The 246,272-nt window shown below is 33.6% G+C and overlaps 8 protein-coding genes and 1 long non-coding RNA gene across 11 annotated transcripts; all 9 read left to right on the forward strand.

The window, feature by feature from the left end:
• The first annotated feature begins 28,441 nt into the window (after window positions 1-28,441).
• Window positions 28,442-29,167, forward strand: LOC118065274 (uncharacterized). Its single transcript, XM_035080445.1, has one exon. The coding sequence runs from the start codon at window positions 28,442-28,444 to the stop codon at window positions 29,165-29,167; it is 726 nt and encodes a 241-aa protein (XP_034936336.1).
• Window positions 29,168-65,576: 36,409 nt separating this feature from the next.
• On the forward strand, window positions 65,577-66,387 carry LOC118065270 (uncharacterized). The gene is made up of 3 exons (XR_004690152.1): window positions 65,577-65,604; window positions 65,913-66,006; window positions 66,327-66,387. It is a non-coding gene; the product is annotated as an uncharacterized lncRNA (long non-coding RNA).
• Window positions 66,388-66,802: 415 nt separating this feature from the next.
• Window positions 66,803-69,900, forward strand: LOC118065276 (uncharacterized). Its single transcript, XM_035080446.1, has 3 exons — window positions 66,803-67,118; window positions 67,236-68,650; window positions 68,746-69,900. The coding sequence occupies exons 1-3, from the start codon at window positions 66,803-66,805 to the stop codon at window positions 69,898-69,900; spliced, it is 2,886 nt and encodes a 961-aa protein (XP_034936337.1).
• Window positions 69,901-69,918: 18 nt separating this feature from the next.
• On the forward strand, window positions 69,919-71,493 carry LOC118065277 (ATP-dependent DNA helicase PIF1-like). Its single transcript, XM_035080447.1, has 2 exons — window positions 69,919-70,534; window positions 70,775-71,493. Exons 1-2 carry the CDS (start codon window positions 69,919-69,921, stop codon window positions 71,491-71,493), a joined length of 1,335 nt encoding a protein of 444 aa, XP_034936338.1.
• Window positions 71,494-105,515: 34,022 nt separating this feature from the next.
• Window positions 105,516-220,823, forward strand: fbp (fructose-1,6-bisphosphatase). 3 transcript variants are annotated; one of them, XM_035080436.1, is made up of 5 exons: window positions 105,516-105,836; window positions 114,815-115,276; window positions 116,915-117,107; window positions 212,873-212,971; window positions 220,659-220,823. In XM_035080436.1, the coding sequence occupies exons 1-4, from the start codon at window positions 105,664-105,666 to the stop codon at window positions 212,945-212,947; spliced, it is 903 nt and encodes a 300-aa protein (XP_034936327.1). In that variant the 5' UTR covers window positions 105,516-105,663; the 3' UTR covers window positions 212,948-212,971; window positions 220,659-220,823. The 3 variants fall into 3 exon arrangements, with proteins under 3 accessions (XP_034936327.1, XP_034936328.1, XP_034936326.1); XM_035080437.1 differs by lacking the exons at window positions 212,873-212,971; window positions 220,659-220,823 and adding an exon at window positions 132,333-132,492 and having other exon boundaries at window positions 105,519-105,836; XM_035080435.1 differs by lacking the exons at window positions 212,873-212,971; window positions 220,659-220,823 and adding an exon at window positions 147,337-147,607 and having other exon boundaries at window positions 105,532-105,836.
• On the forward strand, window positions 155,563-156,635 carry LOC118065266 (uncharacterized). Its single transcript, NM_001414559.1, has one exon. It carries the CDS (start codon window positions 155,611-155,613, stop codon window positions 156,601-156,603), a length of 993 nt encoding a protein of 330 aa, NP_001401488.1. The 5' UTR covers window positions 155,563-155,610; the 3' UTR covers window positions 156,604-156,635.
• On the forward strand, window positions 162,447-163,449 carry LOC118065267 (uncharacterized). The gene has a single exon (XM_035080440.1). It carries the CDS (start codon window positions 162,447-162,449, stop codon window positions 163,398-163,400), a length of 954 nt encoding a protein of 317 aa, XP_034936331.1. The 3' UTR covers window positions 163,401-163,449.
• LOC118065269 (uncharacterized) lies at window positions 217,849-219,048 on the forward strand. Its single transcript, XM_035080441.1, has 4 exons — window positions 217,849-218,090; window positions 218,157-218,342; window positions 218,491-218,868; window positions 218,950-219,048. The coding sequence occupies exons 1-3, from the start codon at window positions 217,853-217,855 to the stop codon at window positions 218,799-218,801; spliced, it is 735 nt and encodes a 244-aa protein (XP_034936332.1). The 5' UTR covers window positions 217,849-217,852; the 3' UTR covers window positions 218,802-218,868; window positions 218,950-219,048.
• Window positions 218,872-220,112, forward strand: LOC118065278 (uncharacterized). Its single transcript, XM_035080448.1, has 5 exons — window positions 218,872-218,887; window positions 218,950-219,162; window positions 219,226-219,488; window positions 219,675-219,855; window positions 219,946-220,112. Exons 1-5 carry the CDS (start codon window positions 218,872-218,874, stop codon window positions 220,074-220,076), a joined length of 804 nt encoding a protein of 267 aa, XP_034936339.1. The 3' UTR covers window positions 220,077-220,112.
• Window positions 220,824-246,272: the final 25,449 nt, after the last annotated feature.

The following is a 246,272-nucleotide window of genomic DNA, read 5'->3' on the forward strand; positions in this document are numbered from 1 at the left end:
TGGAAAAAAATACAAAGACTAAACGTCATGGTGAATTATTACCAAATACTATACGCTCAGTTATTTGTGGACCGTCTAATTGTGGAAAAACAAATGCATTGTTGGCTCTCATCACTCATCCAAATGGATTAAGATTTGAAAATATTTATCTGTATTCTAAATCATTAAATCAACCTAAATATAAATACTTGGAGAAACTACTCGAGCCGATTGATGACGTTGGTTTTTTTCCATTCAATGATAATGAACAGGTTGTAAAGACAGATGATGCTCAACCTAATTCCATTATGATATTTGATGATATAGCTTGTGAGAAGCAAGATAATGTTCGAGCATATTTTTGTATGGGTCGTCACAAAGATGTTGATAGTTTTTATCTTTGTCAAACTTATGCGAGAATCCCAAAACATCTAATACGGGATAATGTAAATTTTCTCATTCTCTTTCGTCAAGATGAAATGAATTTACGGGTATACAATGATCATGTTAATACAGATATGAAATTTCAACAATTTAAAGATTTGTGTACTTCATGTTGGAATAAAAATAATTATAGTTTTCTTGTCATCGATAAAGATAGTGAAATCAATAATGGTCGATATAGAAGAGGTTTTGATTGTTTCATATGTATAAATTGAATGCTTTATTCTGAAAATATACATTTATAAATAATTGTTTGTTAAGTAAACATCATCAATATGAGTGAATTGAGTGGGCAACTGGAGGAGGCAGTCAATGTCTTGGAAAAATTGACGAAAGTCAGTGATGTTATACGTCGAAAACATGAAATGATTAAGCATGGGAAAAATGATAGTGAATATTCATTAAACGAATTTTTTAAGCCCGTAGTAACACCATTGCATCAACTTATAAATGAAAAAAACATTTCTCCTAAAATACCATTATTAAACGATGATAATGTAAATATTTCAATGAATGAAAGACAATATGCCACATCGAGAAAGAGAAAATTCAATCGTCAGAAGCTGGATATTTTCTCTATTTATAACGATAACATGAAAAAGAAGAGACGTGAAGAAATCAATCAAAGCAAAGAAGTTGCAGCAGTATTAAAAGCTATGAAAAGACCGATCCCTATATATAATTTAGAACATGAAATGATGGAAAATACAAAAGTACGAGATAAAGAAGAAGAAAAAGCAGCAGAAGGAAAAGACAGAGAAGCTATAGGCGAGGAAGAAGGAGCGGTGGGGGGAGAAAAGGAGGGATCTGTAGAAAGAATGGAAGTTGTAGAAGAAGAAGAAAATCAACGACAAAAGCCTACAGCGAGTATGATGTCAAGCACCCCCCTCAAAATCACCGAAACAATAAATAAATACATAAAAATGCTCAGAGATAATAATCAAAATATGGATACAACGTGTGGTGTAAGAAAACTTCGAGGAAATATGCTTTATATTGGAGATTCAGAAATTGTTTTTCAAGGTGATAAAATTCTCATTGCTGATCGAGTTTATAGAAGCACACCAGGGCTACTTGAATTATTATTTAAAAAACTACCTAATAAACTTGCTCTTGATGAAAGAGATGAGAGAATTTATGGTGAAATTGTTAAATATACAAACTTGGCTCGAAAGAATTATAATCCAAATCAAGAGCTGAGAACTGATCATAGTAAAAAATACAATATGTATGTTGCAAAGTATATTGGTCGTGGATTATCAACCAAAATGAGGAAATTTTTACCTCAATATAAAATCTCAAAGAAAAATCAATCAACAAATTTCACCTACTGGGATGATCCTAATGAGCTTGTTGATCGATTGCGGCTACTTATAGCCTCCTACAATGCAGGAAATAATGCTCATTCAAATGAGATAATTTCAATCATTGAAGAGCTTAGAGAAGCAAATGTTATAAAGTAAAAATTTTACCCAAAATTTACTCAAAATTTACTGAAAATTTTTTTTTTTAGTAAAAATTTTACTCAAAATTTACCCAAAATTTACTCAAAATTTCTATGATATATAAGTCAAAAATTGAGTATCTCTCATTTGTGTAGTGGCTACCGCACAGTTTATACGCTACAATAAAAAATGAGTATTAATCGTCATGGTCAATATTGGTCTCCCAGTTACAATCAACTTCAGGGCCCTCCGGGGAATGGTTTCAAATTAACTAAGGATAATAACTATGATATTGATGGTAAAAAATTGTGTAATGTAGGTGATGCTATAGATTTAAGCGATGCTGTATCATTGAAAATTTTAAATGATACTTCTGAAGAATTGAAAAAGCAAATTCAATTACTTGATAATAGAGTGAAAGGACTTAATAGAAAAACAACGGATATAGCATTTAAAGTTAAAAATGATGTATCAGCATCAGTAAAAAATACACTGGAAACTCATACATCTTCTACAACCAATTCAATCAATTCAATAAATTCAAAGTTAACAGCACTTCAAACCAAGTTGGATGAATTAGAGATCATACTTAAAAAAGGTATATAATCTGAAGTATAGTCAGAAACTAATCATTCTTGTGTTAGCTTTCGTGGTATTCACATCATTTTCTGAAAAATGAGCATGCATCGTCTTGGAGAGCGTTGGGAATCTACTCCCGGTCTAGTGAGAGGACCTCCTGGAATTGGTTTCCAATTAACTAGTGATGATCAGTTTGATATTGATGGAAAACGATTGTGCAATATAGCTGATCCCATTGATTTGAATGACGCAGCATCATTGAAGAGTGTTAATAATATTGTGCATCAAGAATTTAAAAACTTACATGAAATACTGTTGGCAGATTTGCATGAAGCAATAGATTTATCACATGATGAAACATCATTATTGAGAGAATCTATATCTACTTTGAGAGAACAGATAAACGACATAGAAGATTCAGTATCTGGTGAAATATCATTATCATCATTAAATGGAACTATATCTACTTTAGAGAAGAAGTTGGATAATTTTGAACAAAAATTGATCGCAGAGAGAATTTATACTGATTCTAAATTTTTAAAATTTAATGCCATCACTGATTTAATGAAATCACAATTTAATGTATGCCGTCAAGCTATAATAGACCTTTTCGAAAAATCAAGGGGACAAGAAGCACTCTTGAAATCATCACAATCATTGAATTTCTTACTTAGTGGGCTAACCTGGAATAATGAATCAGATGGAAAAAATTAAAAAAGTAATTGCCGATGAGCTGCATAGACCTGCAAGAAAAAATTTCAAACATCGAAAAGTTTATATACAAGGTCTTGATGAAACATGGCAGGCGGACTTGGTTGATCTAACTGCTTACTCATCTACCAACAATAGATACAAATATATTTTAACAATTATCGATATTTTCTCGAAATATGCCTGGGCTGTACCGGTGAAAACAAAAAATGGAAAAGATGTCACCGATGCTATGAAATCGGTGTTAATACAGAAACGAGTACCTCGAAAATTACATGTGGATAGAGGCAAAGAATTTTATAATAAAGAATTTCAAACACTTATGAAGCAATACAATATAGAAATGTATTCAACGTTTACAAATCTAAAGGCGTCTATATGTGAACGATTTAATCGTACATTAAAAAATAAAATGTGGAAACAATTTACTATACATGGAAATTATAAATGGATTGATATTTTACCGTCTCTAATGAAATCATATAATAATACAATACATAGCACTATAAAGATGAAACCGAAAGATGTAACAGTTGATAATGAAAAACAATTGCTTCAAGATATTTATAAAAAACATTTACATTCAGTAAATAAACGATTAAAATTGAAATTTAAAATTGGAGATAAAGTGCGTATAAGTAAATATGAACATGCATTTGAAAAAGGCTATACACCCAATTGGACAACTGAAATTTTTACTATTAAATCCATCAAAAATACAAGACCTGTGACATACGAATTGATTGATTATCAAGATCAGCCGGTTGAAGGACGATTCTACACCGAGGAATTAACCAAAGTCCAGTATCCAGATGTCTACCTTGTTGAAAAAGTGTTGAAAAAGCAGAAAAATAAAGTCTATGTTAAATGGTTAGGGTTTGATAAATCACGTAACAGTTGGATAGATATAAAAGATTTATAATTTTATTAATTTGAATAAAAATATACAATTTGTATCAATGAATGATCCTAATAAATAAAAACATATTTCTTATTTACTATTTTTTTCTTTTTTGCCCTTTTTCCCATGTTTTCAATGTGATTGCTATATTATCATTCTGATACCCCCCATGGAAATGTATCAGTTTTTCCTTCTTGCACCATTCGCTTATCATCGTCAGCACTTAAAGCTATTTTTATTCGAGAAATTGTACTCACTTTATGTTTTTCGCTAACTATATGATGCTCAATTCGAGATATTTTTTTATCATTAAATAAACATTCTTTATAATGATCAAATGTAATCGTTTTCATCACAGATAACTTTACTCCTTTAGCTTTTACTTTATCTCTCACTACTTCTATTTTTTTAGCTTTTATTTCATCTTTATCATTCATTACCTTAAATGCATACATTTTAGCCCTTAAACCAATGAAATGTGTCATAATTTTACCATTATTTTCATCTTTCATTAATCCAATAACTTTTTTATTTGCTAAAGGTATACCCCATATATTATTTTTCTTATACTCTGAAGTATCAAATTTATCTATATCCTCTTTAATATGTTTATAAATATCGGGATTTTTAAAATGATAGATTAAACTATCAGTATCGGTATACATTAATTTAGCTTGTTCAAGAGGATATTTTTTAAGTATATAATTATAATGAAAATCATAAATATAAATTTTTGAAATATCGAGAATACAGAATCCAATGTATATTGGCTCATTAAAAATTACTTTCATTTTCTTCAGTTCTATTGCAACTAAATTTTCATTAAAAATTACTCTAGAATGATAATTAAGTTTAGATATGTAATAATTCGCCCCGTAACGTTTTTCCCATTCTGTAACAAGTTTGACATCTCTATGTTTTCTAACATTTTCCATAGTTTTACCGAAAACAGCATTATTCATTAACTTGAAAAAATTTTTTTCAAAATCATTTTTCGCCTCTTTTCTTTTATCTGTATTGAAATCTATATATGGCTTTAGCCATCGAGATTGTTTAAATTTCAAAACTCTATGTATATTTGTTACTTTTAATCCTAATTCGATACATTGTTTTAAATTTCTATAGTGAATAATATAATTTTTTTTATCATATAAAGTTGTCATTAATTTGGAATGCTTTGAATTAGGTGCTCGAGAATGCTCGGGGCAAAGGGGCAGATCTTTATGTCTTTCAAATAAACTTTGAGGGTATTCCAAATCAACTTCAAGCATATAACCAGTAAGATCATCATCGCTTATTGTCATAATATCGATTTCTGTCGTAGACCATTCGAAAGAACCATATGGTAAAGAAGAGCTCATGGCTGCTCCATACAAATTATTTACATCATAATACATTAAATATGATACTTCTTTATCTGGCTGATAATCGTCACCCATACATTCATTATTCGCCCCGGCATACCTATTACAACATTGTGATACTCCACCTCTAATTCCCTTTTCTATAAATAATACCATTTCAGCATCACATAAAATATCTAATTCAATATCTGTGTATTTAAGCATAGCATCAAATGCTAATCCAGGTGCTGTGTAGTAATGTAAAGGATCTAAATTATAAGTTTTCATACAATTTATTTTAAAATTTTCAAATATATCAGTTAGAAGACAAACATCTATAGTCAAATATAAATCATAATAATCACCTAATGTTTTAGTATTAAAGTGAGACCATACTTTGAGCGCATGCTCATAATCCTCATCGGTTACATTTGAATCATTTAGTGAAGAAAAAAAAAATTTTCTATCAGGTAATTGGTTTTCTCCAAGTTTTCCCCAATTATTACAATATTCATATGGAAATACACCTTTGCATATTGCTAATTTACATGATTCTTCATCGGGGAACTTTTTACGCGTCATTATTTTATCATCATTAGATAAAAATTTAGATAATTTATCGATACTAGAGCTCATGAAACGGAATGAATCTATAAAACAAAGCTGTATGTTTGAATTTTTTTTATTTTTTTTATCATTATCATCATTTGATCTTTTTGAATTTCTATTTTTATCGATTTCAACTACTTTGGATAATGATATATATTTTTCTTTATTAATAGGAATAATATTTATAGTACCGGGAACATCTGATGATGATAATGATTCAATAAGAAAATGTGAATTGTATCCTGATAAATTATGGAAAACAATTGGAATTATAGGTTCTATTTGATAATTTAAATTACACTCATTATGAGCTGGACTACGAAATTTTCCTGTTAAATGACAATGATCGCGAACTCTCGGTTGATTGGGTTCAATGCGTTTCTCGTATATATGACAATTTTTTTCTGTATAAAAATAAGACTGCTGCTCATCACTCAATGGATCCATTGACTTGGGATTATTAATTATTTCTTTATATTTTTTAGAAAATTCATATAACTCTGCCATAAACCATTTTATACAATCTTCTCCACGTTTAAAGGCAAATCTCGATTGTGAATCATCATAAGAGCAATGTATATAAAAAGCTATACTACATGGTATATGTTGAGATCTTTCGTCAATAGGAGGTTCAATAATGCACTCTAAATCGGCATAAATTACAAAAGGCACTTTTTCTTTATACATAAAATTTTTAAATTTCATTTTTAAATTTTCTTCTTCAGGGAATGAAATTTTACGATCATTGAAATTAATACAATCTTGAATATGTTTATCATAGGATTCTTTTGTGTGAAAGTGATTTAAACAACGGTCACAAAGATCTATACTTCCATTATGATTCGATAGTTGACTTGATACTAAACGAGAAAGAGATTTAATAAGCGAGTAATGGTAAACTGGTTTTTTATTTTCATCTACTCCTATCTCAGAAATCAAAAGATAAATACGATTTTTATTGATATCATAATATTTGCTTAAATAAACCGGTGCAATGTCATTATCATCATCTAAACCATAAACATTAATAATTAAACCATTTAATTTCTCGAATTTACAAATATCACTTAATGGTGTTGGAAATGAGATTCCTGTTATTTTTAAAGTATCAAAATGTTCGTTATAATTTGATATACGATTATTTGTTCGCGCATTTGATACTGGATGTAACAAAGCGAGAACTGACCAGAGAATTCAGTATTCATCAGTCTCATTTTTTATGTTTAAAACAGCTTTTTTTTTTTTATTAAACTAGGAAGATCACAATATGTACTTATTTTCTTTTTTTTACTTTTCTTTATATATCCCGATCCTTTCAAAGGTGTATACCTATTAATATTTATCTGTAAGCTATCGATTCTAACCATTGACCACCCCGAATCACGTTCTTGAAACTCTTCTGTATCTTTCAATAAACGCGGTATAGTATAATTTGAAAAATGATCTGAAAACTCTGTTGAAATAAGTACTTGCATGTTTTTTGTATTGAAATGCTTTTTTTCATACACTATCGATTCTTGTTTTATATTTTCAAATGTGCAAGCTAATTCAAAATTTACGAGCATATTGATTTTTAATGATTGATAATATTCAATTTTATCAGTTATTAATTTTTCACATTCTTCAAGAAAACTTCTTAAATCTAAATATTTAAATTTAGGATTTCTAATTACATGAGTACTTAGACGATTTTTGAAAGCGCTGTCCAGATCAATCCATTTGAGATCGGTAGATACTGCTGTTGATCATGATGATGATGCTGCTGAAGTTGATGATGTTGCCTCTAATGATGATGATGATGATGATGATGCTGATGTCGCTGCTGAAGTTGATGATGTTGCCACTGATGATGATGATGATGATGATGATGATGATGATGATGATGATAATGATGTTGATGGTACTGCCGTCGATAATGAAGGTGACGATAATGATGATGATGATGATGATGATGATGCTGCTCTTGAGGACGCTGTCGTTGTCGCAGCAGATAAAGTTGATCTTGAAGATGTTTTTGTAGCAGATGGAGTTGATCTTGAGGATGTTGTCGTTGTTGTTGCAGATAATGTATTATTTATCACACCACCACCACTCACTAGTTTTTCAAGTTCCTCGTAAACACTTTTAAAAGAATTATAATCTTCATGGATTTTCGGTATTAAATCTCCAAGTTCTTCAGATGCAAGTTTAACTCTCACAATAATGTTTGAAAGTTTAAACTTTTGAGATAATGGTAATGATGGATATTTCAAATTATTCCTCACTAATATTAAAAATTTAGTTGCTAAATCTAGCCAACGTCTAACTTCATCTCCATCGCACTGCTCTTGTTGTCCAAAATAACGACAAACTGACTCTAATTGTAAACGTAAGCGATCGTAGAGATTATTAATCCGCTTGAAGTTCATCGTATACTCACTCATTTTGACTGAGTGAAAATTGTGTAGCATGATGGTTATATACGTATTTTGATCTTCGTTCACTCACCCGTTTAGATATAAAAAAAATCAAATATTTATTGGAAAATATATAAAATGATTGAAAGGTGTATCCTACAAACATTTCCCATAAGAGCAAAACGCCAATGATCTTTAAGAACACATCCCCTCCATCTTCGAGCGTGCAGGAAAAGGGAAAAGCCGATGCATTGGATGGGGGGCATCATTGGAAAGTGGATCAACGCTTCCTCCATGAATGCGTGGGGGGAGGAAAAGTCGAAAACTTGAGTTAGTAAAGAGAGGGTAAATTTTGAAAATAGTAGGGATAAAATCAGGGCGAAAAGTGCTATAAATGCCGAGACTTTTTGGTTAGAAAATCACTCTCAAACGAAAAGTTGTTTGATATTTTATAATCTTTGTGAGCTGAAAAATATCTTTTTTCTTCGTAAACAAAAATGGATCTATCAGAATTCAACAACTCAGCTAAACAAATCATCGAAACAAAGAAAATGAAGGATCTGGAATTATCGAAAAGATATAAAGTGACGGATTTGAATTTGATCGCGACTAAGTACGGTGATGCTGCGGTGGCAACTCTGGATGATGAGTTTAGTTTTCCTGCCAAAGAAAATTGTCAAAGTGTTGGTGGCAGATGATAAAAAAAATTACTCGATTTTCAAAAGGCGTGCATGGATAATCATTTATCTATGGAATATTATGGGACTGGATTCAACTCATTTGAATTCTTTTATAAATATGTTCCTGTCTTATAATCAATTGTAAGTGTTTAAAATTTATTTTATCTGATATTAAAAAAATTTATTTTCAAATAACTTATGATTTTTTTTATTCATTTTTGTTGCAGTTAACCTCAGAGAAAGACACATCCAACTATTCAATTTATTAACCAGCATAAAATAATTTTATACAAGTATAATTTCATATGAGTAAAAATTATGGTATATTTTATAATCCATTTTAACATTTGTGTAAGATTAAATAAAAAGTCTATGTAACCATATTTATGTTTTATCATTTTTATAAAAAAGAACCTTATTTATTTCCTTTTATATATCCATGTATAATAAGTATTAGGAGATGAGAAAAAGAAGAAGATAATTTTTATTTTTATATAATATTTATTCAATTGTTTTTTTTACAAATTGATTTTTAGCATTAGTACATGTCAAACAATCTTTTTTAAATTTAAAAACTTCTGTTGAATCTTTATGAAAATGTTCAAAGCATCGCTTGTATCCAATTATCAGTGGATGGTGTTTCCATGCAAACGGTAGCTTTTCCCAAACATAATCGATTTCATTGTAGGCATTGGTCGCCACTGTTTGCAAGCCAAGTTCGAAAATATCCTCGGTTTCCATCTGAGCTATACTCCCCAAGTTTAAATACAGTAGAGATAGAAAATTTTGTCTTGATGTTAAGTTTATGAATTTATCTACATAGAACCATTGCATCTGTACAGCGAGTCTAGCACAATCATATGGAAACACATATTCTTCAAAGTGTAGATGTTTTTGACTATATTTATAGTTGACTTGGAACAAACGATACATATTTTGTTCATTGGAGATATTTTCCCGATGTTTTGTATCATATATGCAACATTCAAGTTTGTGCGCTGATGTTATACCCGATGTTCCATATCCAAAAATTGAAATATCAATTATTACTTGATTTGATGTTGAAAATTTCAGGAAAAAATCTTTTTGTAAACCATCAGCAACGTAAATATATGTTGCATTTTGTAATGCATTCGTTATGACTTTTTTTAGATGATCATATGGAACTTCACCACATCGCCAATCAATTCCATGAATAGCATAAGTATCCCATGAAATTTGATTTTGATAATCGCTCTCTAAAGATGCAAAACTTTGTGGAGGTTGAAACAACACAGTACGTTCTAATGATTTATCTTGGAAATTACTCAAAGAGATGATGAAAAATTCTTTAACAACAAACTCACTATCCATAAAGGTATAACCTTGTACGTTTACCACAACAGCATTCATTTTTGAATGAAAGAATGATCTCACTCGACTGAGAGTTTTAGTAATACTGATACATCATTCTTAAAATAAATTGAGGATTATTACGATAGACATTCGATTGTTGTTAGATAGTTATAGATCCCCCCTCGCCCCTTCTACTTTCAAAAACGATGGAAAATTTCAAAGGAATTTATTTATTTACATAAATTAAATAGCTCTCGAATTGTGAGACTTCTAGTTTATTAGAGAAAACATTAAACATATATAAATTTATTAGTGACTACATTTTCTTAAATCTTAAATTTACATTATTGCAGCAAACCAATGAGGTTTTACACTATTAGTTTCATAGACACGTCTCATATCCTCATCTAGAAGAACTTCAGGATGCTCATCGATGTGCTTATTGAGCATATTTTCTTGATTCAAGCGTTTGATTTCATCATCTTGAAGAATGTTAGGCGTAGTTTTAGCTGCTTCAGGATCAATTATTTGTGCAATTATTTTTTTTGCAGCGTATGCTGTAGCTTCATGAGCGCTATATGAAAATTCCTCCGAATTTTCAATTGTGAGCATATCATCTCTTCTGTATATACTTATTCCTAGAACTCCAATATCGATTTTCATATCGTTGGAATCTATATATTCATTTTCCATTTTTATTATGCACACTTTGCCTGATGATTCTGTTATTGAATCCCATGAAAAATTGTATTTGTAGCGATGTTTGGTACATAATGCCCATAATTGTTTTATGAAGCATTCTTTCAGTTCGCACCTATAGCACAAGTCGACAATCCATGATTTTATTTCATCCTTATTGAATCGAGATGTTATATCTTCATTAGGGAGCATTTCAGGATGTGTATCAATGTAGGCTCTCAACGCGCCATAGCCTTCTTTAAGTAGAGAATCTATTTTTTGACCTTCAAGTATCTTAAAATTTTCCTGAAGATTTAAATTCTTTAAGTTTTCTCCAATATTTAAATTGTTCAATTGTATTACAATTTTTTTTGAAGCATATGCCAGAGATTCATGTACTTTTTCTTCTACATCAAACTCACTAGTTGATTTGCTTATACCAATTGCAGTATGGTTTCCACAGTTGGATCAAATAAACACAATATACAATCCTTCTTCTTTAAGGAATTTCCATGAATATCCAGATGGTCTCAAGTCTACATCATGTTCAAACGCCAACTTTCCCGCTATATATACATAGCAATCTGCCGATCGACATATATGACACTTATTTTTTGGTAAAGAAGCCATGTCAGATAAATGATGATGGATAAATTTAACGATTAGTTTACAATGATTGTATTTCACTCACGATCGAAACGTAACTGATAGATTCTCGACTTTGAATTGAGGAAAGAGCATTAAGCTGCATGCCTTTTTTTAATAAATTATCAAAGAAACCTACTTAATGTTGAATTGAGGATATGTAGCTACATGTCTATGCATGTCTATGCAGGTCTATGCACGTCTAAGGCTATGCTTAGATTTTCCCATAGATAAAATTTTCTTTTCAAATCCATTCTCTTATCGGCTATCAAAGGAAGCTGCTTAATATCAAATTGAGGACATGCAGCTGCATGTCTATACGTGTCTATGCATGTCTATACACGTCTAAGGCTATGCTCAGATTTCCCCATATATATTTTTTAGATGATAAAATTTTTTTTTCAAATCCATTCTCTTATAGGTTATCAAAGAAAGCCGCCTAATATCAAATTGATGTGGGAAAATCTAAGCATAGCCTTAGATTTTCCCACATGCAGCTGCATATCTATGCACGTCTAAGGCTATGCTTAGAAGAATCCTCCCTCAACCTCATACCTGAATCCCCATGGTTTTAAGCGAGACAAAAGAAAGATATATTTAAAATAATGGTCACGGCGAGTTGATCGAATCGAGAATAGAAAAAACTAATTTTTTTTGAAATAGTCAGATTTTCTCTCACGCCTGAATCAACAAAACCCAAGAACTCCCCCACGTTTACAGCTATGAGAGTTCTACCACAAAAAATCTTACAGACACCTTCACCCCCCACTTTAGCGTGCACAGCTATGAGAGTTCTACCACAAAAACCTTAGAGACACCCCCTACCCCCCACTTTCCACGTTTACAACTTTCTACCATGAAAACCTTACAGACACTTTCACCCTCCACTTTAGCGTGCACAGCTATGAGAGTTCTACCACAATATTTATCTCCACTTTAGCGTGCACAGCTATGAGAGTTCTACCACAATATTTATCTCCACTTTAGCGTGCACAGCTATGAGAGTTCTACCGCAGCATCCCAAGAAAAAAAAAAGTGCGGTAGAACTCTCATAGTCTATCTGCTTTGATCCTTTGTACGAAATTTCGGATTCAGAGATCAGTGACGTAAGAGACTATTGCTTTTATTTATCTTTTTTAATTTCTGAATATTATTTTTTGTAATTCATATTTAAAATAAGAGGGAAATATTTTTTTGAAGAATTGCTTTTTTCGCATTGAAATTGTTTTATATAATTGTGATTTGGTAAAAAATTTGGTTTCTAATTTATTCATAATAAATCAGTACAATTGTTTTTGTAGTTATTAATATTTTTCGTTTTGTAATAAAAATGGTTAGAATAGCAAGTAATTTTTATCCTAAAAAGAAAATTGCATCTCAAAAAAATCTCATTAAAATGATGATACTGTTTTATGCAATCAATTTAGAAATATTTTGGGTAGGTAAATGTAAGTATGTTACATTTTGTGAATAGATAAGTTATTCAATACATTTATATATTATTCAGAACAGTAATGAAATCGGTGGGTTAAACAATTAAAAACTGATTCGTTTTCCAACTAAATGTAAGATAAAAACGGTCTTGAATTCTGTACATTTTTATAATGCAGTCATTATACAATTTCTTCTGTCAAAAAATTAGATCTTGAATATAAATTAAATCTCTCTGTAACATTTCAGAATAATAATTCAAGAGATTCATGCAGTACTTCTAATGAACTTGATTGTGAACAACAGAGGCTACTTTCTCAAAATACCATGGTATTAAACACAAATCTTCCCGACAATGTAGAAGATCAGTTTCATGAACTCCAGAAAGTAAGAATAAGGAATATTGACAAAAAATCAAATACAGAAAATCAGATTCCACAAGACTCGACATTTAATTTAGAATAACATCAAAAAGCTAGAAAAGTGGAAAAGATTATAAAAAATTTCAATATGATGTTTTGAAAGAACAATCCTAACTTTGGAAATAATTATAGCCTTTCACAACAATTAGTTAATTTTTCTAAATGGTAGTTTCAGTTCTCTACGTAAGTAAAAAACAAATGTTCTCGAAAAAAACGAACGTTTTGTAAGTTCTGCGAAACCAACGTCACAAATTTTGAGAGGCATTTAGAACGGCATCACACTGATTGCCGAGAAGTACAAGAGATGTTGAAATATAGTAAAAAAAGAAAAAAAGTCAACAAAAAGATAAATATCAACCGTGTTCTTATTGTAAGGGACTATATAAAAGGAATTACTTGCATCGTCATTGTAAAAAGTGCTCTGCAGCTAAAGTCCGTCAAGAATAAAACATCTTACCGCTTCTCAAACTCTGATTGCCTCTGCACTGGAAACTAATCATGTAATCGACAAATTAAGAGTTAAAAAAGAAGTTTTTGACATTATGAGAGCAGATCAAATTTCCATGGTCGCGAAAACGGACATTTTAATATATCTTCATGGGGAACGCTATCTAAAAAAACACAAAAGAGCACAAATGGCTGTCGTTTGTTCCAACAAAATGAGAGAACTTGCTCGTCTTCTAATTGAAATAAGAAAAATTGAAAACAATGAAAATTTTAGATTGGTAGATGCTATAGATCCATCGATGTTCACAAAAGTGGTAGAATGTGCCAAAATACTTGGTAGATATGATATCCAAAAAAATTCATATCAAAATTCAGCAAGTTTAGCTGCTCATTATGGCACTACCTTGAAGGCAGTCTGCGGTTTGATTATTTATATAATTACTACAAAGCAAAAATACTTTCATTTTGATGACCCGGAAGCTAAATATCATGCAGTTATGCGCTTCAAAAATTTAATATCCTCTCAGTGGACCACAAAAATTAGCAGTCTCGCTTTTAAAGACTTAAATGAGAAGAAATGGAGCGAACCTGTAATGCTGCCATTAACCAAGGAAATTATAAAATTTAAAGATTATGTGGATTAAAGTGCAAATGAAGCTACTGCGGTATTGAAAGTCAATCCTAATGATCCTCAAGAATTTAAAAAACTAGTTAATGCTACTCTCACTTTGACAATACTGTACAATAGACGACGTATAGGAGATGTACAATACACAAAATTACTCACGTATTTTCAAAATTCATCATCTTCTAATCAACAAGAATTTCTAGACTCATTAACAGAGTCAGAAAAAGTCTTAACAAAACATTATAAAAGAGTAGTAACTGGAGGAAAAGGAAGTCGACCAGTCGTGATCTTATTTCTCCAAAATCTTCAGGACCTGATGAACATCATGTTAGACATTCGAACAACAAGTAATCTCGTACCTGAAAGCAATGAATTTTTATTTGCACACCCCAATAGTAACCGTTGGATAAGAGCTGATTCAATCATTAGTAAGTTCGCTCGAGAATATGGTTTGGAGCACCCCGAACACATTACATCAAATAAATTAAGGAAACAAATCGCCACGATAATGCAAATTTTACATTTGAATCCGAACGAAGTTGATCCGTTTGCCCAATTTATGGGCCACACTGGCAAAACACATGATAATTTTTATAAGTAAGTAGACTTCCAATATTTGGTGCTGTTAAGTATTCCCTGTCATTGAAATGTTGAGCAGTTTCAAATCACCGCAAGGTGGTGAAGAGGCATCTTTTTTTAGTAAGACCTTAGAAAGATAATTCGTATAAGATTACATGAGTTAACTTAAAACTTTTTTCCCAAAGTCTAGCTAAAAAAACGTACCTTTTTATCACTTGTGGGTGTTCAGTAAGATCTTATCAAGTGTTAACCTAAAAAATTATAATTTTGTCATAAATGTTTTTCTTTTAGATTATCTGAAGATGTATACCAAACGGCTAAAGTGTCAAAGTTATTAATCTTAATGGATAAAGGAGAAGGGCATAAATTTAAAGGTAAATCACTCGATAAAATAAACATAAACCCAGAAGTGGATGTTGCCGATTCAGAAGATGAAAATGAAGAGCCGTTGCAGTCCTACTCAGAAATACCAGTAAGCAATATTATGCCTGCATCGCCAAAACCCTCCACGTCCAGTAACATAAAACGTAAGTGATTAACGATCTTTTTTGTTGTTGCATTATTTATGGCTTAAAAATTATTTTTTTTCTATTTTCAAGTAAAAAATAGCATTGTAATTTAAGCAAATAGTTGAAAACCACAATTTAAATAATAAAAATTCAAATAAATCTAAAATTAAGGATTAATTCAATGCTAAATTATGTTTTACTTGTCATTGAACACAAAATTACATTTACCACAAATTTAATTACTTATGTAAATGGAAATAGTTTTAAAAATATAATTGGAATTCTATGATTTATTGATATCAACAGTCTAGTGGATACAAAAAAAAATTAAAATTATTTTTAAAAACACGATACGAGATTATTTAAAAGAATTTTTTCTATTTTATGTAGCTCGTAAGCAGAGTGGAAGAACACCATGGAGTTCGGAACAAATACAAGTTGCAAAAAAATACTTTCATTACCATATAAAACAGCATAAAGCACCGAATAACGGAGAATGCGAAAATTTAATAAGCCAGCATCCCAATCTATTTGCCAATAAAGATTGGGTCTGTATCAAGACATTCATCTATAATACATATAGACAAAAATAAAAATAGTTGTCTTAAAGGCAACAATTTTAAAGTTTACTTCAAAACTGCTTATTGGTTCACTACTTCACTAATAGATATTCTACTAAAATGTTATATTTCACACACCGTTTTGATTTTCAATAGCAACGATTCTGTCATAAAAAAAGTGAACAAATAATTATTGGAAATAAATAATAGTCTACGACTAAAGAAATTAAAACTTTTGATTTATTGTAGTATTGATTTCTCCAAATTACCAACTGGATTCGATTCACGAAAACAATTTTTCGAAATTTAATGAAAATAGTTCTTACAGATTTATTGAGTTACAGTGATGTATCTTCTTTTTTCTCATTTTTTTCAACAAATTTTGTTGTAACATATTCTAATTTTGAAGATACATTCATCAGTGATTTTTAAAAAAGGTTTTTCATTCTGTGAATATAGATTGACGTGTACTATTGAATGACTGGTAACTTGTCATTTAGATCCTACCCAATTCACTAGTGTATACAGAAGAAGATATATTGTATCAAGTCTACGATTGTCAAGAAAAAATAGAAAATAAAGAAGTTTAATGGTTTCCATAAATATTTGACTGATGTCTTACTGTACCAGTTATGATAGTCATAGTTGAAGTTGAGACGAAAACGAATATTAAATATAGGTTCATTGATTAAAGGACAAAACAAGTAAATAATTAATGATAAATGTTTTTCTTGATATTCGTAATTAATTTTTATGCAGCCAAAAAATAGATTATCTTACCTTCAATACATCTATTGATTGCAAAGGTGAATTTATCACAGTTTTGAGATAAATACCATGAAAATTAATTCATTGCAAAATTACATTACCACTTATAATCATTATGTATGAAATAATGCAATCATAAGTTTTAAAATAGAACATGAGATTAGTTGCTGTGAAATAATTTTATAAACAAAAAACTTCTCAACTGAGTTCCAATCAAATTTATATGTCTAAGAAAAATCAAATCTTGAAAAATAAAAAAAATTTACAAAAAAGTATTTTAAAAAAGAGAATTTAAAATTCACTATGAAAAAATATTCTATTGACAATTAAACATTTTTTTGTCATTATTTATTTGTGGTTAGCTGCTAGAAACATCAAATTAACTATTCGTATCATTTTATTATTTGAACAATTAAATATCTCAGTATCCTTTATTCTTCCAATGTGCAGTAAAATATTTTTTTTTGCTTAAAAGTACATGATTCTTTTATTTCGTTTTTTAAATCGTCAAAATGACGTAACAAATTTGGGTTAAATGATTATTATTGTTGATATTAATAAATTTATAAAGAAAAATTGATATTTGGAATACTTCGGTACATAATATTCTCTTTATTATTTAATTTTTTTTTATCAATCATCAGCTAAGGCTTCAATATAATAGATATCGGTTATTTATGACAGTCGTTCATTTTCATCATTTTTAGTTGAATTGGATGTCTAAATCTTGTTTTCTCTAACTGTCTTTTACTTCTTAAAACATGTATTTATATTGTATTGATTTTATTGAATACCCGTTTTGAATTTATAGGGCAATGTACCAAATTATATCGCTTGTTAATGCCGATTGTTACTGAATAATATAAACGCAACACTGTTGTCGCGAAGTGTAAAAATTTTGGAGTTTAAAACATTTAATCACTGCCACCAGTTTACTTTGGACTATAACCTACTTGACATACTCATTCACGTCCCTGCACGGTTGCCGGTTTTCGGAGGCATCAATTACCTCAAAACGTACGGAGGCTCATAAGTATTGATGTACCGAACAAAGTATGTGTATTAGGTAGTTACTACCTCACGTGGCGAATCAGCAAGCTAAAAAATATAACTGGGGATGTGTAGTGGTCAAAATGACCTCCCTATTAGAATTTAGATTTAGCATATTTGATGCTTCCATTTTTGAATAGTCCCTATATACGCATAAGAACCTAGTGGCCTCCAATTTTACGTACTTAACTCCGGATTTTGAGGCCACTGAGTTCGTTGAATGTCCACATATGGAGGCGACTTCATGCTTACGGAATATATATATACATATTTTATTTTCACTCAGTGCAATTCAAATTCTTTTTTTTTGTGCTTTCAACAATTCAAAACTCTCTCAAAACGTTTCCCCCTTTCTTTTTATTTATAACGTTAATGCTCTTTCTTTTCTCCAAACAAAATAACATCCACCATTGTCTCATCTTTTCCTAAACGAGTATCTAATCGTTCAACCTCGTTAGTTAATTGGTGCAAGCTCTTTTTTACTCCCTTCACTGTATACACTGTCTTTTTTACTTCTCCATTCTCTCCAGCTACCAATTGAGCATTTTCCCTATACAATACATCGTATCGCTCAGTGTTCCTCCCTCTGAGTCTACGCACGAACCTTCGGTGAAAACACATGTAGTACCTGACCGTAATCTTATTTTATTACTATCCAAGTTGACCTCAGCATGATAATCATGCATGTGTACTTCTAAAGATCTTTCAAACACTACTTCTTCCCAATTTCCATATGAAACATTGTAAGATGATCCTTCACAGTTTCCATTTGTTGATAATTTCCCTGCGAATGTCATATCAAGATTCGTTGTGTCATTCGCTCGTATTCCATATACTCGTTGTTCTACTCCAACTCTAACATATTGTAAAATAAAACTCAATAACAACTTCGGAAAAGTAGTAAATAAATTAAAATGTTTATTAATGATTGACAGCAATTAATTAAAAGAAAGAATCCGTGCGGTCATCTCAAGTCTCAGACAAAAACTGGAGATAAACAAACTCTCCCCTCGTTGCTATAAACAATCTAATCGTCAAGCATTCGTTGTTAACTAACTAACTGTCGTTAGTCTAATAGTCTCCAACGTCTTGTCTTTATTAGATATTTTCTGATCTTACTATAGAACTATGAGAATGTATACCACAGTGCATCACTACATGCCTTATCACTTTCTTATATTGTATCACCCTAATACTCTGATATTCTTTGCGTTGTAGTAATTGTAGCCTTACCGTGGTGGAGTTTATCATGGGTGAATATGATGGTCATTCTCCTACATCCAATAATAAAAGAGTTGTCACATTCATATTTCTTGACGCACAATCATATCCCAACATGGCACCCGCAGGTTGTGCCAGCATGAGCATAATTATACTTGCAAACCAAGTTCGAACAGTCTCAAAGCTCCCCCGCTTTCCTCTTTTCTCTGTTTCTTTCCTTCCTATTACTTCTTTCTCTTCTGCTCCCTGTAACCTTGAAGTGTATCGTAGTTCTTACTAGTTTTTTTCTGCCTTACACTATGACTATATTTTAATTCATGCAACTCTGTAAAACTCTTCTTTATCACATCTTCTGCTGATCCTGCAATTCTCTTCATAAATAATAATGGTCTCATATCTTCATATATTCCTTGTCCCTTGGAAAAGAGGTTGTTTTACACAATGGTATGGCTATGGTGAGTTTTGTAACAAATCCTGCACTGTCAGGATAAGTGTATATCCCTCTTCTGTCTTTGGTAATGGTCCTACTATGTCTAATACAATTTTATCAAATGCTGCATCGGGTGTATCAGTTATCTGCATAGGTTGTTTTATTTTTACTTTTTTTAATTTCTTTATTTGACAAGACACACAACTCTTTATATAATCTTGTACATTTCTTTTCATATCTTCTCAATAATGTCTAAGTCTGATCGACCCTTCGATAAGTTTTCGAGACTTCTTTATGACCCTCTATTGGCGTTGTATGTGCCTCTTCTAAAACAGCTGTACGCTCATTCCATGGGACATACCTGACTTTTCCCAAACAAACCACTACTACTGTACTGACTTCTTCGACACTGTTTTCAATATACCTAAAAATTTTTTTTCATGTCACTCCGTTTATTGTTTTACTAAAAGCTGTAGCTATTATTTTTAATTTAAGTTTTCTCAACAACTCTCGAAAAGGATCCTTCATCCATCTAAAATCTTCTTGATAGTTTTTTCCTATTATTATTGCAATATGTGTTTTTTTGCCTATCTTCATTGTTTTTATTGTTTTCCTTTCAAGACGCTTAAACCTTGGTAATAAGGATCTTTTTTAATCTCTTTGACCCTTTATCTTGTGGATATACTTATTCGTCTAAGAAATACAAATAATTTACTCTGCACATGTAAATCTGATCTCTAGTTTCTACGACGTACCTCCCTTTTCCTGATCTTATTGGTTTATCATCAATTTTTTCTTCTTGCTCTTCTCCACTCTGAATATTTTCTTTGTAAATTTTTTCTTCTTTACTGAAATCCCCTATCTCAGAATCTTCTGAGTTAGCGTCTATACTAATGTCTTCCCAGACACCTGAATTGTACCAGTCTTGTGGTGTTTATCATTTTTTATTACCACTGGCATGCTCCTCACTTTTTCTGAGCTCCTCATCTACTTCCTTGCTGTCTGCCCCTTTTTCTTCATTTTCGTATTTACTACTTACTTGAGTTCAGTTCTGAATCTTCATCCTCACTGGATTTTCCTTCATCTGAATCTTCTTCTAATTCCTCTATCAACTCTTCTTCTGAATTCGAGCTGAGTTTTATGATCTTCCTTGGTTTCCCTCTTTTTGGAGGAATTTGTGCAACTTTTTCCTTGACAAATGATTTTTTTGCTGCAATTTTACTGGCAACCAACCCTTTTGTGCTCTTCCACTCTTCTCTTCCCTCTCCAATGCCCGTTTCATCTTCCTTTTCTGGAATCGCGTTGCATATCTTGGTACTTTCTATGATTCTTCAGAGCTATGAGCTTTAGATTTATTCTTCGGGTCTGGATTACCACTGGGAGGCTGTGTCCCTTCAATATGACTGACGATTTTTCTCTTTTGTTGAGTCTCGTCAACTTGATCTGTAGATTTTGATTTTAATTCTGCTGCAGCTTTAGATCTCGTTAACGTCATAACCTGCTTTGTCTGGTTACTATCAACTTCCATATCGGTTTAAGGTGGATTCCTAGAAAGTCCATCTCCGTTGATACTTGTCTTGCCAGCTTTATAGACTACAGTAAATTCATATTCTTTAAGTTTTAGTCGCCATCGCGATAATCGCGAAGTTGGATCGTTAGCAGTCTGCATCCACACCAAGGGTTTGTGATCTGTAACTAGTGTAAATTTCTTACCATATAAATAAGGTCTGAACTGTTGCACTGGATGCAAAATTGCCAGAGTTTTCTTCTCATAAGTACTATACTTGTTTCCATTTTCATTTAATATTCTGGACGTATATGCAACAGGATGGTCTTTCCCTCGAGGTCCTTGACTCAATATGCCTGCTATGGCATAGCCAGGTGCATCTGTTGTTACTATGAATGGTATAGTCATAGCAGGATATTGTAACACTAGCTCCTTGCACAACTCATCCCTCGACTTTTCAAATGCCTCTTGTTGTTCCTATACCAATCAATCTACTTAAAACACTGTGCATCAATCGTTGAAATGTTGCTGTTGCTGTTTTTAGTCCAAAAGGCATTCTTTTGAATTCAACATGTCCTAAAGCTGTAGAAAATGCAGTTTTGTGCCTATCCTCCTCATGTACTTTAATTTAATGAAAACCTGCTGCTGAAGTAAAAATTGAAAAATACTGTGCCTTTCCTACTTAGTCTAAAACATCACATATTTGTCCTATTGGGAATGCGTCTCCCACTGTCTTTCCATTCAATGCTCTGAAATATAAGACCATGCGCCAACGCTTATTCCCCTGTACATCAGGCTTTTTCGGTACTATCCATAAAGGACTGTTATATGGTGAATGGGATGGTTGTACAATGTCATTCTTTAAAAGGTCATCTACCTGTCTATTTATTTCATCCTTAGACAGTGGAGGATAACGATACTGCTTTGTGTTGATGGGTATATCATCTGTCGTTGGAATCTTATGTTCCAAAACATCATTACACCCTATTTTATTTTCAGGTAGACAATTTCTGTCAGAATGTCTCTTCAAATGTTCCCTGATACTGTCCATTTCTTTCTCATTCAAATCCTTTAACTGCATCAGCTCTAGAATCGTTTTCTTGCAATCACGAATCAGCGACTTTTCTTGCAATTCAAATAGTGTTTTGGTTGGCATAAACATCTTCTTCAAAAATTTAATTAAATCCTCTACATTTTTACAATCAGTTTCTTAAATACACCGCCGCGCTTCCTCTCTAAGTTTATTTCTTAGCACCTGCACTAACCAACGTTCGTTTGCTGGTGGCACTATTCTTTTGGCCTCCTGACATCCTTCTATAAAATGACTAACATGCGTAGTATTTCCATCAAAGACCGGCACTGCTTCTAAAGCGTATTTAACTGAAACAGCAAGTCCTTGGTCATTAACCGCCATTCTTGTTCGATTTCTATTTATTATCTTTTGTTCACCGTTATTTTCCTCTCTTGAATTCTCTCCTTTCTTTCCTATCTGGCTTCTTTCACCCCATTCTATGCTTTTTTGCTCGCTTTCTAACCTCCCTTGTTCCAACTCAATCCCTTCGCGATTGGCTCGCGCAATCTCTTCAAAGTCACGCTCTAGATTTCGCGGAATTAAACCTGACCTTGCTACTCTTGCAGCTTCACTATTTCTTGTTTCAACTGGAGTACGAGGAATGCTGTCCGGCATTTAATCATATTTTAATAGGACTTCTAATAAAATTTTCTTGCTATGCCATACGTTCCCCAAAACAAGTCTAAGTGTGAGTCTATCCTCAGAAAAATTTTCTTCACTATCCCTCAAATTCACCTGCGAACTATTCACTGTTTAATGTTATTTATTATTACAGTATTTTATTTATTCATTTAATTCAAAAAGTGAAATAAAAAAGCTCGTATTAAATATTAAATAGCAATGATCTTTAAGTAATCTTATTATTAAATCATCCTATACCATTATCTTTATTCCTAAAATTCATTAATGAAAACTCTCTCATTAATACTTCAGTGAATTATTTATTAAGTAATTGAATAACAAAAAAAAATTTAATATGATGAAGTCATTTTTCCCTAAAAAAAATCATGATTTTAAGTAAAATTAATTTAAAAAAAACTACTGTTCTGAGTCTCTTTTGGAAGATGTCTTAGAATGTCCCGCTTTCCCCTGCACTTAGCTACAGGGCCTTTGTACGGGGTCTGTTTGCACAGTAAAGGCGGTCGTCTTATGTCTTAGTCCTGCAGGTTCCCTAGGTTCCCAAATTGCCTTGGTTCCCTTCTGAGCCCCGAAACAGTCCCTGTCGATTTCCAATATATATATATTATGGTGGTACGAAAGAACGTTATTTCTGCCTTTGGAGATTTCGCTAAGCCCCATGGGTCCCCCGGTTTCCTCAGCCTTAGGTAGGCAAGATCTATAGGCCTGGTGTCAACCTAAGAGGTCGTCCCAGTTCCACAAGAAATCGTCCTACCCTCGGAGATTTTCACCGGTTACCTCAAGGGTCCTGGTTTCAGACTCAGCATCAGCAAGGCTGTACTACAATGGGGTGTCGCCTGGTTCCCCAAGGGCATCGTGGCGGCAATAGCACTTTTTGTACTATTCAGTCATCAGCACGATAGCTTACGCCCTTGACTGCCCTCTGAGAGGCCTCCCGCTCATCGTGGTCAGAGAAAAGACTATATTATAAATGGGTCTTGTCTCAGCCGGGAATCGAACCCGCTACCCATAGTGCGCTAGGCTGGCACCTTACCACTTAGGCCACGATGTCGGTTTCTGAGTCACTTCCTTTTATCTTTTTACAAAAAAAAAAAATTTTCTATTTTACGACTTGTCTCCCTTTTTAAATATGTTCTTTTTTTCAGCTTAATGAAAAAAAAATTTTCTTTAAGAAAGAATTTTTATTCTACCTGTTCCCTCTTTTCATTTACTTCATGACTCATACACCTTTTGTTAAGGTAATGAAAAAAATTCGAGGCTTCTAATTTCTAAATTAATTTTGTGACTCAATTGTGACTCATCCCCGTGGAGTCCATGACGCAATTTTTTCTTTTAACTTACCGAATCCCGAATAATGATTCTTCTTTACAAATTTTATCAAATCTGAGCAGTTCACTTGCTTTTACTAGTACTCTTTAAAAAAAACTACCTTCATGACTGACGATTGCAGGTATTCTATTCTACTCTTAAAAAACTTTCTTCACCTTCCTTTTTTTACAAGCAATTTGTCGAAGCTCTAACCAAAAGTCCCATAACAATGATATTCTCTAGAATGAGTCGTATGATACTCACTGCTACCACAATTTTTTCGTAATGATTTTCACAATCTTCCATGCTAACTAAATAATTTTGAATAAATTGATTTGTATTCCACGCTTCTAACTGGCCAGGTTATCAACGTTAAAGTCGCATAAAAAACTTTATCCAAAAATTCTATTATTGAAAGAAAAATATAATTTCAGTATTATTGCTTTTCCCTATCCTTTACAATGGTACAAATTAAAAAAAATAAATTATTATTTACTTCTCAATACACTAATTTATATTATTATTCTCTTTTACATATGTTTCTTATAACCAATACTACTTATTTTTATCATTTTTAATTATATGATTATGATTCTACAATTTTAATTTTCAACTCAAAATCGACTTTGTTACAGCAATTTCTACAAGAAGGAAGGTAAAATTAAATTTACTATTTTGCTCATACTTTCAATGAATCTCTCAGAGCTCCCTGGCTTTTGTCTTTTAGTATCCCACTTCTGACACCAAAATTTATTTGTGTTACGTTTTAGTAACAGAATAGTCTCTTTTTCGAGTCAAGACTTAATCGTCCTCTACTCATCATGGGTGCGGAGACCACGCAGAATATATTTTAGATGGAGAACTAAAGAAATAAAAAAAGTTCTTAGTGCTTTACAAACCACACTGGTGCATTTATTTTTCTCAAAGAAAGGTAGAGATTTGTTTTCCTGATAGTCAATTCTTTATTCAATTTCTGTCATCTTTTTACTCAATAAATTGTTTTACAGCTTGGCTAATAGGTAGCTAGGTAGCAGAAGGTTGTATACGCGTGGAAGGCTGCAGTTGCTTGGTTTGGTTGACGCTTCGATTCTCAGCTCTCAGCGTTGGTGCGGCGTCTTTCGGCGTTGTTGAGATGATTTTATGGTTTGATGGCTATCTTGGTGAAAGGTCGTCGTTGCCTCGTTGGGAATCTTCATTGAAGCCTTCTAGTTGACTGATCTTCTTCCTTCTTACACTCACGATTTTTCCTTTAATAATATTTGTTAAGAGATAAAGAAGAATGAATTTAAATATGAAATTTATTTGAGAGAAAATCCATGCAGGATTATTAAATCTCATATGATTTTATTTCAAGCCCAAAAATTTATATTTGAATTTTGAAGTTGTATCAAGAATTAATTAAAAAAGTATTCTGAATTTGAAAAATCAATCTAAGTTCGAATTTGCACCGTGCCCAGTAAAAATTTGGAAGAGAGTGTTTCTTGTGTCCAAGTCCGCGCTTTTTAAGGTGCTTTTTGCACATTCTTTGGAAGCTTTTAGATTGGCGTTCTCCAATCCAAATTTTCAATCAATTTAATTATTTAGGCCTAGCTCTAATTTCCTCCAATCATCTACGCAATTTTCCCCTTTTTCTTTTGTTTAGTGTCCGGCGCATCTTTTTGCCTCTAGAAGTCCCCCACGCAGGATTCACCTGTGCTTACTCAGCATGCGCCTCAAAGCTCTATGTCCCCCACATGGTTTTTACCTGAACTTCGGCGGCCATCTTGGGACTGGGTCGATAACTAATCGATCAAATAATCAATAATTCTTAATCTAGTTACTCATTTGACGAATTTTCAGTGTCCCTCTTAACTAATGAAGTTCCTGTCGCCGTTCTTTTACTGTTCTCGTTCACGTGCTACTACAATCAAGAATCATGAAGACATTTAAGAGTTGCTAACAAAATTTTAGGTCCAAGAAGAAGTTCTTAAGTCAAATCAACATCAGTTATCATCCTTGGACTAACAATGTGAAGATTTCTTCGAATCAACTCACTCAGCTCTTAGAGACTCCTATACAACTGCGTATCGATGCTTGAAACGTCAGTCGAAGAGATTAACCAACGAGACTGAATACAGCAATCTCTATAGACAATTCATGAAGGAATACGAAGAACTTGGTCATATGAGACCTGCTCCAACCATCAATCAAGAATCTCAAGACAGTCACCCATACTCTCTTCCTCATCATGGGGTTTTAAGACCAAGTAGCACTACTAACAAGCTTAGAGTCGTCTTCAATGGATCCAGCTCGAGCTCAACTGTAATCTCATTGAATGACATCACTCATACTGGAACGAAAATTCAATTAGTTATCTTTGACGTACTTCTTTGGGATCGTCAACATCAATACGTATTTGCAACTGACATAACAGAAAATTATCGTCAAATAATCGTTTATCATGAAGATTGGAAGCTTTAATAAATTCTTTGGCTAGACAATCACAACAAAATCATTCCATATCAACTCACAACAGTAACCTACGGCACTAGATCAGCTCCTTATCTAGCAGTTCGTGTGTTACTGCAAGTAGTAGAAGATGAAGGCCATAAATATCCAAATGCAACTCAGACAATAATTAAAGGCAGATATGTCGACAACATATTTGGAGGAGCAGATTCTCCAAAAGAATTAATTCAAGCTGCTGAGAAATTAATTAACTTGTGCAAAGCGGACGGCTTTTCCCTTACAAAATGGCAATCAAACAGTCAATCGCTTCTTCAAAAAACGTCACAATCATCAGTCAATCAAGAGAAAATCACCTTCGAAGACTGCACAACAAAAATTCTTGGACTTCAATGAAATCCAAGCTCAGACACATTCACATTCACATTGAAATCAGTCACTCATGAGTCAACATATTCAAAATGCCTCATTCTTCCAGAAGTAGCTCAAATTTATGATCATTTGGGGTTTATGTCACCAATCACAATTAGAGCTAAGATGCTTCTTCAAGAACTCTGGTTACACAACCTTAGCTGGGACGAACCAGTCTTACAATCAATCATCAATCGCTGGCTGTTCATCAGAGAAGAATTCACTCAACTTCATGAGATCTCACTTTCACGATGGATTCACACAACCAGACATTCAATTGTAGAAATTTATGGATTCTCTGCTGCTTCACAGCTTGCAATGGCTCCAGCAATCTACCTAAAAATCAATTTACCGTCCACAGGGCCCAAAATCACACTCATCTGTGCGAAAACGAAAGTAGCACCAATCAAACAAATCACGATTCCCAGGCTAGAATTAACAGCTGCGTTAATTCTAACGATACTCACAAAGTATGTTCTAGCTATACTCCACAGAGTGAACATACCTTCAATTCACTCATGGACGGACTCTTCAATTACTCATTCATGGATCAATTTAAATGCAGGACTTTGGAAGGACTTTATCAGGGACAAAGTAGTGAAAATTCAAGAACTAGTTGCGGACGCGCACTGGCACCACATTTCTGGCAAGGAAAATCCAATGGACTGTGCTTCAAGGCATTACAGCCAATCAGTTAAAAGATTACTTGCTGTGGTGGAGGGGACCCACTTGGTTAGCTGAAAATCAAGAAAACTGGCCAGTAAATTCACCACCAGCTGACGAGGCTTGCAACTTAGAAGCTCGTCCTGAAATTTCACTCATAGCAGCCATTCAATACACAATAATCCAATAAGACTTGGTTAACGGGTATTCTACACTCAACAAGTTACTGAGAATCACCGCCTTAATCATAAAATTCACTTCAAGACTTCGACATTCACCAGTTACCAGTCCTTGAGCATCAATCACAACAGCTGACATCGAAAAGGCGAGAATCTTCTGGATAAAGTCTACTCAAGCAGCACATTTTCACCAAGAAATCAGGACTTTATCCAACAATCAACATCTTCCACCAAACCATTCATTCAATAGACTCACAGCATACGTTGACTCAGAAGGAGTTCTACGAGTAGGAGGACGACTTCAGCATGCTCAGTTGAGTCAATTCTACCTCGACATTCACCACTCACCACTAGACATTATCATTCAACCACGCTACATAGTGGCACTCAACTTACACTCACAACAATCAGACAACGTTACTGGATCATGGGTGGAAGAGCACAACAACCCATGGGCCAATTGCCACAATCACGTATCACTCCTTCACGGCCATTCCCTCACACTGGCATAGATTATGCTGGACCATTCACAATCGAAACATCATCAGGCAAAGGAGCCAAGACAAAAAAAGCTTGGGTCTGTGTATTTGTCTGCATGTCAACTTCTGCATTTCATCTGGAAGCAGTTAGTGACTATTCAACTGAAGCATTCATTGCTGCCTACAGGAGATTCACCTCTAGACGAGGATTATGCCAGACAATCTATTCTGACTGTGGCAGAAATTTCATAGGAGCTGATATAGAACTCAAGAAATTATTCACACAATTCACCAGAGAACATGAGGGCATCTCTAGATTTATCATCACCAACGGCACTCAATGGTCATTCAACCTACCTGCAGCACCACACATGGGTGGCAAGTGGGAGTCAGTAGTGAAATCACTTAAATTTCATTTGACGAGAACAGTAAAACAATCACTCTTTACGTTTGATGAGATCGGCACACTACTGACACAAATTCTCAACTCAAGACCTCTAGAGCCAATCAGTGATGACCTAGAAGACATTCAAGCACTCACTCCTGTACACTTTCTTATTGGGTCAGCAATCAACACTGTTCCTGAACCATCAACCTCCGAACCTGCACATTCAATTCGAAATCGATGGCGGATGATTCAACGACAATCACAGCAGTTCTGGTCCAGGTGGTAACAATCTTATTTACAAAAATTACAAGCTATTTCTAAGTCGTTTTTTAGGAACAGAACAATTCAAGTTGGTGCATTAGCCTTGCTAACAGATAAAACATTTTCCCTCACGTAAAGGCCACTCGTGAGGATCATTCAATTGCACCCAGGGCAAGACGGGCTTCCACGAGTAGTAACAGTGAAGACACCAACAACGACGTTGGTCAGGCCAATCGTCAAACTAGCCATTCTACCAATCAACCCAACTCCTGAAGCCCAACAGCAGAATCAACCAGGAGACAATCATCAACCAGTTGCTGATGGCGGGCGGCATGTGAAGAATTAATTAATTCTCAGTTTGAATTTGCCAGTTGACAGGAATTTCGGCGACCATCTTGGGACTCGGTCGATAACCAATCGACCGAATAATCAATAAATCTTAATCTAGTCACTCATTTGACTAATTTTCAGTGTCCCTTTTGACTAATAAAATTCCTGTCGCCATTCTTTCACTGTTCTTGTTCACGTGTACACGCCATTCACATTCATTCTTAACAAATCTGAAAGTTTTGAGTCAATCATTAGTGCAAGTGATATCGTGAATCATCAGAAACATTCAAGTTGTAGTCTACAATAGAAATCAACTAACCATTCAAGACAATTCACAGTACATTCAAGAAAGTACAATAAATTCATTGTGCATTGCATAGAAAGGCTAACGCCACGTGCACAATCATATTCTTGCTCAACTTGAGAAGCGTGCTGAGCTCGTGTGGGAGATCAATAATACCGAACACACCAAGTTGAACATTTGTTGGACATTTAATTCAAACATTCAGTAACCACAAGTGACATTCTGTGAATTATTAAAGACATTTAATTCTTGTATTCGGACATCAAAGGTCATTCAGTGTATGTTGTGTACTTGTTAGTGCTTGAAATAAAGATACTCTATTTTTTATAAAACCTGACTTCCGTTTGCTCTGTTCCGGCACAATCATCCCTATCCTTGAACGGTTATTTAATTCACAATTTGAGATTTTCTCAACAGATGTATAAAAAAAAAATTTTACTTAAAAAGCGTAGAATGTAACGTTAATCTCAAAAGCCAATATTTCAGTTAGAAGTGAAGAATTATACTACAGATAACTCTTTAGTATATTGAATTCTAAAAATTAACATTCTTGAATACTTGTAATTTTAACTGATAGCAAGTACGTAGTCGACTATCTTTAAGAGAATTGTACACTTAATAGCAATAATCAAGTTTCTAGAGATTAGTAATGAACATGCTCTTATCGAATAAACAATGCTCTCCATTCAAATAAAATATCTACTTGATTCTAATATCTAGTAGGTTTTATTTAAGAAGATGCTATTTTTGCAAAAAATACAATTTTAATTTATTGCAAAGATCTAGTCAACTTATTTGAAGAAAATGGCACGATTAATATTGGTAACCACTGCTCTAGATACTAGTACAAATTATTTTATAATTAAATAAGTAATGTTTAGACTACAAGTAGAAAGTAGTCTTCATTTGCGTAAGGAGTAACGTAAATTTTAGAAAACCATATTCGAATGAGAAGTAATAAAATGTACTGCAGGTGAATATTTCGTATATTGAATTTTAAAAAAATAGCATTCTTCAATAATAGTCGAACTTTAACTAGTGGCAAGTAATCAGTAAACTAATTTGGAAAAGATTACTTTTTCCATTCCAACAATCAATATTGTAGAAGTAAACAATGAATTTGTTTCAATTAAATAAATAATATTTATATGACAAGTAAACAGTAACGTCATTGTTAGACAACAATAGACATATTGAAAGTAAAAAAATATACTGCAGATGAGTATCTAGTACATTGATTTTAAGAAAATGACATTCTCTAATAATGGTACAATATTAACTGGTTGCAAATACGTAGCAAACTGATTTTAAGAGAATTACATTTTTCATATCAGTAATCAATATTTGAGAGATTAATAACAATTGTAATATAATAAGAAAAAAAAAATACGCGATAAAGGTAAAAAAGTACTTCAGTTGAGTATTTAGTAGATAATTATTGAAAAAATAATATTTTTGTAAAGAGTATAATGTAAACTATTTGCATATAATTAGTAGACTTTCTTCGAGAAAATAATACTCTCTACGATGGTAATCAATGTTTAAAAGATTAGTAAAAAGCCTGTCATAGTTAGATAAGCATTATTTTTACAACAAGTTAGAAGTCTTTTCTATGCCAGTAACTAGTATACTGTAATATAATAGTATTTCGATTTACTCAAACCTAGTAAATAATATGTTGTTGGAAAGTACATGATATTTTGGAAACAAGTAAAACACATTTCTTTTCTAAGTATTAAATATTCTAAATGTTACTAATCGGTCGTCTAAACTTTTTAAAAAAATATGTGTCATACAAGTAACCTGTATACTAGATTTAGGTGAACAGCATACTTGGAGTAAAGGTGTTTAAAATAGGCAAAGTAAATTTTATACATTATCAACAAATATTCTAAATGCGAGTGATAAGTTTTTTATATTCATGAAAAAAATATTTTATGTACAAATAATTTGTATACTGCATTTAAGTAAATACCATACTTAAAGCAAAACGTCAATATTTTGAAAACAAGTAAAATATGTAATGATATAATTCAAGTCTATTGTATACCGAATAAAGATAGAAATTATTTATATGATAAGTAAATAAAAATTATGTCTACAGTAATTAATATTCTCCTTACAAGTAATTTTCGTACATAATGCAATAAAACAACAATTTGAAAACAAAATTTGCAATATTCTAAAAACAAGTAATTGATGTACATGTGATAAGAAAATTATACTCATGATAGAGAAAAACTATGTTATCGGCAGATGTAAACATTATATTTTTATAAAAGTTAACTTCATACTTGGCGTAAAAATACCGTTTACAACAATGCAACAAAGCGCGTTATTAGAACAGGTAGTTTTTACACTTTATATGAACAATAAGTATATCTGCTTTCGTTAGATCTATATTCTATTGACAGTTAAAAATTTACTCGAAAATAGGAATCAATGATTGTGGCACAAGTAACTAATGTAGTTGTATTTTGTACGTGATATTTTTAATATGAATAAATGATATATTGGCGGTCAGCAAAAAGTGTATTATAAGCAAGTTATTCATCGAATGAAAGGTAGTAATCTGCATTATCGTAATAAGATAACATGTATACTACAGTTCAGTAAATTTACCGCAGTCTGTCATTTTACAGTATACAAAACTACAAAAAAAAACTTGTACTGAATAATAACTATACTTGAATTTAGTATACTTTAGACTTGTCGTTAGTATACTTTCTAGGTTTCACATTTTCTTTGTCAGTGCATCAGTTCTGGATACGGATTGAGCATTTTTTCAATATGGATGACTGGGGTCAACTGTAATCATGGTGCTGCTATCAGTCGGACTTATTTGAACTAATTTCCAATGATAATCATCCCAAATCGTAGGTTTCTAATTTCTTGGTAATTATCCAATATTATCACCTGAAATAATTTTTTTTCTATGCTTAGAAATGTTGCAAGAAGTGATCTCGACAACATTTAGGAGCTGAAATTAGATAGAACATAAATAATTTACGATTTCTTACCATAACCTTGTAGCGGCCATCTTGGAATTGAAGCGCGGCAAATCAATTCATAATCGTTCAATTTTCTTTTTAATTTTTTAAGTAAAAAAAATCAGTTGGATAATCGAAATTGCTATCTAGCGCACTGCATCATAAAACAAGCTTTAATTTGGGACCAAAACTTTCAAGTAAAAACCTCAATTCGCGGAGAAATTGGAAACCTACGATCCAATGTATTTAGGTAGGGGGAATCAGTCGCCTTCATGACTTCAGCCCAGCCTTAAGAAATATTTATTATCGATCTATTCGAAGACTGTCATACTGATAATACCGATAAATTTGCGTGATAATCAACAAAAATGGCTGCCATGGTAAATTATTTTTTTAACTTTTTGAGATCAAATATCTCAAAAATTGAATTGGATTTAAAAAAAGTGAGGTAACAAAAATATTCCTTAGAGTATGAAGAAAAAATTTTTTCCAGTCAAATATGTTTGATTTCTGCTTCGTTCCTAAGATATAACTTAAAATATGTGAATTCATCGGAAAAATTAATTTTTAACTTAAAAAAAAAATTATGACGCGGCTGGCTTTTTTGGCTGAGAATAGGTTCATAGAATTCAACTTAATTTTCTCTATAAAATGAGCCCGGTCTCGACTTGTTCCACGAAATTTTTTATTAACCCTGTTTCCTGCTGCACATTGACTGGACTATGAGATATGTTTACTTTACATTGATCACATATTTACCTCACGATTGGCTAGAAGGATATATCATATTAAGTATACGTAAACATGATATAATTTTACGACCAGTCTTTACAAGATAATCCCAACCGTATGTTAGTGAGAAATTATATTACTTTTCAGGGATTCAACAGTACTTGAACTTTGAGTCTTAGAGAGAATGCACATACTATCTTTTTTTTACTGAATCCTTTTACCAACCTTCATGTTTTGTTTAGGCATTTGTTGAAATATTCCTTTTCCCCCAAACATTGAATATTTATTTGTCAAATTATTTTGACAAACTCTCAATTTCGTCTTGTATTTTGAAGCGCACTGTTCTCAAGAGTGTCAAAATTTTCAGCATTTTTGTGGTTCAGTTAGTGAATTTATTGTGTTGATTGAGTTGATGGTATTTATGATTAGTGATTTATATTAATTGTATAGGGTTAACAAAATTTGTTACCTTCCAAAACTTAATTAGGCTGTGAAAAGTCAGTAAAAAGGACACTTTACGACGATAGATCTATCGAAGTAACAACTGACTAAGAATTTTCTTGAAATAAAGTAAGTTGATTTTTCATGCATTTTACACACACGTGTAAAACACCTTAACTTTAATAAAAAATTATTAGTGCAGTTTCAAATAAATTCAGTTAAAATTATTACATCTTTTTTCAATAACATGGATAAAAAAAATTTAACTATTAGAATAACTTCTTTATTGTTCCTGAATTTTTTTTCTAAAAATTTAACAAACTGAATAAATATTCTTTTGAATTTCTTAGTAAACTTATTATTAATTAATTTTTCTAGTTGTTAAATATTTGTATCATTATCTACGAAAAAGACTCACGTTTTTTACGAATTTAAGGTTTAATTGTTAAGTATCAGAGGTTAATATGAGCTATCGGCACATGTCTATATATACGGGAGATAATTATTTGTCGCATTTAATGACTTTTTATATCCCTCCTTTTTATTTCTTAATTTTTATTATTCTTTCTTGCTCGCACACACAACACTTAAATAATTTCACGCATTTGTAAGATTCAATTTCACATTTTCATTTCCTTTTTACGTACAATACAATTATTATTAACACAGCTTATAACATTATTCATGTCATTAGTTGGAACAGCATTTATTGGACTTTTTATTAATACAATTGGAATGACTATTACTGGTGTTATCTATTGTGTCATTCTTGACTGAAATAAGTGCAAACATAGGACCGAATAATACGTACACATGGTATTCAAGCTTAACTATTAATGTTTCAGTTAATCTTCTGAATAAATTTAGGAAACTGAAGCATAATTACTAAATGAAATTCAGATGTGTTAGCTGTTAGGTAAAGGTGTCAATATGTAAACCATATGCTTAACCTTAGAGACTTTAAGTTCCTCTTTTTAGTCCTAGCTTTTCAACCAATAGACAGGGATGAAGGGATCTTCGATAGAGATAGTAAAAATGTGTGATTTATATGAAAACAATAACAAAATTTTATTAAATGGAAATTATTGAAAAATTGTAACAACAATTTAAACAACAGATGATTTCTTTTACTCTGGTCGAGATAAATTACAATTAATTGATTCTTAATTGATGCTCCAGTCAGCGCAATTATTCACTTCTACTTGCGAATTAATTTAAATATTAATTTAAAAATAATTTGATGATCAAATAAACTTCATTCAAAAATTTACAAACTTTGAAATATTATCAATATAATAATCAAGACAAAAAGAGACTTACGATCTCAAGAGATGTTCCACGACGATCTGATCTCGACCTTACTTTTTCGACAACTGACTGATGCATCAAACCTTACGTATTTATTTAGTCGAATATGACATAATTAGAAGTCCCTTGCTTCAGGCGTGCACAAGTCCCTTCGCATAGTCTTTTCCTTTTTTGGAAAGCTAACGCTTTTCTTACGTCACGTACTCTTTTTTAAAAGTTTTATTGCTTTTCGCCACGTAAGTTTTCCAAAAGCAATAAAATATCTAAAAAACGACTTCCTCAACTATTCTTCGAAATCCTTTCTATTTTAACGAAATCTTAAGAAAACTCAAAAAAATAACTTGAGTTATAATCGTTAACCTCAAACCAACAAAATAAAAACAATAAAATGAATTTTGAAACCATACTCAAATAGGGAAGTTTTATACTGTTCACAGTATAGCAAGTTTTGGAAATATATAACAATACTTTTATATATATGAAGATTAAAATTTTTGTGATGAGATTCTCCTGAGAAGAATATTAAAGAACGTCGTGATATTAACGGGCCCCTACACTTTACGCAAGGCACATATTTATTCTTATTTTTTTGGCTCTAAATAATAGAAAAAAAAAATCTGAAGATATTAACAAAAACAAACTAAGCGATTTGACAATTCATTTATAATGTGGATAGTTGCTTTTTTGGTATTTTCGTTGAATTCGTGAATAAAATTAGGGTTAATTTTTAGATCTCAAAGTTCCTTAAAAAAGAGCGTTCCAAAAACACTAATATAATGTACAAAAATGCATTAAAATCTACATCGACAGTATTCCATATTATCGGAGTTATTTTATTGAAAAAAATTTTCATTATCGAATTCATATAATTATAATGATTTTCATAATACATGTTTATTCGAATAAAAAAAATTAGGCTTTTCTTTACCGTTTTTATAAATGTTTCTGATATTATGATTAGATTTTTTAACCGAAAACTTTATCTTACAACACTTTATAATGTCTCTCATCCCATTCTAATTTCATTTTTTTATTTTAAAATACAGATTAAAATAGCAGAGTCAGAAATCCCAGTAAAGAAAAGGAGAAAATTATAATCTTCTATAGAAGATTCCGGAATTAGGGAAAATTCTTTCAATCGTTCTACCGGAGATGAGGTTGATTGTAGTTTAATTGAATCGGATAATTCAAAACTATCGGACGATCTCCTTAATAGGGTTTATAGCAATAGTAATATTGAAGGTTCTGCAGAAAAAGAAGATCAAGAATCAACACAATCAATCATAATAATCATAATCATAATAATAATTTTTCGTATTACTCAGCAACTTCCTGATTATATCAAAAAAGAAAATGTTGGATTCGTACGTTCATAATTTTCATATTAAAAATACTTTATACTACAAGATATACTGATGAAGCCGTAGCTCAATGTTTTGTTCAAAATTTAAGGAATAGATCAACGAATGTTTCGATGTGACAACGTCACTGAGGCCTTAGAAAAGGCAATAAAAATCAAAGACGATTAATTGCGCGAAAAGAAATTCGTAAAGACCCAAATCGTACAAAAATTGAAGAAAATAAAAATGAAGATAAAAATAAACCCGTTAAATTTGCAACCAATAAACTAAATAACGATAAAGAAAATAATAATAGTCAAACAAAAGCAAAGATTATTTGTCATTCATGTGATAAACCTGGTCATATAAAGAAAAATTGTCGAGAAAAAGATAATAATAACTCAAAAGAAAATTGTCAGCTCTGTAATAAAACTGGACATACTGCTAAAAATTGTTAAATTGCACGGTATTGCAAATGTACCAATAAAGACACTCGGAAGTGTAAAAGTTGAATTATTTAATAAAGAGACTGTATGTCATGTGATTCCTGATACTTTAAGTATTCCGCATGCAGGTCTCGTAGAATCTCGATTTTTCGCAAACTATGGGGTAAAAATTGATTATGAAAATAAAGTAATGAAAATAGATAATGTTAAATACCCATTCAAAATATCAGTGCTCTGCAGTGGTCTGGGTGCGACCCGAAAGGTCCACACGACCAACTTTCCAGTGGAAAAAATAAAGAAACAATTTGGATAAAACCTGTTTCCATTTTTTATAACAAATGGAATTGTTATAAACGAAATGAGTCTGTTTTTATTCATTTGACACAGTGTTCTGACTTGGAGGGCCCCAAATCAGCAAGTCTCAGAATATTCGAAAATTGTTAATGCCGGACTTGTCCACCGGCGCGTCAGTCAACTCACTGGACCAATCATCAGGAAATATTTCCCTCATGGCCCAGAAGGCAACTCTATGGCCCTAGTGACGCCAACAAGCACGCGGTCGAGCACTTGTGGCGTCAGTTAGCTCCAGGCGAATTACGCGGTCATCTCTGTACAACCTTTCGCAGTCAAGTCGCAGATTTTTGCAGTCAGCTCACCCTTTGTAGTTAAAAATACGTTCAAACAGATTCAGACAACTCTCGTGAACATAACTGAAGCTTCATAATCAATCTCATCAGTGCCAGTGGTCCAGTACAGTCAGTTGTAGTGTCTTTGGGCGCGAAGCTGAACTGGCGTCGACGCCATAGTGCCTCACGGACATTCACATATACATCGCACACCCGAACAACTCTGGTGTATAACGTGAATGTTGCTCTTCACTGTTTTGAGACGTTTTTTGGTGAAACATTGACCAGCAGATAATTCACAAGTGTAGAAATAGTTGAATTACGGACAACTCAATGAACCTTAGTGATTAGTGCTTTCTATTGTACTAGTTTAATTGTTAATTGTTAATAAAAGTGAGAAAACCATACAATTTTGGTGTTAATAAACTATTTTTAAGGAACCTTCTAGCATCCAAGCTTTTTCTTTATTCTGCTCTTATTCATTACACTCCACTAAGTTCTAGTTTGCTCGTCCGGCCGACTCGAAGTCAGAACACACAGTTAGTTACTTTATTTAAGTAAAAGAAAAAATCATGCATTAAAAGTACACATACATATAGAATGGATCCCTATTTTTATTGGTTATAACAATTCAAAGCTTATTATTTAAATATTACTATTTTCAATAATCACTTGTTAGTAACAATATTCAATTGTTATAAACACAATTCCATATTATTGACTCTCATAGCGTCTTTAATGCTGTTTTCTCAATCTTGACACGAGTTTAAAATTCTTTCATTGCTGATTTTGTTTTTTAAAATTTTTTTTTCGATGAAATATTGTCATCATATATCCATACAAGTATTCCAATCATTTAATATTCATAGTTTTTTTTATGATTTTATAATTTTGTCTAAAAAATGGTACAATTTATAAATTGAGAAATTCAGGTTATTTTCCATTTTTGCTAGTTTTTTGGTTCCGCAAAAAAAATGGCTGGACCGATTTCCCTGAAAACTTTTTCAGTTCTAAGTTACGTAATTACGCGTCGAATGCAATTGGTCCCACATCGATATCATTTTTTGTTCTCGAGATAATCGAGGCGAAAAATAATTCCGAACGTACGTACGCACATATGCACATACGCACATACGTACATACACACACAGACGTCCGCTGGAAAACGGTCGTATTGGATACGACTGAGAATAAAGTGGGATTAAAAATTTCTACTTTATTTATACAGTCAGTGGAGAATATACATGATCCTAAAATTGATCAAGAAGAATGTTTGAATAAAAATTGTAAAATAGAAACTTAATCAGATTTTAATGAACTAAATTTTAAAGATTCTAATACAAAAAAAAATTTGTTAATTGTTATCAATCTTGAAAAGATTTAAGAAAATTATAAAGTTATTAAGATTAAGCCATGTAGGCGAAAAAGAAAGGAAACATGTCGAAAAAATTTTTAAAAAATATGCAGATCGGTTTCATATTCCAGGTGAACTACTAGGGTCAATAGATGTATACAATCATAAAATACCCACTACTTCAGATATTCTTATAACAGTGGAACAATATCGTACACCTCAGTTTCTAAAGACAGAAATTGAAAAGCAAATTAAAGAGAAACTCGCCACAGACATTATTGGGCCTTCTGAGTCTCAGATTACAGAACATAACATTACGTTATAGATTACAGAAAAGGAAATAAAGAACTGTTACTGATGCTTATCTATCACCAAATATTACTGATATTCTTGATCAATTAGGAGGTTCAATGTATTTCTCTGTGTTTAATTTGACTTCCGGATATTATCAGATTAAGATGGATACAAAGGATAGCCGTAAGACGGCGTTTTCAACTCTACAAGGACATTAGGAGTTTAAACGTATGCCGTTCGATGTTAATGCAACGTTTACGTGAAGCTCATTTGCAATTGCAACTAAATAAATGTTAATTTTTACGCAGTAAAGTAAATTATCTTAAAATTTTACTGTACCGAAAAAGCAGAAAAGTATTAGAGCTTTTTTGGGTTTAACTGGATATTATAGAAGATTTATTAAGAATTTCTCAAAAATTCCAAAACCATCAACGTGTTTATTAGAAAAGAATAGTGTTCTGACTTGGAGGGGCCCAAGTCAGTTAGTCAGAAATATTCAAAAATTGTTAATGCCGGACTTGTCCACCGGCGCGTCAGTCAACTCACTGGACCAATCATCGGGAAGTATTTCCCTCATGGCCCAGAAGGCAACTCTACGGCCCTAGTGACGCCAACAAGCACGCGGTCGAGCACTTGTGGCGTCAGTTAGCTCCAGGCAAATCACGCGGTCATCTCTGTATAACTTTTCGCAGTCGAATCGCAGATTTTTCAGTCAGCTCACCTTTTGTAGTTATAAGTACGGTCAAATAGACTCAGACAACTCTCACGAAGATACGTGAATCATCAAATCACTCTCATCAGTGCCAGTGGTCCAGTATATTCAGTTGTAGTGTCTTTGGGCGCGAAGCTGAACTGGCGTCGACGCCATAGTGCCTCACGGACATTCACCTATACATCGCTCCCCTGAACAACTCTGGTGTATACTGTGAATGTTGCTATTCACTGTTTTTTGAGACTATGTTATTTGGTGAAAAAATAACCATTAGACAACTCATAAGTGTACAAACAATTATGGTACAGTCAACTCAACTATATGTAGTGATTATTAAATTCTATTGAGTATGTTAAGTGTTATTGTTGAATAAAAACTATAAAACCCAAGCAATTCAGTGTGACTAAACTATATTTTAGAACCTTCTAGCATCCAACCTTTTATTCTTATTCTGCTCTTAATTCATACAGTCCACTAGTTTTCAGTTTGCTCATTCGGCCGACTCGAAGTCAGATTAAATAGAGATTTTAAATGGTCTTAAGAAGCACAAAGACCTTTCGAGATGTTAAAGGAAGCTTTATGTAAAGCTCCAGTATTACAATATCCAGATTTTTCTAAATCATTTATAATTACAACAGATGCTTTAGGCATTGCTGTTGGTGCAGTTTTATCTCAAGGGTAAATAGGTAAAGATAAATCTATTGCTCCGATGAATATTACGGATACTCTAGGTACAGTGTTTGAGAAAATTGCAATGGACATAGTAGGTCCATTACGAATTACATCACGAGGAAAAAAATATATCTCAACAATTCAGGATCAGTTATCAAAGTACAGTGTCGCGATTCCACTTGAAAATATGACTGCGACTTGGTTGCGGATGCATTTATTAAAAGATTTATTTGTGTGTTTGGAGCACCAAAGGTTTTATTGACTGATCAAGGTCGTAATTCTATTAGTGCTTTTATGCAAAGAATAATGATTTAGAATTAAAAAGTTGCCGATAACCGCGTTCAGGCCACAATCAAATGCTTCTTCAGAGAAATCCCATCATGTGTCGGGAAAATATTTAAAACAATTCGCACGTAAAGATGACGAATGACACGAGTGATTAGAATTAGCCATGTTATCATATAATACGAGTGTTCATGAAGGTACGAAATGTACACCTCATGAACTTGTTTTTGGAAAAGTAGCGCCCGTTCCGACAAATGAACCTTTGCATAACTTAGATCGTCTGCCCACGTATGAACATTATATAACAGATTTAGTGGAAAGATTAACGAACATACGTAAATTAGCTTATAAAAATCTAGTATATTCAAAAGAAACGCCAAAGAAATATTATGACAGAAAGATAAAACCTATCGAGTTACATATAGGGGATAATGTTTTTCAGAAAAAAGTCCAAAGCCAAAAAAATTGGGTGATCATTATGATGGATCATTTGAAGTTTTAGAGATATATCCAAATGGAAATGTCAAAATACTAATTAAGAATAAACCGGAAATAATTCATTCTGATAGACTAAAAAAGTGGAAAATAACGATGTTCGAAGCTAAAGAACAATCGTGGAAGTCAAAAAAGCGAATAACCAAGGAGAAGAATCCAGATTATCGGAATTAATTTTTGTTGTTTTATTATTTTTTTTTTTTTCGTAACAATGCAGGAATTCCAAATTTTGTTATTGTCGATTGTAGTCGGAGCAGTTCAAGCCATTATTAGGTATGATTGCGGTTCTAAGTTGTTGAATATGACTACGATATCTCTATTAGACATTGAGGAATGCAATGTCGAAGACGAACATGTACAAATATCAAATGTAAGCCATTTCTTACTGCAAAGTAATGAATAGGATCATGTTGAAATAAAACAATGTAGAGTTGAAGTAAGTAGAACTGTCATGATTGTGGAATGCATTCTCATGTTTCGGTTGTTGATAACGCGTACATGGATTATTTCCATTCCATGTCAAGGGAAGCATGTCAGAGAGCATACGATCATGGCACGCTTTGAATCGCTAATGCAGTAATAGATGGTTTACTATTAAATACAACTACAATAGAGCTTGTTCAGGTGCACAGTACTCAGATCCATACTGTACATGGAATTCTGTAGTAGTGATGGGCATTGTTTGTATTAATTTACGATCAGCAATAGCCCAAGTAAAAACAGATTCTAATAAAATTTATTTGCCGTCCGGTTTTAAATGTAACTTGAATTCAGGAACATGTGTAGATCCCGAAGGAGGACATACTTGCTGGGATCAATTACCGCGTCGATATTGTTCTATGACTACATATTCAACATTATGTAGAGGATTAGCTCAAAAATCAGAAACTAAAAAAAAAACGATTTATACAGTTCAGTCAAAAGATACTACATTTTCATTATCTGTAATTGGAGCTAAAGACTCATGTGGTCTCAAATTATCAAAGACTGAGCATCCAAAACTTTTTATAGTTATTGGAACCTCACTCGGTCAAGTAGAAGCAACTAAAGCAGTCAACACGACAACCGATAACATGAACATTTTTCTTTATAGTAATACTAAATTTTTTGATGTTAAAAGACACCTTAGACGTCAGCTCCAAACATTATATCATGATGTAATGATGCATAGGTGTAAGCTAGAGAAGGAGATTCTTCAGAACAGCCTAGCTATCGCATCAACTCAGCGCGATGAATTCACCTAGAGATTCATGGAAGGACCTGGATTCATGGCAATTTTGGCTGGAGAAGTTATTCATATTGTACAATGTGTTTCAGTTGAAGGGAAGATTCAGCATACAGAAATTTGTTACAATAGAGTACCAATATTAAGAAACAATCAAAGTTTTTTCTTATCACCAAAAACTCATATAATCACAAATTATGCAGCACAAATTCCTTGTAATTCGCCATTATTACAATTTTATAGAATTGGACAGACATGGTATAAGTTCATGCCAAAACCTGTCGAAACAGCACCACCGATGAGTCTAAAACCAGACTCGAAAATTACTTGGGAATACGAAAATCCCGTTCATTTGGTGAATAGCGGAATTTATACGTCCGAAGATTTAGAAACCATGAGGGATCGAATAATGTTCACCATGGAACAAGCAGCAGTATTAGAGACGGTTGCGGGAAAGGCAACCAGAGGATCAATATCAAATAAGCCATCAATTTATAATATGTTGGATGAAGAATCGTAGGGAAAATTAGCCAAGAATGCCTGGGAGAAGACCTGGAGAAGATTTGTCGAATTTGGAACTATCAACGCAGGGTTCATTGGCGTGTTCGTAGTCCTGAAAATATGTGAACTAATAATAGATACCATTGTACATAGTTACACACTTCATACCATGTACGGATGGTCATTGAAATTAATAGGAGCCCTCAAGGACTCAATGACATACTTATTGGTTCATTTGGCAAAAGATAATTCAAATAAATATTCTTCACCAAATGTAAAGATGTCGGATATAAACGTTGAACGTGGAAAAGATGTTACAGCAGCTAAAACTAGTTCTCCATTATATCCAGATATAGATAATCGAAGAACAAAAATGGCAACTCGAGTATTTGTCAAGTGAATAACTTTCCGCAAAATTGGCCCACTCAACTTCAACTAATTTGCTGAAGGATGACAAAAGAGCCACCAGCTGCCACGAGGTCTTCGAAAGAGTTGTAAGATAGTTATAAAATAAATTATCATTATCAACTAACAGATAGAAAGTAATTTCAAATAACTAACCATGTATCAATTGAGTGTTATCAATCTTATTGTAAATGTTTGATTTTGAAAAGAAAAACGTCGTACTCGATCAAATTTTGTCACTTGCACTTCCGTTTAACACGAGGGGTGTAATGTCTGAATGTATTTTGAAAGAAATAAATTCATTCTATGTGAAACATAAAGAGGTGAATACAACGTTCAACTAGCGTAATAAAAACAAAACAAAAAAAAATTATTTCAAAATAATAATTTTTAAAATAAAGAAAATCGAAGTCGTGAATATAAACGGTAATTATGCTTCAGTTTCCTAAATTTATTCAAAAGATTAACTGAAACATTAATAGTTAAGCTTGAATACCATGTGTACGTATTATTCGGTCCTATGTTTGCACTTATTCCAGTCAAGAATGGCACAATAAATAACACCAGTAATAGTCATTCTAATTATATTAATAAAAAATCCCATAAATGCTGTTCCAACTAATGATATGAATAATGTTATAAGCTGTGTTAATAATAATTGTATTGTACGTGAAAAGGAAATGAAAATGTGAAATTGAATCTTACAAATGCGTGAAATTATTTAAGTGTTGTGTGTGCGAGCAAGAAAGAATAATAAAAATTAAGGACTTACGGACGGACGTAGTCTGTTAACAGATTCTGACGTGAGATCGTGGCTACTAGGGACTAATTGCTACACATAAATGTGACTAGGACAGCATAATCTAGTAGCCGAATCTGACGTCAGAATTGTCGACTGACTTACGTACGTCTGTTTCCTTTTCCTTTGTTTTCTGCGGCAGGATCTGACATTCATCTTACGTTGATCTTACGTTAGGAAACCAAAAGACAGCAACATACGTAAGTCTGACGACAGTCTGTTTCCTAATGGCTACAAGGGTAAGTACGGGGTACGGGAAAATTACAATCATAATTTTTTTCTAGCTATCAGAATTTAAGAAACAGTAACATAATGAAGAATTATGGAATAAACAGAATTTTTAGTATTCACATATTACCTCAATCACTTCTATGTTTTAATAATTTTATAAACCTAAAATCTCATTTCTCAATTTTTTCAATAACGAAAAACATGAGCTATTATTTTTTTCAAGAATTTTATATACTTACTTATAATTGCATCAATAACAATATTTAGTCTTTGATAATTACTACATTATAAGGTTGCCGGCCGTAAATTATACTTGCAAAGGTTGTAATTGTAATTTCACATAACTTAACAAATAAGAACAATATTAATAAATTATTCATGTTGTATTTACATTATACTGTCGGATTAATTCATTAAGAAATTAATGGAAAGTTTTGCAATTGAACGATCTGTACAAAAAAACCACAATAAAGATGAATCAACGTATATTTTTAAAACCATCAATTAATATATTTAAAGTTAATCATAAATATAATATAATAAATAAAATAATATTATAAATCAAATAAAAATTATGTTTCATACAAGCATTTTGTTGTCTAAACGATGAAAAACAATAAACTTGATATGAATCAAAAGTTTTCTTCAGATAAATGACCTGCAATCTATATTTTGAAAGATAGTATTATTAGAAAAAGTACAATATAGTTGTCATTTGAACAATAAGTATATTGTTTTAAAAAAGATCGTAATCTTATGCTATAAAAAAAAGTACTTCACACAAACAACAAGGTTGATTAAAATATCAAACTGGAAGGTTTATTTAAATCAAGTAACTGATATATTATTGGCAAGAACAGAATGATTTTCCAATAGTTTACAAACTTTTTAAATACAGGTAATTGGCATTTGAGCGTGAAGGGACAAGCATAATCTAACACAGTAGTGTGAAATGGTCGAACTGGTACCACACGATCAGCTGGGAGCTGGCCCATGAGCTGTTGAGCACGACGAGCACGATATCAAGCACAGATCTTGCATCTCAGGATAAATGAGCGAATAGGAGCTCTTCCTCCTAGGATCCAAAACTTTTCTCAAACATGAATGAGAGTAACTTGAGTTTTTCCATGGAGCATTTGTCGATGAGCTTGATCAATAACAAGCTGTGAAAAGTAGGATTTTCCTGGGAGTATAATCGGATGATGTATGATCTTCACCTAGATGAGCTGAGCATCGAGCTTGTAGAGCGATGAATATCATGATTGAAGGTACCGCAATGATCTTCTTCAGATGGAGCTTTAGCTGCGTGCAATAAGACGCCTGATCTTCCTTCTTTGTGAGCAAGAGCTGAAGGTTTGAACTGTTGAGTTGACCAAGAAGAAAAGGAGCCTTTAAGCCACTCAGGTCTTTTCCACCAGAGCTTGAAGCCAGTTAGTTGGGTTGGAGTAAGGCCACGAGAGGCACAATCCGCCGGATTTTGTTTTCCAGGGACGTAGAGCCATTTAGCGGTTGGATTGAGCTTTTGGATGGATGAAACTTTGTTGCGCACAAATTCTTTCCACTTGGATGGATGGCTGAGAATCCAGGTTAGTGCTACAGATGAATAAGTCCATAGATAGATAGGAGCTTGAGTTAATTCGAGCACGTCTTGAACGTGTTTAACGAGCTTTGAGAGCATCCAAGCAGCAGTTAGTTCGAGCATAGGAATAGTAACTGGTTGTTATGGTGCTACCTTAGTTTTAGCACACAAGAGCTGGATTTGAGCTGATTCGTTTAAGTTTTGAAGTCAAAGAGCCAAAGAATCCTTTGGAGATCCTAATCTGCTGGATGAACGTTTATCTGTCGAAACATGTTCGTTATATCAGAGCTAAAGATAATTTTGTGTCGTTTAATCCATAACAAGACGTTGAAGATGTCGACTTGGAGCTTGGCACCAGTATGAAGAACATCATTGAGCAAGAAACAAGAGCTTGTCTGAGCTGATCCATTGAAGACGACTCTCAACTTTGTAGTAAGACTCTGCTCACGTAAATTTACATGATGAGGCAAATAAAAATGAGGCAGACCATTGGGTTGCACCGATGACCCCTCTACCGAGACCCTCAACCCTCCTGATACCGAAGTATCATGTGCCAATGTCATCTCATTCGAGCGATCACCAGATACAATACCTGGACTTCCTCTTGAGCTTGATTGAACTTCTGGAGCACGCCTCATATGTCCTAGAGCTTGATATTCGTTCATAAATTGCGTGCAGAGCTGATTGAGCTTAGAGTCATTTGAGAGTCGCTTGAGCATTGATCGAAGACATCTAAGAGCTAGGGTTTTGGATTCTTCAAGAGCTGGTGGTGATGGAACTATTGGAAGTCCCACAACATATCTTCCGGTTGCATCCCTTAAGTGAGTTTTGGTAAAATGAGCTTCACAGTGTTCTTCATCTGGAGTGAGCTTAGAAGAATGAGCTTGAGTTGTCTCTTCTTGAACCCAAAACTTGGATAGTAGTTTATGAAGATCGTGATCTTGTTTCACATAGAGACTCGTTAGAGATGATGAGCTTAACTTAGTTGCACTGAAGACGATCCAACCAAAAATAGTCTTGAGAGCTATGGGATCTGAGGCTTGACCTCGTCTGAGCTCCGAGCGAATGACTTGAGCTAATGGTATAGAGCCCAGAGAAACATCAATGTTACCTGGCATTCTATACTGAGGATCTGCGAGCTGTAAGCCTCTGAGATGAGACCACGATGAGCTGTCGATGTTGTAGGTAGGCAAGACTGTTGTTATTTTGCTAAGCACGTGAACAGGAACTTGTATTTGGTCGTCTGAGTAGAAAGATATAAGCGTGATGATGCTTAGACCCCGTGTGCGACCAGCAGCAGCGTTGCCAATATCAGTGAGGAGGATTGATGATCGTTGTTTTGGGAGCTGGAGCTGACGAGCTAACTTATTTGTTATGAAAGAGAGCTCTGATCCTGAATCCAACAACATTCTTACTGGTTGACGAGCCAAAACAGGAGAAATTAATTGAGCTTGAGCTGTTGCAAGTAAACCTGTTGGATAGACAGACAATTCTTGAACTTGTTTTAGAGCTGGAGGATTACAGGAACTAGTAGAGCAAGATAGAGCTACTGAAGAGCTTATCGGAAGACCGAAGGTCGAGCTTAGAGATGATTCTGGAGCAGGAGCTGAACTAGAGCATAAATCAGGAGCTGATGGAGAGCTGCGTGTTGCGTTGAGCTGGTAAGCTGAACTGGAGTACGAATCAAGAGCTAGTGGAGAGCTGAGCTTTAAACTGAGCTGGTGAGCGTCGCCTAAGCGTTAATGGCTGCAAACACGTTGTAGCCGGCGTCGGTAAACCTAGCACAATGATAGAGCAACTGTCATTGGCTAGGTTGGAGACGAAGAGCTAGGATTCGCCGAGCGCTAAAACAAGAGCTAGGATAGGGCGAGCGGATCGGGTGAGCTCGACTGAGCACGAGCTGGGACGAGAGCGAGTCCAACTGACAGGTTGCGATTTACCTCTTGCAACAGAGTCCAATTAAACGGTTTACTTGCAATGAAAGGTCAATGTTTTTGGAACGACTAAATAATATTATTATATAATTCTAGTATATAATAAGTTTAATATAAATACTAATTCTTCATTTTATGTGTATACAAATATAATGTCTCCTATGAAAAATATTTTGCGTGTTATCAACTTTGATACATAACGTAATTAAATAGTACATTGAAATTTAATACATTATTTTAAAAGTAGGTGAATTTTACGTTTGGAATGAGTGAATCATGTTTATGTAGCGAAAAAACTACATTATCGACAGAAGTAAACATTATATTTATATGAAATTATCTGTATTTTCAGAGTAAGAAAACTATTTACCAAAAATCAGTAAAGTATTTTTTTGATATAGGTGAAAACATTTTGAGAGTAAGCAACAAAAAATTTGAGATGTAAGCAATTGAATTATCAAATACATTAAAATCGTTAAATAAGAATTCAAATTTTTTATCCAAATAATAATTACAATCAACACTTGTTTTAAATCCTTTATCCCCCGCCCGCGATCTCGCCGCCTCACGCAGCGCTACGCAGCTACCCCGACTCTCTGTGAAACCGCTCCGGCTGACACAAATTCATCCCCACTTTGTGGTGTGGATGAGAGTGGGGTCCGCCAAAGTGGCAGCATTTTACTCACGTGAGACGAATCACTTCTCACACCAAATGTAAAATAATAGAATGAGAACAACTCATAGTAAAAGTTCGTTCAATAAAATAACAGATTTAAATACAGAATAAAATACAAGATGTCAAAAGCTAGTCTCAGTCCTAAACTGAAGATAAAAGAACTCTCCCCTCGTTGCTATTAACAATCTAATCGTCAAGCAATCGTCGTTAACTTACAAACTGTTGTTAGTCAATCAATCCATAGATGGAGATATTCATACCTTTTACAATATCATTTAGAGAGCTCTTTTAGTGATGATTTGAAACTCTTAATAGTCAACTCAGAAACAATTAATGGTTTCCCTTATATGTACATAGGCGGAGTGTTTTTTTTTTTGTTAATGAAAAACCAAGAAAAACCATATTTTTCGGTATTTGTGCATTATCTTATTGAACCTTCTCGCATCTAACCTCATTTTTACTCATTACAGTCCACCATTGTTCGAATTTTTTTATCTCGGCCGATTCGAAGTCAGAACAACAGTTAAAAGAGTAAATAAATAAATCTATAAATAAATTTATAGAAAAAATAACATCTAAATAAATTAATGAATAAATGAAAGAAAAAATAACTTACATATGAATCAATGAATAGATTTAAGTGGATAAACAAATTAATTAATAAATAAGAAAAAATTTACAAAAAAAGTACATGAATAATTGATAGACAAGGAATTGTAAATAAATAAATCAATATATACATAAACAACCAAGAACACAAATATATGAATTGATGAATTGTAATGTCTGAATGTGTATAAAACAGAAAAAAAAAGTATGTGCCGTAAGAAGAGCGTTAGCTTTCCAAAAAAAAAAGACCATGCGAAAAGACTTGTGCGCGCCTGAAGCAAGGGACTTCTAACTATGTCACATTAGACTAAATAATTATGTAAGGTTTGATGCATTAGTCGGTTATCGAAAAAGTAAGATCGAGTTCAGATTGTCGTAAAACATAGCTTGAAATTGTGTCTTATGTGTCTTGAACATGATATTGATAATATGTCCAAGTTTGTACATTTTTGTATGCAGTTTGTTTGATCGTCTAATAATTTTTCAATTAATATTAAACTAACTCGCGAGTAGAAGTGAATAATTGCGCTGACTGGAGCATCAACTAGGGGTCAATTAATTGTGATTCATCTCGACCAGAGTAAAAGAAATCATCTGTTGGTAACGTTTGAATTTTTATTATGATTTTTCAATTAATTTTACTTAATAAATTTTGTTATTGTTTTTCTATCGATCACACATTTTTATTTTCTCGATCAAAGATCCCCTTCTCCCTGTCTTTTGGTTGAAAGGCTAGAAATAAAGAGAGGAACTAAAAGTGTCTAAGGTTAAGCATATATTTTACATATTAAAACCTTTGAAGAGCAAAGATACATAACAAAATAAATTAATTAATAAATGCAAAAATAAATAAGTATACAGAAAAAACTCAATACATAAATCATATAACTCAAAAAGAGAGGAAGAAATCAATTAATGAATAAATATTCTATAATAAAATATTCTATAATAGGGCTTGGCCAAATCTTCTAACTGCGTAGCCTTGTGAATCAGCATTCGTGGAGTAGGGCTTCTGTAATAACAGTACATTCAGATGCTTTTCTTTCACGAGTGCAACGCTTCTTTCGTGGATTTAATATTGAGATGGCGATTTAATTGAAGGAGACGGAGCTCATCTGTCCTTTTGATAGCGGCATTCTTTGCGGTATTTTGAGATGGCGCCCGACCACCTACGGTCGAGACGGTGCTAACACCGTCTTGATTGTTCCGCTGTTCGCATGCCGTAATGTTTTGGCTATAATTATTATTTATGTAATTATAATTGTGACTATTGGCAGCATCATTATTATTATTATTATGATCATGATTAGCATCATCGTGTGAGCTAACTTAATTGCCTATAATTAATTTTACGAATACTGAAAATTATATAACTTTACAATGAAATTAAATTCAAATTAGTCAAAATGGTCTCGATCGAACTCACCGTGATATTACTTACTACGTTTAAAGAAGAAAAATCAACATTATTTGAATTTTGCGACAATTATGGCAAAGCAATCGAAATTACCGAAGTAGATGACTACGACTTCCTTTTCAAAATAATTCAAACAAAATATCTGCGAATGCGCAAGCACTTATTCGTAATCGATTCACTGATTGGGAATCCCTGAAATCTTATTTAATAGAAGCTTACTCTGAAAAACAAGCTCACGCAAAATGGCACCTCGAACTATCGCCATGCAGACAAGACCCAAAAGAGCACGTTTTATCTTTCTCTACAAAAGTTGAAAATTGCTTAATTAAACTTACTCACAGTTTCAACCAAAGCCTGTCTTCGACAGATCGAACTGCTTGCGTCATATTAATACAGAATCAAGCTATGAATGCATTCATTTTAGGATAGAATAGAGATCTTTCATTAGCCATAAAAAATCAAAAACCTATTTCTGTGGAGAACGTAGTGTAATATGCTCTGGTGGAAGGAAGCGAACAGAAATCGCGTGACGGACTATTCAAATTTCAGAATCTTAGTTTAAAAGAAACTCGATATCGTGGAAATTGTAATCGCAGGGGACATATTACCCTCCAACGTTTTAAACTCAAACCTCATACAACATCAACACGATCTGAAACGCAAGTTCTACAAGTTTAAGCGCAAGTTGGAACTGAAGCTAAATTTTGTAGATATTGCAAAAAAAAGAGACACCATATCTCTACATACTGTAAAAAGATGTATAATCATTTTAGAAGAGCTCAAAACCCACATAATAATACTAACCCCAATTAAAATCGAAGAATTAATAGTTTGAGTACGAATAAAGAACCTAACCCCATTAATTTGAAATTTTTAAACTCCGATACAACAGAAAATCCACTTGAAATGCTTCTCAATAGTGGGGTCACTGATTTAGTTATAAAACTCTAAAAACTACGCGGAAATACACTCTGTTATAATAATATTGAATTAATCATTCATGGACTTTCAAATGAAAATATGTGAATTCTAGGTTATTGTCACCTGAAGCTAGCTATAAAAAACTCGAAATACCCAGTCGTTTTCCACGTAGTGAGGCACTCTTTCACAATATCATTTGTTGGTATTTTCGGGAATGATATCCTAACTACTGAATTTAAAACGAACGTTGATAACGCGCAAAACCAACAACGTTTTGCAAATGGCTCAATTCCTTTGATACATCATCGACAAAATCTAATTCCTCAATCCAATAATCAAATATCTCAAAATCCTTCAATTCAATCTCAGAAGAATCCGATTCCTCAATTGAATCCGCAAATATCACAAAATCCTCCAATTCAATTTTAGATAAATCCGATTCCTCAATCAACCAACATTTACAGAATCAAAGCTAGAACGGAAACAATAGTTTCCTGAAAAGTGAAGAATCTTGACGTCATAGAGAGAATAATTGACAGAAATTGAGATATTCTGGCAGGTAAATGGCTGTCCACGTCAAAATAAGATTTTAAAGAAGAAGTTAAAGAGATAGAGGTTCACTCTCTCTAGAATCTTCGATGATCTCCATACGGTTATTTTACCAGGATAATCGGACTCTGTCTGATTATTCTACTTTCATGCTGTGCTGTATAGTCTGGTTGTCACTTACCTTGCACCAGCTTCTGCAGATGAGATTGTAGAAAATTTCTATCTGCACGACGTGAGAGTTTTGATTAATCTTGGTGAAAACTAGATCGATCTTCGTATAGAGACGTCTCTCCTTCAGGACCCTTAGAATGCTGAAAGCGCATGCAATCAGATTAAGAGCGAAAAGTCCAGGATAATTGCGTCCAACACAATTTAGGTGATAATTGATCTTTATTAACAAAGTAAACTGCGCGGGATTATCCACCGCGACATGAAGCGGCTTTAAATGATATAATTTGCTCCCAGATTACGGGGACTAGCAAAAGTAAGTGACACCCCCGATACGGGTCGGAATAACGATGGATAGTGATAGATGAGAACAATAGTGATACAATATTTGAGTAATCGCGATTTCGCCCAATGCCCTAGAGTGCAAAGCTTGAAGGTCGGCTCACCCAGGTTGTTGTTCTACCAGCTATCCGGATCCCGTTGACCGATGTCGCGTCGGTGTGGTCTTCAACGCGTCAGGATTCCGCTCTCGGCCCTCAGTGTATGTCCGTTGGCAGTGCAGATCCTCCAGACCCTCAAATTTTTGTTGATTGCGAGGTCCACGTAGCCACAGTGCGTACAGATCAGCGGCATAAGCCCAACTGTGGAATTCTGGACGACGCAGCGTGCTGCTTGCTTCGTTGGCGTCATCCCCTCTTCGGAGTGGCTCCGCCTCCTTCGTGTTCAAAGCGCTTCTTAGTGACGGTACATCTTGCAACATAGTGGGATTCTCTCCGATAGGTGGAGATGTGAGTAGAGTGGCTAGAATATTGGTGATAACTTAAGTGGCGCCACCCTTACACAAAAGGACAAAATTGCTTCATCGTGTAACAACTATCTTGGGGTGGCTATGAGTGCAAGAGAGGTAAACCGAAGTCTCCCTGAATGAGACCAATCCCGCGGAACGCCTGTTGACTCGGGGCTCTGCTGACCTTCGTTTCGATAAGGGCATCGACAAGGGAAGCCTTGTAAACAGTCTTGACAGAATTTGGTCTCAATCATATGTCTGAGTGACTTGATACAAACTTTAGTTTCAATCTTGTAAAGGTCATGATACCCGGTTATGCGTAGAAGGCGCGTTGAATTTCAGATATCAAATTGTACCTGACCTTGAATTTTGCGCTCCAGAAAGGAGGCATTCAAATCAAATGAATGTATATCAGCAAGTACAGGCCGTCATTATTTTTTTAGAGTATATAACTTTTGATATCAACTGAACTGTTTGTGAGGCAGTTACTCCATGACCTAGGGCGATCTCTCTGCCATTCCTGTGTAGTGAAGTCCCAAGCAATAAATTTCATATAAAATTGTAATGAAAAAAGAATGGTGTAATCAAATAGGCTTTATTGATTTGTGCAAGCCCTTCTGGGAAAAAAAGATGAGGAGGAGGTACAGTAGAATGAATATGTAATATAAGTTATAGCGTGAATCACAATTTTTACATATGATATTTGAGCTTACGTACATGGTAACAAGATAAATTTTGGAATCATTTAGTAGCTCAACCAAACCTCTCACGCCGGTTCACATTCCAGCGTGAAGCTTACAAAAACACAAAAATAGTTTAATATATGAATTCGAATACTGAGTCACACAAACATCCATTCCGGTCATTTATAGAATATTCATACAATTAAAGCTCGGCTTGCTTACAGTCTTATGAATATTCAAAAGTTACACATAGAATTATTCGTTTTTATCACAAAACAATACTAACACAAACTAGAGTCTTTCCCTGAATACAAAGTTATTGATGAAAGTCTTCATAAGGAAGCGCAATGAACTTAAACTCACTAGCGAACGCGAAATTCAACCACAAAAACGCGATTGTAATTGCAAAAATCATAATCGCCCCGAATATAATTCTAATAGGAGCGAGATGTTTCGTTCGTTAGAGATCCTTGGCAGCTCACAATAGCTCCTCTGTCTTTTTGTGCAGTACGCCCAGGCAAGGTCCATGCATCGTTGATACATAGCAATCGACGATGGTTGATCCAAGTTGTTCACAGCCAAGTCATAAGTCTGGACGAATAGGCTGTTTGCACTGTGCATAGTTATGGTTTAGCTTTTAGCAATTCATGCACTTGTCTCCAGCATAGTGAGTCTGGTGAGTATATTGTTCTTCAGTTGCCCGTGCTGCTTTCACTAACAGTACCCGTGGGGTTTCTTTGTCATTAATAATCAATGATCTATCATTTATTGTGTCTAAAAGAATATACTCAAAAACACCGATTTTTTAGAGCATTGAATACTGACAACTGACGACATAACAATAAATGAAAAAATGCACCGACTCCCCGGAGCTTTCAAAAATGAAGTAGCTAGACAGATCTCAAAGATAAAAAACGATGGCAGAGTGAGAAATTCTGAGTCAGTATGGAATGGGTTGTGCCAAAAAGAAGGGCGCTTCCGGTAAACGACAACCGGTTACCTACCACAATCGATATCCTTGACCAGCTAGTTGGGTGTTAATATTTCACAACACTAGATATAGCTTCTGGATTTCATCAAATCCCTATTTGGGAACAAGATATAGCAAAAACAGCATTTTCGACCCCACAAGGTTATTACGAATTCACTTAGATGCTTTTTAAGCTAAAACATGCTCCTGCAACTTCCAGAGACTCATGAATATAGTTTTAGCTAGAATCCCAGGTCTCCGATGTCTAGTGTACCTCGACGATATAATCATCATTGCTGACTCTTTAGAAACACACAGGAAACAATTACGAGATGTATTTAAACGACTCTTACAACACAATCTAAGAATTTAACCGGATGAATGTGGATTTTTAAGATGCGAGGTAATGTACCTGGGACATAAAATGTCCGAATCAGGCGTGCAACCTGATTCCGCTAAAGTTACAGCTATTCCAAGCTTTCCAGTCCCTAAAACACGTGAAGAAATTCAATCATTTTTCAGACTCGCTGGTTACTACAGACATTTTATTGAAAGCTTTACGGATATAGTTAAACCGATGACTACTTTATTAAAGAAAAACGCTAGCTTAAAATAGACGAGCACACAACAAAAATCATTCGAAATAATAAAGAATAAACTTATCGCTGAACCAATTCTCATGTATCCAGACTTCACAAAAGAATTTATCTTCTTTACTAATGCTAGTCATTTGGCAATCGGTGCAGTATTATCTCAAGTACGGAGCGTCACTGAAAAAGATAAAGAAATTCAAACCGACTTACCTATCGCTTGTGCCACTAGAACCCTAAACCAGCGAATACAGACACTTATAGAAGCTTACAGAGGGCATTTAGGCCGTACCCTGAGCACCTTAGTACGAACTCCGACCACAGGTGTCGCAGGGGTGAATTTAAGATAGCTGCCGATGTAACAGGCAGCAGTCGTCGACAAGCAGTCGACCCGAGTGAATGAAGCGGAAGTATATTCCTTTGTTTCAACATATTACAAAAAAAATGGATGTACGATTATTTTTCAGCTTTTTAGCACTTGAATATCAATTAAATAAAAAAAGTACTTTAATTAATGGGCAAGCCACCTTTTTATCATTATTGAAATATAAATTTATGAAATTATATTCATGATGATCCCGTAGCTCAGCGGTAGCACGCTCGGTTATTACTTTTGCCGTCTCGGGTTCGAGTCCAGCTAGATGTATTTTTTTTTTGTTTTTTTAATCATAATTATCTATGAAAAAATTAAATGATTATTAATTAAAACGTAATAAATTAATAATTTATCAATGTATAAACAATATTAATATGAAAGTAGATAGAAAAAAATATATTTTTTTAAATTTTCAATTTTAATAAATCTATTCAATATCGAAGTTAAAAAAAATAGATAATTAGAATTCTACATTTACATATCCTTTCTTAAACTATGAATATTTAAATTTATTTATCTCTAATTATATATTGACATTGTTATTTATAATTCCTCTATTCTAAAAAATTTTTATCTATTTCTTATACATTTTAATTTATTGAATTGTCCGATTCCAAAACTTTAATCAATTAAAAGGTCCCCTGAAAAAGTGATCTGCATTGGTCTCGAAGTAGAAAATTTCTTTATTTTAGAAATAATTGAAAAATCAGCATTCTTTAATCGAATGAATAAATTCTACACCAGTGCGGGCGCTCAACGCGTATTGCACTGTACGCAGTGCTTATACAGTCCTCCTGTGTACACAGTCCATACCTGTGTGACCGCAATAAAATTAATCTGCTATGGTGTAGAATCAATCCACTCGCCCTTAGGCTGCTAGAGTCCACTGTCACTTTTTGAATTTTTAAATTTTTTATTTCCACACCTATGCAGATCCCTATTCCGCAGGACGTCAAAATTTTTAAGCACCAAATACTGACGCTCCAATGTTTTGGAGATTTAAATATCTCTGCTAGACATTTAAATGTCCTTACTAATCTATTACACTTCTACACGATGTCTTATACGAATTGCCCCAATTTCTGTTTTTGAGATCTTCTTTCTACAACATAGATTAGAATGAAACTACTCTGGAGAATCTTGAAACTTGTCGGTTTTAAAAGGACTCAATAGAAAAATAACCCAGTCAGGTGTTTTCCCCGGTGTCAAATTTTTTTATCATGTTCTCCACTGTGTCATTTCTTTTAAACCAATAGGAATCCTCAATTACTTTTAGACACCTCCTATTTTAAGAAGAGAAGATGCGTACTTTTCAATAATTCTCAGCTCAATTTAAATGTTCTATGGAGAAACTTTCAGTTGCTCTTCATTTTCGACTAGCGAACAATCTCTCAAAAAGCTGTAAGTTCACTGTTGTGTGTATGAAATTTATAATAAATTTAATTAAATAAATTTATTAGTCTTCTAACAATCCACAAGTGGTTACTAACAACCATGGTACGAAGTTCGACACAGTGCCTGTATAAAAATTGCCACAATTCCAAGAAAAGCAATCCGGACTTATCCTTTCATCGTTTTCCAACTGAGCGGAGAGACATGTAAGTATAAAAAGTTTTCTCACATGCATCAAAATAAGTGAAATCATTTTTTATTTTTTGTCAAGTTATTATTGTGAAGGGTTACTTATGAGGGAAATAAAGTAAAGTCATCTTAACCCTCATAAAAGTGTTTTTTCGTCATGCCTGCGCGGAAAGTTCACTTTTCCATTGGAGAGGGGTTGAACTTTCCACTCAGGTATGACGAAAAATTATATTCAGCCCTAAGGAGGACAATTAGACAAGCTTGAACCACGTGTTTACCCCCCTCGCCTTCGGCTCAGGTTGTAATTTTACACGTGGTTTGAGCTAGTCTCCTTTTCCTCCCTAGGTGTGAAATATACTATTAAAGAAGAGACGTTATTTCTGGAATATTTTTCCCTGATAAGAGTTCATTAAATCTAATTCCATTATTCTTTTAGCACTTTGGATTGGATTTATCGCTGTGGAAATAAGGATCTTCATCTATTGGACATGAATCAATTGCGGGAACGACGCCTTTGCTCTCATCATTTCCAAGAGGATGACTTCGAAGCTGGACCAAGAAAACTCTTGAAGAAAACTGCACTGCCGAAGCTGTGCGAGGAAACTGTTGATACTGTGAGTGATGTTGTGATAGACTTTGTGCATGAGAGTAATAATAGTTTGGAAAAAAAAGAACCTGAAGCCACTGATTACTTACAAAAACAATTAACTAAACTTCGGACTATAATTAATCAGCAGAGAAAAAAAATTCGATCCCTCCGCGCTCAATTAAACCGCAAAAAAAATCATTCTAAACGCGTTAGCTTCAAGAGTAATCGTAAAACATTAATAGCTGTAGCTGATCAATTTTTCACGGATAAAAAAAAATTTTTCTTAGTAAAAATGCAAATTCGACATACAACTCGGCGTGTCTGGACCGATGACGAGAAAAATTTGGCATTGTCAATTTATCAACGTAGCGGTGTTACAAGTACTTGCGTAATTCTCTAAAAATGGCTCTTCCGTGCGTTACATTAATTCAATCGTGGCGAAATGATATTAAAGTAATAACTGGCTCCAATCCTTCATTTTTTTTCAAATTACAAAAGAAAGTGGAAAGTATGAGTGTATATGAACGGGATTGTGTTTTAATGTGGGATGAAATGTCGATGAAGCAGTGGTTGGAGTATGATTCGCGAAATGATATAGTTTACGGATTTACTGATTTAGGGTCATTAGGTCGTAGTAATAAAATAGCGAAAAGTGTGTTAGTGTTTATGCTCAGGGGGTTGTCTTTCTCCTGGAAGCAACCAATTGCAATTTTTTTCACGAAAGGGTCTGTGCCTAGTGCAGATTTAGCTGAATTGGTAAAGGAATGTGTGGAGAATGTGTGTGATATTGGTTCGAAAATAAGATTTATGGTATGTGATCAAGCTAAAAGTAATCAAAGTGTATTTCGAAAATTGAATGTGAGCGCAAATAAATTATTTTATGAATGGAACGAGAGTAGAATCTTTTGCGGTTACGATGTGTGTCATTTAATTAAGTGCGTTAGAAATTCACTTTAAATAATGATTTAATGTATAATGATGAGATAATTTCTTGGGAGGCAATCAGAGAGCTGTACCAATTAGAAAAAACAAGTATTTGTCGAGCCGCCCCGAAATTAACAGACCGTCATTTAGATCCGAATCCTTTTCAAAAAATGAATGTCAAATTAGCCGCGCAAATTTTCAGTCATTCAGTAGCTGCCGCTTTGAGAACCGGTTTTCATAGTGGTCAATTAAAACATCCGTCATGTAATGCAACCGCGAATTTCATTGATAGAGTGAATAAACTTTTTGATTGTTTAAACGCGCGAACTGTCAACGATAAAAATCCTATACGCTCGGGACTATCAGAGAAGAGGCCGTTTGTAATGAAGTATTTGCAAGATGCCTCTGAATGCCTCTCGAAATTATCTCTTGCGAACGGTGCCAAATCACCTGATTGCTTTGAGAACTTCGTGTTAACAATTAATAGTATTTTGCAACTTTGGGACACATTGAAGAAAGAAAAGGTTAGCTACTTATTAACATCTCATCTTCAGCAAGATCCATTAGAAAATTTATTCGGTCATTGGCGCAATTCACTGGGATCAAATGATAATCCAACAGCAAAGCAAATCATGGGTTTGGCGCAGCGTTCAATGCTACTTAAAGTTGAAGGTCCTCCAGATGGCTCTAATTGTGAAGATGATGGCGGAAATTTATTGTTAAGCGATAATAAATGTAAAATTAGCGAGATTGTTATGCATGAAAGTATGAGTAATGTGAATGTAGAGGGATTGGCTGAAGCATCGTATTTGTATGAGAGTACTGATGATAGTGTTTACGACATGAATGATAATACTTTTCATCAATCCAATGATTTACCATCAAGTATTGTAACAATTTGTAATAATTCCATTGAAGAATGCTCAATTCAATATGTAGCAGGATATCTTGCTCATCGATGTATCAAGAAATTTAATTGTATTAATTGTGTAATGTCCATAATCAAAGAAAATCAAAATCTTGAAACATCGGGTGCGGCTTTGATTTTGTGGAGAGCATTCAATAGTACAGAGGAAAATCAATTAGGTACCTTGAAAGTCCCCACAGAAGAGTTTTACGTAATTATATCTAACGGATTTAAATTATTTGATAAGCACGTGAAGCCAGTTCTGCACAAAACACAGCCTCGTTATCGTTTTTTGAGAATATTTGAATCATTGATTGAGCTGAGTTGTCCGGAATGGAATAAAAATAGTTGTAAAAAGCATTTTCAATTTATGTATGAAATTTTTAGTAGAATTTTAATTTTTTATAATTTAAAATGAATGTCGACGGAAATTCGGGATAACTCAGTGAAAAGAAAATCAGGGTATGAGAAGCCCAACAGAAAATTGAAGAAATTGCGACATGAGTGACATAACGTGTTGTAAGAAATTCATTGTAATGATGCTACTGGAGGGATAATGTAGCAGTTAAAAAATGTTCAGTCTGTAAAAAAATGTGATAATGTTGTTGGTAATTTAATATTTATACAGATATTTATGCAGTTGTTTGTAATTTCAATATTTTATTGTTGTAAAATCATTATTACATTTGGTTTTTCTTTTTATAGATAATTTATGTATAAGAATGTTGAAATAATAGAACGAAAAAAAATGTAAAGTTAATTAAATTATGAATGAAATCTGTAAAATTTTGGTGTGTATGAAAGAATTATAGAACACGTCAATAGACATGGGTTAGAGAAACTTTTATTTTTTTGCAATTATAAATAGGAGTTTAAAAATATTTACTAACAAATAGAGTAATTATTTAGGTCACTAATGAATGAATAATGTTATATAATTGTTATATTTCTATGTTCTTATATGTGATTGATTAATTGATCGAAACTTTAAAAACTAATTATTTATTAAATTAATGTGTATGGAAAATAAGACATCGTGTAGAAGTGTAATAGATTAGTAAGGACATTTAAATGTCTAGCAGAGATATTTAAATCTCCAAAACATTGGAGCGTCAGTATTTGGTGCTTAAAAATTTTGACGTCCTGCGGAATAGGGATCTGCATAGGTGTGGAAATAAAAAATTTAAAAATTCAAAAAGTGACAGTGGACTCTAGCAGCCTAAGGGCGAGTGGATTGATTCTACACCATAGCAGATTAATTTTATTGCGGTCACACAGGTATGGACTGTGTACACAGGAGGACTGTATAAGCACTGCGTACAGTGCAATACGCGTTGAGCGCCCGCACTGGTGTAGAATTTATTCATTCGATTAAAGAATGCTGATTTTTCAATTATTTCTAAAATAAAGAAATTTTCTACTTCGAGACCAATGCAGATCACTTTTTCAGGGGACCTTTTAATTGATTAAAGTTTTGGAATCGGACAATTCAATAAATTAAAATGTATAAGAAATAGATAAAAATTTTTTAGAATAGAGGAATTATAAATAACAATGTCAATATATAATTAGAGATAAATAAATTTAAATATTCATAGTTTAAGAAAGGATATGTAAATGTAGAATTCTAATTATCTATTTTTTTTAACTTCGATATTGAATAGATTTATTAAAATTGAAAATTTAAAAAAATATATTTTTTTCTATCTACTTTCATATTAATATTGTTTATACATTGATAAATTATTAATTTATTACGTTTTAATTAATAATCATTTAATTTTTTCATAGATAATTATGATTAAAAAAACAAAAAAAAAATACATCTAGCTGGACTCGAACCCGAGACGGCAAAAGTAATAACCGAGCGTGCTACCGCTGAGCTACGGGATCATCATGAATATAATTTCATAAATTTATATTTCAATAATGATAAAAAGGTGGCTTGCCCATTAATTAAAGTACTTTTTTTATTTAATTGATATTCAAGTGCTAAAAAGCTGAAAAATAATCGTACATCCATTTTTTTTGTAATATGTTGAAACAAAGGAATATACTTCCGCTTCATTCACTCGGGTCGACTGCTTGTCGACGACTGCTGCCTGTTACATCGGCAGCTATCTTAAATTCACCCCTGCGACACCTGTGGTCGGAGTTCGTACTAAGGTGCTCAGGGTACGGCCTAAATGCCCTCTGTAAGCTTCTATAAGTGTCTGTATTCGCTGGTTTAGGGTTCTAGTGGCACAAGCGATAGGTAAGTCGGTTTGAATTTCTTTATCTTTTTCAGTGACGCTCCGTACTTGAGATAGTACTGCACCGATTGCCAAATGACTAGCATTAGTAAAGAAGATAAATTCTTTTGTGAAGTCTGGATACATGAGAATTGGTTCAGCGATAAGTTTATTCTTTATTATTTCGAATGATTTTTGTTGTGTGCTCGTCTATTTTAAGCTAGCGTTTTTCTTTAATAAAGTAGTCATCGGTTTAACTATATCCGTAAAGCTTTCAATAAAATGTCTGTAGTAACCAGCGAGTCTGAAAAATGATTGAATTTCTTCACGTGTTTTAGGGACTGGAAAGCTTGGAATAGCTGTAACTTTAGCGGAATCAGGTTGCACGCCTGATTCGGACATTTTATGTCCCAGGTACATTATATATTTGTTTTAATTTTTTATCTCTTTTTTTCACTTCATGTTGAGTTTTTTTTCTTAGAATTCTTTCTTTTTCTATCGTTTCTTCATCTTGATAAGGTTTCATTCTTTTCATTGAATTTTGTTTCGTAACGAAACTACAAAATTCGAAGAAAACAATGTTACTTTATCAAGATAAATGAAACGCTTCAATCTTTTGTTTTTTTTTTCGTTGTTACAGGCGTTTAGTCGGCTATGTTGATGATATCATCAGCATCAAACCTGTGGGGAAGATGGAAAAAAAACTCTACAAAATAATTGTTAACAATGGTTCAAACCGTCGCGTTCGAGTTTTGTTCTGGAAGGATTTCGCATTAGAATGGCATTCTCAAATCACCAGCAACGTTGTAAGTGTATTTTTTTATTTCATATATGTATGTTTTTTTCTTTATTTATTTAAATCTATTCGTAATTACATAGAACTTTGAATTAATTTCAGATTATTGATATTAATCGAGGACGTCCGACATTAGTAAATCAAACGTATGTAGACCTATCCGACGGCTTGGCACCAATGGAATTAACTGTTGTTAAATGCACGAAAGTCAAGTTGGGTCCAACTTATTCAGCCAATGCAGCTACACCGGTGGTAATTAAAGAGATTTCAATTCAAGATTTTTAGAATAGAACTGAAAATGCATTTTGTAAGTTAATTTGTTTTATAATTATTTTTCTTTTCAATATTTGTCATACAGTACTTTGTTATCAACAAAAAAAATTTTACAGATATTACAGCCTATGTAAAAGTAGTATTTGAAAATATTACTGCGGGTGGGTCATCATATGGTTGCGGTTTAATTGCTGATGAAATAACAAAAATTGTAATAAAAATTGCGGTATTCGATCAAGATAAAAATATTAAAGTTGGAAGCACTGTCAAGATTCTCGGATCAAAAAAAGAAGATAAAAGTAAGATTAATTGATTCTTTCTTTTATTATTTATAAAATTTTATTTGTAAATTTACAAATAGAATAAATTTTATATTTAAATCTGTTTTAGATGGAAATATGTTTATCCAGGTCAACGACTCCAATGATATTACCCTGATACACGAAGATCCTGTAGATAAAAACAAGATTCGTGGTTTCAGGACTCCTAAAAGATCATACCGTTCACCATTAGCTGTTCTTGATGACGCAAAAAAACAGAAAACAATTAAAAAAACTATTTTTTTTTAAAGAAAAGATTGCGGTTATATATTATTATAAGTAACAATGACAGTATTCTTGCAGTATTCTAAACTAACTAATTACTAGATTACTAAAAAATAAGAAGAAGTAACATGTGACAAATAATAAGACTAGAATACTTATAATAATAATTAACAAGTAATTAAAATATAAATGATTATAAAAATGTAATAATATTTAAACTAAATGCAAATATTTATGATATAAATATTCATTGTAAAACATATTTTTCTTAATAAAAATTCTACGTGTGTAATACATAAAGATTAAATTAAATTTTATGCTTGACAATAAACTAAGAATAAAGCAAAGTACATTAAAAAAAAAATTCGATATGTCCGGTCGGTAACATCAAATTGTAATTATTGCGTCTATTAACATGCCAGACCTGTTGAATCTTTCATCTTTGCACGAGATTTCATTGAGTGTGGACGTATCACGTGGTTTGATTTTTTTTGTTTGGTTATTTCTATCAAAATGAATTTTACTTCAAATGAAGAAATAGATGCGTATTCTGCTCATAATTTTTTCACGTGAGTTAGTATTTTATATTCTAACAATGTTAATATTTTTGAATGTTATTATCTTTAAAATAATGGACATTTTTGTCTTAAAATTTTATTGATTCATTGCTTTTGAATCTTTAACAAAAGAAACATGTAACAATTCTATAAAATTTGCAGACAAAAATATAATTTTATCAATGTAAATAAAACACATGAATATTTGTTTTTTTTTTTTATATGTGGACCATCAACAGTGATTTGGTTGGTTACGTTGACAACATCGAAAGCATCGTAAATATTGGACCAAATAATAAAAAGCTTTATCGAATTATCGTGAATAATGGTTCTAATCGTCGCGTTCGAGTTTTGTTTTGGGATGATCACGCATTAATATGGCATTCTGAAATCACCATGAATACTGTCAGTATAAATACATAGTTACAATATATTCAATATTTAATAGTTTATTTATAATTCGATCATTTATAAATTGCAGGTGATTAATATTACTCATGCATATGCGTTATTGATCAATCAAGTTTATGTAAATCCAGCTAACAGATTAGCACCAATAGAGTTAAAAATTACTGACAAATCAAGAATTATATTAGGTCCGATTCACCCAATGTGACTTCAAAAAGACTATACATAAATAATAACAAGATAATAAATAATAAGTCAGCTTAAAATACTCAATGATGATACTTAATGAGAATAATGTCAATTACTAATGTATATTTACTTACTTTATAAAACGAATTTTTATGTGTTTCATTCAAATCATTGCATGTTATAAAATAGATATTTCTCAATAAAAATGCAATTTTATAAAATAATTTAAAATAAATTTAATTTTTTATATTTGAAAAAAAATTGACGATAAAGCAGAGTTCTTTACATAAAATGACAACATACCAAAAATCATATTTCGATAATAAGGTTGGCATCATAACAGCAAATGTTTTTTCTGCAAAAAAAAGTACATTTGCTCCGTCCAGTGACATACATGTGAATAATTACTTTTTCAAAAAGAGCAATAAATATTACTAATATCATTAACAATAAGAGTTTCCTGATTTTATTGTACACATCATAAATTTTAGAATCACCCAACAGATTGGTGAATACTAATGCACAGTACAGGTAAAAATAAAAAATTTATATTATGAGGTTAGATTGAATGCCATTTAATATGATTGTATCATTAAATCTTCATAAACTTTTTCTAATGTATGATTAATGTTTAATCAATAATTCTCTTATGGATTTCATCATTAAATCAGCTTCAATTCAAGTAAAATCGATAATCACCGTTTATTTCATGTGTAAGTATTTTTCCATTTATATTTCAGATGGAAATTCTTGATCCTTTTTTTCAATAGCATATACAATAAATTAATTTATTTAATCTTAGGTTTCTCAAAAATTATCAATTGAGATTTTATTAATTCGTTTGTATGGTTATTAATAATTTTTAAATACCATCTGTCATATTAATTGTGTAATTAAAATTAATACATACAATACATTAACTCAAAAATTATGCATAATAAAAGGTCAGATAGAATGTCATTCGATCCAAGTAAACTTTATCAAATATTTTAATTGTACTTATCTAAAAATTTCTTCACAGACGTAATTCAATTAAAAAATATTGAAACATAAATCAAAACATCATCAATTACACCGAAGACAAGGACCATAGGCATTTGCAATTTATTTTTTTGGTAAATATTTTTTTTACGAATTTTCAAATAAAGCAATACTTGATACAATTTTTTATTTTTTAATTTCATAAGATAATAAAATATTAATCACTAAATTTTATTTGATCTTAAGTTGATTGAAATACCATTGATTGAAAATTTCTTAATCTGTTTACATTATTCATCAATAATTTCTTACAGATTTTTTAACAAATTATTATTACGATATCATCACGTATTTTTAAATTATGGCTTAATTTTATTTCAAAATTTGTTTCAAGTATTTAATTATATTCACTTGAATATGGATGGCTATGAAAATAATGGATCTTTTTTTACAGGGTTCCAGACACATCAACAAAAATTTAAAAATATACTCGAAATCTTGGAAATAAAACTAAAATAGAACTTTATTATTAAAAAATTTAAAGAACTTAGAAATATAGAAAATATATACATTTTTTGGAAATTTAAGAAATATCTGCAGACTTATCGGTGTGTTTTGAAAATTTATATCAAAATTAAAATAAAAACATAATAAAAATCATATAAAACTTTTAAATAATCGCGAAATTGTACAAATTGATGGAGCAGGACTAAATAAACACTCACAATTTTTATTATTTCCGATTAATTGAATTCTTTATACAAATCCAAATATTGTATCTTTAAAGACTCTTGCACAATTCCATCTATTCTTTTCTATAGAAATATTGAAATAAACCAAACTTTTTCTTTACATAATAAATTTCTATCCATTAGATTATAGTTATTAATTAATTATTAGTCTATATTTGGTATTTGTTCTATTTATAAAATGCCACGTAGAAAAATATATCGTACCCCTGAAGAAGAAGTGGAACATAAACGACTTCAATGCGAAAAACGAAGGAAAAAATATCATCAAAAGCGTATGCTCCAACAAACTGTCTTTGATACATCATCTTCACACAATTTTTATTCTCATTCTTTATCTCTTGATCATTCGTACAATGCATCTTTGCCAGAAACTGTTAATCATGTATTACTGGATCATTCTTATGATGTATCTTGGAATAATACTGAACCACTTATAGATTTAACTCTTGAGACTACTTTAACACCTAACAATCATAGTAATATTAATAATAATTGTAATAATAGTAATAATAACATTAGTAATGATGATGATAATAATGATAATGAAAATAATAGTAATGATTTTATACAAAATAATCATACATTATATTCTCATGATGCTCTACCATTAGTAAATTTGACAGATGAAACTAATCAAGTAATTAACAACAATACCAATGATAATAACATAATAACAACTCAATCTGTTTCTACTGCAGCCAATAATAACAGTTTGTCAAATGTATACGATTCATCCTATTTCTATACTATTATACGTAATATTGAAGAAAATTACATCGGAAAGATGGATATCATTTGTATTCATTATAATGCGAAACATTTTCCTGATGAAAGAGTTACCAATAAAAAGAATTCTTTTAATGACTGTTGTCATCATGGTAAAGTAAAACTTGAACCTCTACCAACCACCCCAACATTACTACAATCATTGTTTGAAGGTAATCATCCAAAATCAACTAATTTTTTTCAATGTATTCGTCAGTTCAATAATTCTCACTCCTTTGCTTCATTTAATGCTAATCTAATCAATTTTAATAATCAACGTAGTGGTCCGTATTGTTTTAAAATACAAGGACAAGTTTACTATCAAATTAACACAGCATTATATCCAGATTCAAGTACAACTCCTGCATTTGGTCAACTGTTTATTTATGATGAACAGCAAGCAGTTCAATTTCGATTACAAAATAACGTACAATGTGATATTGAAATTTTTGAACTATTAGATTCTTTGATGAGACAATATAATGCATTTGCTAAATCTTATCTAATGATGAAAGAAGTAATTGAAAATGAGAAAAGAAAAAACAACAATATCGAACCTGAATTACATTTATCATCTACATTGAAACCCGGTGTAGATCGAAGACGTTATAATCTTCAAAGAGAAAATGAAGTAGCTGCTATCTTTTCAACGAATGCTAATGGAGACATACCAGAATTCTATGTTTCTATTATAAATAAATCAACTAAAACATTAAAGCATATAAATACTATGGACCCTAATGTAGAAACATGGGTTTATCCATTATTTTATCCATTTGGTACTCAAGGTTGGTATAAAGATATCCCTTATCATCAAGCAAATGGGAAAGTAACTCGAAATGATTATTATAAATATCAAATAGCTATTAGAGATGGATTTAATATTTTTTCAATGGGTCGTCGATTATTTCAACAGTGGATAGTTGACGCTTATGTTAAAGTAGAAAAAGATAGAATGAACTTTTTTAGATACAATCAGAAACAAATTCGTTCCGAAACTTATGAAGGTTTATTAGATTATCTACATCATCAAGCAAATAATGATGGTAGTAATATTGGAAAAGTATTTATACTTCTATCATCATTTATTGGTTCACCTCGAAATATGTTACAAAATTATCAGGACGCTATGGCAATAGTTCGAAAATATGGAAAACCAGATCTTTTCATTACAATGACATGCAATCCCAATTGGCATGAAATTAAAGAGAACCTCTTACCCAATCAAACGCCATCAGACAGGCCAGATATTGTTGCACGAGTATTTAATATAAAAAAGATAAACTAATTGATTATATACTCAATAAAAAACTCTTTGGAGAAGTTTCAGCATATATATATGTCGTTGAATTTCAGAAACGTAGATTACCCCATATTCATATGTTACTTACATTACACCATAATTACAAAATAACTACTCCTAACATAGTTGATCGATATATCTGTGCTGAACTTCCGATTCAAACCGAAGATCCCACATTATATGAGATTGTTACTAAAAATATGCTTCATGGTCCATGTGGGGCTTGGTGTTTAGTAAACAACAAATGTTCAAAACACTATCCGAAAGATTTTTGCAACGAAACAACTATGGATGCAGACGGTTATCCTCAATATCGTCGTAGAAATTCTACTATAACATTCACACGACGTAATAGAGATATTTTCACTAATCAACATGTTGTTCCATATAATAATGTTCTATTGAAAATGTTTAACGCTCATATTAATGGCGAAGCTGTTTCCAGCATAAAATCTGTTAAATATCTATATAAATATGTATATAAAGGTCATGATCGAGTGGTAATTACTGTTACTGGTACTACATCAAATTTAAATGCATCTCAAACAAATAACAATAATTCAAATGTAATAAATCATGATGAAATAACTGACCATATCGACAGTCGCTATGTTGGTCCAGTTGAGGCAATTTGGAGGATACTATCAAAACCACTACAAAATAAAAGTCATGCTATTACACGATTACCGGTACATTTACCTAATCAACATACTCTTACAATTACTGCTAATCCAACTCAACAGCAAGTTATGGATGCTTTACAAAAAGATTCAATGCTCATAGGTTATTTTGCACTAAATGCACGTGATCCACAAGCTAAACAATATTTATATGTACAAATTCCGAGTTACTATGTTTTTAAGAAACAAGGAAATACCAATATCAAAAAATGGGAAAGACGTCAAAAAAAATTCACTGTTATTGGTAGAATGTACTCAGTTAGCCCAACTAAAATTGAATTATTCCATCTTCGATTACTTTTAACCACCGTAAAAGGAGCAATTAGTTATGACGATTTAAAAACTGTTAATGGTAATGTATACGATACTTTCACAGATGCATGTTTAGCTTTAGGTCTTATTGAAGACGATGATGAATGGAAACGAGTTCTACATGAAGCGGAAATATGGATGATGCCTCGACAATTACGCGATTTATATGTACGTATAATAATGCATTGTAATCCACTTCATCCAGAAGAACTTTGAGAACAATTTAAAGAACCCATGTCTGAAGATTATATACATAATTTCGGAAAAGTAATTGGAATACAAAAAGCCTATAATTCAATTATTTCTCATCTCGATAAAGAAAATTTCAATCTATCAAATCTTCCAAACATGCCACCAATTACAGAAATAGAAGAAATAGATGATCAACTACCAGTAGAAACAGCATATGAGAAAGGTAAAGAACAATATGACAAATTAAATGAAAAACAAAAAGAAATTGTCGATTTCATCATAGATATTGCAGAAAATAAAAATAATAATAAACCTAATTGTATATATATAGATGGACCAGGAGGATCTGGAAAAACATATATTTATACAACTTTATGTTATTTACTTCGCAGTACCAATAAAAACGTATGTACAATGGCTTATACAGGAATTGCAGCTACATTATTACCTAATGGAAAAACCACACATGAAACATTTAGTTTACCTGTCCCTATACATGAAGATTCTAGCTCAAATATAAAACCAAATTCAAAGCAAGGCCAGTATCTCAAAAATATTGATGCTTTCATATGGGATGAAGCTCCTATGGCTCCTAGATATGTTTTGGAAGTAATAGATCGAACATTGCGTGACATTACAAACGAAGATTCCCCGTTTGGTGGGAAAATAATGATTTTAGGTGGAGATTTTCGACAACTACTTCCAGTAAAAAAAAATTCTACTCGAAATGAGTTAATTAACTTATCAATAAAATTTAGTCCTCTCTGGCATAATTTCCATAAATTCTCACTAATACAAAATATGCGTGCACAACCAAATGAAATTGAATTGATTCAATTCTTATTAGACGTAGGTAACGGAACTTTGAATGATTTAAATGATAACTTTTGTATTCCAGATCGATGTATCGCATCTAATAACATTAATATTGTAGATAATATATATGGCTCCATAATTGATAGACATGAATTCAACGAACTATCTAATCGTGCAGTTCTTACAGCGCGACATATTGACGTTGACAGAATTAATAAAGAAATAATTAGATTATTAGATGTAAATACCGAAAGAATATATACAAGTGTCGACAGTACAGAAAATTGTGACAACGAAGGAATTAACGATGCTATATTACCAGAATATTTGAATACCTTAAATCCACCTAACTTTCCTCCTCATGAACTTCAATTTCGAGTAAATACTATACTAATGGTGATCAGAAATCTTAACGTTAGTGAAGGTTTATGCAATGGTACAAGATTACTCCTTTTAGAACTTAAAACTAATCTTTTAAAATGCAAAATATTAAATGGTGACAAAGTGGGAGAAATTGTATTTATTAATCGCATTACTCTATACTGCGAAAATATCTACCCTTTCACATTTAAAAGACGACAATTTCCCGTTACATTAGCATTTGCTATGACAATAAATAAAGCTCAAGGTCCAACATTCAATAAAATTGGTATTGATTCAACCAAAAATATTTTTAGTCATGGTCAATTATATGTGGCACTTTCAAGAGTCCGATCCTGGGATTCACTTCAAGTTTACCTGAATGATCAAAGACTAAATAATTTTGTCAAAAATTACGTATTCACAGAATTATATCAATGATCTATTAATTATAAATATGAAATTATAACTTTCAATCATACACTTCGATATAAATTTTTTTTAGAACTTACACTATTCAAAATATGTTTTGCAAAGTTCTTATAAATGATGGCAGAGCGCGTGCGAAGCGCGCGCCACCATGATGCTAGTACCAATAAACGATAATTACACACTCTCAAATCGTAGTCACTAAAACTGAATGGCTGTCACCTACACGTTACTTAATAATGACAGAATTTTAATTAAGAATCACTGAATGATAATTAAATGACTAAAAAATTAGCTCAACTTGGTGCGTTCAGTATTATTGACCTCCAACACGAGCTCAACACGCTTCTCAAGTCAAGCAAGATTATGATTGTGCACGTGGCATTAGCTTATCATGCAATGGAAAATGGATTTGAATTTGATTACTTGAATTTACTAGGAAATGTCTAGAAATATTATTTAATTTCCGTTTTAGATAAATAGCTGAATGATTTCTGTTACTTTAGATATCACAAACTTCACAGATTGCCTCAAGAAAATTAGATTTAGATTAAATGATTTAGAATGTCTTGTTAACGGGGACAAGAACGGAAAAATAATGGTGACAGAAACTTCATTAGCCGAAGAGGACACCGAAAATTAGTCAAATGAGTGTCTAGATTGAAAATGATTGATTATAAGGTCGATTGGTTATCGATCTAGTCCCAAGATGGTCGCCGAAGTCAAATCAACGAGCGTATTGTTTCATAATTAATATAATTTCTATTTGTATGATTCAGGGTTACACCTTTTGATTTATATACTTTAGATGTCGAACCACCAGGCTTTTGTACGATGTATGCATGAAATTTCGGGCCACCAGAAATAAAAGATTTTATGTAACTGCCTGTACCTTAGCTCTCTAGCTCATCAGTTAAATCACCAAGATAGCTGTTTCAAAATCTGTACTATTTTTATTAGGGATATAATAACAGAGTTAGTATCACAATACAAAGCGCGAGCGCCTAATTTTCTAGATAAGGATATAACTTCAACTGGGCTTGGGCTGTTGCGTAAGCTGCTACGACAACATTTGTAGTAGGGTGTGCCTCGAGAGCTTCTTTTTTCTGTACGTATGACACTTACAAAATATCATTATTAACGCAGTATAAACTTGTGATATCGATCTCAGGATTTGTCAGTAATTCCATAAGCTTAACATGATTATTTACTATTTCAGTTTGGGTAAAATTTTCACGTTGCTCAAATTTACCCCACAATAAATTTAGAAATAATTTTGCAACTGATCGCAAATCGGGATTATGTATTATTTTTTCCCTTTCTAATTTAATGCCTTCAGCTTTTTTATAATTTTCTGGATATAATTTTGGTCAGTAGGATTTCTACATTGTTTTCGCCAGCCACTTGCTTGTTGTTTAATTTTTAATAAGGTGTTAATATCATCAGTAAAAAGATCTCGAACGTCTTTTCCACGGTTATATTGAATCATCCCATATTTCCACATGATACATATAAAACTTTACAGCTTTTTTTCTATGGCTTTGCGTATTTTATCAATGACCAATGTACCATGTAATACACGGTCGACTATATGATTATGACATCAGTTACCCCGATTCATTGTTTTAGCACATGTTCTGCATAATACAAATAAGAGTTTACCGTAAAATCTTGCCGGTACAACAGGATATAAAAGGTCTCGGGGTGGTGAAATAGTACATTTTACAAGCCCTTTAATCTGATCAAAATTATTCTTATTTTGAACAATTCCATCACATTCAATGCAGACGTATTGTAGGGTGTCCAACGGAAAATTTACCTGTTCTGCACACGTAAGGGTAGAGTACACATACATCAACATATTTTACTTTTTTGGATCCATTAGCACTGTGTAATGATACAAAATTTTATGTACGCCCACCAAAGAAAGCATCACTCGGTTTAAGAGGTGTATTTTGTAATAAGGGGTGAGAATTAATGGATATTTCTAAACTAGGATTACTTTTTTAAAACTGCCGAAAGTTACATTCCTGCTACTCAATAAGAGTATACCTTGTTGAACGTGGTCGGTTTGAAGTAGCCCTCGTTAATTCTAAGCGTTTATCAAATGTTTTGTCTGTACGAAGTTGTTGATCTCTGTTTACGAGATAGCATATTGTACAACCATGCCAATAACAACCATGGAATTAAAATACAATTTTTTCCTGAGTCTCTGGATTATGATAATAACTGTCAACTAAAGTACTACAAGGTAACCGGATCTGACCATAACATCACGGCATGCAAACCCCGAGACGGTGTTAGTTCCGTCCCGACTCCAAGTGGTCAGGCGCCACCCAGGGGTACCACAAGGAATGCCGTCACCAGAAGAACGGACGAGCTCCGTCTTTTACAACTAAATCACGAACGCTCATTCACAAGGCTACGCAGTTAGAAGATTTGGCCAAGCCCTAGTCGCTTCAAAAACCCATAAACGGGAAAACCCCAAATCGGCTAATGTCGTAGTTAACCCTCTTCTTGAGATGCTCTATATCGATGAGCTTAGTACTGGACACTGTACATGTGCTCTCATTAAAGGGCTGGGTTATTCGTTTAACGCTATTCCACATTACTGCTAGTTCAAGGATCCAATCGAAGTTCACACCGAACACTTACCAAAGGTCTTGATGATTCTTAAAGGCAAGCAAGTTCTTATCTGTATGGATGCGAACGCCCGATATCCTCTGTGGTCACCGGACTTCGACACCAGAGAAGAAAAGCTTGCAAATTTCTTTACCGAATTCAGTCTGAAAGTTCTCAACAGAATCGAAGAAGGTCCCACATACAGCTCCCCAAGAGGAGAATCGTACATAGACGTGACCGTAGCTACTCAGGGACTGTCACAGACCCTTAGCAAATGGTCAGTTGAAAGAGAGAAGGTTCAGGTGTCAGATCTCATAGCCATTGGAATCCGGCTTGGTCAACGTGGAGTGCAGGGTGAAACTTACACAGAGGCAACCCGACGGTTCAATGTCAAAGCAGCCGATTGGAAAGCCTTCGGTAAGTTGATACCCGAGCTAGAGAGCACACTTTCCGCTAGACCATTGCTGGACTCTCCGGTGAAAATTGACGAATTCGCTGACACTCTCGCAGATGAATTAACGGATATTTGCGAAAAATCCATGCCGCGCCTAGAGCGCAGTGTATATAGACTGCTCCATAGATTCCAACGTACGAAAAAGTTTGGTGCAGATACCCATCGAATTACGACAGCGAGACTTCGATACCGCCAACAGGTAAGAAAGTACTCCAAAGAAATTAAAAAAGCGAAGACAGAAAGCTGGAAGAATTTCATTACAACCCACGGAAACGAAGAGAAATGGGGTATGGTATACAAGCTTGCGGCCGACAAGATTCGAGCCGAAAAAGTTATGAATGCGCTCCGCACTAAAGAGGAAGGTGAGACCCTAGACTTCAAGGAAACAGCCGAGCGATTGCTGGCAGTACATGTAGTTGATGACCACCCGGGAAAGGACACAGATGAGCAGAGCAGGATAAAGATAAACGCTCTCAACCTACCCAACACAGACGATGCACAACCGTTGAACAAAAAAAAAACTCAAGCAAGTCGTCCGAACACTTAAGAATGGAAAAGCTCCAGGACTAGACCTGCTGGAAGTAGAGGTCGTTAAACGTGCAATCGCGTACCTCCCAGAAAGATTTCTGGCACTATTCAACAAATACTTGACTCAAAGTGTCTTTCCTCGGGCTTGGAAGTAGGGAACAATTCGTATGCTCCTAAAGAGTCCCGACAAAGATGTAGCGGACCTTAAATCAAACCACCCTATATGCCTTTTATCAGTACTAGGCAAAATCTTCGGAAGACTTATAAAACTCCGTCTTTTAACTAGCGTCCTTAAACAAGGAAACTTTTCAGATCATCAATATGGATTTATGGAAGGGCGATAAACGAAGTGGATTCGATACTGACGGTGCGACGAGCGGTGCAAGAGTCCACGGAACGTAACGTGGTTGCATTGCTCTTCGATATCTCAGGCGCGATTGACAATGTATGGTGGCCCTTAGTCCTTGAAGGACTACAGTTACGAAACTGCCCTAAAAAGATCTACAAAGTAATGCAAAAATACTTTACAGATAGTACGGCTAGCCTAACATGGGGAACCGGCTCAGTCACAAAAGTAGCCACTCGTGGATGCTCTCAGGGATCTGTGCTTAGCCCACTGTGCTGAAGCATTATGTCTGATGATCTGTTGAAATACTTGATCAATCTGAACATGGAAAACGCTATGCAGCGTACGCCGACGATTTAATTGTCATTATATATGGCAACTCTAGGGAAACCCTTGGAGTCAACGGAGAGGCAGTCATTGATACAATACTCACTTGGTGCAAAGATGCCAAGCTTGAGCTATCAAAAACGAAGACGGAGGCAATCTTTATGAAAAGAGAAATAAAACTTAGAGGCAAGAGGAATTACAGGGATAGAAACAATCTCAACTACCGAGAATATAAATCACACCTCAGAAGAAAGAAAGACAGGCATGAATGTAAACGGCTTAAGATTACTTTAGAGGGTAACCGAATAAAGTACCCAGAAATGGTTAGGTACCTGGGGGTCTGGTTCGGCAGAGACCTTAACATTTCCATGCATATTTATAAACGACGCGCGCAAGCGGAAAAGGTATTCCACAAAATAAGACGCCGGTCGCGAATGCGTTGGAGACTTGCTTATCATACCTGTCTAACCCTATATAGGGGGTGCTTCCTGCCGGTAATTGCTTACGCATCCCCGGCATGGAGCGATTTGTGCGATGCTAAAGATTGGCTGACGCTTGCGGCCGCACAGAGGAGCGTCTTGGGAGTCGTTGTGCATGCTCCCGCATCCACCCCGAGGGACGGCCTCTGCGTGGCGGTGGGCGTCCCGCCAATACGCATAGCGATCAATGATCATAATGCGCGATATACATTTCGTACCGACGGAGTAGTAACGTACAACGGCACTAGAATCTCCCTAAACGACAAAACGTCAGGGGAGACGTCGACGCCAATAATGAACCTCAGATTGCACACGATAAAAATATGGCAGGCAGAATGGGATGCATCTAAGACGGGCTGCAAAACATATCACTCCTTCCCAAACATAGCAGACAGGCTCGATAATAAATGAATACGCCTGAACAACATAATGACACTAATATTCACAGGACATGGTGTATTCCGTGCACATCGTGCACAATATGCCACCGAAACAGATCGAACCTGCCCCTATTGCAATAGGGGAAATGAGGACACAGTGGAGCACTTCTTGCTGCACTGTCCTGCATATAGAGACCGACGCACGATTCTCATAGTGTTTATACGTTCGGAAACGAACGTTGACCTCAGATCGACATGGTCTGACATAGCGCCAAAGTTTGTCCAAACGAAAGACACATGTAGCAGATCATTACCAGCGCCGTAAGAAAACATAGCGCGTGAACTTCATTGATTCACACCTAGGTGTTGTCGGAGCACCTAGGCCCAGGTTGCAGGTCTGCAATCTTCGCAGAAATCCTGAAACCTGTGGATCAAACGGATAGGGATTTCTCACTTAACGATCTTTAACGAAACAATAAAGAACTTTTATATATTTCAGGAATCATCTAACACTAACCATTTTCTTCCTTTCAGCTGTTGACAATATGACGGTGCTGCCCTCACACCATAAACAACTGGGACCGCCGACCAAAGCGGATAAAAGTAGTACTACGGAAGACTGAAATCCAAGCCCGTATCCGGAGCTGCATAGCCGAAAACCGAGCCGGGTGCTTTCGGTCAATTGGGTTTAGACTCGTAGTGGTATGTTGTAAGGCCTTGGGCTAGATGCGTCTATCCTCGTGCCTTTCTAAAGGCGCAAGAATATCACGTCCCAAGTAACGCCGTCACTAGAAGTAGAGTCGTCCCCAATGTTATGCCCTATCAGGCGAGGTACTCAAACAAAATGTCTTTCTCAGGACAGAAAAACAAGAGGGTAACCGGATCTTTTTATGGCACGCCACGTTATCTATAATGTGCCCGCGTTTTTTCTACTGGAATATTAACCACGGAATCGCAATTAATGATCGATTGGATGACCACTGATATGCATTGCGCGGTGATAAGATACTAATTGTATTAGCTTTTAAAAATTTTTTTCTAAAAATTTTTGACCATGTCGATGCTAATGGACAACATTTAGAGAAAGAACAAACGTCATCACATTTGAGTATCATATCTCTGAAAGCTATGTCGGCTTGCCTTAACACTATAACATCAGCACAACAGTGAATAAATTCTTTTTGAAAACTAAATATAGTTAACTTGGCGTGTTAAATAAATGTAGAAAGAAACCCTTAGATATCCCGTTGTCAAAACCAAACGCCTTAGGCAGAGCCCTTAAAGGCATTTGTAAATAATTTAAACTATCTAAAAATGGTACATTATCGATTGTCATGACAATAATCTTACTACAATTTGAAATAAGCTTTGGAATACGTGTTTTTTTGTTTTCTATCAAATAACGAAGAATGAACTGTGCATTGAAACTACGCGCACGATGAGTAATACGTATTATTTTAGAAAAAAATCTGTATGTTTGGTATGCAAGATCTACAAAATTACCGATTGAATTGTCATGAATTATACATTCACGTTTACCATAAAAAGCACAGTTTTGTGATAAATTATTACTACCCGCACAATACACGCATACTTTCTGAACAACACAAAGATTAGAGACATGTTTTTTTTATTTTATCACCTTTGACATGATCGTGCTGTTGTGTTTCGAAATTGTAGAATAAGAATACTACTCTTTGAGGCCTCGTTGGTTCAAGTGGACTTATATGACAGCAATGATTCATCGGGCGGCTACAATTACAAATACGGCAAAAAGCTTTGTTACACACATCATGTTTTGTTTCAGATGTACTGTATATTCTTAAATGAAGATATTTTTCACAAGTTTACGAACAGGGGCACTACTGCACCGCGAACATTTAGAAACACAGTGTTGTATGGTGGGGGCCGTAGCATAACTTTTATTGCAACCCGTACAAAAAGAACGCGAACCTATTGATCAACCCATAATACTCCTCAACGATCCGTCGGCCATTGAATAAGGGTGGACTTCCTTTTCCTAATGTGTAAAACTCGAACACAACAATAGCCGTACCCTTGCGGAGAAAATATCGCTGGAAAGCATTAATTTCATCAAGACCACAGCCTTGACGAGGTATTTAAGGCTAGTTCTAAGGCTACTTCGCGTTGCAAATTACACCCCCGGTCACACATTATCTTCCGACTTTTTTGTAGATTACGGGTACGAATTTCTCCGCGTTCAGCATAAAGTTCACCGACAACGAGTGAGCGTGGAAAGCATAAATTATCATTATCCGTGATACTTAATATAGAACGCTCAAAAATATCTTTGAAAGTCAGCTTTTTACGGCCACGTCCTTCTACTCCTCGAACAATTGAAATCGTCAAAACAATATTATCGTTACTATTTAAACTACCGGCATTTTGGGAAATTTTGCAAAGTAGCTCCCACGAATCGTTACTTGTATATTGTTGTGGTGGCCTGAAGCGAGACCATATTGGTCCACTTGTCAGCTTTTTGTTTTCATCGAATACAAAGTCTTCAAAGGTGTTAGCGTTGCGGAAATCAGCGTCTTTCAGAGGTTCAAGTTACATAATTGAAGATCACTAAAATGCAATCTTGAATTATTTCATTGTGTGGTCCCAATGTTTCAAATCACAAAGGCTCTTGAGCAACTCATTTAGTTTCGCGTCGTTGTGAGTAAAACAACTAACCGTTACAACATGACATCATCAAGACGACAATTTGAATCTTTCCCATTCAACGATCAACAGGGTGAGATAGATACTTCCGACGCAACAGCCCAAAAATATACACCCCGTGGAGAAATCTTCAAGTTCCTGTTCAACTTACGGGTTAAACGCCTCACGATCAAAATCAATAATCACAAGGGTGCGTTTGAATCACGTCAGCAATAATTTTGAAACGTGTGTTTCAATCATCGACGCTAAATGTTCAGCAGCTCTTTTTTAGGCTGAAAATCGGCAAAAGTTCATGGAAAATCTTCCAAAGTTGATTAAGTGTTTTGACAATCTTGATTCTGATTACTGACGATTAATCAATAAAGAAAACTGCTGTGCTGATCATTACGAACGAAATACGGGGACAGAATGCTGAAAATACAAGACACGCCTATCAGCTCTTCGTAGAATGCGTTTCGCCAATTCTGTATACCAAAAATTACTCTTGAATACGTCGTACATATGAAGAATTTGATTCAAAAACGCCTAGAACAACTCCAAGCAAGCATACCTGTAATTACTGAATCCATGGGGTTGATGGTCGCAGCTCTAAAAATAAAATACCGGCAATTCAACGTACTATCAATACTATATAATTACCTGTCGCCTTAATATATGCATTTGGAGCTACTTATCTTTAACGTAAGGAAATAATGACAAAAATTCTCGAACAACTGGTCACAGTCTACAAAACATCGCCGGCTGTATCAGATATGGATGTCGAAATCATCGCTCAAGAATTGTGCTAATTTTTTAATAAACACGTTGTGCGTGAAGCAATGCTTCAAGAATGATTTAGAAATATTGTTATTATAACATGTTGTAAAACTATTACAAATAATTTTATGTAAACATTTATGTGTAAAATCACTTTAGTAATTAAATGTCAATAAAAATATTTTCCACCTTACCCCCGAATTTTTAGATTTAAATTTCAGTATGTTTATCACAGCAAATATCGAGTATTAGCCACATACACTGCACGATGTACTTTACAAATTTAAGAAAGCTCTTCATCACGAATTGAAACATTTTTAAATATCAGTTTTATTGCTTTGAACTCTATGAAAGCGTATTCTCTACTAATGCTCTTTCTTTATATTAATTTATCATCAAGAAAAAATTCAGGCTCTTCGGAGCCCGTCCTAAGAGATCATATAACCCTGGTGATAAGGCCTATGATGACCGTCAACAAAAAGATGCTGACAGCCATGTAATGTTGTATATCTCTTGAAACTTCTATAACATAAAAATAGTAGTCATTTTTTATTAGGGCACTTTTATAATCATCGATCCACACTGGAGACATCCTTGGACTTCAATTTTTTGTGGTCCTACAGGTTGTGGTAAAACTGTTTTCGTAAAAAGATTCCTTCGTACTATACATCACATGAGTAATACACGTTTCTCAAAAATAATATATCATTATGCTAAATGGCAATAAAGATTATAATAATTATCCAAAGTTTCTTCCTCTTAAATTTAAAGAAGGATTACCAACTAGCAACGATTATACGGCTGATCGCACACCGACTTGGTTATTATTGATGATCTTATGCGCGAATCATCGAGCAGTACAATTATTGATCTTTTTACAAAGGGTAGTCATCATCGTAATTTGAGTGTTATATTGATAACACAGAATTTATTTCATCAGGAAAAAGGACAACGCAACATTCCTTTAAATGCTAACTATATTGTAATCTTTAAAAACCCTCGTGATCGTTCATAGATTCAGCATTTAGCCTGGCAAGTCTTTCCAGAAAATGTACGCTTCTTCCGAGAAATATATATGATGCAACCACTTAGCCACATGGTTATTTATTGCTAGACTTGAAACAATTAACACCTGAAAATTGTCGATTCCGCACGTGTATTTTTCCAGAGGACCCGATGTATTACGTTTATATACAGCACAAATCTATAAATAAAAGCACACATAATCACGATTTACCAGTTATTGATCAGTGTCGGCGTTAAATGCATCACGCAAGAAACAAGCAGCAATGCTTAGTGCTTTATCCATTCTAAACAAAGAACAACGAGCTGCTATATTAAAGAAAGCTGATCCTCAGCTGGTGCGATACATATGCGAATGTGCTCTTAACATTTTACACGGCAACGTGTCATTGACTGCGGATCAAAAACGTTAATTAAAACGGCACGTTACTCTTACGGCTCTTAGCTTCGCGTGGAAGTGCTAAGGGGATCATTTTACAGAAATGGGTGTGGTATTTTACCGATTCTTTTGGCACCTATTCTGGGCAGCTTAATATCAAAGTTGATCAACGGCTGAAAATGGAACATGCTTAGAAAACAGTATTAATACCTGAAGAGACTGTAAAGAATTTTCAATCGTCCGGTAGAGAATTATTAACGAGCAGGTTAGATAAAAGTTGTGATTCCGTATTGAAGCGCCTTGATCAAGAAATGAATGTGTTGAGAAAATCTCAATTTATGAATTAACCTAACCGTTCAAGGATAGGGATGATTGTGCCGAAACAGAGCAAACGGAAGTCAGGTTTTATAAAAAATATAATATCTTTATTTTCAGCGCTAACAGGTACACAATATGCACTGAATGACCTTTGATGTCTAAATACAAGAATTGAATGTCTTTAATAATTCACAGAATGTCACTTGTGGTTACTGAATGTTTGAATTAAATGTCCAACAAATGTTCGACTTGGTGTGTTCGGTATTATTGATCTCCCACACGAGCTCAGTACGCTTCTCAAGTTGAGCAAGAATATGATTGTGCACGTGGCGTTAGCCTTTCTATGCAATGCAAAATGAATTTATTGTACTTTCTTGAATGTACTGTGAATTGTCTTGAATGATTAGTTGATTTCTATTGTAGACTACAACTTGAATGTTTCTGATGATTCACGATAGCACTAGCACAGTCAAAAGCAAAACTTCTCTATAGACGCCTAAAAAATATTGCTGATAATATTATCTCGTGGGATAACACAGGGCTTGTTCGTATTGAGGGGCGAGTTATACCAGGATCTCATATTATAGATTTTCGGAATGACGCTATGAGAACTAGAAAAAATGAATATGCTATAGGAAGGGACCAGTTTGTACATGTTATTCATAACGGCTGCGGAGCACAGCCGTAACGGTGGTTACCTAGTTCAGTTATCATCATATCTCCAACAGATTCTTGGATTTTCAGCTGAAGATAAACCTGTGTTATTGCCGCTTCTAAAAAGCACCCGGCTATCAAACATATATGCGTCTATCCCGTAAAGTTCCCTGTTTACACAGATATTTGTGAGAATTATGTAACAGGTAATGTACAGACGCCATTATTACGCATTGTGCCCCTTGACATCCATAATTATACATATAGTTCAATGCGAAAAAAACTGTTTTTAACAATGCGCTATATCCCTCTTTTGAAGACAGATATTCGTATAATGGAAAGAGATATAAGAGATACATTTAGTCAAGCTATACTGTTTGAACACGGCACGTCGACTGTAACGTTACATTTCAAAAAATTAAGATAAACTTGTATCAAGAAATTGCCTATAATATTCCACTAGACGAGTTTGGTCGTGGTGGATACAGTGGTATTAGTCAAATTTACATTGGAACCCCCAATCAGCGCAGTCATGGCATCGGCAGTCTTTTAGGAGGTTTATTCAGATCTGTACTGTCTTTCCTGAAAAGTGGTGCAAAAATTATAGGTAAAGCAGCATTAAAGTCAGGTTTGAATATTGCCGATAATGTCCTTGATAGTGGTGTATGATTCAACGAATCTACTCGAGCTCGTTCACGAGAGTCTAGACGAAATTTAAAACGGAAAGCCTCTGAAGAAATCGATAGCTTGACGAGCGGCTCGGGCTATATACTACTAGGTTCATCGCCAAATCAACAGTTGTCTCTTGACATCCGCTTAGAAAACATCAGTTCTTAAAGGGAAAGGAAATGCTCTGTAAGGAAAGTCGAAAAAGCGAAAAAAAGTCCATAAAGAAAAAGAGTTAAGTCCTCAAGGTCGAAAGAAATAAAACGAATAAGACAGAAAAGACCACGAAACACTCGTGTAAGAAATCACGATCTACAGCAGATACATTTAAGAATCATCATAGCTTTTTTCCATGTTTATTCTTGTGAGTGTGCAAAAACAGAACTAGAATTATTTTCTGTTCCCCCTACACAAACAACAATTGGACAAGGACAAGGCGATGAATATATTGATCTTGCACATACTGAAAAATCAAATTCAAATTTGTCAAATTCCTTTAAAACCGTTTCAACCAGATTTTACTAAGGATTATCCAAATAGCTACTGCTTATTTGCTTTTGATTTGACATCCGATCTTTCTGCAAATAGCAATACACACTGAAATTTTATCAGACATGGCAGTGTTTGTCTAGAAGCACGCTTTGATGATGCCTTAGCTTCAACTATAAATTGTATTATTCATGCTGAATATGAAAATAAACTCGTAATTGATCCATCGCGGAAAATTATTGTGAATTTTGCTGGTTAAGTATATTTTTAATATATTGTTTTAAGACTATTACAGGGAACCTCTACAACGACGATGCACAACGTTATAACTCAATGATATCTTAACAATAAAAAGACGAACACGAATTAGCAACAATAATTAAATCACAAATTCAGGTAGTAGGTACGAAAATATCAAATTTTAATAAAACTATAACTAATTTGCGCCGTAGAAAACAGGTTTTAAATGACAATCTCGAATCAATGAGAAAATTTATGACTCATTATTCGATACGAACAGTACACATGAACATGAGAATAATAGTTGAAAGTCATTTGTCTTATCTATTCCTACTGTATACTGGATTACCTAAAGAACTAACTACTATTTTGAACTTAATATTATTTACCAGAAGTAATATATTATATCCGAAAATAAGGAGTCCTGAACAATATATCAATGAGGTGAAAAAGACAATGACACAGGTTTCTCCAGGTTATCGTTATCCCTACATACTAAATAATGCAAATGCTCACTCACTCTTGAGTATTTTTACATTACAAGCTCATGACGCTGAATATCGAATTGTATTTCTTATAGATACACCTCTAGCACGTGACACACTATCCATTTTATACAATCTCATACTTCTTCCTTCACTACGTAATTTGAGCCAGTATGATTTTATCCAACCATTACATGAATATTTACTTGTCTCAGAAACAAAAAATCAGTATTCCTGGATTAATATTAAATATTAAGAAAACCATTTAAGGTACGACACTGCCTTAATTATCATAATAATATGAAATAATCATTAAAATACAAATTTTTCCATTTATACGGGCAAAACCATTACTAGATAAGCAGGGCCGGTTCTGGATCACTCTGCAATACCGGCCAAGTCAAAAAAGTGGGTTCTGATCCGCACTAATTACCGACCGCGATAATTTTGACGATAAGTTACCGACCGCGATAAGTTATCGACACTGATAAATTATCGGCAGCGATTTTTTTTACCGACCTCGATAAATTATCTTCAATGATAATACCGATTTTTTACCAACTGCGATTAAAATTTCACTATCAGCAAAAATAACTGATTTTTTTTCAAAGGTTTGTCAATGTATTGATATTCTCTCAAAATTTGCGCTACCGACTATCAGATTTTTTCTGGAAATAAATGAATGAAAACAGTAATCTCTTTCGTGTACATAATTTATTTATGGCAAAATAAAAATTTGATTAATACATGAATAATATAATCATAATTATATAATGTATATATATATATATATATATATATATATATATATATATATATATATATATATATATATATTTTATGATATTTTATGTTAGTTTTCTCATTTGCGCACTTAAAGGTTTATACTCTATTATTCGATCATGTAAGATCGAACAATAGGCTGATGTGTTAGCAGAAACAGTTTTTGATGATTCAAATTCCAGTCGAACATTAACTGGTCCTGATTTTAAGGATTCATTTTGTTTAGAGAAAACAATTACAACGAGTGGTGCTATATCTATAAAGTTTTTTTGTGAGTAGAGGTTCTGCTTCTTTATCATAATATGATGTTTGGAAATCTCTATACATATCATATAATGAGGCAAATTGATTGGAACTTATGTCAAGATTCATGTTGCCATATGGATAGCATTGTGAATTAAGGAAAAGTTTTACATCCCTTAAATCACAATGATCGAAATGACTTGCATCTTTTGTAAATTTGTAAATTTCCTCCTAATATAAAGGGAACTTTTGCTTGGCAACAGACATTAATCTTGATGTTGAACTGAGATATGTATCTCATCATTATTATTATATGTTGTAAATGCATATGGTTGATGAGCATGCACCTCAATGTGTGCAATAGACTCATCAAATATGACACCTTTGCTTATTGCTAATTTCTCTTCTTCCATGGTAAAAGAAATGCAAGACAACACACTTTCACTTTAATTTCGTTGCACTTTTGCCTATTTTCGATGACTGATGGGATTCAGGCATGATATGTTAGTTTTATAGCTTCCCCCTACTATTGGTTTATAAACAATCCCCATCACGTGACTGATTTCAAATGTAAACATATTGTTACAGTTTCACCACGTAAATTAACCAGTTGACCGTCTTGACCAACAATGCGCAGTTGTAAATTATGTATTGTCTGTACGGTGATTGGAAGATAAATGACGTTTGATGGAACTTCAATGATCTTATATCCTGGTAGAACTGATGGGAAAAATTCGTGAATCGTATGTACCAACTGATTATTCATGTATGCTCCTGTAGTAATATTACATTCAATCCTTGATGCATTAATTTTCAAGATAGATACTGGTAAATCTGATGTGTGAATCAATTTTGGAAAAATAGCTCGTAGACTAAAGCCCAACAAACTACCAATAGAATCATGCGGTTTGAAATTCATTGTTGCATTTTCACTGTAACCTTCACTGTGTAGTTCATTATTATTGGGCTTAATAGAAATTGATAATTGAGTATCAGCTTTCTTCAAATAATTTTCAATGTCTTCAATTTCATAGCTTTCTGTGGGTATTTTAATACTTTTATCTTTACCATTGAGTGTATAATGAAATTTATTATTGCCGTTATCAATATTTGGAATGGAATTGAAGGTTAACAATTCCACAAGTCCTAGGGTATATTTTTTAGATGATGATAATTCAATTGGTGGAAAATAAAACGCTTCTAGAATGGACGTTTGTCCAGACAATGTTAACGTGAATGAATCATCCATGACTGATGCTTATTGGAAAGTGCATATTACTTTTATATTTTTCTACGTGAAAATTTTAAACATAAGTGTCCGCAATTATCTGTACTGTAATCTTGTATTTTTCATGATTGTACAGTATTTTATCAACATTAAGACATTTCATAAGCTCATGTAGTGGCTGCAAATTGCCAAAACTGTCATAATATATAACTTTATTACCACGTTTTTTATATGCCACCCAATGTGTTCCAGGTCCAGTTTTATCATCGAGATTAATAATTGCTGATTCATTTTTCCACGGTCTAGATTTTGGAAGATCATTTCGCATAAAAACACCACGAAAAAAGGGTATTTTCATGATTTTTGCATATTTTTGTAGTTCAATATCAGTCAGTGCACGATGGGGTAAATTTAAAAGTTTTCTTTTTTTTACCTATTTCAAATACAATCCTATTCCTCTCTTGTGCGGTTTCAGACATAGACCTTTACCCAAAGCTATGGCTTCCATTTTCTCGTTATGTCGTTTAGCTTCTTCTAATTGACGTTTGGCGTCTCTAGCATCATTAATTGCTTTTGCAATGCCAGCAGCGCCACCTGCTACAGCACCAACTGCACTTGAACCTGCAAATAGAGGTATAAGAGACAAAATACCTCCCACTTTTGGCGGCATGGGTATAATACGTGAAACTTTGATTTTTTTCTTTCCACCAGCATCGCGAACAGTCTTTCGTGCAGCAGCTAATGCAGATTAAATAGGATCTGAACTGGAATTTAACACAAGCTTTGCTGAATCAACAACTTTTCGCAAATGTTTAACTCTCTTGTCCTTTTCATTTTTTTCTTTCAAACCCATTCTCAATTTTGATTTAACTTTCGTAACGTTGGAAATTCCTAAAGTAGCAATTCGTTTAGCAATATCTGCGTCTCTCGCAAAAACACGTTTCATAGATTTTTCAGCAAGTATTCTATCAGCTGCGTTTCTATCTTCAATGTTTTCTCGATTTTGCGAATATGCAATATCGTGTTCTTTACAAGCAGCGTCCAATGGATTGATTCCTGGATCTCTACTTGCTAATCTCTTCTTCAATTGAGTTCCCGGACCACGATAGTGATATCCTGGTATATGAAGTTCAAATGGCAATTTGTTTATAAGTGTGTTAACAATACCAGCACCTCGTTTTTTGATACGTCTTCGCACTATCATTGTTCAAGAACGACTAACTTAACACCTATAAAAGATGTAAATTTATAGCTAAAATGTTATTTTACATCAAGATGAAGTTCAATCAACAAGACATTAAGTTGCCTGTAATTAACTTTGACCTATCACGAGAAACAAATATCAAACGTCACGGACAACTTTTACCAATCAGTGTCCGCGGTGTTATTTGTGGTCCATCAAATTGTGGAAAGACAAATACTCTTTTAGCACTTAATGTATATCCAAATGGCCTATGATTTGAAAATATTTATTTGTATTCAAAATCATTCAACCAACCTAAATATCAGTTTTTAAAAAAAATAATTGAACCAATTAAAGGTATTAAATTTTATGCTTTTAATGAGCATGAGGAAGTGGTAAAACCGGATGAAGCAAAACCCAACTCAATCATGATTTTCGATGACGTAGCATGCGAAAAACAAGATAATATGCGAACCTATTTTTATATGGGACGACATAGAGATATTGACTGCTTCTATCTTTGTCAAACTTATGCACGAATTCCTAAACATTTGGTGCGTGACAATACAAACTTTCTTGTACTTTTCAGGCAAGATGACATGAATCGAAAACACATTTACGATGATCATGTAAATACTGACATGACTTATTCTCATTTTCGAGATAGATGTTCAATGTGCTGGAATAATAATAAATATGGCTTCTTGGTAATTGATAATGACGGTGATCTTAATAATGGGCGATAAAGAAGAGGATTTGATTGTTTCATAATTATAAATTCACCGTGAAAGATTAAACTGTACATTATTTATGTGATTGTCAAAGTGTCAACATGAAAACTACGAAGCTGCAACAAGAAAAAAAAATATTGCATCAAATAGCGAGAGCTAGTGATGCAATACGCCAATAGCATAAGTTGATTAAACTACGAAGAGATATGACTCAACAAACCATGAGTGAAATATTTAAACTTATCTTCCTGACAGAAGTATCAGAGTAGATAAGAATTTAAAAAAATTTACCGACATAATCAGTAAAAATATACCAAAAAGTGGAGAAAGTTTACCACAATATATGATTAAACATAAACAAAATCATCCTACCGATTACATTTATTAGAATGATCCTAATGAATTTGTAGGTCGACTTTGTTGACATATTGCATCTCAAACTGATGGAAATTTCAGTCATACTAACGAAATTTTATCAATTTTAGAGGAATTGCGTGAAGCTGAAATCATTTATTAATCTGATGTATTCTACAAAGCTACTCATTCTTTAAAGAACTTTTGAAGTGAGAGGTTTAAAGATGAGTGTTGACGTTTTTGGACGACAATTAGCGAAAGATATTGTGAAAAGTGCTGTTCGTGGGCCTCCTGGTGAAGGATTCAAATTAACTGTGGATCAACAGTTTGACATGGATAATAAGAGATTGTGTAATCTCGCTGAACCAGTAGATTTGAATGATGCAACATCATTAGGAGTAATTGAAAAAAAGATTACAATTTTTTAAAAATTTATTGAAATAGAATTACGTCGGTTACGCGAAACTGTAGCAAATTTAAGACGAATTGTTGAAGAAAATAGAGAAAGAATCAAAATCATTAATGTTCAAGTAGAGCAACATATTGAATCATCACAAGAACATCGTAAACGTCTGAAAGAAGAATTGAATGATACAATTGAACTGCATGAGTCAGATCGATTTTGTTTACTGAAAAAAGCAAATCATAAACAAGCTGAAAGTATTAAACAATTGGAGGAAAATATTCGGAAATATATTGATCAGCAGCATCATGAACAAGGAAAAAAAAAATAATAACTGAAGAGCTGCATAGACCGGTTAGAAGAAATTATCAACGACGACATGTTGATATACGTGGGCTTGATGAAACTTGGCAAGCTGATCTAGCTGACGTGACAGCATATAAATCTTATAATAAAGGTCATCAATATTTATTGACTGTTACTGATATTTTTTCAAAATACGCTCGGGCTGTTCCACAAAATCTCAAAATGGTAAAGATGTAGCTCATGCAATAAAATCGATTCTATCACAAAAAAGAGTGCCAAAATTTTTGCATGTTGATAGAGGAAAAGAATTTTACTATAAAGAATTTGAAGCACTTATGGAACAATATAATATCAAAATGTATTCCACATCAATAATCTTAAGGCATTTATATGTGAACGATTTAATCGCACATTAAAAAATCAAATGTGGAAACAATTTACGTTGCGAGGTAATTACCAGTGGATAGACATCTTACCAAAATTGATGACATCATATAACAATAGCAAACATAGAAACATCAAAATGAAACCGATTAATGTTACTTCAGCCAATGAGAAACAATTACGTCATACTATTTACAATAATAAACTTGAAGTTCAACAAAAAATAAAAAAGACTAAATTTAAGGTTGGGGACAAAGTACGCATAAGTAAATATAAGCATGTCTTCGAGAAGGGATACACCCCTAATTGGACAACTGAAATCTTTAATGTAAGTCAAGTATTGAATACTGATTCAGTAACCTACAAGCTTGTCGACTATCAAGATCAACCGATTGAAGGAGGTTTTTATCAAAAAAAATTGACAAAGGTTCGATACCCTGATATTTATTTGGTAGAAAAAGTTCTGAAAAAACGTGGTAATCAAGCTTTTGTCAAGTAGTTAGGATTTGATAAAACACACAGTAGCTGGATTAACATAAAAGATTTATAATGTCTCTAACTGATGAGTTAGAAACAATGACTGCAAAAATGTCTTTAGCTGAAGAGCTAGAAACAATGGCTGACAAAATGTATAGTGATGCTCAAAAATTACCACGTTATACAAAAGATAAAGCTGCTAATATTAAATGGATATCTTTAACTCATTAAGAACAACAACAAATTAAAAGAGAAAAAAAAATAATTAAACGTCTTGATGAAATTAATAAACGAATGTTAAAAGAAATTTAAAAAAATAAGACCAATAAGTATGAAGATGATTTTGTCATATTATTTGTAGAAGATGAGTTCAATACAAACTAATGTAAATAATTTATAATATTTTTTTTTATTGAATAAATTTTTTTTTTTCTTACAAATTATTCTTCTTTTTTAACATAAACCTCATACTTAAAATAATTTATTTAAACTATTTAATATAAATTATAACTCCAAGGATGTGTATCAGTTGTAAAAACAACTCTTTTATTGTTTTCCCAACTTAATGCTAATTTCTGTCTACTAATTGTATGTACTTTATGTTTCTTGCTGACTATATGATATTCCGTTTTACATAATTTTTCATGATTAAGTAAGCATTTTTTGTAATCATCAAATGTTATAGATTTTATTGTTGCAGTTTTGACACCCTTTGCTTTACTATATTTGTCTTTTTTATTTTGAATTTTAAATGTGTACATTTTTGCTTTTAGACCAATGAATTCCGTCATTATTTCACCTTTATTTTTATCCTTCATAAGGCCTAAAATTTTTTTATCAACTAATGGAATATTAGAACGGTTATTCGGTGGATAGTTTGAGGTGTCAAATTTATGTATATTATCTTTGATGCAATCATAAATATCGGCATTGAAAAATTGATAAATTAAACTATCTGTATCTGTGTATAATAATTTTACCTGATTGTCTGTAAATTGTCTTTTAATTAAATTGTAATAGAAGTCATAAATAAACATTTTCGAAAGATCTAAAACTACAAATCCTACGTATATCGGCTTATTGAAATATATATTTTTTTGCTCCATTCCTATTATTAACATGTCATTGTCAAAAATTATATTATTGTGGAATTTTAGAGAGGCAATGAGATTTTTTGCACCATACCGACCTTCCCACTGTGTAACTAACTCTACATCTTTATACTTCCGAACGTTTTCCATTGTTTTTCCGTAAACTGCATTATTCATTAATTTATAGAAATTCTTTTCAAAATCATTTTTAGATTTTTTTCGTAAATCTGTATTCAGATCTACATACGTCCTCATCCATGGTGATTGCTTGAATTTAAGGATCCTATGGTTTACGGTGTTCAGGACACAATGGCAAATCTTTATGATGCTCGTGTAAGATTTTTGGATACTCTAAATCAACCTCGAAAACGTAACCAACTGGAGAATCATTGGAGATATTTTTAATTATTTCACAGATATTAGAAATATTGATGTCATCTTTCACCCATTCAAATGATTCAGTTGGTAGGTACTCACTCATTGCTGCTCCATACAAATTATTTACATCAAAATATGAATTTTATTTTTTTATTTTTCTATGAAATTAAGCATTTCCACATTGTCCAAGAGTTCGAGTTCAATTTCTGTACATTTCAACATAGCATCAAAAGCTAATCCAGGTGCAGTGTAGTAATATAACGGATCAAGCGCATAAGTAGAGATACAACTGGTAATCGTCATCGGAAATGTCCGAATCGTTGGGTTTCGAATAGAATTTTGTTTTGTCAGGTAGTTGTCGTTCGTCAAGTTTTTCTCAACTGTCAATACATTCACATGGGAAAACACCTTTACGAGTTACTAATTGAAATTTATCTGGCTCGAGATAGAAACTTTTGGTAATTGATTTTGCGTTATTATCCAAAAATGATGCAAGTTTCTTAATACTATTGCTCATGAATCGAAAGGAATCAATAAATCGTAATTTAACAAATATTTCTTTTTTTCTTTTTTCGTGGGAAATTTTCTGATCAACTGTTTTTGTAAATGCTATGTATTTTTCTTCATTGACAGGTTATAATTCCATATAACCTTTAAATGATGTAGCTAATGATTTACTAAAAAAATGTGAGTCATATCCTGAGAGTTTATGAAAAATGACTGGAATTATGCATGAATTTTGATAATTTAAATTACAATTAACATGAGCAGCGCCTCAATAATTGCCTGTAAAGTGACAGTGATCATGTACTCTCGTTTCATTATGTAAAAATGATTTATTAAAAATGTGACAGATTTTTGCACTACGCAAATCGTTTAACTGTTGGGATGTTAATGGTTTCATTGGTACTATGTTTTCTAGGTAAGTTTTGACAGTTTCAGCTATTTTTTTCAACTCAGTCATGAACCAGTTTATACAATTAACGTCACGTTTAAGATTAAATCGACATTTTGAATTGTCATATGTACAGTGCATATAATAGGCTACACTACATGGGTTATGCTTTTGATTACCTTTATTATCAGGTTCAAGAATACTCTTAAGATCGGCATAGATAGCAAATGGCACAGGCTCTTTAAAATTAAAATTTTAAAATTTTATTTCAACACCTTTTTCCGGAAGTAAAATTCGCGTATCATTCATATTGATACAATCTTTTTGATGATTTTTATATGATTTTTCTATCTTAAAGTGATTTAAACATCTACCACATAAGAATAGTTTGTGTGCATTTTTAGAAATTTAATTTCCAACTAATCTTGAAAGATCCTTTATCAGACAAAAATGAAAAACTGGATTAATATTATTATGTTCATCACCTACTTCTACTCTACTTTGTACCATTAACAGGTGAATACATGGCTCATCTACTTTATAATATTTACTTAAATATAACGGAATAATTTCACAATTATTATCTAAACCATACGTACAGTCATCTAAACCATACCCATTTATTGCTAAATCGTTGAGTTTTTCAAATTTTGGAACATCATGCAAGGTTGTGGGACAGTTGATACCCTTACATTTTAACACACTTTTGTAATCAGGATATGAACTTGTTCTTGTTGAATTTACAAAAACAAGATAAAAAGCTGCAGTAACAGCCCAAAAGAAACAACATTGATCGTTCTTTTTAATATTTAGTACTGCTTTTTTTTGTTGTATTAATTTTTGTAGAAGTATAAATGTAGATTGTCCAGTTAATAGAGGTTGATAACGATTAATATTGACTTGCAAATATTCAATTTCTACAAGTGACCAACCAGAATCTCGTTCTTGAAAATCCTCGACTTTTGTTAGTAGTTTGTTAACAACATTTTCCAGAAAATGTTTTTTTATGTCTGTTGACGGCAAAATTGCTTCATTTCTAACATTAAAGTACTCAATTTCTACAACTGTTCCATCATTTGTTTGATTACTGAATTTACAAGCAAGGACAAAGTTCACTTTTAAATTTTCCCTTACTTGTTACTACATCTGTCAACTTTTCGGTAATCAGCTTTTCAGCGTCCAATAAGAAGTCTCGTAAATTTAACTGTTGCAAGTTAATGACAACACCAGTGCGAATTCGATTCTGGAAAATATTTTCTAAATCTTTCCATCGCATAAATTGTTTCGTTGATTGAAGGCTTCCTTCAACGACTGAATCATTTACGAATTTTTCATGTAACGTTGCGAGTGCTGCAATTATCGATTAAATTCGTTGTTTTTCACTAAACGATAAACCTCTCGATTGCAAATGTCTGTTTAATGTAGTAATATTGTCACTACTAATTCGCACCCACTTATCAATGATTTCACTAGATTCATGATTCAAAGATGGTATAAGCCTCCTCCATCATTTTGATTAAATCAGAATAATAGTTTAATGCACTCATTTTTTTCGACTATACTAGACAAACTTCAGAATTACGATGATAAAAAAGCGTGTTTAAAAAAATTTATATAGGATTTTGGATGACCTTGTAATGAGTGCTATAATCCAAAAAAATTTCTTGAAAGTTCGAGAATATCAATTACCAAATTCAACTTTTATTAAATAACGATTTTCGTAAAATGTAGAGAGGAGAAATATTTAAATCAAAAGAACAATAATTTCCAATTTTTCTTTTTTTTATTTATTGTATTCATTATTCTTGTAACATGAAAATTTTTTTTTTAGATTACATTGATTATCGTAAGATTTACATTTCATCAATTGTATCCATTACATTTTTAACTTCCCAGTGGGAAGTTATAGTAATGGGTCCGATTTTGCGAATCGCTAATTTTGACATATCTCCACGTTTTAAGGTCCCCAGAGTTAAATACGATAGTTTTTACGTGGTCGTCTGTGTGTGTATGTACGTATGTGCGTTTGTGCGTATGTTCGTACGTGCGTTCGGAATTATTTTTCGCCTCGATCATCTCGAGAACAAAAAATGATATCGATGTGGGACCAATTGCATTCGACGCGTGATTACGTAACTTAGAACTAAAAAAGTTTTCAGAAAACCGGTGAAGCCATTTTCTTGGCAGAATCAAAAAACTAGAAAAAAAGAAAATTACTTGAATTTTGCAATTTATAAATTATACCATTTTTTAGACGAAATTTCGAGATCATTGCAGAAATATGAATATTAAATGATTGGAATACTTGTATGAATATTTGATGACAATATTTCATCGAAATAAAAAAATTTAAAAAACAATATCAGCAATGAAAGAATTTTAAACTCGTGTCAGGATTGAGGAAACAGCATAAAAGACGCTATAATAGTTAATAATAATTCTCAATAAAATGGAATTGTGTTCATAACAATTGAACATTGTTACTAACAAGTGATCATTGATCATAGTAATATTTAAATAATAAGTTTTGAATTGTTATAAACAATAAAAATAGGGACCCTTTCTATATATATGAGTACTTTTAACGCATAATTTTTCCGTTTACTAAAAAAATGTTACCAACCGTATGCCATAAATGAAAACATACTTTTCTCGTGTATAACAATGAAATTCGTTGTAAATAATGAAAAAAAGGATCTATGAGGTACATTCGAATTCTTCTAACGCACAATTTTTTCTTTTACTGAAATGAAGTAACTAACCATATCAAATGAATAAAAACAGCCTCATTTCGTTCATAACAATTCCATTTGTTGTAAAAAATGGAAACGGGTTCTATTCAAATTGTTTTTTTATTTTTTCCAGTGGTAAGTTGGTCGTGTGGATTTTTCGGGTCGCACCCAGACCACTGCAGAGCACTGATATTTTTTTTTTGACATGTAAAATTTTAGATTACATTCCATCATCAACTATGAATTCAAAAGAATTGTTAGCTCCACCATGGTACAACAATGATAATCTCTTGTCAACGGCCAACTCAACCAATTTTTCAAATTCTTTATGATTTTCCAAAATTTTCACCCTTCTTGGAGGTTAAAATATCATGTAGCTATTTTTAACTGTTGCCACAACTTTTGTTCCATACGCAGTTTCAAGTTCTTTTAAACCAGTAATTTCATTTGTTCTAGACGGTTTTAATGTATCCATCTTTTTGGTTGGTAAGTACGTCTCACACTTGGCAATTCTATTCACTCTTGATAGATCCATTTTTACCGTTTTGAATTATGTATAACAATGTATTTCTCACAGTTTCAATTGATCAGTGATTTTAAACATGAGTTGCATGGGTATAAATACAATTCATCCCCTCCAAAACAAAGATTCCAGAATGTTTCAATTTTTGATGCAATCATAAATTAAAACATGCATAAAAAAAAAACGTTTGCATAATGTTTCATCATCATCTCCCGCTGAAAACTTCCAGAACATGTCAAGGCTGTGAATCAGCCCTGAGATCATTTAAATTCTTACTTGATTTTCCAAGAAAAAATCAAATGCATAAAAGTTTTAAGTAATTTGGATGAGCTTGGATGTCTTTCGCTACATGTTCTCAATATGAATCATCTACGAGATTGTGGGGGGCATAATGGAGAAAATAAAAAATGTGCAGAAAAGAATGTAAAAATTCTAAAAGCATGGTATATGGTGAATTTTCATGGAAAAACCCTATTTGGGAAGTCATTCAAATTGTATTGTTTATTAAAAAATATAACAAAAATGTCAAGTGAAGATATTGCTTGTCTTCCAAAGTATTTTTTCTTGAAGATTGTTCCAGAATACATCGACGATATTTGGGATAAATTACCGGAACATGTACAACTCGATAGAGATATCTTATTGCATCGTAAATGTTACAAACATTACATGTCATTAGATCATACAAGAACATTGAGAAATAATTGTATTGATTGTAAAAAAAAAGAATTCATTCATTCAAATACATAAAATGAAAATGTATAATTTTTATTTCTTAAATAAAAATTCTTTCTCAAGATAAAAATCTTATTATTATTGTTAAAGAAGTCATTTAACGTAAATAATTATAAATCATAGTTCAGAAAATATAAAATGAAAAAAGATAATAATCTTTCGTTTCAATCATTTTTTTACATTCAAAATACGTTTAGTTATGATTACTCATACAGTAAATAAAATATTTCAATTGATTATTCATAATATGTATTCTGTCTTACTTCAATAAGCAACAGAGAATGAGAGCATAAACAAAGTGAAAAAGAGATAAGGGTGAGGAAAATATGATGCAGTCGACGGACTGAGTCAAACGTTAACGTTTCTAAATGAAATAAAATAAGTCGATTATTCTTCGACACATGGCCCTTCCAACTCATGCATGAATCACAGCTTCTTAGCGGAGAATAAAAGTATAGACAAAGTGAGGAAGCGGCGGCGGAGCGAGAAAAAGAAGATAGCAGAGGCATGAGCGACAAAGAAAACACGTTTAATTAAAAATCCAATCGAAAAAATATGTGTCTAAAATTATTTATCGATAGTAGAGATCGTTTACAAACTATTTGAATAATTAAAAAAGAAAAAATGTCATTTATAAATTTTTTTTTAGTGAGAAATTTTTCTTGTTGTCAAATTCTTTTCTTTATCTGTAATTTGATGCTGAGTGATGTGATCAAGGCCTCTCTATATAGATTTAAATCAATATCGTTCAATGATTTTTTTATCATTGGCCTCTTTGAAAAATATAAACATTTAGCCATGGTGTATGATGCATAGGACAAAATATTTAGTTCATTTTCGACAGTCAAACTGATCAAACCATACCAAGTAAGTAGTGACTTTTGCTTCATTCAAGTATAAAAAGTGTGTTTTTTTTTTTAATTTTTATGCATTAATATAATTATCTATTGAGTGTAATTGTGATCTTTATGAATTGTTAAATGATAATTTATCAAGTGGGAGAATTTTTCTTTTTTTAAGTTTGAAAACAATGTATCATAATCGTTATTATTTTTTAGAAAAAGATGTGCACTTTTATTCTTCCGGAGGCCTGGTTAGATCTACCGATCACCCTCTTAGAAATTATTATTCTAATGACACTTGAAGATCATTGGGAAGAGACGGGAGGGATAGAAGGCGCTACCCTTACTCCTTAGGAAGGAGACATCTCCGTCGTGCCACCACCTCTAAGCCAAGAAATCATCACTGTCGAAGACAGTGATAGTGAGGTAGAAGTTCTACCTCCTTCTCCAGTGACTGTGTCATCAGAGGATAGTGAGGTAGAATTTCTACCTCCTTCACCTCCAACAATTGATGACGATGATAATTATGATGATGATTCCACTGACTATGATGATGGTTATGATACTGTAAGTCTTGTTAACTTCCCAGTGGGAAGTTATAGTAATGGGTCCGATTTTGCGAATCGCTAATTTTGACATATCTCCACGTTTTAAGGTCCCCAGAGTTAAATACGATAGTTTTTACGTGGACGTCTGTGTGTGTGTATGTACGTATGTGCGTATGTTCATACGTGCGTTCGGAATTATTTTTCGCCTCGATCATCTCGAGAACAAAAAATGATATCGATGTGGGACCAATTGCATTCGACGCGTAATTACGTAACTTAGAACTAAAAAAGTTTTCAGAAAACCGGTGAAGCCATTTTCGTGGCAGAATCAAAAAACTAGAAAAAAAGAAAATTACTTGAATTTTGCAATTTATAAATTATACCATTTTTTAGACGAAATTTCGAGATCATTGCAGAAATATGAATATTAAATGATTGGAATACTTGTATGGATATTTGATGACAATATTTCATCGAAATAAAAAAATTTAAAAAACAATATCAGCAATGAAAGAATTTTAAACTCGTGTCAGGATTGAGGAAACAGCATTAAAGACGCTATAATAGTCAATAATAATTCTCAATAAAATGGAATTGTGTTCATAACAATTGAACATTGTTACTAACAAGTGATCATTGATCATAGTAATATTTAAATAATAAGTTTTGAATTGTTATAAACAATAAAAATAGGGACCCTTTCTATATATATGAGTACTTTTAACGCATAGTTTTTCCGTTTACTAAAAAAATGTTACCAACCGTATGCCATAAATGAAAACATACTTTTCTCGTGTATAACAATGAAATTCGTTGTAAATAATGAAAAAAAGGATCTATGAGGTACATTCGAATTCTTCTAACGCACAATTTTTTCTTTTACTGAAATGAAGTAACTAACCATATCAAATGAATAAAAACAGCCTCATTTCGTTCATAACAATTCCATTTGTTGTAAAAAATGGAAACGGGTTCTATTCAAATTGTTTTTTTATTTTTTCCAGTGGTAAGTTGGTCGTGTGGATTTTTCGGGTCGCACCCAGACCACTGCAGAGCACTGATATTTTTATGATTAGTTTTTCTAGTTTTACTTATATGAAAAAGTTATTAAAGCAAATAATCTTAATTCTTACAGGTAGATTAATGCTACTTGGGAACCATCATGCAAAGGATCATTATTTTTTTATAAAAAAGAAAAAATATATTATAATTTTTTTTTTTAATAAAAGAAAAATTGACTTGACAGAGAAATTGTTTTTACTCTAAAACCTTTTCCCAATCATCTAACATCCGTGGGACACATCACCGCCAATTTTTTTTTTACCGTTTTTTTTTTTGCTGATAATTATAATATTATCGCTGAAGATAATTTATCACCAATCAGGATCGGTAAAAAAAAAAATCGCTGCCGATAATTTATCAGTGTCGATAACTTATCACGGTCGGTAACTTATCGTCAAAGTTATTGCGGTCGGTAATTAGTGCGGATCAGAACCCACTTTTTTGACTTGGCCGGTATTGCAGAGTGATCCAGAACCGGCCCTGCTTATCTACTACCATTTAAGGTACGAAACATCCAAATGACTACAGCCCGAGAAAATAATGCAATTGTGTCAATAATAGCCACTTTTTAGTCTGAGTCAATCATCCTCAATCGTACAAAGCAACTGGCTGGACTTGCCGTTGGTCGAGCCCAACACTTTAGATTTAAATTAAATAATAATAACAATACTGATACGTCATGACTAAAAAAACATTAAACCTGTCTAAAAACACTAGAGACGCTACGTGAAAGAAAAAATCGCTGGCTACAGAATCCGCAGCTTTAAAACATCAACGTTGAGACACTGATCGTGTACGATACGCAGCTGTACGATGCAATGAATCAGATGACTCTGAAGAAGCACGTTTAACAGATGATTGTCTGCGACATGCAGTTGCACGAAGCTGACAAACAATCGATTTTAAACAGCAACGTTTAGAAGACTGGATACGACATGTAGTTTTGCGGAATCTTGATATAAGTGACTGAAAAATTTAGAGAGCAACGTTCAGATAAATACCGTTTATGACATGTTGTCTCACAAAGTGAATAGACATAAGAAGGTAGAGTGCAACGCTTACTAGATAACCGCACACGACATGTGGTTTTAAGAAATTAAGAAACAGACAAATCTAAAGAGGAACGATGAGAAAAAGACCGTATACGACATCAAAATCAGCGTACTACAGAGACCTGAGAACAACACGATAATCGTGTCAAAACTAAAAATCATCGTTATCATTTGCGGTAACAACAGAAAAGGAAAAGTCTAGCTTAACATGGTAGGTGTGTTAAATCATCACGTGAGTCAAAATCAAATGAGGAAAGAGAAAATCGTTCATGCATTGACAGACAAACAAAAACTGTAGTGCGAGACATTGAAAGTAACGAAGACAGGCAAAGACGACTGAATGCCGATCAAATTAGACGAACCATTAGATGCTATATATTATAACAAAACAAATAAAATAGCGGGTTCAATTATGATTCCACAATAAACTATTCGAATGGAGCTGAATAGATACCATTAGTACTATGCGTAATTACTGTAGAGCTTTACGATGGAAAGGAGAGCCAGTAGGCATCTGTTGTTCTGGAGGCAAAATGCATCTGGATAGAATTCAACAGCCACCTAAACCACTCAAATCGTTATTATGTGGCTATTGGAGCAAAAGAAGTCAACGAAGGAAATTTTATGCTAACATTTAAAGTGCAAGGACAAGTATATCACTCAATTGGTTCTTTATTTCTAACGGACAGTCTGGCGCATATTGTCATTTTCTATTCATGAACGTTTTCCACATGTCACACATTTGGATACATTTTTAGAAGATGGTCAATGAGCTTACTTCAATTCAAGTAATATCCAAGAAATTTTAGAAACTCCGAGGAATACAACGTTGACTCCATGTTTTAATTTATGTCAGAGAGATGAATTTGCAACTACTTTACTTTATGAGGAAGTACTTTTACAATGTGGTTTGAACTCGAAAATTCCAGTTCCTCGAAGGCGACTATCCATTACTTAGTAAGATACACAAGGAATAGTAACAGAAATTGGTAATGGTGATATATAGACCCAAAAATTTTTATTTTTTAGTTTATACGAGTTTAGTTCAAATGAATAGATTTGGTATGATAATTGACGTATATAAAAATTTGGGTCAGAGCTTTCACAACGTGATACATCTTCAATCCAGGAATACTGATTTTTTGTTTCTGAGACAAGTAAATATTTATGTATACAGATAAGAAGATTGCGATAGCAGTAGCATCATCAGGTATTGCTGCAACTTATTGCTAAAGGTACACGAGCAGATGAGGTCAATGCATGTTCAAAACGTTCAGTACTTCGTAGACATATTGAAATGCTTCATTTGAAACAAAACATGAGGGCACAATAAGATGGTTTAGAATTTTGTAATATTCTTCTAGACATTGGTGAAGAAAAATATCCTGAAGTCAATTCCAACCACGACATTGCAATTCAATCTGCTCTGAGTCGGATTTCACCGATACTCAAACATTAATATCAACCATTTGTGACGATATTCACCATCTTACTTCTAAAGAAGATTCATGGTTGTGTGAAAGATCTATTTTAGCACCAAGAAATGATCAAGTATAGTTGATTGATATCCGTATCATGGACAAGATACCTAGTAGTCCAACAACATACTTATCCGTAAATACGATATGCCAAACGGATCAAGCGATGTATTATCCAGTCGAATTTTCAAACAGCATAAATACACCTGGTCTTCTACTTCATATGATTGAAAGTTGGTATTTTCATAATGCAACTACACAATTTAAATCCACCAAAACTATGCAATGGAACTGGATTACTGATAGTTTCTTTACAAAAGAATATAATCGAAGCTGTGATTGTATTTGGTTGTGGCAAAGGTGACACAGCAATGATAACTAAAATACCTATTATCCCATCAAACTACCCGTCTCAGTTTAAAAGACTCCAGTTTCCTATCAGTGTGAGTTTTGGAATGACCATAAATAAATCACAAAGTCAAACTTTAAAGAACACTGGCATTGATTTGAGCAAGGGTTGTTTTACGCATAGACAATTATATGTTGCATGTTCACGTGTGAGCAATCCTTCTAATATTATTATTTTAGCCCGGGATAATCATACACCTAATATTGTTTATAAAAAGGCATTACAATAAATAAATTAACACTTCCACGATGTTTTGAACAAACTAATTTGGTTCTAAAAGTATATTACACAAAATTTATAAAATTAGTTGCTTAAACTAGAAACCATTTTTTTTGTTTATTCAAAAACAATACGTATCTCTGAAAAACAAGTTTGAATTTAAATTTCACGCATCAGATTAATTTGTCCTTAGTCGATGCTTCAGTCAGCGCAATTATTTACTTTTACTTGCGAATTAATTTAAATATCAATTTAAAAATAATTTGACGATCAAATAAACTTCATACAAAAATTTACAAACTTTGAAATATTATCAATACAATACTCAAGACAAAACGAGACTTACGATTTCAAGAGATGTTCCACACGATCTGATCTCGATCTTACTTTTTCGACAACTGACTGATGCATCAAACCTTACGTATTTATCTAGTTGAATGTGACATAATTAGAAGTCCCTTGCTTCAGGCGCGCACAAGTCCCTTCGCATGGTCTTTTCGTTTTTTGGAAAAGCTAATGCTCTTCTTACGTCACGTACTCTTTTTTTAAAGTTTTATTGCTTTTCGCCACGTAAGTTTTCCAAAAGCAATAAAATATCTAAAAAACGACTTCCTCAACTATTCTTCGAAATCCTTTCTATTTTAACGAAATCTTAAGAAAACTCAAAAAATAACTTGAGTAATAATCGTTAACCTCAGTCCTTAAGTTTTATTGCTATTCATTTTTAGCTTTTCTTAAAATATATTTTCAATAATTATGTAAAATAATTAAAATACATTCAGACATTACAGAAAACTCACTTTTTTTGTTTATAATGATGAAATTTGTTATATATAATAAAAAAAATGATCTATAAGGTATATTTGAATTCTTCTAACGCTCAATTTTTTCTTTTACTGAAATGAAGTAACTAACCATATCAAATAAATAAAAACACACTCTTTTTGTTCATTACAAGTAAATCATCATTATTATCTTCATGTGTGATTTCATTGAAAATATTATGATTTTTTAATAAAATATATCAGTGCTCTGCAGTGGTCTGGGTGCGGCCCGAAAGGTCCACACGACCAACTTCTCAGTGGAAAAAATGAAAAAACTTTTCGAATAGAACCCATTTCTATTTTTTATAACAAATGGAATTGTTATAAACGAAATGAGTGTTTTTATTCATTTGATATGGTTAGTTACTTCATTTCAGTAAAAGAAAAAATTGAGCGTTAGAAGAATTCAAATATACCTCATAGATCATTTTTTTTATTATATATAACAAATTTTATCATTATAAACAAAAAAAGTAAGTTTTCATCCTTGTCATACGGTTGGTAACTTTTTTTTAGTAGAAAAAAAAAGTACGCGTTGGAAGAATTCAAATATATTAAAAAGATTTCTATTTTTATTGTTTATAACAATTTAAAATTTGTTATTTTAATACTATCATGATCAATAATCATTTGTCCCACATCGATATTATTTTTCGTTTACATACACACACACAGACGTCCACTGGAAAACCGTTGTATTCGACTCTGGGGACCTTCAAACGTGGAGATATGTCAAAATTCGGGATTCGCAAAATCGGACCCATTAGTATAACTCCCCACTGGGAAGTTAAAAATCCGTCAATAAATTTTTAAGGATTTCATCCCTTTTTGTAATTAGTAATACTCAGGTTAAGACGGATCTGGTAATTAAGAAGTTGAAACAAATTCTGTAAATGTGTTAATGAGTTTACATTGATATAAAAAATGAACCCATTTCTCAATTAACATTATTAAGTGCAATGGTCATCTAAATTGAAAACTGTCCGATCAGATATCTGTCTTGTCCTAAGTTTTTTATGATCAACCTAATCCGCAGTTTGTTATTTTCATCTCAAATGTATAAGTTTTAACCATGATTTGATATTCTTTTTTTATGTCTTGGGTTTAATGCTTTCTCTGAAATATAAGCCATAGTTGTACATTTTATTAATTTCCTAATGTTTTTACGAACAAATGGTCATATCTCGAGAACAGTTAAAAATAGAGCACAAATAATGAAGTTTTAGGGGGTGATCTATACGAGATTTATACTTTACCCATAGAACATGTTACCTATCGAAAATTTTGAAATAAATCGTTTATATAATCATTTACCATTAGCCTCAAAATTATTATGCAAAAATTGTGTCTTACTTACCCTCTTACTATGTGGTAGTATTTGACACAAAATTTTACATCTCTTTCATTAATTTGCTAATCTACGTTTATCTATGCTACTATAAAAATTTCTAGTGTCTGTTTACGGTAATCTCCGAAACAGCTAATCCGACTGCAACTAAATTTGGCAAACACGTAGAAGGCCTAGTAGGAAGATCATAGGCTACTTTTTATTAATGTTAATTGATAATAACCATTGAATTTGTTATAAACAATAGAATACTAGATGTATTCGTTATCGTCAAGCTCTTCTAATGTGTAATTTCTTTTCTTGCTGGAATTCAGTTACAAACCATGTAAAATGTATGGGAGCATACTCTTTCAGTTTATCACAATTGTTTTTTATAACTTATAGAAAACAGGATAGTTCTAATATACTTGAACTGCTCCAACTAAAAAATTTTCTCACATTAATGATCACTCATAATGCAATCGTGTACAAACAGCGCATGTTTTTGGGACTCCATCTACTTAAAAAAAGAGTATCAAATAATAGTTCAAAAGCATGTACGTTTGATGGAATTATTAACAATCGTGATTTTTGCGAAAGAATTCGAATGGGAAAGTATACATTTCTGAACTCAGAATAAAAAAATAAGTCGGTATAGGATACTTCACTTCTTCAATTTTTTGAAGAAACGACCCAATGCGGTATTTTGATGTTTTTTACGTATGTTAAAAGTATCTACAATGGCAATTGATTAGGCAACATAATTTCAACTGAATTGAATATTAAATTTAGATTAAGAGTGTCATATCTACAGTTATTTTCTTATTTGTGTTGGGGACAATTACTGATATTCATTACTCAAGTATAAAAATTTATGAAATAAGAATCAACATCAATACTTTTATTTTCTACAGATAATATAAACAAAACTCATAATTTGTAACGTATGTCATATTAATGTCATTTTGACATCAAACGATTGTGACGAACTGAGATAAATTAATCGATTCGGACTCAAAAGTTCGTGGGTAGATAACAGCAAAGATAAAATGTGACAGCCGTGTGATAATATTATAGTCGGCTTATAGTCGTTGTTACGAGTCAACAATTATCGGTATTCGTACATATTTTTGCTTTACGGATAATGGCGTTGTTCTCAGAATTTAGTTCCAAAATTATATTATTACCACAATATTTAATAACAAGAAGTAATGAGGATTGCAATTTCAATCCCAATTTAGTTGAGTTACTGTTAAATATACAATCATCAGTTAAACTAATACGAGCAACAATAAGTGACGCATATAGATTTGATCTGTAAGTATTAGATTTCTTTTGTTCTTAATAATTTCTGAAACTTCAGATTTTTCCTGATAATAATTAATCAGATCATGAGAAGGTAAATGAGTCAAAAACATCTTTACCTCTTACCGACCTAAAGGGGAATATGAGAAGGTAATTGCAATATTTCTATAGTAGAATTAGCTGTCCGTAATTTTTGTCTTTCGTAAATTTATGTAACGCCAGAGATTGTGGAAATCATTCATTGTAGTATATCATCTATTTTGTATGAATTTTTAAATTTGATGCATTACTAATTGTGATGATGTCATAATATTATGAAGACATAAAATTTCAACAATTCATTTTTAGAATTACTGATAAAATTATCATGCACAATGTTCAAATAAATTTCTTGTAAGCATATAGACCATACAAAATGCGTTGAAAATTAAAAGTTCATCGAACATTAACCGATTCTATTCATTAGGCTGTTGTCAGTGACGATAGACATAACTAAAAAATTGTGACTACATGGCAAAACATGGTTTTCTGTTCCTGAAAAAATTATATTTTTTTTATTAAACATCTTAAAAACAATGCATTAGAAATCGAAATACGATTAGTTATTCTTATTTTAATATCAATATGTATATATTAATAAATGGGATATTAATTTGTTTATATCAGAAGTTCCACAGTTTTTCCAAGCAATGAATCATAGATCACCAACAAATAAACTAAGAATTTTTTTATCTTTCAATCAAAAGCTACATTTATGTTAAATTAAAAAAATAACTTGGCACCGATCAAGTATTATTATCTTTTTGAACAAAAAATAAAAAATGAGAATTTAAAAAAATTTGTCAAAATGTGTAATTTTTTTTTTAATTTTTAATTCCGAATTTTAAAAAAATAAATATTTTTCTCACTTCAACCGTTTTTCGATCTTTCGGTGGTATAAATATTTTCTTTGAAGCGCGTTTCGCTAAAAAATAAACTTACAATCCTATGTAACTTTACAAAATATCTGACTTATTCTACTACTTTACGCGAAAAGTCGTGTTCATTCAATGGTTCACAATTTCGGGTGAATTCGTAGTAACTTGATCTATTTATTTGAAGGTTCGTGAACTAAATAGAATTTGCACAAATAGATTTGTATTTGATTGATAAACTGCATTTCAACTCGAATTAGCACATATTTTTGTTTTCAATTTGCATGAATAGATTCACGTTTATTTGATGATTCGCAATTTTATTCGAATTAGCACAAATCTGTTTTTTTCTCTTCGGTATTATTGCGTTTTAATTTTTCATTTATCTACTTAGTAGCATTCATGTATTGGTTTGAATACTCTGTATTGTTAATTAATCAAAATTTTTATTGAATATTAATGAAATAATTTATTTTTCTTAATTGTTTTTTAAATGTTCTATATTATTTATTGATGAAAAAATAAGTGAATAATAGACAAACAAATATTTATGTATAATCTTATGAGAACAACTGGTTAAGTGAATAATAGCATCCATATTTTTGCTGTAAATCTGTTTGTTTTGTTTGTCGTTAGATTCTGGTGCAAAATTCATAGCGAAATACAGAAACAGACAACTTATGACACTGCTGCAGAGTCTGTCATTTTGCTTTCTTCTAAAAAAGAATCTAGTTCATGAATACTTTTATCTACATACACCCGAATTTCTGTAATGTCAGTTACAGTTATTTTTGAAACAAATTGTTTGCTACAAAGCTTCTCTCATATTGTCTAATTATTTTATCTGTTTTAAACGTCTTTGTTAAGATGTTAAACCATTTTTATCAAAAAGGAAAAAAAGCTATAATGTATTTTGAGATGATTTTTTTTATAATTATACAGAAATATATCTATCCAAGCTCGTTTTCAAAAAAACTTATCGGATTACATCTAAACTTTCCAGACATGTACATAGGGGCGTTTATAGTATATTATGTGCGTGGTCACGTGAGTGAGCGATAATTGACCCAGGCAAATAAAGACAATGCGAGCAGTGCTAACGCACGCATTGATTTTATGAGTACGGAGTAATTATTGCTCACTGAGTGTCCACGTATGTACGATATTCTATATGACAGAGGTTCATTATAAGATTCGAATTATTCTAACCGTAAATAGGAGCGCTAAAAAGCAAAGCCCCTTACCGGGGACCCAGAGGGCGGAGCTCCCTGAAACAAAAAAAAAATTTATATATTGTCTATGTTGTCAGCATAATTTTATTTTATAAAAGTACAAAAACTTATTCTATTGTCGAAAAAAAATTAATAATAATTTAAACAGCAATAACGACGCACAGAAGTTCTCATTGCTGGCAGTTTGGGAAAACCAGTCATACCTACCTTTTTTTTAGTATAAGAAAAAAAAAGGTTCTTCCTAATTTGTTCAATTTCTTTCCAATTTTCTTCCTTACATCCTTTTCGGAGGGCATTCGTTCGAAGTCGATCTTCTTATCTATTTTCAATATGTTCAAAGAGAATTTACAAAAAATATCTCAACAGTTCTCTACTTGAAATGTAACTAAAAAATCTTTACGAACATTATGTATAAACGGCTATTTTTATTATTGAAGGATTTATTTTGAAATTTATTATTCAGTGGAAATAACCATTATGAATTAGACAATTTAAAAATTTGTTTTTGCTCTATCTCTTACCGTTTTCGAGACATAAGCATTTTTCAAAAAAAAATGAATAAATATTGAAATTAAGAAAAATAACATGATACTAGCTGCATTTGAAAGATGCATAACGGTTCTTTTTCCGGAGTTCGGCCATATCAGTGTCAACAAACACATTAACAACTCACTGCTCTGGACGACGTCAAACTCTAGTGATGATAGTTGAGATCCTGCAGGTGATATTTTCGCGAGAAAACATTGTTCACATGTATGATGCAGTAACCTGTTATTATCAAAATTGAATGACTTGTCTAGTCTATTGAGTACCTTGGATGTGCATCACGTCTCATCGGTTATAGTCTCCCATAGACTTATCATTATTAAAATTTATTTAAATTTTGTACAGGTATTATTCACAAAAAATGTAATACATCAAAATGTAGATGAAATCATAATTAAATGTGCTTACTTTTATCATGGAAGTGAATCATACAGACTAGAATATTGAATATAATTTATTATTGTGTTATGTAATAATTATTTACACGAATTGCTTCACAAGTTGTAAATGAACATAATAGTAACAATAGAAAAAAATTTATTTTAAACATTCATGATGATTTAATTGTACACATCCAACAGGATTATTTAAAAACGGAGAATCTAAAACCATAATTAACTCATTTATCTCTAATACATTTACTATTGACACACTTTGATCGCTTAACTCATTTAATTCTACTAAATATGTGAATTTACAATTATGATCTTTTGAAGGATTATGAATTTTTTCAAAAAACCTCCCAATGGCATAACATTCCAAACTATTTCGTGATTTGATTAAAACAAATATTTCAATCTTAAATATCGTATTATTCAATAGCAAAACATTAGAATTATCGCGTTTTTTGGATCTTATATAAGATGTACTTTGTATTTGTTGCCGATTAATGATTGCTCTAGAATAGAAACTAATGAATTCATCCTTATCAATTTTAATTCCACTACTATGAATAACAGATTTAAAAAACTTTACTCTGTCATTATTTAAATTTACAGGAGATCCAAGTAGATGGATATTATGAATAGAAACTGAAGATTTAGGCAAATGATCCCGATTTAATATCTGATGTATCAAATATTTTTCTTTTGAAGATGTGTAGTTGTCACAATATTGTTCCAAATTAATGACTGCTGAATTCAGTTCAAAAGAGAAGCAAATTTGGGACGGTACATTATTAGAGCTGTTTACATAATTTTTTACAACTTGATTGTAATCCTCATATTTAAGGCACTATGAGTCCACAACGGTCCCCAATTTAATACACTTGCAAGTAAATGTGCTAATAGATGAACGTTGAATGTTAGATGATTTTCTCTATATAATTCTTTAACTCCTGCAATGAACTCAATCAAGCATTGGTTTGCATAATGTATTTCTGATTTAAGAATTAAATATTTGAACAAAATTGAAACGCGATCTACTAAAAGACTCCAGTGCTTGTATATTCTTGTTTATTAGGAATCACTGAGTTCATTGTTGGCAAACTATAATATAATAACCATGCCACAAACTCATGAGCCTTTCAATGATGACGATCAGACATCGGTCTTGGTGTCCGAGATAATTTTGAGGTCGGTCGATAAGAACACAAGATTTGATCAAACGTCTTCAGAAATGGATAAAAATAAAAATCTTCTCTATTATTACAACTATCGAACCAGAGATTACAAAACTGCCTACAAACACCTAATGCCACACAGTGCATCCAATCAACGTCTAAGTTATTGATTTTAAAATTTGGTATGTCGCACAGAATAGATTTTTTCTTTATTCCTTTTATTTCTCTCTCACAGTGGATTAATGTATCATTATGATTGCGAAGACCATCACCAAATAGATTTGATTTAGTAATTTGGTATATTCTTTTACGGCTATTATTTATTTTTACTGTTTCTGCAGAATTGAAACACAAACCACAACCGTAGTCACCGTTAAATTGAGTTCCACACCCTAACCTTGGTCGGTCAATTGAATCTGCGATAATATTTAAAACTTGACATTTTTTTGTGTATGAGACTCCATTGTTTGTATAAATGAAGCCTAATTTATATAAATCTTGACACTCAGTAACCAATGGTTTCAAATATTTATTAGTAGAAGGTTTCCCTTTACCAAACCATAAACTAACAAGCATAACGTTTTTTCTTCTTATTTCAGGAGGTAGTTCATTTAAAGTCCACAGAACAGGGTACACAGACATTTGAGAACTTTTAAAAATTGGAGTTCCATCAATACTGAAATTTATACTCACAAAATTTTTGGGAACATTTCGTTTATACAAAGAACCATCGTAAATATCGTCAATTGTTCTTTTTTTCTTTCTTGCTATTGAATCGACCATCTTGTCATGATATTTCTCACACAAACGCTCGAGCTGATTTTTTAATGGGATGTACGTGAAAAAATTACCTGGAGTTTTTGGAGAAAACAACATAGTTTTTCGTTATTAACACATTTTGTATTTGGTTGTGGGCCTACATAACAGTGGCATTCAGAACATAAATGATGAGTATTCATTGGAGTTGAAAATAATTTACTGATTTCTTTAAAATTATAAACAGAAATATTTCCAAAAGAATTGGAATAAGTACTTACTATATCAGCAATTTCAGAGCAAGCTTCGAAAACTAAATTATATTTCAATTTGAGTGCATTAAATAGTTTCGAGTGAGTTCAATTAGGTCAGGAGAATTGTAATGGGTTTAGTTGAACAATCTGTTCGAAACCAAGGTGTAATTTATTTAAGTTAAGAGTAAATTTGCTAAGTGCCTCCAAAACGCACGTGATTGAGCATCAGAGATCTTGAGAGTGGATTATCTAGAACAAAGCAAGTATGATTTTTGAATTGAAATATTCCAGCGAGTCTAGTTTCTTTCGAGAAAAATTTTCTGGGCTTAACATAAGTTAAGACCAGATTTATTTTATAGAAAAAAAATGCGCTGAATCGAATGGACTCATTTCCAGCCGAAAAAGTCGGCCGCGTCACAGTTTTTTTTTTAAATTTAAAACTCAATTATTTCGATGAATCGACATATTTTAACTCATATCCTATGAACAAAGCCGATATCGATAATACTTCACTGGACAGAGTTTTTCCTTATACTTTAAGGAATAGTTTTGTCATCTTAATTTTCCAAAATTCCATTTCATTTGGAAAGCGCAGAATTTAAATAATTGACTCCACTTGGAATTGGCCCTTCTTCATGATAATTAATATCTTCATTATCTTTCGAATGTTTCCATTGTTCTTGATCGTAAATATGAGTTAAATGTAATTATCGATAAAAGATTGCTACTTACAATTTTGTATGTGTATAAAAACTTTTAACTTCAATATCTCGCTTTGTTTTTAAATAATAAAAATTTTATTCCTCATTTCCACTTATTTTTGGTCTAATTATCTACAAATGTCGCCAAATGGCAGTGACACGGTAACTGAAGTATCCGTACTTCTAAGTAGAATGTTAATAGTTGTGAGAGTACTTTCTGTCATTATCTGCCTGCAAACATTTTATTTCTCTGTAAGTCTGTTTGTCAACTATCTTTAAAGACGTCTCAAAATTTTGAGAACATCCCTTTTCTCGTTAAAAAAGAATATGACTCACCATCTCGAACTTTTATCAATGATCATCTCGCTTGTCTCTAAGTTCTTATTCTCAATGACCAAACTACGTTCAAACGATCAATTCCTCAAATCCATTTATATGGAAGGTTCGTCATAAGCATCTAAGAATCCAGCTTATTCTCACATTTAGAGAAGCCGTTGGTGGCCAGCAGGAATCTAGAACGAGGAGTACTTCGTGAGCAGACCGCCAACCGTTGGTGGTGGAGCAAAAGTGCATCATCTGTAGCAGCCATTGTTGTCATTAGAACTACAAGGAACATCACTAAGCAGAATACGCTTTTGTTGGAATACTCATTACAATCGGGCATGAGTAAGTGGTGTGGCTTCATTTTATTCCAGTGTATAAATAACCATTGTATTAAATAATAATTCAGGGTGATCACGAAACGCCATGGGTTAGGTTATTTTTGTGGCCACGAATCAAGGGCTGTATTTCAGGTCTCTTAGTGGACTGAGACATTAGTAACAATCATTCAAATTATATTCAAGTCACTACTGACATCGAATCTTCATAAATTTATTGAATCAAATAAAAATTTGTCACTCTCTATTAAGTGATAATTGATAGTGGTTGATTCATGCCAATTCACACTGAGAAAAAACCATTTGAACGACGTTTAATACACTTAGCGGAACAGAAACGTACACTGATATCATTGTAAGATAAATTATCATCACACTAATTATTTTAACGATAAAGTTTGAAATGCTCAACCACCCCAGCGAAACTGTTGTCACCAAACTCTTACTGACCTTAGGCTGACTAGGCTACCTTAGCAACCCCAGTGAGAAACCTGCTAACTCCACAAAATCTCCGGATGGGCGCTAGGCAGTCCTCAGTCTGCGGTTTATAAAATAATGAGGAATCTCTCCATTTCAGCAATAACAATACTTCAGTATCTATTTCAAGATTGGGTCTGGTTCAATAACTAAGTCCCTTTGAATATCTCAAGGTGACTTAATTTTATTAATAAAATTCAATCAATTTCACAATGTTTACACGCTGCCAACTAACATCTATACCATTTCTCGCGATTTCTTCTACTTCTCCATCAAGATTCTCTATTTGACTACACACGCGCTACACACATACATTCAATTATAATATAAATTTCATCATACGATACAATTTCTGTGCTTACTGCTCGTTGGATCTAATCTACAACTTTGTTGCACTACTGCTGATCTCGTCTCTTTGGATCAGGACAGGCACGTTCCAACAGGCTTGAATTTCTCCAGAATTCAAATTTACTTATTAAAGATCCGGGCGGTACCGCTGCTAATTGATTCTCATTTGACTATTGTTCTGCTGGTCAATCGAAGGTATTTATTTATTATAATTACGAGATTAGGCGTTTGTCATTGCCTAATAACTAATTTCATTTCTAATAAAATGACTAAGAGGATGAGGCTCAGTCAAATACCTGTGTCCCTTAATGTCCTTAATATTATACATTAAATTGTTCCGTTAACCAACATATCTCAGGATTGACGTAATAGATAGCCATCGAACGGTGTTTCAGAGTGATGTATGAGGGACTTGAACTTCTCTTTAGCCCTCGAACGCATTGCGTTGGCACTAAAATTAGTTTCGGCGAAATATTAATAGAATTTCAGTATCTGTTCTTTCATTCAGTGAAGTCGAGTGATTACAGGTGATGACACACCCCTCGTGAGACTCAAACTCTTATTCGCATAATTATTCATAAATAAACAAATAAATGTTGAAGCTAACCGATCCAATTAGATGAATTATTTAAGGACAATTACAGAATAAATCTTATTATTCTGGTAAATAGCACCTTAACTGATTTCCTACCTGGCGCCCTAATTTACCATAAGTTTTATTACAAGTAATGGAAATTTATTAACTTTCGATAAGTCATATGTAATTTATATTCGTTAAAAAAAAGAAAAGAATTTCAATGCATTTGACGTCGTCATCGCATAACACCCTCTTCTTTTTATATCCGTGAGTATATGGCTCACCGCGTGCATCTCATCACTTCTGTTTGCATTCTTGAGTGTTGACACACAATAGCTGATCTTTGTTCAAAAATGTACTAGTTGGCATCACTAGAAAAATCTTTTCGATTGTTACACCATTTTTTACGTCAGTTTAGTGAACTGAAAATGTTTCTTTGAAATTTTCTTCATCTTCGAAAAAACTCCTTATGCGATGAACAGCCCCAAAATCTTAGTTTTTTCACAGAAGAAAAGCAACACGGTCCTTCTTTAGTGTCGATTAAGTAACTAGTATCGGTAAAAAAAGAAATGCTGAACTATTACCCTTATATTATGATTTATTGCTAAGCCTTCCGTGAATGGATGAGTAATCCTCTTTGTTGTGATGTTCCAGGTTATAGTTTTCTACTTAAATGATTATTTATTAACCTGCATATCAATGAATAAAGTAGAAACTTGAAGAAGAGTACAAAGTGGTTGGAATTTTCGTACGACACTTATTCAAAGAAATAAAAAAGTCCATAACAATTCGTAATAGATGCTAAACAACTTACATTATATGTTTTCGGTTCCGTATGAATATTTTACAGTAGTCGATGCGATTTTAGGGCATGTTTTTTTTTTGGAATTCAGCGAACCGAGTAATTATTTCTACTTCTCCGTCGAAATGTAATGTTCATGAAATATTCTTTTTTTGTGTTTTAGAGGAGGATCAACCGGGCTGAATAATTTTCAAGGTGAAAACGTAAAAAATCTCGACCAGATAAGCAATAATATATTCATTTCAACGTTTTCGTCTTCAAAACTTGTAAGTTTACTGATAAGTGAAGAAAATGAAAAAATTATTGAAGTATGTGATGATATACAAGGAAAGTATATCATTTGCTTTGATCCTCTCGACGGCTCATCAAATATTGATTGTTCATTATCAATTGGCTCTATTTTTGGAATCTACTACGTAAGAAGTTGTACTTCAAAATGCGATATGTTGAATACGTTACGTAAAGAAAACCTAGTCGCAACTGGGTATGCATTATATGGCTCTACGACAATGATTGTACTGTCGATTGGTTCTACTGTGAATGGATTTACTTACAGTGAAAAAATTGGTGAATTTCTCTTGACTCATAAAAACATAAAAATACCGAAGCGCGGAAATATATACAGGTATGATATAATATTGGTTTTCTAAGTTAAAAAACTAGTTTTTTCAAGTTCTATTAACGAAGTTATTCAAATAATTTGATTTTCTGTATTACGGAATTTTTCCGCTAAAACAAAAAGTGAATGTGCACTACATTAACACTTTTTGACTGGAAACCTATAAAATAAATATAATCATTATATTTATAGAAAACTGTTGAAATGAAATATACATATACTTTCCTAAACTTCAGTGTAGTTATCAATAAGCAAAAGCTCAACAGTACCTCATGTAATCATGTGTATTCTAAAAGTAACCTCACATAACGATTTGGGACAGATATCATGGCATCTAATTACGAGATGTTAACTACTACATAGTAACACTGCATCATCGAAGGGTGCAGATATCTCTGAAAATCATAAAAAATCGTTGGTAATAATGAAAGAAATTCCTGCATTATAACCCGATAGGCTATAAATTACCCTACATCAAGTTTAATCAAATTATTCCATGACCTCTAAAATTAGACATTACGTTAAACACGAAAAAAAAATCTTCGTTTGTAACATAGCAAATTTTTTTACCTTTGACTGATAAATTTAATACTATGAAATCAAAGTGTCCCGTAAAAATCATGACGTATTCGCAACCCTGAAAGAATTGGGCAAAAACTTGCACTAAGTTTGCATAACAATTGTAGGAAATTTTCTTACAAGCATGAAATAACATCCTTACAAGAAAATGTACAAAATTTAAATTATCAAGTGTCAAGTTTCGATTTTAAAAAAAATCTCTGCGTCAAAAACTGAGCATCCGTGAATAACAGAAATCATACAACATCATACAATTTCATAGCATGAATATTACTAATATTCATATCATTTTTTTAAATTCAGGTTGTTAACAAAATGTCAACTTGAATGAACGTAAGCGGTTACGATAGGAATGAGGGTGCTGAAACAAAGCTATTAAGAAGTCAAATTCACGAAAAAAAAAATAATTCCCATTTTTCAGCACTATCAATAAAAAATATATGTAGTCACTAAAAAATAAATAAATATCACTTGAACTAAATAAATCTTAATAAAAATCACTGAATTTTTTACTTGGATGTCTAAAAAATAACTATACTCGGTGTGTTCGGTATTATTGATCTACGACACGAGCTCAACACGCTTCCAAAGTTAAGCAAGAATAAGATTTTGCACGTGGCATTAGCCTAGCATGCAATGAAAGATGAATTGTAATCAATGGGGAGAATTTACGATAAAATATCTTGAAATATTTGTTGAATTAACTTTAGAATAAATACCTAAGCATTTTCTGTTACTCTGAATGTCACAAACTTCACAGATTGATTTAAGAAAATGAGATATAGATTGAATAGTTGAAAATGGCCTGTTAACGTGGACGAAAACAGAAAAATAATGGCGACAGTAACTTCATTTAGAGTATATAACTATTTGGTCTATTTGTTATCGACACTAAGATGATCACCGAAATTCCCGTCAGCTGATTATTCAAACTTAAAAATTTGTTAATTATCAACACAGATACATGCATTTGGTTTCATATGTATTTACAAGTATTACGTAAAATCCTAATATTTTCGTGTAATTCAATGAGTTTGTTGATTTTTTTCTTTTTTTTTTTTCAAGTATAAATGAAGCTTATGAAGAATCATGGTCAGAAGGAATCAAATACTATATAAAATCTAAGAAAAACAAGTCAATGCATAGCAGTCAGTACAGCTCCCGATATATCGGTGCTATGGTTGCAGATGTTCATAGAACTATTTTGCATGGTGGGATATTCATATATCCTGCGACCCGTAGTCATCCACAGGGAAAGGTAAGAGTTTGAAGGGATAAGTATGGAAGATTTATCAAGCTCGTAATAAGATTTTCTGACCATTCATCAATCTACCAAGGAAGGTATTCCAACGTGTCACCTCCGATGTTTTTGTAACTGATATATGGTATTCTACTTTAAATTTTAAGAGACACATATGTTTTTTTGTTAACACGCCTTCTATGAATGTTGAAAAAGCCTCCTAAACTGAACTACTTCTGGGTCAGTTCAAGGGTTTTACCTACTTTCAGTCATTTTTTTTCAGACAAAAAAATCGTTTTGAAATCGATTCGAAAGAATCCTGTAATACCGATGAATTGGCATGATTACTGTAAAATAGTTAGCACGTTCTTTTTCATTTTTTTGAATCAAATATCGCAAAAATAGGTGGAAAATAAGAAAAGTGAGGCACAGAAACCTTCGTTAGCCAAGAAAGAACGAAAAATTTCCTATGAAGTATCGTTGATTTCTGCACAATTGGAAAGTTATTAATGGAAATGTGTTATTTAGAATCCCTGTGAAGTTTTACATATTGTAAACCTCAGTTCAAAGTAGGAGGTTAAATTTTCTATTACTCCTTTTTTTGTTTGCACCCTTACTGGACTATTATGCAGTGACAACAATTGTTTGTACGGATCATATCGTTACTGATAAGAAATTATCCGACTCTATACATGAAAAATTTTCGAGCAGTTTTGATATAATTTCCGTGTTGATTGTACGATTATTCTTGACGTTATTTTTCATTCTTACATTTAAAAAATGCGAGTAAATTCTATCAACAGAATTCAAATGATTTTGGCTAATTCAAATCTATAAATATTCCCGAATCACCTATAAATGATTCAGAATAACATATTTCGCATCCAAGGAGAAAAGAAAGATTAGCTTAAACCACGAGCAAAATTACCACCTGAGCCGGAGACGAGAGTGGTAAACGCGATGTTTGAGCTACTATGAATGTCTTTCTTAAGACTATTTACGCTTTTCTATCATACCTGCGTGAAAACTTCAACCTCTCCTTCATAAAAATGTGAACTTTGCGTGCGGGTGTGACGACAATACAATTAAGAAATAATTCCAAGCATATATTGTTGTTAGTAATGAATGAATATAGAGATATTAACAAGATACAAGAAGAATCTCAAAACCTTGACGAACTCTTTAAAGATTGAGAGAAGAAAATTGTAAAGGACAATAAACATGCATCTGCTTTTCATTAACCAGAGTTATCTTTTTACACAGGTGCAACTAATGATGAAGACTTGAGCTACAAATACACGTAAACAACTGTTAAATATTGATGAAGTGGAAAAACTAATAAATTAGGCTTTAAGGGTGTTTAGCATAATTTTAGAAAAGCTCAGTCATTACAACAATTAAGACGACGGACACATCAGCTAAATCAAGGTGGCTCGTAGAAAATAGCTAAAACTTGTAATTATTTATGAGATAATTTTCAAACTGCTGTAGACATTGGTATGATAGCACATGATTCTGATTTACAAAAATAGGATTCACAAGGTTTAATAAAAAGATTTCCGCTTTTTAGCATCTAAAAAATGATTGTCAGCACTCAGAAAAGTTCATTCAATAGGTACGGTAATAGTTAATAAATTAGTAATATCAAAAACAATCCTAGATAAAGAAATATAATCAGAAAAATCAACAGAATTTGTTTCTAGCGTAGAAAAAAAAATCAAGAAATACGGTAGTGTCTCTTGCGCCAAGCATAAATCGCCGCCATCTTGCCCTTAAGTCATAGCGAGACACAGCTGTGTCTTTATACAAGTTATAAGATGACTTTTGCAGGTTATAATTTTTAAATTAAAATTTTTTTTCTTATTATAGCATAAACATGGGCTGAAATTAAGAATTTGCACATAAAGCGATTATTAGCTTTCGATTAAGCATACTATTAAGTATTTTTACTGCTTCATTCATAATATACAAAATTGAAAAAATTTAGTTGCGCAGAAATCGAGTTAAATGAGAGTTTATTCATGGAGCAATTATACGTTTTTTTATCAAGTTGGTCATTAGAGTTTTCGACTACCATGAAGTTTCCTTATTTACGGATTGTAAGTTGGTAACAAGTTAATCTTGCTCGAGCGCAAATATACAAATAATTAAAGTATTGTCAGAGAAGAGAGACCAGTATAAAAGTCCAATGCTGTGTTAAAAATCCGGACGAAGTTTCGGTCAATATGTCGGTAATCTCAGGTCACAACATGAAAGTTTCAGTGAACCCATCGAGCGATGGCACTGCAACTGTTTATTTCAGCCACGCCTCTTAATCTAAGAGAGAAAAGAGATAAGATTTGTGTTCTCTTTTACTCTCATTATAAGAATCCTAAGCCAGTTTATTTTCAAGCACAAATTTTTAAATAGAAAAGGTCCAGCACTGTTCGCAACATATAGAGAAGCTATAAAACCAATTTGATATTCTTGTCACAGCTCAGAGGTAACACGCTCGACTACGGAAACGTAGGTTTTGTGGTAAAGCCTATCGATGTTATTTTTTTTTTTTCTTGAATTTAATTAATTGTAATAATGAATTTTTTTAGGACAAATTTTATACGCAATCACATTAAAGGAGAGTAAAAAATGATGTACGACCGAAGCAATTTTTTTGTAATAAATAATGATGTTTATAAGGAAAAAAAAGAGAATTTTATTATGCATGATGATAATGAGTCGAAGGCTTCGATAATGATGTTTATAATAATATCAATAATATATTAAAAAAAAAAATATTTAATAATATAACAAAATTTTTTTTAAGAATATACTTTCTTAAAGAATATTGGGACTGCTCGAAAGGCCTGGAACTTGGTACCTGAAGAGAGTGTTTTAAAAAATTTTCTTGGGCAATAAAACCTCTATTGTCTCAACAGCCTTAATCCCACAAACAATAGGGACTTTTCGAAGTCCTATCTATCACAGTAGATAGAAATAAGACAAATAACAAAATAATCTTCCCTCTGAGTTCCGTAGGGCAAGCCTACCCCACTTAAGACTTTAAATATGATTTTGTCTTCATTGGAGATAAATGGGTCGGTAGCTTAGGGGTTAAATCTCTGTTCGTATATCCTTTGGTGACTGGTTCGAATCTCAGCAGTAACTCTTTTTTTCCTTTTTTTCATTAATTAAAGAATATTTATTTTATTATTTTGTTTTGTAACAATACTAGTGCCTTTTTTCTTATCTGGGTAATGGATAGAAATGTAAAATTTTTTTATCATTTTCTGATTATTTTTAATAACAACAATGGATGACTCATAAATATATGACCGAATGACATGGTGAAATATCTACATAAGGCTTGTACTAAGTAACACCAGAATTTGAAAATTTAATATATATATTTATAAATCGTTCATTGTTGTTATTAAAATTAAGTAAAAAAAAATTTTATAAATTTGGGATTTTTATCCATTACTCAAAAAAGAAAAAGGGTACTCGTATTGCTACAAAAAAAAAATGGAATAAATTTTATTTAATTAATGAATAAAAAAAAAAGCAACTGGCGAGATTCGAACGAGTCACCAAAAGATTCATAGACAGAGAATTTACCCCTGAGCTATCGTCCTATTTACTGGAATGGAAGGTAAAGTAATATTTAAAGTCTTAAGTGGGGTGGGCTTGCCCTACGGAACACAGAGGAAACACTATTTTTTTATTTGTCTCATTTCTATCTACTCAGTAGATTCTGCTTACTGTGATAGATAGGACTTCAAGAAGTCTCTATTGTTTGTCGGATTAAGGCTGTTGGGACAATAGGGGTTTTATTGCCGGAGAAAAATTTTGAAAAACTATATTTTTTTCGCTCCCTACTACCCGAGCCTGTGAGCTTGAGCCTGTTGGGTAAAGAGAGCTTCCTGTAGTCTGGACAGCTAGCGATGAAGTGATCTTTGCTGCCACAGTAATCACAGACGTGACCAGGATGAGCTGGACCTCTGTAATCCGCCATCCAGGGTCTGAGCTTGTTGGCAGAGCTTTGCTGAGCTGTTGGCTTTGCACTGAAGCCACAACGTTGAGCTTGATCTGATGGAGCTTGAGAGGCAGGAGCTGGAGATTGAGCTTGAGCGTGAGCAGTGGCTGCATATGACCGAGCTGTTGATTTCTTTAGTTGAGCAAAGCTGGCTTCCGATGGCGACTTGAGCTTTGATGGTTTCTCTGAAGTGAGCTCAATACTTCCAAGAGAAATGGCTTCAGACATCAATAACTCCTGAAGCGAGCTGAGTGATGGATAGGCGGTGTTGAAGCCGAGCGTTCTCTCCCATTCTCTCCTGATGGAAGGATCTAGCCGACGAACTAAGTGGTAGACAAGTGGCATGTCCCACTTGTCGACTTCGGCATCTAGAGCTTTTAATGAATGTAAAGTTTCTCGAACACCATTGAGCAAGTCGTGGAGACTCTGAGATGTTGGTTCTACCACTGAGTTGTCACCGAAGAGCTTGTCGAGCTGTGTTGAGATTAGGAGCCGTTTGTTTCCATAACGAGATGTGAACAAATTTCACGCCACGGCGTAATTGTCGTTGGTAGTCCTCCGGTTTTGTAGGAGCCGAGCTGCATCACCCTGAACTGCACCTTTTAATAACGTCATTTTATGGACGTCGGTGAGCTTAGCGTTGTTGCCAAGCATGGCTTGGAACAAGTCTTCAAACTCCTTCCAATCCTGGTATTTCCCACTGAAGGGTTTGATCTTGATCTTCTCGAAGAGATGAGCACCAGGTAAGCTAGTTGTACGAGCTTCAGGCGAGCTTGATGATTGAGCTGAGCGAAGAGTTCTGATGAGGTTGGTCAGGATTGACTGAGCTTCGTCGTAGACCCCTAACGTTACAAGATAAACCTTCTTCTTCTTGTACGAGGAGCTAAGATAGAGCTGAGAGAATTTCGTGGCAAGGTCATTGTTAATCGACTAAAAAACTGCCACGTCTCTTCAAGAACAGAGAGCTTGGATTCGAGCTGAGAGAGAGGGAGCTTGTTCACATCATCCAAGCGACAAACATCAAGAGCTCTGAAAAGAAATTCTTTCCTTTCATCTTGGAGAGCTAGTTGAGCTGTGAAGTGAAGCTCGACGTCAGCCTCGAGAATCGATATGTTGGTCATTGTGAATGACGAGCTTAGAATTTTCGAGCACCAGCACAAAAACTCACTATCTGTACACGAGCACTAATGACCCACACAAAAAATGTAAATAAGTTCACTGTGTTTATTTGAAGTTCAAAAATTAGTCACTTCCAAGAACTACACAAAACTGAACTCATGACTAATGAGTGTGAGCGAGAGAGCTTATATAGTTAATGAGCGCGAGCGAGAGAGCGATACTTCGCTCGAGCGTGCGAATGCTAGAACAAAGAAAATGTCTTTTTCACGAGCACTTTTCACTTCACTGCTGACCACATCCGGCTTGATGGACCAATGTTTTTATTGCAAATAAATTGCCTGAGATAATTTTAGTTTTATTTAATGTTTTTTGAGCTAAGAATAATGATAGCAGATGAGCTACGCCGTAGGATGTGGTCATGAGAGGTGCACACACACAAAAGACACTTTTCTTCAGCTGAATTAGGGTTTTTATTATAAAAATAAAAGATTTATCACGTTAACAATAGCGTATTAACAATGTTAGAGCTTAACTTAACGTTATTGAGCCTGAATAGAATTTATCAAGAGCTTGTAACAATTCTTTTATGCGAAAATGGAAAGAGCAGTAATAGAACACGTGTACTTGAGCGTCGTGTGAGCGATAATGGCTGCAAACACGTTGTAGCCGGCATCGGTAGACCTAGCACAATAAAAGGTACCTATCATTGGCTAAGTTGGAGAAGACGAGCTGCAATAAGTTGAGCGCTAAAAGAAGCGCTAGGATAGGGCGAGTGGATCGGGTGAGCTCGACTGAGCACAAGCTGGGACGAGAGCGAGTCAAGCTGACAGGTTACGATTAACCTCGCGCAACAAGTATCCTCGCTTTGATACAAACAAAATTCTTTGTTTAAAAAACTAATTCGTTGCATGAATTGTGCTTTCAATTATTTATAACGGGTGCAATTATTGTAATCGAAGAAAGCCAGTTTCTATTTATATTACATGGTAAGTAACATTTTTTTTAATAAAAGAAAGTTGCTTTTTAAAGGACTCGAATATATTGCATGAATCCTGTATCCCATTTTTAGTAACAAACATAATTGTCGAAAACAAAGTGTCCTTTCATACCCATGTAATAGGGTTAGTAATCCGTTTCCAGTAAGTAAAAAGGTTTCTCGTCAAAATAGTTCGAATTTGTAGCAAAGACCTTTTTATCAATCATTATAAACAAATCGAGTTTGTTCATTTCTATTTCACGTTTCATGTAACTCTTTTTCAGGAAAAGAATTTCATGTTGAAAAAAATCGAATTGATAGCATAGATCTCTTTTTTAATTATTTATAACAAATTATGTCAGTATAAACAAAGAGAGTTTGTTTTTATTCATGCCACATGGTTAGTAACTTTTTTCAGTAGACGACAATATTTACCGTTAAAAGAAATCGGATATGTAGCATAAACTCCGTTTTCATTTGTTCATAACAAATTTAATTTTTGTAACTAATTGAGATTTAAAAAAAGTAGCCTATAACCTTCGTGATAACTTTTTGTCCATTTATGCCAAGTTTGGCAACAATCCATTTTTTACTTCAGATTAACTCAAGCCGTCAATCAGAACACTGCAATCAACTCTCAAAGCCATTGTTACAATTTATTTTATTACCACCTTTTCATTTGAATCCTTCATATATGTAGGCGAGTGTACAATTTACAAATGAATCTCTCAAGCCGACAATTTCAAATTTTCACCTCTCATATTAAACTATAGTAAATTCTCATACAACCTGCCCAACATAAAAATAAATTGTGCAACTTTATCACATGCATTCTATGAAATAAATTATTTACGAACTTAAATTTATTTAGTATACGTAATTATTGATGATTCAATGAATTTCAACAGTTTTAAAAATATTAAAGGCTAGATAAAATATAAACATGTAGTAAAAATTGCAGTCCGTAAGTGGCAACTTGAGAAAACGCGAAATCTCCAACTTTCACCCATGGAATAATTGCTGAACGTTTTTCAAAAAAATTCCAACTTTGAATCTTTGAAGTCAAATATCTTTTGAATAAACGATTAAAAAATTATTATCTGTGCAGCAAATGAAAGCTCATAGATCATTTATATGGCGAATGTAAGCATAATTTCCTTGTATCTTACATAATTTCCAAGGGAATAAAGAAAATGAGATTGCAGGAAGAGAGAAATACGAAGTTTCGTTTATAAAAGTGTTCCTTCGTCGCGCAACATGACATGATATTAATTTATTATTTGTAATCACAATAATCACCTAATAAGATATGTCGTAATTAGAGACTAAATAGTTCATAATTAGTCAAAATATTATTTGTTGTTTTCGTCACGTGAGCAAACATAGATATTGTTCTTATCACAGTGACTGATTAACTATTTTTGATACTGCAGTGAATTGATATTTTTGCCTCTTGTATTCATCCTTATTTCGGTTAATAGTCATTATTATATACGTTTATTAAATCACGTGTTCAGAATAGAAATATTATTATCTTTCATTCTAAAAATTGTGTAACACTCAACATAGAAGGCGAAGAATATGCATCTGCAATTCATAAACCAAAGGTGTCTGATGGAGTATCTATTACTAATGAAGAGAGCTCAAATTATGATTATAAATCGCGAGTAGTTGGGTATTGGCGAAGTTCAGTCTACTCGAAAATTAAAATACTGGGCACATCACTAAATCCAAGGTGGGATATACGAAGAAAAAAAAGCTCAAATTTGCGTATAAACTTTGGAAAATTTTAAGACCTTTATGGATACTGGGGTGATAGTCCATAATTCCGATTAAAGAAAATAGTCATTATTAGCTGAAAAAAATTCACAATTTATCGATCTCCATTTTCAAGCCTCCTAACGTGGTTACTATAATTCAAAAAAGCTCATCGTATAGTTAAATTAACAACTTCATATCATCAAAAATGATTAAAGATCGTAAAATATCAAAACAAACATCAGAAGTGTTCGTTAAGGATGTAAAATTAAAAATTCAATCATATGGTTTAGACAACATATATAATTTTTATCGAAGTGGCTTTCAGTGAGAAGGACATTTAAAGAGGAATTCAGATCGAGAAGGGGAAAAAACGTAAAGTGCACAGTTCGATCGCTTTCTTCGACAACTTACAGTTACACTATAGAACCAATGATATCAACTGATCGAAAACTCTTCACTTCCCTTTTTCTTACGATAAATGTAACAACTGGAAACCTTATTCCACGAGTGAAAGCACCGCTTTTGAGACCACTTAATGTAAACGTAGAAATATCGAAACTATCTGGAAAACTTACTTCACGTACAATATTTATTTCAACTATTACATTATATGTGTTCTGAATTGGAGGGACCAAGGTCAGTTAGTCATACAATATTCGAATTTGTCTAATGCCGGACTTGACCACCGGCGCTTCAGTCAACTCACAGGACTAGTTGTCGAGAAGTAATTCCTTTAAAGCCAAGCAAAAAACTCTTACAGTACAGTTAACTCTGTACTTTTTCTTCCAGCGATATCGCAGATTTGTGTAGAAAACTCACGCTTTTTAACAACAATACAGCTCAGTCGTCTCTAGAAAACTTGGTCCACGGGTAGAAGCATCGCTTGTTAGTCCAGATAATGTACACGTAGAAATATCGAAATCTGGAGAACTTACTTCAGGCAAAATATTCAATCCAAATATTACATTATATGATATATTCTGGAAGCTTATATACTCATTTTTTGACGTGACAACGGCTTATAATTCGATGGAACCGGCTGCGCGCACGAAAAAACATGACTCATGCGGCGTTACCTCGCTCTGAAGCGTTCCATGTAAGGCTTGAAGTGCAAGCGAGAGCGCGGAACGAGCGACAAAGAGGCACAATCGGCCTTCGCGTTCGGCAGTCGCGTGGACAGCTGCTATACAATAATACATTCACATGTTTCCGTCAAGTATGAAGTTCAGTGAAAAGTGTACAAATAAATGTAACTCGATCAATTCAATCGTGATGTCCATTTACCTCCTCTATATCCATACAAAATATCTATCAAACAAATAAAATTAAAATTTTCTGTTGAAAAATGAAACCATTCCATCAGTATTGTCTTATGACGTTGTCGCGTTCAACTATCGTCAGTAAACTGACTTTGCAGACAACAGATTTTTTTTTAGAACACTTCAAAATCTGGTTGAAGTATTTTTTTTTCCGAATGTTGAAAAAAAAATTTACTTTTGATTGATTCATGGACTGGACATTGTTCTGAAGCTGTCACGTCTGCAAAACCGGGAATAAAAAAATTGAATAATGATTATTTCTAAAGGGGCCACTGGACTAATTTAACCATTAGATGTTTTCGGGTTTAGAATATAAAAAAACTTGATAAAATATCTTTCAGACAGTGTCCTAATATGAGGAGACGATTTAAATTTACACTTGAGAAATAATATTATTAAATTACAATCACTGACTCATAATCATCTCTCGTTTCCGCGGTACATTACTCTTTTTCATTATTCATAGTTTAGAAGTAGTTATACATCTATTAAACCAGATGAATGGTTATTATATTATTATTATATTACCTTGGTTTGTAACAAATGAGGTGTTACACAATGATCGTGGCATGCCAACTATTAAAAATGAAATCAAACAATTCAGCTCAAGATACATAGAAAGGCTCTCTATTGATCCCAACGAACTGGCAACAGCAATCCTGGACGGGACGGAAGAAAATCGCAGACTAAAAGGGAGATACAAGCCACTAGATCTCCCTGAAAGATTCTTAGAATAAAAACCAACAGGACTTGCTCGTCTTATCAAACTGATTCACCGACATCGCTATAAGCACATGCCAGCGAAATTACTCATTGTTTATAAACAGATTGTAATTTGAAGTTAGATAAATAAGAGAAAAAAAAATTCTGCGTTTTGCGTGGTATGAAAATTATTGTGTTTTAAACATTTTGACAATGATTATCATATATGTGAAACAGCATCGATAGCAGTTTTAAAATTTCCCAACGTATATATGCAAATTTGAGCTATTTTTTCTTCGTATATCCCACCTTGGATTTAGTGATGTGCCCAGTATTTTAATTTTTGAGTAGACTGAACTTTTCTAAACTTTCTCTTAACACTATCGATACTTAAATTTTCGTTCTTACCACTTCGCTAATACTCAACTACTCGCGATTTATAATCATAATTTGAGCTCTCTTCATTAGTAGTACATGCTCCATCAGGCACTTTTGGTTGATGGATTGCAGATGCATGTTCTTTGTTTTCATAATTTCACAGGTGTCATCATAATTTCCATGCTTTGAAATGTTGTTAAAAGTAACCGAATAACGTTTAGGGGATTAACTTTTATTTTTAACTATTGAGTGTTACACAATTTTTAGAATAAAAGAAAATACTACTTCTATTTTAAGGACACGATTTGATGCATACATGAAATAATGACTATTAACCAAATTCAAAATGAATACAAGATGCGAAAATATCAATTCACTACAGTATTAAAGAAGAAAGCGAAAAAGTGATGTTACAATTTCTTAAATGATTAAGATGTCACATTCGTTCAAAATGCCAGCATTGAATAATCTGTATATTACAATTACAGAAATAATTTTCCTCAAAAATAGTTTATCAGTGACTGCGATAAGAATTATATCTATATTTGCCCACATGACGATAACAAAAAAAGATATTTCATGTAATCATCAGCTACTTAGTCTCTAATTACGACGTATTTTATCCGGTGATTATTGTGATGATAAATAATTTAATTGTTTCCTATTATCAGTTTCGTTCTGCTCTTAAGTGAAATTCTAATTTTTTTTGAACTTAGTAATAAAAATTGTAATTTTTATTATGTGCTAATCCAAACTGTTTGAAGAGAGCATTCGTACGAGCGAAAAATCAGAAGAAGCGAAAAAAAGTTAGACAACTTACTCTTCAAAACTCTAGGTTTCTAAAACCTTTTGGCTTAGACTTAATTCGAAATTGTTAAGTTGAAATTTACTTTTTTATTCTTCATACCAAGAAGGTCACGATGCTGAAAATAAATAAAAAAGTCATCTAGGATGAATCAATATCTTATTATAAAATTCACACGTGTCAAACATATAGATCATTACTATATACAAAAACCCATAAAATACGGATTGTTAGAGAACATCAAGATTTATGTGTTTTACCTAGTAAAAGCTCAATTTATATCACAGGTACATTTACAAAAGAAGGTGGAAGTGCTACCTCAAACAGGTTTATACTTGCAACAAATGTTTAATTCAACAATGTATGCATGTTTTTTATTTAAAAAAATGATATATAAACTAAATGGAATTGAAATCGATCGTAGTAAAAATATTGGTATTACAACACTTATGAAACGATTCCCATCATTTACACCAAAGCAAGAATATTTTTTGGAAAGCAGTGGAATGGTACTCGATAATAAGAAATTTCGTGATTCTGATGGAAATTTTGATGTTATTATCCCATTCAAATTGTTTTTTGGATTTGCGGAAGATTCAAATGCAATATATCAAACTGCAGGAGCAACAGCAACAAATGGAATAATTACTACCAATAAATTAAGTGATTAATTCCATATGTGACAACATCTGACGAATAGAAAGTTAATATGCTAAGTTACATTAGTAAAGATCCATCGATATGGGTACCGAATAAATCATGAGAATTATATGAATATCCATCTTTACCTATAACGACGAAACATGTATGGTCTATGAAGACAACAAATCAACTGGAGGAACCAACACTTTGCTGTTCATTTAAACTCACAGCATTATCCATGTGCTAACTTATCTATTGTAACGTTTATATAGATAACTTGTGAACGTATTTTTTTCATCATTGAACACATGGATAAATAGATTCATATTAAAAATGTGATAAATATCACCATTTTTGATGTATCGATAGATTCCGTGGTAGCAATAGTGATATTCTATATCAGCAAAACTCATACGACATTCATGATGAATTATCCAATAATCAATATCTGTATACGTATTAGTATATTCTAATAAATATGATGCAAATCCACCAGCAATGATTCCTGGTTTCATTTTTTTAATCTGTACATACTCCTCGGACAGTTTGTTAAATTTTTTTTGTAAACTTTGATTCAATGTAAGTCTGTTTTTAATGTATAACTTATGAAACTGATCACTTATTCAAAACCTTTCTATATTTATAATCGACATCCAAGAAAAATATTCGACTAATGCATTGTTGAATTCAATTTCCCCATTATACACGTTTTTAAAATAAGGTCCCAGAATATTCTTTCTTTAACCTTTTTTAAAAGTACTTTTGCTTATCCCTCTCTCACAGTATATACATTTTCAAATAAACGTTTTTTTTTCTGATTCTACTCATTACATTTTCAATTTCCAGTCTCTTAAAAGTATCTTTGTTACACATAACAATTTATATTGACTTAGAATATTAAAATTTCGGAAGTATGGCTTACCTACGACCAAGGCCTCAATTAGGACACTAGAAACTAACGAGACTTCTCTTTTTTACTATTCTACTTTCTTTTCAAAAATTTTTTTTTAAAGGGCCTTATTTCATAGATTGCATCGATAGATTTTCACAGGCAACATACCAGGTGACATTCCTCGATGAGGGCATTGACCATACTCCCCTTTGTCCTAGGTAAAAATCCATAATAAATCAACAACACTCCACCCACTTGAAATCTACCAGAGAACTAGGATAACCTACTCTATCCCCTACCTTTGGTTTAAATCCATAAGACTTCTACAGTACTACACCTCGGTTGAAATCTATGAGAAAACTACGGTAACCATAATTATGAATTATCCACTGAAATCCATCTGCTGAGACTGCCTTTCGTGACCTTGTAGGAGGCCTAGAGAGGAACCTGGCGACAAGCAGTTCGACACTCGGATTCTTCTTGGACATAGAGGGGGCGTTGGATAACACACTCTTCGAAACCTTGGACAAGGCAGTTCGTAACTTTGGAGCAAACTTTACGCCTGCATGATAAATCAAGAGCTGGCTAGCTAAGAGAATGGCCATTGCCCAATTAGAGGGTACGAAAGTTCGAGCTGCAGTAGCCAGGGGCTGCCCGTAGAGAAGTATCACATTTCCTCGACTGTGGACCTTGGTGGTGGAAGGATTCGCTACAAACCTGAAAAAGGATGGCTTAGCGGCCAACGTTACGCTAATGAGGTGGCCATCAAGATCACAGGCTCCTTCCATCTTTGATAAACAGCTAAGTTGTTCGGAAACAATGCGCTACCTTCGATTGACCTGGAATGAGAAGTTCTATTGAAGAGCGCACGTAGACAAGCAAGTAAAGATAGCTGCGGCTATCTTCTAGACCTGCAGAAGAAAAACCTTGTACTTTCAATTCTTTATAACAAAAAGATTGTCTAGAAAATTTCTGAATTTGGAACCCAGAACTTTTACATAATTTTGAGTGCTTTTTGCAATTATATTATTGAAATTTTATAATTTTTCATTTAAACGGTTTTTAAACATTTTTTAGTATAAACAATATGATACAGGCGATAAATTTTTCTTTCAAGGCTAACACTCCAAGTAATTTTCTGACGCTTGGTGACTTTTTCTGAAATATTTTGTTACCCTTAAAAACATGTCATCAAATTTTATGTATTTCTTTTTTTTTGTTTTGCGACATTTCGTTATAAATTATCAACACTAGAGTTGTGAAAATTGAATTTTCTGGAATTTTCTCTACCATAATATGTATTTCCGTTTCTTTTCTCAATTTTTCACAAAGTCATCCTGCTTTACAATTTTCACAAAATTGAAAAATGTACATTATTCATACATTCAAATATTTATCTATTGTGTCATATATCACATCATTATATTTTACTAATTTTTATGCCATGTACTGGAGTGAGAGTCATAATAAGAATCAGATAGCAATCCTCAGCAGCAAGAGCTCTGACACAGAAAAAAAGGATCAGGAAGAGAATCTTACTGAGTTAAACACCGTTGAGCGCCGGTCCAGGGACCAGAGAAGATCCAATGGTGCAAAAAATGGCAAAGACGATAACCAGCGGACTAGCCAGAACCAGAGAAAGTTGTCTGAGAAGAAACGAGAGGGTCGGCTTCTGTATTCGTTACTGAAAAACTGGGATTACCATGTGCCCTGGGGAAAAGCCCTTAAAAAAATGTGTAGTTACCGCACAGCTACACGAACTACTAGACCAGCTTCGGAGGCAAACCTCAGAAACAGATGGTACTGAAGAAATAACCGTAGCGACTACTATAGAAAATCATGAACTACATTTTCGTAGTAATTTGTTAGAAAATAAATCCAATATCAATAATACGTCTTAAGTGGAACCACCTAGCCTATCCAACGCACAAGAAAAGCCCCTGGTAGAAGCTGACGTGGAAATTGATAGACCACCTTATTGTGCACTAGATGCGGAAGCTGGAACTCTCTGTATCTCGAGTTGAACCAGTTCGATTGGATCTCGAGAGATCTCTCTCTGCAAATATTTTCGATGTACCAGACAGAGCATTTAAAGAACAACCTTCATACAATGCCACAAGAGCAACAGCATTGGTTAAATTCGGTAATGTCAGAATAAGAGCATTATTGGACCCGGGAAGTAATAAAAATTATATATCGAAGGTCCTGCACGAGTTCGTTAAAGACTTTTAAATCACGCCTGAAGGTGGTGATCCAGTTTCATGTGGTGGAACCAGACTAGCTGATGGCATAACCGTTTGCAAGCCGCTGTTTGCTGCTCGTTTTCAAATTAATTTTGAAGGTTGGCAAGGTCGTTTCGCGCCAAAAAGTTGTCGACCATTGGGTCACACAAGGGCAGGTAAGATACTACTAGATATAAGTATTCATATAAACTAAGGTATCAGTTGATCAACGCGACTAAACGACACCTGGAATCCTTTCATGTATCCTTGAAATCATCCCTTAATAATAATCCTACATCTCCTAATTCACCTCTTTTCCTATTTCTTCTTCTGCAGTAAAAGAAATAGAATATAAAAATTATTAAGAATAAAATTTAAACACGAAAAGTCATCTACCGTTTTTTTTCAATTTCAGAAACTCTAAAAAATAGGAAGAATTGGGGTACTGTAGGCCAGGCACTGAGCGTGAGAGAGACAGCGTAACAAGCGCACTTTTGGCACTCATTACGATCCTCTTTTCTTGACTATTTCTACTATTCTCTATTATTTTGTATTATAAAATGATTGCGTACTTATTCAATCGTTTTGTTTGTTATTTTCTAGTCAGTATAGAGAAATAAATTCTCTTGGTCTTGTGTTGAACGAAAATTATAGTTTTTTTGGTCAGTGAAATTTTTTTTAACTTTCCAGTGGGAAGTTATAGTAATGGGTCCAATTTTGCGAATCCCGAATTTTGACATATATCCACGTTTTAAGGTCCCTAGTGTCGAATAGGACCGTTTTTCAGTGGACGTATGTGTGTGTGTATGTGCGTATGTTCGTGTGTGCGTATGTGCGCTCGGAATTTTTTTTCGCCTCGATTATCTCGAGAACAAAAAATGATATCGACGTGGAACCAACTGCATTCGACACGTCATTGCGCGACTTAGAACTGATTAGGTTTCCAACAAAATCAACGAAAATATGATGACAATATTTCATCGAAAAAAAAAAATTTTTTAAAAACAACATCAGCAATGAAAGAATTTCAAACTCGTGTTAGGATTTGAGAAAACAGCATTAAAGACGCTATAATAGTCTATGATAAGTAGTTAATCATATGAAATTGTGTCTATAACAATTGAACATTGTTATTAACAAATGATTATAGATCATGGTAATATTGAAATAATAAGTTTTTAATTGTTATAAACAATAAAAATAGGGATCCATGCTATACATGTATGTTATGTCCGACTAATTTTCAATTAATTTTTGTTTAATTAAAATAGTATTATTATTTTATTTATTTAATGGATAACATTATGCCGTAAGGTTATAATTTAATGGGGATACTATAGGAAGGAAAGGGGTGATTGCGGGTAGCGTTTGAAGGATTGGAGGCGTCGGACATGGACAGGTAGTTTTCTTAAGGGAAAGAAAAAAAAACAAACTTCTTTCCCCCCTTTTTTTTTCTTTAAGAAATATTTTTTTTAAGGGAACGTTAGAAGAGCCTGCACTCTTCTCCCCTCTTGACAATGATGGGTCTCCGTTCAGAATAGGTGGTTGACAACGTAAGATGAACTTACCTTACTCCGTGCTGCTTGCCCGGAGGACAATTGCGCACCAGGTACGGTAACGTTGAGTGGTGAGTCTCGATGGGAGATGTGGTACTCGAGGGGAGTAGAGATTCTCCTGGACCACGAATAATTCACACACAACACCTCTTAGTTAACAAATATGTCTTTATTTTTCAGTTTTGTCTTTTTTTTCCACTTACAACACTAACAATAGTAAGATTTCTATTTGCTTTATGGTTTTTCAAGTTATTAGTAATGTCGGTAGACGGAAACTCTTTATTGAGTAGGATTAGCAATATAATTGTAAGAGGGAATATGCGCGTTATTCCGTCTCGGGAGAGATTATTGTAACGACTGAAGATAGAATAATTTTTATTGAGTTCAACGCGATGCTAGATACGCGGGCCGTCTTGACGGGTCTATGGTCTTCGACGAAAAGCCCAGATAAGAGCTGTTTTGTCTACGAAGTGGCCGCGTGTAAACAGAGTCGTTGGAGGTAACCCTGCACCGGTTTGAATGTCAGCAGCCGACATAAACAACGATCCAACAAAGTATTGCTTTGTAAGGATTGAGTCGTCAATTTATGTATGCGAGGTTTCTGGTGAACTGGAAAGTTTCTCAAGCTAATTAAGCTGGGAAACTCCCAGTCCACAGAACAAAACGGAAAAAAGGTGCAACGTCTGCAGTTTGGGGCCCCGGGCCCCGCCACAAGTCGAAAGGCTTGGGAAAGAGCTGACCATCGTCGACCGAAAAGAAAAATGCTGGTCAGCGGTCTAAATCCCATGCAAAAGGGAGAAGGAAAGGGGAAAGGGGGAAACACAAAAAAAAAAAGAGAAATAAGGGATACGGGATGGAAGAAAATTAAGTCGGACATAACATATATAAGTACTTAACGCATAATTTTCCTTTTACTGAAAAAATGTTACCAACCGTATGACATAAATGAAAACACATTTTTTTCGTTTATAACGATGAAATTTGTTATAAATAATGAAAAGAATGATCTATGGGGTATATTTGAATTCTTCTTACGCTTAATTTTTTCTTTTACTGAAATAAAGTAACTAACCATATCAAATAGATAAGAACAAATTCATTTCGTTTATAACAATTCTATTTGTTATAAAGAAAGGAAACGAATTCTATTCGAATTGTTTTTTCATTTTTTCCACTGGGAAGTTGGTCGTGTGGACCTTTTGGGTCGCACGCAGACCACTGCAGAGCACTGATATTTCAAAATTAATTACTGAATTACTGCTGGTGAAGTTTATTTGTGTTTGTGTGATATTTTTCAATGATTTTCAGATTTATAGAGCCAGCCAGATTATTCGAGAAGTGGCCACAGATAGGAGTAATGATTAAACGATTTTTGTTGGGTAAATTGACACTTACACGGTCAGGGATTGGGGCAACTTGCCCTAATCGCAGTAGCGTGCCAGTCTGCAGGTTCCAGAGATTTACTCACAAGTACTGTTCTTAGGCAATGAAGTCGTGTAGAAACTGAACAAGGCTTGACTAACAAGGATTGGTTGTTGAATTCAAACTTCATTTCTGCTCAATTTTCACACACCTTTTATACTTTTTTTGCGTATTCTTCTACGATACGCCTTTGCCTTTTCCTTACTTCTCTCATAAATCTCTTCATTGTCATGACTCATGTATGTCCTTTGCTTGTGGACTCTACTACCGCTGTGCTCCTTATCTATTCTTTTCTGGTATTCTTAGCTAATCATGTGTTGACAAGAGTTAATTAGCTCGATTTAGGACTTAATTATTGATATTTTCCTACTGCTCGAACATCGCCCGATAGCGTTTCTGAGTTCACTCAGTACTTCTTAGCCAAATATCCCTCAGTCAAAATATCTTATACCATTCTTCTGTCTTTTCTTCCGTTCTGTATATGCTCTTCAATCTTCCAATCAATAGAAGACAACATATCCCAATCGTCACAGAAGACACATTGAAATCGAAAAAACCTGCTTTCGGTAAATTATATGTAATAATACTTTATGACTATGATTTTTTGGTTCTATGTGTTTTGATCCGCGGACAAAATATCCTAGGATAAAATATTCCCAGAATAGAATATCCTCAAAAGAAAACATCCGTTGACAAAATTCACTTACAAAAATATCCAATGAAGATAATATAGATAATAAAGATACTTTCCCAAAAAAAGTATATACAAAAATTCAGGAGGAGGAATGAGGAGGGATCACAAAAAAAATTGTAACTCAGAAAGTTTAAATAGAATAAATAGTTTATTTTAGGTTGATTGCACCAGTCAGTCTCCTTTTCAGAAAATTACACTCGCGTTGGTTTAGATAGTGCACTCTCACTCAACATGGTTGACACCGGTTTTCGTGTGTTTTGGCGTCACTTAGAAAAAATATTTTTGCTGTGAAGTTATTGACCTTTGGGAAGGATCAGCGTACTCAATTAACCTCTGTAAAAGTCTCTGAAGATGAATGACTCGTCTCGAAGCCCTTAAACTCTTACAAGACTCTCTTTATCTCCAGCTATAAACTCTCAGAGAAACAAGCGTGCTTTCTCCTCGAAATCTTGGAAGCAACTGATGAAAGTCCAAAAAGAAAGGTTGGACTATCACCCCCAAATTTTGACTGGTCACTCAATGCTCTGTGATTGGCTCAGGAAGTCTCTAGATGCTGACGTCTCGATAGATGATTGGCTCGTTGAGCTACAGGATAGTAACTCGAATGTTAATTAGTGGAGGAGAAAATTGAAGGATAGATGCGGGGCTCTCAGAAATTTTCTACGGCACTACCTGAAGACTTTTTAGTAGTACCGTGTTACAAGAAATTTAACTCAGGGGGCTTGACCTAACCAGAGAGGTTAAGAAATCTGTCAGTCTGTTGACTGAACAATATCAAATTTATAAAAAATTAATAAAAAAAAAAAATAAGTTATTTTACAATGACTACTTTTATTACAGAAATTCTAACATGAAAAATTTTGACACATCTATCTTCATCATTTTCGAATTAAACAGCATATATATTGTGACGTTATTTTTGGGATAACGTCCCATTGACACCTTAAAGAATAATTTAATGAATATTGGAAGCTAATCGTAGCCCATGTGGGTTGCTCTAGCTATTGTTCACGTCATATTTCATTATTTTGAGTCCTCAGGGGCTATTTAACCGATGGTTACAGTGATGGTTCACGTTTGGTTTATGAACTATTTTAATCTAATGAATTGTAGTTATTCTTGTTATTACTTATTTTGAAATATTAATGTAAAGAGAGGTAGCAAGGTTGGAAGATTATGTATTTAATTTTGGTAGTAGAAAAAGACTCTATAGGATAAGGAGGAGCTAGTAGAGGAGAAGTAAGAAATATTTGAGGAGCTGTGAAACCATTATGAGGAGAAGTGGGTTGCTAACGTGGAGATGAGGGCCAAATGAAACGTGCCACCCGTTAGAGGATCCATGCTAGAAGACGTTCTAGCCCTGTGAGTGATCATCACTTGATCAGGCCAGTAATATGGCACTCCAATGGAAGAGATGGAGGTGTGGAATGGGCATTTTGGGAGATTTTGTGGAGAAATTAGTTTGAAGAATTAGGTATAAGTTTGCAGGCCTTGTGGGGGAAGCCTGATCAACCTCACCTCCAAGGAAGCACCTAGGTTAAGTCGCCCTTCCACAATGAAATCTAGGAGAGATCGCGTGATGAAGCTACTAATGGAGAAGTGGTTCTGCAAATAAGAAGATTGATTGTGAGATTGGAGTGGGGATAAAAAATGCAGAGAGTACAATTTTGGAGTTTGATAAGAGAGAAGTAGTTTGGAGCTTGAAGAGAAGAGAGTTCGTTTATGGAGATTGACGAGAGCAGTTCGATTCTGGTAATCGGAGGAAGCAGTTAGAAATTGGAGTTCGAAGATTGAAGATGGCGAGGGTTATTGGAGGTTGAAGACGAGAACAGGCCCAGGAGGAAGAAACAATCAAGTAGAGTTATGGCAGACTACAGGGAGGTCCCTGATGCATAGAGGAGGTTCCAGAATATCCAGGAACGTGTCGAGACCAGTTTACGACACCTAAGTATCCTCTGCAGCTCCTGTAAGTCGTATTGAGTCTGATATTTGGTAATTTTTGGTAGTTTTGTTACAGTTTAGAAGTAGAATAATGAAATGTAGGGAATCTTCCACCCTTGGCTTGCTTTCGTGATTTAGTTAGTTAATAAATTCAGTTTAGAGTGTTATAGTTCAAATTATAAGAGATATTGATGATTTTGCTTCGGGTTTTAGAGTCATTTATAAGATAAAAATCAGTGTATTTGAGATTAGAGCCGTTAGATTAAGGTTAATTAATATTTAAATTTTAGAAACGATAGGTAATTATTTAAAACTTGTTCCAGAATTCGAGTTAGAATTATTTGTTTATAAAATATTGTTCTTTATTGATGATGCAGAATCGTTACAGAATGATTTATGATTTTTGTTAATTGGATAATGAATAAGAAAATTGATTTTGTTTTAATAAATTAAGCATTAATTGATAATTGGTATTTGAATAATTAGTAAAGAAGAGCCTTCAACTCTAGTTTGTTTATTTAACAATTTTGAATACTTTTGTGGGGTTCAACCGAGGATTATTGCCAGCCCTGACCCTCTCTCCACAACCCACATAACTGAGCTCCAGGAGATCCCCTGTCAGGACCTCTTTACCAGCAGCATCTTAATTAAGTTTAGTCTAAGATTTCGTAATTAGTTTTAGGATTTTTGAGAATTGTGAGAGTTTGGTTGGATTTTGATTTAAGGTTAGTTGTAAGTTTTGGTCTAGGTTTAGTTTTTTTTTTTTGGGATTAGATGTAAGTTTTGCCAGTTTAGTTATTCTGGCAATAAAAATAACTTGGCGCCCGTCGTTTATAATGATTATAAGCGAACCAGGGATGTTAGCTGATAAATTAGTGTCCTGGAGGAAGGTGAATACTGAGTACACCTACCCCAGTGGAAAAGTATCGTCACAATATATATATATATATTCATCCATCACTTAAATTATCATAGTCTTAATTAAATTAAAGTTATTCCAATTGACATCAGCTACAAAAATACATTTCCACGTTAATACTTAAATTAATTATAATTGATAGCTTAATATTTATTTTGGATAATTACTCATACATAGATTTTTTAATTATTATTCTTATGAATTTTATAATCCTTCTCATTTTTTTGACCGCTTTACGACCTGGTTGATGCAATGTAAAATAAAAGTACAAGGACAACTAACATCAAAAAATAGTTTATTAAAATGACAGATTCAAATACAGAATCAAGTAATCATCGTTAACTAACAAACTGTTAGTCAATCAATTCATAGATGGAGACATTCATATATTTTACAATATATATATTTGCTCCAAACATTTGTTCGAAAAGTATATTGTCGATTGATTCATAGACTGGACATCGTTTTGAATCTGGAGATGCTGTCAAACCCTCCACCAAGGATATTGAAGTAACTATTATAACTAAAGGAACAACTATAACTATTTAACCTCTTTATGTCTTCGGAAAGAGGAAAACCTCTGTGGAACACTCTTCCGATAGTGTTATATTACGGGGTCATGATCGACATTTTCACTTAAAAATAACATTATCAAGTTACAGTTACTTACTGATAATTAATTGTTATCTCTTCGATACAGTGATATGTACAAATATTTTTGGTTTAAAAGGAGTTACATCGATATGCAACCAGATAAATTTGAAAATTCCGTAAATTGAGCGCTTGGAGATCGCTGTAACGTACACTGTGATATTCCAGAATATAAAAAATCATAATGTATTGAAATGGTTTCGCCTGGCGAAGAGGGTTATTTCCGCACCAGAAGAGAGAAATAAAAATAAGTAGATGGAAGGAAAGAAGAAGATCCTAGAGAATATGTGTATATGATATTATATACTATAGGATGGATGGATGGTTAAGGTTAGGGTTTTAGGAAATTGAGGGATTCCTTGTTCTATTTTGAACGTGGAGGAAAAGTCTTTAAGGGACTGGTGGGTATTTGTGGAATGAGGAAGGACGCCGGGAAAAGTTTGATGGAGTTTTTCTCTAGCTCTCTCCTTCAGGATCTACTATTAACCATTTCAGAGAAATTTTCGTCGTAAAGGAAGCTTTTATTATTTATACGGAATAGCCGGGTATTCCAGGGTCTCGGATTGTGAAAGTAGACAAATGGAATGTAGTGTAATTTTTTATGATTCTGCTTAATATATATATATAGGTAGTTTCTCACTTACCTTATTCCTCGGTGTCAGTGTGGTAATTTATGCGAGGGGAATATATCACGAGAATATATGTGTAAAGCAAGAGAATAATACGACAAGCAAATGCTAAGAATTTCGACAACGACGATGAGCTGCACCACGCACGCAGAATGCGGGTGTGAGGGGTATCCGTCGGCACGCTGATGATATTCGTCGGAGGTCTCCAGTATTCCTTGGAGGTTCTGAAGTCAATTCCTGTAAATTTGCATGCAATGGACAGGAGGATTTTAACCCTGGGGAATTGTCTTCCACGAGTAATACTATTATAGAAACTTTATTCAAAGATATCTGCGTACAACTCGCAGGATTCACTAATTCGCGACCTGAAGCGGACCTGTTATTACACGCGTTACAATAATTGATCGTACGATATTATTTTCTAACAATGCAGTTTTCTGTATAAGCATGGTACTCTCCTGTTTGTAGACTGTTAGACAATTGATTATATATGTATTGATTTTAGAATGCAAAAATACGTATCTCCTTTTTCTCTGCTCTTTCGACTGCAATCAATCTTTTTTAGAAATTATCAATATATATTCTTAACTTGAATTTTGGATTTTTTTCAAGCATATTTGATTGTTGTCAAACATGGTGAATATTAATTAATTACAACTGTTAAATGAGCTCTAATATGCATTTTTATAACTTTTTGTGAAGATTAATATCCATTCGGTCTTCGGCGAAAAAAGTGCTTGGAAGGACGAAAAGCCCTTGAGCTAACCAAAAAAATAGCTATGTTTTGAAGGCTATTAAACCTCAAAAAAAGGCGTATTCGCAGAAGAGTATGTGTCTCTGAAAATTTAATGTAGAATAACATACATCGGATACGAAGAAATCAGAGGGGACACGGAGATGACACTTTTCTTGTAAGATTTAGGTTTTATATGCAGTCCAGTATTAAAAAAATACTACCAAATAATTTTTCGACGGAAATAAAAATTTTTCAATGACGGATTATTGTAAAATTGGCCAAGAAAACCGTTTGTGCAAAATTTTTCACTTCAAATTGATTATAACTATTGTTTCAACAACAATAAAATGCTGTCACTTTGGCGGACCACACTTCTATTTCCAGCACAAAGTGGAAATTAATTTGTGTCAGCTCGAGCGGTTTGACGAGGAGTGGGGGTAGCCGCGTAGCACTGCGTGAGGCGGCGGAATGATGGGTGAGGGTAAAAAATTGGATATATTGTAATGATTTGGTAATTTAAATATATATATATATTTCAAGTTTCATTCAATTATTGTAATGTGATTCAATTCGAATTAGTAAATTTTTTAAGCTTCATTCATTATCAGCGCCTGTAAGCAGTGTTGCACTTGGCGTGGTAGGCTAAAGAGCCTTGACAAGCCATTTAGTGATTAACCGCGGTTGTATGGTTCTCGGCTATTTTACAGTAAGCCAACGCAGTGTTACTACGCTCGAACATAATAGTAGTAGGGTTAAGGCCGACTCACGCCGGCTGAACTCGGTTTTGAGCGTTCAGTCTTTCCCAGCCAAGACCTAAGCACGGGGGACCTGTTGCTGTAGCTTGCTGCAAGAAAGAAGAAGACTACGGAAAGCTGCGCATGAACACGTTTCTATATTTACGGCCGCTACACGCCGACTATGCATGCTTCAACTTTCTTTAAGCTGCAGGAGTGGCGCTTGAGAAGTAAGTTGTGCAAATGAGAGCACAATGACACAGCAAAACATAAAGGCATAGAAAAAATATAGACGTCTATTTGATGCTACAAGTTACGTGTATCATACAGCAATATTTGACGCCGTTGCTTAACAACGACACATGATAGCCGCCACATATACATGTGCCTATAGTAAACTATTTTTGATGCTAACGTTATGATACATAAGAAGATACACTATTATTGTGGATAAAGGCATTTATTTTTTATTTTATTGATATATTCCAATATAATTTTACATAATCCAAACATAATCATGCCTTAAAAATACATGTTTTACATTTGATTCATATTTAATCACTTGCACTATATCCAAAAGGAAGTGTTAAATACTTATTTTTAATACGGAGCTTTTCATTTTGTATACGGGTTGTTTTTGTTCTACCATGTGTAACAACTTGACTGAAGGATGTTCGTCTAATTGCATCAAATAATATTACAATAGGCTCCGCACGTTCATCAGTAGTCAACGAGCGTATTGTTTCATAATCGATATTATTACTATTATATGTACGATGTAAGTATAAAATTTTGGGCGACCAGAAATAAAAGATTTGATATAACAGCCTGGACCATTGCTTTCTAACTCACTGGTTAAAGCACTCACGGTTCAAGGGATGTATTTCGTGATAAGGATGAGAATTGATAGAAATTTCTGAACTAGGATTATTTTTGTAAACTGGTGGAAGTCACATTTTTACTCCTTTATAACAGTACAGACTGTTGAGGGTTTTCTATTCAAGTGACCCGTGTTGATCAAGTGCTGACCAGTACGAAGTAGTTGATGTCTGTTTACGCGATAACACATTACACTTTCATGCCAATAATAACTGTAAAATTGAAATACAATCTTCCCTTGAGTATCCGGGTTATAATAATAACCATTGACAAAAGTACCACAAGGTAACTATAATGTGACCATGCTTTTTCTCCTGGAATATCAACTACGAAATTTCTATTGATGTTTGATTTGATGACAAACGATATGCGCCGTGCGGCGGTGAAATACCAATTTCATTAGCTTTTGAAAAATTTTTTCCCAAAATTTTTGAGCATTTTGATGCTAATATACAACATGTAGAGAAAGGACAAACATCACCACATTTAAGTATCATATCTCTGAAACCTATGCAGGCCCGCCTGAACACGAAAACATTAGCACCACAATAGTAAATTGATTCTCTTTTAAAATTAAAAGCATAGTTAACTCGTTTCCTTTCATTGTACCAGGTTATAAAAGACTCGTGTTCTTTGTAATGCATTGTATCAGGAGAATAATTTTTCATTTCGGATAGAGGTTCTTATAATCGATGTTTTCAGGCGTGTCATATGAATACGAAAAAAAGCTTTTAGTTATTTTGTTGCCAAAACCAAACACCTTAGGTAGAGCCCTTAAAGACATCTGTAAATAATTCAAACTATCTAAAAATGTTTTATGATCTGTTCTCATGACAATAATCTTAATACTATTTGAAATAAATTATAAAAGATAAATGCGATAAAGTGATATTTCATTGACTAAATACTTAAAACATGCTACAATTATCCAAAATGCTATCAGTTTATAATCCATACATTACAATCCCAAAAATAATCTTCCTCATAGATCGATTATCAGTGACTGTGATAAGAATTATATCTATGTTTGCGCAAGTAACTATAACGAAAATAATATTTTGATTGATCATAAACTTTTGAGTTTTCGATAACGACGGATTCTATTCAGTGATTATTGTGACTATAAGAAATTTATAGCAATTAGTAATTTTAAAATTGAAATTTTGTTTGCTGTCGTTAATGTAATTTTAGAAATCGTAAAGGCACGTATCTCATAATTCTTCGTACTCTTCCGATCAAAATTGGTCCCTTTAAAAATGGATAATAGTTTTTGAGTTACAGTTTTTTTGTTATTTTTTATAAAAGAAATGTATCCCCGCATGTAAACAATGCAAAACAAGAAATATGCGATATATTTGAATTATTCCAACGCGTAATTTTTTCTTTAACTAAAAAAAATTCACCTATTGTATGACATGAATGATATCTCTCTCTTTTTTTTCCAAAGCCATTAAATCTGTTATAAACAATTAAAATATAGAACTTTACAATATGTTCGAATTCGTCCCGCGTGTTATTTTTTTCGATTACTAAAAAAGAGTTACTAACCGTATGACATAAATAGACACTCCCTCTTTCTGTTTATGATAATTAAATCTGTTATGAATATTAGGAAACGGGTTGTATGCAAGGTATTGGAGTCTATCTCACAAGAATTTTTTTTTATCACTAATGCGACGGTGGTAACTATGTATCATGATTAATAACGATTTCTTTTCTATAACAATTACATTGTTGTAAAGGAATAGAAAGTCAATCTCATGATAAATTCTAAATTTTCACCAGGAAGTTGGTCGTGTGGACCTTTTGGGTCGCACTCAGACTACTGCAGAGCACTGATGTTTTCATTCAAGTATTCCAACTATTCAATATTCATATTTTTTAAAAGATTCCAAAATTTTGTTTGGGTAATGGTATAATTTATCAATTGCAAAATTCAGGTCTTCGTTCATTTTTGCTAGTTTTTTGGTTCCGCAAAAAAAGGCTAAAACGATTTTGCTGAAAATCTAATCAGTCTTGAGTGTCGAATCACGCGTCGAATGCAATTAGTTCTACGTCGATATTATTCTTTGTTCATGAGATAATCGACCAGAAGAATTCCGAACGAATGTACAAACGTACGAAAAAAACGCGCATACGTTCATACACACACACTGACGTCTACTGGAAAAAAATCGTATTCGACTTTGGGGACCTTAAAACGTGAAGATATGTCAAAATTCGGGATTCGCAAAATCGTAACGATTACTATAACTTTTCACTGGAAGGTTGATAAAAATACGAATTAGCATACTTTGAGTAGTATGGGATATTGTAAACAGAGACAACTGAGGCTCGACGGAGATAATACGATTCATTATTCCGAAATCGGCACAAGACTTGCCTAAAGGAAAAATGCGTCATTCTATTCACTGAAGTTTATGACGTCACATTTTTGACAAATCTAAAAAGTTTGAGTAAATTTAATTAGGTTTCTTTCGAAACGCTGGGTTTAATGAACACAATCAGCAATAACAAAGGAAGACAACACAGATAGAATTAAGACTATCGTAAGCACCGAAAAATTAAATTAGAATAATCAGCAGCATGATACAAGTTGAAAACATTAGAATAACGCACTTATAATTGGTGAATGCAAATTTTGAAAAGGGGCTAGTTGCAATCGTTGAGATATTACTTACTGTGTATTCTTCTAAACGTGTCGTTATTTTTTGAAGAGAACGATTGTAATAAAATATTTCAATTACTTTGAGAAGCTGCTTCACGCAGTCGTTTATATTTTTTACTCTTTGTGGTCAAAAATCACAAAATTTCAAAATACATTGGAAAATAGCAAGTTCGAAAAATTAACAAAAAAAAACCGTGTTTCTCATAAATTGAAAATATTTATTATTACTTATTTATTTGACATTCTAGACACTACAAAAGTACGAGTTTAAATACGAGTTCGAACTTATCACTTTCATCAATACACGAAATTAAACTCGCTACAATCAACAAGTTACTATTGTTATGTATTTTTGCTCTTCAAAAGTGTTAATATACAAATTATATGCTTAACCTTAGAGACTTTGAGTTCCTCTTTTCAGTCCTAGCTTTTCAACCAATAGACAGGGATGAAGGGATCTTCGATAGAGAAAGTAAAAATGTGTGATTTATATAGAAACAATAACAAAATTTATTAAATGAAAATTATTAAAAAATTATAACAACAATTTAATCGTTACCAACTGATGTTTTTTTTTTTACTCTGGTCAAGAAGAATTACAATTAATTTCTCTTTAGTTGATGCTCTTGTCAGCGCAATATTAACTTTTACTTGCGAATTAATTTAAATATCCCGAATGTGTACCGACAACGAGAAGAGTGTGAAGGAGTTGAACGAACGTTCTCTTATAGTACTGTTCATTTGCGATCATGTTATTGGTAGATGCGTTGATAAATCGAAACCGGCAAATACCATTAATAATTTGGAGAACCAAATGAAATTATGAAAAAAAAAGCACAAAATATCGTAGAATCCCAAAACTTTTACATCAATATATGGCTCTCTATTTTAATAGAAGGACATATTTGGATAAGTATAAAGGTGACCTGGGTTCCCAAATCATACAATTCCTTCTTGATATTATAAAGGATATCCGAGAGTAATCGAAGGAAACTTGGACAGAGCATCAACAAATAGAGGAATTGGTCCATTATGTTTTACATCATCTCAAGAGGGAAAATTTATACCACTAGCAAAAAATATTAGATGAGAAAATGGTTCGGATGATAAAGTGGACAATATTGATAGAGCGATAGATACTACTCTGATCTAAAATACAATGGTGAGAATGGCTTTTAAAACTAATCAGTCTAACACAGCAGGAGGGGTTTAAAGTCATGAAATATTTGGAAAATGACGAGCCGAGGGGTTCTTTTCTGTTGTATATGAAGTACAATTAGACAATACTTCCCCGCGGTGCACTTCGAGTCTAAAAGTCTATAATATTGAGCTGTTTATAGCCGAAATTATCTTGAAACATTCACGCAGAAGCGGAATTGTTTTTATTTTTATTTTAGTATAACTATATGTTAGCCCGGTTAGACATTTTGACATAATTTTGTGCTAATTGAAAGTTGGTTCTGCCTGAAAGCCACGGATTAGGATATGTTATTTGATTTAATACATATTACATGTATCTATCTATAGATGGATTGACAAACGACAGAATTTGTTGTCAGCAATGCGCGACTAGTTTGTTTATTTTAGTTTAGGACTGAGACTAGCTAACTTTAGACGTCATCTACAAGATTCTGTATTCAAATCTGTCAAATAAATGAACTTTCTTTTTTCAATGTCTGTTGTTTTCATCCGTTATTTCACTACTGATGTCAAAAGCAATTCGTCGCACGTGACGAAGCGTATTACTTTGCGTATTGTAACTTTTTGGAGAAATTTCATGGGAGAGATAAGAATTTTAATAATGATATTAATAGTAACGCGAAAGAAGGAAGTAAGCAGGAACAATCTATCACTGAGATTCTGTTAACACAATTGAATACGGGATTGAATGTTGCACCCAACGTAAAGAAGTTTATACTGATATTGACTATAGGCTTGAAAACATCGTTCCAAACTATGATGGAAACAATAAGGTACAATTTCTCCGTGATCTGGCCTCTATTTTGTCTTTGTAATTTAACACAGTATTTTTGATTTTTAATGATATTATTTGAAATAATGACGATTGTATAATTATTTTATCGTCATTTTCTGTTTATTGTTGTGAAGAGAACCAAAGAATAATACTTATTGTATTAAATATGTTCTATGTTGTGACGAATAATAATTTGTCAATGTTAAATGCTAATTTGTTGATATCAAATGTATATAATATATTATATTTTGTGATAAATCGTAATAATAATAATAATGATGATTTATAATAATTTATAAATTGCATAATATCGTGTGATGTAATGATGCTGCAGTTAAACTGTCATCGGTTAAATTATCTTTCGGCAAAACTTTCGTAAGGTTGAACTGTCGTCGATTGAACTATCGCTGAACCAGATCTCCTAAACAACGTTATGATATTAATTTTTGTTATTGCAGACTGCGAACATTTTATACAAATTGATTTTAAGTAAGGCTTATTTTCTTAATTGATTTCATTAAGTGTCAATTTTTGTATCGAAATATTCTCGAGATTTTGCGCGAAAGACTATATCTTGATGAATTTGAAATAATTTCACTTTTTTCTATTTCTTAGCTCCGACTACTGTATGAGTGTATTCCGATTGCACATATTATTGGAACAGCTGGAGGAATCTCGTCAGATGGAATGATCGATATTCTCGATAAAATTCCCAATACCATCCATCAACGTTCTCCGATTATTCTAGGATCAGCAGACGATGTCAATGAACTACTATCGTGGATTCAACGATGCGATAATAGTAAATAACAAAAGTCATTATAAATGTTTTTGCACAGTAATAAAAAATAAAATAACAATAAAAATTCATTCTTTTGAAAGTAAACGTTGGAAATGAAAAAATTTATCTTTCAGTACAAATGGCTCCTGTTACTTTGTCTTCATATTTTAAAATCAAATACTCGAAAATAAAAAAATGTATTATAATATCTAGGGTTGGAGAATTTTCTTCTTAGTAATGACATTACTTTCATGTAATTTTATTAGAACTTAGGTGATTTAAAATTTCGATTATAAATCTACTCCGAAATATCCTAAACATAGGAAATTCTTACGAAAAGCTCGGAACAATTATTGAAGTTAGTTTTTCAATTTCATGGGAGAATATAGAGTAAGTAACATTCGATTTGATAGGATAAAGGAATTTTTAGTGTAGTCAGTTATTATGAATTTTGCTGCATTTGGACAACTGCGTCTTCAATATTACAAGAAGGAATTGTTTCCAAGGGTAAGGAGAACGAGGAGTGACTGCGCGCGTCATGCAAACTGCGCCTTAGCCATGACAGTAGAAGGCAAAGGGGTTTAAGAATAGTACACTCGGCGTCATTAATGCCTGGTCCATCAAAAACTTTCATACCATCCGAGCAATTATCGATGGAGTAGTCAAACAGAGATTCTACATCTAAATTAATTCAGAAAGTTCATGATTAAATACTCTTTTGGATAGTCCATATAACAATAGACTATCCCCACTAAAACATTCTTGAACCCTAACGTAAATAATAATAATGAATTTAAATAATAATAATTATAATGTAAACTTACTTCTTTAATTATCATGAAATAATCGTGACCATTAATGTTTTTTTGATTATAGTGATTATAAACTTAAGTTTTATAGTTAAATTATAATTATAATTATCTACATTTTCTTGTTATTATTCAAATAAATGTTTAAAAAATTTTTAGTCGGAATATTCTATTGTTATAGGGACTCTCTAAAAGGGTACTTGATCATAAACTTCCTTAAATTTAGATGTGGAATCTCTATTTGAAAAAAAACTACTCAATCGATAATTGCTCGGATGGTATCAAAGTTTTTGATGGATCAGGCATTAATGACGCTGAGTGTACATTCAGACGATGAATCAAGCTGCAAAACCAAAGGGAAGCATGAGTAGTTAGATAAACCATAAACTGATGTCATCAGTCACAGAATTCTACAGCCGAGGGGCTGCCACAGAGAAGAACTCCTCAAATGTATCAGTCCTGTAGTTGAGAACCAGGAACTACACAGAGCTCCTCTATAAGACGAGCATAAAGGTAAGTAGGTATTCGTCAGCCGCGGGCCCTATGTGCTCTGTATTATTGGCCTCAAAGCCACCGTCTGCACCACCACGCTAGCGACAGGCAAATGACCTGGTCACTTAACATCCTTATACTTAATTTATTTCTTAACTATTGAACATATAGAAATACTGTAAAAAAAATTTATTCTATATAATTGTCATGAATCAAATTCATGTCAAAAATTTCGTAGTTATGAGCGGATCGGTTTTGTTATCATAAGATCTTAAAGAAAATATTCGCCTAAACACGAAATCCACGCGCCTGCATGCTGGCTTTAGCCTGATACACGAATATGTGCATGAGACTCAAGTGAGTTGGCGTGTATTGATAATTATAAATATAAATATGTATATATTTTACTCTTTCTCAACTTTAAAATCTAGTGTAGAAAACGTTAGGACGTAACATCGTTCCTCTTAAGTCAAGTCGATGTGTCTTGCTTTAGTGAAAAGAGCTGCTGACTAACATTGTTAGTGATTGGTCGTTTTTTTAGCATGCTGTAGTGGATTGCTGTTGACAAGATCACTCTGACTCATTTGTTTGTTTGAGCTTCCGACGAGGTTGCTGCAACTACCTTTCTAGTTGCAGAAATTGGCTGTTTAACGACAACTTCCTACGCAGCTTCGTTGTTGGTTAATTTTAATCCTCTCTTCTTTTTTCTTTTTACTAATTGGTGGCGATAGTTTTTCAGATAAAGGAAAAGGAAAATTGTATTACTAAGTCGAACAGTTGTATTGCCGCTATTGACATACCTCCACCGTCCCTATTACGGCCTAAAATCAATAGTACACATCGACACAAGCTGCAACCGTAGAATTTGTAAAGAGCATAGTCGAGTAGAAAAGTGTTGAGTAACCATACTATAATTTGATGGAGATTATGGCCATGATGCCGGCATTGATGGATCCAAACTCGATGAATCATTGCCTTATCTTCTTCGCTGTACTCTTAACAATATAATTAAGAGTATATTTGTTAAGTGATTGAGTAGTTCTATTATGTTGAGTGAATTCTGTGAAATTTCCTGACCTGTTGCTCCTCTTGCAATTGTTCTGAGTAAAGCTGGTTTTTCGACGAAAAGAATAATTCCATTTCTCAACTTGTCGAGGTCTTATGATTAATATATACCATGCGTAATGATGCCTCGATTCACATGGAACCACGAACCAGAAATGTTGAAGCCAACTGGAAGCATGAGATAGCAAGCCTAAATAGTAGCTTTTTTCGCTAGCACTCTAGAATTCGGTGTTAGGAAATTACTTTAACTGTTGTATGTAACTAGTAACTCGTCGTAGCGGAGTTCGGCTCTCTTAAGCTAGACTGGAACTGGAACACACTTGATGACTTGGATGAGCTCCCCTCTGATAGTATAGTAGCCTGGTCCTTTTATGAGAATATAGCTAAATCCATCTGGTGTATGAGTTAAAATGCCAAAGACTTTATGAGGACTGTCCTTTCGAGGTCATATCGGTGACATAAGATGTCTTGATACAGCTTCTTTATTTAAGAGTGAGTATGTTGTTAAAGATCGGTGAATTTTGTATTTATATATGCAAACAAGTCCATAATATCTGTCTAAATGTGTTTTTGATACAGTGGCACCTCCGAATAAACAATATGTGATATAAAAAGTTCTAGATGTTCAGTGCTAATGATACTATATCTGCAGACATTTAATCGATTACTACGGTTAAGCGCAAATGTAATTTAATATGTCGTAGTAACATAGACACCAGGATTCGATCCATTAACCACCAGCTATTGTACTGAGCCCTACTACAGTACAGCAAAATAATCGGTGTTACACGTATCAGTGAGGTTTTCCTTTAATAGGCTGTCAATCCGTCGCTTGTAAGAGACTTTGGATTATCTTCTTTAGGAAAGCAGTTGACACACGTTGATGCAACTTGAAATATCGTTTAAGTCTATCTACTTCAATTTTACTTTCAATAATATCAATAATCTGTGTTGACCGCTTGTCGTAGCTGCACACGAATAATTTAATTCCTTACATTCTCAAGAGGTATATTACATTTACCTACATCTCTTGAAAGACTATTGAACATGTTTGTAGTATGTCTCGTGCAATCATATATAATTAAAACAGATAAGTACTTGCATCTGTAACATTGAATTCAAAATATTTTCAATTTATCTATGATACAAGTCTAATTTTACTATCAAGTTGTATTCTAACATTATTATTGAATAATATTCCTTTCACTTCATGCAGCCCACTCCAATGTAGATCTCTTTTTCCTTTTCTAGGTTCTAGAATTGCAAATACTCTATTCCGAGATTTGAAATTTCGCCCTTTTCTTTTTAGTACAATATTCTTCAGATCTCTGTTAAGCTGGCCGTAAATTTTCTCCGGCTATTCTTCGACATTCTTTAATGCGTTTACTTATTTTCAATGCATAATTAGCATTAGTTTTATTAGGTTCATTAGGGTGATAGGTGAAGGGTAAACTTGCTAGTTTAATAAAGACTAATCGATGAAACTTTTGCTAAATGCAGATATGATTTTGTTGAAATTTCAATTTCTCAAGCTAACTAAACTGACAAGAAAGGTGTACCGATGTGTTACCTCCAATCATTCTGTTGCTGATACATTTTATTCTACGTCAAATTTCAACAGACACCTATTTTTTATTTGCCAACGGCCCTTTTTTTGAGGGTGAAATAGTCCCGCAAACATAAACGTAACCACCTTCTAAAGTAGTTCCGGAGTTTTACGTTTTTGTAGACAATATTTTTCTAAAAGACCAAATAGATATGTATTTACATAAAAAGTGATAGAAAATGCATGTTGGTACACATTCAATAGATATAATTAATCAAAATTTACCATGCTTGAAAAAAATAAAATTTAATTCAAAAATATCTATTGTTCACATTTCAGAAAGATCCATTGCAATCAAAAGAGTAGGAAAAAATATTGAATACGTGATTTTATATTCTATAAAAAATACTGTAAAATACCAGTGCTCTGCGACCAACGTCCACATGACCAACTTTCTAGTGGAAAAAATAAAAAAACACCTCGAATTGAACCCGTTTCCACTCTTCATAACAAATTGTTATAATTGTTATAAACGAAATAAGTGTGTTTTTATCCATTTGATATGGTTAGTTACGTCATTTCAGTAAAAGAAAAAATTGAGCGTTGGAAGAATTCAAATATACCTCATAGATCCTTTTTTTTATATTATTTACAACAAATTTAATCGTTTTAAACAAAAAGAGTGAGTTTTCATTTATGTCATACGGTTGGTAACATTTTTTTAGTAAAAGGAAAAATTATGCGTTAAAAGTACTCATATATATAGAAAGGGTCCCTATTTTTATTGTTTATAACAATTTAAAACTTATTATTTAAATATTACTATGATCAATAATCACTTATTAGTAACAATGTTCAATTGTAATGAACACAATTCCATATTATTGACAATTATTATTGACTATTGTAGCGTCTTGAATGCTGTTTTCTCAATCCTGACACGAATTTTAAAATTTTTTATTGGTGATTCCGGTTTTAAAAAAAAAATTTTTCTATGAAAAATCGTTATCATTTTCCTATACAATTATTACAAACATTTAATATTCATATTCTCTAAAAATTGATATAATTTATAAATTTCAAAATTCAGGTAGTTCACCATTTTTTCCAGTTTTTTGATTCTGCATAAGAAACTACTGGACTGATTTCGCTGAAAACCTAATAAGTTCTAAGTTACGCAATTACGTGTCGAATGCAGTTGTTCCACATCGATATCATTTTTTGTTCTCGAGATAATCGAGGCGAAAAATAATTCCGAGCGCACATACACACACACAGACATCCACTGAAAAACGGTCGTATTCGACTCTGGGGACCTTAAAACGTGGATATATGTCAAAATTCGGGATTCGCAAAATCGGACCCATTACTATAACTTCCCATTGGAAAGTTAAATATAAGGTAAGGATAACTTATATTTAAAACGAAATTACAATAAAATGATAGATTCAAATACAGAATCAAAGATATAACGTCTAAAGTCAGCTAATCTCATTTGTGAACTAAAATAAAGAAACCAGACGGACGTTGCTAACAAGAAATTCTGTCGTCTGTCAATTCAGCTATAGATGGACACACATATATTTTACAATACATACATGGTCAATATGCAAATTATCTATAAATAAGAGAAAAATATTCTCCAATATTCATACATATACATACAAAATCAAATATGATTTCTATAAACTACATAAATTTTTCATACACGTATTTCTATATTCCATTTATTTTACTTTTGAATTTTCATCGATATTTACTAACATTCGATAACGTTATCAATTTTAAATCAAATTGTACGTGTAAAGCGATGAAAACCACTGTACCGATCATATCATCACTGATAAGAGATTATCAGACTCTGTACACATGAAAAATCACCGAGCAATCTTGATGTAATCTTCTTGTTAATTATACGGTTATTCTATCCATTATTTTTAACTTCCCAGTGGGAAGTTATAGTAATGGGTCCGATTTTGCGAATCCCGAATTTTGACATATATCCACGTTTTAAGGTCTCCAGAGTCGAATACGACCGTTTTTCAGTGGATGTCTGTGTGTGTGTATGTGCGCTCGGAATTATTTTTCGCCTCGATTATCTCGAGAACAAAAAATGATATCGATGTGGAACAACTGCATTCGACACGTAATTGCGTAACTTAGAACTTATTAGGTTTTCAGCAAAATCGGTTCAGCTATTTTTTTTGCAGAACCAAAAAACTAGCAAAAATGTAAAATGACCTGAATTTCTCAATTTATCAATTATACCATTTTCTAGACAAAATTTCGAAATCTTCAAAAAAATATGAATATTAAATGATTAGAATATTTGTAGGAAAATGTGGTGACAATATTTCATCGAAAAAAAAATTTTAAAAGACAAAATCAGCAATGAAAGAATTTTGAAGAAACCACCGGTGACTTAGACTGAGTACCGACTCTACCTGTAGACTACAAATTTTTTATGGTGGCTCCTCGTCACTGACGAGAGATATAGTTAAAACTGCCCGCGTACTTAGCATCGCGAGAATTATATGATGTCAGTCCTATTACCATCATCTTGAGAGAAACTCTCTGTATAACTTCTTCTTACTAACAAATACCCATTATATTATCATTATACAATAATAGTAATTTCCTCCATGAATTTCCTGGTCGTCTTTTTATAGATATATCAATATATATAAGCGATTTACCACTAAAATGAAAAAGAACAAAATATCTGCAATGGAATATCCGCAAAAAAATATTCTGATGATAAAATATCCGGTGACAGAAAATACCAAGAACATCAAATAATGAATGTTATTAGTTTTAAAGTGATATCTTGTACTTAATTAACTATTAAAAAATCTGAATTTTACAGTTTCGGCTCCCATACCAAAGCGTAATTCTTTAGTTCGTACGTCTAAACGTGTTCAAAGGAAGTTTAATCTTGTCTTTAAATAATAATAATGAGCGGTTTTCATGACACCACAGTGATGATGATCATAAATGCTCTTTAATCATTTCGACGGCAAAGAAACTCGAACATGAGTAGATATGATCAATGGTTGGCGGATGAAATTTTTCAAACAATGCCATCGCTAATTACACTATTCTCAATTCATGGATTTAAAATCGATAAAACATTGCTATTAGTGTATAGGCTAGCTCCTAGTCAGAAGAAAAGGATTAATGTACGATTTTTGAATGCTGTGGAAGATCTATGTCCCGATTTAAAACTATATAGGCGTATGTTTTTAGTATTGGCTTTTGCGAAAATACTATGAATACACTTGGGTTGGTCTGCTGCGTTCAAAATTGAATTATAGAATTGCTATGCTGATAGAAGGATGCATTCCAACAATAGTGTGGGAAGTTTGCATAACTGTTTTAACAGTAAAATTCATGTTTACCATGCCAGTGTTAATGCTTTATTGACGCTCCAAAAGAGGAACGGAACCTCACCCAAATCTTTATTAACCATATTGAAACTGGGTTAAACATGTCAGCTCGCAAAGTATATGCTAACATTAATAGCGTCTGAAAAATGTCATTGACACTTATGATAGAAATGATGTAAAGAACTATTTAAAGAAAATTGCTGTTATGTTATTATTGTAGATGCTTTTTGTCAATGTTAACAGTTAAAAAATAAAATGTATCTGTAAATATGTATGTTATGCGTATTCCCTACGAATATGTCGTCGCGAGGATATTTTGTCATGGATTTTCCGTCTTTCGATATTATAAGACGGAATCGTAAAAAAAAATTAATTCAACTATTTTCAACAACTAATTATTGAATATCAATGCTCTGCAGTAGTCTTAGTGTAGTTCAAATGGTCCACACGACTGAATTCCTGGTGGGAAGACAGATAAGATTTAGCTATTCTTTCAATTTATTATATTCTTATAAAAATAGCGAGTTTAAGGTTCCGTCACATATTCTCATTATTCCGTCTTATTATTCTTCAGATCATACTCATACCACTGCAAAGCACTGATATTTAATAATCAGTCAATAAAAACAGTTGGATCAATTATTTTTAACGAAAAACATGTCAATAAATTTTAAAATTATGCCGATGTAAAAAATTAAAATATTATTGAAAGTAAGTTTACATTTCACACCAATCACATAATTAAAATATCATCCAGGATTTACATTATATTAGTATCAAACGAAAATTTACTGTTCACAATAAATAATAATGTTAAAAGAACCTAAAACTAAATTGAGCAATGGCAAAATACCAAACATTTTGTTGTCCAAGGACCAATGCATTGATGTAGGAAGTGGCACCAATGTCTATCTTCGAGAAAAACGTTCATTATTTGATAGACTCTATTCATCGAAAATCCCAGAAAAAGTAAAAAGAACCATTCTCAAATTGAAGCTGGATTATATTAAAAATGACGATGAGCGGAGTAGGCGATTTATAACTGTCATGTATAACTATCGAGTACGATCACGGACTGCAATTAAATATTATGAATTACTTCAAAGACAACGTTTTTTCGGTTCATCAACCATGAAACCCAACCCTCGAATTTTCGATGCTCAAATACCACCACAGCAACGTGTACCGTCTTATAAAAATATTACTATTTTGATTCAATGGTGTAAAAACCATCGAAAGATTTATCCACGGGCATATGTGATATTATTCGGCTATTACTCAGGATTACGTGCTGCAGAATTGTGTCGATTTACTAATAAAAATTTAATACAGTTGAAAGAGAGACAGTCATTAGTTACCGTCAAGCGAAAATGGAATGCTTCTTGGACTGTTACATACCATAAGCCATTAGTAGATTTCATAGATGAATTGTGTATAGTTTTCCAGAGAAAAGTGCAGCTATATTATTCAGGTATTATAGAGAAACTATTTGATATATCTCCAAATGTTCTCTCAGCAACTGTACGAAGTTATTACATTCATGCTGTCAATGATTTACCTCCTTCCGGATTTGGAATTCACGTAATGCGTTATATCATTGGTACGAAATTAGCAGAAAATGATAAACTACCTGCCGCACAACGGTTTCTTGGACATAAACAACTTGACACTACAAAGCATTATTTGCGTTATGACTTACATGAATTGAATAAACGATTAACTCAAGTTATTCAAAACAATCGCTTTTACTATCAATTGACAAACATATTAGAATATACTATTGAAAAAAGCACACAGAACTAGGTATAAAAAAGACATTGACAGTTTATTTTTTTGGTGCTGTGATTGAAAGAATTATCTGTAATTTTTGATTAGGATGGTTCAGATATTTCGAATGAATATCGATAAACTCAAATAAAAGAAATTCAGTAGAATAAGTTGATTTTCCTTCAAATGGAACGATGTTTCAAGTAAAACTCGATTAGTTATTGCATTCCTTATTATAATCAATAAAACCGAAAAAAAGATTTCAAACGATATAATTATTTTTATTTAACAGATAAAACAGGTTTTTCATGAATAAAATAATATTTGATTAAAAGCTAATTGAAAAAATGTTATGAGTAGAATGCTGCCACTTTGGTAGACCACACTCTCATCCCCACCACAGAGTGGAGATGAATTTGTGTCATTCGGAGTGGTTTCACGAGGCGTGGAGTTAGCCGCGTAGCGCTGCGTGAGTCCGATTCACGCGGCCTGTTGTAGTAGCTCGTCACGAGAGAAAATAGGACTACAGAGAGCTGCAGATAAGTACGTTTCCATATTTACGGCCGCTATGCGCAGACTATGCATGCTCCAACTTCCTTTCAGCTACAGGCATGGTGCTTGAGCAGTAAATTGTGCAAGTAAGAGAACAACAAAACATAAAGGCATAGAAAAATATAGATGTATCTTTGACTCTACGAGCCATGTGTATCATACAGCAATATTTAACGCCGTTGCTCAGCAACGACACATGATGGGTACCGAAGATATACGTGCTTAAAGCTTATAATTTTCTCGATCAAACGTAACTAAATATAATAAGATACACTATTATTTCCAACTTATATAATTGACATATTTCAATGTATGTGTACATCAGTCCAACATAATCATGATTCATAAATACATGGTAAAAAGTATAAGAATACAGTGCTACGGTATTGGAAGATGTTTTATTACTTAGACTATATACCGGTTGTTTTTGTTTCACCACGTGTAACGACTTGATTGAAGGGTGCTCGTCTAATCGCGTCAAATAAAATTACTATCGGCTAGATGACCAGCATGACGTCTTCCATGTGACTCACCAACTTTAGAATATGAAATGAGCGAACGTAATTAAATATAACACTAAAGCATATGATTTTTGTTATATTTTAATTTCAGTCAATTTCATTTCTTCAAAATATTTCAATGATAAATAATAAGAGGTATTTCAAGAATTAACAAAGAAATAGCTGAATAAGGTTTATTGAACTATTTCTATTAATAATGATATAACACAATATATACATAAAGTAATATATATCTATAAAACAATTTATAATATATATATATATATACATATATATATATGTATAGTGTAACATTCTTTTTCTGCCCCCTAGAGGGTGTACTCCATAACGCACTTTTCTTTAGGTGGACATCCTGATTAGAACCATCCCTGGGAGACTAAACTCAATGCCGCAAAACTTACTAACTCAAATTTCACAGGATATTCTTAAAATCTCAATGTTAAACCTAAACCGCAAACTTATATCTATTTTAATTAAAATGTATCTACAAAAACAGGATCTTCTTGAACAGGGCATGTCCTGTTCCTCAGTTGTGTAGGTTGTAGAGAGCAGTCGTGTCCGGCCAACTAGAAGACGATTAAACATAAAGAAGATAAACCCAAATTAAATCACTAGCCAACAGGATGAGTTGAAGGTTTCCAAACTACAAGAAATGAATTGACAGGTTCAACATATTTTTAATTATCAAATTTATTTAAACAACTTTACTGAACTAGACTTTCTTATCAATTACTGTAACTTACATCATCATTATGAATCTCTGCATCAAATAATCAATTAACGCAATTACAATCCTCGAACTGAACCAATAACCCTCTAACAGGTTACAATTCTAGGGCTCAAATAAATCATACATAACTAACTAAAGAGTATCTTTTCCACAAAATTTTTCTCAACAAATCAGAACTCAAAATCTTAAACTTGAAAACACCATATCACAATTTTTAACAATAACCAAATCTTCAAATCAACTTAACTAAACTACATCATAATCTTCGTTATCAAAATCTACCGTTAACTCAACCTAACGAGTACAAGAGCAAACCAAGCCTTACAGATTCACTTTTATGCTATAAAATATTTTTAACTAACTACAAATTTACTGGTTAACTTATTTTAACTCAATCCTTAATAACTTACAACTTCGGCAGAGAGCTTCCGATAGTCTAGTTTTTGTCGAACCTAGTTCTGGGTGCTCTAAACTTCCTTCTACTTCCATGGAAGATTCTCTCTGGTCCTCATTCTTCTATCTGGAATCCTCTCAGCTCTTCCTTTACATGATGGTCACACTCGACTGTTCATAAGCTCAGCTTACAATCGACTCTCCATGGGCACAGCTTACCATCGAGTCCTCCCAAAAGCACTTCTTTCAAAATTCTTATTCTCCAATGTTTTCATTTTCTTCTCCCTCTACTCAAAACATCTTCACTTTGTCGAATCACATTTTCTATTGGTGGCTCACGTGACTTCTCCCAAATTTTCATATGAAGGGGTCACTTAAAACTAATGTGCACCAAAACTTAATCCTAACTCCAAAACATAATATCTAATTCAAAACTTGAATGACTACGACCTCTTCCATACTTCTATCTTCTTCTTGGAGTCCCATTTTACTGGCAACCCTTAGAGCTAGGACGTTTCCCAGCATGGGAAAACTGCAGGGTGACATGTTGCTTTTGGTCCTCTGCTCCGCTACAGCCTCCCAACTCTTCCCCCAACAGTCCATGTGGTTGACAGATTTACTTGTTTATCTCGACTCTGCTTTACTTGGGTTATTACGACTTTAATCACTAATATTGATAACTACTGAATCCCTTGACCTTGGTTTGCTTTAATTAGTAAATCAACAATACTAATTAATTACAATTAATGACTTATAACTACCTATCATATGTCACCAAACGCATATAAAGATCATAATTTTGCAGAAATCAAACAGAAATAGACCTAAAGTACTATATGAATTACAATGAAAAGAATGAAATAATTAAATATTTTGGCGCAGGGAAAATGACTATTATAACTAAGTAAAGTGCAGCTCACGAAGATCAACATGAATTCAATTATATGTATGATTTGCTTACAAGGAAACCTCGCGAGGTGGTCACCGCTGATTTAGCTGGGGCTTCTATATAATAATCAAGTATTATTAATTATTATTAATTATAATAATATGCTACGTCGGAAATGATAAACTACGTATTTTTTTTTCTTCGGTAAATCGTTTTGAAGGGGTGAAAATCACCCCCGAAGTTGACACCCTATAGAAGTAATTTTTAATTTCCACATATTTCTAATCGAAATTTTCCAAAACAACCTTACACGTTAAAAACAACATAAAATATCAGTTCTCTGCGGTAGTCTGAGTGCGACCTAAAAGGTTCACACGACCAACTTCCTGGTGGAAATTCAGAATTTATCATGAGATTGGAATTCTGTTCCTCTACAACAGTTCAATTGTTAGAGAAAAGAAATCGTTGTTAATTATGATACATAGTTAGGACATTCGCTTCAGTAACAGCAAAAAATTTGTGTAAGATAAAATTCAATACTTTGCACGCAACCCGTTATCAACAATCATTATTGACTATTACATTGTGTCTTGATGATATTGAAATGATAATTGAAAATGATATTTTTACCATTCCAACACAAGTTTAATGTTTTGTCACTGCTGATTCCTTTTTTTTTTTAATTTTTTGTTCTATAGAATATCTTTATCATATCTTTATACAATTATTACAAACATTTAATATTCATATTTTTCAAAAGATCTCGTGATTTTGTCTAAAAAATGATATAATTTATAAATTGCAAAATTCAGGTCGTTTTCCATTTTTGCTAGCTTTTTAGTTCTGCCAAAAAAACGGCTAAACCGATTTTGTTGAAAACTTAATCAGTTCTAAGTTGCGCAATTACGTGTCGAAAGCAGTTGGTTCCACGTCGATATCATCTTTCGTTATCGTTACCGATCTTCCAGTGGGAAGATCATTTTAAGCGGTATCGAGATAAAAAATGTACATCAAATTTACAAACAGGCCCGTCCGCTAGAGATGTGTTGGATGTACAACCAGACATCTGTTGTAGTTCCCGAATTGCTGATTTATTGTAGAGAGATAAAGTGTATCAAAGGCATTTTCCATCTCAAGTTGTTGAATCATCTTCGAACATACTCTGCTTTTCAACAGAATTATTTCGCTCATTGACAATTCAATAATGATTTTGTTCAAAATAAATTTGGTCATGCTTGTGACATTTGTGACAGACTTTGATGAATTGCCAATGATTCTGAGTGGAGATTTTAACATAAACTTTGCAAACAATGGAAATCAACTATTAATTGAATTTTAAATTATGAATTTGGTTTAACTATGTCAAATGATCCCAAGTTGATCTACCAAATCTTCAACTTCCCTGATATCATAAAGATGCTCCTCCCCGAAAACAAGTTCTTCCTGACAGACAGGAAAAAACTTAAACAAATTTCGGAAGAATATTAGTCAAAAAAAAATTTATTAATAAGTATAGGGGTGGTCTGAATAATTCAATGATTTTGCTCCTTGAAATAAGTGCCCCTCTAATTATTAAGTATTAACTACACATTTTTTCTGAGCTTTCAATGTCTCTTTAAGGATAAGAGCAATTTTCTAAAAATATTGAAGTTGGCAAAATATTTGAAATTATAATCATGCAAAAATCATAAATAAGGGCATGAGTGATCTAGACAGTTAAAAGATTTTTTTCATCGTTACAATGAACATAATCACGAAGAAGTGACTATACGGATCGCTTGAACTATAATTGTCTTTTGTATGATGATGGCATTTTTTTCAAATGTGAGACTTGGCGAAATGAAATGAATATTAATCAAAAAATAATACTTATATAATTTTTTTTATTCTTACAATGAACTCTCTTATCATGGAAAAAGGACTTGGCCGTCGGCCTGAGCTTTAAATGATTCTTATATGATTATTGCTTTTTTTCAAAAATAAGGGGATTTAGATACTTCCGTAAGTGTTTCTATCGTTATAATAAATGTTCTCGTACTGTCTACTGGACTACATAATCCGAATATATTATAATTGACTTTCGTTAGGGAATTTTTTCGAAATTTATTGTTTAACGCATGTTATGCTTATTAATTGAGATCAGTAGTGATAATATTGATTAATTTTATGGATTACATTTTTTGTTTTCCGGATTTCATATCACTTGCAGTGCCATCTCTTCATTCTTTTGAAAGAGTGCTCCCTACTATCATCTAACTTGAATTAGTTTTTATTTGGAAGATTAGTCAAACCATCCAATATATAGTTACTCAATAATGCCGCAGATAAATAAATATGTTGAAGCGTCAAGCAATACGCAAAACAAAAAAAAACAGCAAGCGTCGTGGGCCTTGTTCACCTCACGATAACAAAACGTGGCGTTACTGACAAGGAAACCTCGCGAGGTGGTCACCGTCGATTCAGCTAAAGCTAAATTGTTATCGCGGATTTTCGTCTCCGACCAGAGATTATTCAAGACGGCCCGCATATTTAACGCCGCAAAAATTTGATGACGTCAGTTTAATCAATAACGTCCGCCAGGACAACCCATAGTTAAACTAACAAGCAAACCTTGCAAGATGGTCACCGTCAATTTAGCTGAGGCTTCTATATAATAATCAAGTATTATTAATTGTGTGTACAAATTACAATTTCCTACCACTATCTTCTTTCTTAGTTTGAAAATTTCGTGTTTAGAGATTATAGTATCACTCTGTAAAAAGAAAATTTTATAGCTATACTATAGATACGTACAATGAATTGTATAGTAAATTTCTATGAAGATCAAGTTCTTCAAAATGAGTATAGCACCGATGAATATAATAGATTACTTTTTAAAAGGGATAGCGATATTAAAAGCTTGTGTGGTTTATTCTTTGAAAGTATCCATTACTTTTATCACTACCAGGCTAAAAAAAAGTCAAATAACAATAGTTGCAAGATAAATAGGTCAATGACAAAATTAGATTCAATGAGATTCATGCATCAGATAACTTTAATATTGTACTGCGGGAACTGCAAAGAAATGGTGACAGATTATTATAATGTGCGTAAATTAAATCATTTTACTCATTATTTGAGATATACTGATGGAGAGAATTTGAACAATTTGAAAAAAGTCTTTGAAAACTTGCGATCATCATACGAAATTAATGGCTTAAATAGAGGTAGCCTAATTGTTTTCGATCTTGATAATACTCTCATTGATGATTCTCTAAGACCATTATCAAAAAATTTAGAGTTTCAGTTGAGTGTCTTCAGAAAATTATTTGATTATGTTGTACTATGGTCTCATGGAACATCTACGCATGTCTCTAATGCGTTGAATTCACTAAAATTACCTTATCGATTCTTCCACGTTATTATCACTCGAGCCGATTGGCAATCTTGTGGTGGAAACAAAGGATTAGGTTTTGTATTAAGCATATTATACAACAAGTATAAAGTTCGTGAAATAACATTTTCATGTATTGTGGATGATACGAAAGCAAATTTTACGAATGATTATATGGTATTTATTCATATTCCCTCAAATCATCCTCACAACGATTTGACAAAATTCTACCAGCTTATATTAGAAAGATTACGGAATATCAAGTTTCGATATGAAATCAGCAGTACAACTTGGCTTCCAATGCGAATAGATTTGTCAACGGTGAACGTTGATTTGCAACGACATCCACGAACAATTCGAACGATGGACAATTAATGCAATATGTTCGTGTTACCAAAGTATTATACTATACATGCTTCTTTTTGTAGAGGAAAAAAATTATTAATTATAATTTGATCAAGAATACTATTGTATATCGGTGAATTTTCGTCAAGGTTGATGCAAAAAAATATTTTGGTAGAATACATTATATTCACATGTAATACTGATAATTTCTATATGAAAAGGATGGAGATATTCATTTAATTCGTATCTATCATATAGAAACATCACTGTTATTGATGAATTACAAATTCTCATTCGGTTGGATGGAACAAGGTAGAAGGAAGTTCTGGTAAAAACAAGCACTGGTGTTCAATCGAAATAATCAAAGATATATGTCAACTACATAGTTGTTGACTACAGTAGCAATTTTCATGGTTACAAAACCGGTAACTTTTTCTTTCATTAAGTATTAATTAGTTATAATGTCGATTAGGCATGTGTCACTATGTTAACTATGCTCTATGTATTGTAGAAAGTTTTTGTATGCTCCTCTTTTATTCCTGAGATATTTCACTTTCCTCCCGAGCTTGTAAAGTATATTGCATACAGCATAAGCCGCGTTTGATACAAAATCTAATCCTTTCTTACGCACACACTTGAGAAGAAAAGGTTTATGATCGTTCAGTAGTGATCTTAATCGACGCTATAATCGGTTATGCTAAAAAAATGGAGACAGTTGTAAAACCCATAGAACAGTTAGTCTTTCGTCGAGCGTATGAAGATGTTTCTTGCAACATTTTCGATCTTTAATCTTTGACTGTCTTATATTCTTTCCGAAAAATCAACTATTATACCAATAATCTCACAAAATCTTTCTAAAAGTGGTTTTTCGGCATATTTGGAGTATTACTAATTCTGTGGCCAATTGTATAAGTAGTTTTTTTGCAGGAAATTTTGGATTCTCCAATTGTTTCGTTACAGTTTTCTTGTTAAGTCAACTGTTCTCCAAATATTTCGAAAAATCATTCTTAAAAACGGTTAATTGTGTGACGAATTGTTAAAATATTTTTTCTTTTCAACATTCTCTACTCTATAATTTACCACGTATACGGTCTTTTTCGTAACAAATTTCTTTCTATGCATTGTGCACTGCTTCAGTTTTCGCGAAAAGTTATTCATACTACTATATAAATTTATGGTGTCTGTCCACGCTAATCTCCGCAACGGCATATTCGATTCTGACAAAATTTTGCAAATATGCAGAGGACGTTCTCAGGAAGGTTAAAGGCTACTTTTCGTTTATGTAAATGGTTAATAACAATTACATTTGTTAAAACCAATTGAAAACGAGTTCTTTGCAACATATTTGAGTCCTTCCAACGCGTGATTATTTCTCTTGCTAAAAACAACTTACAAACCATGCAAAATGTAGAAAAGCATATTCCTTCTGTACATAACAATGGAATTTATTTTAAAAAAAAAAACAGAAATTGAGTATTATGATAGACCCCAAATAATTTCTTTAATTATTAAAACTCACATATAGATCATCTATTCATGAACTCGATTACATAGCAATTGGTCTTTTGTTAAAATTAAAAATTTCTTCGTATTGATTTCCAATCAAAAATAATAAATTGTATAAAATACGTTATCTAAGGAGATAACCCAAGGGTAATACCCATAAGAACTTGAGAAGGGGTAATACTCTGCCAATTATGTTGAGAGCTAGTGAAAGGGGAAGTGGCTAGTAGGGGAAAGTTTCTTAAAGATTAAGTTAGAGGGACAGGCCTAATGAAAAAAAGTTCCTTCAAGGAGAAGGAGCATGCGTAAAGAGTGAGAAGCAAAAATAATAAAGAAAAATCTAAAACCTTGAATTTTTGTTTCATGGGACCAATTTCAATCGAAAGAGTATAAAAATTTACAAGATACGTGTCTTCGCAATTTTTAAATAACATTAACTACAGTATACAAAACAGCAACTTAAGAATTGCTAATTGTTTATGGTCACAATAATCACGGAATAATGTACATCGAAATTGGAGACTTAATTATTTAAAGAACCACTTCAGACAAATATTATTAAATTGAATAAATAGGTATATTGATATCGGAATGATGAAGGAGCATTTATTTACATCGGTATCTTCATAATTCTAATAGTTAGAAATGTCGTTAAGAGTAACCAAATACAAAAAGGTAGTTAACTTTCATTTTTTACTATTGATTGTAACACAGTTTTTAGATAAAAGAAAATTATGTTTCTATTACAAGGACACAATTTTATACACATAAAATAATGACTATTAATCGAAGTTTGAATGAATACAAGAGTATGAAATATTCATTTAATACAGTATGAAAAATGAAGACGAAGAAAAAAGGTTTGAATTTGTTAAATAATTAAAATATGTCACATTTGTTTGAAATGCTAGCATTGTTTATTATTGTATCGACGGAAAATACATATAAAAAATCGAAAATTTAATTACTATTATTCTGTGGTAAAATAGGGTAAAAAAAATGTCAAAGAGTGTGGCGGGGGTGTTAAACGAGCAATCAAAGATTGTGTATAATTAGTTTTCTCGAGTAGAACTGACAAAAATTTTTAGATTGAAAAAAATGTTCGTGATATTGTAATATTGATTATTCAATGCACTTTCAACAACCCCCCCCCTCCGCCACTCCCGTCGATCTTATGTTTACTCCACTTTCCAATTGAAAAATGATTTTTTTTTTGTATTACGATGATAATTTTGATAAAAAATCGTTACCAAAAAAAAAAAACATATTTTTAGTAATATTGAAGAAACTTGAAATCCTTTCGCAGAAATTGTATTTTCTTTTAAATAAGAATTCCGCAATGTACAGTAGCCAATAAATTTCACGCCGACCGTATTTTGGAGTAGCTTTACGTAAATTCCTCTACAGTCGCTCGATTTTTTGAGTTTGAACTCTTGTGTCGGGATTAACAAAATTTACGGAATAATTACCTTTGAGATGTTCAAAGCTTTCTTTGCATAAGTAATCATATGCTCGCCAACTATCCGATACGATTGTTGTTCTGATCCTGACTAGTCGTTTAATGACTTTCAACAAAGTGGCAGCATTTCGCGGTGCTACAGGTTCTATAAAATCGTTTTTAATAGTACGATCAATGCCACCAAAAATCCATTGACCAGTTATTAAATGACCTTTATCATGTTTTCTTTTTCCAAATTTAGCTTCGTCGATCTCAATTGTGTAACCAACTCCACTAATTTGCTGATCTGCATGTTTGTTCTAATAAAAACAAACCTACATAAGAATATAACAAATTAAGTATTTTTTACAATTAACGATTACAATATTGAAATAAACGAAAAAAAATTCACCTTTCGACAAAAAGATGCAAAATCAATACAAGTTTCACTACTGATATCTAAATTTGCCCTTACTACAATGTGTAAGGAGGTGGAAACCATAAAAAATATCCGATGAATAATTTTTAAGTATCATAAACACCTTCAAACCATGTACTTTTGAAAGCCGGAATACGATATGTACATCTTATCCTCTGGCGTCTTCTTTTAGCAATAGTTTTATAAATATTGGACGGACATTGTAACATTAATGTATCTCGATTTATTGTTATATTTGTACCGCAATTTCGACAGATTACATGTTCACGAATAACTTGTTTTTAAAGTAAAAAAATTGAATAATTATATTGATCCTCGATCACTAGCTATCAACACAAAATCACTCATCTTCATAATAAAGGTTTTAATTAAACTGACCTATTTTAACTCAACTTATAATCTCGACTCAATCACGAAAAAAAAAATCAAGAAGATTTATTGTCGATATATTGTGGAATAAGACCGAATAATAACTTCGGAAAATTAATAAATAAAGAAAAATGTTCATTAAAGATTGATAGCAATTAATTAGAAAGAAAGGATCCGTGTGGTCAACTCAAGTCTCAGTCAAAAACTGGAGATAAACAAACTTTCCCCTCGTTACTATAAACAATCTAATCATCAAGCAATCGTCGTTAACTAACAAATTGTCGTTAGTCTAACAGTCATTCAATGGCGATATACAAATATTTTACAACATTTATTCTTCAATAATGCATATAAATATTACCTTACAATGTATTAGTAAAAAAAAAATCGAAAAAAAGGATGAAAACGTTAAGTAAACATACAAGAAATTGTATGTATACAGAACCAAATTTCTTGAATGTCTACAAAATCTTTATCTAAACAGCGTACATGATTATATTACTCATTTTTCCAAGAATTGTTCTCTCTAATTTTATGTTTTTTTAACATGAATTACGCAGAAGTTTCATTATGTGTGAAATCTAAAAGTATTCATATCATAAGTAATCAACTAAAAAGAGTTATATTTAAAACTTCGAAGTTGTATAGAATGAGACTGACGGCTAATTTCACGGTATATATATTACGAATACCTCCTTCTAACACCACCTACAACCCCGAGTCGATAGGAGTTGGAAGATGATCTTTAGATAATTACCGGCTGCATGCGTTCCCGCACGCCTCCTTTTCTCTCTTAGAGGCGGTATCAATTTGACTGTCTCGGCCGCCAGTAGTTGTCTCTTTTTAGGTGTAGCCTGTTTCTCCTCTACAGCCTTCGGTGCCTCGTAAAAACAAGCTCTGCCTCGGCCGCAGTGAGGACTCATTCCTAACCATTTTAAGAGCTTCAACGACTCGTCGTCCACACCAATGACTAAGCTAGTAAGTATTTTTGAGATCACTGCCGGATCCACCGGTGGCCCGGCAAACGTCGCGGTAACCCTAAAGAGGGAATTTTCTCACTCTCGAGAACCTTGAGGCTTACTGCTTTCAATACCTTCGTAGAGGGGACTGTCTCTTTGAACCAAGTTGCTGCTTGTTCATCAGGACAGTTAATCCACAAGAGCCCTCTGCTTTCAAATCTCAGAACAGTGCTATTTTTGATGGCATCGTCCAATGCCCGAAGAAGTTCTGCCAGCACAAGTTCCCCTTGCTGATTGTTGATGGTCACAGAAAGGTAGAGGTTCGGTGTGATGGCCACCCTGTAGCCGCTTCAGCGAAGCTGCTAGGCTCAAGTGCCATGCGAGCCTTCTTCGCTCGATATTTTGCGTCAGGGGGAATGCAATCCTCCGACCTTTGCCTTTTGGTGTTACCCGCTGCTTCGGTAGAGGACCCCAACTTGGTGAAGCTAGTAGCCCCAGTATCAATTTTTAAGTTAGTCCCGATTCTACTAGAAGTTACCGTGCCTTCAGAGAATCCGTTGGTTATCACAGGAGTCCCTGGTTTCCTCTGCGTTGGCTCAGCCTCCGCTCGGACTGTGCTAGCCCTGGATTCCTCCAGCTCTAACAACTTTGCCTTCCTCCTTCTCCTTTTCTCTGCCCCGCAAAGTTTTTTCTTGTTGTGGTGTAACGGTGAATTAGATCTATCGAACTTTTTCCTTTGATCCTCTTTGCCGGTAACAAAAAAAAAGACCCCTACTACTCCGAATGTTGCCTAGGTCATCCATTCGAGTCCCACGATTATTGAGAAAGTAAAGGTCCACCAGTGCAGAGCCTCTTGCACTGGTAAGACTAGCTACGAAGGCGGTCACCTGGTACCGCAAGGGCATTGTTTGCGACACAGTGTCCCAATGCCATTCAGTCTTCAGCACAATGGCTTACACCTTGACTTGGGAAGTTTCATGGGAATTACATGAATATCCATCTCTACCTATAACAACGAAACATATCTGATCTGTGAAGGCAACAAAGCAACTAGAAGAACCCAGATATATTATATTTTCATTACGAATAAATCATAAAAATGATTCAACAAAGCGGGCAGATGAATTCCATCATTGTAAAATTGAAGACTTTGCGGCTTATTTAAACTCACAACGTCATTCATATGCTGACATTACTATTGATATGATGAATAATAGATATGCACTTTGATATAAAATTTTTTTGAATTTCCATTTATCTTATCATAGCAAGAATATTAAAAGATCATACTTAAATAAAGGAATGTTTGTGGAAAGAGGACCATTCTTTGTAATAGATTGTTCACGACAAAATAAATCCATTACAGCTGGGCCAGTCAAAGTGAAGTATACGTTTTATACTTATGTTAAATTAAAAAAGAAAAAAGTTCAAGTAGGGATTTAAAATTAAGGTTTAATAAAATTCAATGAAAAAAACAAAAGACTCATAGAAGTTTTCATTTATTATTATCTGTTGAGAAGTAATTAATTCTCAGATTGCAGCCTATCAATGCTTTGCAGAAAGAACTTTGATTTTATTACGTGAAGTTATGAAGACTTGTCCAAAAATGTAATTCGATTTTGCTATAGTATGAAAGTGTGAATGAGCCTTGCTGACAGATGAGAGATTTCTCCCCACCAAATGACTACTCGTAAGAATTATTCAATTGTACCCAGGTCAAGACGGGCTTCCTCGAGTAGCAACGGTGAAGACACCAACAACGACGTTGGTCATTGTTATTAATGAAATTCCTGTTGCCATTCTTTTCCTGTTCTCATCCACGTGTACACGGATTCTAATTCTCTTCTCACAAATCTTTCTTTTCTAAGTCAATTATTAGTACTAGTGTAACTTGAATTCAACGGAAACATTCACACTTTCATACTATAGCAAAATCAAATTATATTTTCGGACAAGTCTTCTTAACTTCACGTAATAAAATCAAAGTTCTTTTTGCATTGTATTGATAGGCTCACACCACGTGCACGATCACATTTTCTTGACTTGTGAAGCGTGTTGAGCTCATGTGGGAGGTCAATAACACCAAACACACTAAGTCAAGCATTTCTCAGACATTCATTTAAAATTCAGTGGATAAAAAATTGACATTCAGTGATTTCTTACGACATTCAGTCTTCTTTTTCAGTGACAGAAAGTCTTACAGTGTATTTTGTGTATTGTTAGGGCCAAAAATAAAGATAATATATTTTTTATGAAACCTGACTTCTGTTTACTCTGTTCCGGCACAATCTCTCCTATCCTTAAACGGTTAGGCTAATTCAAAAGTTGAGATGTTCTCAACATTATTCTGTCATTAAATGATGCTTTACACAGTTTCAAATGTATTGATATAAACTTGTTTGAAACTTCAACTAATTTTATTAACTTCCCGTTAGAAAGTTATTAAAATTGGGTTGATTGGTGAAATTTGAATTTTCATCATATCTCCACGTTTCATAATATTTGCCAACATACTGACCAATTTTTAGAATGATGTGTGTGTATGTATTTTTATATCTAAATACCAACACCTAGTTTACAAACATGAACACTTTTCTTCACTTCTAACAAGGTTTCCTTTTTATCTTCTGATTCCTTAGAAATAATAATTACGTATATATGTATGTATGTATAGATCTATATATTGTAACGTTATTTTTCTACCCCCACAAAAGGGTAGACTTCATAACGCACCTTCCTTTAGGTGAGACAAAATCATCCCTGGGAGACTAATACTACTTTACTTAGGGCGCCAAGTTAATTTTATTCTCCAGAATAAGTAAACTGGTATAACTTACAACTAATTCAAACTTAAATCTAAACTTAATATCTCAAACTTACTAACTAACTCAAAATCCACACAATATCTCAAAATCTCAATACTTAAAACTAAGTCGCAAACTCATATCTAACTTAACCCAGATGGTTCTACAAAAATCAGGATCTTCCTGAACACGGCATGTCCTAGCTCTTAGTTGTGTAGGTTGTGGAGGGGGTCGTGTCTGGCCAACACAATATAATTAACCAAAAGAAATACTCAAAAATAAAAAAAAAGACCAAATAAAATGACTAACTAACGGAGTGGGCTGAAGGTTTCCAAACTACGATAAATCAATTAACAAATTCAACATATTTTAAAGTCTTCAATTTATTTCAATAATTATACCTAATTAGATTTTCTTAACAATTACTGGAACTCAAATCATCATCACAAATTTCTATATCGAATAATCAGTTACGCTATAACAATCTTCAAAATGAATCAACTAAACTCTAACCTGTTACAATTCTGGAGCCCAAATGAACCTTACATACTAACTAAAGAATATTTCTGAACAAAATGTTTCTCAATAAATCGTAACTTAAAATTCTAAACTCACAAACGCAATATTTTAGTTTTCCTCAATAAACAAATCTTTAAATCAAATCAACTAAACTAAATTATATTTTCTTTATCAAAATCTGCAATTAAGCTTAAACTAACGAGTACGAGAGCAAACCAAGCCTCACGGATTTTCTTTTATTCAACAAAAATAATTTTAACTAACTACAAATTTACCTCTTAACCCATTACAAATCCATTCTCAATAACTCACAAATTCTGCAACGAGCTTTCAATACTGTAGCTTTTGTCAAACTCGGTCCTGGTGGTCTTGGACGTCCTTCAATTTGAATTGAAGATCCTTTCTGATCTTCATTCTGCTTACTGGAGTCTTCTCTGCTCTTCTCTCCCAACAAGATGGTAATTGACTCTCCATGGGCACAGCTTGCCGTCGACTACCTAAGAGCTCAGTCCGCAATCGACTCTCGAAAATATTTTCAAAATCTCGTTCTTTAATTTCTTTCTTATCTTCATTTTCTTTTCCCTCTACTCCAAAACGTCTTCAATTTGTCGAATCACATTTTATATTGGTGGTTATCTTCACGTGACTTCTCCCAGATTTTCATATGGAGGGGTCACTTAAAACTAATATGCACCAACTTAATCCTAATTGCAAAACTTAATATCTAATTCAAAACTTGAATGACTACGACCTCTTCCATACTTCCATCTTCTTCTTGGAGTCCCATTTTACTGGCAACAGCCCCGTGACTACAACCCTTAGAGCTAGGACGTTTCCCTGCATGGGAAAACTGCAGGGTGACATGTTGCTTTTGGTCCTCTACTCCGCTACAGCCTCCCAACTCTTCTCCCAACAGTCCATGTGGTTGACAGATTTACTTGTTTATCTCGGCTCTGCTTTACTTGGGTTATTGAGACTTTATCCACTAAATTGAATTACTAAATGGATCCCTGAACCTTGGTATAATTAATAAATTAATAAATCAACACATATCAATAAGAAGTTATAAATAACTATCCTACGCCACAAAATACGAATAAAGATTATAATTTTGCCTAAAATACGCAGAAAGAAATTTACATAATTACAATGACTCATGACTTTAAATAAAATTAATAAAATAATTTAATACTTTGGCGTAGGGGAAATAATTGTGATAAATAAAACGCTTGAAAATATGTATAATCGGACTATCAAAGTCAAGGTAATTGCGCGAATGAGCTTCAGATAAATAGTTTTATTTTCTAAATCGTTACTGGAACACTCTAAATTGGCTATTATCAGCCTTAAATATTCAATAAAACAATTCTAGAGCTGACAAAGGAACGTTATCGAAAAATAACGTCACAATATGTATATATGTATGTGTAACGCATAGTTTGAGACTCATTTTTTTTGCATACATTCATAGTTAAGAGCTTACCTAATGTGATACAAGTATAACAATTAATTAATAACAATTCAGGCATTTATATTAATAACGCATTCTTTGAGGACCCATTGAAATAACGCATACTTTTAGGACAGTAATCAAAGTATGAAAAACTCATATTATTAATCCGATATATGATACTTTGCATCAAATTAACGCATATTTTGACGGCTGTCTCCAAAGTAATCAAAAGTTACGTAAATACATTTTTTAAAAAATACTTCAATAAAGATATGGGAGCGACATCGTGCAATATCTGTTTCATTCGATATTAAAAAGTAGAAAAATAGAATATAGTACATCTACAATCTTTTTAGGACATCTCCAATAATGCATGCCTCGGACTATGATCTATGTATAATCTATAACATCACAAATTAGTAACAAGTCAAAAATGTCACAAATTGATAATAGATATCTCTACTCTGAATTAGTTGACAGAACGAGTATGTTATTATTCCTGCAGAGAAAAAAATGATGGTGTTGTAATCATCTAATTTTGCAATATCGGGATTTTAACAAATCATGATATGTGAAAAGTTTATATAAACTGTCGTCAAGAAGTCCATATTTATGTACATACATATTGGTCGCACTAATCAGAGTTCGGATATATTTTATCTATGAATAAAAAAAATTAGACTTGAAACTGACAAAGGTTTTTAATAATAATAAAATAAAGTGTTTACATTCATTTATTGATACATGTATGTATGCAATAATTCTAAAAAACATAACTTAAAAATTATGTCTTAAACTATCACGGCAACAGACTTTTGTTTCCCCTCATTACAAATACTCAGGAGTAATTTGATGTTCAATAGATGTATGTATGTAAAATAATTTCCGTTAATTCTTTTGTCTTACCACAAAGTCATATAGACACATACACTTAAATTTTGATTAACTTCAATTAACTTCTGTTTTTCCTTACAATAAATACATAAAGTATCGACCCTGATATGGTAATAGCTGTATGTCAAAAAATTTCTGTTGATTCTTCCGTATTTGAATTTTTGTATGTGTCTAAATGACTTTGAGGACAACAGATAAGATGTCCGTAGGACTTTGATGACATTAAATATAATTTGCATCGTCACCTTTTAGATACGTGACGCTCTGCGAACAGACACCATGTACAACATGACGTTCCTTGAAGACATAACCTGGAAGATTATATCTCAAACTATCACCACAACGGACTTTCGTTTTTTTTCTTAATCATCACTCAAAAGTTGCGAAATTCATTTCCTAATAGTTGTATGACAAGAAATTTCGTCGATTCTTCCGTACTTAAATTAGTGCATGTCTCCGTATGACTAAGAGGACGTGAAATACGATATGCTCTGTCAACATTTAAAGACGTGATGCCCTGTAAATAGACGCCATATATAACATAATGATACTTTAGGGACATATTGTATTAATTATGTCTCAAACTATCACTATAACGAAATTTTTTTGGTTTTTTCTATAATCACTTAAAAGTATCGAATTTTATTTGTTAATAAATGTTTGTAAAGGAATCCTGTTGATCCTCCTGTATTTAAATTAGTGCATAACACCGTATGACTAAGAGGACATGAAATACGATTTACTCCGTCACCATTGTACTAAGTATTGATATCAATTTGGTAATAGCTGTATGTAAAGAAATTTCGTTGATTCTTTCGTATTTAAATTAGTGTATGTATCCCTATGCCTTTAATGATATTAAATACGATTCGATACGTCACCGTTCAGATACGTGATCTCTCACAGTCGACGTCATGTATAACATGGTTACTTTGGAGATATTACGTATTTACTATGTTCCAAACTATCACTACTACAGATTTTGATGTTCAAAGCTATTACCGCAATGGACGTTTGTTCTTTTACTGCACAAATACTCAGAAACATTTGACATTTATTTGTTAATAGATGTCCTAAACTATCACCACTAAAGATTTTTGTTTCTCCGCTCACTAATTATTCGAAAGTATACGTTATTTATGCTTGATAATGCCATGTAGACAAGGAGATAAGCAGGGCCGGTTCTGGATCACTCTGCAATACCGGCCAAGTCAAAAAAGTGGGTTCTGATCCACACTAATTACCGACCGCGATAACTTTGACGATAAGTTACCGACTTACTGACCGTGATAAGTGATGGAGACTGATAAATTATCGGCAGCGATTTTTTTTCCGATCCTGATTGGTGATAAATTATCTTCAGCGATAATATTATAATTATGAGCAAAAAAAATAACCGTAGAAAAAAAAAATGGCTGTGATGTGTCTCAAGGATGTTAGATGATTGGGAAAAGGTTTTAGAGTAAAAACAATTTCTCTTTTAAGTAAATTTCTTTTTATTAAAAAAAAATTATAATATATTTTTTCTTTTTTATAAAAAAAAATGATCCCTTAAATGATGGTTCCGAAGTAGCATTAATCTAGCTGTAAGAATCAAAATTATTTCCTTTAATAACTTTTTTCATATAAGTAAAACTAGAAAAACTAATCATAAAACAAGACTTACAGTATCATGACCATCATCATAGTCAGTGGAATCATCATCATAATTATCATCGTCATCGATTGTTAGAGGTGAAGGAGGTAGAAATTCTACCTCACTATCCTCCCATGACACAGTCGCTGGAGAAGGAAGTAGAACTTCCACCTCACTATCACTGTCTTCGACAGTGATGATTTCCTGGCTTAGAGATGGTGGTACGACGGAGATGTCTCCTTTTATCCTCAACCATACGACGTTACCGGGGAACGTTAAGCAGGTAGCCGTTACGCTACAAAGTGTAAGGGTAGCGCCTTCTATCCCTCCCGTCTCTTCCCAATGATCTTCAAGTGTCATTAGAATAATAATTTCTAAGAGGGTGATCGGTAGGTTGAACCTGGCCTCCGGGAAAAGAAAAGTGCACATCTTTTTCTAAAAAGTAATAACGATTATGATAGATTTTTTTCAAACTTAAAAAAAGAAAAATTCTCCCACTTGATAAATTATCATTTAACAATTTATAAAATTCACAATTACACTCAATAAATAATTATATTAATGCATAAAAATGAAAAAAAAACACACTTTTTATACTTGAATGAAGCAAAAGTCACTACTTACTTGGTATGGTTTGATCAGTTTGACTGTCGAAAATGAACTAAATATTTTGTCCTATGCATCATACACCATGGCTAAATGTTTATATTTTTCAAAGAGGCCAATGATAAAAAAATCATTGAACGATATTGATTTAAATCTATATAGAGAGGCCTTGATCACATCACTCAGCATCAAATTACAGATAAAGAAAAGAATTTGACAACAAGAAAAATTTCTCACTAAAAAAAAATTTATAAATGACATTTTTTCTTTTTTAATTATTCAAATAGTTTGTAAACGATCTCTACTATCGATAAATAATTTTAGACACATATTTTTTCGATTGGATTTTTAATTAAACGTGTTTTCTTTGTCGCTCATGCCTCTGCTATCTTTTTTTTCTCGCTCCGCCGCCGCTTCCTCACTTTGTCTATACTTTTATTCTCCGCTAAGAAGCTGTGATTCATGCATGAGTTGAAAGGGCCATGTGTCGAAGAATAATCGACTTATTTTATTTCATTTAGAAACGTTAACGTTTGACTCAGTCGGTCGACTGCATCATATTTTCCTCACCCTTATCTCTTTTTCACTTTGTTTATGCTCTCATTCTTCGTTACTTGTTGAAGTAAGACAGAATATATATTATGAAATATTTTATTTACTGTATGAGTAATCATAACTAAACGTATTTTGAATGTAAAAAAATGATTGAAACGAAAGATTATTATCTTCTTTCATTTTATATTTTCTGAACTATGATTTATAATTATTTACGTTAAATGACTTCTTTAACGATAATAATAAGATTTTTATCTTGAGAAAGAATTTTTATTTAAGAAATAAAAATTATACATTTCCATTTTATGTATTTGAATAAATGAATTTTTCTTTTTTACAATCAATACAATTAATTATCAATGTTCTTGTATGATCTAATGACATGTAATGTTTGTAACATTTACGATGCAATAAGATATCTCTATCGAGTTGTAAATGTTCCGGTAATTTATCCCAAATATCGTCGATGTATTCTGGAACAATCGTCAAGAAAAAATACTTTGGAAGGCAAGCAAAATCTTCACTTGACATTTTTGTTATATTTTTCAATAAACAATACAATTTAAATGACTTCTCAAATGGGGTTTTTCATGAAAATTCACCATATACCATGCTTTTAGAATTTTTACATTCTTTTGTGCACATTTTTTATTTTCTCCATTATGCACCCCACAATCACTTAAATGATTCATATCCAGAACATGTAGCGAAGGACATCCAAGCTCATCTAAATTACTTAAAACTTTTATGCATTTGATTTTTTCTTGGAAAATCAAGTAAGAATTTAAATGATCTCAGGGCTGATTCACAGCCTTGACATGTTCTGGAAGTTTTCAGCGGGAGATGATGATGAAACATTATGCAAACGTTTTTTTTTTATGCATGTTTTAATTTATGATTGCATCAAAAATTGAAACATTCTGGAATCTTTGTTTTGGAGGGGATGAATTGTATTTATACCCATGCAACTCATGTTTAAAATCACTGATCAATTGAAACTGTAAGAAATACATTGTTATACATAATTCAAAACGGTAAAAATGGATCTATCAAGAGTGAATAGAATTGCCAAGTGTGAGACGTACTTACCAACCAAAAAGATGGATACATTAAAACCGTCTAGAACAAATGAAATTACTGGTTTAAAAGAACTTGAAACTGCGTATGGAACAAAAGTTGTGGCAACAGTTAAAAATAGCTACATGATATTTTAACCTCCAAGAAGGGTGAAAATTTTGGAAAATCATAAAGAATTTGAAAAATTGGTTGAGTTGGCCGTTGACAAGAGATTATCATTGTTGTACCATGGTGGAGCTAACAATTCTTTTGAATTCATAGTTGATGATGGAATGTAATCTAAAATTTTACATGTCAAAAAAAAAATATCAGTGCTCTGCAGTGGTCTGGGTGCGACCCGAAAAATCCACACGACCAACTTACCACTGGAAAAAATAAAAAAACAATTTGAATAGAACCCGTTTCCATTTTTTACAACAAATGGAATTGTTATGAACGAAATGAGGCTGTTTTTATTCATTTGATATGGTTAGTTACTTCATTTCAGTAAAAGAAAAAATTGTGCGTTAGAAGAATTCGAATGTACCTCATAGATCCTTTTTTTCATTATTTACAACGAATTTCATTGTTATACACGAGAAAAGTATGTTTTCATTTATGGCATACGGTTGGTAACATTTTTTTAGTAAACGGAAAAATTATGCGTTAAAAGTACTCATATATATAGAAAGGGTCCCTATTTTTATTGTTTATAACAATTCAAAACTTATTATTTAAATATTACTATGATCAATGATCACTTGTTAGTAACAATGTTCAATTGTTATGAACACAATTCCATTTTATTGAGAATTATTATTGACTATTATAGCGTCTTTAATGCTGTTTCCTCAATCCTGACACGAGTTTAAAATTCTTTCATTGCTGATATTGTTTTTTAAATTTTTTTATTTCGATGAAATATTGTCATCAAATATCCATACAAGTATTCCAATCATTTAATATTCATATTTCTGCAATGATCTCGAAATTTCGTCTAAAAAATGGTATAATTTATAAATTGCAAAATTCAAGTAATTTTCTTTTTTTCTAGTTTTTTGATTCTGCCAAGAAAATGGCTTCACCGGTTTTCTGAAAACTTTTTTAGTTCTAAGTTACGTAATTACGCGTCGAATGCAATTGGTCCCACATCGATATCATTTTTTGTTCTCGAGATGATCGAGGCGAAAAATAATTCCGAACGCACGTACGAACATACGCACAAACGCACATACGTACATACACACACAGACGTCCACGTAAAAACTATCGTATTTAACTCTGGGGACCTTAAAACGTGGAGATATGTCAAAATTAGCGATTCGCAAAATCGGACCCATTACTATAACTTCCCACTGGGAAGTTAAAAATGTAATGGATACAATTGATGAAATGTAAATCTTACGATAATCAATGTAATCTAAAAAAAAAATTTTCATGTTACAAGAATAATGAATACAATAAATAAAAAAAAGAAAAATTGGAAATTATTGTTCTTTTGATTTAAATATTTCTCCTCTCTACATTTTACGAAAATCGTTATTTAATAAAAGTTGAATTTGGTAATTGATATTCTCGAACTTTCAAGAAATTTTTTTGGATTATAGCACTCATTACAAGGTCATCTAAAATCCTATATAAATTTTTTTAAACACGCTTTTTTATCATCGTAATTCTGAAGTTTGTCTAGTATAGTCGAAAAAAATGAGTGCATTAAACTATTATTCTGATTTAATCAAAATGATGGAGGAGGCTTATACCATCTTTGAATCATGAATCTAGTGAAATCATTGATAAGTGGGTGCGAATTAGTAGTGACAATATTACTACATTAAACAGACATTTGCAATCGAGAGGTTTATCGTTTAGTGAAAAACAACGAATTTAATCGATAATTGCAGCACTCGCAACGTTACATGAAAAATTCGTAAATGATTCAGTCGTTGAAGGAAGCCTTCAATCAACGAAACAATTTATGCGATGGAAAGATTTAGAAAATATTTTCCAGAATCGAATTCGCACTGGTGTTGTCATTAACTTGCAACAGTTAAATTTACGAGACTTCTTATTGGACGCTGAAAAGCTGATTACCGAAAAGTTGACAGATGTAGTAACAAGTAAGGGAAAATTTAAAAGTGAACTTTGTCCTTGCTTGTAAATTCAGTAATCAAACAAATGATGGAACAGTTGTAGAAATTGAGTACTTTAATGTTAGAAATGAAGCAATTTTGCCGTCAACAGACATAAAAAAACATTTTCTGGAAAATGTTGTTAACAAACTACTAACAAAAGTCGAGGATTTTCAAGAACGAGATTCTGGTTGGTCACTTGTAGAAATTGAATATTTGCAAGTCAATATTAATCGTTATCAACCTCTATTAACTGGACAATCTACATTTATACTTCTACAAAAATTAATACAACAAAAAAAAGCAGTACTAAATATTAAAAAGAACGATCAATGTTGTTTCTTTTGGGCTGTTACTGCAGCTTTTTATCTTGTTTTTGTAAATTCAACAAGAACAAGTTCATATCCTGATTACAAAAGTGTGTTAAAATGTAAGGGTATCAACTGTCCCCCAACCTTGCATGATGTTCCAAAATTTGAAAAACTCAACGATTTAGCAATAAATGGGTATGGTTTAGATGACTGTACGTATGGTTTAGATAATAATTGTCAAATTATTCCGTTATATTTAAGTAAATATTATAAAGTAGATGAGCCATGTATTCACCTGTTAATGGTACAAAGTAGAGTAGAAGTAGGTGATGAACATAATAATATTAATCCAGTTTTTCATTTTTGTCTGATAAAGGATCTTTCAAGATTAGTTGGAAATTAAATTTCTAAAAATGCACACAAACTATTCTTATGTGGTAGATGTTTAAATCACTTTAAGATAGAAAAATCATATAAAAATCATCAAAAAGATTGTATCAATATGAATGATACGCGAATTTTACTTCCGGAAAAAGGTGTTGAAATAAAATTTTAAAATTTTAATTTTAAAGAGCCTGTGCCATTTGCTATCTATGCCGATCTTGAGAGTATTCTTGAACCTGATAATAAAGGTAATCAAAAGCATAACCCATGTAGTGTAGCCTATTATATGCACTGTACATATGACAATTCAAAATGTCGATTTAATCTTAAACGTGACGTTAATTGTATAAACTGGTTCATGACTGAGTTGAAAAAAATAGCTGAAACTGTCAAAACTTACCTAGAAAACATAGTACCAATGAAACCATTAACATCCCAACAGTTAAACGATTTGCGTAGTGCAAAAATCTGTCACATTTTTAATAAATCATTTTTACATAATGAAACGAGAGTACATGATCACTGTCACTTTACAGGCAATTATTGAGGCGCTGCTCATGTTAATTGTAATTTAAATTATCAAAATTCATGCATAATTCCAGTCATTTTTCATAAACTCTCAGGATATGACTCACATTTTTTTAGTAAATCATTAGCTACATCATTTAAAGGTTATATGGAATTATAACCTGTCAATGAAGAAAAATACATAGCATTTACAAAAACAGTTGATCAGAAAATTTCCCACGAAAAAAGAAAAAAAGAAATATTTGTTAAATTACGATTTATTGATTCCTTTCGATTCATGAGCAATAGTATTAAGAAACTTGCATCATTTTTGGATAATAACGCAAAATCAATTACCAAAAGTTTCTATCTCGAGCCAGATAAATTTCAATTAGTAACTCGTAAAGGTGTTTTCCCATGTGAATGTATTGACAGTTGAGAAAAACTTGACGAACGACAACTACCTGACAAAACAAAATTCTATTCGAAACCCAACGATTCGGACATTTCCGATGACGATTACCAGTTGTATCTCTACTTATGCGCTTGATCCGTTATATTACTACACTGCACCTGGATTAGCTTCTGATGCTATGTTGAAATGTACAGAAATTGAACTCGAACTCTTGGACAATGTGGAAATGCTTAATTTCATAGAAAAATAAAAAAATAAAATTCATATTTTGATGTAAATAATTTGTATGGAGCAGCAATGAGTGAGTACCTACCAACTGAATCATTTGAATGGGTGAAAGATGACATCAATATTTCTAATATCTGTGAAATAATTAAAAATATCTCCAATGATTCTCCAGTTGGTTACGTTTTCGAGGTTGATTTAGAGTATCCAAAAATCTTACACGAGCATCATAAAGATTTGCCATTGTGTCCTGAACACCGTAAACCATAGGATCCTTAAATTCAAGCAATCACCATGGATGAGGACGTATGTAGATCTGAATACAGATTTACGAAAAAAATCTAAAAATGATTTTGAAAAGAATTTCTATAAATTAATGAATAATGCAGTTTACGGAAAAACAATGGAAAACGTTCGGAAGTATAAAGATGTAGAGTTAGTTACACAGTGGGAAGGTCGGTATGGTGCAAAAAATCTCATTGCCTCTCCAAAATTCCACAATAATATAATTTTTGACAATGACATGTTAATAATAGGAATGGAGCAAAAAAATATATATTTCAATAAGCCGATATACGTAGGATTTGTAGTTTTAGATCTTTCGAAAATGTTTATTTATGACTTCTATTACAATTTAATTAAAAGACAATTTACAGACAATCAGGTAAAATTATTATACACAGATACAGATAGTTTAATTTATCAATTTTTCAATGCCGATATTTATGATTGCATCAAAGATAATATACATAAATTTGACACCTCAAACTATCCACCGAATAACCGTTCTAATATTCCATTAGTTGATAAAAAAATTTTAGGCCTTATGAAGGATAAAAATAAAGGTGAAATAATGACGGAATTCATTGGTCTAAAAGCAAAAATGTACACATTTAAAATTCAAAATAAAAAAGACAAATATAGTAAAGCAAAGGGTGTCAAAACTGCAACAATAAAATCTATAACATTTGATGATTACAAAAAATGCTTACTTAATCATGAAAAATTATGTAAAACGGAATATCATATAGTCAGCAAGAAACATAAAGTACATACAATTAGTAGACAGAAATTAGCATTAAGTTGGGAAAACAATAAAAGAGTTGTTTTTACAACTGATACACATCCTTGGAGTTATAATTTATATTAAATAGTTTAAATAAATTATTTTAAGTATGAGGTTTATGTTAAAAAAAAAGAATAATTTGTAAGAAAAAAAAAAATTTATTCAATAAAAAAAAATATTATAAATTATTTACATTAGTTTGTATTGAACTCATCTTCTACAAATAATATGACAAAATCATCTTCATACTTATTGGTCTTATTTTTTTAAATTTCTTTTAACATTCGTTTATTAATTTCATCAAGACGTTTAATTATTTTTTTTTCTCTTTTAATTTGTTGTTGTTCTTAATGAGTTAAAGATATCCATTTAATATTAGCAGCTTTATCTTTTGTATAACGTGGTAATTTTGAGCATCACTATACATTTTGTCAGCCATTGTTTCTAGCTCTTCAGCTAAAGACATTTTTGCAGTCATTGTTTCTAACTCATCAGTTAGAGACATTATAAATCTTTTATGTTAATCCAGCTACTGTGTGTTTTATCAAATCCTAACTACTTGACAAAAGCTTGATTACCACGTTTTTTCAGAACTTTTTCTACCAAATAAATATCAGGGTATCGAACCTTTGTCAATTTTTTTTGATAAAAACCTCCTTCAATCGGTTGATCTTGATAGTCGACAAGCTTGTAGGTTACTGAATCAGTATTCAATACTTGACTTACATTAAAGATTTCAGTTGTCCAATTAGGGGTGTATCCCTTCTCGAAGACATGCTTATATTTACTTATGCGTACTTTGTCCCCAACCTTAAATTTAGTCTTTTTTATTTTTTGTTGAACTTCAAGTTTATTATTGTAAATAGTATGACGTAATTGTTTCTCATTGGCTGAAGTAACATTAATCGGTTTCATTTTGATGTTTCTATGTTTGCTATTGTTATATGATGTCATCAATTTTGGTAAGATGTCTATCCACTGGTAATTACCTCGCAACGTAAATTGTTTCCACATTTGATTTTTTAATGTGCGATTAAATCGTTCACATATAAATGCCTTAAGATTATTGATGTGGAATACATTTTGATATTATATTGTTCCATAAGTGCTTCAAATTCTTTATAGTAAAATTCTTTTCCTCTATCAACATGCAAAAATTTTGGCACTCTTTTTTGTGATAGAATCGATTTTATTGCATGAGCTACATCTTTACCATTTTGAGATTTTGTGGAACAGCCCGAGCGTATTTTGAAAAAATATCAGTAACAGTCAATAAATATTGATGACCTTTATTATAAGATTTATATGCTGTCACGTCAGCTAGATCAGCTTGCCAAGTTTCATCAAGCCCACGTATATCAACATGTCGTCGTTGATAATTTCTTCTAACCGGTCTATGCAGCTCTTCAGTTATTATTTTTTTTTTCCTTGTTCATGATGCTGCTGATCAATATATTTCCGAATATTTTCCTCCAATTGTTTAATACTTTCAGCTTGTTTATGATTTGCTTTTTTCAGTAAACAAAATCGATCTGACTCATGCAGTTCAATTGTATCATTCAATTCTTCTTTCAGACGTTTACGATGTTCTTGTGATGATTCAATATGTTGCTCTACTTGAACATTAATGATTTTGATTCTTTCTCTATTTTCTTCAACAATTCGTCTTAAATTTGCTACAGTTTCGCGTAACCGACGTAATTCTATTTCAATAAATTTTTAAAAAATTGTAATCTTTTTTTCAATTACTCCTAATGATGTTGCATCATTCAAATCTACTGGTTCAGCGAGATTACACAATCTCTTATTATCCATGTCAAACTGTTGATCCACAGTTAATTTGAATCCTTCACCAGGAGGCCCACGAACAGCACTTTTCACAATATCTTTCGCTAATTGTCGTCCAAAAACGTCAACACTCATCTTTAAACCTCTCACTTCAAAAGTTCTTTAAAGAATGAGTAGCTTTGTAGAATACATCAGATTAATAAATGATTTCAGCTTCACGCAATTCCTCTAAAATTGATAAAATTTCGTTAGTATGACTGAAATTTCCATCAGTTTGAGATGCAATATGTCAACAAAGTCGACCTACAAATTCATTAGGATCATTCTAATAAATGTAATCGGTAGGATGATTTTGTTTATGTTTAATCATATATTGTGGTAAACTTTCTCCACTTTTTGGTATATTTTTACTGATTATGTCGGTAAATTTTTTTAAATTCTTATCTACTCTGATACTTCTGTCAGGAAGATAAGTTTAAATATTTCACTCATGGTTTGTTGAGTCATATCTCTTCGTAGTTTAATCAACTTATGCTATTGGCGTATTGCATCACTAGCTCTCGCTATTTGATGCAATATTTTTTTTTCTTGTTGCAGCTTCGTAGTTTTCATGTTGACACTTTGACAATCACATAAATAATGTACAGTTTAATCTTTCACGGTGAATTTATAATTATGAAACAATCAAATCCTCTTCTTTATCGCCCATTATTAAGATCACCGTCATTATCAATTACCAAGAAGCCATATTTATTATTATTCCAGCACATTGAACATCTATCTCGAAAATGAGAATAAGTCATGTCAGTATTTACATGATCATCGTAAATGTGTTTTCGATTCATGTCATCTTGCCTGAAAAGTACAAGAAAGTTTGTATTGTCACGCACCAAATGTTTAGGAATTCGTGCATAAGTTTGACAAAGATAGAAGCAGTCAATATCTCTATGTCGTCCCATATAAAAATAGGTTCGCATATTATCTTGTTTTTCGCATGCTACGTCATCGAAAATCATGATTGAGTTGGGTTTTGCTTCATCCGGTTTTACCACTTCCTCATGCTCATTAAAAGCATAAAATTTAATACCTTTAATTGGTTCAATTATTTTTTTTAAAAACTGATATTTAGGTTGGTTGAATGATTTTGAATACAAATAAATATTTTCAAATCATAGGCCATTTGGATATACATTAAGTGCTAAAAGAGTATTTGTCTTTCCACAATTTGATGGACCACAAATAACACCGCGGACACTGATTGGTAAAAGTTGTCCGTGACGTTTGATATTTGTTTCTCGTGATAGGTCAAAGTTAATTACAGGCAACTTAATGTCTTGTTGATTGAACTTCATCTTGATGTAAAATAACATTTTAGCTATAAATTTACATCTTTTATAGGTGTTAAGTTAGTCGTTCTTGAATAATGATAGTGCGAAGACGTATCAAAAAACGAGGTGCTGGTATTGTTAACACACTTATAAACAAATTGCCATTTGAACTTCATATACCAGGATATCACTATCGTGGTCCGGGAACTCAATTGAAGAAGAGATTAGCAAGTAGAGATCCAGGAATCAATCCATTGGACGCTGCTTGTAAAGAACACGATATTGCATATTCGCAAAATCGAGAAAACATTGAAGATAGAAACGCAGCTGATAGAATACTTGCTGAAAAATCTATGAAACGTGTTTTTGCGAGAGACGCAGATATTGCTAAACGAATTGCTGCTTTAGGAATTTCCAACGTTACGAAAGTTAAATCAAAATTGAGAATGGGTTTGAAAGAAAAAAATGAAAAGGACAAGAGAGTTAAACATTTGCGAAAAGTTGTTGATTCAGCAAAGCTTGTGTTAAATTCCAGTTCAGATCCTATTTAATCTGCATTAGCTGCTGCACGAAAGACTGTTCGCGATGCTGGTGGAAAGAAAAAAATCAAAGTTTCACGTATTATACCCATGCCGCCAAAAGTGGGAGGTATTTTGTCTCTTATACCTCTATTTGCAGGTTCAAGTGCAGTTGGTGCTGTAGCAGGTGGCGCTGCTGGCATTGCAAAAGCAATTAATGATGCTAGAGACGCCAAACGTCAATTAGAAGAAGCTAAACGACATAACGAGAAAATGGAAGCCATAGCTTTGGGTAAAGGTCTATGTCTGAAACCGCACAAGAGAGGAATAGGATTGTATTTGAAATAGGTAAAAAAAAGAAAACTTTTAAATTTACCCCATCGTGCACTGACTGATATTGAACTACAAAAATATGCAAAAATCATGAAAATACCCTTTTTTCGTGGTGTTTTTATGCGAAATGATCTTCCAAAATCTAGACCGTGGAAAAATGAATCAGCAATTATTAATCTCGATGATAAAACTGGACCTGGAACACATTGGGTGGCATATAAAAAACGTGGTAATAAAGTTATATATTATGACAGTTTTGGCAATTTGCAGCCACTACATGAGCTTATGAAATGTCTTAATGTTGATAAAATACTGTACAATCATGAAAAATACAAGATTACAGTACAGATAATTGCGGACACTTATGTTTAAAATTTTCACGTAGAAAAATATAAAAGTAATATGCACTTTCCAATAAGCATCAGTCATGGATGATTCATTCACGTTAACATTGTCTGGACAAACGTCCATTCTAGAAGCGTTTTATTTTCCACCAATTGAATTATCATCATCTAAAAAATATACCCTAGGACTTGTGATATTGTTAACCTACAATTCCATTCCAAATATTGATAACGGCAATAATAAATTTCATTATACACTCAATGGTAAAGATAAAAGTATTAAAATACCCACAGAAAGCTATGAAATTGAAGACATTGAAAATTATTTGAAGAAAGCTGATACTCAATTATCAATTTCTATTAAGCCCAATAATAATGAACTACAAAGTGAAGGTTACAGTGAAAATGCAACAATAAATTTCAAACCGCATGATTCTATTGGTAGTTTGTTGGGCTTTAGTCCACGAGTTATTATTCCAAAATTGACTCATACATCAGACTTACCAGTGTCTATCTTGAAAATTAATGCATTAAGGATTGAATGTAATATTACTACAGGAGCATACATGAATAATCAGTTGGTACATACGATTCACGAATTTTTCCCATCAGTTCTACCAGGATATAAGATCATTGAAGTTCCATCAAACGTCATTTATCTTCCAATCACCGTACAGACAATACATAATTTACAACTGCTCATTGTTGGTCAAGACGGTCAACTGGTTAATTTACGTGGTGAAACTGTAACAATATGTTTACATTTGAAATCAGTCACGTGATGGGGATTGTTTATAAACCAATAGTAGGGGGAAGCTATAAAACTAACATATCATGCCTGAATCCCATCAGTCATCGAAAATAGGCAAAAGTGCAACGAAATTAAAGTGAAAGTGTGTTGTCTTGCATTTCTTTTACCATGGAAGAAGAAAAATTAGCAATAAGCAAAGGTGTCATATTTGATGAGTCTATTGCACACATTGAGGTGTATGCTTATCAACCATATGCATCTACAACATATAATAATAATGATGAGATACATATCTCAGTTCAACATCAAGATTAATGTCTGTTGCCAAGCAAAAGTTCCCTTTATATTAGGAGGAAATTTACAAATTTACAAAAGATGCAAGTCATTTCGATCATTGTGATTTAAGGGATGTAAAACTTTTCCTTAATTCACAATGCTATCCATATGGCAACATGAATCTTGACATAAGTCCCAATCAATTTGCCTTATTATATGATATGTATAGAGATTTCCAAACATCATATTATGATAAAGAAGCAGAACCTCTACTCACAAAAAAAAAATTTATAGATATAGCACCACTCGTTGTAATTGTTTTCTCTAAACAAAATGAATCCTTAAAATCAGGACCAGTTAATGTTCGACTGGAATTTGAATCATCAAAAACTGTTTCTGCTAACACATCAGCCTATTGTTCGATCTTACATGATCGAATAATAGAGTATAAACCTTTAAGTGCGCAAATGAGAAAACTAACATAAAATATCATAAAATATATATATATATATATATATATATATACATTATATAATTATTATTATATTATTCATGTATTAATCAAATTTTTTTTTTGCTATAAATAAATTGTGTACACAAAAAAGATTACTGTTTTTATTCATTTATTTCCAGAAAAACCCGATAGTCGGTGGCGCAAATTTTGATAGAATATCAATACATTGACAGAACTTTGAAAATCAGTTATTTTTGCTAATAATGACATTTTAATCGCGGTTGGTAAAAAATCGGTATTGTCACTGAAGATAACTTATCGAGGTCGGTAAAAAAAATCACAATCAATCGCTGCCGATAATTTATCAGTGTCGATAACTTATCACGGTCGGTAACTTATTGTCAAAGTTATCGCGGTCAGTAATTAGTGCGGATCAGAACCTACTTTTTTAACTTGGCTGGTATTGCAGAGTGATCCAGGAACGGCCCTGCTTATCTACTTAGACATTAGGTATAAATGAGCTCTCAAACGATTGATGGGATAAATTTTAGCAATCAAGCACATTTTTTTCGTTTTCTTATCTTTCAATCAGTGTGTGTGTGTCATCTGACGGATACTTCTATGGATTTGGTGAATCATCTCTTTCTATGTGTTGCTTGACATTTTATTTAATATATATCTTTATTTTTTAACATGTTGTGGTTACAAACGCTATTCCGATTAACGTTTTTTTTCATGTACAGGATTTTTATATAACGCATAGTTTAAGGTCTCTTTGTACATATGACTTTTACTCAATTGATTTCGAAGTGCCAATGAATGTATGTATGTATGTATGTATGTATTATTATTAATCATTTATTAGCAAAAAAAAGCTATACAAAATTTATACATTTTAAAATAAATCACATTCGTTACATAAGGCACCTTAATATAAACAAAAGAAGTAAAATAAATGAATATATATATAGAATAAATACAAGCTCAAGAAAAATGTTATTACAAATGTGACATTATAACATAAATATTTTCCTGCTTAATCTTTACTAAAATATGCACTTTGCTTTTCCGTCGATACAATAGAATCGGTCAAATGACATAATTATTTAAGAAAAAGAAAAGAAACGAAAAGAAATGAAGAAAGCTCACATATAGATTCAATTATATGTTTTTTTCTTTAATTTCTAACAACAACTTCCTTTTGAATGTAGCAAAATCATTTTCATTTTTTAGTTGCACACTCAAACTATTGTATAGCAAGAAACCAAAATAATTGATACATTTTTCACTACTTTTTGTCCTTGTTCTCGTAACATATAAGTTACCTTTGCTCCTTAAAGAATACATATGATTCTTATACAATATTAGATTACAGACATACTCAGGTAACATATTATTCAACATTTTGAAGATGAAGGTACAGACATTGTATTTCAGTCTCTGTTCTATAGACAAAAATCCAAGAGCATCAAGCATATCTTTAATCTTAGTATATCTATTTACATTCAAAATTATTCGCATTGCTCTATTTTGCAATATCTGTAACTTGCTTAAGTACCTTAGATTTAAATTAAAAAATAACGAGCCACAGTACTCAAAATGAGGAGACACCATACTCTTATACAGGGTAACTTTAGCATAGCTACTGAGAGTATATCTCAATCTACTCATACAATTTATTTTTTTACTTATCTTTTCAATCATTTGTAGCGCATGATCATCAAATTTTAAACCATTGTCAATGATAACACCTAAGTACTTAGTTTGGTTTACTTCGCTTATTCTACACTGATTGAATAAAATGTTACATCCACTACTGGGAACTAATTTTCTACAATCACGACTGAACATAAATACAGTCTTTTTCAAATTAATAATAAGCGAGTTTGATTTCATCCATACTTCTAACTTACTTAAGCACTTATTCAGACTATCTTCGATTTTAGCAGTATATCTGTGTCTTATAAAAATAATGAGATCATCCGCAAAAAGCCTACAATCACAGCCATCATTTTTTAGCTCACTCACAATATCATTAATATATAGTATAAATAACAAGGGTCCTAACTTAGAACCCTGAGGCACACCAAATTGCACTTGAAGCTTAGCAGATAATACATCATTTATTTGCACTTGTTGTGTTCTACCATCTAAATATGATTTAAACCAATTTAATACTTCACCCCTAATACCATAACAAGACATTTTACTGAGTAGTGATTTTCTATCAATAGTTTCAAATGCTCTTCTAAAGTCAATAAAAATTACACCAACAAAGTCACCACCATCCAAGGCTCCTCTCCATAAATTTAAAACTTCATGTAATAAAGTTTCACATGAGTGTAATTTTCTAAAACCTGATTGTTCTTTCGCTAAAATATTATTTTTGTCTATAAAGTCTATAAGTTGCTCTTTCACAATCTGCTCTACTACTTTTTCTACAACTAGTAAAGTATTTATTGGTCTAAATTCATCAATTTTAGTAGTATTAGCAACTTTAGGAATTGGATGGATTACAGAATTTTTCCAGCAATCAGGTACAATAGCATATTTCAAACTGAAATTGATCATAAATTCCACTATATTCGGGTTGACTTCTCATAATTTCTTTAACGCAACTCCAGAAAAGGAAATATCTTTATTTTTGTTGTTCTTAAAAGTCTTAATAATTCTATTCACATTCTCATAACTAGCCATCTTAAATTCTTCAAATAATTCTCCATTCATACAATTAAAATTATATACACTATTACTTTCATCGCTGTGACAGACTAACTCATTCACACTCTCAACAAAAAATTTATTAAATTTATTTGATAATAACAATTCATCAGTCTCATCATTTAACAAATTTATAAAATTATTTACTGTATTACTTTTTTTTAAAACTTGCTTCAGAAATTTCCACATTTTTACCGGATCATGTTTATTACAGTCTATCTGTGCATTATAGTATTGTTTCTTTTTAAAGCGTATCAAAGATACAATTTCATTACGCATACTTTTGAACAATTCCCTTTTTAACATACATTTTGAGATCCTATATTCTACAAATGTCATGTCCCTTAATTTGATTTTTGTTCTAACTTCATCATCAATCCATGGTTTATTCAAATGATGGGCAGGAATTTTATACATTTGTATAGGACAACTTACATCAAAACTATTACTAATTGCATTATTAATACTATGAAATAAATCATTAACATCTATGTTTTCTGATAAATCCAAATCTGAAAAAGAGATCAATTCATCCAGAGTTTTTGTCAGTAACAGACTATCACAATGATTATAGTTCCTGGAGTATAACACTGAATCTTTTTTTACATATTTACTACATCTAACTTTATCAGAATAAAGATTTACAGCAACCATGAAATGATCAGTAGTCCTACAATTATCAAGGACATAAGTTAGAAAATTTTCATCTCTTCCAAACACTAAATCTATTAATGTTTCTGAATTTTCAGTGACACGAGTTGGTTGTTGAACCAACTGCTTCAACCCAAAAAGACTCAACTCTTTCTCTAGTCTGGTCTTATACTGATTATTTTTTAAAAAGTTTATATTGAAATCACCAACTAATATTAAGTTCTCATAATCAACCAAAAATTCACATTCTTTTATAAGTCTGTTTATAAAACTATCATGACTAGCATTTGGAGAGTGATAAATATTACTGATAATGAAATGTTTATTGTTTATGACTACATTCACTGTACACATCCATACATTTCTTTCATCAGTCTTATTTAAATGAAAATTATCAATAACTCTAAATCTAAGATCATTTGAAATGAATGTACAAACACCACCAGTTCTTGAGCTAGAAGATGCAACCTTAACACAATTATATCCTGGAATATCAATCTCCCAATCATCAACATCCTCAGTAATGTGAGTTTCAGTCAAACAAATTATCCTTGGATTACTTCTGCTGATAAGATAAAATAACTCATCTTTATGAGAAAAAAATCCCTGAATATTAATCACAATTATATCATAGCTCGTATTTTCTTCTGAAGAGAAACTTAACTGCTATTCATCACTATAGAGAGTGTTACGTTGAGCTCTTTCTACTATATTTTTATAACACGCACAATTACCATCAGTTGCACTGTGTTTAGCATCAATATTATTCAGTTTAAATTCATTTATCATTTTAACACAATTAACACATTTCAATTCAATACTATTACATTCTTTTTCTTCATGCTCACCAGCACATTTTCTGCAGACTACTGCATTTTTACAGTCCTTGGCGAAATGATGATAGCTCCAACATTTAGAACATCTTAAGACGCTTACGCAATCAAAAACTCTACATTTATTCCATCCAACGATGATTTTTTCTTTGGATAATAAATCCGCACAAAACAGGCATCTAGGAATGCCTGTAAAAACTGGCGCCAAGTCCACATTCAAGTAAAATTAGTATAAATGGAAAAAAGGTAAGATCAAAAAAACATTTGAAATCAAGTAAAACGCCAAGTTAGCTGCGTCTTTTTTCATAATTTTTTCGAACTAGCAATGTACTATTGACTTATAGAATTTCAGTTAATTTTGAAGTACAAAAAAAAAAATCTTCAAAACCAAAAAACTATGGAACTTGGCCCAATTTTTTAAATTCTTTCAACAGTTCCATATATTATAGTTCATACATAAGAACATTTGAAACTGAATTGGGCAGACTTTAAAGACAAAATTGGGCTAAAAAGACAGTTTTTACTATTTTTCAATGTTCTAACAATTTTATTTAAATATTCCTGTTCAACCATTTCAAACTCATCAAAAATCTCAACACATACATATTTAATATCACTTATAACAGTATTGCTTCCATCATTTTGAACTATCTCATTAATACTATCTAAGAAAAATTTATTAAATTTGTTTGCCAGTTGTATCTCATTAAAATCAGTAGATAACATATTATCAAAAGGACAACAACTACTATTACTTTTACCTAATATTTCTTTTAAAAATCTCCACATTCTAACTGGTTCAAACTTATTGCCATCTATTTGCGATTCAAAATATACTTTTTTACTATATCTAATACATGATACTATATCATTACGCATACTTTTGAACATATTCCATACAACATCACACTTAGATAATTTAGCCTGTACAAACAACTAATTTCTCTATCTTATTTTTGCTTTAATATCTTTATTAATCCAGGGCTTATTCAGATGAGTAACTGGAATCTTCCTTTCAACCATTGGACAGCTGATCTCATAAATACCAATAATTTTACTAAATGCACGTTCAATCAAACCATCAAAGTCATCATCATCATTGCACTCAGTAATTTCTAAACTTAACCTATTAAACAAAACATCAGTATTTTCTTTTAATGAAGAATTGTTACAATTATTAATATTTCTATTGCACATAAATTTGTTCTTTCCTGGGGCCTTTATATTACACAATTTATTATTAATAAATTTGATAGCTACTACAGAATGATCAGTGATAGAACAATCATTAAGGACAAAAGTATTTAGATTCTTATCATCACCAAACACCAAATCAATCAATGTTTCAGATCTATCAGTCACACGAGTTGGTTGATACACTAGCTGCTTCAAACCAAGAAGGCTCATTTCTTTAACCAGTTTTCTTTTATATTGATTGTCTTTCAAAAAGTTAATACTGAAATCACCCACTAGTGCTACTTTACCTAAATCCACTATGAATTCACACTCTTTTATAAGTCTGTTAATGAATAAATCATCACTGGTGCTAGGTGAATGATATATATTACTAATCACAACTTTTTCATTATTAAAATCTACAACAACTGAACACATTCATACATTTCTCTCATCTAAACCATTATCATAAAAGTTCTTAATAGTTTTAAATTTCAAGTCCTTTGCAATATAAGTTGATACACCACCAGTTCTTACACTATGAGACACAACTTTAACACCATTATATCCAGGTATTTCAATTTCAAAATCCCCCACATCACTAGTAATGTGGGTTTCTGTAAGACATATTATCTTAGGATTATATTCCTCAATAAAATACAAAAGTTGGTCTTTATGAGAAAAGAAACCCTGGATATTCAACACAATTACATCACAGCTGAACTGTTCAATTCTGATATAATTGTTGAAACTATGCTTTTTAAAGCAACCTAGTTGCTATTCATCACAGTGCAGAGTATTCTTCTGAGCTCTTTCAACCATTCTTATATAATATGAGCAGTTTTCATCAGTTGCAGCATGATCCACCTTAATATTTTTTAGTTTAAATTCATTCGATATTTTAACACAGTTAATACATTTTAACTTATTACTTTTACACACATTCTCTTCATGTTCATCAGCACATTTTCTACAGACAGTTTCATTCTTACAATCTTTGGCAAAGTGATGGCAACTCCAGCATTTAAAGCATCTTAACACACTCACACAATCAAATACTCTGCACTTGTTCCAACCAACAATAATTCTCTCTTTAGATAATAATAATTTATGAGTCAATGGATCAACTTCTATTATGATACTACCATACTCTTTACCAGTTTTTACAAATTTATTCTTGACTACTAACTTATTATCACCTTTTATCAACAAATCATTCTGACTGACAATAGTTTCAATCACCTCAGCATCACCAAGTTCAATAATCTCTTTATCCACAGATACAACTTTAATTTTTGGCATCTTTTTTTGAGGTATCTTAACCTCATATTCACCACCAATTTTCTTCTTGATCTCAGTAGCAAGCTTAACTTTATCACTCTTTTTAGAGCATCCAACCACAACAGCACCTTTTTTAGTAACATTAACTTTTTCAATCCCTAACCCAAGCTTGCAAACATCAACACTTTTTTTTACTTCACTCAAAGTCTTTGCTTTATCTTGATTTCCTTTAGGAATAATAATTACATTTTGGGCTTTTGAACGACTCACTTTAGCCGCATACGATTGATCCAAACTCACTTTGTTGGTATTGACCAAGTTATTGGATGAAATGTCACTCTTTTTAATGTAATTATCATTTAAAAAAGAACTCCAAGTATTCAGTTCTTGTTTAATTAATTTTACCACCGTAGATTCCATTTTTTTCTGAAAATTAACAAATTCAGACATCAACATTCTCTTGATCTCCAATTTACCATCAATCTGCTGCTTATTAAGCGTTTGAATATTCTCTAAAATTAAATCCACTTTTTCATTCAGTTCAATGTCATCACCAGTCTGCATTATATCTAGGTCATCTCTAGGTCTTTTGCTACCTCTACCCCATTCTGATCTAAGAAATAACTGGGAAAACAAAAATAAAATTCATCCGGATTAGATTAACAGTCTTTTTGCACAATCCATTTAAACTCAATCACACTTGATTTCAGTCAATAACTGTCTTCGAAAAGAACTGAACACCTTAATATCTCTGATCTCTTTATTCAACTCATTATACAATAGATAACCATGCACCTGCATAATCGATGCACCTTTCTTCTCTTTTAGTTCTTTTTTTTATTTACAGCTAAATTATCAGCCCTTTTAAGATCATACTTATGGCCCTTATACGACATAACATCACGAATATAATTCGGAAGCATCTTATCAAGCATTTTATATATAAAAATACAAACATTAAACATTATCCTTTGCTCAATTGATAAAAGACGTAATGTATCCAACATGTCTTTAATTCTTGTATATTTATTCAAATTTAATGTAATACGCATCGCTCTATTTTGTAAAACCTGTAGTTTATTAACATATTTATCATCTAAATTTAACAAACTAGTGCTGCAATACTCTAAGTAATGAGAAATAATTCTTTTATACAAAGTAACTTTTGCATAATTACTTGAAGTGTATCTTAGTCTCCGCATACAATCTATTTTCTTATTAATTTTACTAATAATATTTTCAGCATGCTTATTAAATTTCAATTGATTATCAACAATTACTCCTAGATACTTCGTATTATTAACTTCTAAAATTTGATTGTCATTAAACATACTTTTACATTCAATAAAGAGTTTCCGTCTACCGACGTTACTAATAACTTGAAAAACCATAAAGTAAATAGAAATCTTACTATTGTTAGTGTTGTGAGTGAAAAAAAAGACAAAACTGAACAATAAAGACATATTTGTTAACTAAGAGGTGTGGTGTGTGAGTTATTCGTGGTCCAGGAGAATCCCTACTCTCCTCGAGTACCGCATCTCCCATCGAGACTGACCACTCAACGTTACCGTACCTGGTGCGCAATTGTCCTCCTGGCAAGCAGCACGGAGTAAGGTAAGTTCATCTTACGTTGCCAACCACCTATTCTGAACGGAGACCCATTATTGTCAAGAGGGGAGAAGAGTGCAGGCTCTTCTAACGTTCCCTTAAAAAAAATATTTCTAAAAGAAAAAAAAAGGGGGAAAGAATTTTGTTTTTTTTCCTTTCCCTTAAGAAAACTACCTGCCCATGTCCGACGCCTCCAATCCTTCAAACGCTACCCGCAATCACCCCTTTTCTTCCTATAGCATCCCCATTAAATCATAACCTTACGGCATAATATTATCCACTAGGTAAATAAAATAATAATACTATTTTAATTAAACAAAAATTAATTAAAATTAGTCGGACATAACAGCTAGTTTCTGGTGGCAGCGGTGGGATTCGAAGTGAATCCTCGACCTTCTCCACTCTTGCACAGATTTGTCTCCCTGTGAAAAGAATTTTTTCCCCGCATTTATAAGCATATATATATATGTATTTATTTAATAATAATGTATTTAATAATAATAATGTAAATAATAATAATAATCATTATAATAATAAATCTCATTACTAAAAAAAAAATTTAATAAATTTATCATATAAATTTCATGTATTGATGAATTATAAAGTGTCTGTAGAAAAATGATATAAAAAAAAGTGAAAAAAAATAAATCTATAGATATCTTTTGTTTAGTAACGGAGAAGTCTCTACTATATAGTATATTGTATGTTGTGCGCATGAGCATAAAGTGTTATGCGATAAGGGCGGAGTTTAAGATGATTCTGTTCTCCACATAATTTGTACATGCATTTATATTACTTATGAATTTTATGTAAAAAAAGGACTGAAAATGATTTTTGCATAATATTTTGTTGTGTCGAAATGGAAACGAAAATGTGGTTGGAAATATAATGGTACTATAGATTTTCATATTTTTCGAAGAAAACATTTTTTCATTGAATTATAATTACTTTATTTATCCTATAATATCCTTTAAACAAATGAAATCGTTAAAATAACTATAAGACAATGTACCTTCATCTTAAATTATTATTGATGTACTGTTTAAAGGTATATGTTCTACAAAAAAACGAAAAAAATAATGCTTCAAAGTTTCTTATTGCTTTTTTTAGGTCTAAAATAATCCGCACTGATTTTCTGATGCCTCAGAGCAATATTCCAGGAAGATTATCTCCTTCTAGACCATTTACAACAACCTGGACTCATATATAAGTTAACTCTATAGAGTTGTTCATATCATGATTTGTATTCACGCTTGACGCCAACAAATATTGTTTTTTCCAAAAGTTTAGAAAAATAGACCGTGGTCCAATTATAGGAATAAGTTCTTCGATAAGATCTTCGGTAAACAAATTAATGTTATCTTGTGTTATTTTGTGTTCTGAAAAAATTGTAAAATAAATATCATTATTCATCTATTCATAAGTATTCATTGTTTAATGAAGCTTCATTGATATTCCTTTAATATCGATTAATAATTTTCATCACGCAGAAGTGATTTATTAGAAGAGTATTCTATATATTACAAACATTTCTTTCGTAAAATAACAATGTATTTTGATTAATAAAGAGAAAAAAAAAATTGTTCTTGATCTCCTGGCCGAAAGTATAGCCTTCCCGGCTGCATTTCGCTCCCGAAACAACGACTTTTGTAGTCTACTCGACTTAATGCGTACTTCGATGAACTGATAGATTTTTGTGGCTCGGAAACATAAAGTAATCTATTGAGGAGATGACGAATGGCTTAAGGATATTGTCCACGTGAATATTATGTTTATTTTAACCAGATGAGCAATAAAAAAAAGTTGAATATTTCAATAACTCGTAGAATATTCTACATATGTTTACAAAGTAGTTTTTTTGTGAAAAAAATGATTCCATTCAGTCTAACTCGATACTAAACCAATATTTTTCGTTTTACACAGTCAATATGAAATGCTTTTATGAGCATCATAATAACAGTAATGATAACAAATCGATAACTAAAGGAAAAGAAAAAAGTATTTATGCTGTCATCACTTTTGTTTAAAAAAAAGTAAGATTGAATTATTCAATGAAATAATGCCTTGTACATTATTGTTATTTATAATTTAGGAACATTAATTCATTATAATTTTTGTACTGCTTGATTGCCTTACTGTAACATAAAACAATGTTTTTTTATGCAAATAAATTGCTACTAATGTTTAAATTAATTATTTTTGAGCTACGAATAACGATAGCAGATGAGCTACGCCTTAGGATGTGGTCAGAAGAGGTGCACACACACTAAAGACACTTTTCTTGAGATTAATTAGCAGTTTTATGATAAAAAATAAAGTATTTTTCACGTTAACAATGACTTATTAACAATGTACGAGCTTAACTGAACTTTATTGAGACTTAATAGAATCTATCAAGAGCTTGAAACGATTAAGTTTTACAAAATTAGAATGAGCGATAATCGAGCACGTGTACTTGAGCGTCGCTTAAGTGTTAATGGCTGCAAACACGTTGTAGCCGGCGTCGGTAAACCTAGCACAATGATAGAGCAACTGTCATTGGCTAGGTTGGAGAAGAAGAGCTAGGATTCGCCGAGCGCTGAAACAAGAGCTAGGATAGGGCGAGCGGATCGGGTGAGCTCGACTAAGCACGAGCTGGGACGAAAGCGAGTCCAACTGACCGGTTGCGATTAACCTCTCGCAACACATATTTCAATTCTTTTTTCGTTCTACATTTATATTTTTCAAGTGTGTATAAAAGGATATTTCTTACGTAATAATAAATATAATTCATAAAAATTGCCAAAACATTCGTCAAGACTCGCAAAGCCCAGGTCCATTATTTGCCCAAGTAATTTTTCGTTAAATCTGTAATCACACCGTGTACTCGTTTATTATCAAGATCCAACGACTTTGACAAGTATAAAAAATTTTTGTGTAGTGATGCTGACATGCAAGAGAGTAATATTATTTTACACGATAATAAACATTGTAAAGACATATTCACCACAGAACGCGAAAGTGTATTTTGTTTAAAAATCACCAAAGCCACCTTGTTTGGTCCATCAAAATACAATGATTATTATCCTAACGTTAAAAACGATGATTTTTGTAAAAATTTATTATTTATTTATTCATTAAACTTTCCTCTAAAGAAGATGGAATACTGCGATAATTCAAAATTAAACAATATCAAATCATTATTATATGATGAATCCAAAAGTTCAGAAGTCCGTCTAGATGTAAATCCTGAGTTAGACATATTGCCAGGGATTAATACCCCTACGTATTACCCCGCAACCAGAGGATCTTTTACTGAAATTCATGTGGAGGATGCAGATTTGGTTTCAATAAATATTGTCCATTACAATATTTCATCATCATGAAAAATCAACATGTAGATAATGAGCATCCATCAAAAATCTGGTTAATTGAACCGGAAAGAAGCACTTGAAAAATATGTATCAAGTTCTTTTCAACTTCTGGAGAAAAATAAATACAAAATGTATACATTGAAAATATAAGAAAGAAAAACTGACATCACAAGGTTAGCAGTTTCAAGAAATGTAAAGAAATTGAGTGATTAACAACCTAAGGATTATTCTTCTGATTTAATATTCATCATATTTACATGCAGAGACGACACAGAACTTTTTGTCTTGATGTTCATGTTGAGAATACATTTATCGATGAATGGATTTTTACTGGCTTAATTAGTAAATGGGCCCGAAATAACTAATTTTTTAGTAAAATTATAGCTAACTGGATGAACCGGTAAAATTTGTACAAATTCAATTTTAGAGAGTATGAAAATTTCATCCACTTAAGGATTTCCAAGTTTCAGACTTTATAAGATTGGACTATATAGAAACTCATGAATGTCAAGTTTTCGGCCTTTATTTCTTTTTCTACTGAGTTGTACTGAATTTGATTTTCTTATGTTTAGGATCAATATTTCTCGTGTAACTTGTTTCAGATCAAATAATTATTGTATAATAAGGTATTGGATTCTTGATTTATTCAAACGTTAATTCAACTACAACTTAAGTGTTTAGTCAATGGTAGAACTTTTCAGTCTGTGGAGCAGAGCTTCACCGTTCAAAATTTAGTCTACGGGTTTTTGCAAAAAGGTGCCTATTTATATTGGTGTTCGGACCATGGTGAGACTCGACACGTCACAAAAAGATAAACTTTTGGGAAAGTCTTGGAACTGCTAAGCGTTTTGGAAAAACTCTTCCTGTAATAAAGTAATTTACGTAAAAGGTCTTTAAAATCAAATTGTCGGGAATCATAAACTTAATGCAGTAACGAACATTTTATGGGTGTAGTTTTTGTTATAAAGAGAAAGTTTAACTAATATAAAAAATTTCAATACAAGATTCGGGTATACAACAAAGGGTAAACGGAATAGCAGTTTGATGCGTTAATGAGGAACAAGATTAATTTTTTTAATATGTGCTATTATATTAACAAAGGAATATAATTTTTTTGTTTTTATGTTTTTCTGATTCAATATAAAATAACTATATTCTTTTTCTTATTCTACGCTTTGTTTTTGAGTACGTGCACTCAGTTCTCAGCGGTTGTCGTTTGTTTATGTTGCGTAAAAATGGCTATTTCTCTCTCTCTGTTATGTGGCTAAACCTTCAATCAGAACAATCAACCAGATAAAATTGCATGATTTTAGGATAAGATCGTAATTTTCTAATATAGATCGTACTTTTCTGAAGTTTTCAGTACTAATCGCTCACTAGATCCGGTGATTGCATAAATACAATTATTGTGTACTACTACTGCACGGAAAAAACAGAATTATAAAAATTATTGTAAAATCAATAATTATTATTATATCCAAAAATTACCATCTTCAGTTACTTATTGCAAACCTAGTTTGTAACTTTTAATAGCTATTAATTGGTACAATATTCTTTTAGAAAATATCATAATACATTTTTAATAAATAATATAATTTTAAGAAATTTTCATCTGTATTATAGCCAGTTATGTTAAATAAAAAACGAATTATTATTATCTATTTGAAGGAGATATTACTTTTTAACCCTTTATTGGGCGCGTGAGTAATAGTTACACAAACGGGCGCGTAGGGTCTTTCAGGACCCCAATATATTTAATGTAATAATTATTAAAGAAATCAATAAAAATTTTTTTTCCTTGCGTTATATGATTATTAAAACTTTTCTCCGTATGATTTCCTTTGTTAAAAAAAGAAAATATGTATAAATTATACTATCAATAAAAATTTTAAAAAAATGATCTGAAAATAGTCATGTTTCATATGCTTCTGACAATTGTTTAATTAAATAAGTTAATTTGAAATTAAAATAATTTTAACTTTCATATTATTGAAGATGAAGGATTTTTGAAACATAATGACCAATTAGAATTGAAAAATATTTATTTTTCAATGTTTTTTTTAAAAAAATTTATTAAATAAATACGTTGAACATGAGAATTAATAAAATAAATTTTTTTTCATAATAAACAAACATTTAACTACTTATATGTTATTAAAAAAATTATAATTGTCTATAATTATCTAAAATCATTAAAAATATACAAAAATAAATTTTAGAATTAAAATAAAGTTTAATCAAACAAACCATACTTGTATTTGAAATGATTTACCAAGGAAGAAATTTGTAACGTAAATGGGCGCGTGAGGTATTTTAGGACCCCAGACAGTTTTTAATAATTAATAACTTAATCAACGATGATCGGAAACATTTGGAACTCTTTCGAATGTCTTCTTGAAAGGTTAATTGAAAGATACTGAAGAGGACAGCATGCAAAAAAATTTTTTTGTATATGTAATTTCTGAAATAAACTGGCTGGGGTCCTGAAAGACCCCAAGCGCCCATTAAGGGGTTAATAAAGTATTATGTGTCAAATTACTTTAAATCTCTCATAAAGTATTTTGTAGAATGTAAAATATACATCGTCATTATTATTAAGATTTTCTAAGCAACGCATTATAAGTAACATCTTTTGCAAACATAAAAAAAAATTTTTTTGTAATTATTGATTTTTACTATACGTTTTGTAAAATATGTTGAGCACTATAAAAATCTCGTCATACTATTTATATTTCAGAAAACACAAAGCAAAATCTCTAAGTGATTATGAAATTTTACAAAACGTTTTGTAATTTTTCTGATACACTTGAAAGAATTTTGAATTATTTTTCAATACGTTTTATAAAATATCTACTGCAGCAGAATATTATTCCTAAGCAGCAATAAAATTCATTCATTTACACCAGATGGAAAGCATAAACGAGAGATTGAGTTCTATCTCTGGTCTTAATTTATATCAAGAAATATTGATATTGTTTATATTTACGATTTACGTGCAAAGAGCTATCGTTGTGAAAACCAGCCCCATAAAACTTAGTCGTGCATATACATATATGGACGAGAGAGGTATAAAATTCGTTTACCAAATTAATAATTTTTCTTACAATCAAGTGTATTCATTATTATATGATCTACTGTAGATTATACGACGGAAATATAAGTTTAAAATATGGACTCGGTTTCGGACAGTCGAAGCGACAGGCTGTGCTTACGGTTAGCCCGCGAGTAACTCAACCAAATTATTCATTGATAGTGTGTGAACAGGAGTATAAAATAGTGAATAAGTGCTCCACTAACGGAGAGAAGCCCTATCATTACTTTTGAGAGAAAATATTTTGTTTTCTCTGAGTACAGAGAAAAAAAGTTGAATTAGAATAAAATGTCGTCCCCACAAGTGAGTTACTCGGCAGTTACCAAAGCTGATGTATTTCCAACTAAAGATCAGGCAATCATCATCGAAGCATTAAAGAATGTCCCCATAGTGGAGTACGCAAGAGCAATCGGCTTAAAGATTAGACCAAAGTCTGTTAAAATTATTTCCAAGATTTCAAATGGCAGAATCTGTGTATACGTTGAATCAAAAGACTAAGCTGAGCAGTTAGTTCAAGAACATAAACAAATAGTCATCAACAACAAGATGTTATCAATCAGACCGTTAATATCCAAAAATAAGAGGATTATAATTTTCAATGTCTATCTATTTATCACAAACACAGAAATAATAGAAGCTTTAGCGAAATTTGACATCATCCCCACTACAAATATCACCTTCCTTCGAGCCAGCATAAACGATAGTGAGTTCAACCACTCTTACAGTTTCCGACGACAAATGTTCATCAGACCAGAGGACGAACCAAAAATTCCACCGACCATCAAGATCCAAAATGATGGAACAACCTACTGGCTGTACCTTCTAGGGGATCCTTTAGTCTATTTTGTGTGTAAAGAAGACGGGCATCTTGTCAAGAACTGTCGTCAGTCCATGACTCACTTCCCTCGCTTTCGACACACAAACGATCAAATGGATATCCAAGATAATCCAACCACGATAGATAATGACAGCACTCAATCAACTTCACTAACTGCTACATCACTATCGACTCAGCAAGTTTACTTAAACACAACCCAGCCTACCGAAGGGACAAGGACATCAGATAAGAAAACAACAAGCAAGAGAGCCCTTTCAGATAAGTCTAATCAATCAGCACAGTATACCACAGCTGAAGATCTCCAAGCTTTTAAATTACCAGTGCATACCCAAAAAAAACCTAAAATAGCACCAACAGGGCCAAAAGTACCTATAGAAGAGGCGATGAACCGGTAATGGAAACTATGGAAGCAGAACCAAACATCTATAATTTTAACTATCCAGAGTTGGAATCATTCGTCAAAAGCACGGTTGGAGCAAAGAATATCTTGGGGCTAGTTCTGAAATTTACCGACAATAGACTCATTTTGGCTAAAAATCTGAGAGAACTGTATAAAGTACTGACCAATAGGAGCATGAAGGTTAGATTCTCCAAAATTATTAAACAAATAGACCCAGAAGGACTTTCAGGTAAAGAACCAAGTATTGCCTCCAATGACTCAGATAGCAATAACACAGAATAATTCAACATAACAATAATAGCGTTAAGGGCTACAAACTCTTCAATTGATCAAGACGGTTCCATGGACAACGCCCAAGAAGACAATGGTTACTCGCAGAGGCAGTTCAACTCCAATGGAATTCGCATCGTCTTCTGGAATGCTCGAAGTATTAACAATCACCTCTTGGAGCTCGAACACATGCTAAAAAATAGACATTTTTGCATGCGTAGAGACATGGCTCGACTCATCTAAGAATGTACAATTTCCTGGCTTTGTAACATACAGGAAAGATCGTGTTCTTGCTCCGGGCAGTGGTTTACTAATCTTCGTACGTAGAAACTTAGCATTTAAAGAGCTAGAAGAACTTAAAACTCCTAATAACACAGTCGAGATATGTGGTCTTCACTTTAACTATTTAAATCCATCTTTTAAGCTAATAGTGTGTTACAGAACTCCTGATTACACTCTTAAACAAACTGAATGGGATACAATTTTTGGTAATGTAAATAGTAGAGATAATTGTTTAGTTGTGGGGGATTTCAACGCACATCACAACTGCTGGAACTGCGATGACACGGACAGCAATGGTGAGCGGTTACTTCAATCAGTCGAGAGTCAAAATTTAATCATTCACAACCTTGATACCTCGTCGCGTATAGACATCTATCGCGATAAGAAGTCCAACATTGATTTAGTTATAAACGTAGTAATAGGAGAGGAGACTCTGGGCTCTGACCACTTTCTCATTAGTATTAATCTTTGCATAGGAAAAAATTATTACAGAAAAAAAACATTTGAACTAGATACCGTGAGAACAGACTAGGATAAGGTAGATAAAGACTTAAAAATATATGATAATCAAATGTTGACAGTAGAATTTGAGCAATCTGATGCTGATTAAAAATACAAAATGTTCATGAACATCATTACACAAGCAATAAGAGACAATACACCGACTCGAAAAACAGTTAGTAATAAGATACATAATAACCCAGTTAAATGGTGGGACTCTGAGTGCTCCAATAAGAAACAAGAGCGAAAAGATGTGTTTAATAAATGGAATGTCACTAAAGAATTGACTGACATGATTGAATATAAAAAATTAATTGCTCTAACCCGGAAATTGTATAGAAAAAAAAAGAACATGCTTTGTAGAATTTGCGTCCAATATAAATTTAAAAAATAGTGTTACTCACACTTGGAACACTGCTAAAATACTTAAAAACAAATGGGTCAAAACGTATCTTACTAACACCTCAGAAAATCTACAGAGTAAGAACAAAATCGAAAGCGCACTTGGCAAACTGTGTCCCCCCTGTGTCACAACTGATCCTCACCACCTCCCTCAAAGTCCAATTAATGAGTTGTTTGACACCTATTTTAATTTCACTGAATTTAACTTGGGGTTAAACTCACGTAGAGCTAAGTCGTAGCCGGGTATGGACGGGATTACGTATTCAACCATGAAAAGATAACCTGTAAAATATAAACTCATTTTACTGGACATATCCAATGAAGCCTTTGTCACCAACAAATACCTCCTAGACTGGAAGAAATCTTACCTGCACTTTATAGACAAAACTGATGAAGCCAGTGTACGACCAATAGCCCTCACATCATGTATGTGCAAACTTTTTGAAACGATAATTAAGGGACGGTTAGAATGGTGGGTGGAATATCATAAACTCATCCCAGACAATCAATCTGGTTTCCGCAAAGGCCAATCCAGTGTGGACAATCTGGTTAACTTCACTTTATATATAGACGGTGGCTTTCTCAATCAAAAAGACACTATTGGAGCATTCGACAACGTACAAAGCAACTTTCTCCTAGACAAACTAGCTTATATTGGGTGTTCAAAACGTATATTAGAATTCATTAAATTCATAACGTATGAACGAGAAGTTTCAACGGAAATCCTCGGTGAAAAAACCAAAACAGTCTACAAGGGGGTCCCTCAAGGACGAGTGTTAAGCCCGCTCCTATACATTATTTATGTAGCAGATATCACAACTAACTTGCCTAAAAACATAACAATCTTACAGTTCGCTGATGACATTGCTATATATGGTGAATGTAAATCAACTGGAAGAACTAAAAACCTGATAACTAAATCAATTAAAATAATCAAGGAGAACTTAGCTAAGCTTGGGCTTGATCTGTGCCCTAAAAAAACTAAAATTATTCACTTCAACAGGAAATCAATTCCACCAGGCTCTAGAGAAATGGTAATAGACAACCATGTATTAAAATCATGTAAGCAGGCCCGGCTGCTTGGGATAACGTTTGACTACAGGCTGACCTCCCGTGCACACATAAATCAAATAAGGTGTAAAAGCATAAAAGCTCTTAATATAATTCATTTCCTACGGGGTACATGGTGGGGCTGTGGCCCTGAAACTCTAACAATATTTTACAAAAGTTTTGTTCGATCACTCCTTGACTATGGATGCTTCGTATATTTTCCTACCAACAAAACACTGGAAAAAAAACTGGAAAAAATTCAATATAGCTTCATCAGAGCTGCCCGTGGTTATCGAATCACCACCCCTCTAAATGTCCTTTTAGCAGAATCAAGATTACCCACAATACGTTGCCGGACAGAATTTCTCGGAAACAATTATCTTGCCAAAACTTTAACAAACGCTCAAATGCGAGTCAACAGGACCGTTCAACAAACTCAAGTAAAATTGGAGAAAACAAACGAAAGAAAAACATAGACTCATTCATCAGTGCATTAACTAAATATTCCAAAAAATAGCATCTCTAACCTGTCATCAATATTTACAGCTGAATGCCTAGCGATCAGCAAGGCTATGGATATTGCTTTAGATAACACAGATAAAAGCTACAAAATCTTCACTGACTAACTCAGTGCAATAACGAGCCTGCAAAATCCCAAATATCGTATAAAAACAAATCCCTACATTTTAGCAATAATAGAAAAATATAATCAATATTGTAAGAAAACTAACAATGTAAATTGTTACGCCGTGACTACCTCACACCATACGTGTATTTAATTTTTGCTGACTGTAATATTGTTACGCCTGTGTCTCGAGACTCATGGCAACTCTCTTACTTATTTTTCTCAAGCGCAGTAACACATTAGTAGCACTACTTTTGTATTTTGATATTTTTTCATTTTTGTTATTCAGTCAGTCGACAGGAAACTATCATTGAAGTAGAAACAGAAATAAATAAAGTTTTCTCAATTCATGTGAAGAATAAGAATCAGAATATTGTCAATAAGTTTAGAATATTCAGTAATAAATAGAAGTGATTAATTAACTGTACTGTTGTTAACCATAATTTTAGTGCTAAACATTTAAGTGTAATTAATATTAAAAGTGACAATAAATTTTTGATCACTTAAAATAAATTTTTGTGTATTTAAATTGACTGAAATCCTGGAATTTATCCACGGCATAACAAAATACAATCCAGTTCTATTGGATTCCCTCTCATGAGGGAATAGCAGGGAATGAATCCGCTGATGACTTATCTAAAATCACTACTGCATCTCCTCCTGATCTTACAAATTTCCTTCGTTGTACTGACATCCGTGAAACTCTTGAAAGCAAATATAACTCAGACACAGCGCAATATATAATTAATGAAAGTAAGGAAAAAGGCAGAAAATTTTTTGAATTATATTTTCCAACAATTAGAGCCATACCTTAGTATCATAGGACAAGCCTCAAGCGCGAAGTCATATCCACTATTAACCGACTCAGAGCAAACCACCACAGTCTAGGAGAGTCTCTCTTTCGAGTCAACATATGTAACTCCCCAAGTTGCAAATGTGGATACCATAATCAAGACCTCAATCATGTCCTGTGGCACTGTCCCCTCCATGAAGAAGAGAGACCAACTCTAATTTACAACGTTAAAAAACTGAAACTAAACCCTTACTTTGATATAACAGAAATTTTAAAAAAACCTTGCATACCAGCCTGTGTACAAGTATGTAAATTTTTCAAGAAAATAGGTTTGGCAATATAATTTTATGGTAAATTCCCTAGTATTTGTAACATTTGTAAACTGTGAGTATACGATGTCTTCACCAATGAATTGATTGTAAATAAGTTGTATCCAATTTGTATGCTAAATAACTCCTCTAAAAAAGAAGTTAAGGCCTTAATAGATAAAAAAAAAAAAGTTTAAAATATTTTTTAAATATGTTTGTTTTGACTTAAAGGGGCCCAAGTCAGTTCGTCAGGAATAATCAAAATTTCATAATGCCGGACTTGTCCACCGGCGCTTCAGTCAACTTACTGGACCAATCATCGGGAAGTATTTCCCTCATGGCCCAGAAGGCAACTCTACGGCCCTAGTGACGCCAACAAGCACGCGGTCGAGCACTTGTGGCGTCAGTTAGCTCCAGGCAAATCACGCGGTCATCTCTGTACAATCGTTCGCAGTCAAATCGCAGATTTTTGCAGTCAGCTCACTCGTTGTACAAAAAAGTACGGTCAAATAGACTCAGACAACTCTCACGAACATACGTGAATCATAAAATTACTCTCATCAGTGCCAGTGGTCCAGTATATTCAGTTGTAGTGTCTTTGGGCGCGAAGCTGAACTGGCGTCGACGCCATAGTGCCTCACGGACATTCACATATACATCGCACCCCCGAACAACTCTGGTGTATACTGTGAATGTTGCTATTCACTGTTGTTTGAGACTATTTTTTTTTGGTGAAAAAATAACCATCAGACAATTCATACGTGTACAACCAATTACTGTACAGTCAACTCAATTATATGTAGTGATTATTAAGTTTTATTGATTATGTTAAGTGTCATTGTTGAATAAAAAACATCAAAACCTAGACAAATTGGTGTTAGTGAATCATTTTTTGGAACCTTCTGGCATCCAACCTTTTGTTCTTATTCTGCTCTGAATTATTACAGTCCACTAAGGTAGTTTTCTCGTCCGGCCGACTCGAAGTCAGAACAATGTTCAAAATATTATTTTTATGTGTTCAAAATCATTTCTTTACAAGTATAATCATAGGCGAATATTTTCTCTACAACAAGATTGAACTTGTTGACTTGTACCACATGAAAATATAAACAAGAGATTAAATCTTCGGTTTAGCTGAGATCGATGAATAATATTTTAGCCTTGTTATTATAGTTAGTGTAGTTGTTTATTTTAACGATAGCACAAAGGACCATTACGTTATAAGAAGACGAAATAAAAGCTCAGTTTCTCACCAGCTATTGACGAGTTCATATTACACATTGAAGTGAATCAGAGTGCTGTGCAATTAATAAATACAGAAGTATTCTTTAGATACTAAATATTTTTGAGGTAAGTTCTTCTTTCATCAAGAGTGATCTGCTCGTCACTCGCGCCAAGTCCACGTCCTACTTTCTGTTTCTCACTCTTTTTCACATTATCTCTTTCTCTTGCACTCTCTCATAACAGCGCGCAACAGAAGACACTCTATACAAGAAATTTCAGCCTTCCTCTTAATTTTTAAAGTACAGCACGTACACATAATTAATTAATAGATTTGCCATACACATCATCTATGAGCTTTTATTTGCAGCATTAATCATAATTTTTAATTTATTTATTGAAAAGATATTCATCCGTAAAAATTGAAAGTCTGAACTTTTCTGAAAAATATTCGACAAAAGTCAAGATTCTCAGATACCTTGAGTTGGCAACTCTACATCAATAAACTACATATGAGAAAAATATTCTATCCGCCATACTGTATTTTGTCCACAGCCAGAAATTTACATTTTCATATTTCTCAAGTTGGTAATCGTACATAGATCTAGAGTAGCGGTAGATACTCGGCGCTAAGTGCACATTCACCTTCTTTCTTTCTTTGTTTCTTACTAGTACGCTCTTTCCCCCATGAGCGCCGAGGCAACCGACTACTCTATAATAATGCTTTCATATTTAATAGGTAGTTATCTTATATCGTAAGCTTCCGATCAAACGTTAAACGAGCATTTTTCGTTAATTATTGACGGAGTTATAAATAAGCCACGCCCTTAACAGCGATATTTCTGCTATTCAAGATTTTTTCGCTTACTTTTTCACTCTACTTCATCGAGCGTTCTATCATGTGTTATCTCTTACTGAATGTATCTTTTGTCACTCACTTTCACGTTGGAATGCCTACAGTGCCCTCTTTCTTGCCTTATGTATTGTTATCACTCTCTTTTACCTTAACTTTGTGATGTTTCCTTCTCTCTTGCCTAACAAAGAGATATCTATGTTCTCAAAAATGAAGAATGTTTCCCGCGTGTTGCATATCGATTTAAATGAATTTTTTGAGGAATTATTGATAAAAAAAATGTTTTCACCAATTGAATGAAGAAATTATTGTCCGTTTGAAATAAAAAAAGGCTCCGCACGATAATAGAAAAGCAAAAAATACACCTATGTAGCATAAAGGAAATAGCTGAAATAGCTATAAATTATTTTTTTATAAAAACATGTTTCTTGCAGAAAAATTCTATGAATGCATATAAAATTCCAATTTATCCATAGAATAATTTGTACATTCCTATGTTCTATCAATGTTACTAGTCTTTTTTAGAAATGTATTCGTAGGGAACCACTGTTTCTTCGAATGATAATCATTTCAGTAACAGCATTCTAAGCTTGTAATGATTGTGTAACTTCTTTTATCAATGTGTCTAGGTCAAGAATTTCGATTTTCAGAAATCTTAAATGAAAAAATATTTAAATAAAATTAAATTGTTATCGTCGTAGCAATCTTACAGTGAGTTTAGAGAAGAAATTTCAGGCAATCATAGGGACTGGTGATAGAAGTGAAACTTAAAACTATCTTATAACAATAGTTTGTTTGAATTTTTGAATAAATTATAGCATGGAGAATTGAAAATTTATAATTTGTGAATTGAACTTATTGGTATTAATCCACGTTTTAATATCTATCATAGCTATAGACATACTATTATCGTTACCATATCGGTAACGCTGATTGTTTGGTGATGTGAACTTACAACTTTTTCTCTTACTAAAAATTGCTCTAATGCGCCTAAAGAAGTTTTCACTTCAAAAAGAAGTAAAATCCGAACAAAACAAGCATCTACGAATGCCAGTAAAAATTGGCGCTAAATCCTCATTCAAGTAAAATTAGTCTAAATGAAAAAAAAGTACGATCAAAAAAATATGTGAAATCAAGTAAAACGCCAAGTTGGTCGCGTCTTTTTTTATAATCTTATCCAACTAGTAACGTACAATTGACTTATGAAATGTAAGTTAATTTTCAATTACAAAAAAAAATTATCTTCAAAATTAAAAAACTATGGAACTTGGCCCATTTTTTAAGATTCTCTGAACAGTTCCATATATTATAGTTCTTCGTACATAAGGACATTTAAAACTGGATTGGGCAGACTTTAAAGCGAAATTGGGCCAAGTTCCACAGTTTTTTGATTTTGAAGATAATTTTTTTTTGTAATTCAAAATTAACTTAAATTTTATAAGTCAATAGTACGTTACTAGTTCGAGAAAATTATCAAAAAAAAGACGCGGCTAACTTGGCGTTTTACTTGATTTAATCTACGAAAATAACTGAGATCCTACCAAAACCGACTCTACCAGATGTCGGTAAAATTTAATAATTGAAATCACATGGAATGCCAAGTCATTTATTAAATGGAATAGACTCTTTTTGCTTCTAATTGATAATGAAAAACTAAGGACTTTTTAAAAATCATCCTCATCTTATTTACAAAAATATTCTTCGAATAAAATTTTAAGAATTAACAGCGATTTTTGGAGTGATCTAAATTAAACCGAAAAAAATATTTATTTGTGAAAAAATTGATGACTTGGCCCAATCTTCAGAAAATTCCGAAAATAGAAAATGAAATATGATAACCGTATACTATTTCACTAAAATATTTATAAATTCTTTTAGATCATAAATGCTCATGAAGTATTTTAAAAATAGAACATCACCAAAATTATATATATATATATACCCAAATAAAAAATGTATAAAAGTTACGTTTCAGTAAATGAACAATTAAAAATATTAATTTCGTCGTAAACACTAAAAACTTAAATTAATTTAAATGAAGAGAAAATTTAACAAAGTGAAATACAAATAGATGACGAATAAAGTAAAAATAACTGAAAAACAATAACTGATTTCAACCTAATAACCTTTCTAGTCGCACTGGAGAGCACTAATATTTTGCAATTTTTTCTTTTTTTTTTTGTAGATGGAAAATGCGATGAGTTATAAAATTAAGAACAAATGTCTGGAGCGAGAGATTGCCGATACGAAGGTGTTTTAAGGGCACATAAATAATTTTTCAATAGTGAGTAAAAATTTTTACTTTATTCGTCATCTTATGAAACTTCTGATGTCCGTAAAAATGACTGTCACTCTGTCAGTAAGTAATAAAAATAAATTTACTAATATTATTCAATGAGCTTAAACAAAAGAAAAAATTTTCACGCTCGATGTCTTAATTTTAATTATAATTAATGTAATTATAATAATTATGATAGTTGACTATAATAATTCAACAAATCTTACCATTCTTTTCACTGGAAAGTTAGTCGTGTGGACCTTTTGGGTCACATCCAGACTACTAGAGAGCACTGATATTTACTTTTTTAATTAGCAATCATTCTTACATTGATAAAATTTTTTTGAAACCTTAACCATAATGTGTGGGTAAAATTTACCTAGATGATTTTGTAATAATTCATACGTGTAGTTCGTAAATTTCTAAGATTCTGGAGATATCACCTGATTAACCCAAAGTTACCCAGGTTAGCTCTGCCAATTTTTAACAATTGGATCAGACTTGGATCAAGCTTGGTGTGACAAGCATTGAGATTCAAGATTTGACCATGGCTTGGCTTATTAAAACGTTCAATATGGAACCAATGCATGAATCAATGAAGAAAATGAAACAAAAAAACAATATTGACTCAATATTGGTTGAAATTTATTGAGTATTTTTCCAGAAAAATCAATGAAATTCCCAGGTAAGAAAATATAATTGGTTAAGCCTTAAGCCAAGCTTGTCCCAAAGCTGAAGAAAGTTGGGACAATATTGGAAGTAAGTATGGTCGAACATTGTTCCAACCATGGAGGATAACCACGTTCCAATATCATTTCAATTAATTGGGACAATCTGTAAAAATAATTCTGACCCAATCCCGAAAAAAAAATCTTCATAATTTTATAATTTTTATTCGTTTATTATAAACAAAAAGTACAAAAGACAAAATTATTTAATATTTTATATTAATTAGAAACTGATGATGGACGTAGTTGAAAGCCTTATAATAGGGTATATATATAAAAAAAATTACCAGCTTTATGTGTATGAAACTCATTGAATTAATTTTCAATTTAATTTACTTTCAAAACTAAAATCACAGTGATTTGAAATATATTTTTTTAAGAAAAAAAAAGATTCTTTTACTCAAAGGCTTACACAAGTCCATCGAATTATAGTGATAAGGAAAGTACATAAAAAATAAATCACTTAAGGGATTCGATCTTGCAATCTTCGTGCCCGACCTCCTTCCCTATCTCCACTTTCGGCCAAAAATTTACTAGTTACTGAAAGAATTTTTAATTCTCTTTTCGATTCAGAGTATTTTGTTTCTATGAAATCTAAAACATAAGTAATTAAATAGTTATAAATATTATTTAAAAGTTTAAATTGAAACGATGTAATGAAAAGTACATAAAGTTTATACTAACCGGTCATTATTTGATAAACATTTGTTTTACTATAATATAATGATGATGTGACGAATATTCAAGCTCCGTTAAGTGATTTTTCAGCTTTTTGGGGCGAAAGTTATATTGGAAAGTTTAAGGATTTAGTTTATTCTTATGCTAGACCACTCCAGCAAATAGTCAATAAAATAAAAGCAACAGAAGCTTCCAGTAATATAAAAATAAGAAAGCGTTGGTCAGGCGGAAAGTACATAGTTAAACATCAGCTAGAAATTTTCGGTGGTTCAATCATCCAAATGAAATCTATTGTAATATGTGAAATGGAGATCACTGATAATGAACCAAATAATATTGTTTTGTTAAAAGATAGAAGAGTTTTTTCTGTTCAAGGTATTTTTTCAAGAGATGATAACCCAGGTTAGCTCTGCCAATTTTTAACAATTGGATCAGACTTGGATCAAGCTTGGTGTGACAAGCATTGAGATTCAAGATTTGACCATGGCTTGGCTTATTAAAACGTTCAATATGGAACCAATGCAGAAATCAATGAAGAAAATGAAAAAAAAAAACAATATTGACTTAATATTGGTTGAAATTTATTGAGTATTTTTCCAGAAAAATCAATGAAATTATTCAAAAACATGTATTAATACACAATAAATGTTACATTAAAAGAAGTTTAGAGCTTGAAGTGACATAACTTCACAAACTTTTTGTAATTGTTTTTATCATATATAAAGAAATATTACAAAAACTGATTGAAAGATAAAAAATTAGAAAATAAATCTTCTTTTATCAATGAAGAAATGGAGATACATAATATCGATTTATAATTTTTATCATGAAACATTTCGATTGAATTTCAGTAGCTGAAAAGTGCAAACGTTCATTATTGGATGCATAAAATTTGACTATATTTAATTCTTGAGATAAACATGGTCTTTCAAATACATTGAACTTCTCAGTACTTTCATAACCAGTCAAAAAAACATTATGTAATGCTACATGAGAATTATCATCTCTTGAAAAAATACCTTGAACAGAAAAAACCCTTCTATCTTTTAACAAAACAATATTATTTGGTTCATTATCAGTGATCTCCATTTCACATATTACAATAGATTTCATTTGGATGATTGAACCACCGAAAATTTCTAGCTGATGTTTAACTATGTACTTTCCGCCTGACCAACGCTTTCTTATTTTTATATTACTGGAAGCTTCTGTTGCTTTTATTTTATTGACTATTTGCTGGAGTGGTCTAGCATAAGAATAAACTAAATCCTTAAACTTTCCAATATACCTTTCGCCCCAAAAAGCTGAAAAATCACTTAACGGAGCTTGAATATTCGTCACATCATCAGATATGTGAATAAGATTATGAAAATTCATAACTTGCGAGTCTATCCCATAATAAGTTGGCAATAATTGTACGAATTTTCTTAAATATCTATTAGCTATATCAGCATATGCAGTAGCTAACTCTCTGCTATTGAGAGTTCGAGATGCAGCATGTAATAATAAAAAATGGAGGTATCTATCTGTTGGTAACACATACTGTAAAATAAACGGTCCGCAGTACAGTAATACGAATCGATATTGAGTAGCTTTCCAGTGTCCAACTGTATCTAAACTAAATTCTTTACGTTGGAATTCTAATGGGATGTAAGGTGTCATAGTTTCTATAAGCTGTCGAAATATTTGACGGCTCTTAAGGGATAATTTGGAACGACTTTTGCGACCCATCCATTTTTCTAGTAAATTTTTCATGGCACCCAAATAAAGCATATGCATCGAATCTAAAACGACATCCTTTATAGGGTCAAAATTAGGAATTTTAATCAAAATTGAAGGCTCTGTTGTTAAATGATGTTCACTATCATCCATCGCAATAAATGATTCTTTTGTTCGTTTTTTACAATCAATATAAGGATAAACTCTTCTCCGATTAACTGTAACTCCTTCAATAACGCATCTTTCACATCCAAAAAAAGCTGTTGGTCCTTTTATATTCTTCAAGAAAGCACGTGCTTGCCCATCAGCTATCAGACATCTAATTTTAACTTTATACTTTTCGCCATTCAATATTACTCCATTCAAAAGTATTTCCTTTGCTTCAATGACAAAATCTTGAAGGAAATCGTTTACATATTCAGGTTTAGGATCTCCATAGAATGCAGCGACAACAAACGGTTTACATTCATAATTATTTGAAACAACTTTCAGTAATATAGGCCAAAGCTGATTTTTTGTAGTTCTATATATCTTCATTCCATCTATATGTATCATAATTTCAATAATATTTTCCGTATAAATTTCTGGAAATATTCTTTTTTCAAGATTATTTTTAATCCCAAAGTAGCAGTAATTACCAATACTCTCTTTCCTAGTAATCATTGTGGTTACATTGACTGAATGTTGAAAGCTGAGAAATTTTTGAGCTGTATTTGGAAAATTAATAAAATCTTCACTTCGAAGAATATGTAATAATTCTGTTAATGTAGTTAAGGCCATTTTGTCCATATTGTTCAAAGACCAATTTAATATTTTAGTGTAAATGTCCGCAGCAATATTATTATTTGCATTTTCTAATATCTCAATGTCACTTTCTCTATTACTGTCCAAGTCAGCATGATATACGATGAATGTTTCGGATGATAGGCCACTCATGGATGGATTTATCGAAGAATTGTCAAAAGTATCTGCATTTTCATTCTCTTGAACTGAAAAAGTTTTTATTCACTATTAATATAAATATAGAATTTTTAAAATTGTTTATAAAGTTTATTTTATTTTATCACCTTCAGAAGAAGTCACCACGGCTTGATTTGTAAGCAAGTCATTCATTTCTTCACTTTCATCATTAAAATTTGTGTCATTGGTGTTCATGATAACCTCTAAACGTTTGAAGTAACGATATTTCTTTACTTTATAATAAGAATTCATTCTTCAATAATGTATATTGAAAATAACGTTCAATTTTTATCAAGATTACGTTAATTTTTTATTTATCACTACTCAACTTTATAATATGTACAATATTTTGTTTAAATATATATTTAGAATTTAGTGTATTCGTACGTAGCACAAATGGAATATGAAACGCGCACTATCGTTGCGCAGTCAGTCAGCTGAGACGAGAACCGGTAGAAAGGGAGCACAAGGCTTTAGTTCCTACAACGCCGTTGTGAAGAAATTTACTAATGCTCAAAAGTGTGATTTGTGAATTTATTGCTCTGGATTGATTAACTTGGTGCTGTGATAAGAATTTTTTATTCTTTGTAACTCTATATTATAATCCATTGGTGAGTTCACTAGTTCAATACATTTAAAGAAGAGAAAGTTTTAAGGTTATGTATCTATATGTCACTTGCACGGTTAATTGATAATTATTTTGAAGTAATGTGAAGTTACAGTGAGTAATTATTCGTATTATACATTTCACTTAAAGGTTATGTTATATGTTTCTTATTTTAGTTTAAACGATGAAACAACTATGGAGTCTATAGACACTTCTCGATATTTTGTTGTTAAATTTGCTGAAAAGAGAAGAGGGCAGTCATTAATTGATTTGATACCTCGTTCATGGCTCATTAATCGTGAGAAACCTTATATGTATTATTATCCACCAAAACAAGAATATCGGTATCTTGAAAACTGGGTTAAGAATAGAAAAAAACCAAACAAAGAAAAATGGATCGTTTCCAAGAATATTGAGATTCTAAGTGGTGCCGGTAAAGTTATATTTTTTTTTTGAAAACGTAATGACAATTCGTTATTAACTTACTATTTGATCGAAGGTGATTACGAACAAGGTGTACGACGACTAAATCGGGCTTATACTCAAGAAAACCTTGAAACTGAAGATGCTACGTTAAAAAAACAAGATGTACCAAAATTAAATGAGAAGGAAGCTCTGGTTTTACTCAATGAAGAGCTCAACTTGAGTAACAAGGATGTACAAGAGTCATATTCCCTTACCAAAGGTAAAAAGTCCTGTCATAGTACATTTATAATCAGAAGATATTTTATTATTGCATCTAAATTTTGTTTTATCAACACAATTTTACTATTGACATTTCTGTACGTTTAAATTCAAGTTAAAATTAATGTATTAAACATTTCAATATACAGAAAATACTCGAGAGACAAATTTTGATAAACAATTGACAAGTATAAAAGCTGCTTCATTGAAAAAAATCCCAAGAAAGAGAATTTCACGACATTCGTCTTTTTCAAATTCAGAAGAAAGAGAAATAAGCCAAAATGAGTGCTCATATAGTGACCAATCTATTGATTCAACTATAGTGCCTCCGCTTAATAAAAAACGAAAAATGAACTTAAAGGTGTCATCGGATTCAGAATCAATTGAAGAAAATTCACAGAGAACTGGTCCAAAATCATTTGATAGTGTACATTCTGGACATAACGCAAAACGTAAATAGACTTCCAAACGTAAAACAACATTTTCTCCAACATCAAACCACTCAGATCTTCAACAACAAAGGCTAAGTAATGACTGTCATGCTTGGTTTTTCATTTTTAATGATCCTTCCATAATTTAATACAATTTCGAATTTCTCAATATTTTAGAACCAAATATTCCAAGAACAGAAGACAAGATTCAAGAGGATCTTCTAAATTCACCTGGACAATCACCATTTAACCATACGAATTTAAATCATCTTGATAAATATCACAAATATAAACCCTTAAAAATGTCGAATACCATTATTGCTGATAGGAAGCTATTTAATCAATTCGACAAATTAATAGAATTGCGGCAAAACATGAATGATAAGCAAAGTAAGTTAGCATTAACATTAACGAACAGTTTGATGAAAACATTATTTTTTTCTTCATTCGCAGATATTCTTGCTGATTACGTTGACGTTCATATGGATATGTGCCAATTATTAATGAAAAGATTTAAGAGCAGTATTCAATATGACTTCACAAATAAATTCAAAAATCTCAAAGAATGCTTATCGGAAATTACATTGCCATGTAAAAAAACTGCTGTAGGTCCGTCGATTCGATCGCAACTCGGTGTTATATTACCAATAGAAGAAATCGAAGATTTTTTAGAATTTAATAATACCTTAAATGATCCAGATAAACGAAATTTGCTGGTAATTATAGAAAAAAAATTTTTGTCTATTTAATACTTAATTACTTAAATAATTATAATGATGCACATATATTATATTAATACCAAATTTTTTCAAACTCCCAAAAGAAATATTTGTCTATGAATAATAAGAAATAATAATATTTAATTCAATATAAAAAATCTTCAATGAACATTAAATTTTCAGAAAAGCTTTTTTGAAACCATAACAAGTGGTTCAAATTCTTATGACAAAGATATCAAGAAAATTTTAAAAGAACTAATGAAAAAAAAAGTGCAACAGAAATATAGTGGAGCTGGGCGTGTAACGAAAAGAAATATACCGAAATTGAGTTATAGTAAAACAAATGTTTATCAAATAATGACCGGTTAGTATAAACTTTATGTACTTTTCATTACATCGTTTCAATTTAAACTTTTAAATAATATTTATAACTATTTAATTACTTATGTTTTAGATTTCATAGAAACAAAATACTCTGAATCGAAAAGAGAATTAAAAATTCTTTCAGTAACTAGTAAATTTTTGGCCGAAAGTGGAGATAGGGAAGGAGGTCGGGCACGAAGATTGCAAGATCGAATCCCTTAAGTGATTTATTTTTTATGTACTTTCCTTATCACTATAATTCGATGGACTTGTGTAAGCCTTTGAGTAAAAGAATCTTTTTTTTTCTTAAAAAAATATATTTCAAATCACTGTGATTTTAGTTTTGAAAGTAAATTAAATTGAAAATTAATTCAATGAGTTTCATACACATAAAGCTGGTAATTTTTTTTATATATATACCCTATTATAAGGCTTTCAACTACGTCCATCATCAGTTTCTAATTAATATAAAATATTAAATAATTTTGTCTTTTGTACTTTTTGTTTATAATAAACGAATAAAAATTATAAAATTATGAAGATTTTTTTTTCGGGATTGGGTCAGAATTATTTTTACAGATTGTCCCAATTAATTGAAATGATATTGGAACGTGGTTATCCTCCATGGTTGGAACAATGTTCGACCATACTTACTTCCAATATTGTCCCAACTTTCTTCAGCTTTGGGACAAGCTTGGCTTAAGGCTTAACCAATTATATTTTCTTACCTGGGTAAGAGTAATTTTTCCCGGAAAATTTTCTCAGTGTACTTAAGAAGCAATGTAATTTTTCTTTTTTCTTCAGATCGGCACCGGAACGAATGCGGAGGCTTTCAGCGATGTCTAATCATCTGCTGAAATTTTTGCTCCAGATAAGGATAAATATGAATCAGAGGTTGTATCCTCGAGGTGTTTTCTTTTTAAATTGTCATTCCACGGAATACTGTCACTATAATACAATTTAATAATCAAATTTAAAGGATTACTTTTACATTTCAATATTGAATTTAATTAAATATACCATTAACTAAATAGTTTATATTCAGCAGTTTTTTTTCAATCTGTACACTGCAAATCGAAGTTGTAGACACTTTTAACATGCTAAGCCTTATAAGGTGTAAAATTATTATTTAATTCTAATTAGCGCGCCTAGGCGGATGCCTCACCTAATTAAAAGAAATTCGAACAGGTGTCCTTTCAATTAGCCACAAGGTCTCATCATTTGTGGCACTCGCTCTCTTCCGTCGTGGGACACCAACGTGTACAGACACGCATCACGCCTGCTAATTTATTCTTCTAATATTTCGATAAACTGGCCAGTTTTAACGTTAATTTATTCTTTGGACCTGGAAGATTTTTTTGGGACTCTTTACATTTTTACCACGCCGGAAAATCTACTAGGCCAGAAAAGTCAAGGAAAGCCTCTGAGTTATTTACATTTTCATATTAACATTAGATTTCCAGCAAAATGTTCTGTAGTTAAACCAAATTTCTTAGCCAAGGAGTCTAAACCAGCATACATAATCACATACAATTTTTTGCTACACAGAATATTTCTTAATAATTAATTAAGCAGTAAAAATAAACGAAATTACAGTAATAGTAGAGGAAGTTTTATTACAAACCAAAACATACACTTAATAAATTATGATAATTTGATAATTTAAAAATTATCATCAGTGCATATACCCTTGTGAATTAATGAATACGAAATATAAATATTTACATTTATTAACATAACAATGATTTTCAATGTTATGTCCGACTAATTTAAATAATTATATTATGTAAAATTAAAACTTTAATGGTGAGACTATGGAGGAAGAGAAAAGGTGATTGCGGGTAGCGTGTAAAGGAGGGGAGGCGTCGGACAGGGCAGGTAGTTTTGCTACGGAGGGAAAAAAAACTTCGTTCCCCCCTTTCTTTGTTGTTTTTTTTTTTTTTTGATAAAGGAAATTTCTTAGGGAACGTTAGAAGAGCCCGCGCTTTTCTCCCCTCTTGCTAGTGATGATTCCCGGTTTAGAGTATGAGGTTGATTGCAAAAAACAAAATTGGAACTTACCTTGGTCCTTAATGCTCGCCAAGAAGGTAATCCTGAACCAGGTACCGGAACGTTGAGAGGTGAGAGCAATGGAAGATGGTTTTATGAATAACTCACACAACACTCCTTTTTTTTGTTCTCTTTTTTTTTTTCTTTATTATTACGTTAATGATAACAATATTTAATTTTCCCAACTTACTTTTATAACTTTGTAACTATACTTAAAATTGATGCCTCGATAGAGAGAATATTCACGTTACTGCGTCTCGACAGAGATTATCGTAACGACTAAGGATAGGAGAAATTTTATTTAGTTCGACGCGATGCTAGATACGCGGCTCGGGAGACTCGTTCTTCAGGATGACGATCTTAAGAGGGATATCGTTTCCCCGCCTCTCTCGAATGCTTCGATGTCGTCGTAGCAGTGATCTTGAGCAGATCCAGAGAGAGCTCCTTGTAGATACTTAGAGCGGTGAGGATAAAGCTAATTATCCCGACTACCTCAAGCGTGCTGCTGATCCAAATCCTGTTTCGTCGTTCTTGTTGATGGTGGAGACCAACTCGGTTCAACTCATTCTCGATCTGGTCCAGACCACTGCCCCAGTTGGCCCGAGCATCGGCTTCTTGCAGATGAAAAGTTGGAGTGTTAATAGACGGTTCTAGGGAGGAGTCTTAGAGTTTTGTTGGAAGGGTCCCGAATGATTTCAGTTTCGCAGATAGCCTGGTTTTACGAAGATTGGACTGCTCGTAACGGTGCGCAGGCCAGGCCGTTATCAGCGGGCGGGCAGTTGGACAGCTCTTCTCCACGGAGAGGTATCTCGACGACGGTCACAAAGATATTACCCACCCGGGTAGCGGTGACACGCGAAATTTTTGAGGAGGTCGATGTGATCAAGCGCTTGCGGCGGGTTCAAGTGTGGCCGCCTCCGTTCCATGTCGTTCAAGGCCACCCGCAGGTGTCCTGCTGGGACGGTGATCGGGTTGAGTATGCCTCTCTTAGCTTTTTCGATGGCTGTGATGGCCTGTTGCATCAGGGAGTTGCGCTGTTGTAGGGTGCGGAAAAGGTGGAGGCCCAGCAACATATAATCGCGCTCCTTTTCGACCATGTGTCTCCAGTGGTCTTGTTGTTTCGAGATCGCAGCGGCGTAGAAAGCTAGCTCATCGATTCTTTTGTTGGTTTGGGCAAGGTCACTCACGAGGAAGTCGACTTCCGTCCGTATGATATGCGTGGCGTCGTTAACTAGGTGGCTGATAGACGCCTGATTTTTGTAAAGGCGGGCAATCTCATTAGAGAAGTGTTCGTAATCATTGTAATCCAGGGTGCCAAACAGCTTTCTGAGTCCCGTTCCAATGAATCCAATCCAGGGTGAACATCGGTTTCGGTCGTTCGAGACGTCCCGGGTAGGGGTGCGCTCGATGACCTGGTACAGTTGATTGCTTAGCCGGGTACCCTCGTCTAATTCGGCCTGAACTGTGCTTTCTTGGAGAGCCGTAGTGCAGAACTGCGGCGAGCAGGTCTCTCGGCAAGTGTCCGAGTAGTTGTTGAATGCCTGGGTGTCTTGACCGTGCGCGTTGATCAGGGCATCCACGACCAGCGTAGAGAGGATTCTCCAGGTTTCGCTTACTAGCTGGACGGACTGGTATTCCCGATAGTATAGGCCAGACTGGTGTTGAAACATTGTAACCCGGTATGAGTCACCAGGGTGAGCGCCAGAACGGTGCAGAAGTAGGACTAGACTCAATAATAGTGGCATGTCTGGAACAGATGGCGAAGTTATTAATGGAAGGGGAGGGGGATTTAGGAGGCACGGACTGGATTGTCCCAACGGCGAGGTTAGCACTAGATGCCCCGTGTAAGCACCTTTGACCGGACTCCTCGGCCAGTATCCAAGGAGCGTTGATGACCCCAACGGTTAATTTCCCCGCTTGACGTTAGTGATGGCCCAGGCAGGTAAGGGGAGCTGCAGGGACAAGGTGGCGAGGTCCTGCGTAATAACCTCGGCCTCATCCTCGTGAGTGAAATCCATTGCCTGGGGGTTAGGAGCAGGAGTGGATACAGGTTGAGCGTCAGTGTTAACCTCGGCTCTGGCGGGAGCTGCTCTGATGTCTAGAATGGATTGCGGGGAATGGTGAGCTCTGCCTCGAGCCGGGACCTCGCGAAGTCCCTGCATGATGGCGGCCTCTTGCAGATGTCTCCGTGTCCTCCTTGCGCGATTCCGACGAGTCCTGGCGGCCGGTGCTATGCGGGATCTGGAGATGGTTGTCTGATTGGCGCGGTGGACCTTCGGTTGCTGGTCCATATCAGCAGCAGGGTGCCTTGGTGATGCTTTGCTGCTGCAGCTGGCTGTTAGAGGTTAGTGACAACTTAGAATAACTTTTCTTTGGTTAGTTACAAGCTGTTTGCGCCATTGAGCAGGGTTAGCACTTAGCCTTACTGGGGGAAGGGAAGGGGGGGGGGAAAGAAGAAGAACACAAATATAGAACATTAACTAATTTTTCGAGTTTATTGGGTTATATTGCGTTATAACCATGTATATGTATAGGAGAAAGGATGTGGAGAGGGGTGAGTCCCGCCGGTAGAGTTCTCATCCCATCAGGGTCCGTAGGCGCGTCTACGTCTACGCTGGCGACTTTCCATTTCCCTTTGATAGTAGTTGAAGCGGACGGAGTCTAGATCTCGCACCAGCTGGTAGATGTCCGACAGCATAGGCTGGAAGTCGTCCGGGCCCTGGCCATGGCGTCCCAGGGAGTCGTATACAACTCGAGTAAGCTGGATGTCTCCCCCGATCAGAGAAGAGAATTGAGGATTGGATAGGTCGACAAATCTGGGAGGGCTGGATAGGGTTTGAGGAGAGTAACAGGACTTAGGTAGAGGCTGATTCCAGGTGTTTCCCGTAAGGAGGGTTTGAGTTTCCACGTCCCGGAGATACGTCCTGGATGTTGGTGGAACGATGGCGGTGGGTGCGGGGGCCAGTGGTTCGTCTTTGATGGTGATTTCATCTTCGAGGCGATGCAGCACTACCCAGGGCCCGGAAGCCCACAGCCGAGGGTCCCTCCAGTATTCCTGGGTCTTGGTGCGATGGATTAAGCCAGACATCCGTCCCTGCCTTTTCGACGAACGAGGAAAGGAAACAAAACCAGTCGATTAGGCCCCGAAATACACTTACTTCGCAGCCCAGTGAGAGATAGCAAGCCATCGGCTGGAGTCAGGAAATCCATTATGATGGAGGGATGCTTAAGATTAGTGAACAGGGTGGAGGTACAGTTTATGAATAACGTCAACCAAGTAGAGTATAAGAAGTTATAAAATTCTATTAAGTATGTGTCGGTTTACAGTTTATCTGTTAGTATATTTGGTGAAACGGAAAAGTGGCCGAGAGGGAAAGGAAAGACAAAGGGGGGGGGGCATCAAGGGGTTTAGTAGTATGATCCTCCATAAAGGCGACGCTCTCTCCGCGCTTGCCTTCGGCGTTGGCAGCGCCAACATCGCTCACAGCGAGAGGGAGCGGGAGCAGAAGGGGAGCTACTGATTCGATTCCATTCCTCCACGAAGTCCGAGAACTCGCTCATCCTCAGTCACTCCGGCGCTGGCCTCGCCCAAAAGTACCGCCCGATTTGCTAGAGGAGGGCTTGAAGAGCTGGCCTCCGTTCCTGGATCGCGCGGGCCAGCGGGGCTAAACCTTCGAGGAAGCGGTCCGTGAGTACAGAGGGTGGTGCGAGCAGCTCGGCCCGCTCGGTTGATGGAACAGGGTCAGGACCCCTTGGAAGTGCTGAAGGTGGTTGGCGGATTACGGCCTGGGCGACTTTTCGTTGCAACTCGAGTTCCTCGTCCGAGGATTCACTCAGGTCGAAGACGATGAGGCTTATCCTTCGGCGTGGCTCCGGCACTATGGCCTGGCGTAGAGGCAGCTCTGGCTTTGGTTGTGCTTCTCGAGGCTGGGTGGGGAAGAGTGGTTCTAATACCACCCAAGGATCGGGCCTTCTCAGTTTAGGATCCAGTTGCCAAGACGAGGTGGTCAATCCTAGACCCTTCCACATTTCCTGGCAAAAGGATGGAGGGGTAAACAGATTATTGTCAGGAGGCGATACAATGAATTGGCTGGAAGTCGTCGGTCTCGTCGATAAGCTTGAAGAGATGAAAGAAAGAACGTCCTGCTTTGGGGAAAGCCGGCATGCATAAGACCTGCTGAGACATCAGAGGGCATACAGGGGAGAGAACGGGAAAGGTGAAGGAAAGGGGTAGGATTCGTACGAAACACACTTATTGATGGCTATTCATGCATACAGAATTAGTAACGAACATTGGCCACTAGGCTAGCATGCAGTTTACAATACTACTGAGCTAGCTGGGTGGGGCCGAATGGCCCGGGTTCCCAGCGGTAGTGCGTGGCACCATTCTTTTCACCCTCTCGGGGTGTTTGACAGAGCGCTTACCCGCTTCCGTTTCCAGAACCACGTTACCACTTTCAGTGAAGCCTACTACCTCAAATGGTCCGGTACAATGTACATCTCACTTACCTTTCCTGGGTTCCTTGTAGATATAGGCGATATCTTCCTTCGCGAATGTTTCGATCAGATCGCTCTTTCGATTTCTCCTTAGCTTTGGTAAGATTGCTTCTCACTAACCTCCGAGCCTCGGAAAGTCTCATTAAGAGGTCCTCGAGAGCTTCGGAGTAGGTGTGGATCTCCGAGAAATCAGGCAGGGTGGTAGGAGCCCGGGTGACCTTTCCGTACAGTAATTCGAACGGAGAGAATTGGGTGGCCGAGTGGACTGTGGTATTATAGTTGAACATGACTATCGGGAAGTATCCATCCCAGTCATGATAAATCGACACAAGCAAGCGTAAGTATTCGACCAAAAGGTGATGAGAGCGCTCCAGGGAACCATTTGACTGCGGGTAGTAGGCGGACGTTAGGACCCTCTTGATTCTGAGAATCTTAGCTAACCGGGACAGGAGTTTGCTAGTAAACGAGGTTCCTCGATCCGATAGGATGACCCTTGGACAACTGTACAGACAAATAAAGTGGGTCACCAGGGCCTCGGCGATAGTGGAGGTGCGAATGTCCGGTAAGGGGACCGCGCAGCAGTATTTCGCCCTTATGGCCTTCCACTGGTGTATCGTGATTCTCCTGAATAATTTCCAGCCGTTGGTCCTCGAGGGGATTTTCTATCTTACCCTGGGTTAGGGTGATCGCCATCGGGCTCGTGGTGAACACGTGGGCCAAGTAAGGGCGAATGTTTACGTGGATCTCGTCACTGCTCTCGGCCATTCGAAATGATCGCACGTTGTAATACTCCAAGGCAAGCCTGAGGTTGTTCAGAGCGAGAAGAATCTGTTCCGACGTGGGTGTGTCGAAGTGATGTTTCTTGACAAACACCGTGAACACTCTGTGCTTGCCAAGAGGGGTGGCGAAAACCTGTCCCACTAGGGGATTTTCCGCTCTAAGGTCATCTACGGATATGTAGTGGAGAGCTTGTAACAGCTTGCTGACAGGTTGAGCAAGCTCACAGTCAGCCGAGAGGAAGTGGACGACGTTATTCCGGGAATACGTGAATCCATCCCGGCTAACGGTTATAGTAACTGCCTGCGAGGGCGTCCGGGGTGGGGGGACGGATTCCGTCGCGATCTCAGGTTCCGGCTTAGAGTCACCGGAAACTCTCCCCTCGAAACCAGAAGTTTCAGGGCGCACGATTACCCCTTGGCTAGCTGGAGCCGGTAACGATGGGGACGGCTGTGTCCCCGTCGCTACCACGGGAGCAGGTGCTTCCTCGCTTCCTCCTGGCTAAAAGGAAGGACTTATGAGAGTTGCTGGGAAACGGTGAGTTAAGATGCTGGAATTAGCGGCAGGACTAGTATTGGCATCGAACGTAGGAAGGGTTGAAGGACGTCCTAGACAGTGACGCAGTAACGAGTCCTGCAGGTTGCGCGTAGAAGTGGAAGGTTGTGGAGTCTCGATGTACTGATACGCGCCCTTGTCCCAGTACGTATCCTGGAACGAAGTGAGGTTCAGCGCCTCTTGGACTGGAGGCACAGGCTGAGGAGACTCAGGTTCCTGATCCTCCCTGTCACTCCCGATGCTCTCATCGGCATCATCCGAGTCCTCTGGGTTTTCGTATTTTTCTTCATTATCCTCCTCATCACGTTCGAGTTCGTTGGTTAGTTCCCGTTGAGAGTCAGCTAGAGTGCTGTTTTCTCTCTCTCTCTCAGAACCCTGTCATACGACTCCAGAGTGGATCTAACACCTTCTATCACCTGTGGCGACACGGGGAGACGTGGATAAGGTACTAGGACCGGCACTCGTCTTCTACCCTGGCTAAGCACCGAGTCTTCCAGGCCCCGAGAAGAGTCAAGAGGAATCGGTGAGGTCTGTGAGTCGTTTGGCTCCGTCGGGAGGCTTACCTCTGGGGCCGTGGCCCCCCCAGTACCCGATCCTGATGGTTCGGGAGTGGGTGGGACCCGCTTGGTGGAGTTGTGTGGGAAGAGCTGGTTGAGGGATGAGTGGATTGCGGACTTGCAGTGTTCCCCTCTTCGCGTTGTTGTCCTTGCATGCGTCTCCTAAGTCTTGACGCTATCGTGTCGGTTACTTGCGGCGTTCTGGGACAGTTTCTACTTCCTGGTGGTCGGCCTCGTTTTCTCGGTTCACCTCCGTTACCGTTGGTGACTGGTAACGCCGTTGGGTTACCGCCGCGTATTAGAAGGGTGGTTGGAGGGGTTAGTAGATGGTCTTCAGGAAGAAAGGATTCGGTGGCCCTTGGGTTTTCATCTTCATTACCGACCGGACGGTCGGGAGGGTTGTACGACAGCGCGTCCACGTAGAGATCACCGACTCTCTTTTTGCATACCGCAGTAAAGCGGAAACCATTTAGTTGCGCCTTCCATTTGGCCACTATTGCGGTTAGCGTGACTGCATCCCTTAGCCAGGCGATACAGCCGCTGTCCGTGTGCACAATGAACGGGTTAGGCTGAAGAAACGGTCGGAAGTGATTGATGCCGTAAGTCAGCGCCAAGCATTCTCGCTCATCGTCGGAGTAGCGCGTTTCAGCGTCCTGGAGGACCCGGAAGGCAAACGCTACATGTCGTAAGTTTCTGGATCGTTTGCCTCCTGCGTCTGTGCCACCGGGGAGGCGTCTGTGGCGAGAATGAAGGTTTTGTTAGGGTCGGGATGATACAGCATGGTTTGCATGAACAATGATGTCGTCTAGGTAGACGAAAAGTTCGGTGCCTTTCAAGCCCGAAAGTACCGAGTCCATCATGCATTGGAACTCGGCCGGAGCATTGATTAGACCAAACGGCATCCGAGTGTATTCCCAGTGTCCGCTGGGAGAGGAGAACGCAGTTTTCGGGCCATCGGCCGGGTCCAGTTCTATTTGGTGAAAACCACTGGCCAGGTCGAAGACGCTCAAGTATTGAGCCCCCCCCCTCCCAATTGGCCGAGGATCGTGGTTATATCAGGAAGAGGGTGCGCATCCCCACTTGTCTTCCCATTAAGTGCGCGGAAGTCAATTACCAGACGCCATCTTTTCCGACCTTTCGAGTCGGCCTTTTTCGGGACTATCCACAGTGGGGGGAGTTATACGGGGAACGGGAGCGCTTGATGGTTTTTTTGGCCTTCATGACGTTTACTTGGGTTTCAATCTCCGCAGCAAGTTCTGGGGGCCAGCGATATCGCTTCACCTTGACAGGCTTGTCGTCGGTGGTTCGAATTCGCACTTCCCTGGCCGTATACTTGCCCACTTTTTCACCCGGGATACTCAAGAGATCGGGGTTTCGGCTTACAAGAGAAATGACATGTCGACGTTCTTGTGGGGTGAGGTAGCTTGGCCATTCGACCTTCCTCACAAGGATGTCAAGTCGAGTACGGGACTCTGAATTGGGCGGTAACTCCTGGCGATCGCCTGGCTCATCTTCCTCGGTGTCTGTAGCTCCGTCATCCGAGAAAGTGACCTCCTCGAGCTCCTGAGGGGAAATCTCGACTTCCTGGGAAGAGTCGGAAGTGTTTATGAGCAGATAGGTGGCGCAGTTGTCCTGGGCGGGGACTACCGCCTCGCCCAGCAACAGGCCCTTACCCAGGTTGACCCGGGGCAAATAGCCCTCGGTAAGTTCGGTTTCCAATAATGGTACCGAGATAATCATGCAGGATAGAGGGGGGATTATATATTGACTCGAAGGTTTACATGTTCGAGAGAAGTAAATGGGTTTGGCCGGGGCGGATTTGAGGACCACGGTCTAATCCGCGTAGGAGATTTCGGCCTTCTGTTAGCAGAACACATCATTGCCGATGATTTCCACCCCCTCGACGGGGATTTCCAGGTCAATAACGTGGGAAGTGATGTCTACCTCGAACATTCGGAGGCAGACGACTCCTATGGTATCCACATGATCCTCGTCAATCCCCCAAAGACGTAGCAGCTGAGTGTGGTCGATGGGAACGCCTGGCCGGAGAGCAACGAGACTAATTAGACTCACATCAGCTCGAGTGTCCAGGAGAAACCCTTGTTCGTTGCCACGAAGGTGAAGTCTTCGGGAAAACACCCGGGGCCCGGGTGACGTGGCGTGGGCACGTTGTACCCATACCTCACGGATCTTAAAGGGGATCGGCCGAACCCCGCAGTTCTTTAATACCATAGTATTAGACCAGTATGAGAGCGTGGCTTGACTCTTGGCCAGGAACGAGTCACCTAAGATAGCTTGATAGGCGCCAAGGGGGCTGGTGGTAATGAAGAATTTGATAGGGGTTTGCCATAGTGTGAGGGTTACCTCACCGCAGACATCAATGCCGTCAGTAAGGCCGCAGACCTGGTCGGTGACAGGGCGGGCCTTAACGCTGTCGTGAAGGCATTGGATGTGGATGAAACTGCGATTGGAGCCAGAGTCAAGAAGAATCTCAAGGGGCTTGAAGAAATATTCGTGTTGGAAAATGGTTACTACCGGGTTTCCGATAGTTACTCCTCCGTCTCTGCCTGAACCGCGAGGGCGGTTTTTAATTCGCCGATAGAGGAGGAGGGATCGGTTTTGAGGGCACCTGCCGCTCCCTCCTGTGGACAGGCGCTCTACGAGTTCAAAGTTTTTTCCAATCTCCCGAGGCGCTTGAGGACCGATTCTAGAGCTTGATTGGGATTTGAAGGGGATTTGAATGGATAAGGAAAGGGAGCAATGGCCGAGGGCTGCTTCAGGGTAGTGGCAAGGGCTTGTATTTGAGTGGTGAGCTCTTTGATTATTCTTTTACAAGCCTCGAGTTCGTTCACGGCGGGTTTAGTTGCAGGGGACGCTCCACGACTGCCTGAAGAAGTGGGCTTAGGTTCCGTGAAAGAGACCTTGCGGATGTTGTCCCCTTCTGCGCGTTTTGAATTCGGCTTAGGTTCGGGTTTGGATTCGGACTCGGATCGGGACCCAGAGGATTTGCTCATGGGTCTAGGAGTAGGGGACCGCGAGGCAGGCCGGCGGCGAGGAGGAAGCGGGAAGAACGCGAACGATCTCTTCTCCTCCCGACGTGATATTCATCATACCTAGAATAGTGAGGCTCTCGGGAGTCTTCCCTGGAATGACCATCCCTGGAGCGGTCCCAGGAGTCGCTGCGGCGTGTCGCGTGAGGATAATAGTCCTCCGTGAAAGGGCTTTGCGCGTAAGACTCACCGCGCACACGCTTATAGAGGTCGTCGAGTGTTAGCTTATGGAGCTCCACACATTGATTAATGAAAATCCGGAGGACTTCAGGAAGGTTGTAGAATAAGACTTTAACAGCAACTTTAGAGAGTCGGGGAAAAGAGCACGATTATCTTGGCTGTCACCCATGACCGACTGAAAAGATGTGGTTAAGAACATGGGCAACGTAACTTTCTTGATTTTGACCGGAAACCATATAAAGGTTTCGGGTGGACGACCATCTCCGTAGAACTCCGGGAGGAAGGAGGCGAAATCTTTCGCCGGAAAGTGTGACCTCTCGATGGCGCTCGTGTTGTTGAGAGTCCTCTCGTGCCATTGGTTCTGCGTGCCAGGGGCGGCCGCGCCAGGATCTCGGTCGTGGCTGGCAGCCCCGTGTTCGTGTTCCCGATCGCTGAAGTTCATTTCCTTACCTTAGAGGGAAACGGCTATCCCAGTAGTGAAGCGGGTTGTGCGCAAGGGAGCTACTTACAAATGTATGCTTAAACGAATAAGGATGGCATGCAGAGAAGCAGGAGGAACACAAAAAGCGTATATTGTCTCGAGCTTGTAGCAAGCGAAAAATGAAAAATAAGGGTACTTAATATTAGCTTATAACTAAACAAATTGATATGAAATAGCGACAAGAATCTTTTCCTGGATAAATATCGGTGTTTAGTCACGGCTTGGGTTGTCAAGGGCCGAAAGATGGCTAGTAGCAATCTGCGGACGCGAGGAAAAAGAGATAGAAGTATCGTTATTGGAGGGTGGATCGACTAACGCGATACTATAAGCTCGATGAGGCCGCGGGTTCACTCGAGTGATTCCTTTCCGTCAGGAAAGGAAGGGGTAAGCCCGCGATGCCGATAGAGTGCTCGAATAAGCTAGAGAGGGTTTATCTCTGGCTATTTAAAATGGTAAGGAAACCCTCAAAACGCTAAGATCTATAAGACAAGGTTTTAAGAAAGGGAGATCCCAGCATCCAGTATCCCGTTACGTTTCTAGATCAGTTAAGGTTTACCGGGATAGCACTTCTCCTACACGATGTTGGCGAAAAGTGGGAGTTTGGCGGACAAATCTTCATGGAAATGTCTCAAAAAAGATGTCTAATCGTCTAAACAGGTTCAAGGATAACCCACTAACTGTTCCACGTAATTTCAGCTATGTAGGCCTTAAGTAGGATCAAGTAGATCTAAAGGAGCTCTTATCCAAAAAGATCGGAAATAGCATGCAGGGCCTACGGAGGATCTATTGCTAATCCTCGCGGAACGCGAGAAAATCGAGAAATACTCCAACTCGCGTTTATCTTGATTAATTGATCAAAGCGGTGCGGATAACAAAAGAGCAGCTCGATTGGCACGGAGGAACTCCGTCAAAACCAAATTTCCCAATACCCTAAAATCTTGGAAAGAAAAGAAGAAAAACAAATTTTATTCATAATAAAATATAATAATCCCTATATTATAATCCCTTTTTTTTGTGTTTTTTTTTTTCTCAACTCCGTCAAAAATGTTAAGCAAAAACGTTAAGTAAATTGACAGTAGCAACAATCCGCGATTAATTAATTCAGAGTAGTGATAATAATATAATGATCATATTATGCCTATATTTTTAAAGCTAATATAGGATTATCGCTATTAGTTAATAATTATTAATATAACCATAAACTCTAATACTAATTAACTAAATATAATATACTTATTAATACTCGATCTGGGATTAATTAATCGTGTTTTTTGGGTTTTTTTTTTTTTCTTTCTTTCGGTGTCGATAATTTAGGGATTTAGGACTGGGAGATGAGGATTTAAAATGTCCTAAAGTATTAACTCGCTGGGAATAATGATATAAGAGCAAGAAAGGAGACAAAAATATCAGTGAGGCCAATCCATTAGAAAGACTGAACTAAAGGAAATGTACGGAGAAAAAGAAGAGAGAGAAAAAAACTTATTTTTATTATAATTAATTATTCACGGGATAGCATACCAGGCGAACTCCCCATAATTGAATTTGCAAGAGGTAAAATCGTGTAAGATTAGAAGTACAAGAATAACCCCCGAATATTACGCGGTAGTTAATTATCAATAAATAAACGAGTTGGTTAAATTGATTTTGTCGCTAAAGAAATAAACAAGGAGGTGATAAAACAATGGGAGGGCGGGGCCGGTTAATGCCCGATGCATGGACGTATGTAGATCGCCGAGCAACTCAAAGAAAGTGGGCGTGGCCTTGCCTTCGAATCTTCAATTTCTCTAAAAGTTGAATAAAGTGACAAGATTTAGTGACCTTTTGAAGCGGAACGTCAAATAAATAATTTATTTAGACTTTAAAATTTCCACCAATGTGATGACGATTATTTTGTAAGATTTTTTTAAAGCGAAAAACTTGAAGTGAATTCCTCGAAGGGCGGGCTTTGACTTGGCCCAGCAAAAATCTGAGTTTGAGCTTTAATAAAGATTCTATAAATTTTAAAAATGGGAGAAATAACTTGTTAATGGTCCTGTGAAACTAATTGAACCAAAGAGGACCTTTTTTGCATTTAATTTTAATGAATTAGAAAAGAAGAAAGAACCCTGGAGGCAGCCTACAGCTGAGAGCAGCGCGATCCGACGGCAACTTTCTTCCGTTTCTAGCGCTGTCGACTTTAAAGGGATTTAAAGATGAAAACTAGGGGGTGAAAGATAGAAATTTTGGGACCAGCAAGGGTCTACACCCCCCCCCCGATTATTATAGAAATAGTTTTCGCCCTCAAAGCTCACTAAACCTTGACAGGTTATTCAAAAGAAAGTCTCGCGACAAGGAAATTCCAAGTCGGCGGGGACTGATTGAATTTTAATTTAAATAAAAATAATATTAAAAGGGGAAAACCGGTTTCGTTTCGTTCGTAGGACTACTGGGGTCGATTCAAAATTCACCAGCGAGCGATTTTATGGGGAAAGATCGCGTAAAACAATAAGATAAGTTGCGGCGAAGCCCCCGTAACTGATAGGCTTAGAGTATTACATCAACTTTAAACCATGCTATCTTATATATAAATATGTTTTATATATCTTATATTTGAAATTTAATAATGATAGATGAATTTAACTGAAAAATAATGTATCTATTTATAACCGCGAGGAAAAGTTTCTTTTCATAAGGAAACAAATCTTTGCAAGAGTAGAGAAGGTCAAGGATTCACATCAAATACCACCAATTAAAACTTTAATGGTGAGGCTATGGAGGAAGAGAAAAGGTGATTGCGGGTAGCGTGTAAAGGAGGGGAGGCGTCGGACAGGGCAGGTAGTTTTGCTACGGAGGGAAAAAAAACTTCGTTCCCCCCTTTCTTTGTTGTGATAAAGGAAATTTCTTAGGGAACGTTAGAAGAGCCCGCGCTTTTCTCCCCTCTTGCTAGTGATGATTCCCGGTTTAGAGTATGAGGTTGATTGCAAAAAACAAAATTGGAACTTACCTTGGTCCTTAATGCTCGCCAAGAAGGTAATCCTGAACCAGGTACCGGAACGTTGAGAGGTGAGAGCAATGGAAGATGGTTTTATGAATAACTCACACAACACTCCTTTTTTTTGTTCTCTTTTTTTTTTCTTTATTATTACGTTAATGATAACAATATTTAATTTTCCCAACTTACTTTTATAACTTTGTAACTATACTTAAAATTGATGCCTCGATAGAGAGAATATTCACGTTACTGCGTCTCGACAGAGATTATCGTAACGACTAAGGATAGGAGAAATTTTATTTAGTTCGACGCGATGCTAGATACGCGGGCCGTCTTGACGGGTCTATGGTCTTCGACGAAAAGCCCTGAGAAGAGCTGTTTGGTCTACGAAGTGGCCGCGTGTAACCAGAGTCGCCGGAAGTAACCCTGCACCGGTTTGAATGTCAGCAGCCGACATAAACAACGACTCAACAAAGTATTGCATTGTAAGGACTGAGTCGTCATTTTATGTGTGCGTGATTTCTGGTGAACTGGAAAGTTTCTCAAGCTGATTAAGCTGGAAAACTCCCAGTCCACAGAACAGAACAGGAAAAAAGCGCACCGTCTGCAGTTTGGGGCCCCGGGCCCTGCCACAAGTCAAAAGGCTTGGAAAAGAGCTGACCATCGTTGATGGAAAAGAAAAATGCTGGTCAGCGGTCTAAATCTTATGCTAAAAGTAAAAGGAAAGAGGAAAGGGAAAGAAGAAGAAAAAAAAGAAAAAAGGGATACGTGGTGGAACGAATATTTAGTCGGACATAACAAAATAATGATAATTATATAATTGATGGGTAGAAATAAATTTAACATTACTGTAATAAATACTATTATTAATATCATTGTTATCTTTACTTTTCGAAGTATAATTGAATAAAACAAGTTTTTTATTTACATTGTTATTTTCCATGCATCAAATAATTATGCGATCTAGAAAATTTAAAATAAAATCAATAAAGACTGCTTTTTCAGTCTGTTGATATATCCGTGCACTCATAAATACCTAACATGTTTGACGCGATTCCACGTTTATTAGCGTATTTTCGGGTATTGCAATGACGAACAATCAAATAATATGAACCCATACGCGAGTAAATTTTTTTATCCCTGGTAAAACAAACCGACAAAAACTTATAATTTCCGACAGATTTCTAATAGACAATGAAGGAAAAGGAATAAAAACGTATCGGGTTTATTGGAAGACCAAAAATGGTTGTATAACTTTTCAATAAGAATTAATTAGAATTCATAAAAGTGAAATAAACTTTTGGTTGATTTTATATGTAAGAATGAATAGTGACAATATGATAAGTTTCAATAAGAAATTATAGGAAATAACATTTTTTAATTACTAAATAAGTTTAATAAGAATGTATCAGAAAAATATTACAAGAAGCAATAAGAATCTATTGGTAAAAGTGATAACTCTTCCTTCTATCCAGTGCTATAAGATTTTGCAAGAACGAATACTATGAAACTTGATAAGAAGCAATAAACAAATAATATTTTTTGATTTCTGAATTGATTTATGAGAAACTATCAGATCGTTCCTTATAAGATCCTATAAGAATTTATTAGTTGATGACGCCGTTATATTCGGTACGATTCTATTGGAATGAATGTAATCAGATTACATAAGAACTTTTTGGTAAATAATTTTATCAACACATCACCTTTTTCATAAGAAACTACAGGACCGTTTCTCATGAGAACGTTTAACAATTGATTAAGCAAGAAAATGTGAATAAGAAAATGTTTTCTCATCGCGATATTGTCCATTCGGCTTTTGCTTTTCAATTGATACAATGTGTTGAGAAAATCTCAACGTTGAATAACCTAACCGTTTAAGAATAGGGATGATTGTGCTGGATCAGAGCAATTAGGAAGTCAGATTTTATAAAAAATATATAATCTTTATTTTCAGCACTAACAGGTACACAATATACACTGTACTGTACAACTTTTTTGTCACTGAATAAAAAGAATGAATGGCTGTAGAGATCACTGAATGTCAATTTCAATCACTGAATTTTAACTAATTGTCTAGAAAATACTCAACTTGGTGTTTTCGGTATTATTGACCTCCCACACGAGCTCAACAAGCTTCTCTAATCAAGAAAATATGATTGTGCACGTGGTGTTAGCCTAACATTGCAATGCAAAATGAATTTAATTGAAGTAGTTGGATTCACAGTGAATTGTCTTGAATTATTAATTGATTTAGTTGTAAAATGAAAAAATGAATGTTTCTGTAGTTTCAGAATGACACTAGCACTAATGATTGACTCGAACAGAAAAGCTTTTAGAGAAATGAATTAGAATGGCGTGTACACGTGAATGAGAACCGAAAAATTATTATTATTATCATATTCTATGGCGTCAAAGCGTTTGCTTTATATAGCCGTAACTCCCTAGTGGGAGATTTCGTGATTTGCAAGTGGTCGACTGGATTAAAGGTGGACATGATAGGTCGGTAACTTATCGGTTGTTGATGAAGATTTTATAATTGGAATCTACACATCTTGAAGTAGTTGCAGATGGCGTGAATTAAGCGTGGAGTGGAGTTTTTAAAAAGCGGATGAATGTCAGATGGAAGTTTGATGGTGGTCTTAGAGAGAGCGTTAAGCAGATGTTGACGTTGAGAGGCGTAGAAAGAGCAGTGATATAAGATATGTTCCAAATCGTGATTGAAGGTTTATTCGATGAAGGGAGTCGTTGAAGTTATAATGATTACTGTGGATTCTGTTGAAGGTTACTATCTCTCTCCTCTTCAGTCTTATATTGTGGAACCAGGGTTTAGGAGAGCCTCGGTAGTAGTGTTTGAAGTAGATGGTACCCTTCCGTAGTCCTTCGGAGGAGAGTAGTGATCTAGTTTTCTGAAGAGTTCTTGATTTGAGGTGGGTGTAGAGGTCGGTATAAGGTATTTTACAATAGATTCTTGTACCAGAGCTTCTGGCTGCGTTGGCAAGAGCATCCACTGTTTTATTTCCGGTGATATTGGAATGGTCGGGGATCCAAATTAGTTTGACGTTAAAAGATGAGTTTAAAAGTTCGTGTAAGGTGTGGACAACCAGGAGGGCGAATGGTGAAGACTGCCATGGTTTAATATGAAGGAAGGATTGAAGGGAACTTTTAGAGTCAGTAAGTATGAAAGCATTGTGGATTTTGCGGGTTTTTATTATAAGCAGGGGTTGAAAGATGGCCATGGCTTCTGCTGTAAAAGTAGAGGCGTAGGAAGAGATTTTAAACTTATATTGAAAGTGCGGATCCGGACAGAACACGGCCAACCCCACAAAAATGCCAGAATCAGTTTTAGAACCGTCAGTGAAAAGCGTTCTATGTTTGTGGGAATTTGTTAGTAATAAGTTAGGTGAATTTTTTGGCAGTTTCGGTTAGATTAATGTTCTTAAAAGCATTGTCTGAAGTGATGTCGATAAATGGTGACAGATCAAATGGTATGCATGAAAACTGGTAGGGAAGAGGGAAAATGCCCTGAAAGACCAGACTTCTGTAGTTCCACGTGCTTTGGGAGGCGTGTGAGAAGAAATTGTCATTAATGTATGAATGGGTTTGGGTTTACGATGCGCTGAGTACATAAGTGATCTGCAGGAGTCGAGAGGGAGGTGTTCGTAAAATGAGGCCGATCGCAGGAGATACCGGCTGGCCAGTTCAAATAATCGGTACCGATAGCTGCGTATTACACTTTTTCCCAGTTAGTAATGAAGGAGGGATTGAAGGTTGAGGGGATGTGGGAACCATATTCCCACTGGCTTCTAATGAGAGACCTATATATGTTAAGGAGTATTGTAAGGTCAGCTCTTCGCCAAGTTGAGCGCAGCATTTTGTTTAGAGACAATTGTAGTGATTTTAAAGCGTTTGAGAAAGAGGAGATAAGGTAGAAGTCATCGGCAAACATTATGAATTTGGAGCCTATATGAATGTGTTAGGGGGGCATCAGAGACGTACAAGTCAAATAAAGAAGGGGCGGGAATAAGGCCTTTCCCAACCCCTCTGTTGACGGTTCTGGGAGCAGATAGTTTGTCGCCAAGAACGAAATGGAGCGACCCAGAGCTGATAAGGTTGTGGAAAAAGAGGCAATAGTTGATAGGTAAACCTTTGGTGTAGAGTTCGGTGATTAAGGTTTTGGGAATGATATGGTCAAAAGCCCCAACCATGTCGAGACTGACTACCGCAGTGACCCCGCGGTTAATGAAGGGGTTTAAGATCTCGGCGTTGAGAATAGCCAACACATCGGCCGTGCTCTGCCCTCTATGGAAACCGTATGTAGTGCTCAAAGGTAAACATTGGCACTAATTAATGATGCTAAAGGCTCCCGCGTGAAAATCTAGGGGGCATTTCCCCAATTTCTAATTATTCCTAGGTGCCGCTTGACCCATGGTCGAGCTGTCATGACACCATCTTCTCTCTCTCCATCCTTGGACGCCGAACAAGGAACACTGACTGTCTCTCTACTGTCGCCCTGCTCCAAAAAGGAACCAAGATTGGTGACTCAGAGAAATCACGTTTTTAGAGGAAGTGCAAGCTTGGGCAGCATCGTTATTTCTTTGCTGGGATCACCGCCACTGCTCATGGTCACAACTCATCAAGTAAAAGGGTTAACATAAAAGATAACCAAAAGGCAGATAAGTACGGTAGAAGATGTTATATATATATATTTTGCTAGGCGAAAAACGTAAAGCCTTAAATCTAGATCGCGTTCGGCATCTATATCAAGCTTAATTGAGTTATCACAACGATTTTCATTTTGATATAATTTATAAATATATGTCGTGACTCGAATTTATGTCGCGGAATCCAGTGTCAAACCTGGATTCATTTTACTATATCTTGTAAATATAAAGCGTCGATAAACCTCAAGATTGTATTATTTTATATGGAGTATTCGGATGAACTAATTTGACAATAAATCTTGCCAACCTTGTATTTATCTTGGATGTTATTTTATTTTTTTTATAAAATATTTGTCACACCACACATATTGAGACTCAGGAAGGCGAAACTCATTTTCTGCCTACCATTGGACTCTGTTCATTATCATCTTCTCGAAAAGTTTGAGAAATCATGGGGCAAAGGTTATTGGTCTGAATTTAGTAGATCCGGGCTTAGGGATAAGGTAGACCAAATGGCTTTTCCAAGCATCGGGATGTATACCGTAGGTGAAGAATTGATTATCACATGACAGTAAGTTCTCTGTTGTGTTTTCAGGGAATTTGTTGATAATATCGTAACTGATTTGATCTAGACCCGGGGTAGACTTTCGCTTGACTTGCTTCATGGCAGAGAGAAGCTCTAATTTACTGAAAGGATCAAGAAGGAAGTGTTGAAGAGGAGAGGTCGAGATTGGGTCAGAAGGCCACGTGGGTCCCAGGGAGATTCGTTGACGAAGGAGGAACGGGTAAACTTCTCCATGAAAGCGGTCATAGCAGCTAGGGTGTTGAGGTTCTGTATTAGGGACGAGTTAGGGAGACGTTTTTGAAAATCTTAATATTCTTTCAAATAGAACCTAGGGGGTAGTTTGGTTGAGAGAGTAGTAGAAATGAGCGTAGCCCTCCCTTTTCGCTTGTTGTTTTTTAAGGGCCAAGTAGCTGTACCAAGTAGGGTGGCATCTAAATTTTTTAAGAACTTGTCTCCGGAGAGAGGCAGCAATAGCGCAGTCCTCGTTCCACCTGGAGGCTGGGGATGTATCTTCTTGGGTCTAGGTTTAGTAGGTGGCATTTTGCTGGCAGCTGAAATTGAGGTGTTGATGAGGTCTGTGATATCAGAATAAGTTGATAGAGCTGTAGAGTCATCGGAGAGTGGCGGGACAGTGGAGCGAGAGAGTAGGGTGGAGAATTTCTGCCAGTCTACTTGAGAAAGGTTGAGTTTGTGGCAAAAACGATTGAAGGTATGCATGAGAACTCCACATTTAATGGAGATAGGGTAGTGGTCACTTCCCATGGAGTCAGGGAGGACTGACCAATTGATGAGAGGAGAGAGTGAAGGCGAGGATAAGGTGATGTCGACCGCAGACGGTCTTTGGTTAGGTCTAGTGCAGCGCGTGGGTTGGCCATCGTTAAGGAAGACTAGGGAATGGCTGATAGCGGTAGAAAATAGAGCATTTCCATTCCTACAGCCTGATACAGAGCCCCAGTAAGTGTGATAGGCATCAAGATCGCCGCCAAAAAGACAGTTAGGGAATTTAGCAAGCTCGAAGAAAATAAGAGACCCGTGAGATGCTGTAGTAAAGGAACCTGGAGCTCTGCAGGCCGAGACGAGGAAGAGGTCCCCCAAGTTGGTGGAAATAGTAACAGCCAGTGTGTCCAGGGAGTCAGGAAAGGTGGGAAAGTCTGGTAGATGTTTGAAGGTTAGGTTTCGCTTAATGGCGACTATAAGTCCACCCCCACAACCGAACATCCGGTCGTTCCTGATTATGTTAAAGTTAGGGAGGGTAAAGTCGGTAGAGGGGAAGAGCCAAGTTTCAGGAAAGAGTAGTACGTCGTAATCTAGTATGACCAGTCCAAGATCGCCTTTTTCATCAAATATGCTGCGGCAATTCCACTGAAGAATTTTTAGGCCACGATCCATGATTGTAGAGTGAGAAAGAGAGTTTAGACGTAATTGAGTGTCTTACGCTCTCAAGAAGTTGGTGACAAGTTTTAAGAAGCTGGTCGACTAATGATGAATGCTTATCGTGAATTTTTAGATCTAGGAGAAATTGGGTAATACCTCATAGGAAATTTGTGAGAAGGCTGATGTTGGCTTCACTAATGATGAGTGAAGATTCTGTAGGGATGGTTATGTCAGGGATACTGTTACTCGAAGAGTTCAGAAGCGTAGGAGGAAGATAGACTATGTGACGACGGAGAGGGGGCTAAAGGGGCTGGTTGGTCAGCTAGAAAGGGGTAATCAGAGAAATAAAAGAAGGAAGAGGGTGGGGGGAGGCTATTGAAGAACGGTTTGATTTGAGCAGGGCTTTTGCTTCAGAGTATGAGATATTGTTTTGGGCAGAAAGTTCATGGATGCTCTTGAGGAAATAGAGTTGTGGGCAGGAAGGTTCCCGAAAATGGTGGGGTCCGCGACAGTTAATACACGTGGGGGGTTTATCAGCTACCGGACAGATCACACCGGAGGGGTGGGCTGATTCATGGCAGCGGTCACATTTAGGGTTTGTGCGGCAGAATTTTTTGGTATGTCCAAAGACAAGGCAATTCGCGCATCTTTTGACTTGGGGAATATAAGGGCGAACAAAATTTCCGAGGATAGGCCTGCGTTTAGATCTTTATCCGATCGGTCTAAGGGTATGTTATTGATAACTCCTTGCCTAGAGGTCCTAAAACTGAGGACAAAAGCTTCTAGACCACATTCTTCGAACTTTTCATGGCCGATCAAGGAGTTTGCCGTTGTTCTCTCTTTAAGGGTAATAACCAGGGTATTACCTATCGGTTTGGACTCGACTAGACTAGTATGTCTGTTTAGAATTTTTAAGATAACCATGGCCGTCTTTGCGATTTTGATTGGATGCCAATCTTTCAATTTAGAGGGAGGTTTGATAAAGATTTGGTAAGGACCGTTGTTGTCGGCAGAGTAAGTATTAGGTGTCTTAGGAGATAGGGATTCGGATTTTTTATCGGGTGAAGCGGAGATAGGGGAAGAGGCAGTATCAACAGACTTACCCACCTACATACCGCCAGCGGAGCGCTGAGAGAGCGTCCTACACCGACCGAGGCCTGAGCGAGGGTTCGAGAACAGAAAAAGAATGGCGACAGGAACTTCATTGGTCAAAATGAAGACTGAAAATTAGTCAAATGAGTGACTAGAATTAGAAATATTGATTATTTGGTCGATTGGTTATAGACCTAGTGCCAAGATGGCCGCCAAAGTTCCTATAAGCTGATAATTCAAACTTGAGAATTGATTAATTCTCAACACAATGCTTAGAATAAGAGAAAGAGTATTTACTATTGGATGGTGGAGGAGTTTAACCTATTAAATAATGCAAAATTCTATTTTAGTTTGATATAAAATTAAAATAATCTTTAAGTCGTATTTTCTGATTCACATCCGTTCATCTTCTAACGGATTTTGTAGGAGTTCAACCTATTAAATAATGCAAAATTCTTTTGCGGCATTGAGAAATAAAGATAAATGTTTTAAGTCTGATTATCCTATTGAATCGATCAATGTTCTATTCAAATCTTTACTTTTATTGCCTATAGAGACTCTTTATTTTCTATAGAAAATAAAGCAATATATATTTATATATAAAATCACTAACTTTTTTTGAGAACCAATCCTATTAGGTTGTGTCAATAGAAAAGTTTTAAATTCTGTAGGTTCGTGATTACCATTTTTATTTCTATTCAGATTTGTATAATAGTATCAGACATTTTTTAAGCAGCAAAAATTTCTTAACTTTTCCTATTCAAATGTGATGTTTCCTATTCAAGTTCTCAAAAAGCCTATAGGATTCAACCATTTCCAATAGGAATTTTTAAGCAGGGAAAGTAATTTTCAAGTATTATTTACCTATTGGAGTCATCTGGATCCTGTAAAAACTGTTTTCTTTTTCACCTACAGAATCAGCAAACTGCATCCTATAGAACGAAGTCATGATAAAAGCATAATCCATTAATTATTATTTCCTTATTAAAACATGTCAGATCCTATTTAAATATATTTCATTATTTTCTCTCGATTAAACGGCAATTCTTTTAATTCTATTTTCTGATTGAATGAACTTTATTCCTATTCAAATTGAATCTGATATTCTATACTATTTTCGTATTTCCGATTCGCTTTCCAAAATTTTATTATCCTATTTGAATCTGTTAATAGGAAAAATCAGAATTCTATGGGTTATAATATTTATCCTCGATTCCGATTAAAATCTATATTTTCCTATTAAACTTCTTTTAAAAGCAAATGTTTGTCTAGCTGCTCTCTAAGAAGAAATTAGTAACTATTCACTCATTCCAAGTGAATATTTCCTTCTTGTAGCACTGCTTAGTGACGCAAAAGAAAATAGTAAAATTTCACTGGTTGAACCAGTGATAAATTAAATTAGTAAATAAGAAATTATATTCAAACATTCATATATACTCGAATACATGTGTATAATTCGATGATGAGAAATTAAATTCATTACTTCTTATTTATTTCATTTATATATATTAATATTCATTAATCAAATGACAATCCAGCTTATCTCATCTTTAAAATATCTATCGAATAGGGATATAATTTATCTTAAAAATAAGTTATTTACAACCTAACGATTATTCTGTTGATTTCATATTTATCAAACGACGTCATTGACTGATTAATATATAATATATATTTATATAACTATATTTAAACAACAAATCCATAGAAACAAATATTCTTAATAATTTCTTATGAATTCCAATAATAAACGATAGAGTAGTTCCTATAGATTCTTATAAATGTATAAGAATAAATCGGAAAATTGCATGGCGATTTTTATAAGAATGTATAAGAAAATGTCTTATTGATTATCATAAAATGTGCAATATTTCTCATGTAATTTTCCGATTCATTCTCATGAATTTTTTTTTTCTATAAGATTTTATCGAAATGTTTAATCAAGGTACATACATTGATTACACTTACTTACAATAATGTAGGCATGTGAATACTGTTTGACAGTAAACCAAGTCTTTCGTAGTCCTGAAAAAATTATTATTCTTTTTCGACAAAGAAGGCTTCTTCCATAACCTGTCCTCAAAAGGTACCTCTCAGTTTAATAAGAAAATTTAAAGAAAGACATTCAAAGTAATGAAAGACAAAAAATAAAATTGATGATGAGAATGGAAGCAGGTTTATTTGATGTTTCTTTTACCGCTATTTTATACAACTGTAGAGGTTGGAGAAAGTAAGAAAGTGAAAGCAAAAAGGTAACAGATAGTAAAAAATTATTTATTAGGAGTATTTATAAATATTACAATATTATCAAAGAACTATTTCTTATATTTATAATCGGAGCCAATTCAGCTTATATTCTATGGATGAGACTGCTTATCATTTAATAGCTTCCTAATATGACTTGACAAAGAATGTCAACTCACTAATACTTAGAGGAATAAATATGCAGTCCAAGATCTCATAAGGTAATTGTTGGTTAATATAAAGTCTGAAATACTCTTTGGCCTGATTTATCAGTTCATTTCGTGTACATTAAATTGTTGCTTCTCGTAATCGATTACGAATAATGTTAGTGTATCATTGAAATTGTTTATCCAAATATTGTTGTTTCAGTTGTTGCTGAAATTTTTTATCAGTAACGAATTGACAAAGAAAACGAATATTGTTTTTAATAAAATCATATAAGGCCATCTCGTTATTATCAATGTTTTTCCTTTTCATCAGTTTAATCACATTTGTTAAACATGATTCGTAGTACCACAAATACGGACTTGGATTGTGGTGATGAAGTAGATGCAAATTGTGATGGTGTATTTTAAATCCAGCGACTTTTAATTTAGCTATTTCGTAAAGTAAAATTATTACTATACTCAAAGGATAAAATCCAATAGACTCTATCTGTAAGGCTTTTTCCAAAGGTGTTGGATTTTCTTTATCGAGAAGTTTAATGTCAGCATTACATTTTATAAAACATTCAGTCGTTTCCACAGATTGCCGTTCAATAGCAATATGGAAAGCAGTTGAATTGTTTATATCAGAATGATTTACGTTAGCATATTCGAGAAGCGTAACATTCATTCTTTCTATTACAAATAAAGTGTAGAGATGTACAACCATTATTATCAGCAGCAAAAAGATTAGCATGATTATTTACAAAGAATTTAGCTGCAACATAATTACAATTCCAACAAGCCATCAAAAATGGAGTACGAACGTTATAACTTCTAGCTTCTAAATTTGCATGATATTGTAGCAATAATTGAGCTATACGCAAAGCTATGTCATCACTATGAGAAAAAAAAATCTAGTGAAGAGGTGTATAACCCATCAGATCTATAGCATTGGGATTAGCATGATTTTCTAGAAGATATTTAACTGCAACATCATTATTATGTATACAAGCAGTAATAAGTAGAGTCCAACCACAATCATTCTCAGCTGCTTCAATATTTGCGTTGTGTTGTAGTAGTAGTTCTATTATTGTTACAGTCGCATCACTTTTTGATGTGCAAGCTAAGTGAAGAGGAGTATTCATTTGGTCGTCGACAGCATTCGGATTTTCGCCGTTTTTCAACAAACTTTAAACAAGTTCTATATCTTGACTTT

Source organism: Chelonus insularis, unplaced genomic scaffold (genome assembly GCF_013357705.1).
Source record: "Chelonus insularis isolate UGA/USDA-ARS -01 unplaced genomic scaffold, ASM1335770v1 contig_28_pilon, whole genome shotgun sequence".
In the NCBI taxonomy this organism is placed as follows: Eukaryota; Metazoa; Arthropoda; class Insecta; order Hymenoptera; family Braconidae; genus Chelonus; species Chelonus insularis.

Coding starts and splice junctions, on each gene's coding strand:
- LOC118065274 (XM_035080445.1), top strand. CDS start 28,442: ATGGGTGGAAGAGCACAACAACCCATGGGCCAATTGCCACAATCACGT.
- LOC118065276 (XM_035080446.1), top strand. CDS start 66,803: ATGCCACGTAGAAAAATATATCGTACCCCTGAAGAAGAAGTGGAACAT. Junction 67,119..67,235: donor TAGTAATATTAATAATAATT/GTAATAATAGTA, acceptor CTCTACCATTAG/TAAATTTGACAGATGAAACT. Junction 68,651..68,745: donor GGCCAGATATTGTTGCACGA/GTATTTAATATA, acceptor GTTGAATTTCAG/AAACGTAGATTACCCCATAT.
- LOC118065277 (XM_035080447.1), top strand. CDS start 69,919: ATGTCTGAAGATTATATACATAATTTCGGAAAAGTAATTGGAATACAA. Junction 70,535..70,774: donor AAACGAAGATTCCCCGTTTG/GTGGGAAAATAA, acceptor TTTGTATTCCAG/ATCGATGTATCGCATCTAAT.
- fbp (XM_035080435.1), top strand. CDS start 105,664: ATGGCGTTGTTCTCAGAATTTAGTTCCAAAATTATATTATTACCACAA. Junction 115,277..116,914: donor AAGCGCGGAAATATATACAG/GTATGATATAAT, acceptor TTTTTTTTCAAG/TATAAATGAAGCTTATGAAG. Junction 117,108..147,336: donor GTAGTCATCCACAGGGAAAG/GTAAGAGTTTGA, acceptor TCTATTTCTTAG/CTCCGACTACTGTATGAGTG.
- LOC118065266 (NM_001414559.1), top strand. CDS start 155,611: ATGTTAAAAGAACCTAAAACTAAATTGAGCAATGGCAAAATACCAAAC.
- LOC118065267 (XM_035080440.1), top strand. CDS start 162,447: ATGAATTGTATAGTAAATTTCTATGAAGATCAAGTTCTTCAAAATGAG.
- LOC118065269 (XM_035080441.1), top strand. CDS start 217,853: ATGGAGTCTATAGACACTTCTCGATATTTTGTTGTTAAATTTGCTGAA. Junction 218,091..218,156: donor TGAGATTCTAAGTGGTGCCG/GTAAAGTTATAT, acceptor ATTTGATCGAAG/GTGATTACGAACAAGGTGTA. Junction 218,343..218,490: donor GTCATATTCCCTTACCAAAG/GTAAAAAGTCCT, acceptor TTCAATATACAG/AAAATACTCGAGAGACAAAT.
- LOC118065278 (XM_035080448.1), top strand. Junction 219,489..219,674: donor CAGATAAACGAAATTTGCTG/GTAATTATAGAA, acceptor TTAAATTTTCAG/AAAAGCTTTTTTGAAACCAT. Junction 219,856..219,945: donor TGTTTATCAAATAATGACCG/GTTAGTATAAAC, acceptor CTTATGTTTTAG/ATTTCATAGAAACAAAATAC.